Source organism: Pleuronectes platessa, chromosome 10 (genome assembly GCF_947347685.1).
Source record: "Pleuronectes platessa chromosome 10, fPlePla1.1, whole genome shotgun sequence".
NCBI classification, from domain to species: Eukaryota; Metazoa; Chordata; class Actinopteri; order Pleuronectiformes; family Pleuronectidae; genus Pleuronectes; species Pleuronectes platessa.
Genome location: NC_070635.1, coordinates 8978106 through 9227997, shown reverse-complemented (window position 1 = coordinate 9227997; position 249892 = coordinate 8978106). Strand labels below are relative to the sequence as shown.

Genomic DNA, 249892 nt, shown 5'->3' with positions numbered 1-249892 from the left:
GAAAAAGCTGCAATGTCATAAATCAGGTTGAAAAAACATTTAAAGACTCCCATATTTCATTATAAGAAATACTTGGTATGCACTGAATGTGATTTGTTTGTCCTCTAAAGAGACCTTGAAACGCTTCTGCACAGGGAAATGTTGTGATTCTGCATCTATAACAACAGTATTTGTTTATCCAACACTTCTAATGGTCAGTTTAAAGTCATGTGTCTTACATGACTTTAAAAAAAAAAGAAGCAGGATATGATCAGTACAAAGAAAATGGCTTAAACGTGACTCAGAGGTTTGTCCACTGCGCCGCTGCTTTTATTAACTGTGAAACATATGGAATAAATTATCACCTCTCCCAGCTTCTAATAAATGTGTTTCCATAGTCATCTGGTAAAAATGTGAAACATATCACTGAGATTTACGTCCAATTTGAAGGCTTTATGTCAGTGTTATTGTGGGATGACTGAACTGTGTTTGTCACAATTATTCACAACCGTCGACGCCTTTCCAACCCTCCTGTCAGAGTGGATCTGGCTGCTGCCACAGTATTATCTCATTATGTTTATTGTGACCCACTGGGCACCCTTCATGAGGGAGCTGAGACAGTCTGATGATAATCACTGCTGAGGACGGCTATAATCATTATTTACGGGATGGAAGTGGGTGGAATTCCCCCCGTTTTGCATCATTTGGATTCAATGCCAACTTGCACGATAGTTGGAGAAGCTATTTGCTGACTAGATAAACTCTGAGGAGGGAAGAGAGGAATCATCACAAACTGTTTCCAAAACGCAGCCGGAGCCCCTGGCTGCTTTATTTCCCCTTGCTAAAGCTCCAACTATGTTGTGGCCCTCAAACGCGTTTGGCGATAATTACCCCCAGACAAAGACCCCAGATTTACTGGTGCGTGACACTGTAAATTTCTAAACTGTTAATTAAATTCTGCTGTTGTGCCCATGTAGTTTGAATTCACTCTTTTCTTTTTATTCCTCCCCCTTTTTCTTGGAGAGCTTTCTCGTGACGCAATCAGGTTGTTGTGGGGACTCTTGCACTCTTTCACCTTTCGCCCCCCCCCCCATCTCGTGTTTGGCCCCGTGCATGCTCCCCGCGTGACCCCAGCTAACATGTGGGTGAGGTCAGGCGGTAATGAATTGGTTTCATATGAGAGCCGGAGCATAGGCAGAACAGAACAATTCATTAGTCTGGGTTTATGTGCTCCCCTGGGCCTTAACATCACACACACACACACACACACACACATGCAGTCACACACACAGGTGAGGTATGGTTGAGAGAGAAGTCAAGGTACAAGTGTGTTTGGAAAAATCTAATTAAATACAGTCTCCCAGCTGACTTTAAGTCCCCCATTAAAGTGAATTAAACTTCTGCTGTACATCTCATCCGGCAGGTACACATCTGTGGTCACTAGAGGGCTATGAAAGCATGGCTCTGAGTCTGAGCTGCAGTTAATGGTCAGGTGCATTCAGCTGATTGTGCACATGTGAATAATGTGTGGTGTTAATGGTGTTGTATAATACCAACAACGCTCCGTTTTATCACCTGTATAAAAGCTGTTTTGTGGGCGCATGCTGTCACTGACTGTACCACAGCTCTATCTGTGTGTGTGTTCCACTCGTTGGTCTCACAGTGAAGTTTTCCTGCAGTTTTATTGGATCGTTTCCTCTCTCGTGTACCTCGGGAGTGTAGGTGAATCTGTTCCAGAAATCCACACACTTTTCCCTGATATACAGAGACCACACACAAACACACGCAGACACACACACACACACACATTGATTTACAGCTCAGGCAGTTGTCCTCACCCCTGCCCCCCCCGGTTCACGTCCTGATGCTCCAGTAGCGCTATGGGGGGTGATGAGGCTGGATGTCCTCCTCGGCTTCTTCTCTGGGTTGTTTTTCCACAAACATATGACTGACAGGGGAGGGAGGTAACAGAGCACATCACTTTTTATAGTTGCTACATTTCAGATGAGGATTTTGGATTAAAGAAGATACAGTTTGTGGGGTGGTGGTTGAGGCCTCTAGTCACATGCTGTTAGTGATTCCACCGAACAGACATTCCTAAACTTCGGCTCATTAATCATCTCAAGATCGATCAGGTTCATCATGTGACCCCTCAGAGGAGCGGGCCGGTTCGGAACCAAATAAACTACATAACTGTTTTGGTAAAAGGCTTCGCAATTATCCATCAGTAAGACTTAATAATTTAAAACAGTATTTGTCACAGGGTGTTTTTCCCCCTGCAGAATAGAGTACTTTTACATATCCTTATGAATAGGACTTTATATGTAGCTATTTTACTTGTAATTTGAGTATTTTAGATTCCTGTATTTGTACTTTTATTTAAGTAGGGCGAGGGCTTGGTCCACTGATATTAATCCAGAATGGCAGGCAGTGGAGCGTATACCTCCGCCAAGCTCCAATAGTCCCCTTGTGCCCATCTTGCAATGTTGAGAAAGAAAAACAAAATCCGGTTCCAGGTCTTTCTTGGCCCATAGCACATCTTTTCACCAAGTTTCAGGGAAATCCATATAGGTGTTTTTGTGTAATCTTGCTTAGCTTTTAGAGTAAAAATATTGGTGACATTTTGGCACAGATTTGAGCTCCCTTCAGGTTAAATCTTTCTTAGTCAGTGCAGACATGTACAGTTAAGAGAGATAAAGAGCTCATCCAGGTGATCGCACCACACCCATATTACCACAAACCGAGCACAATGAAGAAACAACAGACTCTTTTCTTTTGGCGCTCAGCACTTGGCAAACTGTCCCAGCGGCACGTCAGCGTGGGGGGAACTCAGAAACAATATTTGCCACAGTGAGCATTCAACACGATGTGGACAGAGACGCTTTTCCCATATTCCCCTTGCAGAGACTCACAATACGGCAGCTGGGGTTGTTTGTTCAGTGGACTTGAGTTTGAGTGTGGAAAGGATCGGCTCGCTGTTTGAGATGGAGCTCTGTGAAACTCAAAGCACTGCCAGCACAAACTCAGAGGGGCTCAGTGTTTTATAGCTCATTTATACTGTCAATAGGTGTGGCTTTATGTATTTAGACTGTGTGTGTTTGTTTAAGTGTGTTACTAGTCCGCACAATGTAAATCATTACTTTACGAGTTGAATACAAGTTTTAAAGGTCCAGTGTGTAAGATTTTGGAGAAAGGGATTTATTGGCAAAAATTGAATATATCCGACTGATGTTTTCTCTCGTGTGTTTCATTTAATTTGTATAAATTGCTGTTTTCTTTACCCTAAAATGGACCCTTAATATTCAAATACTTTATATTTAAATAGGAAGTGGGTCCTCTCTACGGAGGCCGCCATGTTTTTACAGTTGCCCAGACTGGACAAACTAAACACCTTTTGAGTTTTTAGGACAACTGAAGGCTGCCACAGGTTCTCTTTCATGTTTGGAACATGATACTTCACCACTAAATCTTACACGCTGAACCTTTAAGGTTAGGGTTAGCGTTAGGGTTAGGGCTAGGGTTACACAAGTGCTAACTATGGTTAAAGTTAGAGTAAGTCTCCAGGAAATCAATGTCAGTCAATATAAATCAATATAATGTCCTCTGAAGTCAGGGAGACATGACTGTTAGTGAGTATGTGTGTCTGTCTGCCTGCTTGTGCATGAATGAGACCTAACTGGTCATTGGCTTTTGTGTGTTTATGTGCGTGTGTGTGTGTGCGTGTGTCTGTGTGAGAGTGTTTGTGTCTGACCCTGTTTGTGAGTTGGAGCCCATGTGTCAATAGGTATTTTTAGCGCCACCTCTCACTGCTTTGCAATGGCACTCATTTGCACCCTTCTGACTCCCCCCCCCCCCCCCCCCCCCCCCCCCTCACCCCACCCACCCACCCTGTCCTCGGCACCTTCAAATCTGCCACAACATTCACTCTCACTGGAAAGAGCCAGCAACAGCCTGCATGAAAGTTTAAAAGAAGGGAGAGTTTGACATCCAGGGGTTTGGAGATGGGGTGAAGATCAGACTTGACTTACCATGGCGATAAAATCTGGGCAGGTTCATTCAAGATTGCTCAAATAACTCAGCTCAGTTTTGTCTCTCCCTCGAGCTTTGGCCAATTTGGATATTAATAAAAATCAATTAAAGGATAGCTATGATTATACGTTTGTTAGAAAAAGATCCTGGGAACATGTCATGGCTGTGAGAGACAGTGCTCAGCCAAGTTTAAACCGTCTGAGCCAAAGAGCAGGGGTGTGGAAACACTAAACATGTAATTGGTGAAGACAGTAGGTTGAGGGCCAAACAAAGAACATCAGAGCACATCCGGTCGCGGCTGTGCTGAATAATTCCCCCAGCGGGCGCTAATGTTAGCAGAGCAGAGAGATGGGTGGAGGAAAAGAAGGCCATTCATTCAGCGGCTGTGGTTCAGACAGGTGAGAAAGGGAGGGAGGGAAAGGGTGGGGGGGGGGGGAGGAAAAGGGGAAGTCAAATCCTGGAGCGGCCGCAGGTGACAGTTTGAACAGAGGGCGACAGTTGGGAGCCTCCTGAATACCATAGCATGGGCAGCAGTCCTCAACGCTGTTAGATGTGTGTGTGTGTGTGTGTGTGTGTGTGCACAGATGAATAGCAGGGGATTTCTGGGGTGGGGGGGAGAGAAACCTGACACCCAAAAAGAGTCTGCATCCCTCCCCTCACCCTCCTGCCTCCCCCCCTCCAGCCACGAGGGAGGAGGTCGCACAAGTGATCCGCTACAGCTGAGAGGATCTCCAGAGACTCCTCTTGACTGTGCGAGGGGTCATCTGGACAGTCCCCACCTCACCCACAGCCTCCCACCCACCCCACCCCATATCTCCCCCACATTCCCCTGACAACACTGAGCTCATCTCACTTCACACACACACATCCAGCTGCACGGTCAAAAGGACGCCTCCAGAGAGGATAGGATTTATGCAGCAGATACTGAATCTGTGATAGAAGCAGCAGGATGGTGTGAGGCCGCGAAATCCATCTGTGTGAAAGTGCTCTCCTGTATAAGTGAGGAATATTTTTAGTTTCAAATTGAAAATCAAGTGCTCGGAAATACCTTTTTCTCTATTTTCCCCTAGAGTCACCCGCAGGTCAAACATTTTAATTAGCACTGTGTGTGGAGCTAATACCTGCAAACTAAAGACAATAGATTTTCATGTGTCAAGTGCTAATGAGATGTATGATGGTGTCAAAGCAACGTGTGTCATGTCAAAGCAGTCCTGTCTCGACGTGGCAGCCTCACACAGCCACTCACACTGTTCGAGGCTCTTTCACTGTGTTAAGAAAATGGAACAATGTCCAACTTAAAAATAGAAAGACAACGGGGAATAGACTAAAAGTGAGAGGAGCTGACACAAGTGTTTCCTCGGCCAACAGCTAAAAGTAGAGCTCCAGGGCTGTGATGCCCACACGCGACCCACCCGCCAAGGAAACTCCCCCCTGGAGCAGATGCTGACCCCTGCGACCCCTGACACCTCTACCGCTCCCAGATCCTCACCGGGGGCCAATCAAATACAACCTGCCCCCGGGCCTGTGACACTGATATTGACGGAGCCCAGACAAGTCACAGTAAACAGACATTATAGGGGTGGGGTGGGATGGGGTGGGGGGGCTTGAGGAGTTCTACATTTACGCAGACACACTCGGCACACTCACACATGCATACATGTATGTTTAAACCAAACACGGACTTGAGGTCACACATGCTTGCTGAGAAACGGAGTGTTTTTATGTAAACGGAGCCGTGCAGCTCTCTGGAGGTTTTTTCACTGACCATCGCGAATCTGAGGCATTTATTGGTTTTGAGAGATTCCCAGTGAAAAGGACACTGGCAGAGATGTTTCAGAGGGGAGAATGCTTGGTATGCTAGGTTTTACGCTGGTTCCCAACATACTGCAAGCTTCACATTCTGCAACTGATCTGTGTTGTCTGAATCCTGCAGCCCTGCACAGCTGTCAGACCTCGACAGGGGGTGGACAGGGTGCCCCGTGAGTGAGTGTATGTGTGTGTGTGTGTGTGTGTGTTAGTGCTGTCCCTTGAAAGGCCTTTGAGTCAAACTCTCCTATTTCTAATTCAGATGTTTGTGTTTTTTGACTCAGGTGATAAATTCTAGCTGTACATTCAGAACGACAGGCCATATATCATCTGTCATCCTCCTGAATAGAATTATGGCAGGAAAATGCCAATTTTCTGCTGAATGCAATCACCCTTTAAAAAGTAAAAGTTTCTTTATTTGAACTTTTAACACAGTTTGTCTCTCGTTTAAAAGCCCATTTTCTTTGTCTGGGCAGAGGATTGATGTCTCAGCAGACTCGTTCTCATTTTCCCTTTCTTTATCTCTCCTCACACAGCGCATCAAGTGCTCTCCTGTCCTTGCTGACTCATACGCGATACAACTTTCCGGCTCTCTGTGTTTGTTTCTCTCACCCAAGTGAATTCCTCACAGGATCAGACCTGCTTTTTATGCTTCGCCGGGTTTTCTCCCAAAGCAGAATGAGGAGCGAGAGAGAGAGAGAGAGAGGAGGAAGAAAATGAGAGGGGAGAGTGGGGGGGGGGGGGGGGGGGGGGGGGGGGCGGGGGGGGGGTTTTGGTGACAACAAACCAAAACTTTACAGGGGAACTGAGCATATTCTGTTTCTAAAATGGAAGGTAAACAATTAAAAAAAGACTGATGAGAAGTGAAAGTGAGAGACAAAAAAGAGAGAATAGAGAAGAGGAGGTGAGAGGAAGAAAGAGAATAACGATGAAGAAGGTCATAATTTCTGCCAGGGGATTTGCTGTTGCCCAGACGACGAACAAAGCACAGCCAGTTGGACTATGCGCCCGACAGAACGAGCTGAAAGGAGAGAGAGAGAGACCGAGAACCCCAGAAGCACTGTGTTTAATCAGCAGGATCATTTCTGGGAATCGGTTTACATTCTGCTGGGCGAACGTCACAGATAATAACTCTCAAATATCAACAGTGGTTTGATCATTACCCTTTTTAACTCGAGCTTACCTCCATCACCGACATTTTAAAATGTATTTAGCATTACAGAAAGAAAAGGAAAAAAAAAGGACTCGAGAGGAAAAACAATACTTTTTATGAAACAGACACTTTGAGAAAAGAAAACATTAATTAATCATGATCAAGTGAAGCACGGAGAAAACTGTTGACGGAGTGAAGTTTAACCATTAAACACTGAGGAGGGGAGAGGGAGGGTTTGTTTTAGCTCTGAAATTGAAAAGTGGTGATAGGATGTTAATAATATGCAGCGAAAACTAGTCCAGGCCAGAAGAAAATCCAACTTAAGTCTTTATAAACACACAGGGGTGAGGACGGGGGAGTGTGCAGGGAGCTGTGACCTTAACGTGAGACAGGGCAATAAAACAATATGTAAAACAGTATAAAACTATACTGCCTGTGCCAAGGCCCAACTGTCCACTGATGAACCACACATTCAAATTCACTATGTCGTGGTTATTTGTGTCGATCTTCACCAGATTGCAAACGCTCATAAATATCAGTCTTCTAAACATGCCTGATTCTTTCAGCGACATCTTGCAGATCCTGGATCTGTTGTCTGTTTCAGATCAACACCAAAATATAACAGCTTCTTTCTTGGGTCATTGCCCCACCCCTAAATAAATAAATAGGTCATTGTAATCGGTCATGTTCTTTTTGATGCATTCAATATATACCAATATAATTTGAATGCATTGTGTAAACAAAGTGAGGAGGAATGACATATAAATAATCATCCTCAGATTTGTGAAAGTTTTTGCTGTTCATTAAGTGTTTGTCAGAAGAGTTTAAACCCACAACAAGAGCGGAAACCAGTCTTTAACCTTAAAATAAATTAAAATGAGACATTTATCATAATAACTATCTATATCATCAAATACGAAAACGTTGTATCTCCATGTAATTTTTGGCATATACAATTACAAACTCAAATACCGCTTCGCACGCAGACACACACAAGAAGTGAACGCAGCAGAGAGTGTCTTCCCTTCCGTGTTTATCCAGGGTGGGGTCAGAATGTGCTAAATGACCTTTATTGTCCCTGGTTGGTGATGGAGCTCCAGCTAATGTCTCCCTCACTCTCATTCACACAGACAGGAACACTGTAATTGCTGCTAAACATTTCCTCCTCTGTCGGTCTCTGTCTGACTTGTCCCACTCTTGGTTGAAAACACACGCACATGTGGCTCTTTTAAAAAACATGAATTCCTATCTCACTCCAGCATTGCCTCTGGGTGTCATATCAACAACTCTCCAGGTCCCAGCCCTGGTGCAGTGTTTTACTGTGAAGCCTTCAATCTGACTCATTATAGCCCAGGGCCAGTAATGGTATACAGTTACACCACCATCGCTCTGTAATAAAGTTTCGTTCAAGGCAGGCTGCTGTGGGTCTGTGTAGAGTGCTTCAATCCAGGTGCTGAGAGGCCAATGAGATAATTCAAGGAGTTTACAAGTTTATATTATATTTAAAGGTTCTGTGTGAAGAATTTAGTGACATCTACTGGTGATGTTTCAGCTGAAGACCCCCCCCCCCCCCCCCACACCTCACCCTCCCCTTCCAAACACGAAAGACAACTTGTGGGAGCCTTCAGTTTCCATATAATCTCAAAAGATGTTTCGTTTGTCCAGGTTTGTACTGTAAACAAAACATGGCAGCCTCTGTAGAGAGGATTTGCTGCTGATGTAAATATAAAGTATGTATCGATGTATGTAGTACATACATATAATAAAAAAATAAAAAACATCACCAGGATTATGTTATATTACATTTGTGCCAGTAGATCGTTTACACACTGAACCTTTAAAAAATGTGAGTTGAAACCTCATGGTGCCAATTTTCTAACATGCAAAGGGTTAACAAGGTGAAACCACCACACTGTGTGCTGCTGGATCATATGTCATATTCTCCAAATCTCTGTAACAAAGCCCTCTCTCTCTCTCCCCCCCTCTCTCTCTCTCTCTCTCTCTCTCTCTCTCTCTCTCCCTCTCTCTCTCTCTCCTTCTCCTCTCCTCTCCTCTCTCTCTCTCTCTCTCTCTCTCTCTCTCTCTCTCCCTCCTTCCCCCCCCCTCTCTCTCTCTCTCTCTCTCTCTCTCCCTCCCGCTCTCTCTTCTACCTCCTCTCTCCTCTCCCTCCCTCTCTCCCTCTGTCCTATCTCTCCCCCCTCTCTCCCCTTCACACTGTATCTCATTCTACAGCATTGTTAGGGTCACAGATCCCGCCCACACGAGGCGCTGATTGGACGGAGGCCCTGTTGAGATATTCACTCAGACACCTTGCTCTGGGCTGTGATTGGACCAAGCCGGTGTAGTTATGTAAATGAGCACCTGGTGGCGCCTGCCGGCCGAGCCGCGGAGCCCCTGGACCGAGGGAAGGAGCAACACACAGCCGGGGATCGGGCTCAATGAGCGGTCACGAGCGGAGGGAACACAACGGAGACCGCACCGCCTCTTTTACTTTTTAGTTTTGTTCTCTCTTTGTCGTGAAGTTGTCTCCCGTGGGGGTGACGCGACGTGTCAGTGCGCGTTCACCCACCGGGAGAAACGGCTCCGGAGCGTCCCGGTTGTTTTCCTGAGTTCTGACACAAGTCGCACGCAGCTGCTCCGGAGCTCAGGTTGGATTATTCAGTGGTTCGGGGCAGAGACGCAGCTTCACCGAGGAGTCTGCCCCGCTGTCAGAGCGCACTTCTCCGGGTCTTTTAGGTGAGTACCGACTAACTCCTCCAAATCCTGCTTTACGCGCACTTTACGCGCACTTTACGCATTAGAACCCAGTTTATAATGATAATAATATTGTAGCGGATAGAGTATTTCCCGCTGTCTGTGTGTGTCAGTATGTGTGTGTGTGTGTGTGTGTGTGTGTGTGTGTGTGTGTGTGTGTGTGTGTGTGTGTGTGTGTGTGTGTGTGTGTGTGTGTGTGTGTGTGTGTGTGTGTGTGTGTGTGTGTGTGTGTGTGTGTGTGTGTCTCTCTTTGTGGTTTGGCGTCAATGAGTCTCGGTGTGAGGCGGCCACGGCAGCTCAGGACGGTGGCCACGGGCAGTTGGTTAGAGCATATGAGGTGTAACGTTGCGCCCTGGGTCTCTGCCTGTTTGTGTGTGTGTGCGCGTGTGTGTCTGTGTCTGCGTGGCTGAAATACTCTGACAGTGTACATCATAGTCGCGTCCTGTTGCAAACCGTGCAGTCCAACATCTCTCTAAATGTGGGTCCTTGGCAGCAGAGAAAACATTATTCTGAGCCCCGATGGGGGCAATGACTAATGCTATCACAATGTTTATATCCACCTCAATGGACTTTTGATTTCTTCCATCATTTGCAAATCTTCCCCCACAGACCCTCACACTGTTACTGGTCGTCACCAGTCATTCCCCTCCCTCACAGCCTCTTAAACGCTTTCTGCCCCAGCCCCACGTCGCACCTCATTCACCAAACCTCACAAGTTCAACAAGAGTAATTCCTCTCTGCGTGTGGAGCTTTCAAACCGCAGCAGGCCTGATGTGTGCCTCAGTAAAAAAGTCTAATGTGTAGGTTGAGCTCCTCACATCCAGGTGGTCCATGGCCATCGCACCCGCCATTAACCCCCTTCGACCTCTCCCAGCACCACAGGTGACTTCCAGTGGGACCATCAACTCTGGTTTCATTCACCTCTGGCCTTGTACATGCGGCGGTTGCTCCTTTGTGGAGTGAATCAATCACCGTGAACCAACCTGAGCGTGGCGAAGTGGCAGCGGCGGCCTGGCACTGGAGGAGAGAACATGTCAGACTCTTGTGGTTTAGCCGCCTGAAGGTTTGGACTTTGAACAGGATGTTTACATTTTGTGTTTTCATGAGCCAGAAGAGCAGGGAGGTGAGAGGGACTCGTTTAGTGTTATAGATGATTACTGCAGAAATCAATGGAAAGTTGTGCTCAACGTGCACATTCCAGCTCGGTGCGTCTTTATTTGTGTATGATGGAATGAGAGAGGTGAACATCGGGGGTGTGACTGCGTTCGTTTCTGTTGCCAGCTTGTTCCTGTGTGTTTGTGCATGCAGCAAGGACTTAGACCAGGCCTGATGGAGGAATCAACCATGGGCTTCAGTGGGTGTGCAGTGCACCGGGCAGTCACTTGTCCCATCTAATGTTGGTAGTTTGTTATCCGGGGGGGGGACTGAGCAGGCAGTCCCGAGGAGGGGTAGCATTGTTAGACCTTCGGGAGGAGGTGGGGGGGTTGGTGTGGCTCCGAGTTCTATTTGCCAAAAGATAGAGAGGCTGTAAAAGGCCACTTTATCCTCTCGTCGCCCCTCCTCCCTCTTCATTCTGTAGCAAAGGCTTCAAGTGAGAAGGAGCGCTGAGTGTTGGTGTACAGTCCCTCACGGCGAGCACAGGTCGGCTGGAGCCACGTCTAATGGGCATCTGGCTGCTAATTCTCCCAGAGCATCCCACGAGAGCCGTTGGCCCGACAGAGCTGCTTTTTATCAGCAGCGCAGCCCAGCAGTCCAGTGGAGTTGGAATATTTTAAAAACTTGCATATACAAATGATGTGAGTATAATTGTAAATGCACCCACCAGGGGAATTGTTTTAGGCAAAATTGATTTGCCTTTGTCAAAGCACGGTTAGAAGAAAGTGCCTATAATTGCGTCATATAGGATTTGAGGAGAAGTAGGGAGAGAGGACAGTGATTGGTCTGACAACTTTGATGGAATCACTGTTGTTAACTCCACCAAGAGAGTTATGATGTGCATTTGTTTATTTGTTTATGTGCAAGATTGCGGGGAAAAAACTACTGGAAGGATTACCATGAAACTTTGTGGAAAGTTGTGGTACGGATCAGGGGAAGAACTCAGGATCAGGGGGCAGATCCAGGATTTTTATATCACTGTCATTGACATCGGAGATAGGATGTTTCCCGGGTAATAATTCACATATCTCAATTAAAATATCTAGGGGGACTATTATCTGTGTGAGGAATCAGGTGAGGGTCTGTTGGGCTTTGGCAGAGGTGCCATTCTAGTTGGTTTTGTTGGTCTTAAGAGAATTTTAAGAATAATCTCCAAAAGTCTTGGGAGATTTTGTGTTATTTCTGTTGTTTGGTGATTGAAAACACACAGATGTCTCCCTGTGTGCCAGCGTACACCCACACAGGAGCAGGATTTGGTGTCGACGGTGGGAACGCTGGTTTGTATAGACTAGATGATCATTGACGTCAGTCTGCTGTGCTCTATCTGGCTCATTGTTTTGGTGGGAGTCGGTGCTTTATGCCAGTCTGTGTGGGTTTCAGGTCGTTGACTTTGCTGAAAAGACTCTAAACAGGTGGAGAAGAATAGAAATCTAAAGGCAAATCTGGCACAATGACTGGATTGCATGTTTTGCACAGATGCCCTGCTCTTTATAGCAATGTGGCTAATGTGGCTAGTAAACCGCATGAAAGAGTTCAATGATGCTTTTGGTGTTTTAAATCCAAAAGGACTGTTTCCTCTTATAACAATCGTGTGTTCGGCAGCAACTCTGCTCAACTCTGTGTCTGGTCGTAATTGGCTCCCGACAGACTGAGCGGGAACCTCGAGGTGGAAGAATTCATTTAAGCATTTTGAGACAACACGGTGCCTCCTCTCGCTATGGCCCTCATCTGATGGGAAATGAAACCGATTGAAAGCAGCCCTCCACTGTTCACCCTGTTCTGCTAAACCAGTTCCCACCTCATGTCTAGACAACTCATCTTTTTAATTGCATTTGGCGTTATTTGTGGTCACACGCAGAGCGAGCCCGACGCAACTGCCTGAGAAACAAACTCATCGTCTTATGGGCGGTGACACTTCAAAGCGGGATCCATGGTGTTCTCGGGCATTAGTTGTCAGTGAGTTCTCAAATCTCTCATTTAGATTTCTTGCCTATGAATCTCCAAAGTTCGTCCATCTTTCAGATCACCCCTCCCCTCTCCCCCGGCCTGCCTTCACTGCCCTGTCCCTCCATCTCACCCTGACATCCAGCATAGCTTTCATCCCCTAATTGATCACATCTGACTGTGATCACGCATTTTCTCCTTCTTCATCTCCTATCACCCCATTCCCTTTGAAGCAGCACTAGATGTTTCATTTATCCTCCTCCTCCTCGTCCTCCTCCCTCCTTCCTCTGCTCATCCATATCCTCACCCTCCCTTTTCTGTTATCGTCCCTGTGAGTGTCCTCATTTATTTGCTTTTCCCGTCGTGGTTGCCTCGGACAGATAGCAATGTTGTTTTGTGAATGTAAGCACACTGGGGTGATACTGCTGCTGAGGTCTCTTCAAATCCACTCTCTCATCAATGTATCGCTTAAAAACCTGCAAATGTCAAAAAATGATAGACAGCTTTTTTCAGGTGCTATTACATATATAATCTAATACATTATCCATCAAGATGTTCCAAAAATGTACAAATTGGCCTAATTTAGATTTTCTTAACTGTTAGTAAAAAGTTTTTAATAATAATAATAAGATTCTTATCACAAAACTGACAGACAGACAGTTTTTGTCATTATTATTCCAGTTATTCCACGCCTACATTACCCACAATGCAACCAAAAGTTTATTTGGAGATTCTGTATTTTATGCAAGTAGTGATTAGAGCAGCGTAGATGAGGAGCTGGCTACAGATATCTTGTAATCTCTTTCTATCTCCACACCTCCATGTCATTTTTCAGACTTTGCACAGCTCCCCCTGGAGCCAGAAAAAGCTTGATGCAACTTTTTCCTCCTTTTCCATTAGTGCTTTCCCCCAAGTTCCTTTTAAACAGGCTTTAAAATCAGTGAAATCCCCCTTTAGAACCCTACAATGCTGAATTAATGATCCAGTTAGGAAAGACCATGCTTCTGTACAAGTGCAGAATCCTGTGAGCTGAAACCAGCTGTCAATCATATCATGTTGCCTCGCACGTCCTGCCAACAACTGGCAGTTGAAGTTATCGCTTCTGGAAAAATAAGATGAACCTTATGAAAGCTGGAAACTCTGACAACTTTAAAAGCCAGTGTGCTCTCTGCTCTCTCCCGCCCTCTCTCTGTCTTTCCTTCTTTAGTTTCTTTTTTCATCCCGGTTCAATTCTTCTCACTGTGGTGGTGTTTTTCGCCTAAGCTGCCACTTGCCAGCACACACCGTGCCTCTCGTGGCCCAGTACACGAGTAATGATAACTACTGGCCTCTGGCAGAGTAGGTGCTTTTGAAACCTTGTTTGAACATGGAAGAAAATTGTGTTGCATGTCAAAGGTTACCTACTTCTTTAATATTCAGATGATGAATCGAAGTTTACCGACGTCCACGTTGAGTGGGCCGAACCTGTCTCCCTCTAAGGAGTCGAGTGAGGCACATGTGTGGCTGTGTGATGTGTAATTTAGTTATCTTAGTTGGGGATTTAGTAAAGCCCCGGCCTTATATTAATCAGTTCATTTATCAGCTTGGATCATAATTTGCTTTTCCGAGATTGTGTTTTTTTGTTTGCTCACCGCAATAGCTAAACATCAAACTGCTGCGAAAAGATTTTCTCTCTGCTCGGCTGTCATTCATCATGAGAAGAAGGCGTCTGTTAGAAGGCTGCGTTAGGTCAGACTGTTTTCACACTTTTACTCAAAATGCTGAGTCTCGCTGAACTCATTCCTGTTTGACCTGTTCTCTCTGGTGTACCGTTTCACTTCGGGCGATCCCTCCCTCTTTCCCTCTATCCCTCTTTCAATTCTCTCCATTTCAATAACTCCTCCCCGGATGATTAATTCTTGCCCTCCTGTGGGAAAGGAATTGCATTTGTCCCATCCTCATGAGTCTCTTCATTCAAATACTGGAGGGATTTTTCCTCGAAACATTGCGTATTCCGAATTTCTGTCTGTGTCTCTGTCTTTGGTCGTTTTCTCTCTGCCCATTGTGAGAGTAGCACTGTGCTGTCACATGCCTCTCCTTCATCCCCTCACCTCATCCTCCGCTCTGCCTCTTACTTGTCCTCTGACAAGTGCCATTGAGTCAGTGCAAATTGAGTTCAGGAAAGTGGGGTGCAGTTTGCCATCACACCAGAGCCCTAAAACGGCCTCGGTGTCAAACTAGAACCAGGGATCCACATAGCAAGCTCTGCAGCCAAGCTCTCATATCAACATGCTAATGCTACCACACACCTGCTAGATTCTCATTATGATCTTCACACTCGCGCTTCAGCTAAGGTCAAATTCAGGACTAATCTTCGCTCAGTGCAGCGGTGAAGCAGATAAATTGGGTTCACGTACTTACTCTCACCAGAAAGTGAAATGGCACTCCTCTCATTCTAGTTGAATTATAGTGAGAGAAAAAAGAGCTGAAGACAGTTTTAACTGCATGTGCTGGCATGTATGAAGCTTCAGGCCCTGAGAACCAAATCCGTGTTACAGTTTCTGTCAGTCAAAACGGTTTTCCAGTTTCCCACAAGACACGATAACGGAGGCTTCACTTGTGTTTTTCCTGGGCGTGCACAGAGAGAGAGAGGACTCGACTTTCTGATTTACACGATGCGGCTCATAAACAACGGACTTCATGTCAATCAAATCGATCGCCAGAGGTGCTAACAGTTCTAAACTCGCTGTTCTTTGTCATATCTCAGCTTTCATGTTTGCTGAATCGCGTGATTTTTAATGCTAAATAAAACGTGAATTCAAAAATACTTCTTATAGGTTTTTGCTCGAACGCCACATACCATACCTTTCTTGCGAAATCCACTTGTTGGGCACTCAAAGATATAAAAGCTTCACACTTTCTGCTTCTATCCAGAAATTAAGCTAAAATATACGAACTCTGCCCTCTTGGCCTCAAGACGTCTGTAACAAATTCAAAACAAACTTACTAGATACACAAACATTTGACAACTACCTAAAATTACAGGAACTATGGCATGTATTTTTACTTTTTAGTTTGGCACATGTATCATCTGCTAAAATTGAGGAGGCAGGGTTCATGATCCAAACTGCTGCCAGCAACAAAGGGACGAAAAAGACGCATTGGCTTCACTTTTGGGGCGTTGTCCTGTCGTCTATCTTAATATTACAGTCTATGGTAATGAAACTCGAGTCTGGAGAGCATGTTCCTGCAAAGTACAAACTAGGCACACTAGCCTGTCTCTTACTTTACAGAAAAATCCCTCAGCCATTTCTCTTAAAACGCATTCATGACAATTTACTACATATCGTTTACCATGACCTGACAGGCAACTTGAGGGGACCACCCTGAAGGACATCAGCCTACTATTTGATGTTATTGCTTATAAAACGGATTATTTTTTGGCATTTCTAAGTTGCTTTTTATAAGAAGGACTCTGGTCTTTGTGTGTGTACGTGTGTGTGTGTGCACTCAGCTGAGAGGTTCTGTCCTGCTGAGTAGAAAACAGAGAGCCGTCCTCAGTGTTCTTAGCAAATAAGCTGATGACAAAACAGAACAGGAATTTCATTGATTAAACAGACAGGAGACATCTTCATTAGACGGCCGAGAGCTGAAAACTAGGGTGGCAGGAATTTGAGTAACAGTCTTCGGCTTTGTGTGGAACAAAGAGAGTGTTCAGTACCTGCTCCCTGACGATAGGTGTGCAGTTCATCACTAGAGAAGAAGAGCCAGAGGAACGACGTCTCTGACAAGCTTTCTAATGAAGATAAAAAAATCAGACCCTCCCAGTTGTTTTCTTTTCTAAGGTTCTTTTTACTCCATATCCTTGTGGAAATAGCTGCATAACAGCAACAGGCATAATAATAATGACTATAATAATAACCATTACTAATATAAAAGAATGAGCCAATGATTAAAATACTGATGTAGATCACCATGCCAACCACAGGCGTAGAAGTACACAGGACAGCCGTACTGAACAGTATCTACAAACTGCTCACCTCCCTGTTGTTGGTTTGGTTTCCCCCTGTGTGTTTGAAGGAACTGTGGACTTGGACACATGGAGATTTTGTACATTATACAAAATGTTATGTTTGTTTAATCTAGTTTAAATGTGTGTACACTAAGGCTCATTTGTGCTTAAAATTAGATGCGTATACGGAAACGTACGGGATCGTTGTCATTTCATCCGTAATTATGCTCTTCAACTGAAAACATATGGATACAAACGAAACAGAATAAATGAAGCATTATCAGTGGAAATTGTGGTGGTGGGGGGGTAGTCGTCAGTAGTTCAAGGGACGACCGTAGGACACGAGGAAGAAACTTCAAACTTTTTAAGGAGACACTAGAAACTACAGGCATCTATGATACTTTGCGTGGGCAGAGGGGCAAACAGCTGATTTTGTCTCTTTCAGTCACCAGTGAATGTTTTGCTTGAACAATCACACCAACGTACAGGACGCATGGAGAAATGAGGGAAGTGATGGTAACATCGTTTGAAACTCACGTATTTCATCAAATCACAAATCAAACCCTTATTATTTAAAATTCCTCAGTGTTTCTCAACCACTGCCACTTAAACACAAAACTAATCCGATAGAAGAAATGATGTCTCTGTCTACAAGCTCGGGCTAATTCTTAGTCTCTACACTTTCAAAGAGTCTCATGTGGCTGCCGTTGATGAAGGCATTCTTCACTTGCCAGAGCAGCTTGTGGTAATCAGTCCCCATTTGTCTCTGTCCACCATGAGCATATGCTGAGCAGCGCTGCCTCTGGAGTGGACCGAGGGGCCAAGTGGATCTGCTTCCATGTATCCACGAGAAAGAGGAAAGAAGTTTCCCCCTTATAAGGGATGATTGATTTCTGCTCAGTGTAGCCGAGCACTAACTGTGTTACATTAGTTTTCACCTGTTTTTACACAGCCCTAGAGCCTCAGCTCTGCTAAACTACCGCCGGTGATAGCTCATGAATTAGTTTTGTTATGAGCTGTGTTGCTCTGCTGCCCGAATGAGTCTGTGCCACTGGGAAGGTTTGCTTTGAATTGTTTTTTTTGTGTGTGTGAGAGCTGAGCTGTCTTAATGAGTCATTTCATGTTTCCCACAAGTCTTCCAGGAAACGTGTTTTAATTTTTACAGTCCTCTCACCGTGTTCCTTCTTCATGATTCACCGCCTCCTGAAGTCATCCTTCTGTCTGATGCTGCACTTTCTCCTTCTCTGGCGGCTGCTGTTTAATTTGTTTTTCTGACTCGGCCACTATTCCTGTCGTCTCCATCAGCTCTCGGTCCCTCGTTTAAGTGACTCATCCATCCTTCCCCTCTGCTTCCTCCTCCTGTGGTAAAACTCAGTAAAATCAGATTCCACAGATGTGAGTGGCTCTTCCTGGTTAAGATGAATATTATGACGCACAGTTATTCAATGTGATGACCAGTGTGTGATCAGCACGATGACCAACAGAGGAGCATGGCACCAGACTTCACCCACTGTTACTTCAAGCTGTATTCAGACCGGCACTGATCTTTGGACATTTATCATAAATGTCAGCATTAGTCAGTTGCCTTGGAAATCTTTCATGATCTTTTCCTACTGGCCCCATAGTTAAATGTCCAAGTGACCCCACATGAGAAAGCAGAAGGAAAATGTTTGGAAAAGCTTGTGCACATGTTGATGATGTAAAACTGACAAAAACAAAAGAATAAAAATATCTCAGGATTAAGAAAGATGCATAGAAGATGTGGATTAAAATTTCAATTTAGAAAGACAACGAGATTCGAGAGTTTTTGGTGATAAAGGCCGACGCTGGTGTCATTGTGCTGTAACACAAAAATGTAATTTCCACAGCATTAGTTATATGTGATGTTCTGCCTCCCTCGTGCTCTAACCAGACCCCCCCCCCCCCCTTCACCTGAATGTTCAAGAATATGTCTTGATATGTACATTTCTAAACAACGGCAGAGGTAATAATTAGAAGTACCCTGTTTGTACTTTCAGTTTTAGAGCGGATTTCTCAAGCTTATCTCAAACCTCTTAGTTTCTTCACTGTAGCAGAGGGGGAGTGGCTGTGCTTTGTCCTTGCTGGGAGTAAAAGAAGTATCACACTGAGTGATATTTTAATATTTAACCAAACAAAGCTGAAGGCAATTATTTCAAGATGAGACCAAAGGAACCCCCTGAACAGATATTCTGCAGCCAAACAACTTATGCCTGGCCTCGGAGTGCGTCTCCAGTAAAAACAAGGAAACAGTGGCCCCGCAGAGACGAGCAATTCACTCCCACTGCCTCCCAGTCGCACAGAAACAAGCCTGTGTGTAGCCATCGCATGACCTTGTTTCCCACCCTTCAAAGTGCGGGGAGGGTTGAAGATTAGTTTGAGCTTCCTTCTCTCCAGGACACAGAGGGTGGCGGTGCGTGTTACCTCACCACCGTCCTCACACACTGATGGAAATCCAAAACAAAGAGCTCACTACTCCCGTCTCCCCTGCGGCCATTAGTCACGTCCAACAGATGCAGCGTGGTACTTCATATCGGGCCATGATTGGGGACTGAACACGTGATCTGTGTTTGGATCAAGAAAGCTTAGAGAGAAAATCATATTTATTATTACAGTATTATTCTCTTGCTTATTATCTTTGTTCAATTGTGTCAGTTTCTCTGTACTATTTGCTCATGGGGCATGGCTCAAGTTTCAGACTGATATCTTAACATTTACTGGATGAGCCAAAACCAGGGGTGTCAGCTGCCCTGTAAAATAAGCTGGGCCTGGGGGAGGGGGGGAGCTGGGTTTATCCAATGTTGATTTTAATATTCGGCCCCTAGCTGCTTGTTATTTTATTAATTAAATTAAAAGTATTAGGGTTAGGGCTATTTTGTTCCCTAATTAAGAGAAGACCATCCAATTCAACCAGGCACCCCATAAGATTAATGATTACTTCACGTCTGCAGGCTGGACACTAAACAATGTCACAAATACTTTAAATGTAAAACATATAACTTCAACTTTAGTGGAGAATACCTCTGTAACAGAGCTAGAATACTTCATCTGGATGGAGCTCATTTTTATTTGAAAACTTTAGAGAATGAGTGTGAATGTCGCACAGAGCTGTCATCAACAGTTCATTTTTAAATGAGCTGCTGAGAATCTCAGGATTCAGTTTGTTTTGCTAAACCCAAACTCGGCAAACATTGGCTGTGAATGAAAGCTCTGCAGCTCTGTTGTGTCTTGGCTGCGGATAATGTAACTATGAGAGAGAAACATGTCTAAACACTGATGGTGATTTATTACCTCTCATAAGTTTCAAGCCTCTTCAAGCCTGTTGTTCACTCTGCTCTGACAGACTGGAATTCACGGTCAGGAATCCTCAAGAAAACCTTTTCTTTAAGTTTAGATGTGCTTTGGAAAAATGTTCGGTGGTGATGTAACGCATACGTTTAATGAGCTAAAAATGCAAAAGCACATGATCTTAAGGTCACTACTGACATTTTGACAGGCTTTATTACCCAACTGGAAGGAAGTGGAAAGAATAACGAACGGTAACATTTGATTCCTGCGCGAGGGCCTCTCCTGAAACGAAGCTAACTAGTGCCAAGGCAGTCTTGCCACTTTTTACTGAAGCAATCTAATTATAGAGACTCTGGCAAGCTATCTCTAATGATGCAATGGCTGCTAAGCAAAAAAGTTCCCCTGTGTCTCTCTGCTCTCGACTGTGTTGTTGTGGTTCGATTGGGTGGACACAAGTAGCAGCTGTTCATAAGTGTTCATTTAGTCCCGTTCATGGATTAGCCACGAGTCAAAACGTGAGAGGGTCGATTGGGCTCCATGCTGTGGCCTCTCCTCCACCCAGCGGGCCCTGCTGCCTCCCCGTGAGCGCTCACCACAGCTGTTCAGCAACACTTGACTTTCCCAGCAACAATGTTCTTGGACGTCTGTGGTCACTGTTGTTCCCGCTCCTTGAAACATTTGTCTGGTTTTCGTCCCGCGTCAATGACGTCGCGGGTAAAAGTTTGTTCTCCCGTTTCCCCCTCATTGACAAAACGGCGATGAGGCACTGTCGAGGATGATACTCTCTGACATTGTGGTGGTTGTCATGTTGATTGCTTTGGATTTGTTGCCAGATTCTACGCACGCACATATTGCCAGACCATAATTCACCATTTTGTCATCTGGCACATGTGCATGTATTCTTTGGATGGAAAGATGTCAGCCTCTCTTTCTCTCTGTGTTTCTCTCCCCTCTTGGAACACATGCACCGTGGATCGGGTGCGTTGTGTCTCCCATTCAGGACAGCTGCACTGGCTGGCTATCCCTGAGATCTCCTCTATGGCCACATGCACACCCTGCGTACCCAGGCACGCACACACGCACACACACACACACACACACACACACACACACACACACACACACACACTGACTGTGAGGCCATAAGTCACTTTCTACACCACCTCCCTCCTCCCAAACACACATGTACCCATGTCATCACTGCTCTTGTTCCAACGTCTCCGCCCTGGTGTCCCTGAGCTAACTCTACTCTAATATTCACTCTGTTTCCATACATCCCCCCCCCCCTCCCCACCTCCCCACCTCCGATCTTCTGTCACTACAGCTGTGTGTCAGCTGTCGGCCTGTCCCAGTCTAGTCAGAGATGAAGCCGAAACACAGAGGGTCTACAGGGAAGGCGGCCCGGCCCCTCTGTCTCTCCCAGCTGTCACCCCCACTTCAGACTTCCACTTATCATGAGGTTTCCTTTCCTTCCTCTTTCTCCAGCACTGGCAGTCTGCCTCAAACACGTTCAAAAATAAGATATGCACAAAGGAAAGAGCTATGAAATGTGCTTATTTTTAAGCCTCCATGCTGGCAACATCCATCAGGAGGCCTAATGTTTCCTTGTTGTCCGTCCTTATTTACGTCTGCCTGTCCACGCAACTCTTGTAAACACAATATCTCAGGAACACATGGGAGCAATTTCTTCAAATTGGGCACAAATGTTCACTCTGTCTTTAAAGAGTAAACAGATTAGATTTTGGTGATCAAAGGTCAAGGTCACTGTGATGCTAAGTATCACAGACGCGCTTCATGGAGATCTCATTTCATCTGGTGCAAGAGTCCATTGGGACTGAAGAATGGACTTATTAGAAGTTGATTGTCAAAGGTCAAGGTATCTCACGAAAATCGTTTTTTGGCTCATTAATTTATAAGCCATTTAGGACACAATTTTACTGATAGGATTAAATTATATGGTGATGACATTTTATATCTGAAAGATTTGCAAAGGTCAACTTCACTCCGACATCATAATGTAATGGAAAAATTGGTTGGCACAAACCTTTAAACGAAAGTTGGTATTTCAAGATTTCATTATGATTCATATAGTTGTTCTTGACAAAATGCACAAAAGGTTTTAAAGAAGAAAGCATAGAGTGCTCTCTCACTTTGAAAACTACATAAGAGAGTTTCTTATTCAACTGAATGATCAATTCGGAGGCTGTTAAGGGGAATTTGGCTGAACTTTATTCAGTAATCTAGAGATGTGTGTTTCTAATATTATGTGTTAATGAGGCTTAACTAAATGTATAAAAATACATGACAAAACTCAGCACCCAAAATGGTCATAATGTTGAATCAACAACTCTCTAAAAAATAGTTTTTTAACCAGAAACTGGCCATTAATGATGTGGTAGTAAGAGAAGTATTTTAACTTTGTACTATTCTTGCACAGACTGTTTGTGTCCCCATTAACCCAGAATACATCGACATCTGTTCCCTCACACTCACTGGTTCTAATTTCTCCAATCTTGCAGCGTCATCTGTTTTTTATTAATTCCAAACAATTATCTCAGACGGGGCACTCCACATATACTCTCTCTTATTGAGGGAAAGTAGGTTTAAAATCACTAATTTGGATACATGATTGCTATTTCACGAACAAACAGAATAAATAATTTGAGAGTAAATAGGGCCAGCTAATTAGACCATCTTCAATTACCAAACGGCTTGCCCCCCCCCCCCCCCCCCCCCCCCCCCCGAAGGCAGCAAAGTATTATTGTATCACGGCATTCAGCTGCCAGAGAGAAAAACAAATTAGGATGTAAAAGCAGCTTTTGTTATGTGCCTTTGTGCTCGCTCCTCTGGAGTCTGGCTCGTTCTTGAGCTCGGCATGCGAACGCTGAGAAAACAAATGACTGTAAGACATGCTATGTGCCCTGGACCATGAGGATTTGATTGAGAGAGTGGAGTTTGTGAAAGAGATGAGGAGTGTGTGAGCTCAGCAGTGTCGGGTTAGAGCCGCAGGTGTGTGTTACTGTACAGTATGTGAAAATGAAAACTTTGTTGTTGGTGCAGTGTCAACAGGCACTGACAAGAATCCTGAAGTGGATCTAGACTTAAATATCTCTCTTTCCACAACAGGTATGCCGGTGGCCGTCACTGTGTCTCCGGACAGGTAACCAGGTGTGTTGTTGCCGCCATGGCCTTGCCTTCCCTGCGGCTGTTCCCTGTCACTGTGGTCACAGTCCTGATGGTGCTGGTGTCGTCTTCAGAGGAACACGAGTGGCTTTTTAACCCAGGTAGGATCAAATACTTAATTCTCTCTTTTTTTTTTTTATAATTGACAGTTATTTTTCCGCACGTTTCAATGTTTTTCTACCCACAAACTCAGACGTGACTGCTTTACCCCTCTCCTCTCTTACCCTCCGTCCATGGGCACAGCAACCGTCCGTCCCGCTGCCTCAACATTCTCCTCACATTCTCAGATCAGTAAGGCTCATTCTCCGTCCGCTATCAACAGGCTATCCTGTGTCCTGTCCCTGTCTGCCAGCCAGTCGAGTGTAATAGGAGAATGAGATGGCAGGGCGGTCCTTCCCTGGCTTGGCAAGACCGCTAATGCACAGGCAGCTCATGAAAGTGTCAGTCAAAATGTCAGGAAGAAAGGGGCACATGAGTTTAGTGAATGTGAGCCAACGAGGTGTAACCAGAGGAGACTGTCAACCTCCTGACTGCAGCAGCGAGACTGTAAATGAGAGAAAACGATTCCCTGTTCCTTTAATTACACGTTGATTCTGCAGTCTGTAAATGATTTCTGTGAGGCCAAGGTGACGTCTTTTAAATGGCAGAAAAACCCAAATATTTTCAGTTTATGATATTATAGAAAGAGCAAAACAAACAACAAATCAAAGTTTATTGGCAACTGATTTTATAATAGACTTATTACTTCATCCTGTTGTTTTGTCTGCGTCCGGGACGGAAACAGCTCAACAAGAATTGGCTGGATGTTCGAAATCTGGTGAATTGGGATGAATTGTAATAAACCAGATTCTTCGACTTTGTATTTGGTACTAAGATACCAATTCTAATATACCCAAAGATATTATATGACAGCATTCATCATTGAAATCGTCCAAAAACACATGTTATATATTTTGTTGACTTGTGTTCTTACATTATCCACAATGTTTCCAACAGTAATCAAACCCAGAGAAATCCCAAATTGTATTCACCATAACGGGACGATTCATTTAATTAAAAGCTCTTAAAAGTTCTGATCTAGCATTAGCAGAATATTTTAGGGTCTTTAAGACGTCCTCAATGAATTTGTATTTGTGACATATTATGATTGAATATTTTATAGTTTATGACCCAGCTTTCAATAAAAGAACAATAACTGACAAATTCATCAATAAAGGACACACGATTGTATTTGCAGCCCTATTTCAAATGAATGAATTCATTTGTGAACCAATTGTCTGTTGAACGACCACCGGATTTATGGATCAGATCGATGAAAAAGAAACAGTTGGAGAGAGAGAGGATGAGCCTCTCACACGTACAAACAGAAACACCCACACATTTAGTCTTGTAGACAGAAATGAAATGTTGAGTCTGAGGGAGGAAGTTTTTGTAAAAAATGACAAAAAGGGTGAAAGCAGAGGAGGCTGAGATTGAGGGAGACGGAGAGAGAGGTGGAAGGATTGCAGATGGCCGGGTGTGATGGTGATGATGATGATAACGATGTAAAGAAATGAGCACCTGTCCGCAGGGCGTGGTTTAAACCGTGTGTATGTGTGAGTCGTGTGTGTATATGTGTGTGTGTTTGCTGCACCCGTTGGGGTTTTTAGGGTTTGTCATGCAGCCCAACATTCCTGTCTGCTGACTCAATGACAGAAAACGAGATAGACCCCCCCCCACTCCACCCCCGCCTCTTTCTGTCACCCTCGGCCTCAGCGGCCATATCACTGTCGGTAACCCCTTTCCACTTTATCACCAGCCGAACCCTCCCTCGGCCTGTCACCCTCCCACCACCACCACCACCTCCTCCTGCTCCTCATGACTGACTTCGGAGCAGATACCTGGGTCACTGGGTAATCCCTGCCTGGGAGCATGTTATAAGGATCACTTGATAATGCTGCTGCTGGAGCAAAGTCAGCGCAGATATCTGAGACCTGTCCGTGGTCTTGAATTCGCCCTCCATTTCTTTCTCTCTTTTGTTCTCCGGTGAAATCCCCAGGCAGTGGTAACCAGAAGAGCGACTGAGAGGGATTGCTGGAGTCCTGAGGATGGGGCTTTGTGTGTGATGGAGAGCTCGTTGGAAAGACAAATGGTCAAAAGAAATGTGAAAAACAAAAGTGTGTAGAGTGGAGAGCAGTGCGTCCCACAGGGCCACCATATAAAGTATGAGCACGGACCCTGTGTGCATGTGGGTATTAATGGCTGTGTTTGATGTTGTCTCTCTTGACGGGAATAAAAGGATTTACTGGAGTGATGCAAAACACGGCCATTACGTCTAACATTAACATTTTAGTACAGACGAACCCCGAGAGATGGTGTAAAAAAACAGCCGACTGGAACTATTTAATGTAGACTTTGGTATTTTCTCTCCCTCCTCTGTGTCTGTGTGGCTTATGAAGCATGAAGTCCGGAAGTTTTCACAGAGATGACATAACAACATTATGCTCCGTGACCAAGGCTGACACTCTAATGGAAATATTAAGTTCCCCCCGGACATGTGCTCCATACGAATCAAAACGTTGTCCTTGTCTTTATCTTCTCTCTCTCTCTTCCTCTCCCGTTCCCCCCCACCCCCCAATTCTTCCCCTGCAGCTCAGTGTCGTTACGCCCTGGGAATGGAGGATGGCACCATCCCAGACTCTGACATCACTGCCTCCAGCGCCTGGTCTGACTCCACTGAGGCCAAACATGGAAGGTAGGGATGTGTGTTTGTGTGTGTGTTTGTGTGTATTTGTGTATATTTGTGTGTGTGTGCTTCAGAAATTAAGCCAAAGTATCTAAAATATGAATGCTGCCATCTTGCGCTGATGACGTCATTTAGAGCCAGAGTCTTCGCAGTAGGGGGGTGGAGCCATGGTTTCGAGGTGCTACCGATACATGTATTTGACCAATCCCGAGTCAGTCTTAGCCGTCAATCATGATGTCTCACCTTGTGTTTAGAACTCCCTAGAAGGACAGAAACAATCTTTGGTGGAAAGTACTTAACATGTACTTTGACTCTTGAGTTTGATCCTTATCCCATCCACTAACATGGAGAAGACGGGGCTCATTACCTATACTGCAGCCGGCCACCAGGGGGTGACTGAGACGCTTTGGCTTCACTTAGGGCAGTGGTTCCCAAACTTTTTACAGTCCCGTACCCCCTTCCGACATTCAATCTCCAGCTCAGACCCCCCGCCCCATTACACAATACCATGTAACAAATTAAATTAGACGTGAGGTTCCCCATTATGGATTAAACAACTCAAGTAAGTTTCAAGAGAGCGTTGATCGGTTTTTACACCATCTAGAAATGAAAGGAAACCAAAAGATGACTGGAAGGTTAGAAAGTGCTATGGACTGAGCTGTTTGTCAACATGACTGTTTTTAGCATGTTGGCACCACACTGAAGTAATTTGTCAAAGTCTATTAGATCAGGACTAAAGTAGAAAGTAATGGTATTAGTACCTAACCAAAGTGAGACTCAAAGGATCCCTGTGTGTGTGTTCATTTGTCTCCACTGGTCCGATTGGCTGGGTCTCCTGGCCAAGGCTCTATCCATGTGGAAGTGATTATTTCCTCTCACTCTTTTTAAGATACACCGGGGAGACACTGAGAGAGAAGGAAAGAAAAAACAGAGTGAGCAGCTGACATTGGAAAAAAAAAGAAAAAAGAAAGAAAACAAGTGAGAGGTGGATCGCTGCTGTTGTGCGTTGACAGGTGGAGAGAAATTAATTTGACAACAGAGTTCGAGGGAGGGTGTTGTCTTTAGGGAGGTATTGAGGGATGCAGAGCAGGTTGGTGTTTTTCAAGTCGGTTAGTCCGGGACAGTGAAATATCAGCATGCTGGTGTGAGGGAGTGGTGAAAAGATGGAGGGAATGAGAAAGCTGAGAACAAGGGGAAGTGGAATGAATTGTTGGCTGGTATTTAGTTAGGAAGACAGAGACAGACGGAGAGAAAAGGCTGAAATGGAGGTACTTGGCAGAGCTGTGTGCTGTGATGTTAATCCTGCTGGCTGGTGCACGCTGGACTGAACCCTGCCCAGCCACATTCCTCCTTCCTCCCTCCTCATCCTCTTCTCCTGCCACCCTCCATCACGGGACACAGTGCGGAGCTTTGATGTGTTAACATCATCTTGTGGTTTCTGGCGGAGTCCGAGTGGGTGATCTCACCCATCAAGTGATGAACAGAAGCGATTGAAATACTAGTGCCACTGTCGTAGTGACCGAGTTGACGTAGCGATTTGCTCCGGCGGTCGGAGCAGCAGCTTTCACTTTGAGGGAAGCCCCCACAGTGCACTGTAAAGTCTAATTAGTTGACCTTACTTAAAAAAAGTATGCAAACTCGTTGCCTCAAAAAAATTAAGCAAAGTAATCTTAAGATTAGTGAGTTACAAAAGCTTGTTTATTTTAAGTGTGCAGTACTAAAACAGAAACAAAAAAATTAAGTTCATGTAACTTAATAACCATGCTTAGTGTTAAGTTAATTTTTTCATTTTGTGTGGACTGCTTGATACAAATTTAACCCCACTTAGAATTACTAAATACCTACAACTTACTACTCACTAATTTTTCAAGTTCACTTAAATTAAACAAACTAATTACCTTGAATGGGTCCTTGTCCTTTTTCTCTCTCTCACCCCTATTTCTTATCTATTTTTAGCTGTTGTTACCTAATAAAGGCAAAAACACCACAAAAATATACTTTAAAAGAACACTCACTGGGTTGATTCAGCTGCATTACAACATTTATTAAAAAGAAAAAGAAATTGCATCATTTACAGATCTAGGCTGAACAATAAACATTTGATACTGTTATTACTTTTGATTCCAATTCTCCAATATAAAAGTTTTATTACTCATGTAATAACCTTACAGTAATCAATAAAATTACTGTTCTCCATCCTCTTGTCATATTCAATGTATTTTAAAGCTAATTGTAAAATTGCTCATAGTGTGATCTATGTTAAGCTATTGTAATAACAATGTGCATTACATCTATTATTCAGCCTCAAGTGTTCTGTTCCCAAGTATCACTTTCTTGTACATTCAAATACAAAACAGCAGCTAAACAACAAACTTGTGGTTTGATTGTGTACCATGACATGGACGAGTCAAAAATAAACCCACATTTTTGTGAGCTAATTCTATGCATGTAACAGTCTCACAATATTAAACAGGTAAACACCTGATAACTACAGGACTTCAGTGCATGAAAATTAATGCATTTCTGATCAAAACTGAAAGTACAACAAATGCTTTTGTGTCCCAAAGCGGGCATCAGTCCAAGGTTTAAACAAGGTTAAAAACATCACTCCTTGGGGTTTGTATTTTACTACATAACAAGTATTAAAACTTTTCACAAAACACAAATTTAAACAGGTCAACCTTGCTAGGTTCACTGTTGACAACATTATCTAACAACAACTCTTTGTAACACAACTTGGCACTATTTCCACTATTAGCATACCAGCATAACATGGTACAGACTTGAATTGAGATCGTAAACAAGCCAGCTCAGTTGCATGAAAGCATCAAACTTTATCTGATAACATGAGAACATTATTATAACTTGCAAATTGCTGACAGCTGATGGCTCTTTACTAGTCTAATCCAGGAGACTGTTCTTCAGAGTTAACAGTTTTGGTGGGAGGTTTTTCTTTCCCAGTCCAAGCATCACAGTCTGAATGAAGTTGAGTGTATTTGCCATGCATTTTGGGTAATCCAAATGCAAAGCAAATGTAAGCCCAAATAACAGACAAACTGCCTGAGGCAAGTTTTTAATACGATCCATGACGATACCTCCCTCCAGAATGATGGCAGTGGAGATGGGCTGGAGGTCCACTGAACTTGGACCCTCGTGAGGACTATCTTCACTGACAACTGTCAGCACACCAACAGTGATGCATTCTAGGGCCTCGTCTCTTGCTGTATCCTACTCACACACACACACACACACACACACATTCTTCAGTATTGGCAATTTATGCTTTTCTAAAACATACATTTTTAGTGTTGAAAGCATTTGTTAGAGAATATGGTTTTAAATATGTGTTCACATGGATTGTCCAACAAAATAAATTTGGTATCGTTAAACTGAAGCTATGGTCCACAAGGTCCATATATTCTTGAACAGTGACACCGACCTTTCAACCTAGACTTCTGCTCCTTAGATTTAAAATGAATTAATGTACATTTTTATGTACGGGCTATTTAAATACCTCTCATATTAGCTGTGGAGTACAAAATGTATGTTGTATATTGTGCAGATAGGATTACATCTTCTGTCAGCACAGGTATAGTTTTATATTAATGCACACCAAACTTTTACTTATGTGCAAGTACTTACAGAGCATGTCTTGAAGAATTCACTGGACTCGTCACCAAGTAAAATCGGAATGCCTTTGAGGACAACAGAGCGAAGTACTGTCACGTCTGATGTCTAATGATACAGAGAGAGAGAAAAGACCAGTTAACAGAGTTATTTGGCACAAGCACAGGTCAGACAGAAAATAGAACAGGTTGGTCTGGATCATCTCATTTAGAACTTGATTGATAAACTATCATACAGATCAAAAGCAAAATGAACCTACTTACCATCCAGCTCATGTGCTGCATCAGCTCACTGAGTTTCCGGCCAACAGTTCCCTTTTTTGTTCTGAAAATTTCGATGAACCGCGGGGTGTACTGGTCCAGAGCCTCAAAGAAGTCTCCCTCAAGATTCTTACTGGCGATTCTATTAAACTCGGCAAACACCTTAAAAAGTAGAGAGATGGAGAGACGGCAGAGGTGTTAACATTCCAACAAGTGTGTTTGGAGTTCTAGCCACACACCTTAAATTTATTTTTGACTGGCATTATTTTATTGGTTGAGAACAAAAATATCTTACCTGTCTCTCTGTGAAGAGTGCTGGCCATCGTTCAACCATGTTGTGTACAGCAGGCTCCTTTTTTACAATTTCTTGTCTGCGTAGTGGGAATGATTGGTCCATCATTTGTGAGATGAGAGTGCCATTGGGTTGTTTTTTCTTCATTTCTTCCACGAGAACCTTTCTGGCATTTTCAAGACTTGTTTCATCATGTCCTTCAGGTAAGTTAGGCAGGTAGTTTGCTTCACCTCTTTTTGGCCGTTTGATATTCTTGCTTGAGGATTCTCCTTCTGGGTTGCCTTTACTTCGTTTGCCTCCATTGATTGCTACATCCTCACATCCAGCTTTTCGAAGCTTTGTTCGATAATTGGCCATCTTAAATTTAAGACTGTTTTTCCAGCCATACCATCTGTGTGGTCCAGGCTCAGTGAGGCAGGGGTGTTTGCTAATCAGTGCTTTTGCAACACTGCTGAAGTCATCATCTACAGGGTAAGCCTTGAAACTGTACATCGACTCAGCAAGCTTTTCTAATATGTCATGCTTCATATCGCGTGGTAGAATCATACGTGTTTCATCCTTCATGAAAGCAAGATCTGCCTGTCTGAGTCTATACTCAACATCAATTGAAAAATTGGGTATGTCAAAGAACTCTGGCCACTGTTGTCTAATCGATGGTGATGCTCTTCCTGTTGACAGGATCTCAGTGTCTGCTGTGCTACACTCAGTGTCTGATGTTGTGGTGGGTGATGACAATGCGGTTAATTGGAGAGTCACAAGAGGGATGATTTTGAGCGTAGCTCTTTCAGGTAGATCAGTTATTTCGGTCAAATTGCAGAGGGCATTATGGAAGTCTTGATCTTCATACTGCAGTTTGAAGTCATACTGCAGTGACAGTTTATCCACGAGTTGCACTTTTAATTCTTCAATAGACTGTGGTCTCTCATTTAAAGTCAACTTCCTTATATCATCTTCAGCGATGATGACTCTCAGCAACAACCTTTGGTCCATTTGGTCACTCAGCATAAAATGTGACGTTTCAGTGTGACAAGCTGCTTGTCTCCAACTCTGTAAAGTGAAAGAGGGAAAACATCATTTTGTTCAGGCAACTGGGTGACAGAGAAGGTGGACATATGGCTACTACAGAGCTCGTATGCTCTAAGATGCTCATTATACCATGATGTCATGAGTCTGCAGACAAATATTATGTCTGTATTGATCACCACAATCTTTGCTATTTGTCTGAAATCTGGGAGCCCTGAGCACGATCCAACGGAAATGACCATATCAGCACTGTACTTAATGCCATCTATGCAAACAGAAGCTGCTACAAGGACTGTGTTCTGGTAGTTATTCCTGAGACAGAGAAAGTTTTTCACATTTTCAGGAAATGAAGCAACCATTACAGACCTCACTCTGTTAATTTCAACAGATGGCTTGAAAAAGGAAGTGGCAGCTAAATGGAAGGCTATCATATGCTGATGTCTGAGAGCTAAAGTAAGGGGTATGTTCTTGAAGTTGTGAATGTGACGCACAACTTTCTTGAAGAACTTATGTTTGCCTTCAAAACGCATGGTCCACACATCACACAATGGACCAAAAGTTTTAATTAGTTGAGGGTAGTGCTCAATGTAGTGGTGTTTCGGTCGTAGCCTCTGGTTTGGGAAAACTTCCTGAAATATATCTCTATGTTCTGCAATCTTGCAGTCAAGAAAGCACACCGACTCCTCTGAGAAGCTTGCAGACACTGACAATTCCACTACATCTTTTAAGTTCATTAAAACCTCCCAGGTTTCATCCCCCTCAGGAATGTGATGACCTATCAGTAGTGGCAGAAGGCGGAGGAGTGTCCAATTTTCGTGACCATTTCCTCCAATTGTTGCTTTGGAAGCAAAGTTCTTTGCGATGAGTTGAGGTTGGTTTGTTTTGTCTGAAAATGTATATGGAAACTGTTTAATAGCCACATTCAGGGTTTCAAGTGAGAAGTATCCCTTTGATATTAGTGCCTTCAAGCACAAGGCCAATTCAGCCGGAACAACACCCTCCAGAAGATCATGTAAAAGGTCTGGCGGATAACCATTGACAACGTGAAAATGTTCCAAGCTTTCAGTAAGTGGGCAACATCTTTTCACGCCATATTGTTGAGCCATGGTAGGATCCTGTAATACATCTTGCACCTGTCTGTCATGATTTTCTTTTGTTCTTTGTTGAAATGAGCCTGTCCGAACTTCCTTGTGTTGTATTTCCTCCCGTTTGGCCATGCAGAATCGGCACATCTGACTTACTGTGAAGCTTTCAAAGAACCCTCCCAATGAATGGGCAGCTAAATTGTCTGCTGCAACAAATAATACGGTGCCTTTTATGCTGGCTCCTAACTGTTCAACATATACACCCTGTTGCTCAAGAGAAACAAGGTCCCTAATGAGAGGGCGGAGAATTTCACCATAACCATGGTCTTTGAGACTGCTGACCTTGCAAAGTAGAGCAAGCTGAATGGAATGAAGAGCGGAGCGATATTTAGGGTGTAGATTTCCAAGTACCCAGTAGATGGCACATAGCTTGTGTTTCTTTCTGGAGGTTCCCAAGGGGTTAGCCACCTCAAAATCATCTATGTACAAGAAAAGAGCAATCCTGAATTCTTCCTCTGTCAAGAGAGAATTGTCTTTAAACCGGGAACCATCCCTGTAAGATCTGTATCCTTGTGACAAATTTGTCTCAGATGACATGGCCTTATCTAAAATGTCTCCATTGTTTAGTAATGTCTGCAGCATTTTTAGTATGGGGATATACACCACTGTCTGCCTGTCATTTTTTAGGACAAACTCAACAGGCGTTACCACTGAGAATTCTTTTGAAATGTATGATGTTCGCTTGCTAGTGGTTGACAATGACCCCCCAGTAGAAGTGAATTTCAGGAATACATTACTCTCGGTAAATACTTTAGCTATCTCACTCACTAAAGAGTCCTCTACATCTCCACAATGTTGATTTAGTATTTTTCCAACCGAGGTATGTAACAATGGCTTTGAAAGCACATAAATTTGGTTGATCTGCTCTATAACTTCTTGCAGGGCATTTTCAGAGATGTTAAGAATCGATGACATTTTCAGAAAAAGAGCAGCTACATTATGTTCCAACTGACTCTCCAAGTCCTCCACATCTTCATTGAGCTCAGTAACCTCAACTTCAACCTCATCAGTTTCAGGGGCACTATCGTCGGTTTGAATATTTATATTAGGTGGAGGTTCTTCAAGTACATTATGTGACACAATTTCAGGTTTGAATGCCATCTTATTGTGGTCTTGATGTTCTTTGCTTTTATGTGCATTAAAGGTTGAATAAACATTGCTCTGAAAGTTACAGCCTTGATATGGACAAGAAACCTTTTGCTTCAGCTTCAAATGTCTTCGTAAATGGGTAAAAAAGTCTGCTTCAGTGCCAGGCTCCACAAAGTCACACAGCTGACAATGGAAAGCAGTTTCACCCACATTCCCTAGGTCTTTTGGAGTGTGCCATGCTGATAAGTGGACTTTGAGTGCATTGAAAGATTTAAATGTGCACAGGCACTCCTTATGAATGCACGGTAGTGGTGATATTCGGGTGTGGCACCCATGTTTTAAGCGGTAATGCTTAAGTAAGTAGCCCCTCTTTTCAGCACAAAATGTGCAGTACTTACACGTCCACTGCATAGGAAGTTTTTTTGTCTTCTTAAAAATCTGAAAGGGAAGAAAAGATAAGTTTAGCATCAAGGCCAGCAAAATAGAAAGAAAAAAACACTAACATGCAGTATCAGATTTGAAATACCAGAGCTATAGAAAAAAAATGTATCTAATTGTCAAGCTTTTAATCATTGAACTTCTTTAAGACAAGAACAGCTACCAAATGAACACTCCAGTACAAAAGGTAAATGATAAACAACTCACTTATGTGGCTAGACATCAAGGGAACTGTGGATTGACCACTATCTGCCTGAGCCTGTAAGGGGACAGTTAAAAAGAATACAACAATTTAACACAACCAAAGCTCACCACAACTCACAAACATCTTGAGTGCAGTACAAGTAAAAACTGTATTATAGGCCTATTACCCACAAAGACTGTATTATAATGTACATAAAGAATAACTTAGGCCACTGAGTATGCCAGCAAATAGTTTGCCTATGATAAACTGGGTGTTAAGATCTTTTCAGATAGGGAGACACTTTTGTCTGTACCAAGTCTGATCTGTGGGCTCTCACTGCGTTCCCTCGTGGAATCAGACTGAGCGACTGACAGTGGGCGCGCTACAAGTGGTAACCATGGAAACGGCACAGCTACAAATATTAACTAGTGTTAAGTGAGCAGGGTTAAATAAAATAACATTAAGTTAGTTGACTGCTATGATATCCCCAGTCAAACACCTGTCTTTGACAAGCACAGACTGTTATTGTTGGTGGCTAAATTTAGCTAAGTTAGCATAGTACCAAACTTAGCAGCCTAGCTTAAACTAAAATGATACATCAATACTTGCTCTGATGTTCTGCCATGTGAATGCCCTCCTGTTCATGGAAACTCACAAACCGCCAGAATCATTCTCTCATCGTGAGTCAGTACTCGATAAATCATTTGCCTCAGAAAAAAAACAACACGTGTGCTCGTGCATGTGACGAGCACGCCCGCGACCGTTACACTAAAAAGTTTCTCCTCAACTAGCTGAACTAGCGTTAGCCGAACTAGCTAACGCTAGTTCAGCTAGCGTTAGCCGACATTACTACACACATCATTAGGCTACTAGCAAGCACGAAAACCATGGCGGTTACTTACAGAAAGAAAACGGTCAAAACAAGGGTAAAATATTACTCACCAAATGAGTGTGCCAAGCACAAGAAGGCTGATAAAGCACGAGTGCCGTTGCAGCTCAATACGGTCCAGCTCAATACGGTCCGGCTCCATACAGCTCAGGTACACGTCGTCCGTTGCGGGCATGTACAGTCAACGGTAGAGACTGGAGAGGACGGATTTGCGCATGCCGATAGGTCGAAAAAAAAAAAAAAAAGCGGGCGAAGTTTTCAAAACCATAACAAAGCAAAAGTACTAATACTACTTCGTGAAATGATTCTGTTACAAAACAAGTACATGTCCTGGAGTGAAAATTTCAATTAAGTAAAAACATGACCACAAAAATAAATACTTGAAATATTAAAAGTAAAAAGTAGCATACTCAATAGAGGAAAATGGCTCTTGTGATTATTATTATATATCACATATATCATTACATATGCAGTGATGTAAAACATATAATGTTTCCCTCTGAAATGTAGTGGAGTAAAAGTAGAAAGTAATATGAAAAAAAACATTTACTCAATACTGCACTTAAGTACAAGTATTGAGTAAATACTGCATAAGTGCAATACTGCACTTAAGTACAAAGTACTTAAAGTACTTTGTACTTAAGTGCAGTATTGAGTAAATGTACTTAGCTACATTCCAACACAGAAAATAAGCACAATTATCAAAAACGTACTTTTTCTAAATCAATCCAGCTCAAGCAGACTGAGCTGGTGAGATTTTCCAACCACAAATTACAAGTAACTTACTAAAAGCGAGTGTTAATAGCATTTTGATAAAACTGATTTAAGTAAATTTACTATTTTTAATTAAATACCATGTTTGCATTTACAGTGTGGTCAGAACATGGTTGCGGCCTGGCGTCTGTTCCAAAGCTCCTCGTACGAGTCGACCCAGCGCCACACACACACACACACACACACACACACACACACACACACACACACACACACACACACACACGGCCAAGTCTGTGGTCTTCATGTGGCCAATATGTGGTGGTAGTATGTACTTTTCTACTCCGGCTGGGTTGAGGAAGGTCACAGTGAGTGAAAGCGTTTTAGCGGTGCGTGCGTGTGGTCGTGTCGGGCCCGAGGAGCTGGGAGTACACATCATGACGTTCTACACCAGACCTTGTTGTGGGGTTTGAAGAATGTAGTAATTTTCTCTCTGCTCCTTTCTCCTCCTCTCTAATGTGTTTTCTGTATTTTCCATTTGCAGTCTCTCTCCATTACCTACAGTGCATCTTTAGTCATCGCCAGGTTTCGGTGCTTTTCCCTCTTTCAGCCAACATTGCTCCATTTAGATGTTTGGCCTCTGTAGAGTCCGATATACACGGTGGTAGTGGAGGGAGGAACTTTTACCTCTGCTTGCTGCCAGTGTGTGGGTTTTCATGTAGTCAGTCCTGTGTGGGTGTGTTTGTATCTTTGTGAACATACGGGTGTGCAACTGGGATTTAGTGAACTTGTACAGTTGTGTTTTCACTCGTTAATTAGTTTCTCTTATTTTGTCCTCTAACCTTATGAGTCTGTTTCTGTTTCTGTCAGGCTGAGCACAGGGGAAGGGGATGGAGCGTGGTGTCCTGCAGGAGCTGTTTTCCCCGGTGGATCAGAATATCTTCAGGTCAGATGCTTACATGTATACTCTGCTCTGATTTGCTGTTACAGTCAATGCTAAATGTTATATAATTAGTGCAGTGTCAGCTCTTAACCCGCCTGTTTGGAATGGTCTGTTTACTTTGCCTGTGGTGATGCTGGATGCACAAAGAGATGTTCACCTGTTCAGTGACGGTTGACTCAGTACACAGAACCTCGAGCTGGAGAATCAGTGTTAATCTTGTTTATTTAAAGAAATGTTAAAACTTGTTTATCGGACAGGTTTGCTCTCGACCTTTTGACATTGCAACAGTTTCTGTGTGTATCTGTCTCCTGTAGGTCGACCTGCACAAACTCCACTTCCTGGCTCTGGTTGGTACCCAGGGTCGTCACGCCGACGGGCACGGCCAGGAGTTTGCTCGCAGTTATCGACTCCGGTACTCACGAGATGGAGTCAAGTGGATGACCTGGAAGGACCGCTGGAGCCAAGAAGTGAGTCAGAGTAGAGTTGTTGTCTAGTTTTTTTAGTTTAGCTATTTACAACGGAGACAGAATCAACTGACTCTTCACGAGTGCACACTAATGAAGGAAAGTGACAGGTTGAATATGATTGAGAGATATAATGAGAATGGAGAGAAACCATATTTGAATTAAATATATTAGTTATTTATTTAGAAGAGGAGAAGTTTGGATTTGTGCCGGCTAAACTTCATTTCTTAACATTTTTGCTCAGGGCAACAAAAGCAGCCTTCACCACCTGAGTGGTCAGCACCATGCAATGCAAACTTTAACCTTGTGCAGATGGAAAATGGAAACACTTGGTTCAGTTCTGCACTGTGAGCATGGGAGTGTCGACCGCTCACAACCAAAGTTTTAGGAAAGGAGTCTCCTCTTTTCAGTTGTTATTGCAGAACATTGCAAATATTCGATAAAACAGCGAGCCAGTGTAAATGTTTTAATAAAGGCGGCTCCGACAGTAACTGGCCCTGAAGCTCTCACTCTAAACTCGGGCGTCCTTCCACCTTTGTGCATTAAAGACGAGGTTCAGTCGGTTCATTTGATCTCTTCTTTGAGTTATCAGAATTTTAGTACACGTGCTGAATAAAAAGTCAGAACCTTCAGGCGAGAATATTCAACCCTGCAGACATCAGGGGAGACGAGTGATGCGTTCTCTGATCAATGTTTATGTCTCTCTCCTAGGTGGTGTCCGGTAATGAGAACACCTACGATATTGTGCTGAAAGACCTGGGCCCCCCCATCGTGGCCCGCATGGTGCGCTTCTACCCCCTGGCTGACCGCGTCATGAGCGTTTGCCTCCGGGTGGAGCTCTATGGTTGTGTATGGGATGGTGAGTATGCGTGTGTTCCTGCTTCCTTACTTAGCTTCCTTCATCTGGTCTGTATAAACTGAGGCATGTCCTCCAGATCTTGATAATTCCGATCAAATTTCATATGTCGAAGATCATCCCAGAGTTCCTCCCGTATCAGATGGGAAAGGAGGGGATTAGTATGATGGTAATAATTATGAGTTTCTGCCATGCATCCCCTTGCATCGATTTGAGGTATTGCATCAACTTTATAGCCTCAGTGGGGTTTGCACAGATAAAAGAAGCCACACAATGATGAATGTGTTGCTCTCCCTGTTTCCTGAAGCACAACACTGACTAACTTAGTATTTATGACTGGCTCACCTCCTTTCCTGCCCCATCCTCCTCCCTCCGACAGCATGAGGCTGCCTGTAAATCAGAGCTGTCGGGGAGGCTAAGAGCCTCGAGTTGCGGTCTGTGTCTTCAGGGAAGACCGTCTCTGAAATATGCTCTCATGTGGATAAACTGAGGCCGGGCACCTCAGTTTGTCCACATGCCAGAGATTACGCGGATTCTACAGAATGTCAAGGTTTACGCACGTTCCGCCTCTCGTCTCGTCTCGTCTCAGATCGTATTGCACCAGAGTGTCTTTCCTGTGTTTATTGTTTTACATCCGATATGGACCCGTCTGACCCTCATGCAGGTACACGAGACGCACGTCTGAGACGATAACCACTCAGTCATGTCCAAACAGAGCATACTGCACACACACGTACGTTCAGCATTGTTTATTATGGGTAGCGAAGCGGTGGGCTGTAGTCTGCGTTGCTGACGTCACCTCTGTTCTGAGGAACTGGGTTGATTCGCAGAGGCTTAAATTTCACTTTTTAATGTGACTCAGGCTGATCAGTGGACCTCTACGTTTGTTTTACTGCTTAAAAAGCAGCTGTAGCCTTTTCCCGGCGGCTGTGATTTCTGCTGAATGTTGGCTCAGTCAACATGTGGCTGCTCATGAATAAAATGAAAAGCGTTGCAAATTAAAGGTACGGGTACAATGCCCGTTCTAAACATGTCTGGTTGGAATGGGCAGTTTGCTGGTTGCTGGTTTTCTTTCTGAAACTGTAAAAGTGACCTTCAGAAATTGAGCCGGTGCTGGATACAGTCCACAGAACCCTGAGGCTGGCACTACCGTCACTGCTCATCTGTTTATTCAAAGTTCAGTGAAGCTCGACTCAGTATGCAGAACCCCGAACTGGAAGAACAGTTGGCATTTCTGTAATCATCAGCCATTGTTGTGAAAGTGCTGTTGCTGTGATCAACGTCTCTTACGATGATGAGTCCCAGCTGTCGTAGCCTTAAGTCATCTGTTTATTCAAAGTTTATCAATATTGAACATATCGTGTCTAAATTGTACCAAAGTCAACACTGCTCATCCTTTCGCCTTCAGCAATACATGAGCTAAATTTGAGACCGATAAGACGAATGGTTCTCGAGCTACCCAAGCCACAAACGGACAGATATGTTCTCTTAAATAGAGAGGTACAAAAAAACTGTTTTTTTATCTCAACAATCACATGACTGATGTTGAATATCTTTTCATCCTGGTGTGACTCAGATGGGTTGAAGGCGTACACGGCTCCAGTGGGTCACCTCATGCACCCCTCTGGCATGTCCGTCTACCTGAACGACTCCACCTATGACGGCAGCACTGAGCAGGGGTAAGATATCCGGCCGCTCCGGGCTTCTTTACCGTGGTCATTTTTTCTTTAGCATCTCATTTCCACAGATGCCCATAAACTGCTCCTTTGGATTTTATTTCCATGGAAATGTACGGACATTAAAGTCTTGGCTATAAATTAAAACACAGCTTTGGCCAATGATGATAAAGATTCACAAGATTTACAACCATATGCCTCGATCAATGGAATTCCTTAAGTTTCTCTTCATCATATTCTAGCTCTGAAGAGCAGTCAGATCCTTTCTTAATCGTTTATTCTGGTGTCCGCCTAATGGAATGGGAATTACATATTTTTTTTAAAGTTGCTCTGGGATTTGAGGCCTGTTTCCTGGCTGTAATGTTTTGGCAGCGGGCAAAGGAGAGTGAAGGAGGAATTTAGGGGAGGGGTCTCCTCATGCAGGCTGTGAGGTTAATGGGGCTGAAATGTTTTGCTAGCAGGTGAGGTAACACTTTAGATGTAATCCAGATGTATTTGTAGCAGATGCTAGTGTGACGGAGAGACTGGGAGTGAGAGTGGCCGTTGGGTGATATTGTTGTGTTGCTTTGTATTAAGTTGAGTGTATTTGTACGTATGTGAAGAGATGACGAGGAAAAGTTGTGTGTTTGTGAGCCAGCTTCTTTGCATGTGTTTTTATATAAATATTCTTATTCATGTATCTTTTCGTGCTGATTTATGAATGTCTTTACAAATAGAAAGTGATAAGCAGCGTCTGCAGGGTCGAGTCTCAATCCTGCACACAGCTCCATGTTAACCTTTGCAGCGCTCTGTGTGCAGGATGCAGTTCGGAGGCCTCGGTCAACTGTGTGACGGCGTCTTAGGAGGAGATGACTTCATAAAAACCAAGGAGCTGAGGGTGTGGCCCGGCTATGACTACCTGGGCTGGAGCCGGGAAGCTCTTGGGCAAGGCAGCGTGGACATCGAGTTCCACTTCGAGAAACCACGCGTCTTCCACAACATGCAGGTAGGGGTGTGTGTTTGTAGGGTTTGTGTGTGATGGTGCATGAGAGAGGACGTTGTTATCCACCTGGAATCTCAGACAGCCCCGAGCTGCCTGTAAATCAGAGATGTCATCGAGTTTAAAAGGTTTCCATGTGTCTGTATCTTCAGGAAAATCATCTTTCTCAAATGCCTGTCTCATCCCTTATCAGATCTCATGGCAGCTCAGGGTCTTAAATGCTCACCAGGGTTATGCAAAACTTTCTGACACCATTGGAATCAAATTTTCTTTACACTAACTTAAAAGCCATACATACCACATCAATTTTCGCCTCGGGTCCTCAGTTGTGCGTCCTGCATGGCATCGTAAATTAAAAGGTTTTCTGCTTTTATCTGAACAGTCCATCTCAAACCCTCCATCATCCCCCACACACGTGAACAAGACCCTAAGATACTTAAAATCCTTCACTTGGCTATTTAGATTTTTATTTTTATTTATGAGGAATCTCTTTTTGTCTGGTGTTATAACAAATAACTATTTGTTGATTTTAATAACACATTGATTAGATTGATTAGGCACCAGTCAAACATGTGTTTGTGGTTTGCATGCTTAGATATTTCTGCAGCTCCAACCGCAACTGCAACCTTTAGAATGAACTCCCACAGCAGAGGTTTAAACGACAATGACTCGGTTAATCTGCCTCCTCACCAGAAAGCAGCACATTGACGTGAATAGCTATGCAGCCATTTAATTAGTTGTAATGTGCCATTGTTTATCAAGGGACAGTGCGTTTGTGCTCAGCTCTCTCTGGGTGCCACCGAGTTGCAACACATTCTGTTTGTGCGTCTCTGTGGTTTTCTCGGTTACTTTATGTAGCGATTGGGGGGATAATGATATGAGGCAACTCAGTTTGAGTTATAACTGTTGTCTCGTTGGATGGGGGTTGGAATGTCGGTTAGGGTGGGATACATGTGGAGCAGCACCAATCCCCAGTCAGCGTCAAGGGACAAGTCATCTTTTAGAGCCCTGATTTTGACGGGGGTCCAGATTTTCTGTATGTTCTCTCTCTGTGTTTTTTTTTTCTCACATTGTCAATATTGTTCTAGGATTTCTCAGTTACCTTTTCAAATCTTTCCCCGCGGTATTCCAAGTGTTTTCCCTCAGCTTATTCTGTTGTTCCTGCCTTTTCCCCCGTGGTTTTCCCCAAACTAACCTCAGCTGACACACACCGTTACTCTGGCTCGGCAGGGCGGATATGTCAGACACACAGGTCAAATAAATAAAGAGTGGGAACCTGAACCTAAATCTGGCACGACTTGTCTCTGCAGGTCAGCGTTCCTTAACCTGCGGCTAATCGCTCTCCCACAGGGAAATCTGCTCTTTGACCTTTTGTCAGCCATAACCTGCACTTCCTACAGGACGCTCAACAGACGGACTCTCTGTGATCTGAGTCTGCAAAGCCCCAGATCTGTTGTTGGAATAACTGGGAAGTTATGCAGAACTTTTCTGTGCAAGTGCATATAGAAGAAGAGGCAACTAGAGGAAAGGATCAGAGGGAATCCACAATATGGGTTAGATTTATGCCGAAACAAGTGAAATCTAATGAATGCAGTGATATGTTCTCAAATAAAACTCGGTGCAGGTCATTGGAGCCGTACCCCCTGAAGGAGTAGAGAATTACCTCACTCCTGTTACTTATAAGAACCCACTACCAACAATAACACGGCACATTTTGTCCAGATAGAGTCAGTTACATGTCGACTCAGCATCAGGTGCAGCTGTTTCCTCCTGCATTTTGTGTGTATGTATGTGTGTGCGTGTATGTATGTGTGTGTGTGTGTGTGTGTGTGTGTGTGTGTGTGTGTGTGTGTGTGTGTGTGTGTGTGTGTGTGTGTGTGTGTGTGTGTGTGTGTGTGTGTGTGTGTGTGTGTGTGTGTGTGTGTGTGTGTGTGTGTGTGTGTGTGTGTGTAACATGTGGATTAGTTTAGAGTGGCCCTGCATTAAGTGTAGAAGCTAACCTCTAAAAGGTATTGAAGCCCATTTCTGCCAGTAAAATAAAGGAAAAGATGAATGTTGTGTTCAAATTCATAATTTGAGATACTACCTCATGATTTTATGATACTTACTCGTTATTTGGAGAGACTAAGTCATTAGTTTGAGTTAGTTATTCATTATTTTAAGATATTAAGCGATGATTTAAAGATATTATGTTGAGATACCACGGTTTTGATGGGCTTCCATAAAGAGCACCCTCCTTACCACCTCGTCTCCTTGAGAGGAAAACAACTCTCCTGCTTAATTATCTATCCCTGAGATCTATAGTTTTGACCTCTCACTCTGTCTTTTAAACATTCGCCATCTTCCTCCACCTCTCCTACTCAAGCTCCTCTTCCTCCGTCCAGCCACAAAGACGCCTCGTATATTAAATCAGCTTTTATTGATCCCTCTCTCTTTGGCCTTTCCCTGCTTGTAAAAACAGGAGAGATTTATCCTCTGCTCTGCTCCATCAGTCTTCTGTCATACACTTTCTTTCTTCCATCCTTTCTCCTCCCTCCTCTTTTTTCTAATTTTGTTCATTTATAGTCCTGCTCAGTTCAAGTTGTGCCAAAGCAATTACAGCTGAGCAGGATGAAGATGTATCATTAATTCTCTGTGTTAATTGAATCTCTTCCCTCTATGCAAATAATGAATGATTAGGCCCAGAGTTTTCCTGGAGTTTTCCAGATGTTTGCACAGAGGTCGGGTTAATTCTGATGTTTAGATTTTAAGTGATTACACATCTGTTCTCTTTCATCTGTCCTCTTTATTTCTCTCACACACTTGATTTCCTTCTTCCAGGTGCACAGCAACAACCGCCACACCCAGGGCGTCCGAGTATTCAGCAAGGTGGAGTGTCTTTTCAAGCCCGGCATCCTCCAGCCGTGGTCGTCTCCGGCCCTCTCCCTGCCCGTGCCCCTGGAGGATCTGAAGGACCCTTCCTCACGTCACATCTCCCTGCCGCTCGGCGGCCGGCCAGCTCAGATTCTCCGCTGCCAATTCTTCTTTGCCGACCGCTGGATGCTCATCAGCGAGATATCTTTCCTTTCTGGTAGGAAACAGAAATCAATTTATCGTTATTTATCTCTAAATGGGAGATATGTGTTTTGTAACTCTGGCAGACCATTTTTCTCCGCAGCCACTTTCAAGGAGGTCCAGAAGAAGTTTGACATTGTCTAAACAATAACAAAATATAGACACAAGCAACAGAAGAAGAGATAACTGAAAACAGATTGATGTATTACAGAGATTTTAAATTAGGTTTCCTTACACAGCAGGAGATTGTCCGGGTCAGACTCGTTCACAATAACAGGACAATGTCCGGGTCGTTCAGGCGAGGGGTGACACCTGGGTGATCACGACGTAATCATTTTGATTCTCGTTGTCTTTACAAGTTGACGTCTTTGTCTGCGTCTCTACGTGTATTTGGCTCCTCAGATATTTGTATTTTTCCAGTTTTGCATCTGTTGCGTTTTCCAAATGTAATCAAAATGTCAGCTCTCTTGCTGTGAAATTCTGGACATTTTCCTGCTTTATTCTTACATATTCGTAGTCTGGCATTTTCAGGACATTTTACTAGCACATTTTCAGGAAAATGAGTTCAGTGCATGTCTGAAAGCAGCTTTAGTGTACGACTAATTAATATTCTTTGGATGCTCAAAGTCAAGTGAAGTGAAACTCAGCAATCTGATGAGCTACACTTGTTCTCTAACTCTGACCCTTTTCAGACCTTAATTGATTTAAGGAATCAGCATTTTTTACTCTCAACAATATTGTCTTGTCCCTGGCACAATTGTAATGCTGTACTTTATGGAATACAGATTTGGGGAACACATTAGGATACACAAACACATTTTTGTGTATCCTAAAAGTCGAAAGTTGTAAATACATTGCCTTCCACAAACGTAACTCCCTCTACCTTACTAATCTATTTCCAAATGTATCAAGAGTCTGAATAAGAAAGTGTTTATTGGCTCAAAGCGTCGGCCTGTCCCTCCAGCTGCTGCCGTGTTCTTACTATCTCCCAGTGTAAAGGCTGAAACACACCGAGTGCAGCGAACGGGAATGGGGTTTCGATATCTCCTCTAAAGATTATACCTATCTGATAATGATTGGAAGTCAGGTCTGCTGCTCTACAGCTGAGATTGCTGCCTAATTAAACTGTCCTCTGTTCTCAAACACACTGTCAGTTGTGGTGTGATAAGAATCAGCAAAGTGCTCGGTAATCACACTGTTCTCAGGTGGCTGAGGAGACTCGACCCAGCAGCGGTGGGGTGGCTGGACTCCTGCCAGACCAGTGATAAATGTTCCCGTTCCAATAATGAAATTGACCAAATCATCCAGTATGAACTTAAACCGACCAGAGCTGATCCACATTTACAAAGATTAATTTATAAGATTTAGGTGGTCAAGGTCACTGTGACCTTAGACCTCACAAACCACATGTTTGCCATGTGAACACAAGATCTCAGGAACACCTTCAGGGAATCTTTCCAAATTTAGAACCAACATTCACTTGGACTCACAGGTGAACCCATCAGACTTGAGTGGTCCAAGGCCAAAGGTCAAGATCACTGTGACCTCGCAAACCCATGTTCTTTCCGTGTGAACATATAATCTTAAGAACACCTCCATAGAATCCTTTCAAATTTGTCACAAATGTCAGCCTAGAGACACATTTACTGATTGATATTTGAAAGGCCAAGGTCACGTTAAACTCACGTAATATGTCTTTGGCCTCTTGACAGATCGGCTTCGTAGGAATTTCTGTAAATTTTGACCTGTTCGTTCATGTTTGTTAAATGTTTTCTGTCAGAGACTCAGAGACTGTGTCCTGCTTGGTGGGATTTCCTCTGGAGCATCACATGAGGAGAACCACACGAAACACTTTTTGTTGCAATGAACGGTTAAACCACTGATGTGTTGTAAATGATTAAAGCAGCAACAGTTAGTCGGAACTTGGTTTGCGAGCTAACAGTCATTCACATTTGTCCATAAGTCACTCATTAATTCCTGGTCACAAACAACATAATTGGTTCTCCTGAAATGAAAAGTCTTTAAAGCAACAAGCTGTGACCATAAATACAGTTTCCCAACAGCTGAGGACGCCCAGATGTTGTGTTGTGCCATGAGAACAAAACCCCTAAACATATGTAACATGATTCATTCTTATTAAAACGTCTCTTTTCCTCCCTATCCAGAGCCGTTTGAGGAGGATGTCACAGTGCCTGATTCATTTCCTCCTAGTCCTCCCAAGATTCCTTTCATCAGTTCCTCTGCTCCTCCCGTGAACCACACGTCCTCATCACCCACAATGAGCTACAACTCCACCAACTCCACTGCTGAAGCTTCTGGTGAGTCCTGCTACTCTCCTCCTCCTGCTCTCCACCCCCACATCTTCTTCTCTTTACTATCCCTCCACTCTCTGTTTTATCCATTCATCACCCACCATGCTGCTTCATCGGCCTCATCACCTCTTGTCACCATGCCCGTCTCCTTCCCTGCAGTTGTGATGAGTGTGAGCATGTTGGCAGTGTGTCCAAGCCATGTTTCTAAAGCAGAGCCAAAAGGAAAGGCGGTGCCAAAGGGGGCCCACATCAGACGAGCCTCGCTCTTTATCACAAACCCTAAAATCCTTTGGCTGCGAGCCAAGATTGACTAAACCTAAAGTTGACGCCAGATGATTATGTCACAGATTTCATTGTACTTAAAGTGCAGGAGAGATCTGCCTAGAAAATAGAGTTCAAATGTTATAAATATCTTCAAATTATTTTATTTTTTAACGTGTTGGTCTGGCTTTTAATAAATAATCGCAAATTCTGCTATCCATGATTTCCTCTCCTCATCACTCTCCTTTGAGTCCTCCTCGCTTTTCACACATTCCTCCTTTGTCCATCCCTCGCTCCTCCAGAAGCCCCCATCAACTCCACCTTCATGACGGACACTACCGGTAACTGGACGCTGTCAGGTGAGAAAGAGCTAAAAAAAAACTGATGGGATGAACTGAGGGAGGGGAGCTCGCTCTGTCTTCTCTAGTCCTCCTCACGCATCTTAAAACTGTCCCACTGCTCAGTGGAGTATGAAGTATAACGGAGGGGGGATTACAGGGGCAGGCTTTGGCACTGGCCTCTGTCCCATGGGTGTGAGATATACAGTGCAGCTGTAGGGAAAAGGCGAACACTGTTATAGTACATTATATTTATGTACAATAACAACTTGGCTTCCTGTGGTCTAACAAACAGCATGCTTTTTTTTTCTCCAGGGGAATCGCTCTCTTCTTCTCAGCTAAACAATAACAGGCTTTTTAAAAGGCTGGAAATGGTTTTTCTGTGGCGTGTATGCTGCTTTGTCCTTGTTGCTGGCTGTGGTTGGACGGCATTGTTTGGGTTTATTTATTACCTGCATGGTGTTGAATTGACAGAGAGAGAGAGGGAGTGATGGATGTGTTGTATGCTATTGTAGAAATGTGGTGTGGAAAATTTCCTCTGGTAAAATGCATGTCTACAAGTGTGTGCTTGCAGGGTGTGTATTTGTGTGTGCATGGACATGAGCGCACCATGTATTGTATTCAATGCCTGATTTTTGGTATTTTTAACTGAGCCAGTTTTTACTCTGAATGTGATTCTAACTCTGTCGTCCCTTGTTTAAATAACACATATCCCACTTGACCCTCAGAGGAGAAAAACAGCTACATGATTCTGATTAAACGTAAACTACAGAGCTGCTGAGAAGCAAAACAGGGATCACATTCTGTTCTCATGCAGCCGGCTCCGAGAGTCCTGTGGTATGAGCGGGCAGATTGGATGAACGCTCACGCAGACAATCCCCATCAGATGTTTATTAAGCCTGATGAAACCATGCTAGTGTGTGTGTGACTGCGCTAAAAGAGCCAATGTTCAGTGTGAACAGTGCAGAAACTCCCACCAACAGTCACCGCATATAGACAGTGCTGCACAATGCTTCACATACATCACATGAGTCTCATGAATACCTTCAGGTTTCTTAAATTAAAGCACATACACAGAAGCTGTTTTCAGATATGAACTCCAGAAACCGTTCCCGGAATATCTGCGGCACAATCAGACAAGGTGTGGTGTCCGGGGGGGATATGAAGTGTGAATTACGCTTTGGAAATTACATATTTTTTTTTACAGAACATCAACACCAGCATCTGCTCTCTTTTCAAGTTGACATCTTCATCAACGTCGTCTGCGTGTATCACACCTCTTTTTTTATCAAAGGTTTTGCAACCATTAAAACAGCCATGCGCTCACTGTGAACATTTTCCTCCTGTGTTCTCAATCGGTTATTTTACACACATTTCACCAGGGGGCTGGCACGTAAAGTCCACAAAATATCCGGAGCAAGTGGCTCCGACATTTGCTTTCTCACATCCAGCCCCTCTGGAAAAGTTCAGGGAAATATCTGGCCTACAGTGCATGTCTTCAAGCAGCTATAAAAACATCGGCCACATCATCCTGTATTTCCCTCCTCTAGGATCGGAGATTGTGACTCCTAGAGCTGGTCTCCCTGTGGCCAAGGATGACAGCAGTAATACGGCAATTCTGATTGGCTGCCTGGTGGGCATCATCCTCCTGCTGCTGGCTGTGATAGCCGTCATCCTATGGAGACAGTACTGGAAAAAGATACTGGGCAAGGTCAGTCAAAGTTGAGGTGACACATGTTTTAATTCCACCTTTATTTAGAGTTATAATTTGGTTGTAACTGGGCTTTACCTGCAGGAGTCACTTCACCCAACTATGTTCTTATTTACCCAAAGTAGTATTTAACCAAGGAGCCTTGGTTTTATCAGACAAACCTGCTACGATGGAGGAAAAATACATTTAGTTTGTGGGACTCAAAGCTCAGTGTCATTAACTATACAATTAAGTTAAACTGCCCCTTTAACCAAGTTAAAATGATTAATGTCGAGCTGAGATAACAACTGTGCGTCTCTTGGCAGACGACCCCTCTATCTCCATGTGGAGAATCATTTCACATTAACCTCTAACTGTTTCGAAGATTAGAGGCTGATTCCACTGTTTGATCACCATCTGCTTGAGGGATTCAAACACTGCACTTTTATCACATGTGCCGTTACAGGCCCAGGGTAGCCTCTCCGGTGACGAGCTGCGGGTCCACCTCTCAGTCCCCATGGACAATGTGGTCATCAACAACACACACAGCTACTCCAGCCGCTACCAGCGCATCCATACTTTCCCTGACGACCGTGACCACGACAGGGAGGGAGAGGGCGAGTACCAGGAACCCAGCGCCCTGCTCCGACCAAGGGACCAAAGAGACAGCACAGGTAATTTAAACACACACACAAACGACAGAGTGCATTCATAGCTACGTTTGGCAGCTACTGGGTCCAATGCATTTCTTATAGCTGAGCGGTTCTCTCCATAAAACCCATTCAGTAGCTTGAATATGAAAATATGTCGGCATGCTGCCGTCAAATAAAACATACCACATGATGAATACATGGTGGCAGACACTGATCTAGAACCAGCTGCACACAATTGGCAGGAGTCAGTGGAAAATGTGGAAAAATCCATATAGTATTTAATTTACTACAATGGTGCATGTGGTTGGACAGATTGGTTAATTTGCATGCACATGTCTGTGCTTCTGCGGTCTCTGTCGGTCATATCAATAAGAAAACTGTGGCGATGCATAATCAAGAAAACGCTGGTATTCTGATGTTTCACCACACCACACCAAGCAAAAGTAAATCAAACCACCCTGCCAGGGAGAGCGTCTCTAACAGGATGCACAGCGCAGAGGGGGCACAAAAGAGCTATTGTTCCGAGAGAAGGGAAGAAAAAGAAAAGAGGGAGGAGAAAAAGAGGAGTAAAGAAAGAAAAGGCATTCCTTCACTTGCAATGCACCACAGGAGGTCTGCATGTGTCTTTACTGGGCGCCTGTAAGAGTCTGAAATAACACCAGTAACAGAAACATTATTCCACTGGTTCGTGTTGTGTTTGGTTGTGGCCTGAGTGATGTAACTCTGCCTGATCTCACTCTTCTGTTCTGTGCTCCATGTGTCAATGCAACCCGCCTCCTCTCCTTTTACAATAATGGATATGCTAACATTGTCATGCTAACGGTTGTTATTATTGTTTTTGTTTTGTGTGTTTGTGTTTTGTGTCACGTGCCACTTTGTTTCGTGTGTGTGATCCATATCATGGTACCCGTGTGTACCCCCACCTCGTCTTGTGCCTGTTTGTGTGTGTGTGTGTGTTACGTGTGTGTGCCCTCCCAGCCTTGCTGTTAAACAACCCAGCCTATCACCTGCTCCTGTCAGATCACAGAAAAGGCTCAAGACCCCTGGTAGTCCCCGGCACCGCTCAGGCTCAGGAAAAGAGCCTCAATGTGCCCCAGGGTAAGACACCTTGGACCAGGCCGCCTCAGCCTGGAGGGGCCCCTGACTCTCGTCTTTATCTATCCAGAGCAGGGGTGTCACAGGCGCCCATGTAGTCCACTCTAGAAGAGAAGACGTCCTATACACTGTAGCATGAGTCTACTCTGCATGTGTCTGACCTTCATCATTCCTCCTCTTACTCACATAGTTAGTCTCTCTCCTTCACTCACCACTCGAAATGACTCGTGCTTTGTCTAAAGGGTAAGTTTGGTATTCGGGGAATTTGAACACAAACACAGACTCTGACAAACTCAGACCCCTTTGTTTACCCAGGCCTGTGTTGTGGGTCTGTCGATTGCAGTGTGTGTCTTTCCCTATGACCATTTGGTGTCAACTGAAATATCTCAACAACTGTGGAGAATCTTACTGAGTTTGGTTACTCCCCTGAGTTTTTAGTTTGTGCCACCAGCAGGTCAAAGTTTTTACTTTACTTTTTTACTTATCCCATAAGACTGTTTATAAGATAGACAACATGGCTGCTCTACAAAAGTGAAGCCAAAGTGTATTTAATGCCCCCTTAAAAATGGTTTCTGTCATTTTAGATCATTGTCATCACACTGGTGTCTGTTCAAATGCTCATTGTTGTGTTGAGCTTAGCTTTAATTAATCATTTATTAGTTATTTATTAGTTATTTTTTGTCAGTGGATTCTAATTAAGTTAGGAAACACTGTGACAGAATGAGCTTCTGCTTGATGTAACAGACGAATCAGTTTTAACTAAGATCCCAGTTGAACATACTGGACTGAACCTTCAGATATCTTTGAGTGTGTGGAGTTTTGGGGCCTTGATGGATGTATCTGCTCTACTGAGGGCAATTCTAGTTTCTTTCTATTTATACTTCTATATATCTCAGAAAGTAATTTTTTAGTTATTGTCAAATTGAATTTCCCCAAATCCAAACTATCCCTTCATAACAAGTTGTCATCATCTGATTATTTTACTCATTAAGTGTCTCAAAGCAAAGCTGTTTTTAATCACCCAGTTCTTTTGGTATAATCCCTCTGATTCATCCATCCTGTCTGTCTCCTCTCCCTCCAGCCTGTGGTTTGGATCTGGACATGGAGAAGGGTTTCCCCCCGACTCACGAGGAGCCTCCTCCCTACCCCGGCTCCCCTCCCTACCCTTCCCTCTCTCCCCCTGTATCTCCACCACTCCCACCCAGCGTCCCCCACTATGCTGAGGCAGACATTGTGAGCCTGCAGGGTGTCAGCGGTAACAACACGTACGCCGTACCCGCCTTGGCCTCCTCGAGCCCGGGGGCCGACGCCACCCCTCTGCCAGAGCTGCCGCGCCAGTGTCTGATCTTCAAGGAGAAACTGGGAGAGGGGCAGTTTGGGGAGGTGAGAAATAATCTGAAAATATTTTCCGTGTGTGCATGTCTGTGTGTGTATGTGTGTGTGTAAGGGTAATTGTGCTTTAACGATGTGTGCATGTTTTCGGTTGAAGGTGCACCTGTGTGAAATCGAGAACCCTCAGGACCTTCCCAACTTGGAGTTCCCCTTCAACGTGAGAAAAGGTCGCCCTCTTCTGGTAGCAGTGAAGATACTGCGACCAGACGCCTCCAAGAACGCCAGGTCAGTGACCTCAGCCACAGCTGAGCCTGCACTCATTCACAGTTTTTCTTCTAACAGCTGATCTCCTCTCTCACAGTTTCTCATGAGTTCATCAAGCTGCAACTTCATTCACATTATTTCTGATATATAAAAACACTCTGTAGCACTGACCTGTACATGGGATCAGTGGATTGGGCTCTGTGAAGTTGAAATTGGCATTTCTATATTGTATTTTGAACAACAACTAATCAAAAAATTGCTGCTTCACTGATAAATGTATCATGTTAATTACAGCCTAATATGTAGCGGTGACAGACAGGAGTTCATTTGATAGACTTCTTTGAGGTGTCAATCAATATTTGGTTATTAATACCGAAGGTGATTTTGGGGGAAAGTACCAGGATTTTTACTTCCAGCTGCGATTTTGAGGTTACATGTGACCTTCAGAGGACAGACAGCAGCTTCCAAAACAACCAGCCATCATATTATATTGCTGCTGTGTCAGTAATCAGATTCCCGTCATTCCTTCTGCATAACCTATCCTGCAGAGGCAAAGGAGAGACGTCCAAAAGTTCTCGTACTCTGGTTTGGTCCCTCAGAACCCGAGAGCACAAGTATCTGCCTCTCTGTGGTTTTCCAAACGTTAGAGTCACTTCACCAGCTGCTTGTTTACTTTGGCTCTCCACACAGTTTGTGCTTGGCAGGTAGAGTCGGCCCGTGTGTGAGGAGCCGTTGTCTGCAGGGTTTATATGGAAGGTCAGAGAGGGCTGGAGCAACACAAACATATTGACCAGCAAAACAAATCAGAGGGGGCGGAGAACCACAGAGCTACAGACCAGGGTGTTGATTCTAGAGCTCGGCCAAGTTATCAGTTGGCTGGCAAAAATCTGCCGATGTGAGCGTTTCACAGAGACTGGTGTCAGTGTGTGTGTGTTTGACAACAGGCGCTGATATGGAAAGTTCTAATTTACAGAATAAACAATGGAGAAAATAAGTGTATTTGTGTTTCTAGATTTATGATAAAAATGTGTATTATCCTGATATATGTTCTATATATTCGTTTTTTTCTTTTAATTTAATTAATGGAAGGTTTATGGTTGAATTGTAAAATGTTGTGCATCAATTACATTACACATTACATACATCCATATGGGTTTGATAATGACATCGCAGGAATCATTGCGTTTTTAAAATATATATAACCGGCCAATATATTGGTATCGGAAATGTTTTTCTCTGTAATGTTGGTATGTACTCAGTAGTAATGTAAAGCGTGTTGCCTGATGAAGCTTGAATACTAAAGTGTGTTTTTTCATCTGCTCTCAGTCCTTTGCTTTATCTCCTTCCTTATCCCTCTGTCTCTGATCTGATGAATCTGACTTTTCCCTTGCGCCCTCGTAGGAATGACTTCCTGAAGGAGGTGAAGATCCTCTCTCGCCTGAAGGACCCGAACATCATCCGGCTGCTCGGAGTGTGTGTGAGCAGCGACCCGCTCTGCATGGTCACCGAGTACATGGAATGTGGAGACTTGAACCAGTATCTGTCCCACCGAGCGCTCCTGGATAAGACGGGGCCGTCACACAACACCCCGACCATCAGGTGAGACTAGAGTCTGCACGTACACACACATGGAAATGCACACACGGCCATTTAGTGATTTATTTATTGTTCCCTCCATCTGCCGTCTTTACCCACAGTTACCCAGCCCTCATCTCCATGGCCAGCCAGATTGCTTCAGGAATGAAGTTCCTGGCCTCCCTCAACTTTGTGCACCGGGATCTGGCCACGAGGAACTGCCTGGTCGGAGGCGAGAAGGGCGAGAGCGGGGAAGAGCGGGGGGGCGAGCGCGGCATCAAGATCGCCGACTTTGGCATGAGCAGGAATCTGTACGCAGGAGACTACTACAGGATCCAGGGCAGAGCGGTGCTGCCAATACGATGGATGGCCTGGGAGTGTATCCTCATGGTGAGAGGACGGGAAAGGATGGTTCATATAAGTTATTGATGAGAATTTAACTACTGAAGGAACAAGGGACATGATTCCATTTTAAATGATATTATCAAGAATTGACGTCTTGAGAATAACTTTGATACTTGAAGGCGATGGAGCTGATCTGTGTGGTTGTGTGTGTCCAGGGTAAGTTCACCACGGCCAGCGACGTGTGGGCGTTCGGCGTCACTCTGTGGGAGATGCTGAGCGTTTGTCAGGAGCAGCCGTACTCCAACCTCACCGATGAACAAGTCATCGACAACGCTGGCGAGTTCTTCAGAGACCAGGGCAGACAGGTACATCTCACACACACACACACACCACAGGAGCAGCTGATATATAACTTCTTTTAATTTCCATTCTTTTGTTTTCCAGAAGACAGAAAGCAGACTTTAAAATAAGCATCTTCATAGTTGAATCTACTGTTTGTACTCTTCTCTTCTAAAATGTTCTCTCACCAGGCTCTAGTTTGGCTTCACAGTGTAATACATGTCACTGAGAGTCGTAAAACCTCACATGACTGGAACTTCAAGATACCTGATGCCCTCTAGTGGCTGTGCTCTGTTCAGCTGATGAAGATGTTAGAAGCTACAAAGTTGATCCTCACAGATAAATATTTGTATAGTTTTACTTTTGTGACTTGATTTTAAGACGTATTTATCTACAAATCAGCAAACACAACCATCATATCTACCAACACATATGATGCATAGCTTGCATTCATGAGTAAATGTCATTATTATTATTCCTTGTTAGCACTGTGGCTTCGCAGCAAGAAGGTTCCTGGTTTAAATCGTTTGGCTGGGGTCTTTCTGTGGGGAGTTTATATGTTCTCCCTAAGTTCGCCCAATGTATCGGTTATTGGCTCCAGCTCCATCCATGACCCTCAAAGGATAGGCAATTTAGATATTGGATGGATACTTATTATTGGATGTAATATTTATAAAAAGTTGCCAGACTTTGAAAAAACTGTCACTCATCTCTTGACCCCTTCGTTTCTCTCTCTCTCCTGCTCTATCTCTCCTGCAGGTGTATCTGAGCAGGCCAGCCGTGTGTCCTCAGGGTCTCTACGAGCTCATGTTGAGCTGCTGGAACAGAGACTGCAAGCTCCGCCCATCCTTCGCCGACATCCACTCCTTCCTCACCGAGGACGCAATGAACATGGTGTAAAGAGCGACTCGGAGAATCTTTGGAATGAGATAGGACGTCACAGAGGGGAAACTTCTCGTGCGTTTTTGCGTCCTTGCTGCAGGGGGTTAGCTTCTGGGTCAGTGTGGTGGAGGTGCTGCACAGCAGGGACAGATGAGAGGGTGAAGTGGGTCGTTCGCTTTTCTATTTAGTAGTTTTTGAGGGGGGTGGGGCTGATGCACCGCTGGTTCGGTTGATTTCCTCTTCAGACCTCAACCCCAAAAGCAAAGCTAATCTCAGCTTTAGATACTAAACAGCCCGAGCTACATGTCAGTGGTTGGTGGTGGGTGCAGTGTGCATAGGAACTTTCTCTCTTCTCAGATACTTTAGGTACGAGCAGGGTTTCTTTTACTGGGGATTCAGTGCTGTAGAAAATGCAGGAAGTTGCAGAAGCTAAAATGTTTGAAATAGTTTTTACCGTGAGCACAGCAAGTTAGAAATGAACAGGTGTAAGGATTCATGACTTTTCTTCACTCTAGACATACACACACACACACACACACAGGGATTGTCTTAGTATTAATAGTATGTATCGCCCACTTTACATCAGCGAGATCAATGATCTCCGACACAGATTAATACAAGAGAAGATCTTAACACTCTGACATGGCTGACGGTTAACTCCGCAGTGTAGAACTATATCTGACGACCCGTCATCAAAACGAAGACACCAGTCGCCCCCTCTCTCTGCTACAGATGCCTCATTGTAGTCAGAGAAGTACTCGAACCCCATCTTTAAGAAGAAAAGACTGTCCCCTGCCAAGAAGACGTCTCAGCTCCGAGGACAAAGGCTCAGACGAGGTGAGCCGGCCGCTGCCGATCCAGATGTGACGCACAAACTGGAGCAGAGAGACAAAGCTGCCAGCAGCAACAGCCGCCCGGGCATCTCCAGGTGTATTGGTGATTTTTTAAATATATATATATATATATATATATACACACACATGTATGGTTTTGACCCAGGCAAGAATAGATGTAAAATTCCACAATCAGCTGCACTTTAAATCCTACAAACCCGCCCCTCGGCCACGATGACACTCTTCTGCCCGAGGGGCCTGATACGATATGATTCCTGTCGATGTGGATTCTGAAGCATCTTACCTTCAGTGATCTGCCTGTGGAGATGAACACTCATCGCAAGATGTCTGTTATAAAAGGACATAATCTCTTTGCCTTTTTAAATCCTCTCCACCAAGGCGTTGCCAAACCATTGGATGTAAAATATTATTTTTGGAAAAAAGAAAATGGAATGGAACCACCAGTTCATCTCATGTCAGATGTATGAAACCCTTTTTTGTTCTGAAACTGTCAGTGTGTTGAATTTATGTTTACTCATCAAACCATTTCGAGGAGCACAGTCGGTGGCAACGGGATGCTGGTACTGGTTTTAGTGTGAATGTGAACATCAGCCTCTTGCGTTGTGTTTCGTACATTAAGCTGACCGCGGTAGAATCGATGCATCTACCTTACTGATTGTATCGCACTGTGAGTCCTGAGGTGATGGAGATTAGTAAGTCCCACGTTTACTAATTGTGAATGGTCGTGTCATTTTAAGTCATTTTTGATACACTGTAGTTCAACTAAACCCCTATTTTTATATATATATATACTGTATGTACTTAGACACTCCTTGATGTCTGACTTCATCCTTTTAGATTCTTTGAAGTTGAACATTATAGTTTGTACATAATAAGGACAGAATTGTAATTTCCTTTACTAATATATAGAAAGCTCTTTGTTACATTTGGGGTCTTCTGTATCTCTGTAGAACGCTTGCTACCTTGAAGCCATTGTAATTCATTGTGTCGTCTATTTTTGTAGATGTTTTAATAAAGTTAACCTTTTCAAATAAATCAAATTGTGCTATAGGGCTGCAACTCAAGTTTTTTGATTTAGTAATTTTAAGTCAATCTAAAATGTCTACCCTGTGCTCGTAACACTTCGCCCACCAGACCTTTGATCACCCAAATGTAATCAGTTAATCCGACAAAGTGATAATTTGTGTTAAATATGAAAGGATTCTCTCGAGGCGTTCTCAAAATAACATTTTCATGGGGCAACAAAAATAGTTTGAGGTCACAGTGACCTTGACCTCTGGCCACAGACTGAAAACAATACGCCTCCGGCCACTGGATGTTGCCGGCGCACAAAAGCTGAGACCAACAAGTATCTGTGATTAATCATATTTTATTGTCTTCTTCGGTATCATAGAACATTAACTCCATCTTCTAATATTTGACACTAGCATCAGACTTCCACACTTTATAACTTCTTATATCAATTTAAGAGACAAACATGCAACAACACTTTGTTAAAGATTAGTCACAAGAATCTACAAAAGCAGTATCAACTGATTTGGCTTTCGTCTACAGCCCTGATGGCTCATGGCTTATGGTTAGAAATCAGAAGTTTTCCCTGACAAAGGTGTAATAGGCATTACTGAACAAGCCAACTTGACCTGGCTGTTGGGGAGTTTTCAACAGGCACTTGAGGGTAACTAAATGCATAAGGCTTGGTAGCTGGAAAACTTTGGACAGATACAAAGACATCTGAGGAAAAAGAAAGAAGTCGGCCTCCAATCAGAGGCTGTGATTCAATACCTCCCTCAGCAAAGAGACAGAAACCAGCCAAGCTCCTCCAAACCCAGCATCAATATAAAATTCACTACCACAGATAAATCACACTGTCTAATGTGTGTCATTTCAAACTCCAGGCAGCAAGCAATTGGGTTAGTAGGTTAATAAGTGATGGTGCGTCTTTACTCTCGTCATATGATGATCACCACAAGAGAAGAAACTGCAGCAAAGATATAGTGTCACAAGAAAACTTTCCACTGGAACCTACTTTCGTTGCTTTTCACAGGAAACCTCAATATCTCGTTTCCATCAACCACTTCTCCTCCCCCCCAAAAAACAAAATCCTTCCACTTGCATGACAACTGATATGATTTTGGGCCCAGTTAAGAAGTCAGTTACCACGAAGACCTCCACAGCCCTGTCGGACTTTTTTATAATAAACACAAAACAAAGTTAAAACTACACTGACTGTAACAATACGACCTTTGACAATATTATGAGGTCATGCTGTGATAAAAAGGAGCTCAACAGCATTTAGTGAATTGAAAGGCACCGAGAAAATAAACCTGTTTCACATTAAAAAGTTAAAAATAAAAAAATAAAGACCAAGAGTTTGTTGACTCAGTCCCAGTGCAGGGATAAATGAGTCTGAATGCAGTAAGAACTTATTCTGAAAGTCAAGTATCAAAAGACAAAGACAGGAACTTCTATTGAGACTAACGCTGACTAAAGAGGGCGGAGGCTTTTCTCTCCTCTGGGCAAACAAAGCAGCTTCATCGATAATCCAAACCCCTGAAGCTGCTTCTGCTATAACCAGCAGAACAAACGACAACTCGGACCAGGAAAAGGAACATGAACCACACAGGGGAGGAACAAAAAATTCATCAAGACTAAATACAGGAGGAACCAGCAAAAGAGACACACAAGTGAAACACATGCATGTATTCAGACGATCAGATAGGTTGTGAAGCTCCTGGTATGAATAACGGTGACGCCTCTTCCCCGATAACTTCGACTCTCCCTGTGTTCTTAATGCACGCGGGTGACTTGGGCTCCAGCCTGTGAAAGCAATGAAAGAAACCATGAAATGATGAACCACCTGCCCCAGTGGTTCAGCCTCCTACGTTACCTCCCAGTCCCCCACACAAACACTCCAGCATACCTGGGAGATGTCGATTCCAGTGAGCTTCTCTATAGCGGCTGGCAGCCTGGTCATGATATCCAGCACCTCTCCGGCCAGTTTGGCTGCTCCCACTTCGGCGCCGCCACTGGACACCATGGTGATCTTCTGCGCCTCACACAGGGGCCTGCTGATCTCTTCTGCCATCTGCAGGTCAAACAAAATTAAGGTGAGATTTGTATAACTAAATATCGTATACGTTGTAATAAACACAGTATTTAATCATGCAACTCTGACATTATTTATCCATTATCCCTTCATCCACCCATGACAGCCTGACTGACCAGTGGCAGTTTCTCCAGCAGCATGTCCACCATGGCTCCATCTTTGTACTGCTTGAAGGCCTCGGCCTTCTTGGTCATCTGCTCCGCCTCAGCACGACCCTTGGCCTCGATGGCAAAAGCCTCAGCATCACCCCTCATCTACACACACACAAATTATAGTTAGACTTACAATAGAGTGGCACAAGGTGACCAGTCCTGAGCTTGCTGATGTTTGGTAAGACGATGGAAGGAATAGAGAGCTAAAATGACATTTAATTAACCACAGGGAGCAAGTGTAGCAGCTATATGACAAATTAGTTTGAAAAGGGAGGAAATATATCAAACATTTCTCACAAAGAGGAATAAAATGTGAAACAGAAAAGGATAGAAAGAGAGAAGTGGCAGCACTCACTCGGATGGACTCAGCCTCGGCCTCAGCCTCCATGATGAGCTGCAGGCTGCAGGAGAGAACAGAGAATGAGCGACTCTTCTGTGACTGCACATTATGTGAGACAACAGTATATACTCTAAAACTCACCGCATTGCCTCAGCCAGCCTCTCCAGTCGGTATTTCTCTGCTTCTGCCGGCTTCTTGACTTGGGCATCCAGCTCCTTCTCCTTGCGGATGATCTCCTGAACCTGCAGAGTAATCTGCTGTGTCCGCTCCACCACCTGAATCTGCATCTTCTCCTCCTCAATGCGCTGCTTGGTCTTGGCCACCTGGTGACGAAAGGAGAAGAACAATTAAACTCAGATCCCATATTCTATTGTTCCTCTCGATACAAACTTGACTAGCCAGCTTAGGAAAAGCCTGTTGAGGATGTGTGAACTGTCAGCATAGCACTAGAAGATCAGGTCATAAACAGTTGACTGTACCTGAAGCTGATAGGCCATTTCTGACTCGGCCTTCTTGGTGTTGACCTCAACGTCGTAGTCTGCCTTCTTCAGCTCGAAGTCTCTCTGGGCTTTTGCCATCTGAATGTCATTCTTCAACTGAGCAGACACCTTCTCTTGCATGGCATTAGCTTCCTGTAAATCAACAGGAGCATCAGAGAAATATATTTAAGTAAAAGGACCATCCACATGAGCAAACAGGTCAAATGACAGGACAGAACCACAGAGGGTATTTTACCCTCATGACAGCATCACGTTTGTACTGAGCCTCTCCAATCCTGGCATCCTTCTGCACCTGGGCTGTTCTGGCTTTACCCAGGGAGTGAAGGTAGTCCTGCAGGAGACAGAGACAGACAGACAGGGAAACAGTGACGGTCAAATATAAGACAAGGCAATAAAAAGATGCATTAGACAAACATAGACAAGAGATGGTGTGGTTACCAAGGAAGCACTTAGGGCCAAGGCCTAATTCATCACTTATGCAGTGATTCAATATAAATCCCTTAAATGCTTTACTGTAAGAGAGGAACTCATCTGCGGCTAAAAGCTTCTATACAACAAAGATGTGGGTTTACAGTGACACTGCAGATTCCTGCTGCTCCAGTAATAGAATCATCAGATTTGTGTCATCTCTGTTCACAGAACCGAACCCTGAGGCTGAACAGACATGAAGTACCTGATCATCATGAACATCTTTGAGTGTGTAGCTGACAACACCGATTCCCATGTTGACCAAGTCAGAGGAGGCCACCTTAAAGACCTGCTCGGAGAACTTCTTACGGTCTTGGTAGATCTCCTGCACAAAGAGATTCATATATTTATTACAGGCATTTCATACAGTTTATATATATCTTTGTGGTTAAGTTAGTGTCAATACAGTATATGTCACTTAGTGGTTAGGTCAGTGTCCATGTCGGTACAAACCTCAACAGTCAGATGAGCAATAATGGCTCTCTGGTGTCCCTCCAGTGTTTCAAGTGCAATATTGGCGATCTCCCCCTCAGACTTCCCCATAAACATTTGACAGGCGGTGGCCAACATCTCCTTGTTCTGGCCCTGGATCTTCACCTGTAAGAAGACAGGAAAGGAAATGTTATAAAGCAGCTTTTAACAAATGGCAGTGAGAAAGATAGAGCATTGATTTAAAAAACAATTAACTTTTTGCGGAAAAACAAATGTAATGCAATTTTTGACTCAATTTAGAATAAGTCATGTTGTTTCTGTTGTCTTATCCATGTCATACCTGTGCAATGCCAGTGACAGAGATGGGGACACCATGGCGGGTGTAGACTTTGTCACTCTTCACATTCAGAGTCAGGGTGTTGAGTGTGATTCTGTGGCATAAAATATCAGGAGGAGTGTAAGAGATGAAATACAAGAAGAGTAGTGCTTATGTTATTTACATGTTTCATCACAGTGAGTGTAATGGCATGGAGTCACAATAACAGGACTCTACAGAGTGCTTTTAAACAAAAACACGTGGTGACACCGTGGCGTATATGCAGCTGCAGCAGTATGGAGTTGGCCGTGTCCTATTCCTCTATTCAAGAGCATTGTCTTTCATTGTAAGGACATTATCTGATCATTTCAATTTAGTCTCCCCTCATAAACAACAAATCACCCCACCCTCGCTTATGCTTGTTCTGCTACTGCTCAAATCAACAAGATGTATAATGTGGTTAGCCATTCTGTTCAACCTAATTAGCTGTCAGATGGAAAAGAAGCAATAAGTTGGCAAAAAAAACAATACGTTCATCCCATGTAGTAAATATTCAAGAGTTTGCCAAATATATTTGATGTCATTAATCAAAAGTAAATACTCGGCCCTTGATTTGAGTGATCTGTCATGGAGAGGGATCCTCTGAACCTGCTTTAACAGTCACTGCCGCTTAAGGACATTGTAAACCTGGCATTTAACATTCTATTGGTTGGTTAATTTTGACCGAGTGTGAGGAGAGGGACTCAAACTCAAACACAGGACTGTTCTGCAGCAAAAATATATCATGAGTTCAAAAAACCTTTATGACCAAGAGCAAGGCAGCACAGCAGGAAACTCGATATGGAAGGGCGAGGTTTTAAAGGTAAGCATTACCAAATCAGAATAGGAAATGAAAAAATTATCCTATCAAAATGAAAGACCACGCTCTTGAATATAAATTGGAGCCAAACTCATACAGCCATGCCTCAAGTTGAGGAAGAGGGGGAGGAGAGCATAATAAAAGAGGAGCAAGATAAATAACTAGCTAACGTTAGGATTAAATATACACATTTTAATACCCATTGATTTGGGTATTAATGATAACTATATCAATTGACCCCAATTGATAATTGATACCACCCCACTGTTGAAAAACAACCAGTGGAAACATAAAACAGATATCAAGAACGACAGGAGGAGGAAATCAAATCAGCCCTCCTGCTACTGACCAGCTGCCCAGTAACTAACTGACATCAGGTCAGGCAGCTGGGTTGGACTTATCCCTCGTAGAGAAGGGAAACAGAGACAGAAAAGAAAAGTGGATCACCTCTGGATCTGCTGAATACACGGGAGGACAAACACTCGTCCTCCAGCAATCATTAGAGGAGGAGAGCGGCCAAAGCCTGGAGACAAGAGGGGGGGGGGGGGGCACATAACATAAACATTAAAATACCATACTCAGCCAAGTTTCCTTGTGTAGAGGAGCTGGGTGGAGGACATTTCATCCCTGGATTACTACAACGCGAGTACTGCTTTACATTCATAACCGTTTGAAACTGCACATTTCAGCAAGCGGGTAAACTCCCATCTTACTTTAAACTGACAGTATGTGTTGCACAAGATCCACTTATCAAAAGTCATGATTACAACAATCACATGACACTAGTACACAGTTCCTCTGTACACAAATTTGTCTCATTTTACTATGTCTATATAACGCCCTATTATTATGTATACAACAATAACCTGCAGTGGTTTCTAACAACAACACAGTGTTTTATTTACCCAACAGGGGTTATTCTGGTTTTCTAATCTTTCTGTGTGGAATAATTATACAACAATGTGATAATGGCAAGAGTCTTAAAGCAAATATATTTCTGTAAACATAAATACTTTACATCGAGTGACATTAAATAATAAAGGGGGGGAATAAACTGTCTTGTTTCTTGTTTTGAATACAATAGATTAATACCGATTATAAACAAATTAGAAAATGACAAGATTCTTTTACCATTACATTACAACATAAAAGCATCTTACCGGACACCACCATGGCTTCATTGGGTCCACAGGTGTAGAACATCTTGATTCCTGATTTGAGAGGAATAAATACATTCAAGACTTTGTCAAAGTATGATCATTATTACTGATCAGTTAAATACAAGATGGCATCATGATTATTTATAGACTTCGCCATTAAAGTTACATTTTAAATTGTAAAATGGTATCTCCTCGGGTTCATGGGTCCGTGTGCGCATTTTAAATCAGTGGCACCATCATGGGATAAGGCTAACATTTACATTTAAACATTCACTGACATATTGGGCGTCGTTATCTAAAGGATTTGTAATTATTTTGAACAGTTGCTCAGGTGTAGAGGTGTCTGGTCACGACTCACAGACAATAATCCAATAATCCACCCGTGTCTGTGTCACTTAGGCCAAAGCCTCATATCGGGCAGTTTTTTTTTACTATGAGCCTGAATGGCCGCCCCCTCCTCCTAACAACAACAACGCAGGGCTCCGTGGAGAAGATGATTTAAACCGAACAAGGAACCGATGGAGCTGTACAAACACCTCGGTGCTCGGGGAACACCGCCCGAGATGCGTTATTACACTTGTAGAAGTGCGCAACGGTGCGAATAGACAGCTAACTCGCATGCTAACGTTAGCTAGCTAGCAGTTAAACGTCTGCGGCTCCGGGTCTGGGTCGATTGCGTCAATGCGCTGATGGGAAGAGAAAAAAACGACGGGTACAAGATACAGCAGCGAACCACTCAAACTAAACGGTGGGAAGAGGGCGACGCGCGGTTCTACTTACCGGAAACTGGTTAATATCCACACGGACCTTTTAAAAAGAGTAAAATCTCGATGTGTTTCACGTCGAGTCGTTCGCGTAGTGACCGTTGACAGGAATGACGAGAATGTCAGCCAGCGGAGGAAAAGACCCTGACCACGCCCATTCCCACTGCAGCCACGACGACCGATCCGCGCCATCTAGTGGTCGACGGTGATAATTGCACCCCCACTATCGTAGCCATAGAATCCATTGTCATTGCCAGTGGCAGACAGACAGGCAGGCAGGCAGACACACAGACAGATAGACACACACACACACACACACACACACACACACACACACACACACACACACACACACACACACGCACACAGGCAGACAGATAGACAGACAGACAGACAGACAGACAGAAATATTATCTTACTGGTGCCGTGACTTCCTCTTCATAATTTGTAAAGTCATATGCCATTTATGCAAGAGATAACATGGAATTAGCCTATTGTCTGCCTTATCCCTTCAGAACCCGAAAAGATGTCTAATCCTAGAGAGATGGCCAAACACAAAGTATTGTGTGGTCAGCCATTCTGTGCAACCTAAGTAGCTGTCAGATGGAAAAGCAGCAATGAAAAGCAGATGATTGTAGCCATTTAATCCAGTGTGGCTGTTCATTAGCTGCACACAGTTAGCATGTGTTTTCGTTAACTCACACTCAGTTGACTAGTAAAGGTCAAAGTGCAGTCAGTATAGAGTTATGATCAGAGAAACATATTATTCATTGATTATTACAGTCTAGTATATGTCACAGTTTAAAGGCCACTCGTGATGGTCCTTTGGGTTCGGGTCAGGCCTAAACCCTGAGGCTTTGGCTGATTGACCCCCATCTTCAAACAGCTATTTCTGCCATCTGCCCTCTCCACACTGGCAGATAGATAGATAGATAGATAGATAGATAGATAGATAGATATATAGATAGATAGATAGATAGATAGATAGATAGATATATAGATAGATAGATAGATAGATAGATAGATAGATAGATAGATAGATAGGTAACTGAGGGGGCTTTTCCTTGGATGGTGCTTTTGAGCCATTTTCCCACGGCCATTTCCAGAAAACAATTACTTTTTCGGGTTTGGTACATTTGGTAAAAATTTTGAGCATGTCAAGGCCCCGAAAAGCCCCAAAAGGGAAATACAAATCCTTCAAAATATAAAATACAATAGGGCCTCCCACCGGCTCGGGCCCTACATATGTAAAACATCCATGTGGGCGTTACTGGCCACCAGCTTCTGAATGTCAATCCGTCTCCCATTTTTACTCCCTGATCTGCAGCACTCCTCCTCTTCCTCTTCCTTCTCCTCTTCCTTATCTTCCCCCTCCTCTTGTCGGCTGTGGGACAGTCCTCTCAGCCAATCAGCGTGCCCGGCAGCCGCGTCTGGGGGTGTGTACTCAGCCCAGTTCTGGAGTCGCTCCAACATTATAAAGTCATTGTGCTGCGCTCGCTCCAGTTCTGCGCTGTGTGTGCCGCTCCTCGTGCTCGCCAAGAAGAACGGTCCCGCTCGTCATTGTTGTGAAACTCTCGCATTTATAATGAGGGAAATCGTGCACATCCAGGCCGGCCAGTGCGGTAACCAGATCGGTGCCAAGGTAAGACAATATAAGTGTCAAGAATGAATGTGTTCCTGTAGAAAATAATTACCTCCTGTCACTGTCACACCCCTTTGTTTCTCAAGAATATTATCATTAGACTTGTTCAACATTACAACTCATAATGTGCCTGATTATATTTTAATGTAAAGACAACGGGAACCATTTGTTGCTTTGGTGCATGAATACAAATATATACCTCTAATGCATATTACACTTTTGTGCATGTAAACACATCCAAAATCGGATTTGTCCATTGTACACTCGTTTTTTCTGAATAGTAAAATGTCACTGCGTTAGTCTTTCTGCGCTTTACTTTGTGGATCTCGTGCACTGCGGAAACTGGACGGTGGGTGCGGAGCCGCGGACCGTGCCCGTGCCCGCACTGACATATAACAGGGGGATCACTCTGCGTCTCATCCCTTTGGATCCAGCTAACAATGTCTATCAAGACAATGTCTGTGGGAAAAAGAAGAGGAGAGTGGGGGGTACAATCCCCCTGTCCGAGCCCTACAGACACTGGAGTCCTCTGGGTTCTTTGTCTCGCTAGTCCAGACAAAGAGTGAGCTGGGATATGAGGTCTGGTCATTCAGTGTTTTTTTGTCTCCCCTTTAATGGCAGATGGATCCGCAGCAGAATATTGATCGGATGTGATTTCTGCAGGCTGTGGGTGCAGACTGGTGAGAAAGCAGGGGAGCTGTGGAAAGGGTGTGGCATGGATAAGAAAGAGGGTCTCCCCTTCAAAAGAGACAGTTCACTAACTCAGAGACACCATCAGTCCTTTTATTGTGTCCATTTAGGATTAATATACTTTAACTGTAGATTCTACCCAATACAGGGCCTCACAGTCTTTCTTCAAACATACAGTACATCTCCCCCCCAGCCTTACAGCAACAAATGCTGTCTGCTCCAAAACGCCTTCATGGCCCATCACTATCCCTGTCTCATCATCTCCTTTTGTTTCACAGCTGATCATATGCTGCAGACAGCATATGCTTAAGTGGGACCCCTCTTAACCCTGGTATTAAAATATAGTTTGTAGAGCAGCAGGAACCATGGCCCATATTTGACAGAATCCATCATTATGGTGGTGATGCCCCGCTGACAGGGGATTTTGATGTCCTGTGAGGCAGGCTCTGTCTTTGTAATCAATGTCTGCCCATCTCCTAACCAAATTAGAAGAAGTGTGGGGGGAGGAATGGAGGAAACAGCTGATGCACAGCGGGTGATGTCATTGGGTTCACCACTGACTTAATCTTCAAATGGTGGTAGTGTCTCAGTTCAGTACAAGAATAATAGGGCCTTTATTTTATGGGCTTTTCCTCTGATGCTTTACAAAATGCCAACTTCAACAAACTATTGTAATGTGCTCTATTGGCCTTACAGTTAATGCAGTACATGAGTCACCCTTTTGTCAAATAAATGTAATATCATTTGTGCTTTGTGTGTGTTCATTGTGGTGTTACTGGTGGCCCGGCAGGGAGGATCCTCATTTGTTTCCATTCCCTGAGGACTCATTGATTCCAATGTCCAGTGGATATGATTGAGAGAGCTGCTGAGAGAATGCATTGTGGTGAAATAGGTCAGGGCGTGGCATTGCTTTCCTGCTTATCGTCCCCATTCTTTCTCTTTGATTATTTTCACTCTTGACTGAAAGCTCATCCATCGCATCACTGTCAACTCCTTGTCGTCTTCTCAGTCTTTGAGCTGTTCCATTTTCTCTGCTCTCAGTCCCGCTGCTCTGGTCTCCATCATATTAAGGTCACTTGGTCATTTTTGTTGTACATGGTCTTATTTGAATGTCATGATACTCAGTCTGTAGCTGACTCCAAATCTCTTAAGTACTGAGCTGCTTTTAGGCCCGCTTACCCAGATTACCCTAAATCCGCCTACTGCTGCTGTTAGCAGAAAATCACAAGCTGTATGAGCAAAACAAATGGCGTTGAGAGATATAACAAAAAAATCTGGCTGACTGTGTATGCAACAGTCACTATCACACTTATGGGATTTAATACAAACAGACTTTTAAAGATCTGAGTGTGGTCCTTTAAAAAGCTAACAAGACTTGAATACAGATCTGTAGACAATCGGTGTCCTCAGCGAACTCAAATAGAGTTGAGTTGTGCTGGTGGGTCATCTGAAGCCCCTTTGTGCTCCCTTCCCTTTTCATTCGACGTCTGAAAGAGCTGCTTTCTGCTAAGTCGTCAGACAGGAGCAGTGGAAAGTATGAGGTTGCAATGTATGAAATGAGTTCAGATATGGTTTTGTTGAAGGGGGAACAACTTCTGTGATTTTCATCAGGGCCCCCCAAAAAATAGCAAACTCACTGCTGTTTTTCTCATTTAAAGGCTCCGGTCCCATGAACCGCACTGCTAATGGAGAGATGCATTCTTTGTTTTACAAGTAACTGCCATGTGATGCCTTCCATTGTCTGTTTGCAGTTCTGGGAAGTGATCAGCGATGAGCACGGCATCGACCCCACAGGAAGTTATCATGGAGACACTGACCTGCAGCTGGACAGGATCAGTGTTTACTACAATGAGGCCACAGGTTAGCTGTCTTCTCATCAAGTGGTTTATACATAAAGGCTGAATTGTTGGTGCATAACTTCAGCTTGGTCATTTCATGCTGAATCACAACATTAGATTTACTATTCTCATGTCTCCTGTCATGTGAGAATATATTTTACACATTAAATGTAACATTCAATACTGTGGTTTCCTGTGTTATTGAGCTTTCTCTCCTCTGTTTCTCTCTCCCTGTTGTCTCTCGTCCTCTTTCTCATGAAGGAGGTAAATATGTTCCTCGGGCCGTTCTCGTGGACTTGGAGCCTGGCACCATGGACTCCGTGAGGTCTGGTCCCTTTGGGCAGATCTTCAGACCTGACAACTTTGTTTTTGGTAAGTGGAATAAAGACACTTCCTACGTTACTGAATGACTACAGCCTTTTATGAACTGGGAAAGAGAAGGGCTCATATGTCACTGCTTCCCCTCCAGGTCAGAGCGGTGCTGGCAACAACTGGGCCAAGGGTCACTACACAGAGGGAGCTGAGTTGGTGGACTCAGTCCTGGATGTGGTCCGCAAAGAGTCAGAAAACTGCGACTGCCTGCAGGGCTTCCAGCTCACCCACTCTCTGGGTGGTGGAACTGGATCTGGAATGGGAACCCTGCTCATCAGCAAGATCCGTGAGGAGTACCCTGACCGTATCATGAACACCTTCAGTGTGGTGCCTTCCCCCAAGGTAACGTCCCCTTGTGAAAGAGCATGAGATTTTTTGGGTTTTTAATTTTAGTCTCCCTTGCCTTGGGTCTCTTTTCTAAGATCATGGGACTGAAGAAATCATGCGGGTTTTCTTTCCTCAGGTGTCCGACACCGTGGTTGAGCCTTACAATGCCACCCTGTCGGTCCACCAGCTTGTAGAGAACACAGATGAAACCTACTGCATTGACAATGAAGCTCTGTACGACATCTGCTTCCGCACTCTCAAACTCACCACACCCACCTACGGAGACCTGAACCACCTGGTGTCCGCCACCATGAGCGGGGTCACCACCTGCCTTCGCTTCCCCGGTCAGCTCAATGCCGATCTCCGCAAACTGGCCGTCAACATGGTGCCTTTCCCTCGTCTGCACTTCTTCATGCCTGGTTTCGCCCCCTTGACCAGCAGGGGCAGCCAGCAGTATCGTGCCCTCACAGTGCCCGAGCTCACACAGCAGGTGTTTGATGCCAAGAATATGATGGCCGCATGCGACCCACGTCACGGCCGCTATCTGACCGTCGCCGCTGTGTTCCGTGGCAGAATGTCCATGAAGGAGGTTGACGAGCAGATGCTCAATGTGCAGAACAAGAACAGCAGTTACTTTGTCGAATGGATCCCCAACAACGTCAAGACCGCCGTCTGTGACATTCCACCCCGTGGCCTCAAGATGGCCGTCACTTTCATCGGAAACAGCACGGCCATCCAGGAGCTGTTCAAGCGCATCTCCGAGCAGTTCACAGCCATGTTCCGTCGCAAGGCCTTCTTGCACTGGTACACAGGGGAAGGTATGGATGAGATGGAGTTCACTGAAGCCGAGAGCAACATGAATGATCTGGTGTCTGAGTACCAGCAGTACCAGGATGCCACTGCTGAGGAGGAGGGTGAATTCGAGGAGGAGGCTGATGAGGACGCCTGAAGAAAAAGATCGATGGTTAAGACATCGATGCCAAAACAAAAAACAATCGAAAGGGAAAAACCACAATAGTAACGAAGGAACCAACATAGTGTTAAGCAGTGCTAGAAATACTACAACTTTAGCGTATGTTAGAAATCCCTTGTCATTCACTGCTAATAAAGTTGTAAAAACAAACGTCTGTTTTCCTTTCATTATGTGTGTATACGTGTTTCAAGCTATCAAAATGAATGCGGGTCATATCTGTTTGCTATGAGACAGTTTGTGTATTACAGTCATGCAGTGAGTCACACATGAGTACAAAGTTACTGCAATATTTAATGAGCTGTAATATGCAGAGGTGTTTTGCTATGCTGCTCTACTATGATGGTTAAGGCCACATGACCAATTCATGACCCAGTGTGAGCAAGTTGTAACTTAATAACTGACGGAGTAGATCATCTGTAGTGCTTACAGGTGCAATGAGGCTGCTGGGTCCATATTCCCTTCATACACATTCCAAGGTTGTCGTGTGTTCATTTGTTTAAACCAACTATGTTAGTTATAGGCAACATATAAACAGACAACATAATAACGATGCTCTTGAACTGCCTCTTGACACAAGGACAATTTTCATTTGACAACACAAAAACATAAAATTCCTCCATTGTGCTCCTGTGGTGTCAACCAAAAGTCTGTAAGCCCCGACATTCAAATTCGACATGAAGCGACTTCATTGACATCATGTGTTTCTAGCCTAAATATCCTCCTAGTTGTGGCTGACAGTGAGTACTATCAAGGAGCAATATCCAAAAGTGTTTTGTTGACTCCAACACTTCACCCACCTCTTCGTCGGCATAGTGGTGAGTAGATCATGAGGGAATTTTCATTTTAGGGTGAACTGTGACTCTGAAGCCCACATTATGCAACTTTAAATCAATAAATAAAATTTGCTTTATTTATTTCCATATAAATAACCAATGACTTGGAGCACCCAGGGCCCCCTGTGGTTCTGAGGCCCCGGGGCAGTTTCCCAGTTTACCCGGATGGGAAAAGCATGTTTTCTCTGGAGCAGCAAGATAATTAAGCGTCTGTACGGAGGAGAAATGTAAATAAATCTCTTCAGACCACTGACTAGTAACTATTGTATGTATCTATTCTATTATGTATCTGACAGTTAGCTTTAAAAACTCCTTGCAGTGATTAATATAATATTGTTTGTGCAGCCCATCAATGTTATCTCCTCCTTGAACCATCTATAATCATATTGGATTTGATTTTAACAAGGATTCAATGTGGATCAGTGGAATTTATGTGGTTTCACTAAATCCAGTTTTAGTTAACGGTCCCTTTAAGAATATGTAGGTACGGCGGGAAAACGACAGTGTGAACCAATCACGCTTGAGGCAGCTTTATCCAATCACAGACCTTTAAAGCAGGTCTAGGCCCAGCCGTCCAATGGCAACAGATTTCCGTGTGAGTGACGTTTGTACTATCCAATCGCTAGCGGCTAAAACGCCTCATGTGGGCGTTGTAAAGTGTTTTCCAGGAAGTTAATGCTCAATGTGTGTTTACAAGTGTTCCTCGGATCAAGACGAGCAGCGTGAAGGTGGGCTGCACAGAACAGGGCTTTATTCAGTAGATGATAACATGAAATACATTCACGTTTCAAATGAACACATGAGCTAATCGGAAACTATTCTGCCCGGCAGCCCAGTGGAGAACTGACAAGCTGCTTGTTTTAGTCTCGTCAACTTCCTCTTGAGTTTTGTGGTCGTTTATAAAGATGGCAATATTATTGAAAATAGAAAGAAAGACTATTTTCGTCTCAGTGGTTACTAACATGAAATGATACAAAGAGTCGTTTAAAGATGGCGTTTACGTGTGAAGTACCCAAACTAGCGATAATGGTATTTTCCGTTGTTTTGTTTTTATCCTGACCGGAAGTCAGATAGCTGTGAACTGATGTGATTCGGTAAGAAATGTTGACACACGTTAAACAAAAGTTGTATCAAGGTTTCTTCACGTTGTTTAGCTACACATCTTTATGTTAGCAAGAAAACAACAGAGAAATGTCGTTAAACAACACAACGCTCGATGCTAGAGATCAGTTAGTTAACTGGTAATGTTGTTGGGTTCACACGTCAACATTACAAACACTTGTCTGTGCTAAGCAGGGATCCTGTCTGACCCCGTGTGAAGAATGGAGGCTACACAGGTGATCTTTGACTCATTCCTGGAGTCAGATGAGTCAGAAAATGAAGAGGAGGATGAAAATAAGAGGGGTCCGCCATTGGCGAAACTGTGCATCTTAAAGAATGAGCTCGTCCCTGAGACAGGTGAGAGTTTGTTTGTTGATATAATCAATGGGTCTTGTCTATGTTCCTCTTACAATAGATTTTTTCCTTCCCCCAGATTTGCCCCTGTTTTTGGGAAATAATGTGCTGGGCCGTGACCTCAGCGCCTGCACCCTGCACTTGCCAGTGCCCTCGATATCTAAGCAGCATGCCACCATCAGCCTCTCTGTCTACAGCAGAAGAGGTCGTCACAGTGAAGGGGATGTAGAGGCTCTGGTGTGGGACCTTGGGAGCATGAATGGGACTCGGAAAGGCCGCTTAAAGCTGACGCCTAACGTACGCTACGCCCTCAGTGATGGTGACAGTTTGCTGGTGGCAGACATCCCATGTCAGTATGTCAGCTGCACTGTAGACGCAAACTCTTCACAAGTGGGCATGAGGACTCCTGTGAGCAGAAATATAGGGGTAAAGGCTGGGTCACCGGATGTCACTGAAAAAGAGGGAGGTGACAAAAGCACAGACAGCAAGAAATGTGAAAACAGAGACACAATGGCGAGGGTGTCATCAACCAAGACTCCCGTCAGGGCCGGTGGCCTCTTCTTAGAGCAAACTCCAACCCAGCCAGAGGGGACCCTGGTCCCAGAATCTGACGCGGACTCAGATGGAGAAAGAGAGGGAGGAGGCAGAGGGCGTATGGCATTAGGTATGTATATTCTGTATGTTTAAGATTACGCTCTGTTTTGTGTCTGATGTTCTACAATTTCATCTTTATTGTCTTTACAGTGTCTGATTCTGACTCCCATAAATCTAGTCCAGCTTGTTCTACATTCTTGAGTCCCACAAACAAGATCGTCCCTGAAAGGTATCTTAGCAACACTGTTTCGGAGCTTTACTAGTCTCTGTGAATATATTCTTTCATACAGTTTTCTTTCATTTCCAAATAACCATGCTTGTCACCTCTGTTTTCCACTGTTTGACAGTGAGGATGAAAGTCCCATCACACCATCCTCCTCCTCTAAAAATAGGCCGTACAGAAATGTCAGATTCAGCAACGAAGAGACAGAAGAAGATGTGGCTGGACAGCGGCTGGAGGAAAAGAAGACACTTGCGATTATGGATGACAGTGAAGAAGAGGAAGGAAGAGAGAAAGAAACAGTCACACCAGAGGAAACCAAGTCTAAGGAAAGTGGACAGCATGTACCAGTGACACAGGAAAGAAATGTCAGTTTTATGGGAGATGATGAATCGCCTGTGTCTACATCAGCAGTCACCAAAGATGTGATCCTTGTACTTAACATGGACAGTGACACTGACGTGGAGGGAGAGGAGGAGGAGGAGGAGGAGGAGGTGTCATCTGCAGGTCCTGTGACCTTGAACATAAACCAAGTCAGTCAGCCACCAATCACTGCCCACTTTCACATGGACAGTGATACAGATGAGGAGGAAGATGCCTTGGACAAAGATCTTAAAGCTGGGACTTCCTCTGATGACAGTACCAAGCTTTCTCATGTTAATTCAGCTATTCAGCCGGAGGGAATTACTATGGACAGTGACACTGATGTGGATGACGATGCTGCTGTGTCAGACGCTGCCACAAAAACAAAGCCCATGTCAGTTCAGAGTGCGTCCACAGCTGACACTGCTCCTTCAATGCAGCCGAAAGATTTCCACCTCGACAGTGACACAGATATTGAAGATGAAGACGAAAGGGAATGTGGAACAAATGAATCGAGCTCTAAAATAGATGAAATTTCCATTAAATTGGAAACAAAGCCAGCTGGGCCTGAATCTGCCGCTGCTGCTCCTCATGGCCTACATTTCGAAAGTGACACGGATGATGAAGAGATCCCTGCCCCGACCCTCAGTGAACCCCCGGTGGTGTCTGCTGGAGCCACAGACTCACGCACCGCTGCAGACCGAGGGGTTGCTATTCTGTCTGACAGTGACACAGACATGGAAGACGATTCTCCTCAGGTTATGTCTGTAGCTGTCACAACCTTGTCGGCCTCTCCTGGTACCAAGCCAGCCGCCCTGGAGTCAGATTCGGATGCAGACACAGATGTGGAGGGGTCAGGCCCGGGCGGATCCAAACCAACTGACCTCGGATTGGACAGTGATACAGATGTGGAGGATAAGGAGGCAGACATCGACGAGGCAGGTGATGACCAGATCCCTAACTTATGCAGAGAAAACACACCTGGGCTGATGGTTCCTCTTCTGCAGAACTGCTCTACTCCTGTACAACTACCAGGTAATTAATCAACACTCTTAATGTAGTAAATGTAGGCTGCAACCAATGATTATTTTCATTACTGATTAATTAATTTCTCAATTAACAACAGTATAAAATAAGAATATGTATATTATTAGTACAAAGAGGTCAAATTATTGTGTATAAATAACTGAAGAGGAGAGCTTCTTCACATTACTGAAGGGAAGACACAGTTTTCAATTTGAAGACATGGCATGACCTTCTTGATCCATTTTATAAATTATTTAGTACATTTATTTTTAACATTTGCATTAAAGCATGTCAAATTTTGTTATTTTGACTTTGGGATGGTCCCAGAAGGAGAAGTCGAAAAAATGGATACTCAGGCTTTCGTGAGTCCCTCTTCAGTTCCATTTCGGGGTGAGTAAATCATTTTATTAATACATTCAGAAAGCACGGATCTTTGTTCTACTACACTGAATATCTCTTTCTGTCTTCTCCGTTTACCAGGTGCTGTAGCTGCTGCTGTAAGACCTGTAGCATTGTCCTCTTGCTCAGACAGCCAGGAGGACGAGGACTATTTTGTTGCTGAGACGCAGTCCTTCATTCTTCAGACCCGAGACTTCCATAGCAGCCCTCCAGAGGATCATGCCATGGAACCCACCCAAGCTTTTTGCCCTGAAACTTCTGGTGATGAAACTGATCAACCGTCCAGCAGAGAAAGATCTTTTCAACTGGGATTGTCTGGCAGCATCCACCGGCAGTGTACGGCCCAATCTCTAGCCATGGAGAACACTCAGGCGTTTGTGGAAAGAGGTGTGAATATGGAAGATACCCAAGCATATGCAACTACTTCAACTGCAGACAGAACCTCTGCCGACAATGATGCAAATCTGGAGGCTACACAGGAATATGAAGAGGACGAGGAGCCTGCCAGATATCCTGAAAAAGAAGGGCGGACAGTTTTGGTTCTAGAAGAAACACAGGCATATATTACAAAGCCAGACAGTGATTCAGAGAGTGAGACGGATGAAGATGAGAGAACAAATATTACTGCTACTGCTGAGACTCAGCCTTTTGGCTTTACTACTCCATGTACTCCTACCATGGCTGAAACCCAACCATTATCTGCCTTCGAGGAGGAGGAGAGTGTGGCAGAAGAGAGCGAGGAACGTGGGGGGACACTTCAACCTAAGCAAAGAATGTCTGGTGAGGTTTTATCAATAGCTCAAACTCAGCCTATTAATACATGTAGCAATGGGGAAAGTGATGATGAAGAAGAGGAGCAGACACAGCCTCTCACTGGTTCAGATTTATCAGTTGCTGAAACCCAGCCAATGCACATTGTTTGTGCAGAAACTCAGCCCATGGTTACAAGTGATGATGAGGACTTGATGCCAGGCCCACGAAAAAGAAAAGCAAAGCAGCTGTCTGAAGAATCACTGACACAAACGCTCACAAACTCTGAGGTCTCTGCAGCTGAAACTCAGCCACTAGATCCAGTTGAAGGTGGGGAAAGTGATGAGGATGACTCGATTCCAGTTTTCAAAAGACGACGAGCAAAACCACTTCAACTTTCGGAGACGCAGTCCCTCTCTGGCCCTGAAGCCTTTGCTGCTGAAACTCAGCCCATGGCTACAAGTGATGATGAGGACTTGATGCCACGCCCACGAAAAAGAAGAGCAAAGCAGCTGTCTGAAGAATCACAGACACAAACGCTCACAAACTCTGAGGTCTCTACTGTTGAAACTCAGCCAGTAGATCTAGTTGAAGGTGGGGAAAGTGATGAGGAAGACTCGATTCCAGTTTTTAAAAGACGACGAGCAAAACCAATTCCACTTGAGGAGACGCAATCCCTCTCTGGCACAGAAGCCTTTGCTGCTGAAACTCAGCCCATGGGTGCACGTGAGGGCGAGCAAAGTGACAAAGACGACTCAGTTCCTGGCCCACGAAAAAGAAAAGCAAAGCAACTGCGACTTGAAGAAGTGGAGACACAGCCTCTTAGTGTTGGAACTCAGCCAATGGAAACAGGTGAAGACAAGGAGAGTAATGATGAAGACTCGATTCCAGGTCCAGGAAAAAGAAAGGCAAAGGCTCTGCAACTTGAAGAGGAGGAGACGCAACCGCTCACGAGTTCTGAGGTCGCTGCTGTTGAAAGTCAAGTGACACAATCTGAAGTTGGAACCAGTGGAATCAGTGTTAGGGACAAACGATGGACAAGGGCAACAATAAGAGAGGGGGAAGAACAGACAGAGTGTTCAGAATCTCCAAAGAGACAAACGAGAGGGAAGAGTAAAGCTATCAAAGGAAGGAGGGGTAGATCTGGGCCTGTTGAGGATGTAAGTGAGGTAGAGGAGGAGTTAGAGCAGGGTAGGAGAACAAGGGGGAGAGCATTTACAAGGCAACAGAAAGGCCATGAAGAAGATGGAGGAAAGTCTGAATTTGAAAGAAATAAACCTGCGGAGAATAGCAACAGAATAAAGAAAAAAATAAACGCATTGGGAGAGGAGAGAGGTGTTGCAGACCTAAGAGATAAAGAGAGACAAAAGAGGGAGATTGAGGAACTAGAGAGGCGTAGAATGGAAGAACAAGAAAATAAGGAAGAACAAGAAAGATTGCATGCTGAAAACATGGAGAGGATACGACTTGAACAGGAAACAGCAGAGAAAGGGAGAAAGGAACAAGAAGAAATGGAAAGAGTGGAGAAAGAGAGTAAGGAACAAGAAGAAAAGGAAAGAGTGGAGAAAGAAAAAAAGAAACGAGAAGAAAGAGAAACAGCTGATCGAATACAAAAAGAAAAAGAAGAATTGGAGAAGAAAAAAAGAAACAATGACGAAAAAGAGAGATTGGCGCGTGAAAAGGCAGAATGTGAAGAGAGGGAGAAATTGGAAAGGGAAAGAAAGGAGCAGGAAGAGAAAGAGAGATTGGAAAAAGAAAAGAGGGAATTAGAAGAGAGACTTGAGACGGAGAGCAGGGAAGAGGAACACCAAGCAAGGCTGCAGAGGGAAGAAAGAGAAAGACTGGAGAAAGAAAAAGAGACCAAAGAAAAGCCAATAAAAGAACAACAAGAAAACAAATCCAAAGTGTCAATAGGAGGTCGAAGAGCAACGAAAATATCTACAGTTGCCGTATGTTCAACAGAGCAGGACTCGGCTGTATTGGCCGAAGATGATGTCCCAGCGAGGAGAACCAGATCTCGCTCCAACTCCTCCAACTCGATCAGCTCCGAGCGTTCTGTGTCAAGCGTCAACACCCAGCAGGGCCATGGGAGAGGTCGAGGCAGAGGAGCAAGAAGGACCAGTGAGCCACCTAAGACGGCCGTCGTGAGAAGAGGCAACAGGAGGAGGACTGTGGCTGCAGAGACAACAGAGCAGGACAATAATGATGGTGTCCTTTCCAGGTCTAACTCCTCCAATTCTCTCAACTCTGATATTTCAAGCTACAGTGTGAGCTCACAAAGCCGAGGAAGAGGAGGCAGACAACGGGGAAGATCAAGGATAACCGAAGCTGAGCCAGACTCTATCCCTCCTATCAATAGTCAGAGTGATCGGAATTCTGCTACCAAACCTGCAGCCAGAGGTAGGAAGGGCAGGAAAACGGAGCCATCCTCTAGTGCGGTTCCTCAGGAAGATGATGCAGAGAACGCAGATTCACAGCAGGCTCCTACCACAAGGGGACAGCGCAGAGCCACGACAAACATCTCTGAATCCACTGCTGCAGACGAGGAGAAGCAGTCCAATCAGGACGAAGGTCACGGCAGTGAGGAATCATGTCCTCCTAAGAGGAATGTCTTGGGCAGAGCCCAAAAATCAGGAGCTTCTGCAGCCGGTAATGGAGTTGAGGGTAAAGACAAAAGACAAGGCAGGAAGAGAGAGCTGGAGCCAAATATAGAGGAGGAATCTCACAGTAGCACCAGCATTTCTATAGTGAAAGTCCAAGCAGTAGAGACAACACAGGAAGGAGGAAAAGATGAAAGTAAAGATGAGAATCCTGTCCAAGCCAAGAGGAGAGGTAGAGCATCTAATGCTCAAGTCAAGAAGGACACAAATGCATCTCCTGTTGAAGTGGAGTTGAAAATAGAGAAGGAGAATGTCGAGAAGAAGGGCAGAAGTCGGCCATCAGCGGTCCAGAAAAAAAGGGAAGAGGAGCAGGAAGAGAGTGGAACATCTGCCAATTCCACGACACGGGAGGCCAAAGTGCAGACTCCAGAGGTGACTTAATGACCACTTTTAAACATGGATTTGAAATTAAAAGGTCAAGTTGTTATTTGATTTAAAAACACATTAAGGCTCAGACATAAATCGGAGAAAACAGAGTGGAGTGTAATTACTGTCCAGGAACTTCTGTCCCTGATAAATAAGGCTTTTACCTACCACGAAGGCCCTGGTGCATTTCTCTCTCTGACTCATCCTTTCCAGCCATCAAAATAAACAGCAGTCAACATCAGGGACTGTCTAAGTCTCTCCCCACTCACTTTGCAACAAGAGTAGCAGGGCTTGCTGTGCATCACCATTAATACACTAAGAGAATTAAGAGGCTTAGTGGTCACACAGCCACTTCTTACTCTTGTTATGACCTTTGCCTTCTTTACTCTTCCTCGGCTCACCATTCTCTCTGTGTGTTTTTAAGTGTTGCCCTTGTTTGTCTTCATCCTTGCATAACTTTGTCGTTTCTCTCTTAACTCCCCCTCACTCCCTCTTCCTCTCTCTTTTAAAAGCCACAGACTCCAACCAGCAGAGTATCCCGGAAGCGACAGGCTTTTTCGCAATCCTCTCCTGTGGCAAAGACTCCTCGCTCCTCCTCCTCGTCTTCCCCTGCAGCCAGAGGTCGACTACAAGCTGCGAGTCCGGCCTACAAAGTTAGTTTGTTTAACTGTGGTTGTGTCTTTTATAAACCTGTGGGCATTTTTGTCAATCAAGTTATGTACAAGCGGGATATTTGATGATAACTGGGGAATACATTTTTTTAAATTGAGACCACTCTCATATCTTAAGTACTGAGCTAGAGCCATGTTGTGATTAGCCTAAATTAGCATCGATATTGGAGCCAGGGGGGACAGCTAACCCGGCTCTCTACAAAGTTCAAAAATCACACCTACAGTTGCGACTGATGAAGAACATAACTCGTCGTAAGAAGCACAATTTGACCTTTAAGGTTGTCGAGCCTCAGTGGAGATGTTAGGTATATTTCTGACATTTGGACATAGCCAGGCTACCTGTTTCCCCTTGTTTTCAGTGTTTATGCTAGGCTAGGCTAGGCTAAGCGCCTCATGGCTCTGGCTTCATATTGAATTGACCGAATTGGCATGAAAATGAACGGTATATTCCCCAAAGTATCACACTTACACCAAGGAGGTTTAACAGTTTAATCCACATCTGTAGAGGTTAACAGTGCTTTTTGGTTTGTGCAGTAATTGAAGCTTTGACCTGAGACACGTCTGTCATTCCCTCAGGTGCTGTTCACAGGCGTGACGGATGAAGCCTGGGAGAGAGGGCTGGCTCGTCTGGGAGGCAGCATGGCTAAAGGTGTGGCAGACATGGACTGCCTGGTGACCGATCAAGTGCGCAGGACTATCAAGTTCCTTTGTGCTGTGGCCAAAGGAATCCCAATTGTCACCACATGCTGGTTGGAAAAGGTCAATCAATGTATCAACAGTTTATCCCAGACTTGTTGTATTTCTCCCCTCGATAACACAATATGTACATATACTGCTCACACTAATACAGAGACATACTCACATGCTCTCCTGGGGTTTCAGAGCGGCAAAGCTGGGAGCTTCCTGTCACCTCATGCTTTTGTTGTGAAGGATCCGGAGCAGGAGAAGAAGTTCGGTTTCTGCCTGCAGACGTCTCTGACGATTGCCCGCAGTCATCTTCTATTACAGGTACTCAAAGTCATTCATCCTATTTATTTCTGAGCTCGATAGTGTGTGTCAGCGTGGTGTTTCCCTAGGCAAATGGTATAGGGTTGTTTGGTAATATTGACTCTGAGCAATAGTGAGTCATGGTGGAAATCAAGAAGTGTTATTATAAGAATCATCCACTTCCTATAACACATCTTATCGTCTTTAAGCTCAGTGTGTTTGTTTTTGAATGTGCTCACATCATTACCAGAGGACAGTGTTGGTTGTTTACCATTATCTTGAGGCTCATAGGACGTAATTTGTCATTCACTTTCAAAGTTGTGGTTTTATAGGTGTTTCAATTTCTGCCAGATGTTCTTTTTACGCTGCCCTGTCATCAAAACTGCGAAGGGATTGATACCACATGCTGATAAATCTAGAATTAGGAAACACTATACATGTGTAATACAAAAATCCACTGAAAGAGTCTTGTATTGATTTCCGAGTTATTCTTGCACAGATCGAATTAAAAAGAGAAAAATCTAATTTGTTGAGATGTTGTTTACTTCCCTCCTATTCTCTTAGGGATATGAGATCCATGTTACGAAATCAGTGAAGCCGGAGCCAGCTCAAATGAAAGACATAATCTCCTGCAGTGGAGCAACATTTCTACCCAAGATGCCGTCTTCTCCCAAGGTACCAGTCACTAAACGATTCATAGTTGCAATCTGTCTTCACGTTTCAGAATTCACCTTAAATCGTGAATAATTTATTTTCTGTCATCTCAGCCCCGGACTGTCGTGATTTCCTGCGAGGAGGACTGGTCACTGTGCGGCCCGGCCGTCTCTTCATCCCTCCCAGTCGTCACTGCAGAGTTCATTCTCTCAGGAATCCTTCAGCAGAAAGTCGACTTACAAACACACACACTCCCTGCTCCTGTCACTAATGCAGGAGGCAGAAGAAGGGGCAGGAACAAGACATAGCATGGATACAGTCATTCACCTTCACAGTGTATGTACGGTAAATCTGCATAAGTGTTTTTGATCTTATAATCTCCAGATACCCCTTCAAACCAGAGACCTACAGAAGCACTAGTGACTCAGCTGTTTGTCTCTATTAAAGACTCATTTGTCAAAAGGTGATTGTACATTAATGTAAAGACATTTTGTACATATATTGTCAGCAATGGAAGCCTGCGTGTCATTTTGCCATTTATGTTAAAAAACTAATTTTATAGGTACAACAACTGAGTGATGTGAGAAGCTTTGCAGGATGTTAAATTAGGGTCCTGGAGGCTCCCCTCCTCCTCCTATGTGTTCCATCCCTCCTTTTATACATCAACAACCAACAGAGCACGAATTAACACTGCTAAATTGCTGCTACTCAGTATGCTAAGTGCTTAAACTTAATCAGCACTTTTGGCAGGTGACCAACCATGATGCAGGGAGTTGTATAAATTATGTTGGGATGGTGGAGCGCTGGAACCGATGGGATGTGTTTAGAAATCCATCAGCTACAGCTGTTAAATGACGTGGGGGGAAAAAAATCCTGTTTCCTTTCCTGATAAGAAGAAGTGCATATAGTGCCTTTTATACCGAGGAAGTCAAGAACCTAACAGTGTATTTGTTGTTTCTATGCCTCCATTAACCACCACCACCTACTCCATTAAGGCCTCGTCCAATCCTATTACCTCCACAGATGAGCGGAGTGTATGCACCCGAATGCTGATGCTGCCTCTACATCAATATCTTATGATGTTTGTCCTTGCCATGCATTCACCAACTGTCTCTTTACTTTTTAGCATGCAGCTTTGAAGGTTTGTTGTAATTGTATGGTAAATGTCATTGGTGTTTTAAAAAGAGACCCTTTAGCTCTAACAAATCATGAAATCAGTCTGTACTGTCAATGAAAACATTAAACATTTCCTATTGCCTTTAAGCACATGTTTATTTCCTTTTGCATCTGTACAAACAATGTGACCTCAATTGTTTAGCTGGGTTTATTTGACTGTTAAAATAGAAACCAAATGAAAAGATCAATTTATATTAGTTTTCTCTGGGCTTTTGACCAAATGGACCTTTGTTGCTGAATTTCAAGGTTAACCCCACAATTGCTAAAAGGTTATAGGGAGGTATAAGAAAGCAGTATATTCCATGCACTGCCTTAGGATTTAGCGTAGAGACTCGTATAGAATGTCCCTTTAATATAAACCATATGTTTCCATGTTATTTTATGATCAATCACAACTAAACAAGATTTTCAGCCTAAATGTCCCCTGATGTCCTCTGGATCCGTGTTCGTGGATCACAGCCGACATTTGGGCTAAAAACACGACGTAAATGATGCTGTTTTGAGTCAAATTTGAATTCCAGGGCTCACGTACACTTGTATGACACCAGAGGAGCAGAATGGAGGCATGTTGTGTATTTGTTCTGTTGTTTCTCTACATTTGAAGGAGTAAGCTGTTTCTTCAATTGTATTGGATTTGGCTGCAGCGCTGTTTATCCCTGAAACTCCCAAAGTGTTTTGTGGACTCTAAAACGTTCCCCACCCTCAGTGGGCATAGTGGTGAGAAGATCATGTGGATTTGGGTGAACCATCCCTTTAAGATCATTCTCTTGATTTAGTATTTCTTGCTAAATCAAAACAAAATCTCCACAAACCAGATGACGAAGAAAATGGCTTTTATTTGTTGGGGGTATAAAACGTGGAAAGTGATGTGATGAAGATGAATGCACCGAGCAAGCTCACAAAATAACTATTCTGAACTCAATGTCACCTTTTATGGACCTGACAGCTGAATTGATTGATGGATGCTCACTTTGCAGCATCAGCATCTTCTGACTCCTGACTGACCACCACCCCCCATCTTCACTGTCAGGGGGTCCATAGGTTGGGGTGCGGTGGGGGTGGTGGTGTCCGGTGTTTCCCGACACGAGTCGAGTGTCTCCGAGCGCGCGAGCCCGAGCCCGACATATTCTGAGCGTCCTCCAAATGTTGAGCCCGAGCGGTGAAGCGCGGCTCTGGAGGGGGCGAGGTTGGAGAAGGAGGCAGCAACCAGGCTCCGCTCGCACTCACACTGACCTGTGAGACAATCCCGACATCCCTGCAGCTGTGACCGGACTCATAGAGGTAGGTGAGCCACCGACGGCTGCTTTATTCCTGCCTCCAACACGTATGACGCGTGTGGATGCGTTTTTCCCCAAACCCGGACCGGTGCGCCACGGGTTAAATTCTGCAGTTTTTTGGGTTGATGCGCTCGTCGGCTGTCCCGGCCCCGGACGTGACTGCATGTTACCGACCTGTGAGCTGTTTGAAAACATATCACATAGTGTGTGAGAATGGGAGAGGAGGGCTGTGGAAATAATGTTCATCCTGTTTACTGAGTGAACAGAGCCGTTTCACTTATTCCCCATTGCAGCCTCCCGGGGGAGAGTCAGGAATATCATGCAGGTTTATTTAACAGGATGCAGGATGGGGATAAATGTTTATTATAGCCTGATGTGCGTGTACACACTCGGATTCAGTTCAAGCTTTAATTGAAAACATGAGAAAAATTGCATATTATCCAGTCTATAGTCTTATGTCATTCCCATATGTCATTCCCATGCCTTAAGAAGGTAAGGACGCTTGTATCTTCTCCTCTCTTATCACTTGGAGCTTAAAAGCATCCATTATCTGGGAGGACGCTCTTCCTGGCTGTGTCACCTCTGCCTGCAGTGTGCAGCTCACAGACCTGTAACACCAGAGAGCATTGGTGTTCATCACCAGACCCCGATGCTGTCTGGCTAATCTTTACCATAAAGTAAATCCATACCTCTTGTGTCCTTATCCCCTGTTTTAGTGTGTTTGTCCACCCTGCGCCCGGCTCCTGCATGTGTCCCCTTCTCCAACCCCCCCATTTCGGTCCACTGATTTTATTCAATCTGACAGGTGCAAGCAGTATGTTGGACAAGTGTCCGCTGCTGCAGGCTTCTGCTCAAACATAGACTTTATATTTGGATTTTTGTCTCGTCAAGATTATCCTCCCTCATCCTTTTCTGCTGTGCGGTTCTAAAAGGCGAGGTGAGTGGACGTGATGCAGAGGCCGGGGACGTTGGGATCATCAGACTGGAAAATGGGACGTTTTTTTTAGTTCTTTCAGCAAAGGGAGACTCCATATTTGTTTTTAGGTTCACCTGCAGTACACACCCAGCCTCTCTCCCATGTGTCTCCTGGTGCAGCCCTTTTTTAATGCTTCATGTTTTATGAATGTCTAGCGCGGTGGTAAGAGGGTACAGTGTGTGTGTGTGTGTGTGTGTAAGTGTGTGTGTGTGTGTGTGTGTGTGTGTGTGTGTGTATGTGTGTGTGTGTGTGTGTGTGTGTGTGTGTGTGTGTGTGTGTGTGTGTGTGTGTGTGTGTGTGTGTGTGTGTGTGCTCGTTCTTCCTACCTCTTTGGGACCATTATACACACTGACCTTGTAAGGACCAGCAGTCTTCATAGTTACCAAAGAAAACCTTACTCTCTGAGCTCCAGGTTAAGGTTGCAGTGAAGATGTGAATTGCACTCAGGTTAAGGTTAGGGATGAGGCTTTGGTTACGCTGTCCACAATGAGTGGAAGGGTCCTAATAAGGATAGATGCACAAACCTGTGTGTGAGGGCCAGAGCATAGACCTGGCAGAGTAAGGACATTTTGGTTGATCAAGATTTTGCTTTGGTGTTAGAATTAGGTTTGGATTATTTTAAGGGTTAGGCCTTTAGTTGTGATGGTTAAGGTGGGGTTAAGGGGCTAAGGGAAAGCATTATGTCAATGAGTGTTGAAGATTTAAGTACAAAGTTGTATGTGTATGTGTTTGAACTCTTCTGTTATGCCTCCTCATCATCAGAGGGGCTTCACCTCGTGCAGAGTTATTCCTCCGCATCACTCGGGCAAAGAAACTGAGGGAAGTGAAACTGAAAGAGAAATGATGATGGGTGAAGAGGACACAGAGGTAGCTTTGTTGGGTCCCCACATCTGCAGTCATTGATGGCATTTCCGCCTCTTTAAAGCCCCTGTGGACAAAGACCTGTCTGTCCCTCCAGTGTATAGCAGGCAGTTTGGAGTTTGAAGGAACACAGGCACAGGCTTTGATTTCAGAGTGGGATGCACAGGCTTGGATTATATAAGATAAGGAGGAGGAGAGGGTGAAAGAGACGTGATAAAAAGAGAGAGAGAGATCTGGAGAGGAGGGCTGAGAAAGAAAAGCGAAGACATGAGAGATGCCCCGAGATACGGAGCAGGGGGGTTCGGGTTGAGAGGAGAAGAATATGATGCAGAGCTGTCGAAGGCTGCAGGAGAGGACAGGGAGGCTTGAAGGAGGGTTGTGATGGTGGTGGAAAGTAACACTTGAAGATGTGAAAATTGTGATGGCAGTGACAAAAAGGGAGAAAAGCAAAGGACTCCAGTGAGGTAGAATAGTAGACGAGTGAAGCTAAGTGAGAGGAGAGGAGGAAGTCAGGGAAGGAGAGCAGATGGCATGTCCGTCTGTGCCCGGAGGACAGTGTATGAATGAATAAGCTCATAATATAGCTTATTGCATGTGTTTTCATGATGGGGCATGTTTGCGCTCGGCAGGGTCGACCCTCTCGTGTGAGTTTTGGCCTCAATTACTCAAAATCACATAAAAACAAAAGGCGTTTGGACTTTTCTTCTCAGATCCTGCACAGAAACAGCAGATCTGCCACGGTGCCTTGGTGAGGGTCGACTGCTGGGACAGACAGATGGCCTCCTCCACCAGAGCCAACCAATCCTACATCTCCGGTCACTTTATTAATTAAACGCTGACTGTCACTGGGGTCAAGAGTCAATTCGTTTGGATGTAATTTATGATGCAGGCGCCTCATTAAACCCTGAGGAGAATTCCTGAAACAAAGGCGGGGACAGTAAGACTCACTGCGTAATTTGAGACATACAGATGACTGGAAACCAAGGTTTTGTTTGCAGAGAGACTTTGTTCCTTTGTGACGCAGTTTGGTTCCATATTTTGTTTCAGATACAATAAAAAATCAGTGGGCTTTTAGGCGTCCTGCCCAGAGTGTTGTGTGTGGATGTGGCCGACAGGGTTGTGTGAGGCCCAATGTGAAGCAGCAGCTCTGGTTGTCGGATTGCGACACTGTGAAATTTGACTTTTTCTCATTAAACAATAAAGAACAAAAGAGATTGTCTCTGCTCTTGCTGTTTGAAAGGATCTTCTCGCTACACATATACAAAGGCCGACAGGTGGCACACATACAGACGGGGCTGAGATGTTTTAATGCTGCATCATTTCCAGTGGGAATGGGTTGTGGGACGTTGTGTCTGCCGTTTTGCAATAAGACACTTAAATCTTCGCCGCGTGTTTATTAGCTGCTGCAAAGTGTGACTGGGAGCACTGCAGGTGTTCCCTCCCAGTCCCCTCCTCGGCTTACTAAACGAAAAACTGCAGCAAGCGTCTTTTGCACAAACTCCGGATGCTTCACCTCAGATGCCTCGGAAGCAGGAGGCAGTTTTCAGATCATCATAATCCCAATCCGTGCTACAACATTAATCATGATCCCTCTCAGAAACCATCTTATTCATACAGGCTCCCGTGGAAAATATGTTTTCCCTGCAGCCCTTGTCCTCGGTCTGGACTGTTCCTGTTGGAATCTCGGCAAGGCCGTTACTCCAATCACAGCAATTTGAATAATCTTGGGGTCATGAATTATTCTTTGTTTAATGACAGGCACATAATCAATACACAATCCTTGACAGTGATCTAGAGCCCTGCTAAACAAGTACATACACTATAAAAGAAAAGCCCCTCTTCACGACACTAACATTGACCCATAAATCTTCTCACGGGCCTGATTTGAAATTGAGCCCAGGTATGGCATTAAGTTATAATAGCACCACTATTGGTTTTCTCAAAGAGGGTTTCACCACAGGCTGCTTTTATGTCTGAAGTCCAATAATAATCTCCAGGCTATGGCAGGTAAATTGAATTTGCAGGGACTGAAAGATTCTCTGGAAATAGTCCCCTCCAGGACTTTTAGATGGGCTAATTGGATTACTAGTGAACCCTACAGGACAACATTAAGGAAAATCTGAAAGAAATACAATGTTGACCACAACAGCACAGTTAAAAGACGCTATTTCGTATGAAAAATCACACATAATAATACAATTCTTTTGAGCTTAACAGTTTATGGTTTTCTGGCATATATATTATATAACCTTGGCTGCATGCTGCTCTATCCCACTGTGAGCGCGGCAGGTGATTCTTCCTGGTCCCCTCCTGGGCTTTTAAAATGAAAAACCACAGGCAGGTTTCTTTTGGCTCCAGCCCCATGATGCTTTGCCTCTGATGTCTCAGCACAAAAAGATCATCAATATCTCCTCAGTGCTGCGATCAGTCACGATGCTTCACCAGAAACCCTCTTGTGGAAATCATGTTCGCCCCCCCTCTGTTCCCTTTCCCCTATAGTTGCAGTTTCACCTATTTTAATTTCAACAGTGTGTTTTCTTTGGTCCTGGATCCTATTTGCAGATGTTTCTCTTCGAATAGCGAGAGAGAAATTATGATAACGAGATTCATGTAGCTCCTGAATGTCTAGTATAGTGTAGTAGGGAGATTTTGCACTTGAGATTATTGGCAGTGACATCACTGAATGGAGGACTCATTCTGTCCCCATTTATCATCTAATGGCAACTGACAAGTCTCCACAGCACGGTAAAGATTGATTTTACCTTTGAGGGGAAAGTGTGTGTGAATGTTTGTATGTACGACGGCGGAACATCTCCCTCATGAGATGTGGTTCACAGATCATTTCTTGACACTGTAACAATATATTCAGTTCGGGGACGTGATCTGAATCCAATATTTGGGCCATTAGATTGTTGTTGTTTTCAGCCAATATTCTAATAGCAGTAGTCATTTGATTAAAATTAGAACACATACCTTCCTCAAGGCCCAGCAGTCCCTTTAAATTAAATCAAGCTGCAGCCATTTTTCATATGATCATAGATATCAGGTCCCTAAATGTGCCTGAATGTGCAAGATCCATTAATCATTTCCTGGGAAAACAGTGAAAATGTTGGACAGTCTGTCACAATGCTAGAGAAAGTGAAATACATTTCCTGGATCCGCATGTGTCAACCAAATTTCGCAACATAAACCAAAAAACAGCGAAGGTTTAAAAATCCATTTGTACACGGAAAGGTAAATAAATGCTGCCTATTGTTTTGACTGTCTGTGATCACATCTCTCTTTGCAGACACCAACACATCAGCCAGGATGGGGACAGTCAGTGTGATCACACTCAGCCTCCTGCTCACCACAGGTACGTCATTGGAATGTAGTGCTGCCCTAAAGTGATGATATGGATGTATGTCAGCTCTGTCTTTCTCCACCAATGCCAGCGTATTTGCATTATTGACTAATCCAGAAGAATGTGTGAGAATATTTTCCATAAAAAAAACTACTGATATGAAGGAGTCCAAATATATCACCTTTCATTTGTATTTTCTCTTTCTTCACAGTTCTGTCTGCTCCTGTGAAAGGTAAGACTCTTATGTTGAGTTTGTCACTCATCAATGAGGAATTATGAGCCGTCATTTTCCATAATGTGTTTGTCAATGCTCCCTCTTCCTTGTGTCCACCGTGTAATCCAGTCGACGAGGACTCGATGACTTTGTTCCACGGGGAGGATTTCCACATCATGCTTACCTCTCTCGAGCTGGAGGTCACGTTCCGGAACAGGTCGGCACCGCGGTCGCCCGACGTGGTCCTGATGCGAGACGGTGCTGTCGTCAACAGCCGGGCCAAACTCAACCGCCAACTCAGCCACCTCATTGTAGACGCTGTGGGCGAGGAAGACGAGGGCGTGTACACGGTGAAGAACCCGGAGAAGCCCGAGGAGATCAGGCGCATCACGCTTGTAGTCCGAGGTATTGGAGGACATCTTAACAACAGCCGAAGTGTCTCAAAGGACATGTTACCCTCTCACATGAGGTCTGAGAATTTTTGTTGGAAAATTCTACTCAAATTAATGAAATTCAAATTCATAACCAGTTCTTCTAGGATAATGTTAAATTAGTAATCAGGGATTTTAAATGGATAATTAAGATCTACATAAAAAACTGTTACCTGCTTTTATCCATTTATACAATTAGAAACCGTCAATGCAATACAGCAAATAAAATAAAATTGCATTTTTGATTATTTTTATACATAATTCATTATCAATTTCTATTTCTATTTTATGTTTTAAATTATATCATCAAATATAATCAAAAATGTCAGTGAGTGCAAATAGGGTGGCAATTAAAGTTTACATTTGAGACTTCGATAATATTTATGTACTTTAACTAAAAAAGAAATACTATGCTAGACTTTAACTAAAGGAGTATTTAAAGGGTAGTTTTGGATATGAATACTTCCTCCACCACCGCTTTATATCAGAGCTACAGCATCAGGATGAAGAATAAATATTCTACACCTGATCTGGTGTCAGAATCAGTGCAGTGTCTTTTCCTCTGCTCTGATCATCCACTCAGCAGCCAAATAAACCTCATGGTTACACATCCTGTTCATTTCGTCAGTGTCTCAAGTCTCAGCCGTGATGATGACTCTGTGTTCTGATGAGATTAGACACACAAAGGTGAAAGAAAGAGGGAATGACACCCAGCTTGAGTAAATTCAATCCCAGCACGGATACAAACCACCACAGTGTAGCAGTGTGTGGAAGCTGTGCCATATGGAAGGAGTAATGTGCTGTGCAGAGATAAACATGTGTGCATGTGTGTTTGGTGTGTTAAGGCAGGCCAGTGCTGCCAGCCAGTAATTATGCAGCTCTTTAACTGCCAACCCGCTCCCCTTTCTTTCCCTCCCCTGTTGTTTTCCTGTCTTCATCTGGTCTTTACTGTCTTTCCCTCCGCTCGCTTTGTGTCTGCACCCTTTCATTCCAGCCAGCCAGATATTTTTGGATCAGTGCTCCTTCGTTTCCCTGCAGTCCGTCCCCCGTTCATCACATCTGCCCAGCTTTCTCTCTCTCTCTCTCTCTCTCTCTCTCTCTCTCTCTCTCTCTCTCTCTCTCTCTCTCTCTCTCTCTCTCCCTCTCTCTCTCCCTCCCTCCCCCCCTTCACTCCGTTTCACTTACAGTGCATGCTTGCAATTTTCTCGCTGCCTTAATTAACTTTGTACTGAGGAGCAGAATGTTTACCACCTCCCTTCCTTTAACTCCTAGATTGCTCCAATGAGCAGCTCATTACATATGGAGACAACTTCCTTATTCCGCTGTTGGAGGTGACCCCATTCCTCACCCTGGAGTACAGGCCCCTGGCCGTGGAGGCCAACCAGACATCAAGGTAAAGAGTCCGCCAGATATTTAAACCCAAGAGAATCTGTAATTACATTTACCAACCAGGATGCACATGCAGTGAAACAGATTGTCTCTGAATTACGAGGGAAGGTGGAGAAATTATTTGACTTCTCCTCCTGCAGACCGGCTCTGGTGCTGCTGACCAGTACGGGCATATCCAGGGACGGCTACCAGGGTCGTATCAGTGTCAACGAGCGCAGCATCAGTCTCAGTGCTGTCACGGGGGCAGACGAGGGGAGCTACACTGTCAGATACGCCGAAGGGGCCATCCTGAAGAAAGTGTGTCTCAACGTCAGGGGTGAGAGGACAAATGAAGACAGATATTAGTCTTTTTCGTCTCCCGTACTTACCCTTTATGAAACGGCCTTCACCTTCCATCCGGATGTTGTTGTTGTTGTTGTTGTGTCTGTGGTTATTAGACTCTTCTTGTCTGCGGTAATGGCTTTTTAAATACCTGCTTGTTAATGGATCCGAGCACGCTAATGCATTTCAGATGATCCATTGGCCTGTAAACAGAGCTGGGATGTATTTACTCTCTGTCTGTCCCCTGTCCTCCCCTGTCGTCCCTCTGTGTCCCAGAGCGCCAAGAGTTCCTGAACGTGCCGATCGGCAAAAGACTGAAGATCAACCTGGTGCTCAACAGCTCCTTGGTCCGTCTCTACTACACCCCCGATTATGACTCAACGCTCCGCCTGCTGCTGGACAAGGGAGAATTCACGATTGTAACTATTAGTCTTACTAACAACTTTATTTATATAACACATTTCAAAGCAGCTGCAACAAAGTGGTTCACAAAGAGAAAAAATCAAAATCAAAGATGGCAAATAATGTAATGCAATATTTAAAATCAAAGACGATACCACAATTTAAACTTGAAACTGTCAAATGTAATGGTAAAAATAGAGGATAAAATAAACATATAAATCACAGCTTATTGTAAAATATTATAATTCTGTTATGTGATCAGTTAGACTCATATTTACACAATCGAAGCTATGCTGAATGTCAGACTGTTTTATAGCTGTCAAAAACTGCTTAAGGACATTTTACTCATTATGACCCACTTTTGAACCAATCACTGCTGTTGAGTTATTTCAGAGTCTAAGCCTTTTATCGTTGGTGCTGTGTTTATATTCTTTTCTCTTTTACATCATTCAATGTTTATTACACATATGTCGTGCTGTCTTGATTTCTGCAACTCAAGGATGTGCATGTCTGTGTTCTAGGCTCAAGAGGAGCTGGGTCTGCAGGAACGTCTCACCCTGGAAGGTTCACAGTTTATTCTAGATCAGGTCAAGGCATCAGACGCTGGCGAGTTCAAGATTATTGACATACTGGGATTCACTGTGTCCATCACCCACCTGCGAGTGAAACGTAAGGAAGGGGGCTGGCAGGTTTATGTTGCTGTGATAGCTGCTGAAGGTTGGCCTCAAAACATCAGAACGGAGAGGAGCCCAAATTATTGTTTTGTGGCAGAAAAATTAAGAATATTCCATTTCTTTGTTGATTATATTCTTGTATTGGAATTTGTCAACGAGTGGTCCGTTGAATAATCTACTCCCACTCCTGTCCCTTCTCTCTCCTTTCCCACAATGCCTCCATGCAGCTTACAAGCTGGAGTCCCTCTATGTGGCCATCATCGCCCTGTTGGGTCTGCTGGTTTTCCTTCTGCTGGCCTGCCTGCTGTCCTGCCTGATCAAAGTGAAGAAGAGGGCCAAGAGGGCGGCTACGCTGGAGAAGATCGCCCAGAACGCTGGCAAAGAGGACGAGGGGGAGGCCTTCAGACAGGTCGGAGGGACAAACATCCCATCGACAGCGTGATGGTGATGGTGATGGTTATAATGTTGACTGTAGTTTCCTTCTCACCAAACAGGTGGTGAAGAACATCACCAAACTCAGTGAGGAATCCAAGCATTCCCAGGCGGACACCACAGAGAAATCTCAGAGCACGGAGGTGGACATTAAAGTAAGAATTTGAAGTCTATTTGTCTCAAAGTGCATCTTTAAGAGAGTTTTAATAATGTCTCAATTTCTCTGCATTCAGACAGCTGCAGCTTATTCAGAGTGCTGCTGCTAGAGTCCAGAGAGAGGATCACATCAGTCGAGGTCTCAGAACTTTGCAGTGGCTTCCTGCGTGACAAAAACAAATGATTTTTTAATATTACTATTGGTTTTTTAAAGGATTAAATGGACCAAAACTCATCCCTGATCTGCTGCTGTGTTATGAACCTTCCAGACATCTCAGGTCTTCTGGGACAGATCGACTAGCTGTCAAAACTAGACATGCATTCTGCTTTCATGCAACATGTACGTGGCGCAAACTCCCAGAAAACCTGAGGTCTGCTCCTACTCTCAGTTCTATTAAATGGTGGCTGAAGACTGTTCTGTTTGCTGCTGCCTTTTAAGAATTAATTTGGGTATTTTTATTGATACCTTGCACTTTATACTAGCTGTGCAGTTTTAGCTTGTTCTTATCTTCCAGTTTCCCCCCCGTCCTCCCTTCCTATGGCAGTGTCCCTCCCAATATTTCCCCCTTACAACCCTTATATGTTCATTTTATATCTCCCTGTATGTCTCCTATATGCTGTCTTCCTGTTTTATGTCTGATGTGAAGCACTCTGGATTGCCTCATTGTACAAAGTTGTACAAATTAACTTTCCTTGTTGTCTGTCCGAACTCAGGGTCTGGAGGTGTCTTCTAAAGAGGTTGGAGTTGGTAACCTAGAGACCAGTGACTCGGGTGTTGGCTTTAACACCGCCCTCCCACTGGACACTGACACCGATGTCCCTGATCAAATCCCTGACTCTGAGGCTGTAAGCATCTCTGTTGAAGAAACCAAACCTAGTCCACCACCTGCTGCCGAGGCCAAACCAAGTGCTCCACCTGCTGTGGAAATAATGCCCAGTCCTGTAGCTGAAACTAAAGCCAGCCCAACACCTGAGATTAAGAAAACCCCTGAGGAGGTGAAGCCGGATGCTCCCAAACAAGAAGTTAAGCTTAGCCCAGCCCTGAGCTCTGAGCCCAAGGCTGGTCTGAGCCCAGCTGATCCGAAGCCTGCGCCCAGTCCAAGTCCGAGCCCGGAGCCCAAACCAGCTGCTCCTAAAGCCCCAAAAGCTGAAAGTAAGAGCGCCCTTACCCCCACACCCGAGTCACCTAAACCAACCACACCAGAACCCATCACCAATGGTGCACCTGAGCCAGGCCTGGATTCCAAACCAAGCCCAGATCACACTGATGCTATCGGAGGCTTGAGTCCAAAGGCGGCTCCCCCTAAAACCCCGGAGGTGGAGCTGAAATCTGGAGTTGCCATAATAGAAGATAGCAAAGACGACGCCGCGGCTGAGAAACCAACCACCACCTGAGATCTGCCCCTGCAAAAACACACCGGAAGCCCCACAGATCTACCACCACTGTAGACAATCGAACACCCCCAACCAAATAATGAAGAAACCACTGAGGCTGGGGCGGGCGAGGGCTTTGGTTTAAACATATGTCTAATGCCTGAATTACCTTCATAATGGTATATCTCACTTGTCTATAACTAACATATAACCTTTGAGACTTTCTGATTCAGAAACACTTCACATAACTAATAAGGTTTGTTGATTGTTAATCTTTAGAGTTGTAAGCACCTTTGTTGGTGTGTTTTTAGTTTTTGGGTAACTTCACAGTGAAACTGCCAGACTTCAATGAAATCCTTTGCTGAGTTTACAACTAAACTATTAACAACACATAAGGTCTTTTCTAACATATAATGAGGTTTACAAGATTTTATCAAAAACAAGAACAGAACTAGAATTTCTTATCTGACCTGAACTAACCATCCTTTACAATTTAGATGGTTAATTAGCTTGTGGGTAAAACTGACAAAACAGGTGTGGCTATAACATGTGATGATATTATCTAGACTGGACATAACCCAAACAGAGATCAAAGCCCTTTTCATTACACAGATCACATTCAGTTGTTGGCATTTTGTACAAATGTGGATGTTAAATGCTTGTGCCTGTCCTCTGGCTTCAGAAACATCTGCAATACACCATCACACACAACTAGAACTGCAGCCTCTATTGAAGCTATTCCCCCACCAAGGCCCAACAGTCCCCTTAAATTAAAACAGACCTTATAGCTAAGGCCACATTATGTTTCTCAGCTGCACTTTGGTGGTATTTTCTGGCTACACCTCGGTGAAACCAAATTTAAATCCACTAGATCAAGATTTTTATTAGGATCAGCATGAAATTACACACCTTGATTGATACTCACCCCTTAACAATGTCGGAATTTATTCATCAGGACCCATCAATTCCTGGAATCCGACTTCTGATCCAGATCTACATAAAAAAAAATTCTTTGGTTCTTCTAAAATTTGATTACTCTCAGTGGAGTAAGAGGAATCTCACGAAAGAAGAAACTCCAGACACCATCCGCTGTATGTTGGGCCAGAGGGGAAAAACTCAATCAAAGTGAAAGTTCAAATAGTTACAATGTGCTTGGTCATTATCCTTCCCAACTTCCATGTCTTTATTGAGGCCTTTCTTTTATCTCTCGGTCATTCCTTCTCCATCTTTCCTTTACCTTTCCCTAAATTCCCTTTCTTTCCCTTTCCTTTCGCTTCCCTTACTTTTCCTCATTTAAAACTACTTAATTTCTTGACGTAGTTAAACTAGATAAACTATTAAATATTAGATTTAGTTGTCAATGAAAAAGAGTAGATCTGTAGAGTAGTATCATTAGGACAAAGATTTAACTTTTATAGCTAACATCTTTAAAATCTCCAAAATTGTCCTACGAGGCCTTTGTCATTATCACAACATTGTGTGTCCAAAGTTTGCAGGTATGTGGATGCTCAGTTAACTTCACTGAATCTTAGTTAAAACTCTTTTATGGTAGAAAACTAAATGAGGTATGCAGATACAGTGTTCACGAGACAAAATGCATGTCTCTACTTCGTGTTTAAAATCATCACAGTCCAGGTTTGATGCACAGAAATCAACGAAGAGCTTTTTGACCTTCTTAGAACAGCACAGTGAGACGACCCTGATAATTCAGTCTCATGATTGGTGAAATGTCAACACATTGTAAGACGTACAACCAACTGGCCTTTTCTCTGTAGCTTTTTCTTATCAGTAAAAAACCATCAGGCGAGACGTGTCAGCATTTTCTCTCAAGCCACAACACGAGATGGGCTTCGATGTCAGATTTGATACTTAGATCAGTAGCTATAATACATAAAACTACCAAAAAAATCTAAATCAAGGTGCCTCAAATTAGATGGATGAACAGCATTAGACTTTCAGGGTCAGTTTTATTAGAACTCAACAATAACAATTAAATGATCAGATGATGATTAAATAACAGTGGGTATGTCTCGTTTCCAGCCTTGACCTGTGAAGAAACAACAAACTGGTTATGGCAAATAAGAAATATGTTCTTTATATAAACACACACACACACACACACTCTCACACACACACACACACACACACACAAATCTTGTACTTCTATTTTGACACTCGTTGGCATAATGCCCTCACCCTGACCTTAACCTTCACAACTAAATTCCTACTACTAACCCTTAACCTAAATTTAACCTAAACCTTATTCTAAGCCTAATCCTGAAGCAAGCTTTAACTCTCAAACAGCCCGAAAGGTGAGGACTGAGCCAAACGTCCTCACTTTCCCAAAATATGTCCATAAGGTATATGCTCAAAATGGTCCTCACAAAGACATAAGTACAAATACACACACTCACACATACACCCTCACACATATGCAATCACATGCACACATTCACACTCCAGCCTTGTAAATATTGCATGTGTACGCCACTTTAACCCCCTTGAAGCTGAATGTTTTTAGTGTATAGAACGGTTGTTGTATTATACTTGATAACAAAAAGAGAAAACTAATTTAAACCAAATCCAGAATAGAGAATATATGCACATAATTTATGCTATTTAATATGCGCTAACATATTGAACTAATTGAAGAGCCAAATAATGTAAAAGAAAATAAAAAACATCAAACCTATTTTAGATCTTTTATCACCAGTCCAGCCAGACAGCTTACAGTATCTTCCACAGTATTTACATGTTGTATTAACACATTTAACCTGCATCACTTAAAGCACTGACTGCAGCATGACCACAACAAGTCCTGAACAACAGGCTCTTATCGTCCTAAACTTGTTTCTGTGTGATCAGAGGAGTGATGTTTTAATATTGCCATCATTGTGTGTGGAGGTTATAGTGTGATTAATTGATGCACGTATGTACAGTATGAGCGTGAATGATTTATGACCGTGTGTGTGTGTGTGTTTGTGTGTGTGTGTGGGATGTTTGTACAGAACTACCGCCCTCGTGTGAGCTTCTCGGTGTGTTGTGAGTACGGTTATTCATGTGCCTGCTTAAATCATGTCGCAGTGTGAAGAAACACAAGTGTGAATGTGTTTAAAAACCACAAAACACACACAAAAAAAAAATGCAAAGGATAGCCTATTGTAACTTTGAGATATTTGAGTGATTCTCGTTTTATTTAGTGCCTGTTGGACAGTTGGCCTGTTCTCTGGCACCTGTCGACACAGTTTTTCTTATAGGTAGAGTATCCATAGATGTAGGACGCTGTTTTCACACCCGACTGAACAAAGTGACATCACACGTTGGCCGGATGTGCCGGAGATAAGTGACATATCGTATGAAAGTTGTTGAAAGCCAGGTTTTTGGGTTTGCCGTGTAGCTTAATGAGCGCTGAGGTGTGAGAGAGGGTGTTTTCCGTTGATCCAGCCTGTGGCACAGTTCAGACTGTGTGAGTGAATTCTTGGTCACAGCAGACGAATGACGAAAGCTTTGAGTGAGGATCCCTGAGGGTCGAGAGGCGGCCGGTGCAGCATCTCCATGTTCCACCGTTATCGAAAAGAATATAGTCCGTGATGGTCACAGCATGGGAGTGGTGGATAGTGCATTGGTTGGGAGAGCCTCTGGTTTGTCACCAGTATTTCAGAGACAGCTCCGTCATAGTGGGAGAGGAGTGATTAAATCTCACAGGTGCCAGAGGAATTCTGTTTTCTTACCCACCTCTGACAACCCACTGTTGATACCACGCCGACCTCTTGCACAAAGTGATTCGTCTGAGTGTAGTGTGACGTCCCTCACCTTCTCTCTCCCCTTCCCTTTTTGCACAACACTTCACACAGATGTTTTAATATGGAAAATATTTTGTTTTCTTCTTTATTTCATGTGTAAAGGAATACTAAGAATAAACAAAAGATTGTGACGTTTGCTGTTGCCGTCGTCTTTTGTTGTCTCGGAGCGACAGGCTTGCAGAAGGACAGTCTGGTCTCAGACCTGTCAAACTCCATCTCAGTCAGTTATCTCACTCCGTGTCAGCCGTCGTTTGCTCTGAGTGCTGCCGCGCCATTTTCACACCCCAGGTTCCATTAATGACATAACATGGCGGGGACGTGTCACAGCAGAGCGGGCACATCGAAGATATTTATAAAGAGGTCAAAGGTTACGTCATAACGGGGTTCACACCTGCTCTGCACCCTGAAGCTCCAGGTCGCCTGTACAATACCCTCGTGCTTCATTTTCTTTAACTCTTGTGCCAAGGCCCGACAGCCTTATGAAACCACATTGAAATTCACTAGATCCAGATTATCCCAAAAATAATAATAACAAAAGGAAATCTGAAAATCTTTAAACACTTTTTGTTGAAAAATGACAACAATGATTAGATAATAATTAAAACAGTTGCCAAATGATTTTCAATCGATCAACTAACCAATTCATTGACTTGCCATTGAGCTCTAGATTGGCTCCAAATGTTTAATGATCCTATTTATAAAATGAACAGTTTGGACCAATAGGACCAGTCGTCATCTTCCATCTAGTCTAGTGGTAACACTTAATCATAGTGAAGGTTTGAAAATCTGTATTGGTGTCGTGTTCTTCCCGTTGTGTGTGTCACAGGGGTTATAGAAGGGGAGCAGAGGCACCATGACCGATCCCATGGTGAAGGTGTAGATTGGTGCCATGGTGACAGCGTTATAGAAAGACACCTCCATTTTCTCACAGTTCAAGAACACGCCGATGCGAACGAGACGGAGAGACACGGTGATTTTGGTGGGTTCTGGGTCGGTGCAGGCCAGGACGGATCCACTCTTCAGGGCCAGGGTCCAGATGCCACTGGAGGTGCCCGTGGCAGCCATCTCCCCTCTTGGGACATCTTCTCGTGCTACACCCAGCCTCCACGCTGTCTTACAACCCACCTCCACCTCCCAGTAGTGCCGCCCAGTGGTGAAGCCCTGCTGACCCAGCACACAGTAATAGTAGTGGAAGCGTCGTGGGTTGGGCTGGATATCTGCTGTGTCTTTGTCTTCCTCGAACCATACTGAGGTGCGAGACTGGGACAGGGACAGATTAGGGTGAGCTGTCTCCGGGTCTAAGGTCACTGATGTTATATCTGCGGGCAAACAGAGATGGAGTAAAATAAGTCCTGTTGTTTAGCATTAAATGTGTCGGTTCTGATGACATATACAGAAAATACACATACTTGGGTAGAGGCAGCTTTTCATACGCTTCCATATCCTGTACTGGATGGGCCCCACAAACTGACCAGAGCGCACCTCAGTTTCCACGTCCGCTGGAGGAACAAAGCTGACCTGAGACCTGTTTGGACAAAACAAGAGAAGGGGAGGACTGAATGAGGGATGATGGGATATACGTCCTTCAGTAAGTGGAAACGCAAAGTACACACACACATAAGATTAACGAGTTAGGAGAAAATAACAGAGACAGTCAAATAGAAATTAGTTTGGCAACGACACACTTTGAGGAAATCTACCTTTTTATAAGATCTTTAATTTCCTGTAATGAGAGAAACAGTGGCTTTAAAATTGATTTGAATTGATCCGCATCAATCGTCATAAAAAGAAAGTACACAGCATTTTAAAACGTCCGGCCGTGAAACCCTCAGGAGACTTTTCATTAACACAAACAGTCGTCTTCTGTTGCTAGAACGCTTCGTGCTGTCTGCTCTTATTTGCTGACTAATGGTCTGACTGACGTTTGTCCTTTCACTGTTAAACGAGAAATTGATTTTGACTTGGAAAATCAGTGGAGTCGACTGTTCGGTCAATCAATGCCCATATAAGTGGTCAAATGAGTGCCAATAAGGGGCCGCAGAGTAATAGGGTTACCCTGGGTGGGTCCCTTCAAGGTAAACCTGCAGGGCCACATTGTTTTTCAGTTTTGATAAGCAAGATGTTGCTCCATCTGCAAATCAGTAACGTGTCAATACATTCAAAACAATAAGACAAACTATATTTTGTCTCTGGATGTTCCCTTCCTCACTTTGAGCAGCGTGGCACTGTCCTCCTCGGCCAGTTTGCTGTTCAGCACCCTGATCGCTCCGTCCAGGTCTCTCCCTTGCGCTGCTATTTTCTTCTCTCTCTCCTTCAGCTGTCTCAGTTGTTTCTGGCTCGCCCTCCTCAGCCGCTCCACGTCCTTACACTCCTCCTCGTCCAGGAAGCGATGGAGGTTCTGAAACTCGGCTCGGATTTCTCGCTCCAGATCATCAAACCTGCGCTGAGAGATGAGCGGAAAGAAAGGCAGTAATTAAATCAGCTAAGGTTTTGACTAAAATATTTTCAAAATTGGCCTCAGCAGGATCATTATGAATGTTTATTTTGTTTTCAACTTGAACTACTATAAGATAATGATGCAGCAACGATACCTCTACTTCCCCTGACTCTATGTACGTCTCTCTCTCTGCATCTCGGCAGTCATCGGCCTCACGCTTTATTCTTTTAATAGCCTGGACAAGTTTTTGCTGTACACACACACACACATAAACACACACGTACACACGCGCGCGCACACACACACACACACACTCACACACACACACACACACACACACACACACACACACACACAGGGGAGAAGAAAAGGAGAATTAGAGTAAAACAATACAAATGCAACAGAAACCTTACAAATTTGAAGTTTCTTTGTCTATGAAATATGAACTTTCAAATAAAAGCACACAAATGGAATGTTAGTCTCGCGTCGGTTGAACCACACACAGCAACAGGTGGAGACTATAAAACCTGAAACCTACCTTGTGATCACAGAGAAGACTGTTATTGTTATTGCTTTCGGTGGCTTCAGCGTAGTCTTGGTACATCCCCGTCTGCTGCAAAAAGTTCAAGACCAGAAATCAAAAGACACTATTGAGGATTTTAAATTAAAGTGATGGGGGGGAGTAAGAGGGATGAAGTGGAAGACTAAAAAAACTTAGCTATACAGAGAGGGAGAGAGAGAAAGAGGGTGAGGAGGAAAAAACACATGCCAGCTACAAAAGAGTCAAGGACAAACTTCCAAGCATAAAATGAGCAAGGGAGAAGCTGGTGGAGAGCTCAGATCGCTAATCACCGCCTGACTGGTGAATACACGGATCCATAAAAGTAGCGGAGCGTGAGGGAGAGGTGGGAAGGAGGCAGGTGCCAGGAGGACTCGCTGGCTGGCGGCAGCAATTTATGGCAGCGGACACACAAGAGTCTATTTCTGTCTCTGGAAGACAAAAAAGAATCTGGCAGCTGAGACACACATTCAGTCAGATATAGTGTTTCATATCAGCAGTTGTTTCATCTGGACGGGAGACGATACATATTTATACATAGATGCCGACTGTATATCGATGTTAGTCTTTGCAAGGTTGCCACCATAGCTGGGGCTGTCAGAGGATCCAGAGCAGCAAAGCTGCTACCGTTTAACCAATTGTTTAACCAATTGGCCCATAGGGGTGGTCATTTGACAGGCAGTGCTTAGGAATTGCAAGGAAGTGACATCTTGATATACTTCTGTGCTTAATGTATACAAGTGTGTTTAGTGTTTTGCAGATCACTGTGTGTATTGTTTTGCAAAAAGTGTGAAGCTGACATTGTGCTTATAGTGGTGCACATCTGGGCCCATGTGTTGCTCCTTGAGTGTCAAGTTTGATAATTGTGTAATACTTTTGATTTTAGTGTTTATGCAATCGAAAAAAACTGTAATCCCTTTTGCTTCAATTCCTTTAATCCCCTTTTCCTCAGTTCCTCTAACCGCCTTTGCTTCAATTCCTCTAACCCCCTTTGATTCAATTTCTCTAATCCCCTTTGCTTCAATTCCTTTCACCCCCTTTGCTTCAATTCCTTTAACCCCCTTTGCTTCTGTTCCTCTAACCAACATTGGCTTCAATTCCTTTAACCACTTTTGCTTCAATTCCTCTAATCCCCTTTTCTTCAATTCCTTTAACCCCCTTTGCTTCAATTCCTCTAATCCCCTTTGTTTCAATTCCTTTAATCCCCTTTGCCTCAATTCCTAGTGTCCACTTTGCTTCATTGAAGAATCAGTCTGCAGCAACCAGCCAGTTGGTAGAACAAAGAAGAACAAGAGATTTTTCATGCAAAACACATTTCGAACAGCGAAAAAAACAGTCACAATGGAATTCACTCAGAAAGTTAAACAAATGGACATAAATGCAGAGACTGTCCGCCCGTACTTTGAAAGCTTTTTTACGAAGCTCACAGCAGAGCAGTGGGAGAGGTTGAAGTCATGCAAACCGGATGAAGCTACAACATTTATGTTGGCAGAACTTCTGCTGAACTTAATGACGTTTGTTTCAAATGCCATTGTAAAGCGACGTCCCCGTTCACCCGTGTCTGAGGATAAAGTTCGGTCCATTCTGGGCGACACTCTCAACAAAAGTCTTTCACCAGGCAGCACAACAACGTCTGAGAGTTTGGATAAGCTCACAGACTTGGTTGTAGAGGAGGTGACGGAGACCGTCAACTCCACCTTGTCTGCGAGCTCCATCTGTGTGAGCTCTGAGAAGCCTATCCCAACCCGCCTCATTAGCCCCGCTAAAGTCCAACAGATGATCTGTTATGCCTGCGAGTCGTTAAAGAAAAACGGACGAATCAAACAGTTGGTCAAGCAAAGTCGGACCATCTCCTCAGAGGAACAGGAACCTTCAGACGATCCCATTCTGGTGAGTAGGACTTCTTCAAGCTCCTACTCTTCACGAAAAAGCTCCAAGTCAGGTAGTTCCTCAGAGGGAGGTTCAACAGCAAGCAGTGTGGACAGTGTGAAGAGGCTTGTGCAGGAAACAATCAACGAGAGTTTGACTGACATCACAGACTTCTTCAATGAGTTCAATGACAGCCTCTCTCTCAATTCCTTGTTTTCTTCAGAGATTGATTTGGCTTTAGATGAAATAATTGAGTCAATCAGTGAGGAAAGCAAAAATGGAAAGGAATCTCCAGAGACAAACTTTTCAAACGGTAAAGCGATGGGAAAGATCAACAGGCTTTTCATAAAGACTTTTGCCGCAGCAGGGACGCTCCAAATATTGTCAAAGGTCGCGAAAAAATTCCATGAGAATCCAAAATTCACTAGTAGGAAGGCGATGCAGTCATTGATTGCTAGTATTGACGCTGTGCTTCTGGAGAAGCAGAAGCCAGGAGGTGGAAATGAAAGTTCTGCTTTCGAAACACTGGAAAAGCCTCGATCTGAAAAGGTTATTGTATTCACAAAACAGCTTTCAGATCTCATCTATTCGCACATCGCACCTGGCAAGAATTCAGACAGGGGTTCAGGTCTAGTGAAGAAGGTTCGTGTTCCTACTTCACACAGGGGCATATATGCAGACATTCAGACCAGGGTGTTTTGTTTTCTGTCCTTGATAAGCTGGTGGCTGAACAACCAGGTTAACCGCCACACAAACAGAGTGTCAGTCGCTTTAATGACCATCGACTCATCGCAGTCATCATCATTAGAGGTCAACAGCCTAGAGGAGAAAAGATCATCCTCAGAAGTCAGCAGCGGAAGGAAGAAAAGACTGAAGCAGTCAACCCCAGCAGTGATCACCAGCAGAGGGAAGGAAAGACCGAAGCAGTCAACACCAGCAGTGGTCACCAGCAGTGGGAATAAAAGATCACAACAGTCGTCACCATCATCAGAAGTCATCAGCAGAGGGAAGAAAAGATGCAAGCAGTCTTCATCCTCAGAAGTCAGCAGCAGAGGGAAGGAAAGACTGAAGCAGTCAACCCTAGCAGTGGTCACCAGCAGTGGGAGTCAAAGTTCGAAGCAGTCTTCATCCTCAGAAGTCAACAGCGGAGGGAAGAAAAGATCAAAGCAGTCTTCATCCTCAGAAGTCAGCAGCAGAGGGAATGAAAGAACACCAACACCAGAAGTGGTCACCAGCAGTGGGAGTAATAGTTCGAAGCAGTCTTCATCATCAGAAGTCACCAGCAGAGGGAAGAAAATATCTAAGCAGTCAACACCAGCAGTGGTCAGCAGCAGTGGGAGTAAAAGATCAAAACAGTCTTCATCCTCAGAAGTCAGCAGCGGAGGGAATGAAAGACCGAAGCAGTCAACACCAGCAGTGGTCAGCAGCAGTGGGAATAAAAGATCGAAGCAGTCTTCCTCATCAGAAGTCAGCAAAGAATGTGAGAACTCAGGATCATCCGACAGGAGGGCCAGGGAGAAGATTGAAAAGATCCAGGCAGAGGTCAAATATAAAACGTATGTCAGTGTTCTCTCGGACAAGCTCGTCACAAAAATCTATAAAAAGGCAAAGGTGACCTGTAATGATGATGACACAAGGCGTCATCTGATGGAGAGAATATGGGCCGAGGTCAAAGACATTGACTCACCTTACATCCTGAAAAGATGCCTTGACATGGACATTTACAAGGAGTTGTCTAAGAAGTGGCCTTCTCCAAAGACGCTAATGTCTTCCCTTCTTAGAAGAGATCCAGAACTTGAGATATCAATAATCTCCATTGTGAGAAGACGCCTGTGCAAAAAGCCTGGCTTCTTCTCCTCTTTAAGAGCAGGCATCTCTTCCTTCTTCAGGAGATAACAGGTGGATGATGTTACTCCTGACATGGCTTTTACTAAGTCTAAAGTTCTGCAATGGGTTTTCTCAGGGTGCTCCTGTTATCCCAACATTTATAAAAATGAATAAAATTTCTAAAATGGAATTAATTGTTCTCAGTATTTATTCCACTCAGACTAAAGTTTTGCTGTTTTTCAAGCTGAAATTTCACTGTTTCTCAAGTGCAAGTTTCTTCCTTTAATTCATCAGCCATCGGCACCTTCACCTGAACTTAGCTCCCAAAAGCTGTATAAGGCGGAGGAGAGTAACCTCATTATGGCTGGTGATCAAATAGCAATAGTAAGCATCTAACTTTCAGATATTTTCAGAATAAGAGTCACAGTTGCTGCACAGAATCAGCGTAAATGGATAAAGTGTTACTTGATTGTGTTTGTCTTAAATTAAAAGGAAATTTGAGATCTCAACTTTTTCAATTTTGGAGTAAAATGTCTTCTTATGTAATATATGGCATTTTGTACGGGACTGCATTAGTTCCACTCAGTGTACCTACGCATTGGTTATTAAATTAGGCATTGCTGTATTTCAAATAAACACAATTTCAAGGTAAAACTGGAATTGAAGATGGAGCACAAAAATTGTGTGGTGTTCGTGTTTTGGTCACTCAGCCAATGTTCACGGGTCTGGTGGACCCACCGTATTATTCGATCTTTCAAGGAATACAAAAATATATGTAAAAATACTTAACAGATGTTAACTTTATCCCAATTACAAGCAACATAAACAGCATATATGGTTAATATTTGTCATTTACCCCTGTTAAATCACATTTATGAATGAAGGTGCTTTTCGTTATTTGTGATAAAATGCAATCAAACAAAGAAACATAAATTATAATCAAGATATGATTGGAAAAAAACGAACATGAAACAAGGTTCTTCATCAGTATTGAGGTCGATTTCTTGAACTTAATTAGAAATTGAACACACTCATGTCAGTCTACATGAGAAATGATTTTTGAAGAGAGAAAATCTTAGTGATGTGATGGGCTCCTCTGGACCAGGTAGGGTTAGGTACTGCAGTACAAGGTCGATCCAAGTGGAAAGCGCAAGCACACGTATTGTCTGTGAAACAAAAGCCTAATACCAGAATAATGGATATAATTGTTCGATAAGTTATTTTTGTGTAACAGTCAAAGTTGAGGGGTGTGGCTTATTGTCACTTCAGAGTTTCCATTGATCAATTAGTCCCATTAGCTTCCTCTAACCCCCTTTGCTTCAATTCCTCTAACCCCCTTTGCTTCAATTCCTTTACAGTTTTTTTCGATTGCATAAACACTCAAATCAAAAGTATTACACAATTATCAAACTTGACACTCAAGGAGCAAAACATGGGCCCAGATCTGCACCACTATAAGCACAATGTCAGCTTCACACTTTTTGCAAAACAATACACACAGTGATCTGCAAAACACTAAACACACTTGTATACATTAAACACAGAAGTATATCAAGATGTCACTTCCTTGCAATTCCTAAGCACTGCCTGTCAAATGACCACCCCTATGGGCCAATTGGTTAAACACACCATGTTTAACCAATTGGCGTTCAAACACAGTATTGCTTAATTGTGGACACACCAATCAGGTTTAAGCACTATAGCAATGCAGCAGCTTAGTTCACCTGTTTTCAACCAAAATGGAGCTTGTGCTCAAAAAAGAAGAAGAGTGAGGGTGAGAGGGGGAATCCACGGAGGTGGAGAAGGCTGCGGCTGCGGCATTATTAATGATGTTGTGTGTGATGTTGCATACTGCACACATAACTTTCATAATGTAAATGTACTGTATTCAAGACCTATGCTGAACTACAGAATCTTGTCTTTCACTGTATTTCTAAGAGTTTTACAGATGATGCTGAGGAAATCACATGAATTCATATACATAGATGAGGCAGGGTTCAACCTGACAAAAGCAAGAAGGAGAGACAGAAATATCATTGGCCACGGGGCTATAATCCATGTCCCAGGGCAACGTGGGGTAACATCACCCTTTGTGCTGCCAATACACAGAATGGGGTCCTCCTCCGTCATGACAACATGGGTCCTTACAACACACCTCACATTCTCAAATGTTTGGACCGATTACACAACATCGTCACAGCAGTAAACCACAGGCACCAGATGCAATCCATTGTCATCTGGGACAATGTGTCATTCCACCACTCTGCTCTGGTCCAGAACTGGTTTCAACACCATCCACAGTTTACAGTACCATACCTTCCACCACATTCTCCGTCTCTAAACCCAATCAAAGAGTTTTTCTCGGCATGGCGGTGGAGGGTTTACGATCTCCGGCCCCAGGCTCAGGTTCCCCTCATGGAAACTGTACTGGATACAGAATTTTCTGCTTGTCTGATATTTGTCGAGCTTACAGTGTTATGCACACTCCTGTAGTAGCATGAAAACTGGGACATGTTTTGTTGTGATTCTCCATGTTGACATGTTGACTGATTTGGGGATATGGAGAGGCATAAATTCAATTTTCATGGGACTGCAGTATTGGTCTTGTGTAGTGTTTGGTGAATTTATTGTATATTTGCACTTTCTCAGAGTACTTCACTTATAGAACTCTAATCACTGAGAACTGGAATTGCTAAAAGTGTTTAAGGTTAGCAACAGCAGTGTGTAACTGGCTAAAGCAGAATTAAGTAATATGAAGCGTGTGTGTTTCATATGGCAAAAAAATATGGTTTTGATAAACAAGTGTATAGTTTTTACCAGTGTTTAGTTTTCCAAAGGATCTGAGGTGTTCTGCTGATTGGGTGTGTGGTTGTGCTCATTGTGTTTAGTGTTTGAAACACCGGGCCCTGTTTTGAAAATCGTGCTTAAGCAATCGAAAAAAACTGTAAAAGGCCAAAGCACCCAATGACTTTAAGGAACAAGTGCAGAAGACCCTTAAGTGTAGAGGAGGTTTTATCATCTTGTCCTATGTTTTTTTTTGTTTTGATTTTTAAACGGCACTTTAAAGATAAGCTTAAAACGGGTCATGAGATCTTCAGTAAGTAAAGTTTCATTCAGCTTTTTGAAATGTTGATGCTATTTTAGAACTATTGCAGTTTACATTTTGATGCCATCCCCCCCCCCCCCCCCCCCCTCCCCCACAGATGCAGTTTATAATGAGGGGTTAGCTTCACTTTGTTCAGATGCCAGCTAATCCATGGCCCTTTCTTTATAAATTGTGTTATTCTTGTTTCCTAAAAGGATGCTGGTTAGCTTTTTCTTTTTTTTTTTTTTTTTATATTTTTGTTTATTGGAAGTAGTTTCACGAGATACAACAATATAACAGGGAATACTTCCATCTTACATTTTTTCCCATCTTTTTATCCCTCCCACATTCCCATCCCCAGCACCCATAACAAACCCATAAACACGAAAAAACAACCAAATATAAAAATAAATAAATAAATAAATAAAATAAAATAAATAATTAAAGGGGAAGGGTGAATTGTTATTAAAAATAAAATAAATGGGGGGGAGGGGGGGGGCTCAGTCATCACCATAACGCAGAGATGTCAAAGACTCAATTTGACTTAAGAGAGGTCTCCAAGTCTTTTCAAATGAATTTAAGGAACCATTCAGGGAAAATCTAAGCTTTTCAAGACTCATGAACAGTAAAACTTCTTCAACCCACCTACTGTGAGATGGGGGTTGAGGGTGTTTCCATTTAAAGAGTATAAGGCGTCTGGCTAACAGGGTGGTAAAGGCAAGGACATTCTGTATAACTCTAGAGGCAAAAGGCTGTAGGGGGGCCCCAAACAAAGCCAAGAGAGGTTGAGGAGAGATGGTAGTGTTATATGCTAAAAAAGAAAAGCTTTTTCTTTTTTAAGCAACCCTTTGTCTGTCCACTTATCTAATCAGTTTTTTAAATATATATATGTATATCTTCCTCTTTCTTTTTCTCTGCTCGTCTTCCTCCCTCCCTTCACACAGAGACACACGGGGGGGGGGGGGGGGGGGGGGTTGCTGTGGGTGCATGCACTGAGGCAGCATTACTCATCTCTGCAAATGTTCCTCATCTATAATTCACAGTGCTGGGTCCTGACAAGTGACTGTGCTGAGCTAAGGTTGAGCTGAAAACTCAGTGCACCACAGAATGCGGCAGGTGGAGGGTGAAGCTGGCAGGAGGATTCAATAAAACACAAAGGGCTGCTGCATGAGGAAGCATGCACAGGGATTCCTGCAGCTGTGAATCAGTGTCGGCCATAATATTGAAATGTGCAAATTGTGTGTTTTATACAATCATATAATATCAGCACATATATGTTCAACATTAATATTCAACTAATGCTGTACTCATGCATATGCCACTGTCCTCGAGCAGCTGCCAGTCCAGATGTGTCTGAGATTTCCTCTTCCTCAACTATAGTCCTTGGTCAGCACGTACATGATGTCATCTCTGAAAAGCTGGAGAGGAGAGACCCCATTTTGTCTGTGGTGAAAAAGACACACTTCCAAAAAGTCTAAATTGCTGTGTTCAGGGAAAACGGCAACATTAAAAATGCAAAAACCTCCCTCTGCCAATGAAGTACCCCAAGGTTTTCAAAACAGAAAGAGTATACAATACTCTCAAGTTCCCTTTTCCATTTGCATGTTTGTTTGTGGATGAGAAGAAAAACAGAAGTGCACTGATTTAGAACAGTTTAAGAATTCAACTTTTTATACTGTACATAATAGCACGAAATTAGTTTCTGACTTTTGAGGTGGTACATTATCTATAGTATTAATATTCAACTTTTTTATATCATATGTATTTGTACTGCATTATTATTCAACCTTCATGCAGAAGTACTTCTAGACAATTACGCTGCTACAATCAAAGATCAGAGCATAGATATATGGAAAAAATAGATTGATTAAAAGTCTATGTTGATATTAAATTACAACAAAAAAAGAATTATACCTCAAATTAAAGTTATGGACAACTTTAGTAAATCACAAGCTGCACAATCCAAGCAAGAGCAGCAGAGGAACCCAGCAGCCAGCAGGGGGCAGCCTCTGGACATCACATGGAAACAGGCAGCAGCAGACTGCTTCGAAATTAAGAACATAAATATATAAATTATGAATTTTCAAACATACAAACACTGGGATCAAAACAGGTGCAGCTCCATAGATAAATGAAAACAAGAGGCAAAAGAAAGAGAAAAAATAATTACAATTAAATTAATAACAACAATAGTAACTTTGAATTTAAAAGGGCTACGGTTCATTTTCTGAACTACATTTTTATAAGGCAGTTTAAACAAAAGGTCCGCCCATCGAGTCGCATGGCACTGACGTCACGATAGTAAACAAGAGCATGTCGCACAGACCAACTCAAACTAGAGGTTTGGGTGTTTTTTATAAACATTCGCGGTTTTATTATCAGTCGACTTTGTGTTCGTACATTTAAAATAACTCTGTTTGTTTGTCTCTGTGAGAGCAGCAGCTCTGTATCTTTTGCCAGTTGGCTATGTAAGCTAACGTTTAGCTTTAGCTTAGCTTGTGTTACATGCAGCTCAGTCTCACACATGTCGCGATGCTGAGTGGTTCTTCTCCACAAACAGACCGTTAGTGTTCTCATGTAAAACTACACATGTGAAACTGATTCACCGTTTGTCTGCTGCGTTTCAGAAATGAACGGCCAAGCGGACGTCGAGGTTGACTACAAGCGGAAATACAAAAATCTGAAGAGGAAATTAAAGTTTCTGGTTTATGTGAGTGTGTTCACGAGCGTCGTTTTGAGCTTTTTTTAAAAAACGAACAAAAGCACACACCAGTCTTTTCTTATCTGCACTGTTTGGTTTCCGGTTGCAGGAACAGGAGTGTTTTCAGGAGGAGCTGAGGAGAGCTCAGAGGAAACTCCTCAAAGTTTCCAGAGACAAGAGGTGACTTGATGTTGTGTGTTTATATAAAATCAAATATGGATGTGAACGAGTTTTGTGTGAAAGCAGCAAACAATAATCTCGTTCACGTTTCCCAGCTTCCTTCTGGACAGACTGCTGCAGTATGAGAGGGTAGATGAAGACTCCTCAGGTTGGTGTGAAAACATTTCATTGTGTTGTGATACAGTTTGTGTGGTGTGTATATATTTAATTTTTAATACGTGTTTTACTGAGTATTGTATCTACTGTGCTGCTGGATCAGGTTTTCTTCTTCTTCTACATTTCAGATTCAGAGGCAACAGTTTCTTCAGATAACAGTGACGCAGAAGGGCCCAGAGAGAGAGAAAGAGAGAGAGAACGAGACGGGGTTAAAAAGTACGTTGGGCATTTTAACACAACATTCAGGTGTTAGACTCACCGCCTCAGGGTCATGCATCATTTTTTATGATAAATCATTGGGTGCATATAGATAGATTGGTGTCTTTAAACCATCTGTGGTAAACATAATCCTGTCAAAGGCATTGCAGTGACAAAACTGAAACCTTAGAAATATAAAATCTTTTGGTAAAGGAGTTAGAAGAAATGTGAAAAGATGAGCAGCCTACAGGCTTACCAATTTATCGTTTGGCCGATAAAAATCTAAACATCACAGACACACAGGTATTGGAAGCTGTTCAGCCCAATAAGCTCCTGTACAATAGTTTGCTATAATATATGAATAGAACTGACAATTAAGTCAGATTTAAGCAGATCAAAGTTTCATCTAAACAAGATAATCTTCTTGTTTGATGCCGGTTTAATCTTCCTGAGGGGCTTTCCTCTTCTATTTGCTGACCATGAACGACCCTGCCCTGGACCACATTTGTTTTTAAATAATGGTGTTATTGTTTACCTCACACAATGAGTTCAAAAATATTCATGCACTCTTTTCAGGCGGAGAAGCAGTCCTGGGGCGTGTCTTCCTTCCTCCTCCTCCCCTCATCTCTCCCTGCTGTCCCGTGCTGGTGTTAATCCCCTGCAGTCACCAGGCTCTGGACCATACCTCAACACTGTGAGTGCCCATCATGCTTTTTCATATCATATTGCTGCCAACTACAGTAACACTGCAGCCATTCCACCTCCTCATGAGCAAACATAATCCCTGTTTTAATGCATTATTTATATGATTTGATAGTTTTGTCATTCTTATTCATAAATCTGTTTTATCTCTTCCTTTTTTTTTTCCGTTTTCCATCTATAATGCCTTCACTTTCCTTGCATTTTTCATTCTTCTGTGTTTGTTTTTATGTTTGTGTGTTTGTGCGTGTGTGTGTCCTTCATGTTTATGCCTGTGGGCACATGTGGTCATTTGGCAAATTTGGGCCTGCATATGTGTTGGGCAGATGCCCTTCCCACCAGAGTATTTGGCTCCTCCAGCTGAACGAGTGAAGAAAGAGAGAAAAACAAAGGCGCCAAAAAACAAGAGAGAGCCTACGGGGAAGGTGAGAGAGGAGATCAGAAATATGGGATATTCAGAGATAATCATAATGACAATTAAGACATATTTTCTAATTACTTCAGAGATAATGTGTGTTAAATGTGCCACTTATTCTAGAGAACAGTAGAGTAGACCAGTAGCTCATATTTTGGTTACAATATACAGTTTATGTCCATGTAGAAGGAAGTCTTAAGCATGTGCACTTATGTTCTTCTGATATACAAAATCTCTCTGATAGTTAAAACAGTTGATCGGTGCCTTATTGATCATTACGCACTGTCGCCTGTAATCACGACATTTCAGGACACTCATGTTGTCGAAGATTTTGTACACAAATCATTTGAGGCAAGTTTGTCCCTGTGCTGAATTGACCGCGTGGACAATAATCTTTATAATTTCATATACATGCTGCATGCTTCCTTTAATCTGGGATGCAGTGATCCATCCATCCCCCTCTTTCCTTCGTCATATCTTCATCCCTCTCTCTATCGCTCATAACATCTTTGCTTCACTCTGACCTCAACAGGTCGTTGCCCCAATGGCAGCTAATTACCCATCAGCCCCTGCGGCCCCTGCAACAGCCAGTGGCCCCTTCAGCTGGGTTCCCAGACAGATGCTCAGTGGAGATGCAGCTGAGGAGGAGGGGGACAGTGACTTGGACAGCGACCGAGGAGATGAAGACAGGGGGGAGGGAGACGAGGCTGAGTTAGTAATTGACATCCCAAATGAATGAGGTTGTTTGTGTGTGTGAGTGTGTGTGTGTGAGAAAGTGTATTTATAAGCAGGGGATGAAATCAAAAGACATAACGTGACTCAACGTATTTCTGTTCTCAGCAGCCCACATTTTCAAAAGTGAGCCAAGCTCCCTCTGGTGGACTTTTGCTCCACTGCAGCATGGCTGTCCAAAATTCATATATTGTGTCAAGAATTTAATCCGTGATAAAAATCCAGTTTGCGAGCTGTGACCATGATGATTGGATATTTATGTTCTCTGTTTTTCAGCCTGGTCTTTTTTTTTTTGTCTAAACATTCTAGTAATTCACCACAGTGATTCCAACTAGGTGTGTCCTTCAAAGAGGAATTGTGTGTTTGTTATTTGTTTTGCCTTGTCCAACCTTCCATCGCAGACGGGGAGTTGTTAAAGTAGTTGAAAACTGTGTTAGTGGGATAGAAAAGCTGAGTCTTTACTTGGTCCATGTCGTTTTTTACATCTGTCATTTGAACTATTATGTTGAGGTTTTTGACTTTATCACAATGTTCATATAATACTGCTGTGTTTCCCCCTAAAATTTTAAAAGCAAAAACGTTTTAGTTGATAATGAATTTATACTATTTTTGCACCCAGTGAATTCTGCATGTCACAGAATAAAATGCAGATGTTCTCATATAAGTTGACTGTTTTTTTTTATTTTGAATAAAATATGTCAGACCTCAGTTACAGATTCTTCTGACAAAATGCTTACTCAGTGTTTGTGTCAAAATATTTGATCATTGCACCATTAAAAAGTGTTAAACAAATAAGTAGGCAGGATGCCCCACCCATGAGGTTCACACCCTAAAACTCTCATACCAGAGCTTCAGTCTGTGAATCACACCACTCGACTTGTCTGTGGGAATTGTGTGCAGGAATGTGTGCACTGACAACATTCATTCTTATTCCTCTGAATATAAACTAGGCTCATGTTGATTATTGCACAGGATTGTCTTTTGCTTCTGCAGAGGAATCCTGATTTCAGCCCAGGGGTACGTTTTGCTCATGTTTGCCATAACTCAGAGGCAACATGAACTCTGCCTGGCTGAAATCCACCTCTTCAAGAAGTCAAAAAAGAGAAGCGCTGGTTATTTGTCTGTTCATTCCTACACAGGAGCAGGTTACAGGATAACATGCCACTAGCTGTTTTTGTCACATAACCGTTTTGTAAAGAGCAGTTGGTGTCAACATCATGTCCCAACAGGCATGTGTCTGACTGAGGGAGATGAGCTGCAATGAAAGGCATGGCATTTTGTGTGGGAAGTCAGATTTCTGGGATCGCAGCACTGTGTGACACGGTGACCCGTGACTGAGGCTGTCAGGATTAGGTTTTAATGAGGGTTGACGTTCATTTCCGAGCTCAGTTGCTCACATTTTATCTGGAGGTACAAGTTGGCGCTTCTGCTTGTTTCGGAGCATGTCTAACCAGCTCTTTGACGTAAAAGGGTCGACACTGTCAGATTTCTCTCACCAAGAATAATGGACAACAGGAACGTGTTAATCGAGTGACTTGTGTTGTATAGAAACCATTGTTTGGGAATGCAGACCTACAGGTACTTGACAGCTTTGAGTGGGTGTTGCCCTGGCTTGTGTACCTAACAGAGAGGAGATATAAAGGTGTAGCCATAGAGAGAGTGCGAGGGAGGGGTGAAGTGGAGGTACAGCAGGAGGGAGAGGCAAAGAGGGTGGAACTGACAGAGGGGGGGTGAACTTGTCAGGGAAAAGGAAATGAAGTAGTAAGCAAGATAGTGCCTGCAACACAGAGAACAGCTGACATTAAAAGAAGACAGACATGGCTGGAGACAAACTGGAGGAGAGAGCTGGGAGCGAGTGAGGAAAACAACGAGAGATCAGCAGCCAACCTTGGCCACCTTATCTTTTCCATCTATAGACGGAAATCGCTGGATAATTTATAAGCCTCTCCCCCTGGCTCTGTGTTATTGTGTGTGTCGGAGGGAGTGAGAGAGAGAGAGAGAGAGGGGGATTTGCTGAGCTCACCACCACCATGCTGTGTCCTGCTGCCGTCAGTGCAGCTGCTGTCTGGTTGCTACTGGCAGTGCTGGGCCCGGGCCTGTCTCTTCCAGCTGAGGAGAACGCCGAGCAGGGCTTCACCCGCTGCAGCGACTGCTTCTACAGACAGACGCCTCCCCGGGGAGCCTCTGCAGGGCCGCTGCTGCACCCACTCTGCCACACACTGCCTGGGAGACAGGCCTTTGCCACTCTGTCCAAACCAGCCTGTGACACAGCTGTCTACTCTGCCTTCCATCTCAGGCACGGATGGACAGAGGAAGAGGAGGGCGAAGAGCTCCTGGTAAGAAGCCTGTTTAAAGTGGTACTATCTCTTTTTGAATAATGGTATTTAAGGAATGAAGTACGCTATATGAAGAACATGTGACCTTTCAGGCTCCCGGCCCTCTCCTTATTTGGGCACCGTGGCACCATTAACCACCTAAATGTAGTAATCAAGAAAACCAACCAAATGCAACAGTAGCCTCCATTTCTTGGTTTGAACAAGTTGTTTTACTTGATACGTTAAGTCTTTTTAGTTAATTATGTCTTTCTATCTTCAAGATATTGAACACAGAGTGTTTAGCTTTCGGCTGTTTCATTGGTACTTTTACTAAAACCTCTAATACTGCTCCCACCATTGTACTAAACATAGTCAGCTCTGGTAATTTACTGCAAGATCCCAAAATTTTGTAAAACAAGAAACCATCTGAAAAATCTGAATTTTTGTAGAAGAAATTACCTTTTTTTCAAACATAAACATTTGAAATCTTGCATAATTATCTGGACTATTGGAACATTGACATTAAAATGGAACGATACATATTTCCACTTATGTTTCAGTTGGATCATTTGAACATAAAATACCAGCTCATGTATCTCAAAGGTAAAACCATGAATTATAACTAATGTACATTTGCACTCACACCTTATTGATTGGTTGTGATGATTTTTTCTTCCAGTCAGAAGAGGAAAACAACATTAAAGCAGCAGCACCAATTCTCCTCAGAGGAGGCGGGGATCCATCTGATTTCGTCTCAGACTCCCCTCTGCAACACTGGGACTCAACGGTCACAACACTGGTTCAGTCAAGCATCAGTCCTCAGTGCAGCACTTTAGAGGGAGATCTCTACATCCTGACCGGGGCGGGGGGTCTCAGGGCGGCCGAAGATGGAGATGAGGAGTGTCAGATGGGCCCACTGTGGTCTGCAGTGTGCTGCGCGGGCCCAGAGGGGAAGGGTGGCTTCAGCGTGGGGTTAATCAGAGAGACAGGAGGATTAGACAGGCAAGTGAGCCTGAAGGAGCTGGAGGAGCTGCTGGGAGTGGAAGAAATGTTCTCTGAAGGCTGTGGAGGAGCAGATGTGGAGACTGTTGGATTTCTTGTGGGTCTTCAGGGCGAGGGGAAGCCTGAAAATGTAGAGAAGATGGATGTGGATGCTCCTGGCGAAGAGACGAGAGAAACAGATGTGGATTCAGACACAGCTGGTCCAGACACTGAAGGGGAGACTAATCGTCAAGACACTAAAGCTGAGAATATCCGTCAAGACGCTGAAGCTGAGACAAACCGACAAGACCCTGAAGTTGAGACAAATCGACCAGACACTGAAGCTGAGAAAAATCCTGATGTTCAGCCAGAGGAAGCTGGTGAAGTTGCACAGGAAACGTCAGCAGGTGCAGTGGAATCAACGAGCAGCAGTGGAGAGCACGGGGATGTGAGGAGCTCAGGAGCCGTCACTTCAGAGTCTCCTGACTCCTCAGCGGACCAAGAGACTGCAGATGATCAGGAGAAAGACACAAACTCCACCAGCACTCTGGTCTACATCCTCTCCACCGCCATTTCCATTCTCAAAGCTCCGCTGCACCCTCTGATCTCCACAGTCACAAAGTTACCTGGACAGGTGATACAATTTACTGAACAGAACAACGTATACTGAGCCTTATTTAAAGTTGAATGTGTACTCAAGTTATTACAAAACCACTTTCATTAGGTTGAGGGATTAACAAGAAACAGATTTTTTTTTTAAATGTTGAGATGTACCTTTTATACCCCACACCGAAGAAAATTGTTTCACCAACTTTAAAATGACTTCCTCTACCAACACAAATTAATTAAATTCGTTCAAATTAAAATTTACAAGTTATGTCAACAACTAGGGAAACAATTTTTCTTTTTCAAAGTTTCCACATGCAAAATGCTTGGTTATCATATTTACTTTATAAATACAAAGAATTGCTTATGATTGAAGTGAAAATGAGGAAAAGTTAGCAAAAACTATAGTAAAAGGCAATTATTATACATGATCTTTTTTCATTCATTAATTTCAGTCTTTTTTTAGATAACCAGGGATTATTTTTTGTTAGGGTTAACCGAGAACGCAGAGAACTTCACTTTTCCTTTTTAAGATTTTAACCGCAGGTTCACAGTCATTAAGTTAAACCCCTCATTCCAGTCTGTGGGTGGAGCAGACAGGAATGAGGTCTGGTCAGAAACAGGTGTAACTCAGAGTTCTTGAAACTCCCTCAGGTAATTTGGTCATTGAATTATTCACACCTTTTTATCTCACTTTAAAAAATGAAACTTGTTCTGTCTCAATTCAGGTGACCTATGTCCTTCAGGAGGACCTCGGAGTTCTCTGTGCATTACCCGGAGACACCTACTCCCTGCTTCACCTTGTGACCTCTGACCTCTTGTCCTGGATGGGCTCAGCTGCAGATCTGCTGCTGGGTGTTGGGGAAACCGGTGTCAACAGTGTCTACTACTGCACCTCATCCATGCTGGGAGCTCTGTACAGTAACTGCCACACTGGCGTCACCGGTGTGGGGACCCTGGCCGGGGACACGGTGGGGGTAGTTGGCGACGCGGTGGATAATGCTTGGTGGGTGACTAAGTTCTTTGGAGGGCGGCTGTGGGAGCACAGTGAATGTTATGTGGGCACAGTGGCGACAGAGATGGGCGATCAGGCCATGGCTGTGGGTGGAGGGTTTGGGAAGCTGACATGGAGAAGTGGAAACGGAGTGTTTAATGTGTTTAGGCTGGGAGGGGGTTTCGTAATGGGGATTATGGATATGCTCATTGGTGCAGTGAGAGAGGCGTCTGGGCAGGAGGAACAAACCTTGTCATAGGTTTTCTTCAGGTTTGGTTTGTACATTTCTGCAGCACAAAAGTAATAGTTGTTGATGTCATTTGATGCCTTAGTTGTTATAGATGGATTGCCACATGTGAATTGTAAACCTCTTCCTATGGGGTCAAAGTGCTTTACAATGTTTTGCCTCCTATTTACACACTCTCATACACCAATGACGGAGGAGCTGCTACGCAAGGTGCTTGCCCGCAATGGGGGTTTAGTGTCTTGACCAAAGACAGGAGGAGGCGGGGATCGAACCGCGAACCCAGTGGACAGTCCGCTATATCACAAAGCAACACAGCCTCCCTTATAATGTGGATACACCTCACTGTGGAAATCTGGCTGTTCAATAATCTACTGTATTTGAGAGCTGTAAAAACACACTGTGCACACTGTTCTTTTGGATGTAATTGTTCAGGGCGATTCTTGTATGATACTTGTTGCATGTATACATTTGAATAAAATGAATGGCTGGTCTGCCAGTGTAACATGAACCATTTCATCTTTGTTTATTCATTGGTATCTTTCTCTGATTCGGGACTGGAATGTAACTACTGTGTATATTTAGACAATTACTCAAGTTGAGTATAATTCTGAGATTCTTGTACTATCAATATAAGATTTTATTCAACTATTCCCCAACATTTCAGATTGAAACACTATTTTTCTGCACTACATTTATCAATTTAGAAAATATGAGATATTTTTACAGATTAAACTACACAAAAAGAATGTAATGTAGTTCAAATAGGCAGCTTCTCCAGCTCAAAGAAATGCAACAATTAGAGCTAATGATACAAGAATGTAACAATCATATCGTTATTGATATAAATACATCTGGCTGAGAAGGACGTGTCCTTGTAATAGAATATTTCTAATCTTGAGATTAAGCAGACCATGTGATTACGTAAAATAAAAATGTTGACGTACTTTTATGAATATTTCCATTTATGCAACTCCAGTTTATTTATTTTACATGCAAACATTATATCTTTTGATATAGGATATATTTTTGTAAATGAGACAAACACTGGAGACTAATTTAAACAGCCACCCTCAGCTCTTACATACTCACCATGATAACATGCAAGCCATATTAATAATTGTTCAAGAGTAAATACTAAAGATGTCTTTCTGCGCAATAAATTATTTTATCTTGAATACGTCTGACGGATATTTTATTATCTTTTGTTAATGTCACAAAAATAAAGGTCGTGTTTATTTTTTACCCCACTTGTTGATGTTGTTGCTTTATAGTTTAAAATAATCAAACTTTAACAGACTTCCGTTTGTTGACGGAAGTAGCGATTGAAACCCGGAAGTCGTGTCTTGCATCAGGCGAAGGAGGCGGAGAAAACTCATGTGGCTCTGTCGTGTCTGCTAACCTAAGCTGACGTCTCATTCAAAGGTATGGAGAACAAATTATGATCGTTTTCAGCAACGAGCCATATGTATTTAAAAAAATTGTTGCTTAGAACAACTTTGAAACGAAGACTTTGTGCTTTAAGACGCGTTAAGCTCATGGTTTGTACCAAAGTCGGGGTTTAGTTAGTGGTATTAGCTAAAGCTAACTAGCCTGTTAGGGACTTCTTCTTTCAGGCTTTGACAGTTGACGGAAATCAACTCCACAGAAAGTGAAAGCAGCTACTTTGAAACGATGTCATAGAGCGAACATTGGTTTCTTAAACACGTTTAAACCAGTTTGTTTACACATCTAACAACCTTCTTTCACGTTGACTGAAATTCTAAACAACACGAACACACCCACTCTGTTATTATTAACATGCCAGCCATATTTGTTCTGCAGAGCTGGCAGCACAACGAAAAAGAACTGAGTCAGAATCAGTGTTCACCATATCCATCCTTTCTGATTCTCCACCAGAGATGGCCGCTCTCTATGTGTCCCCTCACCCCGATGACTTCAGGAGCCTTCTGGCCCTGCTGGCTGCAGAGTTCTGTCCGACCTCTCGCCCTCGGACCATCACAGAGGACCCTCCTGCGTCCCTGAATGCCCGCTCCAGACCCACCCTGGTGCTGGGAGCCGGGGAGGGGGATTCTGTCCTGAGCGGGGCCAGCGCTGTGGCCTGGTACCTGGCATCTCAGGGGAAGAAGGCTGGTGTGGATACTAAACAGCAGAGCCTGGTTTGGCAGTGGCTCAGCTTTGCAGACAATGAGCTCACTCCTGTGTCCTGTGCTGTGGTCTTCCCGCTGATGGGGGTAATAGCAGTGGATAAGAAGGTGAGAGGACTATCCAAATACTTACTGTGGCCCTGATCAGATCTGGTATCTGTCCTGCGAGAACCCATCACAAGTGCACAGCATTAAGGACGTGGTGTTTTACAACTGGAGTCAAAATATGTCCTGAATGTGTTTCCTGTGATCGAATCCTACTTCCCTGCTCTATTCGTAAAAAAAAAAAATTCTGTCTGCGATGACAAAATTGTTGTTTTTTCTGAGTCCACAAAGACAGGTGGGGCAGAAGTCACTGTGTTTGTGTAGGTGTGTCAGAGCAAGCAAGAGAGAGGAGAGTCAGGAGGAGTTAAATGAATTTCATGCAGCTGGTTTGTAAGTAAATCTTTGACCAATTTAAGAAAAGTATCAATCAATATGTGATTGTCAGTGTTGATATTGTGCCAGTGGCCACAATCCAAAGTATGAGCACTAAGAAGAGCAAACCCCCGAGATTAATTATCATTCATCTTCATTTGTGGCCCAGAACAGATCAGTTGTCAGACAGTGAAAACAACCTGGCCACACAGACCAGCTCTGAACATAGTTTGAGTGATTGTATCTCGGGACACATTCAGGATTTGGGTGCGTTCAGATCTGTACTTCTCACTTTCCACTTGTGATCATATCTCTCAGGACAGATAGGGTCATAGACATTTCAATGATTTTTTTATCTGGGGAGATGAGATGATGAGACTGGTTGACTTGTGCATTCTCAGCTGCAGCATAGCTCTCGTGCAGAGCTGCTTCGTGTTCTTAAGGTTCTCAATCAGGCACTGGAACCCAGAACCTTCCTGGTGGGAGAGAGCGTCACCTTGGCTGACATGGCTGTAGCTACAGCTGTTCTTCTACCTTTCAAATATGTAAGTATGCTGTGCAACATCTTGTTGTGTTACAGGTTGTCCCACATAGTTGCTTATTGTCTCCTAGCTTGATATGTTAATTTGAATAAATCAGCCAATCATCGTTCTTTTCAGGTACTGGAGCCATCGGACAGGAAAGTCTTGAACAATGTTACCAGGTGGTTTACAACCTGCGTCAATCAGCCACAGTTTCTGAAGGTGTTTGGGAAGATCACTCTGTGTGAGAAGATGGTGCCTGTTACACCGAAGACGAACGCTGCTACACCGAAGACGAACGCTGCTACCGATGCTAAAACTGCTAATGCCAGCCCTGCTGATGACTCTGCCGATGCCACAGCTAATGGTCAGGAGGCTCGTTGCTACAGTTAATGGATATTTATTTATTTATTTTTTGTAAACATCAGTCTGATTATCCGGGACATTTTCTTCCTCAGGTCCTCCAAAGACAGAAGCTCAGCTAAAGAAGGAAGCAAAGAAGAAAGAGAAGATGGAAAAGTTCCAACAGAAAAAGGACGTGGAGGCGAAGAAAAAGACACTGCCACCAACAGAGGTAAAGATAACTGACAAAAACAGAAGAACATTGGTGCAAGTTTGAAAACGTAAATATGGACAGAAATCGATTAAACATGCTTGATAGCAGTTTGTGTTTGTGTAATGTTTTTTCTTTCTATAGAAAAAAGCCAAACCTGAAAAGAAAGAGATGGGCGTGATCACATACAGCACCCCCACTCCTCCCGGGGAGAAAAAAGGTGATTAATCACAATGGGAACTGGGATTCTATGTAATAGAGGTACGCACTCAACATCATGGTGGTGGGAGGCTGCTATGGTCACTACATCGAATGGAAGACAGAATCCTTCAGCCTCTAAAAGACTTTACCTTCTAAGAGAGCCGCTGTGCAGATGATTGCCAAAATGGATTTCTTACAGACTACTGAAGACTCAGGAGGGGATAATTGTTATGGAGGGCTGTGTAAAGTTAACACACAGCATGTTATAACATTTATAATAACTAATACATAACTAAGACATTTCCCACCCTCTTTAATATGAATACATATATCACAATTAGCTCCAGGCCCGTTTTTCACACCTTCTATTTTTCTTTGCTGGTGTCAGATGTCGTTAGCCCCCTTCCTGACGCGTACAGTCCTCAGTATGTGGAGGCCGCCTGGTATTCATGGTGGGAGAAGCAGGGATTCTTCAAGCCTGAGTATGGGGTAAGAAGTCCCCCCCCCCCTTTCACGACATTGACATAATGTCACATTTTTCATAGATAACCGTATGTTTCTCTCTCATTCTTCATTCTGCAGAGGAAGAGCATTAGTGAGGAGAACCCTCGTGGCGTCTTCATGATGTGCATCCCTCCACCTAACGTGACCGGCTCACTTCACCTGGGTCACGCCCTCACCAACGCCATTCAGGACAGTCTCACCAGATGGTAGCTCCGATGGACTGTTCGCATTAACCTTAAAATAGTCATTTATTCAATAAGACTCTTGCAGTTGTCGACATGTGTTTGATATGCTTTGCTTTTCTCCAGGCACAGGATGCGAGGCGAGACCACCCTGTGGAACCCGGGCTGTGACCACGCTGGCATCGCCACCCAGGTGGTGGTGGAAAAAAAGCTGAAGAGGGAGAGGGGTTTGAGCCGCCATGACCTGGGCAGGGAAAACTTCATCCAAGAAATCTGGAAGTGGAAGAATGAGTGAGTTGAGGAAGATGTGAAAGCTCTAAAGTTTGAACGATACTGGAATAAAAATGCAAAACAAACCTTGCTGTTTTTTGCCTTTGTAGAAAAGGAGACCGTATCTACCACCAGCTGAAGAAACTTGGCTCCACTTTGGACTGGGACCGCGCCTGCTTCACCATGGACACTGTGAGTTTTCTTTTCTTCTATAAAATCCCTGAACCTATTTGAATAAACTTTTAATGAATTATTCCTTCTTCTCACGTCTTTGTCATTTTTTTCAACCTCCAGAAACTTTCCTATGCCGTCCAAGAGGCTTTTATCCGCCTGCATGAAGAGGGAGTGATCTACAGGAGCAAGAGGCTGGTGAACTGGTCCTGCTCACTGAACTCAGCCATCTCTGACATCGAGGCAAGTTATTTACCTAACTCTTTGATTTAAGCCTTTTGGTTGAATATCAATTAGTCTTACTTGTTTATCTTATCGCAGTCAGATGATAAATATCTTAATTTTGTCAGTACAATAAAAAGTCACAGAAATGATTGAGCCCACTTGTTCATCTTATCTGGTTTGTCTGGGATATAAGTGAGCAGTCTGTTCTCACAGTCGGTGTGTTGGCAGTTAGCCCAACTTCATTAACCCTGTGATCAGACTGTAACGGGACAGAATCAAACCGTCTCTCATGGAGGCCTCTCTTGATTAAACCCTCTGTTTGCTCTGCAGGTGGATAAGAAGGAGCTCACCGGCAGGACTCTGTTGCCTGTACCTGGTTACAAAGAGAAAGTGGAGTTCGGGGTCCTGGTGTCGTTCGCATACAAGGTCGATGGTTCAGGTGCGTGAGCTCGCGGATCCCCCGAAAAGTTTTGAACGAAGACATCTTGCTCCACGTGAGTAATTCTGTTCCGCTCGTCCTCTTTTTGGTTCCGTAGACGAGGAGGTGATTGTGGCCACGACCCGTATCGAGACGATGCTGGGAGACTCGGCTGTGGCTGTCCACCCCACTGACCCCAGATATCAGCATCTGAAGGGGAAGATGGTGCTGCATCCCTTCTGTGACCGAAAGATGCCGATCGTCTTTGATGACTTTGTGGACATTAGCTTTGGAACAGGTAGACGTTGTTACAGGAGAAGACAAACTGTCTGCCGGTCTAGAATGTGCTGTGAATGAGTAATCGTAACAAATCGTCGAGTCACTTTTCCTCATTGTGACTGCTGTGCTTTTTTTCTCCTTTCCACCTCTCATGTCCCTCTGCACCATTTTCTATTCAGGCGCTGTCAAAATCACCCCGGCTCATGACCATAATGACTACGAGGTTGGAGAGAGACACAATCTGGCCTTCATCAACATCTTGGACGAGAATGGCCTGCTCATTAATGTGCCCCCTCCCTTCCTGGTACACTGTCTCATTATCGTCCTTCCCCCTGCAATGAGTGTATCTCCACTGTGACACTGAGAGTCATTCCTCTTTGTAGTTTACCAGGTGCAGCAGTTTTATGTCTTCATCTTTCATTTTTGAATCTTCTTTCTGTCCCCCAGGGCATGAAGCGGTTTGAGGCCAGGAAGTCTGTGCTGCAGGCGCTGAAAGATAGAGGCCAGTTTAAAGAGATTAAAGATAACCCCATGGTTGTTCCAGTCTGCAGGTAAAGTTAACCATGCCTGTGAATAAGTTATTTTGTGTTTTAGGTTTTATTCAACCTATTCAGGATCATCTGTTAAGCCACAATGTGCATCTACTTCATCAGTCGCTCCAAGGACATCGTGGAGCCGCTGCTGAAGCCACAGTGGTACGTGAACTGCAAAGAGATGGGGAAGGAGGCCGCCGACGCCGTCCGAGAGGGACGACTCAAAATCATCCCTGATCACCACCTCAAGACCTGGTTCAACTGGCTGGACAACATCAGGTAATTAACTCCAACAACAAGGTTATGTTTCATCTGTTTGTTTGTTTGTGTCTCAGTTATTTAGCAAGATTGCACAAAAACGACACAACAGATTACACGATGATGTATGGGTCAGGTATTCAAATAGAAATTAAAATCCCTAAAGTTACTAAATCTACTGTCACATAAGAGAAAGTGAAGCTGCAAATCCTCAATGAATGTTTTGGCATTTTTGCTAAATTTAAAGTCACAGAAATAGTGAATTGATTTTCAAAATTGTTGCGGATTAATCTTCTGTTGATCAACTGGTCAAATGAATCGACTGATTGTCTCGGCTCTAGGTGATAGATTATTATGAATTATCAAGTGTGCAGTGAGTGCTTCTTCAGGTCGTCTCCATCCGTCTTCCTCTCAGGGACTGGTGCATCTCTCGACAGCTGTGGTGGGGTCATCGTATCCCTGCTTACTTCGTCACTGTCAATGATCCCTCTGTGAAACCAGGAGAGGTAAGACCATGTGTTACTAGTCTGAAGCTTTTCAGATGACAGATACAAGTTTGTGTCTCATTCTGTATGTTTTCATTAGCTTCATTTATTTAATTCTTCTCTTTTTGTTTTCTTCTTCTTTAGGACATGGACGGTCACTACTGGGTGAGCGGGAGATCCGAGGAGGAGGCCAGAAACGTGGCAGCAAAACGCTTTAATGTGTCTGCTGACAAAATCGCCCTCAGACAGGGTGAGATAGAACAGCTTCTCATTCAGCAATCTCATCGCCACAATGACCATAAAGATTATCTAATCGGTTCATGTGATGCCACATCACAGATTCAAAGAATTGAATTAATTCTAACCTACTTTTATACAGATCCGATAACTTTTGTTCCTGCGTTTCAGATGAGGACGTTCTGGACACTTGGTTTTCATCTGGCATTTTCCCCTTCTCTATCTTCGGTTGGCCTAATGAGGTAAAACACCTCTATCAACTTTCTACTGACAGGAAGGGCACTTTGCTCTGTGTATCTGCAGTCGATATTACTGTTATCAAAACGCTCATATAAGGTGCAGAACCAAAAGAAACTCTAAAACCTAACGATTATTTGAAAACGACCAATATAATATCTCAACCGGTATTTGGCTTTCATTGTAAATCCTTGCTTCATTAACATATTTACAAAAACCAATGAATTTATTTTCATATTGTTGTTTTTGTCAACGAAACACTGCTTTAATCTGCTTTAAAATCCCACTCGTTGGTTAGATTGTCAGTCATTGCCTTAAACGACACTTTAAAAACTTTTTTGCAGGATAAGAGCTAAAAAATAAAAGGATTACATTTCCCAGAATGCATTTTTTCTTTTCCCACAAGCTTTTTAGCGAATGCATTTGATCAGTCACATTTCTTTAAAATGATGACATGGTTAAAATGGGCACTAATTTGTATCTAAAGGGAGACGCACGCAAAAATTTCACAGGGTCTTAGGAGTATATACCTACATATGTTGCATCTGATGTAAACAGATTTTAAACTGTTTTTTGTCCACGTAAGAAGTGTTAATATAAAAACAGTGCTCATCAATGTATCAATAAATGAATGTCCATCATTAATGCTGTGGTCGTCCTTTAGAGCCAGGACCTGGATGTGTTCTACCCCGGCACGTTGCTGGAGACGGGCCACGACATCCTCTTCTTCTGGGTCGCTCGTATGGTGATGATGGGCCTCAAACTGACGGGCAAGCTGCCCTTCAAAGAGGTGAGGCCAATCACAACTGTCAAACGCAGCGTAGCACAGGATCTCATCTTCGTTTCATTAACTGGACCTGACTCTGTGATGACTTCACAGGTTTATCTGCATGCGGTGGTGAGGGATGCCCACGGAAGGAAGATGAGCAAGTCTCTAGGCAACGTCATTGACCCCCTGGATGTCATTACAGGAATCTCCCTGGAGGTAAATGCTTATCACAATTTGATGCATGTTCTGACACACGCAGTCTTCCCTGTCTCCCATTTGAATTAAAACACGGTCGCCAGACACTCATTGCTCCTCTGGGGACAATATTCTTGTGTAAGCTTTATTAAGCACCTTTTTCTGCTTCCAACCAGCTTTTATTGAGGCCATCAATCTCTCCACCAGCTGGAGGCAAACCTGCTCTGTCAGGGATTGCAGAACTGTCCTCTAGAGGGCAGTGAAGCACTTGTAGTAAACTGCACTTTAACCTTAACTTTTCCTCACAAGGTCCTTTCCTGTCCGTCCAATTAAGGCATCAAGACGCAGCCGAGAGGGGCTTCCTGTTCCCAAGACCACACATTGTTTTATTTTTCAGTGGTGACATTCCACTTTATTCTCTCTACCCTCCAGGGTCTTCATGCCCAGTTGACAGACAGCAACTTGGAGCCTGTGGAGGTGGAGAAGGCAAAGCAGGGCCAGAAGTCAGACTATCCAAATGGCATCCCAGAGTGTGGCACAGATGCTCTCCGTTTCGCCCTGTGTGCCTACACAGGCCAAGGTGAACTTGTTTGTTTTTTCTGTGGCTCTCACCCTCTCCCCTGTTTTGCCTGCGTTGGCCGGCGGCCTGCATCTCTGCTTTAAATTCATAAAACATATCAAAACACTGGAAGACAGCGTTTCAGTCCTGTCAGTTTTTAATGCACACTGAATGATCGTTTGTTCCTTTTTGCGTCCCTCAGGCCGAGACATCAACCTGGATGTCAACCGCATCCTGGGCTACCGTCACTTCTGCAACAAGCTGTGGAACGCTGTCAAGTTCGCCATGAGGAGTCTGGGAGACAACTTTGTGCCGTCAGAGAAAGCCCAGGTGAGACCAGGAGAAGAGATAAAGGACACAAACAACATAAGGAAAGACTGCGCCACATTTTTCATATTCATCCGGTGACATACAAGACTTATTTTGATGCTTAGCAAAACAGTATTTTTGCCTCAGTATTTGTCTGTGGGTATATATTACATAGATGCTGCCCTGTTTTGTATTCATAGGCTTGTACATGATGACATCTCGGAGGTAACAAGTACAAGTGTCATGTTTACTGAATCTGAACATCTCCTCTTTGCCGTGTTTTCCTCCCAGCTGTGTGGAGAGGAGAGTGTGTCCGACAGGTGGATTCTGTCTCGACTGAGCGCGGCTGTCGGCCTCTGCGACGCTGGCTTCAAATCGTACGACTTCCCCGGCATCACCACCGCCATCTACAACTTCTGGCTGTACGAGCTCTGTGATGTCTACCTGGTAAGAGCCATTCAGACCACTGAGTAACCAAGGTTCATTTACCGTACCAAGATTTTGTGAGGAAATGTAAAAAATTCTGCAAAGGTCTGCAGTGTCTTAAATGAAGCATTCCACTACTTTTCTCTCATCTCCTCTGTCCTCCTCCTCTCTGATCTCCAGGAAAGTTTGAAACCAGTGTTCAGTAAAGCTGAGGAAGACGAGGCCAGCCAGAGACGAGCCCTGGTTTCCAGACAGAGCCTCTACACCTGTTTAGAGGTCGGTCTGCGCCTCCTCTCTCCCCTGATGCCCTTCGTCACCGAGGAGCTCTACCAGAGGCTTCCACGGAGACGACCTCAGTCTGACCCCCCCAGCATCAGTGTCACGTCCTACCCCGAAACAGAGGAGGTGAGTTTGAGAACAGAGGCTTGTGTTAAAACTCCCCATCATCCAAACTCTTTGGGAGTCATACGTTTTAATCTCATTCATTGTAGTTCTGCTGGCAAAGCGATGAGGTCGACCGTAACATGGAGTTTGTGATGACTGTGATCAAGACCATCCGCTCACTCAGATCCGACTACAACCTGAACAAGACCCGAGCCGACTGTAAGTTATTCAACGCTTAAATTACTCTGAATTACATTTACTTTCAAGGCCAACTGTGCTTCATCTCTATTAGATATTACAGTCGTCTCATAATGGCTCTTCATAACGTTTTACTCATCCCCTCTTTTGATAAAAAACGCTTTCAAACACTAAAGGATTGTCTCCTTCTTTGCCCTGAAGAATATAATGATGTAGAGTATTTAAGTACATTTACTGAACTGATAATGTACTGTAAATAAATACAGTGTAACAGAACCCTTTGTACTAATTACATGTAAACATAACTGCACATCTTTTCTGCTTTGTTTATTCTTTAAAATAAGATTTCATATCTGCAAAAATATTAGCAGATACATATACCAATATGCCTGTGAAAGGCTCATATCAGCTGATTTTTATTGTTAAATGATAAATTTAATAAGCCTTTTATGACAAATAAAAAAACATTTTGAGTTTATAAACAAGCAGTATTAAATCAGGTTAAACTACTGAGCAGCATGTAGAGTAGTTAAAACTGTCTCCACCTCGAACACCACTACAACAGTTCTGTCTAGACAATAATGTATCAGTAACAAGAGTCTTGGGTAATGTTACACTAACAGGGATTACTGTAAGTGTTGGAGTACTTTTACTTTTTGGCCTTTAAGGAAGTCAATTTGACTGTCATTGTTTATTTAGTTAATAGAGGACTTTAACTTGTAAGAGTGTTGTGACTTTGTGGTTTTGTTACTTCTACTTATGAGGCTGAAAACTTCCCCTAACCTCAAATCTGTAGCTTTGTGTATGATGCTACGCAGGAAATGAGAACCACAAAACTCCACCAGCAGAACGACTCTCCCTGTTACTGCACTCATTTCATGTGACATATTAAACTGTTTCTCTTCTCTTCACACTAATGGTCTCAGTAGAACAATCAGTGTATTGAATCTTTAATGTATATTGTTATATAAATAATTAAATGACGCCTAACCTTCACTTGGCACCCGTTTCTCGCAGGCTACCTCGAGTGCACAGACTCTGCTACTGCGTCCCTGGTGCAGCAGTACAGTCTGCAGATTCAGACCTTGTCGCATTCTCAGGCCATCATCCCTCTGACGGCTAACCAGCCCGTCCCAGAAGGCTGTGCTGTGGCTATTGCCTCTGACAGATGTACTGTCAACCTTATGCTCAAGGTGAGGGCCGGTGATCTGCTGGACTGTGTTTGGTTCCCTCTCATCTGTGATGTGCATATAGACTAGTGGGGGGGACTTTAGTCCTATATCATTTGATCTTAAGGTTCCACATCAGTTAAATTAACCTGAATAAGATTAAAGAGTATGATTGTACCTAACTCTTTAGTGATCAAGGTTCAAATGATAGTAATAGTATTAAACTAGGTCCCCTGAAATAACCAGATTGTAATTTTCGTTTGTCATAATTTTGCTTCATCTTTAATTCCCTCAGGGTCTCATTGATTCGGAGAAGGAAGTGGCGAAGCTAATGACAAAGAAAGGCGACCTGGAGAAACAGATGGAGAAACTGAGAGAAAAGATGGCGAAGAGCGACTACAAGGAGAAGGTGCCAACGAAGGTGCAGGAGCAGGATGCAGAGAAGGTGGGAGAAATGAATTTAACCCTCGGGCTTTCTCCGGGTGCAAAGATGTGAACTCCTGGTAAATAATGGTTTCCTTTTTTTCCACAGCTACGGCAGAGTCAAACTGAACTTGAGAAAGTGACGGAGGCCGTGGACAACTTCAGAAAAATGTTGCAACCCTCCCCCTGAGTGAGGTTTCATCAGGATTTATCTCCACTTCTTTCAAGTTACTTTTCATGTTAATTTTTCAAGTTTATCATATTATGAGGGGAATTCAATAAAGCTCTTAAGATGGGAAACTGTCTTCAGTGAGAGTATATTTTGTGCAATTTGTTGAACCCTTTCATCAAGCAACAAACAAACTCAGTCCCTTATGTCAAACATTTTATTTCGCTTATTTAATAGAACATGTTTGAGAATAACTCTGTTCAGAAAGATAGTGCCACAGAAAATAAAACTTGAAAAGCCTAAACCGTCTGGCTGCATTTTTAAAGATTAAACACCGTCCTTATGTCTATTAACTTGCGGTTGTGTATATGTTTATTCTCTTACAAATACAGCCAAAGAGGGAACAATGGAAGGAGTGAGTGATGGCTTGTGCATTTACTTAAAATGCGTCCTTTTCTTTTTGAAGAGACTAACACTTAAAACAATGACTAAACACTAACCTTAAAAAGAAAAGATGAACCATATTTTACACGTTCTTGGCCGGGTTAGATTAGACCAGAAATTTTCAGAAGCCACCACAGCAGCAGTATATGACAATAAATCTGTCTTGCAGGGAGGAGAAACCACAGTAATACATTCACAACATGCCAGGAACACGCGCTGACCGCGGGCCGTCCAAATCCTATACTGTTCTCTCCCTCTCATCCACCCGCCTCTTTTCTTTACAGTCTCCAGGGTGAGTGGAACTCGGAGGCGGGGAGAGGAGTGCAGTGCGTCGTCTCAAAGTTCCGCATGTGCTTCCGTGCCTTGGAGAGGGAGAGAGAGAAAAAAAGAGTGAGGACGGAGGAGGAATTGAGAATGAGAGGTGTGGGAGGGCAATGAACAAAAAGTGCAGAACTTGATTATATTAGGCTCGGTGTGTCTGGCTCACTGCCGGCACATCTCCCCCGTCTCTTAAGGGTTTACATGGGGAGGTGAATAAAGTCCAATTCAGAAGGCATTACCCGGGGAGGAAAAGCATAGCATTAGCTGTAATTGATGGCACTCCTCTTGTTTGATGTTAAATGACTTCAATAAGCTGAGCGTGGTGAAATATATTACACCAGTCAACCTGAGAGCACAGGTGAACTGGTTGCTATGGCAACCGGGAAAGTGTTTCTCAGCAGTAATGATGTCTGCGAGTAGCTGTGATACGTTCTCCTTTTTATGTGTGTGTGTGTGTGTGTGGAGTGAGAGAAAGGGGAAGGTAAGCCTAGAGCAAGAAAAATGGGGGCTTATTGAAGAAAAGGAAATTAGACTTTGGACGTGTGAATGGAGGAACCAGAGTAGGTGCAACAACCTGTTTCAGGATGATGAAGTAAAGACCACAGGTGGCTGCTCTTTAACCCAGACAGGAAGGAGAAAATAGTGTCCCCACTGAGATGGAGGACATGGTGAACAAAAGATCATTTCCTTACCAAGAAAAGAGCCAGCTGCCGCCTTCCCTCCAGAGTCATATCCTCACCTGGTAACAGTAAGAGATGTGTCAGAGCAGACAGGAACAATGAGGTGATACATGGAGCTACGAGGGCCGTGCTGTGAGAAACTCTATTTGCCTATTAAATGTGAAAGGGACCTGGGGCTTACCAACACTCCATGGAAACAGAGCATCTCCGTCGGCCTTGTACGACTGCAGCACAGACACACACCAGTCGTCGTCCACTTCGTAACCACTGTACACAGATGCTGCAGGGCAAGAGTGAGCTGGTGTTACACACTGCTGCGCTGTATCCTCTCATTTATTCTGTTCTACACTAACATGACAGAGTTAAAAGCATAAAGTAATGAATCCAACCATAAACTTTATATTAAGATAGACAGCACATCTCAATGAAGCCCAAATGGCAGAGTTTGCTTAGCAGTGATCGGGGGAAGGAGCCACAGCAGCAAATTCTCCCTGTCATGTTTTATAGCAACTAATTAAAACCAAACCTATCGCCAACAATCAACACTTGAACATACAGCAGTGTGAAAACAGCTACTTAAAAAAAATGTTGAGAAAATCTAAATTTTGGGGGTTTGTGACATGACCCATCCACTAACACGGAGGAGCTGCGAATGACCCATACTGCAGCCAGCCACCAGGGGGTGATTGAGAAGCTTTGGCTCCACTTTTGGGAATCTGCCATGTTGTCCATCTCTTTATACAGTCTATGAAACGGTCATGGTGTGACCACACTCACCTTCCTCTATAGGATTGGAGGCTCCCAGCCAATGTCTGACAGCTCTGATCCCTTCATCCGTCATTATTTTAGGGTACCTGCAAAGGAAAACATGTCACTCGGGTAAACTGAACAGATTCAAAAGTTGTTGACTATTGAGATTAACATTGATGAGACTCACCTGTGCTGTAGCAGTTTGAGCAGGAGGTCGTTGCCTCTGTTGGACATGACGTCCTCTGGACCCCTGGAGAACAGTAAGGAACTTAGTGGTAATGTGTTGGGAGTAAATTTACAGATTTTTCCCTCTGCGAAGCCACAACGGTGGTGAGCGGAAGAGGTTGTTGTTTTATGTTTATGTTTGTTTGTTCACAGGATTATGTAAAAACTATAAACCATTTTCAACGACATTTTGAGGAGGGATGAGACCCGGGAAAGAACTCATTACAATTTGGTGCAGAAGCAGACTTTCTTTTGACACTTTCTTTAACATTATGAGTAGAGCTGTGTTAACGCGTTAACGCGTTATGATTAAATTACAGGATTAATTCGTTTTTTTTTTTTAACGCATTTAACGCATGCGCAGAAGGACCTTCCAACTCCGCCGCCTCTGCACTAGTCGCCGCTCTAATGCAGTCAGACGACAGCTGCCATTCAAACAAACAAACAACATGGATAATTCTGATGAACCTGAGGACCTTCTGGACGGGAAGATCGTGTTCCAAAAAAACAAAGATCGAACATTCAGTAAAACCAAGGTGATATGCACACTCTGCGAGAAGACGTTATCGTTTCACCGTAGCAATACCCGCCTAACCACCGCAACGCGAAGCATGTGTTGGTCGGCGAGGGGCGTTCAAGTGGAATGCGCCAAACCAGACTCACTCGCCGGACACATTGTGCAAAAGAAGCGGTCAGCTTTACTGTCAGAGAATTTGAACAAGTTAGTTTGCCTCACCAACTGGCTAAAGACCGAGTAGCTAAGAGGGCCTTTAGAGGCATTAGATTGTATCATGGTGTGGTTAATGGTTGTGTGACAAAAAATATAAAAAATGTCAACCATCCTATGGCTAAGAAGCTCAAATAATTTCTGTTTAATTTAAAAAAAAAAAGTTTTATTCAACCACACAATGGCTAAGGAGCCCGAATTCTGTTTAGGATGAAGATTATATTAATGTTCCATATGGAAAAGCAATGATAACTGCTGAAGAACTGCTGAGTTGCAGCACAAAAGAAAAGTTAAATGTCATAAATCTTGTTTTCACAAAAATATTCCGAAAAAATCGGTAATGTGATTAATCATGATTAATCCATTGAAACCTGTGATTAATTTGATTAAAAATGTTAATCATTTCACAGCCCTAATTATGAGATATGGCATTTTTCAACATTTCCCTTGATTTCTTTTTTTTTATTTTAGAAAAGCAAGGGATTGATATGAGTGTGAGAAATTTAAGACAGAAATAAAAAGCTGGATCTGGTGAATATAAATGTAGTTTCATAAGGGGACTTGTTGCTGGAGGTATGCTCTCTACTGAGGGACATTCGAGTTATTCTATGCCATTCAGCACAACAGTTTCTTACTGAAAACACTTTTCATAGATCTGTGCTGTGAACGTTTTTAAAAGGAAGGTACTTCAGAATAAACATTTACTCTAAGCTCATCATTGTATCAGTAATAGTTTCCTGAGGCAGTTGTAAACAGCTTTGCACAACAGTGAATGTCATAAAATATATCAGGTGCGAGTTTCACAAGCTTCTGGTAACAGTTTAATCTTATCCAAACACTTTGTGAAAACACTTCCTGCACAAATTGCACATAATGTTCCACAAACAGTCAAATGCACTGTGCTGCTATATTTACCGAGAGATGATTGACAGACGGACTGTGGGGACTTACGTTGTGGTGATGATCTCATCTCTAGTTCTCCGGATCAGCAGGACTGGTCCCTGGTATCTTGAGGAAGAGGAGTCGTACGAGTCATTTACCACTTCATCACATTATATTGTTCAATGATGCATCATCATATTCCTATGATGATTAGTTTCACTTTAAACTTCTCCCACTCACTTGAGAAGCTGGTCTGCGTTGTTCAGGTTCATGTACTGCCTGACTGTGTGCTGCACCAGCGGCCCTGAGGGAGAACACAGATGTCTCAGTTATTGAAATAAAACTAGCAGACGCAGAGTTAAGTTCATGACCTTTAACCTCTAGAACTCACTCCAGCTGGCGGGCATGACCTTGAGGGCCAGAGGCAGGAGGTCATCGAACGTGGCGTCCAACACTACTGATTGGATCTCTGGGTATGACATCACGCCCCAGGTGGCTGGGGGGGGACAGAAAATGAAGAGTAAGAACGAGCAGAATAGGATGAGTCACATTAACATGCTGATCATGTCTTGTTCTTGTGTACCTGAAAATCCTCCTATGGACCAGGCATATATGACTATGTCGTTGAGCTGGAAGCCCAGTTCATGTGTCGCGAACTGGATCACGACATCCATGGCATTGGCCTCATTCTGGGGTAATGGTACTCCCTGGCAAATAGGATCCAAGTGGGAAATAAAATAAAATATTTGGCAGAGAACTCAAGCCACAAACTGTAAGATGACATGTACCTCTAAAGGGTTAACAGCTTTACAATCTTTTATTCCACTCCACTGATATTATCTACCATGGCCCTTAACCGACTCTCTTGTGCAATTCTGTCAAACCAAAACCAGAATGTCGACATCCTGTTGTTTTCACATTGTTGGTTCAGACTTAGTGAAATTCCCTGCGAGCGCACGTACAGACACACAGACACACAGACACACAGTAATCTGATGCCAGTTCAGCTTTAGATGTGGCATTAACTGTGAGAACACTGCTCACCGTACTGCCTCCAAAGCCGGGGTGGTTCCAGCCCAGCACAGAGTAGCCACCTACAAAACACATCAACAGAGGATTTACATCTCATTCAAATACAACCGTTTCAGACTAATAGAACATTAATATAGAACTGTTCCTCACCCTCCAGTGGAGTGTTCATGCAGCCCACCTCATAGAAGCCAGCGTTCCCCTCACAGCAGATGACCTGTGGCACAATTCAAACATTTCAGGAACAGTCTGTAATGCGTTTCATGTAACAGAAGTTTTGTTGGACCCTGGAATTTGCCCAAGACACAAAAAAAACTTTCAATCATTGTAGACATTTACCAGAGTCTGGCTGTTTGGTTCCCCTTCTCTCCTCCGGTCCACAAACATTGTGTCGATCTCATTCCCATCACAAGCCACAAGCTTGTTCCTTTGGCCATCAAACTGTGACAAAATGGAGGGAAATTGATGGTGATGGGTATTTATTTATTAGGTATTTATTAACCCTAACCCTATCGACAGTTCAAAGGTGTGTATGTGTTTACCTCTTCGACCAGCTTAGCCTGGCCTTGCTGGAGCATGGGCCTCATGGCTCTCTGCAGTAAACCCACAGAGCCAGGGTACAGCATCCTCCTCCCGAATGAGTGAACAATAAGATAACTGCAGAGGAAGAGAGTAGATGTGATGACACCGTTGCACCATTGACCACATACTTTGAAAAAAGGAGATGAGAAGACGAGGGTAAAAGAAGATGCAATCCTCTCCTGCCTGTGTTTTGGGGTCCTGCTGTATGAGCTGCGTTTACCTGATGATGTGACATGGTAGAGTTCGCACCGTGTTGAGGAAACTGTCTGCTGCTCCTCTTAATCTGGGCTCGGGCTTCAGCAGAGAAACACCAGCTTTGGACAGTTTTCTGTCACACAAAGAGTCAAAGACTTACAATGAAACAAAGGAGCCACAAACCATTTGACATTCAGTGGATTCAGGCAGTTAACTTCACAGTACAGTGAATTAACTTTTTTTTTTTTAAGAATTACAGCGAACACAAAGCCACTTGGATATAATGGATACAAGAGTGAAAACGTACGGATTGCTGACTTCTGTCCAGCTGAAATCTGAAGGCCAGTGTGAGAAGTCAAAGTCGTAACACCTCAGCTTTTTCTTTGTGAGAGAACGAACAACAAAGAATCGGGCTTCAAGTTAAATTCTAGTTCAAAGAGCAAGTTAGTCTTCAGGGTGAATTCTCACTTTGTGTTTCAAAGACCTCACCTTATTTGTTTGAGTGTGATTTTCCTTCGTTTCTTTGAGAATAGAGATAAACTGAACATACTCCGAGTTCTTCCATCTCCCCAAGCCTGGAGGGGGGGGGGGGGGGGGGGGGGAGAGAGATGAAACGAGGAGAAGGGAAAAGCAAAGATTAACAGATAGAAGAACACATCACAAAACACACACACACACACACACATTGCTGCAAAGCCTCAAGCGTGTTTCTTATGCTTTTTGGCTGCACACCTTGTCCAACTGACTCAGTGTTGATTACATTTTATTGGCCCGGGCAGGATTATACATCATATCGATGAGGGGTTTATTGAATTAGTCACAGGAAGTCATTCAGTGGAAATCTATAGCCTCACCTCTTAGACAGGCCACTCCTAGAAGACACACCACCACGGTTCCCAAATACTGACTCACTGGGACCAACTTACTGCTGCAGATGTAACCTAAAAGCCCAAACAGAAACGGTTACACAGACGTCCACACTGCAGCCCCCCCCAGGTCTCTGCCAGGGCCGAGCCTCATTAACATGCACCAACACAAAGATTTACAGGCTTACAACTGCCCCTGCAGCCACGTGCATATCAATATCCAGACCTCAATTATACATTAATGATTAGAACACAAACCTCACATTATTACTTCCTATTGATGTCTCACCGGAATGACCTCCTTGTTTAGATTTATATTAATCTCAACTGCAGTTCCCAAGAAGAACCCACAGTAGTAGTTGTCTGCTATAATAGAGGGAGATTAAAAAACTGATTTTGACAGCGTGTGTCACTGCCAGACCCTCGAATGAGATTTCTACTGTAACAGTTCATGTTCAACACATGTGACCGAGACCGGAGAGCCTGACTACAAAAAAGAAAGGGCCTCAGTGTTTTTTTCGTTTTAATCTGCTATTCTCTCAAAGCTGGGAAGTTTATGAGAGTAACATTGAGCAAAGAGGTTGATGTTATCAGGATTATATGTATTAATCTGGATATTTTTTTTTTATAAAAATCACATTATATTATTAAGGCTAATTTCCGAGGTCTACTGAGCATTACATTAAAACCAAATTCTGTGTCCTGTACTTATAAAACCGTTTTCATAAAAGCTTGCTCAGAATCCTTGACTATAGAATTTTCAGCCATGTGTGAAAGTCAATAAATGATGACATATTGAATTATCACCCAGCCCATATTTGGCTCAGGAGGTAGTGAGATTCGATCCTCGACTCCTACAGGCTGCACTCTGAAGGGTCCTTGGGGAAGACGCTGAACCCTTGACGGAGTATGAATATGAAAGCACTGTATGGATGTTTGCGTGAATGGATGAATGTCACTTGTTCTGTAAACAGTAGAGTGGTTGAAAAGACAGGAAAAAGTACTGTCCATAGTCCATTTACCATAGTCTCTTTCCACAACTAAAACTGTCCATCTTTGGAACAGCATCTCTTGTTTCAAATGCCATAAGGCTTCGATAAACTATTTCTATAAATGTATATTCCTCAGTTGGAGGTCTGGTGCCTTGTTTTGCCTGACCAAGACTGATATTCAATTTGCAGAGCTTTAAAATGGGCAAATGCAGCACATCCTCAGACTAGAGGAACTGGAACCAGTGAATTATTTGCTGACTTGTTGGACTCCAATGGTGGATGCTAATGGTGCTGGCATCTGATCATGGAGCATGTTTACAACAAGACTGCTTTACATACAATACTACCATTACTGTAAATATCTCCTCAATACATTTTTAATTGCTGCTCCCTTCATGTACAAATACTTTAAAAATTGACACACGTTTCCAGTATGTTACAAACTGTTTCTTCTAATCAATGTTCTAATTGTTTTGCTGATAGTCTCAGTTACACGTGGCATCTATTGCCGTCCTGGGAGAGGGATCCCTCACACGTGTCTGTCTCTGAGGTTTCTACGTTTTTTCTACCCTGTTAAAATAGAGTTATTTGTAGTTTTTCCCTTTCTCTTCATGAGGGTTAACAACAGAGGACGTTGCACCTTGTTAAACCCTATGAGACAAGTTGTGATTTGTGATTTAGGGCTGTAGAAGATGAATTGAATTTGATATGAAGTAATCAGTCTCTCCTTGAATAAAGACCATACAACCTACCTTTCCTGTACAGGTAGGAGAGGAGCAGAGGGGAGCTGTAGTAGGATATAGACCACAGAGCTGAAGCCTGGGGAGGAAACACACACATTACCTGACTGAACATCTTATTTCTGCTTCACATGAAGGGATCGATCATAAAGAGCTACTGACCCAGCCGAGGAGGCTGTCTGTGTGTTTCTCCAGAAGCCTGGGTTGGTAGTTACATCCCTGGAAACAGAAAGAGAAACAGATAGTTAACTATGAGGAGCACTGCACCTGCTAAAGTTAGCTTAGCATGTAGCACTGGCTACAGGCACTTGAAGATGTCTGAGGGACACATATTCAAACTACACAGCCCCTTCCAGAGTTAACATGAATGTGTTTTGTTGCTTTTATTTGTTGTCGATTCTTAGAAAGCTGTTCCACTTCCGTTTGGGCGATCCCCCCTCAGCTGCTTCCTAGCCACTGTTAGCACTTGTCCGTCAAAGTTACTGAACAGTGAATCGGGCTCCAGTCAAACTCTCTGATGGTGTTACAGCAGAATGATAGAGTCAGGATCGAGCTGCAGCGGCCATTTCATTCATTTAGCGCTTGAGACCGCGGCGGTGACAGCGGAGCTTCCATAACAAACCCGCTGACACTTCCGGGCCGCGGCCGAAGCGGCAGCATCACTGTGACATGAAACTCGGCTCCGTTCCCACAGCGGAGTTCAAACAGAGACTCTCGGACGCTCCTACCCTTCTTCCCCGGCCGTCGGGTCGAGATTGATCCGGTGAGCGGTGAATTCGTTGCAGGTGAGGCCCGAAAACACAGCGTGACCACAACCAGTTAGCCATTCTGCCACTACGACGGGTACGGAAGCCTGCGCCTACCAAAGATCCAAAACGCGAAACTCACTCAGCAGAATTGGTACTTTATTGGAGACAAGAAGCGGTGATACAACAGAATTTATACAAACATGGATATATGTAAAAAGCATTGGTGGAAATAACATATATATACTGGACTTAAATACAATACAGGATAATTCTACATTCATTAAAAAATTCTTGATTATCTTTTCCTGCCCTCTCCTTTTGTGTATTCAAAAATACATGAATTATTATATTTTGGTATGGTCTTAATACTACTGCTACTACTACTACTAGAAGTAATAATAATAATAATAATAATAATCACGATATTCATAGTCATCATAATAATCAGTATCACTATCAAGATAATATTATTGTTGTTGTTCTTGATACATTTTGTCAATTTTTGTAATGCTTTATTTCACACATTTCAAGGTTCACAGCTAATAACATTTTATGCGTTTTTATCCGGCCATGTCAAATAAAATAAAAATAACACGTATTATTGAAACATTCAACCTATTGTGTACTCTTACTTTAGGATTGTGAATTAAAGACAATTAAGTATATTTCATAGTCTGGTATTACTACTTACTACTACTAAAGTAAAATCTCTGAATACTTCCCCAACAACTTTAAACTCTAGAAATAACAATACAATAACATAATATTATCAAAATAAGAGTCAAGGAACCAAGTGAATAAGACAATATCATACATAACACAAACACATTGTGGACAAATTTTACAGCCTTATGAGAAAATCCCTCTTCTCAATACGTCAGAATAAACAAATCTGTATTAAAGGAAAAAGCACTGCGGCAACAATTGAGTTGCATTTCCCTGAAGCACTGGAGTTTTTTTTGTTATTATAAATCCCAACTCAGACATTGAGTTGTTTCTTTTGTTTATAAAGCGCTTCCGTGGCTGATGGGAGCAGAGCAGATGTGACAGCTGGATGAGGAAGAGATGTGGGTATAGGTGATCAGCTCTGACATTGCTCATATCTGAAAACAGAGCACAAAGACAAACTAGTGCACAAGAAAAATTTCCAATCCTCCAGTCTGTTTCATTTTTCCTTAAACGACAAACACACAAACAGCCCACGCAGCCACCGCACATGGGCGATGGAGCGAATGCCTGTCAGCACGTGGCTTGATATTATGCCCCAGTGTCAGGGTGATGTTCAGGCCGGTGTGATCGGTGAGCGTGAGGAGAATGTGCAGGGGCAATTGAGTGACAGTGCAAACCAAACACACACACACACACACGGTTCAGCATGCAAAAGCACACAGGTGATGCAAAGCTTTTCATGCTTACCGCTCCAGTTCCTTATAGACGTCATCCTCTCCTCTAGGCTTCAAATCCTGGCAGGAAGATGATAAAAAGGGGGGAGAGACATGGAGTGGGACAGTGAGGAGGAGGATAAAGAGACAGATGCATGGCACTGAGGCCAGATTTACGTCCCTCTATTGTGCAATGGGATTGATTTGTTAATACCACTAATGTAAGGGTGACTGTTGGTAGGCGACTGGGAGAGGGGTGACGGATTGGAGGAGCAGTCTGAGAGTGTGAAGTAAGACTGATCTGCTGACAGCTTCAGGAGAGCGGGAACGAGGGTCTATGCATTGTTAGAGTCTCTATGCCTCGGAGTATTGTATGTACCACTCCTGTGTGTGTGTGTGTGTGTGTGTGTGTGTGTGTGTGTGTGTGTACGATAACTCACCATGTAGACCGAGTCCAGGGCAGGACCCTGCTGGGAAGGGAGGAGAGAGCAAAGACGAGGTTTAATGAGCAGCAAATGACAGAGAAGGAGTGATAGTGTGAATCAGAGGGGAGAAGATTCAAGATTCAAGATTCAAGATTCAAGGTTTTTATTATCCAATGCACAACAATAACATTAAGCAGTCGCTGGCAGTGAAATGCTTGAGTGACAGGCTCTCTTCTAGCAATGCTCAAGTAATTACAACCTATAAAATAAAATAGAAATAGTATAAAATAGAATAAAATAGAATAAATGAGAATATCAACATTTAAAATAGAAATAAAGTATATATATCTAAATATATATATAAACAGCTGAAGAGAAAATAAAACAACAATAATGCATTTATGTGAAATATGCAAATATGTCACGGTGCTGGTCTGGTGGAATTATTGCAGAAGACAAAGGAGGAGGAACGCAAACATCGAATAGTTTATAATAGTGACGAGGCAGAACAGGTGAGGGAAACGAGAGGAAGCAAGGGAGGGGAAATTCACTATTCATATGATATACCTGTCTGACATCATCAGGATTCTCATAGATGTTTTCTGCTTCACCCGACTGGACCGAGAGCGAATACTCGATATCTATCACAGAGCACAGAGAGAGACAGTCACCGGTAAAGTCTGACACACACAATCAGCTGCACGGGGAGGGAGGAGGGAGGAGGGAGGTGGAGGCCGCTTCATTACAGAGACCTCAGAGGATGTCACGGCCCGCATCACTCAGAGGCAGCCGGTAGGGCCCCGATGATGGACAGAACATGGAAAGCTGTCAAAAAATAAAAGAAAAGAAAGAAAGAGAAAACGCCGGAAGACTCACCACGATGAGAAATTTGTTTCTGTCTCCATAGCAACACACCAACAGCCGCAGCAACCAGGGGCACCAGGAGTAATAAAGCGGCGAGGGAAGGGAGCATGGAGGGGGCGGTGACACCGACAGGCTCTGGAAAAAAGGACAAGAAAGCGTGAATGTTTCCAGTGCTAATGAGAACTCACAGAGCTACGCAACATGGACAATGTGCACATAGGTTCTTGCCCCTTATTCTCCAGTTTGCTCGTTTTGTCCATGTCAAGAGGGGGGGCCACCCTTTTCTATTATGAGATGTTAAGTCACAGTTAAGATTTCCTCGACACATTACAAACATTTGCATCACGCTGCGTGTCAGTCACGGGCGGGAGGAGGGCGAGGGGAATCCAGGCTCCGGCAGACACAGTGAGGAGTCTCTCTGCAACAGCTCAGTAGACGTCAAACTGACAGAGCCTCAGTCTGGACACTGTAAACTCCAGTGTACATTTCAGACGTGCACAGAAAGGGGAGAGAGATGCAGCAGAATCTAAGAGACCAGATTCTGTCAGGGTTATTACACAGAGCCTCAGTAAATGTCAGAGTCATACAGGGTAGTTTGATCTCAGTCTTTGCATATTCACATATCCAGTACATGATTGTATTGTACATAAAGTCCTGAGAGATCCTTGCACACACCCAAACAACAGCAGTCTTTAAACCAAACTATGTGCACGCCCCTCTGGACAACAAGTGGATAGGAAACGAAGGCTCGAGCGAGACGAACACGGTGCATAAGCAAACCATTAGCTCACTGAAGTGCGAGTCAAATTTTGTGGGAAGAGCACACGCTCCTGATCAGACTTGTCAGGCTTGTTTGCATAACGAGGATGACATCAGTCTTGTAAAACACAGCCACAGGGCGACGGGAGAGTCGGGAGAGTCGGGAGAGTCGGGAGGGAGGGAGGGAGGGAGGCGCTGGTTTCCACAGAGACTGCTGTGATGTGGTGTACCTGAGCGAGTGCTGCATCGCTGCCTGCTCACGGAGCACCCAGTTATCAGATGTGTGGCACGGATTTGAATTACAAAGGAGAAGGCAAACAAAAGAAGAAAGACCAAAACAGACTTTCTTACGCAGCTCTTTTCATTTCTAAACAATTCAGTGTCCCCGTGTGGAATTTGATGGGCAGACACCTTGTTAAAGTCCCGACACACACACACACACACATCTCATAAACTTTTCCACAAATATTGTTCGTTAAAGGATTTGCCCCTGGGCTTCACCTTAGCCGTGGTGTTACAGCTTTTAGCCAGCTTCAAAATAATCAATCATTATGTGCCGTGTGAGGTAATTGATTGGCGAGTGTGGGTAGAGGTTGCTAATGGAATATAGCAGTGAGTGTTGACCCCGAGACTGACCCGCACTGTTCTCCATGCCAACTTTAACGCATGAATTATGTTAATCGAGTGCAGTGGAGTGAGGCATAAATTCGCCCAGTTTCTCACCACCACGTCTCATCTCTCTCTCGCTCCATCATCTCTCCCCTTTCCATCTCTCTTTTGCCATTTCTTCTTCTCCACCTCATCTCTGTCATCTTAAATGAGGTAGGGTGTTGATTTGTATCGGTGCGATCGCCGGGGAGTGTGGCTGATAAGTGGCAGACCAAAGAAGTGCTAGAATGCTTTGCAAACAATGGGCCGACTCGGGGGGTAGAAAATGATTGCAGTACATCACTGACATTTGAAGTATTCTTGTGCCGCAGAACACAACCATCGCTTCAATTTTGTATTCTCTGAACTGTGCCATCAATGAAAGAAATGTAATTATGCAGTGTTGATTTAACTGCTGGTGCTTCTTTTGAGATTTGTCTTACAGCACGGTATATATATTCTAAAACTAGACTGACTCCCAGTAGAGCACAATCCTTATGAAACCACAATTAAATTCACTAGATCCGGATTATTATTTGGATCTGCACCAAATATCAGTCCCCTGGAACATGTCTGTATTTTTCATCAAGATCCGAGAATCATTTTGTGAGAAATCAATGAAAATGTTGAAAAGAGCCCAATCTCACAATGTTAAAGAAAGACTTTCTCTGCATGGCCTGCTTGTATAAAGTCCATAGAAAACCAGGAGAAGTCAGTGGGAGAACGCAGCAGGGGATCCCCCGCTGGATTCACCGCAAGGGGGGGGGCAATGTGAAAGACAATATTGAAGAAAACGAAAAGTTGTTTGTTGTTGCTTTTGTGTGATCTTGCTTTTAAACTAACCAACAAACAAACAATAAACATACAGGGATGAAAACATAACCTCTTCAGTGGAGGGAACTATCACGTGTTGCATCAGTGACATATTTCCAGTGAACCAAGTCGTTTCAGTTTTCTCTTGAAGCTTTACGTGTTCAAGATCCCACAGTCTCTGGATGCAGCCGTGTCACCCAGATCAACTATTTATAAACCTTTAAAAGACAAACTTTTCATCATCAACCTAGAAGTTCTATGCACTGCAAAATGTAGGTCACCCCACACTTAAATCTATTGTTTCGTCTAAATTCCTCACGACCCATCGGACACGTGCAACACCTGTCACTCAGGATAGATTCATCTTTTTTCTCTAATCCGACCTTTCCAATCAGAGAAAACTCTTTCTGCCTCTTCCCCTCTCATTGTCTTTATCGCCCTCTTTCTCTCTCTCCTCCACGCCCATCCCTCTCCTGGCCGTTGCATCCGCGAGCATCATGATGAGCTCCGAGCCCCTCAGCTCAAGTGATGCATTAGGGTATGGGGAGTGAACTCATCTCTGCTAAGGGATCCATTCAGCTGTCACATCCTCCTGTGCTCCCCCACAGCCCCTGATACAATAAGCCTGAATAATTTAGTTTTTGTGCGGGGAGATGTCCTGAGGTCCTGTCTTCTCATATGTGCATAACAGCAGGGCGAGTGTGATGAGAAAAACGATAGCACTTATATTTTATATTTTATAGACGAGGGAGCTAAGTGGTGGATTAAAGCTGTGGGGGAGTTTTATAAAAACTTGCATATAGATATGGACTGAGTTATTCTGCAGATATTATCTTCTGGAGGACTTGACATGTGAGCCCTTTAATTACAATAAGAAAGAATAACATTTGGTATCTGTCAGGAGCTTTCGCCTCGTTGAACCTCTGGGAATTGACCTGCGGTTGCTTGAATGCACCGTAGAACGCTTCGCGGAGCACATATCCGACAATCATCCACATTTATGGTTCATTATCTTCATTGAGTTGACAGGAAGTCTGCCAGGACTCCTGTGCGGTCAACACGTTATCCTGTTGATGAAGAAAATCATAAAAAATGACATTTTTTGACGTCCCTCTCACCTTCAGGGGGCAGCGTGACAGCTTGCGTGGCCAAGATGGTCTGCCCATTATTCAGCGTCAGGGTGCAGGTGTAGGTTCCTGCTGTGTCGGGGGTGATCGGTAAGGGCACAGTGGTGGTGATTTGGCCCAGGCTGCTGGTTGACATTTGCAGCCGGCGGTTGGGGTTCTGGTGTTTCCATTGGACGGTCTGGACCTGGGAGCGCTCTGAGTACAGGCAGATCAACTCCAGCTTTGAGGATGAACGTTTGGTTTTAACTGTGACGGTCAGAGGGGGGGGGGGGGGGGGGATAGTGAGAGATACTGATGAACAATACGAAGAGAAACCGACGGAAGGACGTGTGAGTGAAGAAGACTGGAGAGGAGGAGAGAGAGATGAATGGGTCAGGATGAGAGAGGGAGTGAAAGGGTAGTGTGTGAATACAGAAAAGGCCAAGGACAGATAGAGAGTAATGCATTACCCGTGGGGTAAAGGGGGAAGTGATATGAAAAACAAAGAACATTTCAGGGAGGGGGTCAAAATAATATATATTCATTAAAAGTGATTTGCAGCTAATGCATTGGTTGACTGTGACTGATGCTTAGTGTCTCATCAAACTGCAATGAGAATCCATCTGGGTGTAATCAAGCTCCACAGACTCACAGGCACACATAAAAACACAATCATTTCAACCTTGATTAGTGTGATCAGTGTGGGCCACCCACAGCCTTGGTGGGAGGGTAGCAGGTATAATCATACATAATGATACTTATAATGAGGTGGGGTAAAAATATATGCGTCACATGATTGGAGCGTGGGTGGATGTTCGTGTGTGTGTGTGTGCGTGTGTGTTTGAGGGATGCAGATGTGTGAAGCAGGGTGACAGTGACAGTGATGGATCGGCTGGTCATGTCTGGGCAGCTGTGATGGATGCCACTGGGACTGTGATTAGTAAAGCCTTCCAAGGCCGCCATGACAGGGCAATGTGTGAGTGTGTGTGTGTGTGTGTGTGAGAGTCTGTGAGTGTGTGTGTGTGTGTGTGTGTGTGTGTGTGTGTCTGTGTGTGTTTGTGTGTGTGTGTGTGTGTGTGTGTGCGTGCGTAGGTGCAAATGCGATTGGTGAAACCTCCCCAAGGCTGACTCATAAAAATCAACAGGTGCTTTTTTCAATTTATGAATTGAGCAAATGTTACATTTCAGGAGCAATATTGTAAATGTGTTCATTTCATAATGTGACATTTTATCAATGGCTGTGGGAAATTCTTGTTTTGTTTAGCGTGAAGAAATCAGAGCAAATGATCTGTGAGAATAATCCACCGGCAGCTGGCGTGAAATCAGTGTCTTGCTCAAGAACACGTGAGCAGTGCAAATAAATGACCAAATGCCTCCAAACGTGGGTCCTCCGCTTATTTTACGCTGTCAGCTTAAAGCAACTGTGGGACATTTTAGAAACATGTTCTTTTTCATTGTCTTGTGTTAAGCGAGAAGGGTGATCATATACGACCTGACACATTATTTCCTTTCTTAATTATAATCATCAAGTGGGCGGCTGTGGCTCAGGAGTAGGAGAGGGTCATCCCCGAATCAGAAGATTGGTGGCTCCAAGTGTCTGCATTTCAAAGTGTCCTTGGGCGAAATACTGAACACTAGATTGTGTGTATTGTATGCATTGTGCGCTATTGAAAAATCTATGAATGTGTGCATGAATCAGAGAATTCAACTTGTACTGTAAAGAGCTTTGAGAGGTCAATAAGACTGGATGGGCTCTATTCATGCGTCCTAAGCAAAAAGCTATATGCCGCAAGCATGTGTTGGCAAGCAGACATCAAACAAGAGCATCATCAAACACCGACTGTTGCTCAACCAAAGCTCTTCATGCACTTTCATCCCCCTAAACCACAAGATCTGCACAGATTAAAGAGAACTTTACAGGTGCTGAAGCTATGTGTATTTTGGAAAGCCAGGTTAGCTTTTTGCAAATCTTTATCGTCACGTCTTGGCTGTTGCTCCATTCATAAAGCGCAGACACGAGTGCTGTCAGTGTGCTTCGTTCAACAGTGTCTGCAGATATATGTCAAAAAATAAAACGCTGTCAGAGTCAGGACGTGTTCTTAAATTGCTAAATTTAACACCAGCAAAATATTATAAATGATAAAAAGGTCACAGTAGTTTTAATGCTTCTATAAAACTGTACAATTTAAGAAATCTGTATAATACCTGATTATTTTGCACAAGCCTCTCAGTCAGTGTGCTCTGCAGTGTGTGCAGATTCTGTTCTTACGTAATCCCAGTTATGAAAATATTGGTGAGTGTCAGAATCTTTGAAAAACTTGTTAAGAAGAAATTCTTAAAAAATGTATTCTTAAAAACAATAGGTGGTTGAGGCCATGTCTCCTCGTAACGGCAGAATTAAAAAATATTTAAGTAGTACTTCAAATATTCTACACACAAATGACAAATTATGGTTACAAATTGGATAAGTGGGTTCAGAAACCTAACAAGTACCAAACCCTGTGAAAACTCTGTGAATAAGTGGAATATTTAAAGTTCAAAACACCAAATAGGATCATCTTCTTTTCATTAGAAGAGTGTTCCATACAGCAAAGTTTGCAGAGAAGTAGAGTCTGTGCCTAAAATAATATGGGGCTCCTAATGACTAATGCCATCCATCTGTTTATTTCCCCCTTTCTCCTCAGGTATATTACATAACACCCCCCACATCTTATATAACAAAAGCACAAGATTATGATGAAACTAATACCGCTTAATGAATCCACCCTGCTCCATTCCACCTCCTACTCATTTTCTGCCCACTCCTCCTGATGTTTACCTTTCATTACGGTGACCGTGGTGCTTTGGATGGAGATCTTGTCATTGAGGTGAACCTCACAGATGTAGAGGCCGCCATCATTGAGCTCGGGCGTGAGTCGTAAGGCGAAGCTCCCAGCCTCTGCGTTATAGGGTGGGCCGGCCAACTCGACTCTCGGGCTAGGCTGGGGCGACGTAGTGGTGCCCCTCCAGCGATCATACAGCATCACAGCCTTCATTCCGCTATTCCTCCTGTCTGTGGGTTTCCACTGCAGCTTGACCAAGTCCCCCTTACCACCGGGACATTTCAGGATCATGGGCGTCTGAACCAGTGTGACAGTGAAGAGTTGTTCGGCTGTAGGAACGGAGGGAAGAGGGAGGACAAAGGAGAATGGTAGAACAATCAGGACAGAACCATATCGAGGAGGACGCAGATATGAAGATACAAGGGGGGGGGAAACTCATAAAAACAGGGAATTCATAAATACAAAGAGGGGTGATGAAAAGTGAGGCGAAGACAGCGTAAACAGAATAGAGAGTATGGAAAATGAGATGGGGGTGGTGGTGGGGGGTTCCAACAACAATAGGGATTATGTTCTTATACGCTGAGAGTTACTTTGTCACTTGGTCTTCCATTCGGCTCGGCCTGATTACCAAGCTGCTGACACAAGACTTTGAGACTGCTTGTGGTACAAAGTCACTCACCATGTACGATATCAGTGAACGAGGCCTCTTTGTCAGCTGCGGAGACAAGGGAAGGGAAATGTGAGAAAAAAAAACAGCCCCCGAAAAAAGCAAATAATGAATAATACATAAATGTAGCAACTCTAATATTCACGGAAGGATGAGATGGGTTTGAGAGCAGATCTAACTTTTGAATCTCGAAACTGGCCTACAGAAGTAAATACTTTGAAGAAGAGTAGCTACAGAATGCTTAAATAAATAATGCAGCTGCACTTTTCTGGCAATGATGCCCACTCACACCATCGACAAAAGCAACAACATGTGTTTTCTGTTCCTCGGGGCTTCTTCATTTCTCTTCTTCAAGTGCATCTCACCAGTAATGGTCACGTTCACACTGAAGGGGAAAATTGGGCTGCTGCTCTTTCCCCAAGGGTGAACCGTGCAGACGTAGACACCGTTGTCCGTGTACTGGACCAGTGGCAGTTTGGCCTCGGTTTCCTTGTTTGTTGTTTTCTCGCTCTTTATGGTAATGCCATCCGGGGATGTCCAGGTTATTTTGTCGACGGCCATTTCTGGAGTGACCCTGGCATTCATTCGCAGGGTGCTGTGCACAGGAATGATCGGAGAGGGGAGGACGGTGACTGGAGAGGAGGGCGGACACAGGAAATAAGAGGTGGAGGAAATTGAGAAGAATTAAATCTTTTATTACCACTAAAACAGTGAAATGCTCACATCATTTTTTGATATATTTTTTTTACCTGTAAGGATAGCTAAAAGGATAATCCTCTCCTTCAGTTTCTTTTCTTGCTGCCTTATCATGCATGAGTAGAGGCCTCTGTCCTCCATTGTGGGGAAGAAAGACAGTGAGAAAACCCCAGTGTCTTGAAAGTTGGGGTCAGTCCATCGCATTGATGGCTTCGAGGCACTTCCAGAGAACTTCTTCCCCTCGCTAGCTGTTCGAACCAGTTTCCATTCATCCGCACCGAGTGACTTTACCATCCAGTTCAAGGTGAAGGGACTTCTCAACGTTGGATAAGTGCAGACCAACGTGGTGGATGAACCTTCTCTGGCCACCACGACATCGTCCCAGTCTGACAGAGAGTAAACACAATCATTCACTCTGTAATAACAGTGCAGATTTAGGTTTCTTTCATCCTTTTTCTGAGGCTAAAGGTCGTCTATAGGTTCATGTTTTCAAATCGGTCTTAAAATAATAATCAGAGATGTGTATTAAAGGAGTTTTTGGTCATTATAATTGTTGTTGTAAATAAGGAAAACTATCACTCCATTTTTGCAACGCCATGCCATACCCTGTGGACAGCGCTTGAGTGGAGCCAATTTCCTCCTACAAAAAGGACATTGACCCAAAGCACACCTCCAAATTATGCAAGAACTATTTAGGGGGGAAGCAGGCAGCTGGAATGCTGTCTTTAATGGAGTGGCCAGCACAGTCAACAGATCTCAATGCCATTGAGCTGTTGTGGGAGCAGCTTGACCGTATGGTAGGCAAGAAGTGCCCATCAAGCCAATCCAACTTCTGGGCGGGGCTTCAGGAAGAGTGGGGGGAAGTTTCTACAGATTACTTCAACAAATGAACAGCTAGAATGCCAAAGGTCTGCAATGCTGTAATTGCTGCAAGTGAAGCATTCTTTGATGAAAGCAAAGTTTGAAGAACACAATTAATATTTCAAATAAAAATCATTATTTCTAACCTTGTCAATGTCTTGACTATATTTTCTCACTAAACTCATTTGATTAATAAAAGTGTGAATTTTCATGGAAAACCCAAAATTGTCTGGGTGACCCCAAACTTTTGAATGGTAGTGTAAATATAATACATAAGATAATATCTACCTTTATTTCTTTCTGATTATAGGTAATATATTTATTGTTTAATCCAGTACAGACAGCATACCAGCTATTACATTTAAAAAAAAGATTATCCCTAGAATGTTGACTTTGTGTTTCAATTAAATTTAAAATGGATTATATTAAAGTTCATATTACAATTATTTAGGTCTTGGGCGACACGTCAGCGCAGATTAGCAGTTAAGACTGGGCTATTTTTTGTCATATTTGTTTGTATTTAAGAAAAGATGATAAAATAAATATAAATGGCAGAAGTTTCTATTGGAAAAATGTATTGATATATTATTCGGTAAAACAATTGGTGCAGCCTTACAGTGAAGACTTTTACACATACAGAAGATACACCCTAACCCACCTATTGAAAAGAAAACAACACTGAACCTTGTTGCTAACTGCAGGAACATTAAAGTCATTTTATTGCAAGAAGTGAAACGCATTGAATGGTTTTTTAATTCAGTAAAACCTTGAACAGCAAAGAATTTTTCCACACTGTGATGGACGGCTATGTGAAGAGAAAGAATTCAAAAACATTGGGTCCTCTGAGGTGTACACAAAGTGTCCAAGGCAACAAACTCTCTTTTGTGAGTTTTGTGAGCGACACGTCATAAAAAACTAATCTGAAGCAGTGGAATAAATCCGCCTTCCTTCACAACTGGTTTAACCCTCTCCTTACAAGCTGCAGAATTATTTGAGAAAACACTCAAGAATATGGAACCATGCACTTCATGGTCAATAGTAAACAATGGCCATATTTGACCCATTATTCACTTTCTTATGCAGGTACAGGCCTGTAGAAAAGTACTCCCTGTTTCATTGAAGAAGCCATAGAGCTGCTGTTCAACAAAAATGTAAAAGCTTCGAGAATTAAAAATGATCAAAGTCTTAAGATTAGTCTGACATAATTTGAAGTGGATCGGATTAACTCCCTCTGGAGGATTTTGTCAAACTAAAGAGCATTGGGAAAGCAAATAAACTGCCCAAATCTGGACAATGAATTAAAAATGGCGGATGCCTGTTGGGTTTAGGGTGTGGCTTTAAGAGGTTGGCTTTTTTTTTACGTGTTGGCTGAATCGATGTCCTTCCCTCTAAAACAAGCATTGAAAGACAGGGGAAATAAAAAACCTGACATTCTGGTGCTGAAGCCCTAACGACGTGAGACTAAATCCAAAGTCCTTTACGGTTCTATATATATGTAGAAATGTCCTCTAGAGTTCAGCTGAGGCTCATTTGGGGCTTAAACATTCAGAGTGAGTTTAATCAAATCGATAACTTTCTTTCTTTTTAGTACCAAATTCCTTCTTTCTATTTCCCTGCACAGCATGTCCTCGCTGAGTTGCACCAGATGGAAAGTAACAAGAAAAGGAAAAGTTTCTTGTAAAAAACTGCTTTTACTTTGAAAGATAGATTTACCAAATACTGAAAACTAAAACATCATATGCTTTAGATGCAATAATGCTATTGCAGCCAGAGAAGAGCAAAACTCCAAAGAAAACACAAGTCGTCTTTGAACTGCTCCTGAATTTGATGTAACTCTCTGCATGTCTTATCATTTAATTTAAAGAAACAGCTCTATTCATGTTCGCTAATCGAAAAGTGATGTAATAGTTGAGAATCGTAGGCCCCCCTGTCCAAGCAAGAGCAGAGACAATTTCAAAAAAATGGAAAAAGCGTTTCATACCTGTTGAACTTCGAGAGGAATGCACCGCAAACGAAGACACAAGAATAAAGGTGAGAAAACCAGACTCCATCACACATTTAAATCAAGGAAGCGAAACACTTTCTCTGCACCAGCTGTCTCTCCGACACTGTGACCTTTCTAAGTACGCGGCAGAACACAAAGTATTGTTCGCTCTCCTGCGGTATTACTGGTGTCCCTGACTGACATGTTAACAAGTTGGCTGCAGATCCTTCAGCCCAACAGGATGTGGCAAAACCAACACTGGGATAATCAGCAGGAAAGGACTGTCTGTTTTGCTGTCATCTGTGTGTGTGTGTGTACGAGGCTGATAAATTACAAACACTCTGCAGCTGAAATTGTGGGCAATTGGTCACAGAACACCTGACCCTAACATTCATTCTGATGAAAGCATAGAGCATGTATTCATGTCTGTATCACATTGTGCGTGTGAAATGGAGAAAATTATGTGAATAGCAGAAAGCCGGGGGACTGAGGGAGATGAAAAGGCGAGAAATACAGATTTTGGGTAAGTGTGGGTGCACAGTAACCCCTGGGCTACTTGTCTTTACATCCCATAAATGTCTTTAATTAAGCTAAAGGTATTATCAGCTCCTCTGAGCACTATTACAGATTTTTCCATAATTACCATTGGGTGAATGGGGGCGGTGAAGAGAGATAGGGAAAGAGAGAGAGGGGGGAGAGGAGATGGAGAAAAAGCAGCTATGTATTGTGGGTGTGTAATGACAGGGAAGGAGAAGAAAAACTGAGAGCAGTGTGAAGGGAGAGATGTGGAGGGAGAGGTGCTCCAACAGGAGGAGGAGACCCGTGGAGAGGAGAAGTACCAGAGTGTTGCAGGGGAGCAGAGACAGTGTGACTTCAAAGAGGCCTGTGGCTGGTGACACAGAGCGTGCCACTGATCCCCTGGCCCCTCCTCTACGGGTAAATAATCACCATAAGCCTTGGCTCTGTCTAATGAATCCACTGCCAATGAGCTAATATCTGTTAACTATGTGCTTCATTATCACGGCCACAGACCCCCCCCGAGAGCCCGAGGATGGAGGACGGGATGAATAGCAGCAAGGAGTGAAGGACGAGTGGACAAAGCAAATCGAATGACACGGGGAAGAGGCAGAGAGGGAGGGAGGGAGAGAGGGAGGAAAGTGAGGTGTAGATGAAGGGAAGGTGTAAGCGGTGTGAGACGGCGAGGGAGAAAAGAGGCGAGTCACTGTGCGAGTAAAGTGGGTGGTAGCTGTAAAGTAGTAGCTGTGAAGGTCGATTCGGTACGGGTATGAAAAATGGATGAGTGTGTGAAGGAATGAAATCCTCTATTTGGTGGCCACATTCTTTTAAGCTCCTCACTCTGCCATGAATACGTGGATTTAGCCGTGTGTATACGGGTGGTCCCTGCACACATGTTGGAGCTCAGGCACTCAGCTACAGGGCCACAAGATGGCTGCAAATCAGAAAATGGCAATGCAGAGATGGAAATGAAAACCTGCCGCTGCTGTGTTTGCACGGCAGATGCATATATGTGGATTTACAATGAACAAGGGGAAGGGAAGGGGAATGAAAATAAAACCCTCTTGGAGGACCTGCGTTTTCCTCTTGTCTCTGTCTGACCCCTGGTCATCATTTGTGTCTTGCAGGATTTACACCCCAGAATCAGAGTGTGGAAATAAGTGGGTGACGCTGGAGGAGAATGTTGAAATGGAACAGAGAGGGAAGAAGCGAAGCGGCACGGTTGAAACTGTGGGACTCGCTGAGATGTAATTACACTGGCTGTAAAACACTTGGGTATAGGGATTAGACCTAAACCAGATAATGCCTCTGCTATGTTTGCACCAAGCTTCAGAGGAAAAATGGCACAAAATGAATTGGAAGTTATTCTGAACAAGGATGGGGAGGGGTGGGGGTGGGGGGGGAGGAGGTGGGAGCTCATCAGCAGAGTCGGCTGGAGTCTGCAAATAGATACGAGGAGCTGATTATTCTCGGTTTGATTCTGCTGACTGACACTAGATTAACAATTTGTCCTTCATTAATGAATGTTGATTGATTTTGGGGATGTGCTTGTTTCTATGAGCTCTTCTGAATTCTGTGTGCGGAAACAAACAGCAGAGGGCGTAAGAATCATCTCTTTCTACGCACCCCCCATGGACTGTAAAAAACTTGGTGATGTTGGAAACTTTGTTTGTTTGGACTTTTTTTAAAGTTTGCAATGTACTTTTGTCGCCCTACACTCCTGGATTTGACCTTCTTCCAGTTTGTATTATTGTCTTGCATGGATGGTAGGGGTTTTATTTATTCTGTTATTTTTATATATTCATTTTGTTTTGAAAAGTGCTTCATAAATAAAGACATGATCCTCGTTGTAATTATTATTATTGCTAATTTAAGTTGAGCCCCAGCACAACATTCCCCCAAAGAGCACTTCGCTGTAACAGACTTAACTTCTAAGCGGCTGGATAACAAAAGTAGGTCATTTTCCTGGATATGAATCTTTGCCTTTGATTCTGTGTTTTCAATCCATTTCACGACCGAAAATCTTCAAAGTGAAACCTGCTGTGCGCTTAGGATGCCATCGAGGAGCAGGTTGTGTTTTCAACCCGGGGGGGGGGGGGGGCTCTTTCAACAAGTTGTTTCCCAGAAGCCCCTCCTGCTGGAGCTGGTCCTCACTGTGTTTTTTTTGGGTGGTGGAGAAGAGGGGGCTGTGACGCTTCTCAGCCTGATGACATCATCATACCCACACACACACTCATACAATCACGCACACAGTCAGACCGCCGCGCGCTCACACTCCTCCTCACACTCTCCGGAACTAGTTGTTGGAGCGGAGCGCAGCGGCACCTCGTCACGCACAGAGCCGAGCACCAGCTGGGGACGTTTCCACCTGTGCGCCGCCGCCGGGACCAACTCACAAGGATTGCTTTAAAAGATTTGTATTTTACCCCACATTCGTTTCGGCGTTTTGAGTCCGTCTGTAGTGCGCAGTGTCGGGACACTTGTCAGTAGTTGGACCCCTGCTCTGCTCCGTGCTGCAGAACAGACAAGTTGTGTGTTTTCACGCTTCTGAAGCGGCGGTTTCGAGCTGAACACTCGCACCCGGAGAGACGAGCCCGGCTCCACACAGAGGACCGGAGTCAACCATGGCGAGACTTGACGCCCGAAATTGGCTCGACCTCGCCAGCATGATGGGACTGCTCTGCCTGGTCGCGTCGATACTCGCAGGACACGGTAAGAATAAAAATCACTTAGAAATAAAAACCAAAAACTTCCGCCTCCTCTATCTCAGTATCTCTTCTGTGCGTAAAAAGGGCAACAAATGAAACCTTTGCTGTGGCACCTGTCCGGGCGGCGACAGGAGCAGGAAATCCGGCAGGTGATCCCCTCACACTCGGTATATTGAGGATATGTTAAAGCTATAATTTTATTTCCCCGCTGGGTTTTATTTGCAGATTGAAGTGAGACACTTAAATCTTCTTTCTCTCGGTGTTTTGGTTCGTTACTATGAGCTGTATCGATCTGTCGGGCCCGAGTTTCGGTCGGTGACACAACAACCTTTAGTTTGTTCTAAGGTGTGGCTCTGTGGAGCAAGGTGTTTTTCCCAGGTGTCTCTCTCTCTCTTTCTCTCTTTCTCTTTCTCTCTTTCTCTTTCTCTCTTTCTTTCTCTTTCTTTCTCTCTCTCCTCTTTTTAACTCACTCTCTGCTCCGCTGCGTCCTTGGTGCTTCTTTTTCTCCCCTTCAGCCAATTCTCCCCTCCTCAACTCCCCCCATTGCTCCTTTATCCTCTGTCCACACATCATCCTCTATTAGTTACAGTTCACTTGAGGAAAATGGCTCTTGAATCAGCTCTTAATGTACACACAGAGGAAGGGGGGGGGCTCTCATGTACAGTTAACCAGGCACAGTTTCTCATCCAGTGAATCCACAGCATGTAGATCTGTAATGTCAGTGAAAACAAGGCAACAGGCCACTCCTGCCTCCTTGGCAACAGGTCTACACAGGTTTAATAATTCAGGTGTTTTCCAGTCCTGTAGAGGTCATGTTGCCTGCAGGCACTAAGGTCACGGCCATAGGTCCAGAAATGACAGCAAACATTCCTGGCATGCAGTTAACCCATTAACATATGAATATGTGTGTGTGTGGCGTGAAACCAGTTCATGTTTTTTTCCCATGCAAAGGACAGCTATGTGTTTTGTGCTGTAATTGGGGCAAGAATGTAGGACTAGTTCAAACTCATCACAACATGGGATTGTACGCATGTTCAGCTGCCTGCTCTAAACGTTGCTTTTAATCACGACTCATAAGCTCACTCGCTCTTTTGACTTATTCATGCCGTGGACCTTTTCTGTCCATTTTCATTTTACAGACCATGAAGTGCTCTTAGGGGAGTGAGAAAAGTAGGGGAGAAAAAAAACAAAACAAGAGCTTCTACATATTTATGAGGGAGAAGAAAAAAAACGAAAAGGCTTTAACCAGAATGCAAAAGGACTGCTGTTTTATTTTAGTCATTGGTTTTTTTGGTTTTCAACGTGAACCTCTAACCTCCTTTTGGGGAATAGTTAAGCAATGTGAGTTAAAGCTGCCACTGCTGCAGGAACGAAACTTTTCTTCCCCCCCTCGTCTACTTTAGCATTTTTAGTTTTCCCTGTTTCCACTCGAGCTTTGTCAGCACTCACTTACCTCCATCTTCTACCCTGCAGTCTGAAACTCCCAGAATTCTCTGCAAAGTTGTCACTTTAATATGCCCCAGCTTTAATTTAAAAAGAAGAAAAAAATCTATGTCGAGATTGATGGGTTTTAATTAAGGTAGGATTCTGTGTGTCTTAATAGAAGATTGCAGGTTGGGGGTCTAGTTTAAGCTCTGAAATTACACTATATTACAGAACCCCCAACCCCCCCCCCCCCAAGTCAAGGTTGTAAGGGCCCGTGGATGTGGGTCAGGAAGGCTTGCCCATTACCATGGAGATGTTTTTATTGGGAGAAGGCTGGGCTTATATGAGGGGAGTTTGGGCGGGGGGTCGGAGGCTATGGCAGCATTGTCTTTATGGCTGAGTATGCTGTGTGTGTGTGCAGGGGGGGGGGGACTGGCTGGCTGCCTGAGAAACTGTTGAGCATGCAGGGTCAGGGCCGGGGGAGGAGGCTGCTTCCTCTTCTGCCCACAAATAAAGCAATGTTTTTCTTTGTGAACCTCGAAAGCATCCAGGCAGAGCTCCTCTCCGTGGCCCTCGTGGGGTTCTGTGAGGAAACAGGTGGCTGTTCCCGCAGCCCGGCTGCATTCTGCAGGGCTGAGGTCGAGGCTGAGTTTCGGTGATTGGCTGGAAAACTAAACGGACAGCAACTGATTAAGACAGGCAACGCCCCCCCTCCCCTCTTTCCCACCCGCCACTCGAAGCCTCCCCGTCTCCCGCCAAACCCTCGCTCCCTCCCCCACCTCTGCTGTCGAGTACATACAGGGGCCTTGTTCTCGTCTCTATGTTTTTTTTAAATTCCTGCAATCTTTCGTCCTCGCCTGTCCCGTGCCCCTGTTGAGTGACGGCAGTCATTGGGTTATTTGAATGGACCCCCCCCCCCCCCATACCCCCAGACCCCCAGCCTCTGTTTGGATACAGGGCCATTCTGCTTATGACAGGAATATCATGCAGACAGGCAGGAAAGTAAACCACTTGAGAGACCCACCACGGTCTGTCACCATGGCTGTAGGATTTTTTGTCAGCCAGTCGTTTGGGGCCCCAGTGAAATGGTGTGTTTTACATCACACATGGTTCCACTAGCTAATGTTGTAATGACATGAAATGCTGGACATTTTTCAGCATCGTGACAACTCGCTCCCTTCCCAACAAACACACAAGTCTCACTGTTCAATTACACGTCAACATATCCTGTGAGGACAGTGCAGTTCTGCAGAGCATGGGACCAGTCATCATTACAACAGGCAAAAAAAACAAACATAACCTCTGACTATTAAGAAAAATGCAGTTGATGAATCATGAGGAGTTTATTTTTCTTCCCTAATAAAAGAAAGAGAACCTAAGTCCTTAGTATCTCATTAGTCCCCGGGGATCGAGGGGCTTCGGTCTGAGTTTGGTTTTTGCGTTAATGGCTGTCACAGTTAGGTCCTATCATTATGTAAATGAGCTGTCCTCGCCCCTTTGCTGCGGCCGTGTAAATGTCAGATGGATTTTGAAAAGGTCAGGTAGACCTGTGTGTGTCTGTAGGAGAATCTCATTTTGCGTTTGATGTACACTAGTACTTCCTTACATACATTAACAAAGGGGCCTTCCCTGTTTAAATGACACATCAGTAACCTTCTTCTCCCCCTTATAATCACCATTAAGAGTTCATTGATTCAGACAAGTATGCTTGAATTTACGGTTTAATGGTGATGTGACAGAGATACCAACCCTGTGTGTGCGTGTGTGTCCTCATGGAAAATCTGAAGCGAATGCGGCTCCTTTATTTTCAAGTAACTCAATTATAGAAGGACTCGAGCAAATATTTGTTATTTCAGTAGGAAAAATAAGTAATCTTTTCTCAGTGGTTATTTGCGATGGCAGCCGAAAAACAGAATGCCTCTTATCTAACAATTAGGTAGCAATAGATAGAAAGCTTTTTAAATGGATGCATGGAAAACATTTCAGACACGGAGGCTATATTTATTAAAATAAGGGTTTTTAGATATACCAATATTTTTTCTAAATGAATTTCCATGAAGACGACTTTGACCAGAAACGCAAAGAATCCATGAGGTTTCATTGTTGACTTGGCAAATATCATTTGGAAGGACTGGAAGGACTGGAAGGATGAGTCTGAAGAGAGGGGGGGGGGGTAGATGAGCACGAGTCACTGCGTTTTGTTGCATTTTAGGCCACGGGCCACAAACACAACTGAAGACCCACTCCCAAGCACACACACATAAACACACACACGCAGCTGGTGATGAATAAGGGAAGTGACCTGAGGCTGCGCCATTAAGTCAGATGGCATTCCAATAATGGGGAGGAGCCGTCACGTCTCTGGATGGCAGTGCCTGTGTGCTTTGCTGTTTTCTTCAGGAAGTGTGTCGTCCTCAGAAGCAGCCCTGTTATCTCCTACAGACATCACATCTCACTCTCTGCCCTTTTAAGGGTCCTTCCCTTGCAACTTGCTGTGTGTGCTGGATAAGGAAACTAAGTGTGGTAGAGTTACTTCCCCCTAACAAGGGTTTGTTTTCTTCCTTTGTCGTTTGTTGGTGGGTTTGTGAGCAAGATCTCTCGAAAAACCACCAGACGGATTACCATGTAACACGGAGGAAAGACGCAGTGAGGGTCAGAAAAAGAACCCATTAAATTTAGCTACGGATGCTGATCTTTAACATTTGGCATTTTCACAGATTTCCCATGGAAAACGGCTTAATCTGCACACTCTTACATTTTAGTTTACGAGTTTTTCATTGCCTGATACCGAGAAGGTTCCAAACACTATTGGCCTTGCTATTTGGAAGGGAGTACTAGACATATTTATATAGACTGATTTATACATACGTGCAATTTGGTGCAGCTTAATTGAATTCAAAGGGGACTGTTTGGCCTTTGCAGAAGTGTGCGCTCTGCCACTCTAGTGCCGTTCTAGCTCTGTGGGATGAAACCATCTCCATGTCGGAAGTCTCCCCTCCTGCCCTCCACCTACATGCACATGCTGGGTTGATGTCGGCCAGTGTCGGGGTCACACTGAGAGCCCCCCACAGGGATGTTTGTGTTAATCTCCAGGGGATTCCAGACTGCTGGAGTCGCTCCCATCTGATCCAAAGGAAAATGAGCCGAATCCTCCTCTTAGAAAGGAATGCCAAATGTAATTAGTGTGAATAGGGAAGCGGAGGGGTTTCCAAAAACAACACCGCGCCGGGGTCGATGATATTCTTGGCAGAGGTGTTGGGTTAAACTCTTATCTGGGCCACATCGGATCTGTGCATTAGCTCATACGCTGATATGAGTTCACTGCAAGAGACCATTTCTTAATGTTCTGTTACCGCCCACATGTCTCTAGATAATGGAGTTTCAAGACTGTACTCTTCTCTGGAGTAGCATGCCAGCAGCTTATCTTGTTTATGTTGTTAACTTTAGTTTTCAGACCCGTTTCCACGCCATTAGTCAAGATACCTCTCGCCAAATCTGAATTTCCCTGTGTCTAACAAACCCCAGCTGGAATTTAGGGAGATGCGGGTCAGGCCCATTCCAGCGCAGCCAATGTGGAGAATGAGCGGTAATTCCAATTGCAGATCCATTGAAAGGCAGCCAAACTCCCTAAAATAAAATCCCCTTAATTAACTAGACTGGGAAGATGGGTGTTTCTGCGACCCCCGCTGCAGTCAACTCCCCAGCGAGGGGTGAGAGGGGAGAGAGGGGTGAGAGGGGTGAGCGCAGGCCGAGGATGTCGACATTTTAAAATTCCACGCTGCAGCATCTTGGCAGAGCGGATAAAGGAGTTTTTTTTTTTTTTTCTTCTTCGAGAAAACTGTGAGGGAGTGAACCGGGGAGGCCAAGAATTATCAGCTCATTTGTAATTTAGTCGCACCTCCCTCCTCTTCTTCTCCCGCTCTTAAAGCATGAGAAACATATTTAACAGCCAGAGAGCCTTCCATTGTGGACAGTAAAAGAACTGCTTACACTAACCTTTCTCTTTTTATTATGGTTATCTGACCTGTAGCCTCTCTCCGTCCTCCTCCTGTCTTTGTCCCTATCTTTTATTCCGGGAATCCTCCCTATAGTGCACTCAGCAGATCTCCGGGCTACTAAGCACTGAGGCCCTTGAGTGTGTCCTCCTCAGCAATCCCTGCACTCACTCACACACACGCACACGCACGTGCACACGGCCGTTCATTAGCAGTCACCTTAATGTGTCTAAATGTAGTTTGCGAGGTGGAAGGTGGTTTGCGTTATTGATCCGGTATTGAATGGTGGATGATGCAGTGCCCTTATGTGATATTGAAAACATTTAGGGCTCGCTCCGTCGATGTGACAGCGCCATGAAACATCGCTCTGTCCCCTCCTCCCCGGCTAATCCCCGCCTGTGTCCTCTCTGCCACCGGTTTTGTGAAATGTCAAGCCGCTTTTCGCCTCCACTGCCGCCGCCGCCCCTGTGTATGTCTCGTTTCACACATTTTTATTCCTCACGTCGAAGCTTGTAGGCCGACAAGGTTACAGCTGTTTCCTCACCTTTTGCTCCTCTATCAATATACAGAGACGCTGCATCTCCATCGCATCCGACTCTATCAAGGTCATGTCGAATTCTCACTTATCAGCGGGCGGTGGCCGGGCTGTAGCTACAGGAGGAAATTGAATTTGGTGTGACGGGGGCTCGTCAGGACTGCGGACTCATGCTCCTCAAAAACCTTGTGCTCGCCAACTGCTTTCAATTCAGCCAGCTTTCCTCTGGGCCCCGGGAGATTTATCTGAGGCGCAGGAGTAAAATTCCATACCGTAATAAAAAGAGAATGCAGTATTCTTGCACAGATATCGTGGAAATAAGAGACGGAGCACGTCATTGCTGCGATAATGTACAACAGCTTTATTTTTCATGAAGCCACGCAGAGTGTGTTCTTGTGTTATACAAGACCGGCTGTGTTAGGATCCTAGAGGTATATCTCTCCTCTGATAGCAGCACTGTGTGTATTGTTTCACTTGTTTTGAAAATGTGCTGCCATGCTAGGCTGATAAACAAGCAGCGCACTCGTCATTAGTCCCACGAGCCTTCGAATGGCAGCAGCATATAAATTCTCTCCTGAACGAAAAGGTACATTAAAGTCATACAGAGGCAGCAGGTTTAGTGTTATCAGTGCAGTGTTTTGTCAACAGAGGTGGGCCCCTGTTTGTTTGGTGTGGCTCCTTAGGGAGAGCAGGGGCCTGAACTACCAAGCTGGAAACTCAAGGATTAACCCTTGAGTTTTCGGTCCTATGAAGCTGCCTCACTTCTTTCTGGGGTAAATTACCATGCTGAAGCACAAACCAAAACTACTGACCAATCAGATCACTGGGAAACCGGAGTCATTTGTTAATTTAAGTGAAGCCGGATAATGAAAACAGATCTTGGGTCTGCTGAACTCGCTTCGTAGCACAGGCCCCAGGTTCTCCTTCCTTGGAGCAATTTGTCTGGACCATGTTCCGACCCGTCACACTCGTGCTTTTACTTCCTCTTCTCCATCTTGATCTATTCCTCCTTTGCCCTCTCTCCGTCTTTCACTGTTGACTTCCTTTCCTAATGTTCAACTTCCTCTTCTCTGTAATTTGGTCCCCATAATTGATCCATCTGTTCCGTAAACTGCTGTGTCTTACTGTATCTCTCTTCCTCCTCTCATCCTGTTCTTTGTTCTCCTTCTGTCTGGTCTGAGCCACAATTTTCATTAGATTGTTGTTTTTTGTTTTGCTTCTGTAATTGGAATGTCTTTTGCTTTCCTCTATCCTCTTACCCTCTCTTTCCCCTTAATCTCAACCCCTCCCTTCTTTTCTACCTCAGCTTTCTTCCTCTCCCTGTCCCACCATCCAATTCCCCCGGCTCTTCTATCCCTGTCAGTTCCAGAGTTTCTCTTTAAGCTTCTCCGAAACTGCCGTTGCCACTTTTCCTCTCCTGCTCTTGTTTGCTCCCCTTGTCTCTCACTCTAAGTTTTGCCTCATACCTTTAACAGCCTCCCCCCTCCCTATGGACATTTGTATTGCAGTCGTTTCTATCTTCCTAACCCCCCCCCAAGGAGGTCTTCTGTTTGTTTTTTCCCCTTCTACACATCAATCATTCTCTCTCTCCCTCGTCCTCCTCAACCTATTTCTCTCTTAATGGCCAAGAACACCTCCCACTCCACGCTGGTGGGCATTTTTTTGAAGGTTAAGTCGCTGTGACACTTTTACAGTGTTTTACCCCACCCCACCCCTCCCCCAATTATCTCACCCCCTTCTCCCTCGCCCGGACGGCGGAACGACAAACATCACTTCCACCTCTTTAGCACGCAACTGCCAAACACACAAAACCATACATATGTTGGCCTATGCGTGCTCTTAGTTCCCAGAGACGTTGGACTGATTTGATGGTTGAATCACTTGATTACTGTACAGAGGACGGGTAAAGGAGAAGTGACGGCACAAGTCAAGTGAGCGAGCGAGCCGAGGGAAGGGAGGGGAGGTGAGACGGATGGGGGAGTGGAAACAGATGCAGGGTTTTCTTTCATTTCAGCAGAGCTAACCTGTCGTGCCGGGTTGACACCGTCCACTCCCCTGCTGTTAGAGGCTGTCACACACTCGTCTCCCCTGCAGGCAGTGACAGGGCCAGTAGCACAGCCTGACTCATCTAACAAGAATCTCACACTGGAGATGAAATGGGATTACATTTGAAGAGTTAATTCCCAGTGTGCAGTGTAACACGACCTGATACTGTGACGGAAAACCACCTTTGTGACACTTTAGGTGAATTTATGGGGCAAATCTTATTTTATGTTATTTAAGCTCTTTGTGGTTATACATGAGTTTCTTTTTATTTATAGTTATTTATAATAAAGTTCATGTTCAAACTGTAAAACATCAAACCTCAAATACTTTCCTTTATCATTACAGTTTAATAATGACTTTAGGAATCACTACAAACATTTGTTAATCTATATATCAGCCAATATATCAGTATCTGACTGATCTGACTTTTATTTTACCAGCATCGGCCAGAAAACTCCATTCCAGTCTTGCTCTAATAAATAAAAGTTTTTTTTTCTTTCTGATCCATTTTAACTTCCCCTTTCTGAGAACTTCACCTCTCTAAAAGCAGATTGAAAGAGTCGGTAGCTGTTCTCTGTCATATTAACTTTGAAAAATATCGTAAATATATAATACAACTATTGTTTTAATCTATTAGTTGATGGACAGAAGTTTAAGCAGAAACTGTTTTAATAGGCAAGACACAGTTTGAGTTATTCTTCAACTAACCATGCCAAATGTTTGTGGGCACCAGTTACTTACACGTGGTTATAATTTGGTTTTGTCTGTTTAACATCAGTGAATTGAATGTTTTTCAGTTTTGACTCATGATCAGACTGTTGAAGGTTGTGGGATTTTTGCTTTTGTAATTTTTGTTTTGTTTAAACAAATTGATTAAGAATATAATTGTCAGGATAGCCCTGAGATAAATCTTTCATTGAATTTGCTGGAGTGAATGTTCATAGTTTTCAAAGCTATTTTAGGAGTCTGTTTTAACTTATTCGTGATACATTTTTAACTCGTTTTCACAAAAGGAATTCGGCATTCATCAGCAGCAGGCTTGAGATGTTGTTTTTAGTCCAGGCTGTCAGCTGGCTGCTGCTAGACAGAATGATGCACTTGGTGTTACAGAATACAGAGACACTATTGTTCTCAGCCCGAGCTGAGCGACCCCCCTTCCCTTCCCCCCCAGACTCTTCCCCTTAATCCAGGTGAGCCGAGGGAGACCACTGAAAAGGACGTCTATTGTCCTTCCCCCCCCTCTCACTTTCCTCCCACTGCACCACACCTGTATCAATGGACAGACCTGCCTTTGAGTAGTAGCCCCAGAGGAAACGTGGTAACAAGAGATGATTGGGTAGTTTCTCTTGAAATGGAAGCTGATGGAGAGGCCTTTTTGTTGCTTTGTGGATGGACCACTCTGGTGCCTTTTTTTAAACAGGTTTTTCCTGGTACACTGGGCCTTTTCAAACGGAGGCTGTCTGTGGAAAGTCAGATATTTGCTGTTTCCTATGCGATACGCTCGTTTGAGCTGGGTGAGCGTATCATACACTTGCATGTTTCGCGGCTATTTGCTGTTTTGGCTTTCCATCTTAGCCTCTTTAGGAAGAGCCAGGAGGGGGGAGAGGAACGAGAGAGGAGAGTGAAAGAGAGAGACCGAGTATCTTCTCTGCTGACTAGAACTTGTCACCGAGGCTCGTTGGTTTCGTGCCCCCTCCCTCAGGTCGCTAGGAGCCATCTTCTAAAACTCTCCCTTTTAAAAATATAAAAAAAAAACTCTTTAAAGGAAACACTTGAACCGCTTACTTCTGTCCTTTTCCTCTCTCCAAACTTTCCTCTTCTCGCAACAAGCTGGCGGCTGATTTGTGCACCAGTGATTCATGAATTTATCTCTGGCACGGCACAGTCATGCAGGGTGCACACGTGTGTGGGTGCGTGTGCGCGTCTTGTGCGTGTGTGCGTCTTGCGTGTGTGCGGGCCTGAGCGACAGAAGAAGACAGCATGCCGGGGGGGGAAGAAGGTAGACAGGGAGAAGGAGAGAGGGAATGTGCTGTGATGCCAGCCTTGATTAGAGCAGTAACACTCGCCGTTTAAACACACATTTAAATAGACACAGCCTTAGGAAGATTGGGGGGGGGAGTGGGTGATGGTGGGATTGGGGGGGTGAGGTGAGGAAAAGGAAGTGGTTCCTCTAGCACAAGTGCTCTCAATTGTTCTGGCTTAAAATAGAAGTCCCCCCCAGGCTCCACCTTTCAACTTTCCCTTGTTCATTTGTTTATCCCTCTTTCTCTCTCTCTCCTTTCCCTCCTCCGTCGCCCTCACCATTTTGTCGTCTGGTTCCGACACAGAATTGCTTTATCTGACATAGATTATTGATGTCCTGCATAGATGTTTTTCTTCTCCTTCCCTCTTCCCCGGCCGTCTCTTACACGACTCCCTCTCGTGTGTCCGCTCATTTGGCTGTCATCCCCGTGCCAGTCAGTTCCCTTCCTCTCGTCCAATTTATCTCTCCTCCTCATTCCTTCCAGATAACTCTCTCTCTCTCCTGTCTCTCCTGTCTCTCCCCTCATCACATCAGCCCATTGTGAGTTTGCACCCCGCCCCCCCCCCCCCCACCAACGCCCCCGGTCACTCTCCTTTTTCCTCTTTGAACCTGACTTTGCCCGCTTGTCTCAGGTTTGAGTGGCCTACTTTGATTTCCTCTCCCTCTTCCCCCTGCCCTTTGGTCCTCCTCTGTTCTCTCTAGTGTTTATTTACACAGCGAGAGAGAGATGGCGGCGTCGCTGTCGGGATAGATTGATGGATGGCGAGAGGCCACGGGTGAGGGGATCTAGGCGTTTGATGGACGCGCCTGTCAGTTAGGATACTACTTAAAGAATTGGCTATTTGGTTATTGTAAGAAGGTCCTTCCATGGAATATTAAGACACACACCTAGGAGAACTCATTCTATTCACCTCAAGTGTCCCTTTTCTATCCATGGATCCAATCATTGCATTGATGCACCTTGAAAGGGGCTAACAAGCTGAAAGTAAAACAATCTTTAACGACTTATCGACGTTTTAGAACAAGAATCCATTGATGGAGACCCTGCCCTTGAAACAGCTCGTCCCTCGTAGATGACATAATTAAGCCGTGTCAACATGTGACAAACTGAGCTCAGCTGCATTGGAAGAATTAATATGCACAGCAGTGTCGGAGGAAGCCAGTGCATGATCTTGTAATGCTCCCGGCCGCTCAATTCCCCCCCGAAGCCATCACACTCAAGAGCAAGTTATCTCACAAGCCATCAAGGCTAATGCTGAACTTGGTCTTTTTTCTCTCCCAGTAGCCGGTTTTAAGACTCGTATAATCTCCATCGGTATTGCATTCCTTTGACAAGTATAATGAATACACTTGAGTTTTTACATGGTCATTTAATGCTGACCCGCGGGTTAATTGGCCTTAAAAGAATCAGATAGTGGTCATTATATCATAATACATAGTCCAGTCTGATTAGGTATTCAATGTGTAACTCCACATTAGGCTAAACTGACTTCAATGTTACACTTTTCATATATAAATAAAAACGATTGTTGTTGTCTCATTTATTGTATATACATTTATTGGATTAGATGTAAATCTGTTGATAGGAATATATGATCTAAACTGTGGTGGCCCGCCGTATTCCTATTTGGCCGCCACATTACAAACCAAAACTTTATTTCAGCCTGACTTGGTGTTTTGCTCAGTTCCTGTACTGTATAGTCGGGCACAGCGTTATTTACAGCTACTGCTACCTCGCATGAATCCATGCAGACGTCAAACTGCATAGTTGAAGCAGCAATTGTGTGCATTAAATGCAGTTCTCTCTCTCTCTCTCTCTCTCTCTCTCTCTCTCTCTCTCTCTCTCTCTTAATATCTTTTCCTTCTCTTTAAATTGTGTATCTGTCACTTAGAATCTGTTGTGCACGAGAGAGATAAAATACAGTTGCCTGGTTGTACTAATACTGTATATGAGTTCATATTTATAGTCTAGAGAGGGGAGTGGGACTCCAGCAGTGCAGCTGCCTACTACGCCATACATCATAATGCCAAGTACAGGTCAACATAGTGAGTCTGCAGCCTGAGATGATACAGAACATGCAGCTTGAAATACTGCAGCAGTTCCTTGGCTGAGGTGATTCAAAATGAAAAAACAATGGAACTTCAACTTAAGTTATGTTTCACTTAACTGTGCTTTTCACATCTCCATTTGAGCCAATGAACACAAGATGCTTCTTCTAATCCTAAATAAATCAGCGGTATCACACATTTTTTTTCAGTTTATTTTTACCATATTCACACGAGAAATAACAACACCAGTGATGCACTAGACTGTACAATACTCGTGCCTTAAGGTTAAATACAGTATGTCTCAGAAGAAGAAGTGCTAAACGGTTGCTACTTCCTTTCTCTTTTGTGATGTTTTGTCGCTTTTCTTTGTTGCTCAATGTGACAGTAAATTGGACTGTGACGGTTTAGGAAATTGTAGCCTCATAATGAAAAAATTGAAAATCCTGCTTCCAGGGTTATTTAACCTGATATTGATGGGGGATGTATGTGGTGTTGTCTCGGTAAAGTGAATGACTGATAAATCGAGGCATGGGTCGGTGTAGCACAAAATCATTAGTTCACCCCACCGGCGGCAAGTCCATGATGGCAGAATTGACACTCGGAGAGGATCTGCAGCGATCATGTGAATTGGCAAGAGGAAGAGGCAAGTGCAGGCCATGCTTTTAGAGGTAAATGTATGTTGGCAGTAGCTAAAGGGGAGAAAAAGAGTGAGCGTGATGGCAAGAGGAGGGAAGCCTGTTACCAAACCATCAGTGGCAGTAATGAGACACAGGTGCAGCTCATGGAACCACATCCTCGATCAGACAAGAAGAGGAGGAGGCTGGAAAGCAGTCAAAGGTACTGTAGCACTACAAGACGCTTCTCTTTGATAGAACATTATCACTTATTAGCATGCACCCCCTCATAGGAGTTGTTGAAAATTCACCCGAAAACAGTCAGCTCCCTTGGGATGTGTCATTACTCTGGGCGGCCAAGCTTTTTCTGACTCTCCACTCATTTGCATCTATTTTCAGCGCCTAGTTAGAAAAATCCTAAATGCAGCACATTAAAAACAAGCATGAAATGCAGCCAAACAATAGGACTAATTCTGGGTCTTTGCTTGTTGTTCATCATCTCTGATCGGTTCATTTAGACTCGGCTTTTCAAACATATGCTAATGAACAGGGAACCTGGAGAAGTCGCTGCTTTGCAAACGCTGCAACCGATGTCAGGACTCGTTTGTTAATGAACTTATATTTGGATTCCCCTCACAAAAAAAAAGGGAAATGTTGGATTAGTTAGAAAAGCTGCTTGGAAAACTGGCGTGTGGAAGGGATGCAATGAGGAAAAAGATTAAGGAGGGCCGAGGGGAGAACGTAAGGTGACAGATTGAGATAGAGGAGAGAGAGAGAGAGAAAGAGAGAGGGGGGAAGAGAGGCCACAAGCTGCACAGGAAAAGGTGTTAAGACATTGTCAGGGCTTCTGCATCAGAGGGGTGTGAGCAGCAGATACAAACTCCCTGCCGCAGGCAAGGTGGGGTGACTGCTGCTGCTGCTCCTCAACTTGTTTTTCTCCACCAACTTTTGAGAACAGTAACAAGCATGAACCAGATGGAAAGTTCAGAAAGTAAAAGAAGAATCCCCACAGTACGTGTGTGCGGGCGGGCACGACTTCGAGAGGGAGGGAGGGAGGGAGAGAGAGAGGGAGGAGTGGTCCAGAGCAGGTGCAAGTCAGCATGTGCATGTGGGTGCATGGTTTGTTTTAATGTCGGACATCAGAGGGACTGAGAGAATGGCCTTTGTGTGCAGCCAATACCGAGTGAGTAAATATTTTTGAAAGTGCATGCTGCGTTGCTAGATTGTTCTTTTAGGCAGCAGGGGAGGAGGGGGGAGATAAGAGGAGAGGAGACGGCGAGCTAAAGGAAACTGTGAAGCCGCAGCTATGTTTATTCCAGCAAGCAGAGACGAGAACACAAGCTGAGCTTTGTCCCGCGCCCGGGCTAACTAATGTTAGAGCTCGCTGTGAGACCTCGGATAGACGCTAGCATAAAACTGCTTTGCTCTTTCCCCTTCATTTGCTGCCAAATGACATCGCTTACTCGGCTGCGGGGTTGCCCTCGCTGCCAGTGGCCGCTACCATGAATGAACAATGTGCACTTCTCAGGGCCCGCACCTCCACTCAGGGTGCCTCTCCACCCGCTGGAGGTGTGTACACCACAGGAAACGAGGCCGCGCACAGGATGATATTCACACGGAGGCAGGGTTGTTACAGCGGTGTTTGATGCGTCTTGTCTCCTACCGTGGGAACGCGGTGCGAGTGAGAGCGAACATGTGACGCACACACGCCAAACACGTATGCCATGGTGTGACCTTCACGCTGCCCCAGTTGCGTTGGATGAAGTTTTTTTTTTTTGCTATTGTGTTAGAGCACGACGGGCCCGGTGGGGGATGAGGAATAAGAGGGGTCATTCATTCATCTCACACACACACACCCTGAGCACATGCACCCACACCTCCCTCACAGGCCTTTCATCTTGACTCTCACAGGCTTCTCTTGTTCTGTCAGTCTCGCTGAAGAGAAAGACGGGAGAAAGAAGGGGATAGAGATGGAGGAAGGATGTCAGGGAGAGGGGTGAGTTAAGAGCTGGGTGAACGCGAGAGAAAGAGAAAGAAGAAAAACGACAAGTGACTTAAGGTTTCCTGTTCCCTGCAAAGCCCTTTACCAACACTGCCCCACCCCTTCTCCGTCACCTCCAGTAACAGGTTGCAGGAGCTGCCTCTTTGTTTTTCCCCTCCGTCCATCTCTTTAATTGTATCCTTCTCATCTCATCTCACCCCCCCTTCCCCTTCCTGCTCTTCCTCTCTTCCTCTGTCCATCCCTCGTTCTCCCCTGGGCTTGCCTCAGTGGGTCGGTTCCAGTCTGTCTGTTTGCTGATGACTCCACTTGGAGCAGATGTGATGCTCAGCAGCTGTTGCTCTGCGGCTCACCCCACCCACCCACCACTGCCACCACCCTCTCATATCTCTCTCTGCCTCCCCTCCGATGTTTCTTATGTTCTCATTTATCGACGTGTCTTTCTGTTCTCTTTCAAAAGCCACTGTCTTCACCGGGAATTGGCGAGTTTAGTTCTATTCTCAGATCTCTTGTCTTCCCCCGACCAGCCTCAGCGATTCGCCGCACTCTCCGGCCTCCCTCATGCAGTTGTTAATGTTCAAAACACATTAATTTTTGTCATAAGAAATTGTTTTTTGTGTGCTTTTCTGCCACACGAGTGCCACACTGTAAACATGTGTAACAAATTCCGGCCATTGATGGCAGCTTTTCAGAGGGCAGACGGAGGGCATTGTGCCTCCATAAATCTGGCAACGCGACAGAAATGCGAATGATTGTGTGTTCGTCGGTGCAAGTGTGCGCTTGTGTTGTTGTTTATCCTCGCAGGCACACTGTGTTGTTCAAAGCCATGCAGGCCCAGAGCTTTGAATGATATGTACAAAGACAAAATGTGACTTGGACACTTGAAGAATGATTAAGTGGGTTTTATTTGTGCTAACTCCCATCAGTGGCCCGCGCTCCTTCTCGTTAGAATCCTTAGTGGCTCGCTCTCTGTGCTCATTTGCTCTCTCGCCCTGCCTCCGTCGGCTGGTGAGCGGAGCATCCTCTGACAGGTGCCCTCTCGTCTCAGATTAGAGGAGAGGAGGGTGAGGAGTGGGAGTAGTGGTGGGCGAGTTCACGTAACTTTGATGACTTCAGTCTGGAGAAATCTGTTTCTGGACAGACGTGTGGTTGTGTCTGTGTGGCAGTGCTCAAGAGCGAGCGTGTGCATAAGCGCGTGTGTGTGTGTGTCACATCTGTAATTGGTTGCCGCCGCTGCGCTCACAGCTCGGCCTCTGATCTTGTGGAAATCTGGGATCAGCGTGGCAGATCCGCCTGCTAATCAGCAGTCAGGGCCCACGCACGGTTAACGTCAACCTGTGCTCTGCTCTGAAAGCTGGAATATCACCGCGCCAGGGATTTAATCACACCAGAAATCCCTTAATGGGAAACGTTATGTGCAGTCTAATTTAAGGATGTTGAGATAAAACTTAGTGGTGAGTGTGTGTTTGGTTGTGACAGCGACGGTGTTTGTGTGCGTCCTGTGTGCACGAGTGAAACGCTGATAAGCGATATCGAGCTCCACTTTGCCCCGGCCCTCTCGGATGATAAGATTACAACAAGGCCAGCTCAGTGGTGGCTTTCTTTGCACTTTACCCTCTCTGTGACCAGTGAGTATTCATGGTGGCATACGGCACAGCGTCATTGGGGAAATTCATAAGAGGGATTCATCACTCGTTCCTGGTTCCCCTTTGAGGACTGCGCTAATTAGCCGGCGTCTGTGATTAGTTGGCTTGTGTTTGATCTCCTTCACTCCTCTCCCTCTGTGTCGCAAAGGCTGTCTGGCTGTGCCGCAATTTCGATGCGAGTTTCACCAAACGCACACACACACAAACAGTTCTAGGAAAAACAGACACACAAATATGAACGCAGTGGCAGATTCTTCCCTGCCTTTCGGAGACACTGCAGGTGGCCTCAGAGAGTATCATACACCAGCAGACAAACACAAACACACATGAGCTGTGGCGCTCTAACCAAAGCATCCGGCACTTCAGTAGAACGAGTACAGCTGTTAATATTTCACTACTGCATACCAAGAACTATGTTTACTTTCACTTGGAGAGAGGCTCAGCCTGTCATTGAAATTCCCCTGAATAACCAGATGCTGCACTGCTCACTAAAGCAACACTGGGTGTGGGCGGCTAACTGAGGAGTGGATTTACTTAAGTTAACCCCGAATGATTACAGCTGAAGATGGGCGAATTATGAATGTAATAACATTTGTACGAATCCCCCTGTGCTCCCCTTATTGCGTTAGGTCTCAATAGCAAAGCACAGTAGGGGTAATTCATGCTGCGTTTAATATGACACAAATAGGAGCAATTCTTTGGTGCGTGACAGAGCACTGTCTAATTACACAGAGGCAGATATTGAAGGGCCCGTCTGTCCTTGAAGCTGGTCAGTGGAGCATGGCAGGGCCATCTCTTGTCTCTTCATACCCCATCTATCTATCCCTCCCTTCCCAATTCTCTATCTGTCACTCTGCCTTAAGGGGGGAGATGGCAAACAAAGACGGCTCCAACCCAATGTAATGACGATTTGACAGGGGACGGCTCCAGCATCGTGTGCGTGTTATATAAAGCGTCCCTCCTTATGATCGCTAGGCAGTGGCTTCAATCTTCTGAGAGTCCGATCAATCGTAGCATCATTGTGCCATTACCGGCTAAAACCAGGTTTCAGACTGTTATCGACGGGGAAACTCGATCCACAGCAATTCGCTGGTCAGACGGATAAAAGCAAACAGTTTGTCAACATTATTAACATCTAGGAGAAGCCAATGCTTGGTTATTTTTCAGGGTTTGCCTTCATGATCTATGCCTCCTCTTTTTCATCCTGATGTCCCGATATTTGTGTTATTTTTAGGGTTAAAAATCTCATCATTACGCCCAATCAGTTGCTGTGAATCCTCTGGATATAGTTCTAATCTATTCGCGTATGGAGTCATTCAGACATTCTCTGGCTGGCAGGAAAAGCTCAGGAGACTCTCCTGAGCGACTGTGGATATTTGTGTTCTCACATACAGCCCCTCTGCGAATTTCAGGAGAATATCTCCAGTTCGGTGCGTGTTGATACTCGAATAGTCCGTTCATCCAGTAGTTGATGCACCATAACAATTTGCCCATGGATTGTTTTTTATTTGAGATTCTCATTCAGTTACCTCATTGTGTTATAGATGTATTCTGTTTATTTTCCCTGACTGACAGACAGCAGAGGGATCTTTTGAATGCTATGGGCTGGTCGACGTCTTGACATGTGCGGATACTGAGATGTAATTCTTTTTTTAATCAATACTGCATTGTTGTCTCGCCTTCAGGACACAGAACAGAATCATGATTGTCCCGTGTTTCGGTCCAGTGGAGCATTGTTGAAGTCCATACAGTCACACCTAACCATTTTTATTATTGATTCACCTGTTGATTATTTATTTCAATAGTGAAAAATAGCCTCAAGCCAAAAGGTATTGCAATTTCTGTCACAATAACAGTTCAAAACACAAATATATTAGATTTATAATGATAGATATCACAGAAATGAAACACCTTACATTGTAGAAGCCCGAATCTGTAGCATTTGAGATATTTCTGCTTGACATATAATTAAGATCATAAAAATAGTCGATTATTATTACAATACAACATTAAACAGGGCGAGGTAATTGAATTAATTTACATATTAGTCCATGTTTTCAGTTAATAGGTCACAGTAATGTTTCAATGTAGACAAGAAAGAGCATCTTCAATGCAAACGCATCAGCGCAGGGGTCGTTAGTCACATTAAACAATCTTTTATGGCTTTTCATGACCTTCTGGTTTCATCTGTAGGTTTCATGGCTTATCGTTGAAGGAGAGGAAAAAGCCTGTAGTGCAGTGTTCACACCTTTTATTTTAAGGTTTATTGGAAAACAGCCTTTCTTAGCCACAGCGCTGTGGTGATACTGGAGAATGTTGTTAATTGGAATGAAACACGGCTTCTCGGATTACTGTGTGACCAGCCAATTGTAAGAAAGATGGTGCACACGCTGAGTCTCTTAAATTAGGAGCCTTTTTACTCTGCTGTCATGGGGTGTTACCTGCTTTTTAAAAAATAATTTCCCCTCCGTCTTTCATCTCCTCTGGCTATGTGGTTTAATTATTCATAATGTCTTTTCAGATTTTTTGATTATGTAGTTATGTGTGTTGGCTTTTTAGAGATTATTAAAATTTTGCGTTGGGCTGTATATCTCCAGTTGTCCTTAGAGACTGTTGTTTATTGCTTTACTCCGACTGTGGTGACGCAAGGCAGCCGCTCACGTTTTGTATTTTACTTCACAGACTGACTTGAGAGAAAACATCAGGTTACGTGACCTGCCTCCTGTCGGTCTGTCTCCTTTAGCCGAACATCTGTCCCTCTTATTAGTTGTTCATCATCCATCAGCATCAAAACAATACACCATGTTCCCGAGGCAAGTTGTCATAGTGACTGTCCTTCACAGAATAATGAAAGTAGATCTTAACATTCTGTACCAAAGGACAAAATGGAGCAGAGGGGCGGAGAGCATCCCTGAGCAGTAACTCCTGATTCGACTCTGCTGTTTATTGCCTTCGCCAAAGAGGTTATGATTCCACCCCTGGCTGTTTGCTGGTTTATATTTTTGATTACAGACATTACACAAAAACCGCAGGACAGATTTCCATGAAACTTGGTGGAAACCTGCGTTTTGTTTTGGTAGTTCCGGATCAGGAGGTGGAACCAGTTTTATTTATTTTCCACTTTTCCACTGATTTCTCAGAATGATTCATGGGTTTTGATGGAAACAATCAGGCATGTGTAGGGGACCGACATTTATGAAATGTGTGGTATTTGGTAAACAACAGCCAGATGTTAGCAGGTGTTTGTGTGTTTTTTAGTGGTCAATGCCATACTTGTTACAGTTTTCTGTTGCACCCAATAGAGACTACAGTCCTCTCTTCTCTTTTCCTTTCTGGCTCCGCTTCATCGCCTCCCTCCTCAGTATCACCTTTCCTCCTCCTGCCGTTGCGAACACATGATAGAAGGCATGTGTTGGAAGTGCAGAGTTTCCTCTTACCTGCCTCCTTATTGAGACTGGAAGACAATGCACTGTTCACCTCCGCCCTCTCAGCTCCCGGCAGACGCGCGGGAAGCAAACTCCAACTCCAACGCAAACACAGCAGCTGTTGTAATACACAAAGCCTTGTTACCGGCTGTTTAATTGCTTCAGTTATCTGTTGTCCTCCACCCCTATAGTTTTGTTCAGCCTACTTGGCTGGTGTTTGCTGATTGTTGCCATCTCTCCCCCTCATCGCAACGCTCATTTGTCTTTATGCAAAAATGCTGAAGTTGATGCATGTCGTAATTGTATTTTTCAAGATGCATGTAGATGAATCGGTTATCCATATCTCTGACATTTCACTTGCAATGCCTTAGAAGCATGAGTCATAATCATAATAAATCATACATTTTTCCTTTTTTGTTACTAATACTTTTGAGGGAATAGACACACCCAACTTTTTATTTCCTTGTAGGTGTCGTGTTCTGGACCTCATCTCCTCCCGCCCTCTCTAATCTGTCCCTGCAGACCTCCCCTCTCTGATCCCTCCCATCAGTAATTCTATCTAGTCGGTTATTACTGTGTGTTGTGATGGACACACTCATCAGTTTATCATAATATTGGTCCACTCCTCCTTGTTTGTTTGCCTGACCTTCTGTCTTCCATATGTCTGGCATTGATTTGGTAACCTGCTGTGTGATCCTCCTGACAGACTCACTGTGCTCACAGCCGTCGCCCTCATATCACAGCACTACATTTTAATCCCTTAATGTGGGCTTTAAATTGGATTGGTCTCTCACCCCCTCAACTATGAATGAGCGGCGAGGCGACAGCGTTGTCAACCAATGGGCTCATCAGCAATGAGCTGAGTGACACGGTGGGAAGAGCAGCTCGGGGAAGGGGAGCCCTCCCCAAGGTGATGGAAAGGTGAACGTTGGCGAGAGAAGCCGTGCTGGCAACGCAGCTGTGTTTGGGTCTGGGGGGGGGGGTGTTGTCATGGAATTCCTCTCACTTTACCAGGCGGCTCGGATTTTAATTCGGGGGAAGGATCACACCCAGCCGGAAATATCCTCTCTGACACCTCGGTAGACTCGCACATCCAAGTGTTGCTGGGGAGTCAAAAATAGGACTCATAATCACATTATGTTGACAACTGACACACTCGGAGATGAATGTATACACACAAAGCGATGGGTGAAGACATGGACGGACAAACAGGAGGACTCCCCTGGACGTTTGCAGATGGTACCTGGTGCTTTTCACCAGCTGGACACTTCTGATTGGCTTCATCGTTTTAAATCATGGCCATTTCTGGAGTGAGATGCTGCCAGAATGTGGATGTACACACACACGCACACACAATCAGTGTCTGAAGGATTTCTTTGGCCATGCTTGTAGCCAGACCTGTTATGGTCCACCTGTTGTGGATAGAGGTGCAAGTCCTCAACATGCATAATGGGGAGATGCTTCACATCAAGATATTTCATAGACACTGACTCCTAACCTGTCTGAAAAATGTTTTCTTCCACCCTCAGATTTACATTTTGTGCTTGTGCGCAGACTATCCCTCCGTCTCCATGGTCACCCAAAAGTAGAATCTAATATCTCACGCAGGGCTAAAATAACATGCCCAGTACAATTACCAAGAGGAGCCGTGGCACACAGGGCTGCAATGAAGAAGTCAGACAGAAAAAGAACTAGCAGAGTCGAGAAAAAAAAAGAAAAAGTAGTCAAGGAATAGCAGAATGAGCTCGGGGGATGAAAGGGATTTATTCCAAAATGAAAAGACAGGACAGGGCTATGTCACAGAGGGGGGAAATAAAGAGAAAGTGAGCGATGCCGAGAGAAGGCGAGGAGCGGTGGAGGTAGGATGATGTGCAGTGCCCGAGCCGCAGGGGAGCCGGGTGTCTGTCAGCCATCCAACCAGTAAGTTATTCAGTCACTTATTCAGTGGGTTGGAGCGATGGCAGGAGCAAGGCAGTATGGAAGCAGCAGTTATTTGTTTTGGCTCAGGAGAGCTTGTCCTCTCCGGCCTCAGGAAACTGCCTCTTGAAGGCGAGACGTTACCGACCCTAACAGGCCCGGCTCCAGGTCCAAACATGCAGTACCGTCAAATCGCAGTTGTGCCTTATGGCCTCGATCATTTCCTTGCTGTGTTTTATGCTTTCCACACCTACTGCTTCACACAGTTGCTGCGTTTCCACATGTTTCACTCCATGTCGTTCGTTATTGCCGTGTTTTCTTTCGCCATCTCTCTCCTTCCCCTCATTCGCTCTCTTTCTTCACCCTCTCCTGGGTCAGGTACAGTGTAGATGTTGGTGTCTATCAATAATGAAGTGACGAGAAAAGGAGGAGGAGGAGGAGGAGGAGAGCACACTGCTTTCGTTCTTAGCCGGGAATGAATTATTCACCTGGTGGAGAAGAGCACCTCTCTACCCAGTGTGCGCGAGCTAGTATGTGTTTCTGCGACGGCCTGTCTAAATGTGGTTATGCTCTACCTAGCAGCTGTACACATGTGGAAGCGTTATGTCTTATCATGACCACACACTTCACAAACCGTTTTTAACTCAGTTTTATCTCCCATGCATGGTGCTCCCTCAGCGTGGCAGATGCTAAATCATTAAGCGTGTTGTGTATGTTGTCTGGTTGTAGGTTTCATCCTGTTGCGAGGTGTGATACGCTGCAGTAACCAGAGTGTGTTTTTTCGAATTCGATTCAGACAAACATGGATTTTGTTTCCGACCGGTTTGACCAGTGAGCTTGTAAGACTGGTTGTCGTATGTACATAAGTGAGAACGGAAACTGGAGAATGAGTGAGAGAGGTCCATGGAGAGATGAATGCATAGCTATTGTAAAGGTAATTTCATGTCAGGGCTCCTGCAGTTAAATGGCTGGAAGATCCCATTGTGAATTTTTCTACTTTGCCAGTATCCTCCTACTCTGGAACTCATGCATAGTGTATGGACTTATTCTAACGGCAGGACAGAGGTCATGACCCAGGTCTGGATGCAGGGGGCCATGGTACATTTTCGAGAGTCAGAAATGTTTGTAATTTAAAGCATTTCAAAAACATTCCCGCTGGGTCTTTTTTGATTAAGGAGATGCACTTAATTGAATTGGCAAATGCGTATATTTGCAAATGATATTTGCCGTAGTCCTAGGGCATGTTTGTTATAAACAAGCAAAGAAATACGAATATGCATCAGTATACAGATGCATGTGTATACACGCACACACACATTTGCAAAACACACACACCTCCCTGTGCAGATTCATCCTCCAGCTGTTCGTTTCTCCTCGCCACTTTGAAGCCTGTTCATGTCTCCCTGTGTCCCTCCTTCCAAGCTCCTTTTTCTCCTCCGCTGCCCTTCTGTTGCATTTCATGCGTTTCGTTCTCCTGCCTGTGAGTCCATCCCCCTTCTCTTTCCACACTTGTCTTCGGAGTCGGTTATCACATATTTCATCACGTCGCTGTGAACACAGTGAAATGTAGCTCTCCCTTCTTCTGCCACCTTTATTTCTTCATCTCCTGTTGCATCACAGGAGTTTTTTACCTGCCGTCTCCTGCACGCAACCTCACTGTAACACCAACCACTGGTGTCCTCGTTACGTTTCCCAGTAAATTAAACATCTATGTGGATTCTTAGGAGAAGATCTCATGCAGAAGCTTTGAAGTCCTTCAAGTGTGCAGACCTAGGTGCTTTTGACTCAGTTGCTCCGGCGAGTGAAGATCGCAGCATGAATGGATTATAATAGAATGTCATTGGAGAAGTCTATAATGCACAGTGGCTATTTCTAAATCTAGCATGGGCTATCGATTAGCCCATATAGAGAGTCCAGTGGAAAGGTCAATGTGAAGACAACACATCTCAAGTCTTCATTTCCTAGTTTTATTCTTGGCTTGTCAAACTGCCTCGCCTGTCAAAGCTAAGCTGCATTCCCACTCCACTCCCTGCATACCAAAGTAACCACATCTGAATGTGTGTATGCGTGTGCAGTGTATGCACGTTCGTCGTAGGAGTGTGTGGCTTAATATGTTTGTGTGTGTGTGTGTGTGTGCATCTGTGTGTGTGAAGGTCATAGGAACCGGTGCTGAAACAGTGTCAGGTAACAGCAGCAGCAGCAGCAGCAGCAGGTTCAGGTTGGTGCTGTTCCAGACTCCGGCTGATAACAGCTCTTAGTGCAGAGCAGCAGCAGTTGGACATGACATGCAGCCACAGCAGTGTCACTGCTATTGTTTAGATACAATAATAGAAATGTTAAATTCAGACTGACCTCAAGGCTTCCAGGCTTTGACTGTTGTCCAGGTAATCAACGTCCAAATCAGTATTCAAATGTTGCAGTTTGATTTAAATGTTTAATTATTATTTTAAATGCATTAAAACCCTAATAGCGCATGAAATAAGAAATTGCAACCAACCTTTTTCACCATGAATCAAAATAAAGTATTATTAGTTATTCTCAGACAAGTGCATTTAATCTTAGTAAAAGTTTTGTGCGTGTTACCTCTGGAACAGATACGTGACTATGTGAGAGGCTCACAAGCTACAGCTACGCTAATACGATGTTGAAAGTCAACCGTCTGGAACAACTTCCAACTTTTTCTAATGACAAAGTAAACTTCTCAGAGTTTGGCACATCACCTAAAGACTTTCAATGGTTAGGTCGTTTTGCAGCAACTAAAATGCGGCGAACTCACGAGTTTCCCACATGCTGTGAATCGGGCAGTGATGGAGCACCCAATCGTCATCCCACCACAGGTCAGGTGGTTTGGGTTGAAAGTCATCGCTCAGATGCTGAGTGGTGCAGTACGAGACGGTCCGACCCTCAGGGACGAATTCACTGTGCACAGGCCTGTGACAATTACAGTTGCATCAGTCACAAAAAACTGCAATATTACAGCATCTGGAGTGATAAAGGGAACAGTGTTCAAGATTTAGTGTGAAGCAAAAAGCTGTTGCTCTCCAGGAGGGATTATCAGGTTAGCTATAAAAGATTGCTCACTCACATTTTTTTCGTTACATGGGCTCTGTGTACGAGGACAAAGGATTTAAAACTATTATGAGGGTGAAATCCTTCCCTTCAGCTTCAATCGTCTAGTGTTAATAACCATATTAACTGAACAGAAGAGAAATTGTTGCCCCGTCACTGTTGAAAAATTGGAGCTTTGTATAAAAAGATGTGAGTCACACACCTGAGGTGAGCAGCACCGAAGAAAATGTCCTCAAACCCCCTTAAAGCTGAAAGTCAGCACAATCTCACTTATTGTTTCATTTAAACTCAATTTAGTACAGACACACACAAACTGCACTGCACAAAACTCCAACTCCAGTAATGTTTGCGGAATTGAATTGGTTTGTGCGTCTAATGTGTCCAAGAAAGAAAAGATAATTGCTTGTTTTATTCAGAAATCACCGGCAATCAAGGCCAGTCCACATACAGAACATAGTGTTATAATATGAGTCAATGAATAATCTGATGGATCATCCGTTGCCTTTTTATGTTCAATTGAATTTTATTTTCAATTTGATTTGTATAGCGCCAAATCATAACTATTATCTCAAGGCACTTTACATAGAAGCTACACAGCCAGAAATCCATAGACAGTGCAGCACATCTGGAAAATAAAATTGCTGTTTAATCCTGGTGAACCTGATACACTTTAAAGACATGGTGTTGGATCGATGTGTAGATTTACACACCGAAGTATCAGAGGCGTTTCCGATGCTGGTGTCTGTATCAGAACATCTCTAATTTCAACACTCTGGCTCTTGTTTATTAGCGGATCAATGGTGACAGTGACGGTGTTGATGACAGACATTCATGGGATCTTGCAGTCCAAGGCACTGCAGCATGATAATCTGTCCATATGAACAACTGTACAGTTAGGAGGGATAATCCTTTTACAAACTGAATTTGTATTATGTTGAATAAAGCTTAAAGATAATTCATTCCTGCGCGTCAACCCAAAGAGGATTTAAGTTACTTACATTATCTTTTCTCAGGACTGCAGCAGTGTTAATTTACAGACTTTCACTTTTTGCATTGGGGAATCTTTCTAAAATATTTCTTCCAGGAACAGGAAAACTAATTTCATCACTTTACAAGTGTTACGCTCGTGTCCAAAACTCCGGCACGTCAAGTCTGAAAGGTGGAGTGGGACTCATTGTTATTCCCCCTCTAGGAAAAACTGATAATGTTTGAGGAAGGTGGAGGCAGATTTCATCAGGCCCTCTCTGCGTGCTGCCTGTATCGAAGCTATTATTCTTCAGGAGTGGAGAGGGGTGGTCACAACAATAACAACAACAACACAGTAATGGAAATGGTGAAATTCGCACAGACTTGGAAGAATAATGACAGTGCAGAATGCTTATTGAGACAGCCACGTACTGGAAAGGCCAAAGCAAAACACACCCACATATTTTCCTCCTATCTCATCAAAAACACGCACACGCACACACACACACAATGGACTGCTGGGAAGCAATCTCCAGGAACATGGGGAATCGGGAGGCTTCATTCTAGCCCACCTGACAGTGCACCGCCTCTAGCCTGATGAAATGGCAGAGTCAGTGAGCTCTGAAGGCCGTTAGATATTTTAGGTGATGGCCTGCACTCCGTGTCCCCCTGACGCACTTTCCTCGCACTGTAGCGGGGGATCAGGCAGAGGACATGAACGCCATTAGGCGTCAGAGTCAGCGAGGCACGCAGACAGGCTGATAAGCGTATGTTCATTTTATAAGCCACGGCTGGCTCAAATGGGCTGTAGAGGAAAATTAGGATTTTTGAGTGTTTTTTTTATTTTTTTACTTTCTCTCTCTCCCTCTCTATCTCTCCCTCTCTCTCCCATGCCTCATTCACGCCTTTTTGTCTCTCTCTCTGTCTCGATTCACAACCACGGTGTTTCTCACAAGGTCAGGTGTGGAGACTACCCTACCTGCTGCTGCTCCGCACCACGCGCTCTTCCCCTCATCCGCCTGTGCTCGCTCTGATTCTCTCAACCTGTGCCACCCTCCCCCCTCACACTTCTCCATTTTTAGTTTCTCCATCGCTTCTTTTTTTTTTCACCTACTTCCTCTCTCACTTTTATTTCCCCTCTTCTCCTCTCTTTTGTCCCTCAGCTGTCTCCTGTTAACGTTGTTTATAGCTCACACTCCTCCTCCTCTCCTCTCACCACTTTCTCTTTTTTGCTCCCTCTTTCATCCTCTATTCCTTGCACTGCGTTCTCTTCACACCCTTTCATCCCCACTTTTCCTTGCACTTCACCCACCCCCTCCTCCACGATCATCCTCCATCACTTTGGCATTCCCAGGCTGTCTCCTGTCATTCTCCTCCTTTCATCCTTCCATCCTCCCCAGCACACTTCCTCTCCTTCCTTCCTTCCTCCCTTCCTTTCTGATTCATTTTCCCTCTTCACAGACTAATGGTAGGAAATATGGAAATGTCAGCATGACCAGGCAGGGGATCAGAGAGGACTGTGCAGGGCTGTTGCAGTGCTATCAGCTGTGGGGGGGTGTGGGTGTGTGTGTGTGTGTGTGTGCGTGCTTGTGCGTGCACATCTTGTGGATGTTAAAGACATGATGATAGGTGACATGACTGAGGATGGTGACATTTGACTACTTGAGGATGTTAAAGAGGGCACTTATGTGCGCATGCATTTGTTGTTTCGTTGTGTCTTTGGTTCGGTGGCGTTTCCTGTGTGTGTCACCTGCAGGCAGCGGCGCTACTGTAAAGTAGAGCAGCGGCGACACGAGGCTTCTGTTCTCACTCTCCTCCCCTCCAACCCTCTCTTTCTCTCCCTCTGTCTTTCTCCCTCCCTCTCTCCGTCGTGCCTCCTTTCTTCTCACTTTTACCCTTGAACTGTCTTCTGTCTCTAATTCCCTCAGTTCCCGACTCTCTCCAACTCCCGTCTTGCTCTCTTCCGTTTAATGTGAACAATGCTCTCTCAATATTTATACTGACAATTGCTATTTCAAATGCAACAATGCTGTTGTGTCAGTGTATGTGCACGCAGACGTCCACACGGACCCTCCTGCCATTTTAATATCATGGAGTCTCTGAGTTTACAGAGCTGGGTCTGGGGACAGTGATGGAGGATGGGGGTCATGCACGTCTTTGTGTGTCTTGTGTGTAATATTCATTTCCCTGGGGCTGTATGGAGTCTCATAAGGCCAGCCTCTCTCTCATCTGAGCTCTGGCAGGAGTTGACCTGTGTTGCTCTGCTCTTATTGCCTCAGAATGACAGACAACCGGGCCCGGCTCGACTCTGACCCCACAACATGTTCGGATGCAACAGCTGTGCATGTGTGGTGCTTGTGTGTGTGAATTTCCTCACATATGCACACGAGTGAAATGGAGCAGAGTAAATTCAGTGCTGCTTTGTGACATGACATATCAGGCCAACTCTTTCCATTAACCGGATTCAAGGGTTTTAGTAAACCACTATTTCTCCCTCTACTTAAATTCAGGTCCCATTCCCAAAGGTAATTTCTTCAGATGAATTGACCATGTCAAATGTGGACAGACAGAGGTAACTAGTAGAGTGACTTGCTCCGTCACAGTCTCCTTAAATAAACAAACTCATAAATGTCAATCCCCTAAATGGGCCTGACCTTCTTTTTCATCAATATTGTTTTCTGAGAAATCAACAATTATTGCAAAACATCCTATCTTGCAATGTTAAAGTGCAAAATAAATCCTTGATCCACCCCCTCATCCATATCCACACCAAAACTAAATGGGATATTCCCTCACCCACACTACATCCTCCAACCAAGTCTCATGGTAATTGGTCCCGTAGTCTTTGCGTAATCCTGCTAAATAAAAGACAGACAAACGAAACGAAAATATAACCAGCCAGGAACTTGACCATAAAGTCATAATGAATTTATGAATATGTGAGTGCACGTGATTCATTAGTTTAGTTGCACAGATATGCTACATTTATGAGCGTCCAAGAGAGATAGTGAGTGAGCTGTGTTGGTTTCAGCCCCACAGGGCTCTCTGCTGCTCCCACAGGCTGCGCCGCGGTTGTCCAGAGGTTCCTCTGTGGCTACAAGGGGGTTGTTCTGTGGTTGTAAATTGGGCTGGTCCTGGGAGAACTGGTGTTATTCTAGGAAAGGCTTGTTTTTCCTCCACTTGCCCACTCAAGTCTTTCGCTCATTCCTCTTCTTCCTCCGTATTGATATCTCAGATCTCCCCAGAGAACAGAAGGTGTGATGTTTATTGCTCGTCAAAAGAGAGACAGCGCTGCCCTTTCCTCTTATCTCCTAGCCTATGGGTTTCGTGTGGGTGTGTGTAATTGTGTGCTAGTGTGTGTGTGTGTGTGTATTCCACCAGCCCCGTGGATCACATTAGTTTCAACACAAACAGCTTTTGCTCAGCACAAACTGGTGGAACTAGTTCCTCCAGTAATTGTTTGTCTTCAGGGGAAGTAGTTTCATTGGTACTGGTGTATGTGTGTAGCCTGCTGGTAAACATATTGTGAACACACACACACACACACACACCAGCTCGCACATGTGGTCCCCGCTGCAGACATTTGAAGTTCTACAGGTAATCCACTCTTACTTAAAACCGGGACCATCTCGCTGCCATACACTGATGCACGCTTACTCATACAAGTAATTACATTTTCACACAGAGCTGGATTACACACACCTACACACACACACACACATGCACGCACAGACACACGCACACAAACACACATTCACACAGAAAGATTGTCGTTCTAAATCTCCCTCGCTCTTTATGTGTCCCACACACCCACTGACACAACACACCAAAAGAAGCATATTTATTTTGACTCTTAGCAGTTACACAGGAATGTGTTGGCGCAGCAAATGGCAGGCTACAGAAAAACATAACCAATCCTGATGATTTATGACCTGTGTGCAAAAAAGAACTGTCTACCCTCTGTTTTTTTTTTTACCCAGCACAAATCCCCTTCTTTTTTTCTATCAGCCCCTCCGTCCACACACACGCACAGTCATGGAGAGATACCAGACTCCTGGCCTACTTGCCTGGGTTCACTAATGCTGTCCTCTGTTGTACCAGACACTTCCACACTGTCCTCATTTATCATCAGGCCGCTTTGTACCAGTGCAATTTCTCAGCCCTGCTTTCTCTTGTCTCTTCTCTTAGTTTGTAAATGAAAGAAACCAGAGACATTAATGACTGTGTCTTTTTCCCCTCTAGGAGTGGCAGGTCAGCGAGTGAAGGTGGAGGCGGAGGTGTTGTCGTATCCTGGCCAGACGGTGAACCTGCGCTGTGCCTTCACTGATGCCACTGGGATTCAGCTCACAATGGTGAGGTTTCCGCAGCCAGGATGCAGTTTTTCACTTTGGATTTTATTACTTCTTTATGCCAAACCTAAAACGGCGCTTGTGGAATGAAACTCCAATAAAAATGTCACTTTCTCTGCTGACTTGACATGAAATAATTTGCTGAAATTGCTCTGGATTCCAATTTGCTTTCACAATTGAAAGGAAAAGGCCGTAAAGCGAACACACTTTAATATCTGCCAAAACAAACGGGTCTTTTCCTGTTAAGTATTTGGCCATCATGCATCGCTCTAATTCTGCAGGTGTCTGAAACCACAGTCAAAATTGAAATAAAATTATAATACACATCCATGTGCTTTGTTTATTTTGCACATTAAACCTTAATCTAACAAATCATAGCACGCAGAAATAATCCTAAAGCAGTAATAGGTTTTTATCACATTTGGGCTTAATGTTTTATTTCTCCAAACAAACAATACTAAGCTTCATTTTGCTTCAGGGGATTAAATATGGTAATGGAAACACTTCTTAGTTGCATCTCAATGAAGTGGGAAGTGCACAACTCTACTCAAATCCACGCAGGGCAGCTGAGAGAGAGAGGGGGAGTTAAAGAGCGTCTCTCCCTCTGAAACACTCGCATCCATATTCATACCCGCTCCACTTATTTGATTGTAATGCTGTTTACACTGCCCTGTGGAGTTCACTGCAAAAAAATGTCTCAAACGCTTTTCATTTATCCATTTATCTATCTCACGATAAACGAGGCCCGTTGTTCTTCAGTGTCACGGCACGCGTGCTCCATGCGTCTGACCCTGCGCCTGCTCCGCTCCACAGGTTACATGGATCTACGAGCCGAAGGAGGGCGACAGGATCAACATCGCCGTGTTTCACCCCAAGTTTGCTCCCAACTACCCCGACTCGCCTATGAAGGGCAGGGTCAGCTTCTCACCCAGCACCCCGGAGCTGGCCAGCCCTTCCATCCAGATCAGCGAAGTGAGGATGACGGATGAGGGGAGGTACATCTGCGAATATGCCACCTACCCAATTGGCAACGAGCAGGGCATCACCTATCTGATCATGCTGGGTAGGTCACATAAATAATCTTCATGCTGTATGAATAAATGCAAAGAACCATATGTCTATCCCTCTCTGTCTGTCTCTCTCTAACTCTCTCCCTCCCCCAAAGGTAGTTTGCAGGTTAAAAGCTTGTCCAGCTCGGCTTAATTGCTGTTTTAAGTGGTATTGTCAGATCAATTGTGTTCGTGTTAATGCAATGGAGCCGTTGGTCTAACCTTGGCCCGGCACCAGTGCCTCTGCTCCGCTCTCTTGTCCCTCCAACGCATCATGCCTCCCTGCCTTCCCTCAGGCTCTGTATTGATCTGGCTGCTTGTCATGCCTGCTGTCAGCTTCTGTCCTCCCTGCTCTCCTCTGAACCCACACCAGTATCGCAGAGGGCAGTCGAGGAGGTACGAGGAATGAGATGGAGCGGAGGGGATGGAGGCCTGACAGGAGTCGTGTAGCGATGTCGAAATTTGTGTATGGAGATGCGCTGGACCAGTCAGTTGTTGTTTATCAATGGGGACAGAGAGGGAGTAGATTAAAGAGATGTGGGGGGGAAGTGAAATAAGATTTAGGGTTCGGGTGTGTTTGCTGTGGTGCTCATAATTGTTTGTCAGTTTAGGCTGCAGCGAGATGGAGTAGGGAGAGAAAGGGGTTAGGGTGGGGGGGTGGGGGACGGGATGACAGGATGTTTGGAGATTGAGGTTTTGGATTTGCTTTAGCCAGACTGGTGACTCAAATTGTTTATCGATAATGGTTGCACATTATCTTTTCCCTCGGCTGTCTTATTTCCATTTTATCTATCTCTACATCCCTTAATCTTCTCTCTGCCACTCTCTGTGTCCCCTTCTCTCTCTCCATCCACCCTCCGTCCTCACATCAATCCGTCCATCAGCTAAGCCTCAGAACTCGGCCTCCATCGTGACAGTGGAGGCGGGCACTAAGCCGGTGGTGGTGGCGCGCTGCGAGTCCGTCGATGGCCTCCCCGCTTCCCAGATCTCCTGGGTGACCACGGCCAACGGCAATGGGACGTCGGTGACGAAAGACGGGAAGGACAACACGGTGACGATGATCAGCGAGTACGTGATGGTTCCCACGGCCGCAGACAACGGGAAGGACATCAGTTGTGTCGTGAACCACCGGACACAGGTTAAAGCAGAGAGCTTCCCGCTGAAGCTTGCAGTCCAATGTAAGAGACCACACACACACAATCCAGCAGCCATGATTTCCTTCGCTGTGCAAACTCTAACATTATTTCAAACCTTGGGGGTGACTAATTGAACTCATTGACATTTTTTCCCTCCCTCCTGCCATTCATCTCTCCGTCCCTCAGACCCCCCTCAGGTGACAATCGAGGGTTATGACAATAATTGGTACATGGGTCGTACAAACGTGGTGCTCACCTGCCAAGCTTCCTCCAACCCCATTCCGATCTCTGTGCTGTGGAAGACGTGAGTATCCGCACTGGAATCTGTATTGTCTCCTCTTGCTCGTTCTCGTTTCATCACGTTCTCTGGCTTTCTCTTGTTTCTTTTTCTCCCATCCTTCCTTTGTTGCCCTTCATTCTCAGGTCCAAAGTGCCCACAGAGCTGTAATCAGCGATTTTATTATTGCCATTTCTACCCTGTGCTCTGATTATGGAGATAGCCGTATAATTTCTCATAATGGACTCTGTGACTTTAGATTTAACCCACGCATAATGAGCATTACAATACAAGTTACTCTCTCCCCATTTTCAGTATTATTAGCTATTAACATATCAGAAAAAATTGTATTATAATAATAATAACTTCACTCATCCAAACAAGGTTACAAAGTGCGTCAAACCAATGAATAAAAATGAAAGGTATTCAATTTTGAGTGCATTCTAAGTGCGAGACCATCTAATAAAAAATTCATCACATGTTAAAAATCCTTTCCTGTAAAACATGTTTAAAATCCCTCCCATTCTAAAGTTCCAGTCTTTAACTGGAAGCGATTTTGGCCTGGATCCAGCAGTTTAGAATTTCCTGCTGTCTCCGTTGTGTTTTCCTCCACTGAGTTGTAATGGATTGGTTTTTGAGGACGGAGGAAACTGAATTTGATGACCGAGCACAATACAACACATTTCTGTGAACGTCCATTCCGTCTAAAAGCTCTCATTCTGCTGGAAGCTGGACTGACCACAACCCAATTCTCAGTCTATTTTCTGCTTTTTCTTCTTCCTCATGGCACATATACTCCCGCGGCTGCAGGATGTCAGGAGTGATGCCAGACACGGTGCAGATCACTGACAACAAGCTGAAGGTGCTCAAGGTGGACGAGGCGGTCAACACCACTTTTGTCTGCGAGGTCAAGAACCGCATTGGGACCACGAGGGATCAGATCACAGCCAACGTCAGAGGTGAGTCGAGGGGGCACGAAAAAGCACACGACAAGAAAAAAGTTATTCAAAACTTATGATGGAGGTCACATAACATTTAGAAATTAACTTTCAATGCTACATATTGAAAGTACCAGTCACAAAAATGATTAGTAACTGGACTTCTTTGATATGGTGAATAGTAGAGATGTTCTGATACCAACACTAGCATCCGCCTCAGTTACTGCCAAAACTGCTGGGTTGGGCATCAGCGAGTATGTTTATCTATTTACCGACGCGATACCAGGTCAGTAAAGTATATTGGTTTAAAGTACATTATAGTTTCTATTAACGTAACACCATAGCCAGACCTTGCTAGAATACCAGCAATTTGGAAATATTTCACGATGGAAAGTCTCACAAGTAAAATGGTGACGAGTACCATGTGAAAGATAACTTCTATACTGATTTAGTAGCCTACAGCTGTTAAAGTTTGTCATTTCTATAAGTTGTTGTTTTTATTAATTGCACTAGTATCAGATTTGTACTCGCTATCGGCTGAAACACGTAGTGTGTAACCAATGGTATCCGAACATCTCTAGTGACTTGTGGTCAAAACGCATTACAGCCAAACCACAGTCCAATTCACACAAGCTGCAAATGTCCAGATGAATTGTAAATTGTACAGATTATGCTCAGTAAATGTGTCAGTGAAGCCCTGGAACGGTTCAGAAGTGAAATGAGAAACACACTTGCGGCTCACTTGGGTCTTGTTCATCATCTAAACTGTCACCTGGGTTGTATATGAAATCTCATATATCCTCTGTGCTGATGAAGTGGAACCAAGTGCACTTCCATCACACATGCTACACATTTCCTGCTGTGCTCTGCTCTCGTGTCTTTCCCCAGGGGTGCACATGTTCCACCTCACATGTCACATGATCTTCATCGCACACACAAACACACACACACACACAAACACACTCTGCTGAGGACTGTCTTGGGTGTTGGGACTGTTTAGTGTAGGGCTAGAGGGTCCAGCTGCTCTGTCCACATGGTGTTTAGTGCGTATGGCTGTCAATGAGAGTAAGTGTGTAAGCGTCTGCACTTCTGCCCTTTTGTATTTTCCCCTTCAACTTTTCATCTGACTTCCTCTGAGTCGTATTAAGACTGCATGTCGTTTCTTTCTGTGTGTCTTCAGATGCACTCTCTAACACTGTATTATCAAAGTTTCTATGGCTCGGCAGTACCCAAGGTCTGTCTCTCCTCTTTTCTTACAACATAAGGCTTTTTACAAAGCCACATTTTTAGTCGTAGTTCACATTGTGAGAGAAGATCCTTCTCGCTCCTTTTTGCTTCTCTGCCTTATTTCTAAAACGAGTGAGAGAGCAGTTTGCTCCCCCCTCAAGTCATGATCAAAACCAGCGACTGAGCAGCTTCTCAGCAGTATCCTTGGCCATCACTAATGACAGCCGAGACTAAAGCAAAGAAAATGAGCAGTGTTCATTAGCGTCAATGTCTTGAAGATAAGTCTGCAATCAGTAAGTGATGTGTTTTACTCACGACACTGACTTAAAAATCAAGTGGATGTAAGTGCTGCCTTGGGTTTATCCGTGAGTAGACCTGCGCTGACGCAGTGTGTGTGTGGGTGTGTGTGACGTGTGTATATGTCTTGTATCTCTTTTCCATAAAAGTTAGAGGGTATGTGCAGTTTTTTTTTAAACGTGGGTAAACCTGCTAAAAAAGGCGATAGACTCATTCCCATTGCTACTGGAGGAGTTTGCATTTCAGCGTCATGTGCACGGAGTCACTCTCGTTTCATGTTTCGCCTAATTAGTAGGTTCACCCGAGGTTGCATCTCTATAGCCAATTTATCGAGCCGATTTAAACCTGTGTTTACCAGGAGTGAATCCCGATTTAAATCCATTTCCTTGGCAGACAAATGCCAGATTTGGGAAAGGGTCTATTGAGTGAAAGTATCCAGGATTTGGAGATACAAATAGACTCTGTCCTGTCAACAGGGTTCACTCCTTCATTCCATACAAAATACATTCCCCTTCCACTTTTTTCATTTCAGAAAAGCTATTTCCTGCTGACTTGGGGCACAACCCGCCCATCATGGGGAAAAGTGCATATCTCTGGTGGCTACATTTTAAGAGCCACTCAGCTCCTCCTTGCCCTAATTTTCATCCTTTTTTTCTTGTCCTCTTGCTCAGTCCCTCCTTTTTCCCCAGTTTTTTCATTCTTTTCCCCATCTCTTTTCAAGTCCCTTGGCTCCTCATGGTGCCATAGCGTGCGTCACCACTCTCTGGGGCCACAGTGTACTGCTGCAAAGTAGCGTGGCTGGCTTCTTTAACACAAAAGATGCCACCACCCCCTGCTGCGTATTACAAGCGAACAAGCAGGGAAGATCCAGGGAGCAGAGGGAAGGGGATGGAGGCCGCTGCTTTTAAACAAAAAGCAGGCGAACGTGCACCAGGATAAGTTGGTGCCAGCATGTCTTCTTACTCGAGAGAAGGGAGGGAGCAAAGCCGTGAGTGAGGGATGGAGGGAGAGAGTGGATGCTGACGGCATTTAAAAAACTCCCATGGGTATCTTGTGCTGTTGCATCCTATCTCCACTACTACTGGCCTCCTATCTCTCAGCCTAGCGTGTGTGTCCGTCCGTCTCCAAGCCTCTCAGAGCGGATCAGTCACCCATTGCTGCTTCAGCTCCTGGCTGCGTCTCTTCTCACTCCACCATCCCTTCCTCTCTCACTCTGTCTTTACATTTGCACTCTTCTCCCATTCTTCGTCCCACTTTCTCTTTTTTTTTTTTTTTACCTCTCTCCTCTTCTTCTGGTCGTTCTTCCCACAGTTTCCTTGTTCTTGTCATCTCCCTCCTCCATCTGGTCTTGTTCTCTCGCAGCCGACCACCTCTTCCCTCCTTCCCACTCCTCTCTTACTCACAGGCAGAGGGGGAGGATAAGATGTGAGCTAAATTCGCAGGCAGTTAAGAGGTGAGCGAGGCAACCGGCGAGTGTTACACGGACGGGTGTTAGTAGAAGATGGAGAGTACGTAAAGCGAGAGAGTGAGTCAGTTTAGGTTTAACAGAATCGAAGGAGAGCGTAATCGTCGAATCGGAGCGAGAGAAAGATGTGGAATGACTCCAGATGGAGGCTAACGCGAAAGCGTGTAGACAAACAGGGCTAAGAAGGGCCGACAGGCGTGAAATGGCCAGCACCTGCTCCATAGCAGGTCCCCCAATCCCCTCTACCCCACAGCTGCATGACACACACAGATCTACGCACTAGTGTGTGTGTGTGTGTGTTTGCCAGTGTCCTCTGCCCTCAGTCTTGTCCCGTGCACCGGGAGGCAGAGAGAGGGAGATGGATGTCCTCTCCTCCTCTCATCTTCGATCCTGCTGCTTAGTCACACACAAATATATCCTAACCTGCTCCCCCCTTCTCTTTACTTCGATTTATCTCCCTCTCAATCTCTTTTCGCTGCAGCTTGCTCTTTCCGTTGCATCTCTCGTCCTCTCAGTTAGCATATGCTCCCTCCTCATCCTCCTTATCTCTCCCAGGTTGTCTTTCAGCCTCCGCAAGTCTGCCGCTGATCTCCCTGCTCAGAGTAGAGACTCCTGCCCCCAGCATTCTCCCTCTCTCCCTTCTCCGACCCATGCTATCTCCCTCTCTCTCTCTCCCTCTCTCTCTTTCTCTAAGCTCAATTCTTAAATACCAGTGCTCTTTCTTAATCACTGCTTAGTAGTCTCCATCCCTCCGTCCATCCCTCCATTCCAGGCTCCTGTCAGTGGGGTTCTTGTGTGGCTAACCCAGATTCCCCTCAATCTTCTGGCTTGTTTTCCTTCACATCGTTTCTCACAAGTGTATCTCAGCTGAACCTCAAAACATTGAATACAAATACCCCCAATTGAATCCCCCACATGCTCTGAAGGGCTGTTCAGCTCAACGGAAAATAGATTTTCTCTCAATTCGGTGCATTCTCTCCCATTTAAAGACTCATCCAAGGAGGCAGTTACAGGGCAAGGGGCTCTGACCCTTTCCTCCACTGGGTTTTGGGCGTATGTGTGTGCATGTGTTTGTGTGTGTGCCTGCATCTGTCTGTGTCAGTCAGTGTGTGTCTCCGGCCATGCGAAAACCGCCAGAGAACAGGTCTGATGGAGCCAAGTCTCCCTCCAGCCTACAACTGGGCCCCCTGCCCACCCCTCATTAACACACACACACACACACACACACACACACACACACACACACACACACACACACACACACACACACACACACACACACACACACACTTGCGCACACATACACACAGCTTTGTTCAATAACTTAACATGCTGACACAGAATACTACTAAGCTACGCTCTAGGTGCAGCCTCACCCAGCGTCAGACCGCTGATGACCGTAGTGATGCTCGAGTGTGTGTGTGTGTGTTTTTTGGGAGGCTGCAGTACATGTTACTTCTGCCCCATCTCCCCCATTACTTGCGGTAATTTGGAGCTTACGGTTATGCAGGATGTGACTTCATAAGAAACATGCTTTTTCTTTTATGGCTTCCACAGTATGGTCTGGGTGTGTTTGGGTAGGGGACGGGTTGTTGTGTGTGAGTGTGTGTGTGTGTGTGTGTGTTTGTTTGTTTGTGTGTGTAGTTATACATGTTTGTTTTCTTTTCCCCCCAGTTATCCACACAGCATGCATATTGAAGCTTTTTCTGCTGGCTCATCCACCAGCCTGTGTTTATGGGATGTCCTTTTTTCAGCCACTCAAATAAATTCCACTGGTGCTTTGTTAGGGATGTGTCTGGGTTTGTAGTGGGCCCCCGTGCTGGGAGCCAGGGGTGTCTCCTTTACATCTTGCTCTTGAATCTTTAAGTGTTGTCTCCAGAAGGGTAGAATAAAACATGAATTATCCTTCGCAAACGGATTCACCAGCACAGACTCTGAGACACTTAAGAACAGACTGGAACGAGGCATTCAAAATAATTGGGTGGAATTTAGGGAGAATTTGCATTACATTTTTTGGGTAATTCCCTTTGATGCAATGACAATGGCGGAGCATCATCCGTCTCTGAAGTTTGCAGAGAGATTGTTGGCACGTTGCATGTGCCAGAGCTTCGTGCTGCCCGAGGTGATAATGCATTTCTTGTGTTCCTGTTACAAGTGGACACTGAGGGCTAGCTCTCGCTCTCATGTGTGTGAACAGTGGTGATTAGTGCTGCTTGGGGGAGAGAGAGAGTGTCCTGGGAGGCTGGCTGTAGAAATTGAAAGAAAGAGGGAAATGTACCCACATGAAATTATGCATTTTTCCCCCCAGGCATATGTTGAAAGTGAAGCGGGGAGGAGAAGGAGGAGAGCAGGGAGAAGTAACATATGACAGAAATACAAATGGCAGGGAAAATGGATTTGGAGTAGACGGGGTGTGTGCAGCAGACAGCTGGTGAAGTGGCGGCAGAGATGGAGAAAGGGGTAGTGGAGGAGAAGAGAGGCAGAAATGAAGAGAAGAGCGGAGCACAGGTGTAGACAGCAGTAGACTACCATTTTCTCTCTTGACAAGAATCTGTGTTACAAGAGTAATTCTGTCAGCTCTCTGTGCATTTAACAAGAGGGGCTGGCTTGTGCTGGATTTCAAATGGGAATGACAATAAAAATGGGCTGTATCGCCACTCTCAAATTTAGGCAGGGATCTCCAACGCAGCGCCGACTGGTTAATCTTCTGCAGCAGCTCCTGAAATCGAGAGAGTGGAAAGGAAAGCTGGATGTTCAGCTTAGCTAAGGGCCCTTGATCCCTTTCAACCATGGACTAAAATTAAAAACTTATTTGCTCACCACGGCAGCTTCTTTAGTCTCATTGTGTAGCTCGAGCCCGAAGTGAGGAGGAACACTTTGAGATAAAAAAAACAAACTTTAATGAATATGGTTTTCCAAAAATCTTCCTCAGTCAGGGATTGACTTTTATTTATTGCTTCTGGGTCATCCAAATATCCCGAAATTAATACGAAAAGAAGACATATTACTAATACATAAAAATCTAAAATATATTATACATACTGACCCGAACTTTAATGAGTTGAACCCTGTACAAGTGGGAATATTCATTCTTGCATCAAATTTCCTCTTTGCTAAAATCATTCTGCGATAGAGACACATTATAACAGAAACAGTTGATAGAATAAAGTCTAATCTGTTATAAAGTGCTCCCTCCCTCTTAGTTAATATACCTAATCTACCTTGACTTATTTCCTTGGTGTACACATTTATTCAAGGTGCGTCACATCACAGTGAAAGCCAGTCTGGGTGGAGCTGACCCTCAGCTCCGGGCAGTGTGGGAGCCGTGCTCCCTGGCCGCTGAGTTATAGATGATGACCACATGGGGAAAGCGGTCACAGGGTCCGTCTGTGGGGAGCAGAAAGCACTTAGAGCCCTGAACTCCTGCCCCTGAAAAACCCATGCAAAGTAGCAACGCTGCATTTTTCTGGTGGCTTCACTAAGGAGCTCTTTACTAGCTGGGCAGAGTGAAAGCTGCCATGTACTGACAGCTGGCCCTAAGTGTTTTCTTTAGATTATTAGTGCGGCTGCTGTCATTTTGATCAGATGTGTTAGTTAGCTGACTTTAGACTGTAGTTTTAATGTTATTGTTTTAATGCAAAGTTCTCTACTGCTATAAACTAAACGTATTAATTAGAGATGTTAGTCTTTCGACTAATTCCAGAAATATCAGCAAATCCCGAGAAGTCTTCATCCTATTGGGTTCACACTGTGCATTTTTTAAGTACACAAGGAAGTGCAGTGTCAAATTCGGTGCAATTTAGACTTCGATGGATGTATCAATATTACAATATGAATAAACTTTGAATAAACAGACGACAAGCAGAGCGCTGGGACTCAAGTACGTCAATCACAACAGTGTGTTCACGACAACGGCAACAACGGCTGATTCTCAGTTCGGGGTGCTCCGGTCGAACAGCCCTTCGTGCAAGGGCGGTGGCAGAGCTTCAGGGTTCTGTGGACTGATTCCTGCAGCAGCTCTTTACTCACTGCGGCTGTTTCAGAAAGAAAACTGCAACCAGATTCACCACGGGCCAAACAAACACTGCACTGCACTCGTTTTGACAAATACAAGAAAAATGCTTTAGTACAAAATCATAGCTGTTTTCTCTATAGTAAAAAAGAAAAAGGGAAAACTTTAATTTAAGTACTGAAACTTAGGCCTGTTATAGCCACCCTGAATTCAACAGTTTCAAACAATACCAAGCCTTAGTCTGAACTGTGGCTTATCTTGTCCAAATACCTGCGTTGAAGTGCTGCTCTAATATCGCTGCAGAAAGAAGTCGAGGGAATGGGAAATGCGAGTTCAGAGAAAGCCCTATGTGCCTGACAAGTCATATGGGATGTCTTCACAAGCCTGATTTAGACCCTACTACTTCTCCCTGGAGTTTTTTTTTTTAAACCCACAGACACAGCCAGAAACACTGTGTGTCGAATGGCGGAGCCCTGATTGTATTCACGCTCTCCTTTGCCAATTTGCACTGTAACAAAGCCTTTGTGTGGTTTAAAATGAACTTAAATGGGTTCTTTTATATTGTGTGTTCACCGGAGCCGGAAATAAAAATGGTCACACGTGTAGGACTGACGTGCACTCGAGCAGTGCCCGTGGTTGACAGAAGCGGAGAGGGATGCAAATCTCTCCCCTGCTCTTTGTTCATGGCTTCCAGGAGGAGTTGTCATTCCGCTGTGTCACTTTGTCACTCACTCAACCCGCTACCATCTCCTCCTCCTCCTCCTCCTCACGTTCTTCATCCAATTTCCTCCCTCCCTTCCTCAATCCATCATTACCACCCTCCCCTGCATGGCCTCCACCTGTTCTGCCTTGCGGACGACATTTACCGCTCCTTCAGAAAATTGTGTGTGTGTGCGCGTCTTGCACCCCCCCCCCCCCCCCGGCCCTACAGTGTGATTTGTGGCTGGTCCCTTTGACAGACCCTCGCTGTTCAAGGACAACATGAGGGGCAACGTGGCCGAGACGTTGTTGTGGCTGTGGGAATGGGGACAGGAGCAGCTCTGAGGGAAGAAGAGGAAATGACAGTGTAGAAGGAGGCTCAGCAAACATGCGCACACAGACACACACCCACACACTTGACTGTACCGACACCTCAACACTTTTACACACTTGACTGAGTACAGCTCAGACCAGCACCACTGACATCATCCCACCCCTGCTTTCTCTCCTTGTTCCTCTTCCCCTTTGTCGTTTTTCCTTGACATTACTGTTTCCTGGGTCACCTTTTTATGCTCTATCTTATTCTCCTTGCCCTCTCTCTGTGTTTCACACTGTTCTCTTTTTTTCCACCCCTCTCTCAACCATATTCCTTTTCTTCCCCCCCCCCCCCCTGCCTGTCCTCCCTCCTACAGAGCCCACAGTGAACCCATCCAATGCCGGCGTGGTGGCGGGAGCTGTGATTGGCTCCCTGCTGGCCCTCCTTTTGGTCGCCGCTCTCATTGCCGTGCTCGTCACCCGTAGCCGCAGGCAGCAGCAGGGCTACCGGGCCAATGGCGGCAGTGACATGAAGACGCGCATGTTTGGCGGCGGCAAGAAGGCCAGCAAGAATGGCACGGGTGGAGGTGCGGGGCCCGGCGGCGTGGGGGGCGGGAACAACAACGGGCCCATCTATGTTTACAACGAGAGCTCGTCCCACCAGGCCCTCGGGGAGAAGAACAACCACCACCAGCCCCTCACCACACCCACCGCCCAAGACATCCTGTTGAGCAATGAGTTAGATGACGCGGAGAGGAGGAAGTTTGATGAGCTGGAGGAGGAGGAGAGGTATGACAACTTCACCGGAGGGGCCCCCATCCTTCAGCTCCGCCCACCCAACGACCAGGACGATATAATCGGAGATTACATGGATGACGACATGGAGTCCCAGCGGGATGGCTCCGTCATCTCACGGACTGCAGTTTACGTATAGAGGAGGAGGAGGAGACGGAAAAAGGAGAAAAAAAAAAGAGTGATGGAGGATCCCTCCCGAAGATGTTGTGGTTTCAGGATTCCTGTCTGATAGAAACGAGAAAATGATTCCACTTTTATTTTTGAAAATTGATTTTAAATATGTCTTGTTATTAAATCACAGCGCAGCCCCAGAACGAACTGAATGAAGGGGAGGGGAGGGGAGGGGGGGGAATGTGGTTAAAAGCAGTGTTGCTGATGTCTGGTCCCTGAGAGCAGAAAATCAAACAGAAAAGAAACAACCTGTCTCCCACCACTTCTGCTCATGGCTCTCACTGGGACACTGACAAGGACCCTCCACAGACTGAAGGAGTGAAACTATGAAGTGTAGGAGGAGAATAATGGAATCATGATACAAGCTTTGCTATAGAGGAGGCATCGCACATGCATATTCACTCTTATGTTCACCAAAACCTTAGAAGGGGTTGTCAGGCACTTCAGTTTTGCTATTCCCAGTCCTCCTGTGGGAACCCTTTTGTTTTGGCAATGCTCTGTGCTCTGACAGCTGGTTGGTAGTTAGTAGCTAGTGATGGGTTTGTGGGAAAAACATCTGAAGGTTTAGACTGTAACCATCAAGTGATTTTAGAAAAGAAAACAATGCGTTTCTCACGTCTGCTGGCGAGTTCTCCTTTCCACTCTCTCTCCACTTTCCTCTCAAACTTAAAAAAAAAACAAAAAAACAATGGCAAACCATCCATCACAGTAGACACTTGAATCACACAATTTAAAAAAATAACATTTGACCCTTAATTGCTGCACAAATGCAGTGGCTGCTGATTTTAACAAAGTGAGTTTGCAGAGTTGGAACCATCTTCTCAACAAGGTATTCAAACGCAAACTTTTGTGCCGTGCCTGGAGGTAAAAGATGGCAAACCAGAGATGAGGGAGTGAGATGTAGCCAATGTGACAGGGTCAAGGGATGGAGAGAGGGATGCAAGAGGACTAGAGAGGAGCACGTCTCTTCTCCTTCTCGTCCTCCTCGTCCCCGTCTCTTCGGAGCGCTCCTGACAGGAGGGGCTTGATTGGTAATGAGCCGTGAAGTCGCTCGCTTAGCCGGGACCAACAGATTGCCACCACTTATCGTTTATGACGTGGTGATTGCACCCTCCTCCCACCTCCATCTCTCTATCATCCCTCCATCGCTCCCTCTCTTCACCCCTCTCTCCCAGTGTTTATGGGGAGTTTCTGATTTATCCGGGGCAGTGTCGAGGTCAGGGCCGCGGAGACCAGGGAAGTATTTTACGGCTCCTGATGTGTCAAACGGCCCACTTACTCTATCCCTGCCCAGCCTGCCCTGACATGCCAGGACTGACAAATCCACCTGGAGTGGCCATGTTCACTCCACCGCACAGACTCTTACCAACTCCTCCTATAAGAGGAGTCGTTATAACCCCCCCCCCCCCCCCCCCCCCCAACGAGTGAGCGCGTCAGCTTCGATAGATTTTCAATGAGGTTGTGTAATATTTCTTTCCATTAGCGGATGTTGTTAAGTGTCGTGAATTGATCGGGAAACATAAAAGGTTGCGTCCACACTAAAGCAATGGGAGTCATATTGACTCACAGGCAACAAGCAGCGAACACGTCTTTTACGATGCAGCTTCGGGGCTGATTGTTCCCTGACTGTTAATTTATCCTTGTAACGAGCCACCTGAGGCCGGCTCAAAGAAACATTTTCCCGCGGCTGCTGTGCGCCGCAGTCTTTGAGGCTCAGTGTGTACACGAGCGTGTGCGTCCCTGTAGCTGCCACTCGATGACTGTGATGGACAATCTTGGAGAGAGGCTCCACTGCAGCTCCTCTAATCACGCTTTCCCTGGTTCTCTGATCAACTCCCCTTTGACCCACTGGGAATTGGGGGGGGGGGGGGGAGCGTGGTCCAGATGACTGTCCTGACCTCTGCGGAGGCCCAGCAGAGATCTGGGTTGCCGTGCGCTGCAGGTCATGGGGTCAAACGCAGGGTGACCCATTGCCAAGGGCAAGGATGACTCGCCCGCATTTCTTATCGCGGCTGTTTCTGCCCTTGAACTATGGACGTGAACAGAGTCGGACAGTCCTCGCTTGCCATTGTGATGGCTGTTAACCTTTAGAGAGGTGGAGGGAGACTAGGAGGCAGACGACAAAAAATAGAGACAGCGTTTAGTGTGTGAGCACCGTCTGGCATATTGTAAGCCGGTGTGTTCAACAGGATTATTGTCCAATGGCCTTAGTTTCTACATTAACGCAGCTCCTGTCAAACCGGGGTACAGTACGTTTACTGAACACAGGTGATCTGTCGCAACCACTCAAAATAAAAATGCATTACTTATTTTTGCACTTGTGTGTGTCACCACTACAAAGAGTGTAATGAGGGTAATTCTTGTGGGGGATAAGAAAAAAAAAATCGTGACAAGGGACAAAACTGCTGTATGTACATGTTGGTGTCATGTATCTGTGTACTATATATGTAAGCATTTTTATTTTTTTCGTGAAAATGTGGATATTTATGAAAAATGTAAATATCAGATCAATGGAGCCGGTGTTGCCAGTGCTGTGGAAGTGGGGATGAAGAACCCGTAAGGCCACATGTCTCCGAGGGCATTCAGAATGTAACTTTTAATGAGTACCTCAGCAGTCTGGTTGTTTTTAACACCCTGAACTGGCTGAGCTTAGTTTACCTGAAGCCGAAAATAATACATGCTTGTATATTTTGTATGTGCAAGATGGCATTGCCTGCATCTCCACACAAGCACAGTTATTTTATTTTTTTTTATGCACAATTGGCTTCTCCCTCTCCTTGACAGATGCCCTGCACAATACAGAAATACACACAGAATCGGGTAGACTGTAACCACTCTAGAGATGGTCTGTTTGTTTGCTCTGTGTGTGTGTGTGTGTGTAGTTGTCAGTGTGTGTTTTCCTGATGCTCTGGGGCTTTGGGACATCTCTATCTCTGCCGTTGGGGCTGTAACCTGAATAGCCACCCTTTTGTCACCACGGAAACCTGGCAAACTGGGATATTATTGTGCATTTGGAAGACTCACACACACACACACACACACACACACACTGTATATATACCTACATACTGTACATACACATCCGCAGAATGCAGAGAAACATTCGCCCACACACACAAAACCCTCAGTCACCCTCGTTATGCTCACTCCCACAGCCAAACTGTGCAGAAGACACCTCATACCTGACAACTCTGCCATCTCCTGACACAAGCCCACACAAATACGCACGCATAGCTACACACACAGTCACACACAAACTTTTTTTCCCTTCTTGCCCAGTGGCTCCGTCAGGACATATACTGTGTCCTGTTAGAGTGGAAAGAATTGCAGCACGACGCGTTCCCCGCTCCGCTGCTCTCCATTCCCGCAAACAGTCCAACCCGGTTTTCAAAACATTGACCAAGTAGAACAAAGGCTGCCACGTACATTCAGGGATGCGCACCCCTCACCTCCTGTCAGAGAAACACACTCTTTAGGAAACAGTTTGTCCGTCCCACTTTTGTGCTACACATGAGATATAAGCCACCGCGCTGACCTCCTCCTCCTCCTGCAGGATTCTTATTCGGCTCCAAAGTCTGTTTTCCATTTCTCTCACTGCCACCTGCGGCACCGCGACCACCTCCACACAAACGCACACACACACACACTCTTGCCACTAACCTCTGCACCCAAGTAAAAGTTATCAGACAAAATGCTTTTAGAGAAATCCCAGATACTGGTCTTGGTTCTAGCACAAGGTTAATGTGAAACTGTCCAATCTCTTTTTTTTAAACCGGAGAGCCACATTCTGTTGCTTTTTCTTCGGCTCCACACATCTGATGACTAATCAAAGCCTTAACGTTTCCCGTCTCACTTATCAAAGAAAACAAATAGAGAAAACCTTCCTGTGTACATAGTATAAATATATAAATATGTAGCAGAGGAAAAATTACTAATTTATGGTGTCACGTTTGTGTATTTCTCAGTGACGGCAAGCATGAAGAATTTATTTTCTCCTATTACAGTTTCTCCTCTTTTCTGTTATTTTGCAGTGCTTTATAATTTATGTTTTCTGAGTGCTTTATTCATGACTGCTGCGCTGTGATTGCTGCCAAAACTGGCAAATGTGCTTCTTCTATACAAATGAACTGTACACATGTCGAAAAAAAGTCTTACCCCAAAATGTGCTTTTTATTATTGACTGTCTGTGAAAAAGGTGTTTTCTCTTTTTTGTATCTCTTTTTTTATTTGAAATTTATTATTTGTCCTTTTAAAAAGACCGAATTACAGTTGTTGTCACTATTTTGTGTCAAGTCTTTCTATATTTTTTCGTATTTGGTTGCTATTAAAGACTTCTTGAGTTTTGAAATGTCCAAGCGTTGCAGCGTGTGGTGTCTGTGTCCCCTCGTCTTCCCTCTGCCTCTCTCACACTTATCCTGAATGATTGAGGAGCCGGATTGAACTGAAGCACCAGTCATTGATTCTCACTGATTAGATTTATAGATTAAGTGATTGGGTTATGAAGTGGCCTCTGTTTCTTGTCACCCATCATTCTCACTCCGCACACAGAAACCTGCTCCTTTTTTTTCCTCTCACTCATTTCCTGGTCGGCCTGTTTGTCTTGTTTCACTTTTGATAAATCTCTGCGTTTGTGCCAACACAAGTGCGATAACGGGCGTGTGGGAAACTGAGCTCAGAAATATGAGAAGCCATTTTGTCGGTTACAGTTGTGCTGTAGCTCCACCTCCTCCCAGGATCTCTGATTTGTATATGTATCCTGGTTGGCTGCAGTAAACTTGCTGCCTTGGTAACAGGTGTATGAAGGAGCATGCTGTAGTGGTTTAAAGAGCAGGTGTTTCTAGATTTTTTCACCTTAGCAGGACGATAATGAAGAGCACATGCACTCTTATTTCGAGATGTATAATAATTATTCTCCATGGGGCCCCGAACACCTTTCAGGGAAATCGTTGTGCACAGACACAGGGAGGAGAGGACCGAGTCGAGGAATGTTGCGCTGTGGCCTCAGTGGTTTTTCCTGCAGGGAGGCAGTTTGTGTTTTCAGTTGGGGAATGTGCAGGCCCAGCTGAAACTGGCTGAATGGAGCGCCTCTCAAAGGCTGCATTGTTTGAACTGTGACAAAACCGAACTGGTTTGGTCAAATTTTAACAAAAGGCCACGGTGAGGGTTGTCCGTGTGTGTACAGGTTTATCTGTGAATGTGGTGGCCCGTGAGTGCGTGTGTGTGCGTGTGTGTGTGTGTGTGTGTGTGTGTGTGTGTGTGTGTGTGTGTGTGTGTGTGTGTGTGTGTGTGTGTGTGTGTGTGTGTGTGTGTGTGTGTGTGTGTGTGTGTGTGTGTGTGTGTGTGTGTGTGTGTGTGTGTGTGTGTGTGTGTGTGTGTGTGTGTGTGTGTGCACCTGCCGTGTTTGGTCAACAAACAATAACGCCCTCTGTGTCCCTGACGAAAAACAAAAATCTAATTGTGTTGTTAACGTCCTCATAACATTGACTGTCGGTTTATGGCGGTTATGGCAGTGTGTCCTCGATGAGCCCATCGTGTATGTGTGTGTGCACGTGGGTGTGTTTGTGCGCATGTTTGTGCATGTGTGTGTCATCCTGGCTCTTTGTCACAGTTCATTTTTGTAGCGAGCTTCTTCTGTCAATGCACAGCCATTTACTGTGAGTCCAGCCCACCATCTGGCCTATCTAATTGCTTTGGATTTGAGGCTGGCGAGATAGAGAGCACTTACACACAGACACACACTGACTCCTTTTGGTTTTTCTAGCTGAATGTTAAAGACACGGGCGCAGCAGAAAATGCTTTTAAGCTGCGGACGGGAGTGAACGCTCGGGCATCACTTGCATTTCTGTCTGCATTTGTCAGACAGGAGAAAAGGTATGCACCTCATAAGTGGTGACCCCGTGACGAGGAACCTGGACACAATGAACGCCGAGCAAATAACCTGGATATGAAGCCAAAGTGACAGCAGCTACGCCGAGCACCACCACTGTGTTGAACATTAGCTTACAGTGATGAGACATGGTGCAGTGCCCCTGGGCAAGACGGCTAGCTGGTAGTGGCCCTGTTTATTCTAAGCTGTGTGTGTGTGTGTGTGTGTGTGCATTTGGCGTATTTGACCGACTGAGCATGCTCTCTGTTCATGCAGTGTGCTGAAGAAGTGTGTTCATGTGTTTAGTCACCCGCTGAGAGCTGCGCTGGGTTCCTTCAGATCTGATCGCTATAGAATGTTTGCAAGTGTGAAAGTGACCATGGATTCAGGGAGTGTTCTCAGATTAGTGTGTGTACATGTGTGTGTGTGTGTGTGTGTGTACTGTCTACATATATTTATTTTGTATAGCTCTATATTGAACTTCAGCTCCGGCAGCAATGCTCTGGCCCAGTGTTGATTTAAAAGTGTGTGTGTGTTGGTGTGTGTGGGTGTGTGTGGGTGTTGGGGGTTAGAGACACCCACTCTCGTCTCTATGCTGATAACTGCTAACGCACTGCTCCTCATTTAACCTCTCACCCTCCAGCTCCAGGCCTGACTAATAAATCCCAGAGTGAGTGATGAATGGCCAGGCCTGTTGCATGGATGTCTGAGTGATGGATGCAGTGACCTGGGCGTTGAAGAGGATTAAAGCAAGTGTCTGCCTCTGACCCCAATTATGAAAGAAGCTTCCTGCATATTTTTCTATTGGCTCTATCTCTGCCTGTGGTGAATCCTCAAATCTCCGGCTACAGTTACTGGAATTTGTGTTAACGCACTTTGTGACCCTCGGCACAGAGACGAGGCAATTAAGGAGTTTTTATGGCAAAACAATGGAATGTACTGGCCAAGTCAGTCAGTCTGACCTCAATCCCTGCACATGTTCATTTGCTGAAGAATAGACTGACGGAGAAAAGCTCCTGAGGAGGGTGAGACGATGAAGATGGCTGCAGTATAAATCTGACAGAGCATCACAAGGTCGGATAACAAGTGTCTGCTGATGTCTGCTGGGTTAGATGAGTTTTTCAGAGTTTAACACCAGATGCCTTTTCTCTTCATACTGTACAATAAGACCAATGTCTACAGCTAGCACCTCTTTATAGCTGCTGTTGAGCAAAGTGGTACTTTGAGCTAAAAGCTCATGTCAGCATGCAATTATGCTCTCAGTAACAATACTGATGCTGAGCAGGAAAGTGAACATGCAGAGGCCAGAGGAATCATGTTTTCAGGTTGTCTGCATAACGTCACTTTCTCGTGAACACGTTAAGGAAATGTCTTCAAATGTCGTAAAAACGTTCACTTGGACACAAACATTAACTGATCATAATTTGGAGGTCAAAGTTCAAGGTTAATGTGACCTCACAAAACTCTTGTTTTCCTCGAGAGAGAGAAACAGAGAGACCTTTTAATATTTGTCTCACACATTCATTGGATTCAAAGATGAACTGGTTAGATTTCAGTGGTCAAAGCTAAAGGTCACATGTACTGAAAGTGGCCTGAAACTGCTCTAGTTAGCCGAGGATTTCCATTTTCCAATTCGCACTAGCTGAGGCTGCTGGACATATTTTATAAAAACATAGTTTTATTATTTCAAAGTGTTGGACAAAGTTGGCACTAGATTAAAAATGGTGGGGGGTCACCAAATGATTAAAAATGTAATGTTAATTCAACAGTTGTCGAGAGATTTCGCTCTAAGCTAAATTTGCCCCTCATGGTGAGGATCATTCTAATCAGTAAGAATCATTTTCCAGGGACCATGAAAGAAGAAAATGTCATTTCAATCAATTTTGTAGCTCAAATGAAGGATGATGATGATAATAATAATAATATTAATCACTTAGTTATTTATATATTGCCTTTCAAGGTTTTCAAAGCTTCTTTACAGAATGAGGAAATAATATTCAGTCCTGTAACCTCGCGGTTTAAAGTCCCAGAGTACTGTGCTGTATTTCCCACACCAAGTTATTACTTCCACCGTTTGTTATCTTGCTCACATGTCCTTGTTTCATTGAAATACAATTTAAATCATTGAAATACAATTTAAATCAGCATATTTTAAACTTAATTTCACACCGTCTGAGCCAGATTGTGACAGATTCCTTTTGTTTTCTGGCCACGGTGGATTGTGAAGGTTGAATTGGGTCACGGTGCTTCTCAGTGGCTCGAGACGATGGTGCAGTCTGTGTTTTTGTGGAAAGGATTGGGACGATAATATCTGTTCTAATCTGTGTTCTCGGCTAAGTTTCTTTACATTTGTTGAGCTTGTATTTGCTGAATCATCGGAAGAACAGCCACTCATCCATTATTTAATCTTGAAACATGCAGTGACTTTTGAAGAGGGTGATTTAAATCTACCTGAATCATATTTGTAGCAACCTAGACAATATTATTATCATCTTGAGCAAAGCAGGTAAATCCTATGATTTCTCTTCCCTTTGCGGTAAACTACAACATCCGATCCTCTGGCTTCTGGTCATTCAGTGTGTTGATGTGTTTCTGCTACACAGACACACACACAGACAGACACACACTGATAAATACACACGCAGGCAGGCAGACAGACCGAAGTGGATGCTCCTGTTTCCCCTGGAGGCCACGGGGCGTTTACTCTTCCTGTCCTGTGCTGACAGGGGCTTGGAGGTAACAGGGTGGTTGCAGTGCATTGTTGGATGAGGCACGTCTCTCCCCGAGGTAGCACATGCTTGGCCAACTGCTGGGAGGGCAGAGAAGGGCAGGGAGAGAGCGATAGAATGAGGGTGGTGCCGTGGAGGGTGGGCACAGAGGGCGTCCATGATGTGTGGAGAGCGAGGAGGACGCGCGGCGCTGAGATCTGAGGCCTTGTGTTTTGGCAGAAGCTACAGAGTGCGAGCTGGTGTATAAATTGAACAGTGACTAATGCAAGATTGAATAAACAGGCAAGAGATGAGAGGAGGAGTTTGGGAGGATGGAGAGAGCAAAAGGGCGAAAATAAAGAACAGAGGAAGGGAGGAGAAGCCTGATTAAAGATGGAGTGGAGACGGCTGAGGGAAGGGAGGAGGATGATGAGCGCTGAGTTGTTGCAGCTGTGTTGATTTAGCTTCTACCAGATCGCACAGTGTGTGTGTGTGTGTGCACGTTTCGTCTGTCTGTCTGTGTGTGACGGAGAGAAGCTCTGACATCTTCAGAACGCCGCTGACCTCCACGCATCTGCACAAACACCAACCTGGACCAGATGGAAGAGGCTGGCGTGCGTGAGAGTTAAATAAGCTACAAAAGGTCTTCATGCGGTGACTTACCTGGAACAAATCCTGTTCTGGAAAATGAAAAACAAAGAACATTATGTGAATGCAGTATGACCACCAGGGAGTGTAGCTTTGAGCTAAGTGTGCACATTTGTGTGTGAGTGTGTGTGTGGGTATGAATAAAAGAGATTTATATCAGGGAAAGAATGGTTTGTTGCTGCTCCTAAGAATAGATTCTGTGACGGAAATGATTTTGATGCTGTATGCAAGCCTCTGTGTGTGTGTGTTTGTGTGTGTGTGTGCGTCTGTCTCATTTTGTGTATATTTGCCCTGGAGTGCATTGCAGATCAAATGCACTTGCTGTTTAATTCACCGTCTCAACAGGCAGCTCTTACAAAGTACATGCACGCACTGACACACGCACGCCTGCATACACTCAGATCCAAACACACAGAATGAGAGATGAATATGAAGATAAAGAAAACAAAAATCGGTCTGCAAATACTCGGTGTGAGGGACTTGAGATTGTCTCCTGGGGACTGCCAAGTCGAGTAAACGCTGGCTGATTGTGCTCATGTTCATTTGTGCATGTAACTGCTGTGCAGATGTCTGCCTGCCTGACAGTATGGAATATGCATGCAAATGTAGGCACTGTTTCGTGTGTGGGAGTTTAACCGGGAAAAAAAAGTTTCTGTTTGCTTTTGAATAACAAATATATGTGCTGTTGGGTGCATCTTTCCTCCGTTAGGTGTTTGGATGTTAGATGACAATATGACCCCTACTTATTTCTCTTAAATGTCTTTGTGTATCATGATATCAATGACATTATGCTCTTGTTTTGAAGAGACAGAGGCATGCAGGCAAAAGCACATATAAATTAAGCAAAAATAATCATAAATAAATAAAGATAAGACGTCATCTCAAAATGTTCAGCCTGCAGAGCAGCATATCCAATAAATATATATTAATATAGTTCTACAGGCTATCTATACATTTAACCCTATTGTATCACATATTACAATATAACTATACTGTTTTGCGACTACATTATAATTGTATTCTTATATAACATCATAAGATACATTATGATACAGTATACCTTTATAATAAATGCTTAGTAGAATATAATATATCGTTTATTTAACATAAATGCATATTCAACACTAAATACAGTCATCCCCCGGCCGTTCTGTGTTTCTGTATTGTCTGTGTTTCCAGTGTGAGTGTGTTGCTACACACAGTGTGGGGAAGTCGACCGGACTGCGAGCCTTCACCGGCAGTGATCTTTATCTGCACTGGCCGGTTCCCCTGCAGAGTTCAAGTCTCCTCCGCTTTCTTTGTTTGACGTGAAATAACAGCCTCTAGTGCACAGAGGACTGTCAGACCTTCATGAGATTGTGTGCGTTAGTGTGTGTGTATGTGTGTGCTCATGTGCATGTGTCATCGCCTCCTTTATATCCACAGACTGCCTCCCTATTCATCTTATGATGTCTGTCATCTTATCGAGACATCTCTTTTCGCTGTAATCACTTCTCCTGCCCCTTCCTCTTCTCTGCTGCTCCTATCTTCTCATCGTCTGCTGTGGACTAAATGTTGGGGCATTGTAAACCTGTTAAAGGACGTGTGCGATTTTGTGTGTGTGTAGCGCTGTGTGTATGTGTCTTTTGAATTATTACAGGCAGCGCTGTCCAACCAGTCCCAGGGTGTAAAATCCTCTCTAATCATTCCACTTCCTCTTTTCTCATTTCCAACAAATCTCCAATCTGTTGAAATCAGAGGAACTATTCTAAAGGTGAGAATGCACTGATTAATTATTTTCACCTTTTCACTCAAAGTACCACGTCAAGCTTCGAGACGCTGTCATTAACACTGTTGCCTGTGTTTATTTACATATGTACAGGCTGTAAATGCACGTAGACCCAGTGTGTGGAAAGTGAAGCCAATGAGCTAGTGCCTGAAACCTGTATTCTCTTGAAAGACATGCAGACTCCAGAGGATGAATCTACGTTTCCGTTGATTTATAACATCAGTAAACATTTTGATAATGAGTTTAAGCTCTCTAAAATTAGTTTCAAGTCTTATTAAATACACTATGACCAGTTTGGAAAAGATGGTCCCATATAGAGTAATGTGCATGTGATTGACAGCTAGTACTGTACAATGGATGCAGGTTGCAGTAGTGGGGGGGCGTGCAGGGTCCTTTAAATATGGCTGCTACTGGATAAAAAAAAAAAGAAGATTGCGCTCGACAGAATCCCAAGCTTGGGGCTTCAAATCCACTTGGTCCCATGTAGGGTGCCTGTGGAGATCCAGGACTACAACACATGCTGTGGGTCTCCTGCACGTCTGTGCCCCCCCTCCCCCCACACAGGGTGTTCAGTGATTTTAACAATGTCGCCTGTCCCTCAGCCCCTCGGTGGAGGAATCATTGGAAGCAGCCCTGAAGAGCACTTCTGTGTCGAATATGAGGACGAGTGTAGATTTTAGAAGAAGGGCTCAGCATTGCCATGCGAGGCACAGCGACGCTGCACCAGCCCCGCTCCCTTCAACTGTCGGCTCTGGGCGGTGATGGAAGAAAATGGTCCTGATCGGACAAAAGGTCTTATCATAGAGGAGGAAATTAAACGTTATTCAAATTTGGCTTTTGGCATCACAGAGCCTCTATACGTGAAGTGTTTATAAACGGGAGTCGTTTATTGCTCTCACAAATGTGAATGTGATCTTTGCCACCTTGACAGTAATAACTGGTTCATCCCACCCTCAGCGCTGTGATTTGACCGCCCTGCCTCCAACAGGAGCAGGGGGTGGAAACATTAGAGGAGAATTATGTTTTCCTCTTTGTGCAATAGATGGAACTTCTTTGTTGTGCGCTTACAATAGGGTGTGAAGTGCAAAAATAAACGGTACAGAGCACGCAGGGGCTGCATGCATGCAGGGCCCAGAATTTGATTAATTTATGTTCCGGTACATTATAGTTTCCTAAGTCATTACCCTCCCAAACGACCATCATTCCCGGGAGCGTCAGACAAACACAACTCTTACAAACAAGAAAACCTTTCTGGACGGTTTATCACTGTGTGCGAGTGCAGCGGTTTACATTTTCTCTCCGGGAGTCTGTGTGTCATCATATCGCTCCCAGTTCCCGGTTATTTATCTGTGTATTACACTCACTGTCCAGGTACTACTCGCAGGTCGTTCATCCTCCACAGGTCCCCACCATCATGATATATGGAGCTGTTGGATTTCTATATCCCGGCACTCTGCCTGCAGAGCAAACATACTTGCATATTGTAGTGTCGAGCACGGTGTGTTTCTGGGCGAGTGAAAGACAAGTGTGTGCATTGACTTCAGTTTTTCCCCGGCTCATTTATCCTATTTTCAGGCCCTTTACTCTGCTGTCCTCCTCTTAATGCCACTTTTACACCAGTGCTTCAGGGTTTTCTGTCGCCCAATTGCTATTCATTAGCATGGCGAGGTGGGAGAGGTACAAAGAGGCTTTGGCAGTGTGTGGTTAAACATGGCTTGTTCCCAGTTTTCACACTGGAGTGTTTACCCAATAGAATTGAGGTTAATAAGTATTTACTTACTTGGATTAATCTGCAGATTGTTTGTGATTCATACTGTTCAAAATAAAATGTCAAAAATCATCAGAAATATCCTAAAAGTTGAGCGGGGTGTCTTCAAATGGCTTGTTTTTCTCTCTGGGTATAAATTGAACAGTCAAAAATATTTAGTTTAATATCGCAAAAGAAATAGAGAAGCTAGAAATCCTCCGAATACTGAACAGTCTGTGATTGAATCAGATCTTTTGCTTGGAGAAGCTCAACAGTTAAAGGTTATTTTTCGACCACTGAATGAATTGTTTCAGTTCCTTTAACAGGATGAGGGTGTGATGATTTCCTGTTTGTTTGGTAAAGACAAACATGACAGTATTTTTCTGTTATTCTTTAAAAAGAAAATCACCTACTAACATGTGATTATTGTCTGCAATGGGAATGGATACAAGTGGTGTTCACTCCCGGATCGAATGACTCTACAGTAATCACAGGGTTCTCTCTGCCTGGTGAGATAGCGCCTCAGTTTATGATGATTTTAGGGGTTTATTCGTGTTTTTTAAAATCAGTATAGCCACTGATTTGAATGTAAAAGACGGTTCAGTGAAGAAGTTGAGTTATAGGAGTTTTTTTCAAACGTCTTTAACGGGAGAAACAAATTGGATAAATGTGGCTGTAGCTATTTGACACGTGTAAAAATGGTTGTATGCAAATGTTTGGACATTTCCTCAGTTCATATTCCCCGTGTGTTGATGTTGGCGCTCTGGTGTGTTCGAGCCCCCCCAACCCCTCTCAGCAAGGAGGCAATGTATTACTTGTCTTGGTGCAATGAGCCAGGCCTCGTATTAGGCAGGTTGAGCTGCAGGGGGAATTTTGTAACACTTGACCTGTTTCACTGAGTCATTTGTGTGGATGAAGAAAGAAAGAGAGGGAGAGAGCGAGCGGGGGAGTGGAGGGGAGGGCAGTGGGGGGTGGTCGGGCGTGCAGCACAAGTGGTTTAGGGGTGATTGGAGGGATGAGTGACAATGAAAAGTTATTGAAAGAGAGAGAGAGAGAAAGAGAGAGGGAGAACAACAGCTGGGGGAGCCGGAGGGAGGAGAAATGAGATGGCAGCGCCCTCATATTTCTTCTTTCTTACTTTCTCTCTTTCTCTCAGCCATCCCTCCATCTCCGTCCTTCACTCTGCAGCCTCGCGGGCTGACTCGCTCCGCTCCTCATTATTCACTCTTTCAACCTTAAAGGTCATAAGCACAAACTTAGAGCTTCAAAATGCAGGAACATAAAACTTGTTTATGCAACTCTTATTGCCTGGTATTGGTGAAGTGTTTGTGTGCGTACATGCACAGTCCCCTGTTTTGTGTGTTTGTGTGTGTCTGGTGTATGTGTTGTTGAAAATGTTTGATGCCAGCACGCCACATACATATTAATGGGTGTAGTTTTTCATTTGGGGAGCTCAGCTGGTGGGCTCCTGCCTCGGAGGAAGAATTTAAGCCGTATCTGCATCACTGGCTACTTATTCTCTCTCTTTATCTTTTCTTTACTCCGTCCTTCCATCCCCTGTGGGGTGTGTGTGTGTGTGTGTGTTTGTTCTTCTTTGTTCCCCATTTTGGTGTGATGGGTCTAAAAGAGTGGTGTGGACAATTAAAGACTTAGACAATATAAAAGGGTTGTTTCACCGCAATGATAAAAATGGCTTGTTGTATAGTCCTAGGAAGTATAAAGAAATGTCGATGGTTTTGGTTTTAACTGCCCCAATCAAGGAGTTTGTTTCCATCAGCGTTGTGTATTAGTTAGCACAGATTATGTAAAAACTACTAATACGATTTCCATGAAGTCTTAAAGAGGTGTGGGGAGTGACCCAAGGAAAACCCAAACGAATGTGGGAGGAGATCCGGATAAACGGCAGAATCTTTCTATAAAATGGCGACGGCTGGAAGTGCGTGCTCGCTAAGTGTCTTTCTGGTTTCTTCCGCTAAGGAGGTAATGTTCTCATTTGTGTTTGTTTGTTAAACAACTTGACATTTTACCAGGAAAAAGGGAGGAAGGATATGGCTCAGGGAAGAACCCTTTACTTTTTGGTGCAGATCCAAAACAGGGGGTAGTTCCAAGATGCTTTAACACTTTTCAACATTGCAAGATGAGGCATTTTCAGAATTTTTTTTAAGGAACTGATCCTATTTGGCTCAGCTTTATTGAATGTAAAATGGGACTATTGGGCCTTGGTGGAGTTATGTGGTCAACTGAGTCACATTCTAGTTCTGAGAGATTTCAATAAGTAACTTTTTCCAATAACAACATCCTCATCATTCTTATCTAGATCAGGAAATACAAACTTTGTTATGAAAAGGCACCAGACCACATCTGGAGATGGTAATCAGATCTCAGTCAGGTGGAAAGGCAGTCTGAGCACAATCCACAGAGCGAGTTGAAAGGTCGGCCAACTCAACTACTTCCTGCTCGCTCACTCAACTGGGCAAAAGCTACAAAAAGCAGATGTACTTATAAAGTCTTCCCCTGAAAAAAAAAAGTGCAGCAGAAACACATCTGACCAATCTGCTTATCTGATTACACAGAATGCAATGGGTGGCGATTAGTTAATACCATGTGCAAAAGTATCCTAGTCTCATATCCCAGAATTCGCTCCCATAAAATCAAAACTATTTTCTCAACCAGAATCGACGAGAAGCAAGACCAAACATTTTTTATTTCATCATCTGTGTGAACCTGGCCTTTAATACTTAATGCAGCTGTTGCTGTCAAACATTCAAACTCTCACAACTTTTAAATTGTAGGAAAGACTCCAACATTTCCAAAGATACCAAGTTATTTTTTTATACAATAAAGACGTGTTTTTTTTCTCTCATCTTATATGGAATGCGATCTTATAGCTTCAGTTAAGAGATGAAAGAAGTATGAATATGATCTACAGTGTATTCTGCTGTCAGACAGAGCAGAGTAAGAGATTTCTTTCAGCCCTTCAAGCTCCTTAAGGGAAAATAAATGGATAAAACTGTATGTGAAGAAATTAAATCACGTGGTGAGGCCTTGTGATACTGTCTCCCTTCTTTTCCCTCTTTGGTAAAAAAAAGGCATCTGTGTGTGTGTAGGGTAAACAGAACCGCTTGTCTCATTCCCTTCAACTCCACTTTCATTACCCTCCTTGTCCCCCATTCGCTTTTGTCGCCTACCCCCCCGCTCCTGCCACAACCGGGTACCGTACAGTTGAAGCCTTTCGGTTCGGGTCTGACGGCTGCCGTGGCGGCCGCTGGCTGCCGGCACGTCCTCTGGTGAGGCAAGCTTCATCCAGAGGTTGGGGGGGGGGGGGGGAGTGAAAAAGAGTCTGGTGTTGGTGACATTTAGCATTTTCCGCCAAAATTATACAGCAGTGTTGACATTCAGCCTTATGCATAAAATTCATGATATATGTGGCACTTCCTGTAGGCGCTGCAGCAGAGTGAAAGGCAAAGGAGTATGTCACAGATGAGACGCACACTTCCCCCACGTTCACACACACACACACAGAGGTTATAGACAATAGCTCCATATTGTGTAAATGCTCTCGCCAATAAAAATCAGTGTCCCCTTTTCATCAAGCTTTATGAATGCATTTGAAAGTCATGTGTTTCATGTTTCTTTCTCCTGTGTCTTCATTATGGATTCGAGAACGACCCCCTACTCATTTATAAACACACACACACACACACACACACACACCTCCCCACAGTGCTTCACTTTGTTCATTCTGTGCAGATTAATTCCACGACGACACCTTTTATGATCCCCAATTTATGTCAGCAGACAGGCAGGCCTACCCTCACCGCTGCCGCTCCTCTTATCTCCTCTGCCTGATGTCTCTGTCTTCGTCTACATGTGCGCTCAGCGAAAACAATGGCACTGTCTAGTAACGAGCAATGGGTTTGTCAGGTTTTTTAAAGTAAAGGAAGACAAATGGAGGGTGGGAACGAGAGGATGTGATGATAATGGGCCCGCGTGGTGATTAACATTCCACTGTGGCGCGTCAAAGAAAGTGTGACTGTCCTATTGTGTCTCCGCTGACAGCCAAATGAACAGAGGTCTAGGCACCGGTTTCGTCTGTGTCACCGAGGGTAATAAACAAACCAAGTCTAATCTACATCCCGGGTGTCAGGGTGTCTCTGTGTCTCGAACATGCGAGTCCCTCTCTGTGGAGCGAGAGAGACACCTCCACCCCTTCTTTCTTCTTTTGAGAACGGCCCCGCATTTACAGAATGCAGCCGGCGTGACGGTGACTGAGCTCTTGGTCAGTGAGTCAGCCGGCTCGCTGACTAACCGGTCATTCAGACTGTCAGATGGGATCACCAGTTTTGCTGCTGTGACACACCTGTCACCTGGGGCAAAAGGGACCGGGCCTGTTTAGGGGTTTGTGTGTGTGTGTGTGTGTGTGTGTGCGCGCGCATGTGTGTGTCTTTTCTGAGGCAGGCAATAGCGTGTGATGCAAGGCTCTGCTCCATTTTCACTGCGAATGACATCACTCCTGCTGAGTGAACACTGTTGACACATCAGCTTTACTGAAGTGTTTCATACACGTGTCATTTCGACCATTAATTCACCAGACGCCGGGAAAACATCATGTTCATATCTGAGTGTGGAAGATGGATGTAGAAGTAGAGCTTCATCTATATCCTGAAATTATCTGTTCATGGCTGTAGGATCAAATCATGTGGAAGTTCAATTTGCCTGAAAAGAAAGAAACTCTGTAAGCCACATTATTCATTTTAACTAGACATGCAGTCATTTGTTGATTCAGTGATTAGTTAATTAATGGAAAATTGAATACACTATTTCATCAAGACTTTTCATTTGAGAATGCAAAACACTATCTAGTTCCCGTCTCTCAGTTGTGCAGATGTGCTTTTGCTTCACTTGATCTTCTGCAGTGATAAGGAATCTCTGGTTTGAAGCTGTTGCTCTGCCAGAACCAGCATTTTGAATCGTTTAGATTTTTATTCAAGATCAATCGATTAACTGATAAACCTGGGATGGCTCTCAGTCGAGTGCAAACCTCCGCCAAGGCCCACAAGTCCCCTTACATTCAATCAGGCTGCACCACTTTTCACACACTCATAGATATCACTTCCATAAGTGAATTAATAAAAAAGAATCTGGGTAAATGAAAACAATGTTAAATAACAAAACAAAAAAACAACGCCCTATCTTGCAATGTTAAAGTCAGTGACAAATATTCCTGGAGAGTTCATTTCTGGCACTGCATTCCTCAACCAAGAAGATGGAAATCCATCTGTTTGTTTTGTGTAATCTTGTCCACGAACAAACAAACAAACAAATGTCCTTGGTGGAAGAAATAATGGTGATGTTAATCAGTAATTAAATCATTAGGTGGATGTGGCCCCAATAAACACAGAGGATAAGGAGGATAAGGATAAAGATGGTTAACTCAAAGACCTTTTAGGTTCCTTTAGCTTAATCTAAATTTACTACAAACAGATGTAGATTACCTGTTTAAATATTAACCAGAAGGAGGAGTTTGCAGTTTGCATCTGATTCATTCACACGAAAAACATTCCACAGTGGAAGATGCGGTCCTCCTTATAAACAAAATAAATAATACAAGATATCAATTGCTGTCAAATGAAGTGAGCATCTGTGAAGCTGCATGCAGTGGCACAGGTGACACCGGTGGGAATCAAACTCCTAAACCTGCCATTAGCCGGTGCCCTTTTGATCTACAAGGGGACCGAGATACAATTCTGCCTCGGGCTTTATCATCAATATTCCCTCCACTTTCCATGCTGGATATGGGCCACAAATGCCAAGCTAATCAGGTAGTCTGTCTGGAGGACGCTCGCGGATTCCGAGCTGAGATGGGCTGATTCTCCCCAGTCCCCGACTTTGATCCTAATGTCTCATCCGCCCAGAGAGGAAAATGTACATCCGACTTTTTTTTTTCGCCCGCTGTTCTGCCGGGCTGTGCATGCACCCGCACACAGTCAGGTGTGCTGTGGAAGCTGAGCAGAGCAGACAGGTTTTTAAGCTAAGTTAAGCCAGGGATTAAGGAGAATTTTACTGCCCATCTAGGTGTGTGTAATAGTTCCTATTTTTGACTCTGGCTTCAGAGAAGTGCCTGCTTCTTTTCCCAGAAAGGCATCAAAACCTCTTGCATCATCATCTCCTGTTCTACCCTCACACAGGTGCTGTTGTAATCCACACACACACACTTGCAGGTAGTTCGAGTGGACGTTGTGTCCTCTCTCTCTCTCGCTCTCTCTCTCGATGAACACTCCGATGCGTGTCTCTGTATGTTTTCTTCACGCTTGTGCTGTGTGTGCACATGCATGTGACCGAGTTGGGTGTGTATGCGTGCCTAACTGCCTCCGACACATCTGTGGCTTTTCCAGGCGAGTCAGGGCTGGTGCCAAACTGCCAAGAAATCAATGCAACAGACTCGTCTCTCCTCCTTTCCCCCGTATTCCTCCCTCTCTCCCTGCTCCTCCGCCTGCACCCCTCTCCTTCTCTTCTTCTCTCTCTGCCTCTGTCTCTTCTCCCTCCTTTTTTCTCCCTCTGTCTCGCTCAGAGCCCTTATTAAAAATGGAGTGAGTGTGTGCTGCATATTTAAAATGGTCATGGATGGATTTAAACGGCTGATGGTATTTAGTGTCTCCTCAGGGAGCTGCTATGAGCCCTTAAGCTGACTCCTCTGACTGGAGCCTGACTGACTGGTGAGCACACACTAAACCTCTAATAATGACTTGTGTACACACAGTCAGCTCAGTGCACGAATGCACGTGCTCGCACAAACACACACACACAGAGGCAAGCAGGCACATGTACACATACTCTCATTATAGCACTTCAGTTGTGACAAGGACGCTGCTCACGTCGTGTGTGTGTGTGTGTGTGTGTGTGTGTGTGTGTGTGTGTGTGTGTGTGTGTGTGTGTGTGTGTGTGTGTGTGTGTGTGTGTGTGTGTGTGTGTGTGTGTGTGTGTGTGTGTGTGTGTGTGTGTGTGTGTGTGTGTGTGTGTGTGTGGCTCGACTGTCAATTACTCACTAGTTGGCCTGCTTTGATCTAGCAGTGTGTAAATGTTTTTAACTGTGTTTGAAGACAGCTGATGGGTTCACAGGCGTGTGTGTGTTTTGTGTGTGCGCTCTCAACAGTCGGAGTGGATGTCACACTGAGCCCCCTCAGATCGAGCAGCAAGTGTTTCTGTCATGTTGTCTTTCATGCTGGCTTGGATTTAGGCTCCAATCAACCAGTAAGTGTCCTTCACTGAAACACTATTGATTACCCTGCGCGCTCTCAAACACCCAACATAAATACTGCTGTTGTGAAACACACAAACAGACTCTCCTGCACTGAGGGGGAGGACGGGAGAATCTCAACTGAGAGGAGAAAGAGTTTTTTAATATCTGAATATTAAGATGAATAGAGCTTAAAGTGCCTTTCCAATAACTAACCTGCAACTGAACTGGAACAATGTGAACAGTGGCGTTGCTTCAGTGCTTTCGATACAAGGCTGAGGAGAAGAATGTAGAGTCGTTCATTATTGACGCTGTGAGTGTTTTTAATGGCGACCTCTCGGTGTAACGTTGTTCGATGTATGTATATCCTCCCATGCATAACCTGAGGGATAAAGCATGTCCAATGTGAACATTTGCAGATGAATCCGTTTGGATGGTTTATGCTCATGCATGTTGGTGTTTGCACGTCAAAGATGTCGGGGAGTGAGTTACAGCAGCGCTCTGATGGATGGTTGATGCACAGTGATGACCTTTGAGGATTTTGACTTGAACAACAGTGGCAGAAATCGAATGAGGAACAAACCTCTGGTTTCCAGCCACAGTTTGTTTGTTGCCTCACAGTGTGTGTTTGTGTGTGGGTGTGTGTGTGTTGTGCCATAATGTAGGTTGCACCCTATTTTTCCGATGCATAAATCACCAGCACTCCATCCCCGGCAGCCAATCAACCACATTTAGCCACTAATGAAACCATCCTTTATTCCCGTACAGATAAATTGAACCCTGTGTGCTTCATTCTGCACCTTCCCATCCCCTCTGTATTTTTGCCGTGTCTGTCCACCAGCTCCCTGTGGCATTGCATAACTGAATGCCAATGGAGGAGGCGTCTTTCTTAATGAGCGTTTGAATTCCAGCCCGGCGAGAGCGTAGTTGTTGGGTATCTCGACAGCCGCGCATTGTTGTGGTTTCTCTCCAGGGGCATTGGATGAAGAGCAAAGTGAATGAATGTGGAGAGCGCGCGGGGCCATTATGGCTCAGTGTGTCATTAATCAGGAGCTGATGAGAGGCAGTTTGAGGGAGAAATGGGGCCTATTACAGCTACGGCACTCTCAGGACCATGTGTGGGGCTCTTCTCGGTTGCCTTCTTTGTGGTCAACAACACAGTAGGTGCAAACACATGAGAGGAAATCATTATCCCGAAAAAAACACACACACACAGGCAACAAATTGTGCATAGGGATCATTAGTTTTATGAACCTGAAGGAGTGGGACATATTCAACTTTTCTATGTGCCACAAATACTTCTCCATTCGATTCCTTCCCCTCCCACACAGCTTTCGACGTCGACTTCTCCACCCTCCAGCTTGAATCTTCTATGCACTCAGTTCTCTATGTTCTTTCCCATATGTTCTACACTTCCCTCCCCTCCCTCTCCATCTCTGTCTCCCACTCCGTACGTTGTTATATTCTGACAGTCTGTGTGAGGAACTTGGGAGGAGGGCGACATGAAGAGCACTCTCATGTGAGTCGGGCGAGAGTTGAGAGAAACGAACGAGGTGACTCCCCACGTTTTCAGAGAAAGACAGAGGGAAGGAGCCGTAGCCAAGTCGTGGATGTGTTTTTTTTCTTCTCCCCTTCTCATTATATCTAACATTTTTACACAGCAGGCGGCTGAATAGATTGCAGTACACGGAGGCTATTACAGAGCAGCATCCTGGCTGTAGGGGAGAAATCTAAGAGGATAGTGGGGTTTGAGGTTGTGTGTGTGGCTGAGTGGTGGGTAATGAGGTGAGAGTCCCTCCTAGCCAGAGGTTAGCAGTGGTTAGGAGAGCAGGTAAACATACCAGCTTCACCAGGCTGCCGGGCCTCCAGGCCGCAGTGACACTAGTGGAGGAGGGAGAGAGCGGAGTGGAAAAAGCAGGGCGAGGAGATGGATGAGGAGCCTGGAGGCATTTTGAGGTAAAATAGGTGGTTGGATATTCTCAGATTGCGGCGTTTCCTCTAAATTACAGTATTTACTTGGAGAGTTGCCTTCTAAAGTCACTTTCCATTACCGCAGCCGCTTCACTCATCTGTAAACCTCAGAGTGTGATCCAACATCGTCACAATCAACAGATGAATTACCAATTTACATGAAAACGCGTTTTTTGTGTCACTGAGAATGTAGGACACCTGCTGCTTTTTGAAAAGCCCTTGGAATGTTTTCACTTTCACTCTGGCAGCGATGAAGTAGGTTCGCTCTCCTGCAGAGACGAGATGAAATAGATTTTAAAGGTTTGAGCTGCAGAGCCAGGGTGTGGTTAGTTTAGCTTAGCATGGAGGAGCAGGGGGAGACAGACTGATCGAGCTTCATAAATCCATCCGAAGTTCATTAATTCATGTCATAGAATATTAACTTAATTGTCACTGTTTACATGTCTATTTTTGTATATACCAACATCGGTAATGACTCTGATACTGGCAGAAGTTGCCAGGTCGGGCATCGGCGAGTAGTCAAATCTACGTACATGTACGAAACCACGTCTTTAGAGTATATTAGTTTCACCCACATAAAACTGCAATTTTATTTTCTCCGAAATCCCTTCATCATCAACAGCCAAACAGCAGCAGTACTGTTTTAAGAGAGGCGAAGAAGTGATTTGCGGTAGCGTTGGCCAGAGCTAATTAAAATGGCAGGAATTTGGCAACATTTCACGCTGAAAAGTCCCACAAGTGAAACGGCCAAGTGTAACGATGGCAAGAACCTGACTGTGTGGGTTGGCACCACTTAAAGGTTCACCTGTCTTAATGTAAGGAATGGTTTTGTATTGTGTTCCTTATATTTATTCGTTTGTGTTGTTTTTCAGTTACGACTGACTAGCTATAAAAAAAAAAATTGGCATCAATTCTCTCGATGTATCCCGTACAGGATTAGCATCTTACAGCTGTTAAATTATGTTGTATAAATTGTTTAAAATATAAAACATGTAAAGTCCAGATATCGGAATCATATCAGGAAAGGAAAAATGGTATCGGAACGTCTCTGATATATGTTTTAAATCAGATCTTCAGGCAGCTTTTTCCTCAGAGCTAATACAGACATGCTGGTGGGGTTGATCTTCTTCTTCTGACTCTCGGCATAAAAGCGAATAATACAAATTGTCTTTGTATTCCTTTAAATCTTAAATCCTTTAGACTTCTTACAGCTGGGGATAATTTAATGTTATGATTTATTAACTAGAGAGATGTATTAACCATGTTTCTGGTGTAATATACAACAGGGCAACAGTTAATATCACTGAAGATCGTTTTGTTTCGTGATGACATGTTGATTTCTTTTATGGCCTCCTTCATCAATTCTTGACACATCATTATCCTCATGCTTCAGATGAACCCAAGAGTTTCCCTCAGTGATAAAAACTGTGCTCTGCTTGTTTCCCAACTGAAATATTTACCATATTTTTCCGAACGATCGATTAACATGACCTGTAGCGTTTTAACATCCCAACTTTAATTTAGAGGCGATGCTGTAATGTGTCATAATGAGTTTAATGTGTTTGATATTTGAAAGAGATCAAATTGGTCTAGAAATTCAATGCGCTCTTTTAGTTGTGATCCTGAATTGACCTGTGCTTTTTGAGCACTTGTTCCTCTTCTGTTAAGTATCTACCTCCTGTTTGCAGCTCTACATGGTACCTCCTACCTCTCTGCGTGTGTGTGTGTGTGTGAAAGACTGCGAGAGAGAGAGAGAGAGAGAGAGAGAGAGAAGGGAGGAGAGGCTGAGTGCTTGTAGAACAACAGATTATTCATGTCCTGAGTGGACAACTACATTTGGCTAATGCTGCCTTGCTTTCCCTGCTGGCTGCAGCCGACCACCTCAGTGCCAGTGTAAAGTGGACTGTAAATATTGACAGAGAGACAGCAAGAGGCAAACGGCAACCTTGTCGGAGGGAGATGGAGGAGAGGGAATGATGGAGGCAGAGGGAGGGAGAGAGAGAGGGAGAGTTCCTGCCTTCTCCCAAGGCAACTGAGTGTGCTTTGATGCACTGTGGCAGGGAACACGCCATCTCCCCAGAGAGACACACAAACACACCCCATACAGCTTTTTAAAATGTCAAAATGCACACACACACTTGCACACACTCTCACATGTACACTCACTAAGAAATAGAGGTGTAGCAGTGACCCCTTAAAGGCTACAAACAATTTGTCGTTGCAGCTGAACTCCAGGTTACCAGCATTGTACCTTTTGGAAATTGAAACCCTTTTATTCTTTCCACTCTGCGACTCTGAGAGAACATTTCCAAACCCGCAGTGACAAAAATGGTCCTTTATGTAAAAATGTACCTGTCGGAAACTGGTACCTAATAAAGTACAGTCGGAGCAACAAGCTCTTGTGTATCTTGAATTCAGAGTCACAAACATTCGCAATTGCTTCAATTTAACTAAATCAGAGTTTCACATGTTAATTATTCCCGTTTATAGTGAAATACAATCGGTGTATTGTTCAGCTATAGGCTCAAGACCTAGAGAGTCGAGTGCAACAAAACTTCATTTCAAAAGTTGAGTTAAAAGTACATAACAAAATGCAAATCATAACTCACACGCGAGAGCTGGAGTTAATTAATTCAGTGTTTTAACACTTCGTTCATTAAACCGTTTCAAATGCAAATCACAGGAGCAGTTCAACACATCGAGCCATCCTGACAGATTCTGTAGATTTACTTTTGTGTCTCTGTTCTCATATCTTTCATATCCGTCGTGTCAATTTGTGTTTTGTACTTTTGAGTTTACAGACACGTCTTTGGCACTAGTTTGAGCCAGACACTTGTGGAAATGGGAACTTGCACAACAACTACTCTTGCCAAAATGTTGCAAGCCTTTATCCAAAGTGTCTCAATCCAAGATACAAATTATCATCAGCTGTTTGTGTGTCCGGGGATGTTTGGTCCAATCGTCTCCAGGTTTGAGGAAATCCAGTTGCTGTTTAATTTCATGTGTCATTTGGTCAGAGGGTTTTTTATCTATTTATTTATTTATTCATATGATTTTTAGCAGGATTACGGGGCAAAGAATGACTCAACCAATTTCCATGAAGTTTTGTAGAGGGGTGCGTGCGTCATGACACAAGAAGAGAAACTCTATTAAATTCTGGTGCAGAGCTTGGATGCAAGAATGTTTATTTTATTAAATTTTTTTACATTTCCTTAGAGAATAATTCATGATGAAAAAATTCAGACATATTAAGGCGACGGATATTTATTAATGTTGTTTCATAAGGGGACTGTTGGGTCTTGATGGAGATACGCACACTCCACTAGAGCCCTTGTAGTTCTCAGCTTGTGAAAGGTCTAATCACAACACAGTTCTAACAGCATACTCGATGTTGTCTGCAGTCATTCCAGAGACGCGTCAAAGTACTTCTCCCTGTAATTCTACCTTTCTTAAGTTGCCACTTATTTTATAAAGCAGTCTGAAAATCAAAGGGTCGAGTGATAGTTGTGTACCTACACTTTAACCTTTGGAAAATCACCCGACATGATGAAGGGGAAACTATCCGACAGCGTTTGAGCTGCTGACGATTGGTCAGAGGAGGAGGATCCGTAGCTTAAAGGCAGCAGCACAGAAAGCAAGGCTACGAGTTGTAGTTGGTGGTAGTCCTGCCAACATTTAATTTCCTTTGCGTAGCTCTGGCCGTTTGTTACACGTTTCATTGGCATCGAGCATCATCTGCACATCTCTGCAAAAGGTTTGAATAACAATCAGAAGGGATAATCTCTTGTGAGCTGGTTCGCCACCGCAATGCAACAGGATTACTCCAGTGTTTCCGAATTTTGTGCTATTGAACAGCTGACAGCCACAATTCATGCAAGCGTGGGGCAAATTAAACTGAAGCAAACTTTAAAAAGGTTCTTGAAAAACAAATTCTCTGTGCAGACAGCTCTTACTCAGGCCTGTTCTCCATGATTACATTGAGGTTGGCAGGGTATTTACAGTGAAAGACCGAGGTTGGAGCTTTGCTTTAGACTGATAGTGCACTTCAGCTGGTTCTGACTCTAATGAAACAAAGCTCTCTCCTCTCTGCCAACCAAGAGTGAACTTTGCGTGAGGACATGCTTCAGGCTGTGGGGGCCAAATGGGTTGCACTGTCTGCAGGGGCTCCATATAGGGAGCACCTATGCATCAAATAAACTCATAGAAAAACATTGGCCCACAACAACAAAGACTAAATGGATAAACAACAAAACAGTGAAAATATACACACACAAAAGTAATGATGGCAAGTGGAAGCATTTCACTCTGATACACAAGACTTCCAGATTTAAAATCTTCAATAAGTTATAACATGGTTGATGTGTGATGATTACACAAATAGTTTTATTCCCAAGATGTCTCCCTATCACATACTGAACTACGACACTACTCAGTAGAGATCATACAAACACCACGGGCCCAACTCAATCCAAGTGCACCAGATGTCACACACTCGTAGATATCAGTCCCCTGAACATGCCTTATTGAATCACACAAACATGTAAACATCTTTTCAACATTTATAATCACCCGATAAACGATTTTGTCCATAGCGTCGTTACTAGACCAGTCAGTCTCTTTCGGTTCCGGCCAACATGTCCCTGTGGTCGTTGGAGGAAGCAGCCACTGAATTGAGACTCAGCTCTTTTCAGCCTTCTTCACAATATGACTCTGGGTAACATGAGAATGAACAAATACCTTAGGTTACTTCCCTCTAAATTTCCTTTGCTTTGTTAAATCCTACTCGGGCTCTAATTGCTTTTTAAGTTCAGCAGTACACAAACTCCTCCCAACAGCAGAACTAACCAATGTTTCCATGTCAGTAAAACACATCTGGATGATGAACCTGGAACACAACCCCCTGCTGGTGCTGTAATGACATGGGGCTCAGAGCCGGTTGGCATCTGAAGGAAAAACCCATTTGCTGATCCTGCAACAGTATTAAAACTATTCAATTATCATTTCAATTATCGTTTGCATAATAACTGCAAATAAAAAGTAGCTGATATCATGAGAATTCAAAGCCAATTAAGTTATTAATGAAGCTCAAAAGTATCCTCCGAATTGGACGTAAACTCCCACATTCCTTTTCTAGTCAAATAAAGCCAACTCTCTTTATCAAGATGTTGTGATCACTGACTGGCTGCATCATTGTCTTGTAGTTTAAGCATAAGAAAACTACAATGATGTCTGCTGTCAGCAATGGTGTTCCATTAGAGCTCCACGTGTCTCTCCAGAAGAACCTTCTCTGTGCCACAGGGACAAATGCACCTTAAATGATTCCACTGTTTCGCTGCCAGAGATTTTTTTTAATCCTCAGTTCATGCAGTTGAAATGAACAAAGGTTGAACTCTGGAATCGCAGAAGATTAGAAATGAGCTGCATCGCTGATCTGCTCCAACTAAATAAAACCTTGGCCACAGCATCCCCCCACCCCCCTACCCCCCTACCCCCCCACACACATACACAAATTCAGTCAGCGTTTCCTTCTGTCAAATTGTCAGAGGCCGTCCTCTCCCAGACGTTGAGCTGCTCTTATTGTGGGAATCAGCCGAATCAATCGGATCCGATTTTGTTTTGCGAAATGAATTTTAATGGCGTCATGAGTGCTGTGATGACAGCGATGGTGATTGTGGTCGTGGGTGGAGCAGGTCTTCAGCTGCCATGAGGCGAGTGTCAGAGTAGCTGAGGCACTCAACACTGTGGCACTTGCATTGATTGTGAATAATTAAAGTGTGCCTGTGCCTGTGCCTGCGCGTGTGTGTGTGTGTGTGTGTGTGTGTGTGTGTGTGTGTGTGCTCAGTCCTGCAGCTCATGTACACTCCCTGTCTCTAGCTTTACTTTGTTCTATAACGTTTGCTTTTCCTTTCTTCCTGGTTTCTGTCTCACCCTCACCCCTCCTTCCCCGTTTCCCGGCTCCTCCCTCATTCCATTCTGTGCAGTTATCTATACTGTTGATTATTGGGTTACTGTATTACCAGGTACGCACAGCTCAGCCTGAATGAAAGCGTCAATAGATAGACAGGGTGTGTGCTTCGCCAAGTTAACCTCTGAAACTAAAGGCTAGGATTTCTCTTTCCTCTTAGTGAGCAATGAGATTACATGTACTGGTCTTTATCTTAATCTCTCTCTCAGAGGCCGTCAATTCATTCTGTCCTAATCTCATCTCCAGGCCCCTCCGCTGTGACTGTGGCAGCCTTGTGTTTTTCTATGCTGGGCGTTACCGCGGCCGCGTGATTCAGCAGAGTGCAAACGGATAGAATTTCAGCCGAAAACCGGTTCGACTCGTCGCATCCGAGCTTCGCTTTCAGTGAAGAGCCTTCGCAGAAGTTTCCACTGACGTTCTAAAACCAACAAAGCAACAAAAAAAAAACACTGACATTAAAAAAGGGAATTCTAAATCAAAAAGTGTTTGCTCTTCCAAGTGGTGGTGGGGGTGATCAAACACTGTGGATTGGTTTAATTAAATAGACATTTCTCACTTGGCTGAAAAACATACTGGAGAGAAACTCGGGGGGGAAAAAAGATGTGAGGGAGGTGGATGACACGCGGCGAAGAAATTCACAACATCACCGCCATAGGGCCAAAGATAACTGCATGTCTTGGGTTTGGGATATTTTGGTGGATTGTCCTTTTTGAAAAGTCTAGTAAGCCCATTTGGAAAGAATGTGATCATCAGCCACAGTGATGTTTTTCTAGTTACCTCCTCAACACCAAGGTCAACCACTGTGCATATCTGAATTTTGTTCTCCGGAACTGAGAGTTTCTCATTTTCAGTCGAAACCTCTGCAGGTGTGTGCAGTTTCCCTGCGTGGCGGCCAGTTTTGGTGAAGAGGTCAGGAAAGGTAATGAAAACAGACTTATCTCACCTCATTAGGCAGCAGTGATAAGAGATGCAGAGGGAGAGGCCAGGCCGATTTGTGTGTGTTGTATCACCGGGGCCCGGACAAGCAAATTCCCAATTACACCGGCGGTGCAGCGGGATGATGGGAATCGTGATGGGCAGCGAAGGAGGGATGGATTGAAGCGGAGGGGGGGGGATAAATGCAGCGAAACCCCCGTCCTGTGCGGGGAAGCTGAGGATAGGGCAGCATGTTAACCTTAATCCCTTCAGGGAGAGGAGTAAACACACAGGAAGAGGCAGAACAAGGGATTGAGTGGGAAATAAAGGGATGTGAGATCTTTGTCTTCCCACTCTCCTTCATCCTCTCAGTGTGTGATCAGCCCGTTGCTGGCATCAGCAGGGAAATCCCTCTGTACTTATCTGAAACCATCCCCTTAATCAGGGCCTTCATCTGCAGTCGCCTGGCACTTCCTGCTGCCTCACCCTCATTTCCTCTTTTGGATTTCTCCTCCTCTCACCTACTCAATGTCATCATCCCCCCCCCCCCTCCCCCACACCTCTCCTCTTCAGGACCGACTCTCTCTCCTTGACTCACTTCTAATGAATCTTCATACCGGAGTACTGAGCTTTCCTGTCGCTGACTCATATGCCCAAGTTTTTCAGGACTGATGATCCATCCCCCCCCCCCACAACTGTCTTAAAACGGAGTTGAGGAGAACAAAGTACAAAGTGAAAAACTCTATAGCCACTGGCTGCAGACTTTCAGAGATTCAACCATGCATTCTAAAGCTGGAAAGATTCTGGTGTGTTTCTTTTTTTTCCGAACTTAGTGAAGTGGTTCTGTGGTAATTTCAGAAAGTTTCACTCAACCATCCAGCCTTATCTCCTCTTCCTCCACTCCCACTCCCCCCCCCTCGTCTCCTGTGCCCCGTGGGAGAGCGGTGGCCTGTGGTTGACTGGCTGGCCGTGCAGGCGAGGTGTGAGTGATGGAGCGCTCCCATACTGGAAGGCGTACATGTGGATCTGACTTGATGGTCCCTGCATTGATCTGCTCACAGGGCTGGAGTTGACCTTTAACTGGGTTTTAACTGGGAGGACCCTCTCGTTCGCAGTAATGGAAATAAATGCAAAGTGGTGGTTCAGATTCAGTGTTTGGGTGTGCGCGTCTGTTTGTGTCTTGACGCGTACGTAGGTATGCCTTTGTGTTTGCATGTGAGGGGAAAGGCAGCAGGGCAAAGGGCACGCTGCAGACCAGTGTGTTTGTGTAAATATGTCAGACTGAGTGACGGGGAGGCAGCACAGGATGTCAGCTGCCTCTAAATACAATGTGTGTTTGTGAGCATGGTCTATACATTGGTGTGTGTATTTTGCGTTTTGCATGAAGGTAGATTTGCTCCTCAATTGTGGACGAATACATGTCTGTTGTACGTCCTTGACGAAGAGCTGCATGGATTTGAACACACACAGACATCTTCTCTCTCTCTCTCTCTGTCCGTCTGGGGTATTTCATTAGCGCGAGACATGTCTGGTGTCCCCGGCCAACACGGAGGGCGAGCTCTCGACTCAAGTCATTCACACCCAGGCATCGCACCTCAAGCCACACAATTGGCCTCTTCCCCTGCAGCTCTCTCTTCTCCATCGGAGGTCAGCGAAGGGGAAAGAACAGATTTCTACCTGAAACCTGCCGAGTGCAGATTACATTGGTTGCATAGTGACGCAGAGGGGTCGGGGGTGGGCCGCGGTGAAAAGAGTTTGAAGGAAAAAAGACTGAACATGGAGGATGAGGAGGAGGTGATGATAAACAGACACAGCAGTGGAATGAGGAAGCAGTGAAAACAAGACACTAGGCAGGTATCAGGTTTACAATGGAAGTGTCCCGTGGCTGTTTGGTTTTAAAGTGACACAGCACCCCCACGTGGACGGTCCCCCATATTACATGACAGGGATTTTATAATGGTAGATGTTTTTTAATCCCAAATGTCACTGTCAACAGTTGGATCTGTAATAAAGCCAGAATGCCAGCGAGTAAATCACATCCAATCTATTGTTTGAGAGTACATGGAGGCATCCTGGCCTTTTCCCTCCCGTCAGTGTTGTGCTATGCAAATCAGCTCTCGGCTCCTATTGAGTCACTAAATTAAAAAAAAAGGAAAAACACAGCAGAACCTTCAGGACTTTGAAAAATGCCACAGGAAAATGTTCCACGCTCTCCATCGCGACAGCCCTCGGAGAGACTTGATTAATTGTTCCGCATCGTTCATTTTGAATTTCCTCCTCAGACTCTGTGTCTTATGGTTGAGCTGAAACAAAAAGTGTTTTACAAGCTTCTGGTTTGACTGTTGCATGAATAATTAGCTTTAATTTCCTGCAGCTCAGTCTGAATTTCCTCCGCTGGGTAATAGCTGCTCTTCATCATCATTGCCTTCAATAAATAATGTGTAGACACTTTTCTTTGCTCTGAATCGAATGTTGTGCTGACAAAAGAAACAACGTTTTTACCAAGAACATGATTTAAACCGACTTTAATATAATTGTATCACTTTAATCTGTCACAACCTGAAAGGAGAGGAGTAAATTCATAATATCATATTATTATACTAGAAAATACCAGAAACTATCTAGTCTAATGTTGCAGTTTTAATATATCAATCAAATAATCCTTATTTCACAGTATTTGTATTCAGCTATTGCAGAAATAAAAAATAGAACCTAATCTACACTTCATCAGTTTTGCAACATATGTAACACGGCTCGACAGTAAAATTAAATAATGAATCTCTTCTCTGCCCATAAAGTTTAAAACCACAACCTTCACTCAGGAGGAAAAATTATACTTCAACTGATGCAAACATTTTTATAAGTAAAAGTACTTCATGCAGTAAATACACTTAAATATCCTGTTTGATTTGAATTTTGAGAATAAGATGAGTAACATAAGAAACACACATTTCACACTGTACACATAGACGTGCCGTGCACAGTTTGCGTCCCTACAGAGGCATAAAGGTACTTTAGATGCAATGAGGGCACCACATGTTGGTTCTAGTCCCAAGACGGGAAGAATAGAAGTTTTGCACAAAGGAGAAAAAAACAACAATGTAAACTTATTTGCACCCAACAGAATAAAAGTAATATAATTAACTCAGTCCAGCCCATTAAAGTATTTCCTTTAATTATATCACAGGAAAACATTTTGTTTCATCTTTTAAAATAGTTGCAAACTTAGTGACTTTGATATCCACTTTCATTTCCTTCTGTTTTTGTATTTCATTTCACATTCACATGTTTTATTTTAGTCTTGTGAATTCATTGAATTGCAAAAACCAGCCGACCCAAAGTCATTTGTGAAGGTTACGTATTCAAACCTAATACAGGCCGTCTGTGTGAATCAGCACAATGAAAAGTGAAGGTAGAGTAAAGGGGAGAACAGGCGGGTCAGAGCAGACGAGATGTGTTGGCCCGTAATGAGAGCGAGAGAAAGACGAGATCATTAGACTTTTCAATGTGCGGAAAATTATTTTAGGAGATATTCAAAGTAGTCTATTGTTGGAGGAAAATTGTAATTAGGGGACTAACAACATTCAGTCGTGACCTTTCCAATTACTACGACCAGAGTTTGTTCTCATCAGATGAGCGTCAGATCCTCTCTGCCCTCCACCACCCCCTCATTAGCATAATCCCCTGGGAATATGGGGGGGATAATGAGCCGGGTTGCACCTCCAGTAAACACACAGTGTGTGTGTGTGTGCGAGTTGGTTCATTTTCACGGGTAGTCATGGTTCATTAGTGGAACCTCTGCATGATTCCTCTGGTTCGTCTTAATCACCCCTGTGACTTGACACTCTAATCAATACCCTTTCTGTACTTCCTCACACACCCCCACACACACCCTGCCACTCTCACACGCACACACACACACACACACACACGCACACACACACACACACACACACACACACACACACACACACACACACTCATTTCTTCTGCTGATCCTCTTTTATCATTATAAGACCGGCGTTAATCATGTAGTGGTTCCCAGCCCGCGGTGCAGGACTCCTGAAAGCAGCGTCGAAGCAGATCTAAGCTGTTGGAGGATAATTCACAAATGGAGAAGATTATAAAACATATTTTAACTTATCAACAGTCAGAAAGAAAAACATTGTTGTGAAGTAACATTATTTATCAAGGGCGACTGATTCTAAAGCTCTCAGCTGCATAAGCCATCCTCTTTTATAATCTTTGAAGATCGATGAGCAGTTGTCAGGTGATCAGTGAAGTTACTGGTCTCAGTCATAGACTGTGTATGAAGATGGACGACATAATGTCTCCCCACAAGTGACTCCAAAGCATCTCTATCACCCTCTGGTGGCTGGCTGCAGTGTAGATCATAAATCCTGCTTCTTCTATGTTAGTGGATTGGAAATGGCCCAAACTAAAAAGTCAAAGTTCATGCTGAATATTTTTTCTCTTATAATGGTTTCTGTCGTTTCTAGTAAGTTTGGTTTTCCTTAGTTATTTGATGCTATAAAAAATGGTAAAAATACAATGATTGACAGTTGAGATTGACTCATCATTGGTCAAGCGAGTGTATGGGTGGGACTTCGCTACTGTTTCACCATCCCCTGAACACTACTGGGCAGACTGGATCCAAATGCACAAGATGGTGGCTACCTTATCGACGATATGTTGCCGACATTTCTGGATGGTGGGAGGAAGTGGAGATGCGTCGCCCATCTTTTTATCAAGTCTGAATCGACTCAGCCAAGAAATAGTCGAGCACAAACCGGCTAATTGTTCCTTTCTCAGTTCAGTTTCAAATGAGCTATAATACATTAAGTTTTGATCTTTTACAGTTTCCACCAGACTCTTTATCTCCCGTGGCTTCTAAAAGTCCCAGTTGCTCGGCTCACTGCTCATTGACACATGTAGAGAATGACAAGAGGCTTCAAGCAGGCATTAACTGGAAGGCTCACAAGGCCAAAGGGTCAGGAACCATCGTGTTAAACCAATAAAAAGCCAGTGAAGCAGGATCTGACCGCTGCTCCTTTCAGCCCAACAAGTTATTCATGTCCACTTCTTTGATTTCATCCGTTTTCTCTCTTTTCCTCTTCCTGCAGACACTCGTCTTCCAGAGAAAGGTCCGACCACAGGCAGCATCATAGGAGCCATCATCGGAGTCATCCTCCTGCTGGCCATCATCGGAACAGCCATAGCCATGTACCAGAAGCATCGCAACAAGAAGCATAGTGGAGAGTGAGTACCAGCGTGTGGGTGACGAGTTGTTGTCCTCTTCACGCTCAGATGTTTGTTGTGTGCTAGATGAAATGTCACGCAGCATGTGTCATATATTTGTTGTGACTCACTAAGCGGCTGTGTGTGTTTGTGTTGCAGTGGTCCACCTAAGTACAAGCCCCCTCCCCCCAAGAAGACCAACAACATCACCAACGGGGTGAGTGGCCTTCGACACACGTCTGAAATAACAACAACAACAATATAAACAGCTGAACGCTTGTGTCAGATACCAATCAAAGAACTGTAGGCAGAGTTATCAGATTTGTTCTTTTGTCTTCAGCAGGGGAACCCAAGTTATGTCCCGGTGGCTGTGGACAGACCCCTACAGACCCAGTACTACAGTACCCAGAGTGATGAGCCGGTCACGGTAAGGACACGTGTTCATCAACAAGGAGAAGGTGTCGGATCCCTGTAACTGAAATGGACAAAACTCTGTGTCTGTCGTCCAGTGCTTCACTGCTTAATTTAGAACATGTCTTATTTAGTGCATTACGTTCATCAGGGAGACGTCTGAGGATGATTCCCATTTTTATTCATTAATTACCAACTCTTCAAGCCTGCTGGATCATTAGTGGGTCTGTTATGTGTTACACGTGTGTTATATGCAGCCCGGCCTCGTAGGAATGCAGAGCGTGTGTTCCACAAGGAGCATCCTTTATTTATAGAGCTTATCCTTTTGAGGGTGGTAGGCAGCGGCTGTGGCCAAACCCACAGGATACTGGGCGAACATACAGAGAAATAATTACCATTCACATATATGAACAGTTGAGCTTCTCCTTTTAACCTTTCATTCAATCTTCGTGTTTATGGGGGATGAAGCTGGAATACCAGGAAGAAACCAGAGCTAACACAGCGACAACATGCAGACAATCAAACAAACTGGGATTCAAACTGGGAATCTTCTTGCTGTGACGGTGCTTAACACTGCACCACTGTGCCGCTAGAATATAATGCATCATTAAGTAATTGCACAGTTACAGGTTGTAAATATAATGCAGTGTTTAGTTAAATTAATTAATCCAATAATCTGGAAATTATTTTTTTTTAAAGGAACAATGAGGGTTGAAATGGTTCATGAAAGACCAGATCTTTCAATTACTTCATCAGTTGTCAATTTTTTTTTGTGGGTAAATTAGGATGTTAATTTGTTTCTTTTATTCTGTTATTGTATCGTCTCATTCAGCTGCAACCTCCCTCACAGAGCAGCGTCTAAGATCAGCCTGCTATTCTGACCGAGTGGCCATTTATTTTCCCCCCTCTGCTTCTGGGCCGTGATTCAGTCTGGAACCAGTCTGATCTCACCATTGGATTTTAATAAAACTTTGGTTAACGGTGTGTGACACTGAGTCATCGCCGCGCTGCTAAAAATACACAGATTAGCCCGAGGAGCTCACAGTGACAGTTTACTCGTCAGATTCTGCCAGAAATTCAAAGCAATGATGAAGATTTACATTTGTATGTTTTCACTTTGTAAAAACAAGACCAAGGTTGAACATGACAAGTAGATAAATGACACTATTTGAAATTTGGAAAGTCATTTTTCTCTAGTTAAACTGATGCAGTGTAGTGATGTTGATATCATCTTATATGACATGACTCAGGCTTTTAAAAGGCAAATTTATAAATAGCTATTTAAATGAAAAAAATGTACATAGTTATAATAATATCAATAAATATTATTAATGTTATTAATAATAATAATAGGTCAACATCAGAGCGTTTGTATTCTAGCACTGTTTAAAAACCAGGAGACACATGTTTTTTAATCTGATCGATGCAGTTTTAATATACATTCTAACATACGTGACCGCTGTCTTATCTCCGACAGGACCTGGATGCTTACCATGAAGATGAGGATAGGGAGCATTACCTCTCTGCTGCCCCCTCTGGCTGGGATGATCCCGGAGACAGCGAGGTCCTGCCTCCCTACATGCGCACTGACAGTGACCCCCACATCGATCACCAGGGCCCCCATGTCGACCGCGGGGATAGCTTTGTGTCGCCGGCCATGTTTGTGTGATGAGTGGGAAGCCCCTTCATACACTGGCCTGTGTAAATATGAGTGCATGCATGAGTGTGTGATTGAGTCAGTGCTTATTTCTACCTAAAATGACACAGACATGAAATGAGCTCCATCTCGGGAGAGCCAGAACGTGTGAATATCAACATTTGTTACGTAGTCATGAATTCTTCTGTTGCTGTTGTGTGTGTGTGTGTGTTTTTTTTTTTTACCATTTTAAACCCTGATCAGCTTGAGCCAGCAGGATACAAAGTGCACTATATGCATGACTGTAGCATACAGCTATAGAGATATAATGAACTTGTTTTTCTTAAACTGGAAATAAATCAAAGACGATATAGTTTTAGGTCGATTATTCGGTTGAATGTAACATAGTCAGGATGCGTTGTAAGTACGTGACAGAGGGCGTGGAGCAGTTTTACGTTTGGTGAACAGCAAACTGCGTTGCATTATGAATGTGGAGCTGTCACACACATTATGAACTGGTTAGCAGAAGCACAATCGATGTGGGTATGACGTGTCCGCTCTGTCGGCTCTTGTTGCTTTCCGAACCCAGGGGGCGGGAAGTCGCTGTAAACCAGGCGCCCTGTGGAGAAGCCATTAGCTGCAGTTAATCAGGCGAAGGGACTCGGAGGCTGTGACGGCATCAGGGTGTAAACGGCAGTGACGAGGGGGGGTTGAGTGCTGGGGCAAAACTATATTTATGTTCATGTTTGAGTTTGATTTCAATAGTTGTTGTTTTTTTACTTGCGTTCTCTGCTTCTGGCCTTTGCCCTCCGTGTGAAAATTCAGTGCCTCTCAGTTGGGTTGGTGAGTTTGTGAGTGACTTTACTTGATAGCACCGGCCTCTAGCCTCTACTTGCATCCATCCATCCTTAAAGCCATATTAGATCAGGAAACAGAGGTTAAACACGGTGCTGTCATTTGAAAGGATATCTGTTACTTCAAAACCACTTTTTTGTCCACTTTGTCTAAAAGTGTGCTGACATGGATTAGGACAAATCTGGATTAGGCCCATAAAATCTGTTGCAATTCATCAGGATTAAATAGTTCTGTATGGAGTTCACACAGGGGTTGACACAGACCCTGCTAGTAGACTGACATGTCTGTCATCATCATGGTTGAGGATTAAACAGGTCAGTAATAGTTGGTAAGATTTATTAAGGAAATAATTACTGGTTCAAAATGAAATTCTGTGTGTCTTTGTGTGTTTTAGTGCCAACCAGGTGTTTATTTTGTTCAGTTGCCTTGTGAGGACAGCAATGTATGTTTATCTTTGAATTAATGTTGATTTCAATCTGTGTTGGTTGTCTGCATTTTTCCAATGTTGTTATTACAGACGTTGATTCAATAAACATTTTTAATCATGATCCTTTTTGAATCCTTGTTAATTAACATGAGTTTGTCTTTTCTATAACTGGGTTGTAACTCCACCGTTTCACCACATGGCGGCAGTATGGACTGAGAGGAGAACAATGCGTTCCATGGCTGGATCATCTTCTGACGTCTAAAGCAGAAAATATTGAATAGGTTTTGAAATGAATGTATTTAGGTTATGAGTGAATATGGTCACTGACGTTCATCATCATTGTCTGTATCTCAGAGCGGATCTGCAGTGCCCACACTCAGCCATGTGAGGGCTCTGGGCTTTAAAGACCCAAACTGCACTGGTCTGGAAACAGTGGCAGCCGCTTGTTCTCCTGCTTCCTCTCGTCCTGTCTGACTCATCTCTTTCTATCTTAAGCTGCGTTTCCTCCAATCACAGTCCACGAAAAGTCTGAAAGGCACAAGAGGGGGGAACCTTTTATAGATCAGCGTGATTCATTTCCAGCGCTGGTGAGACTGCACCAAAAAAAAAAAATAGAGATACAGCCTTCGCAGATGCAGAATATAAGGATTACATAGATCAGCCTCCTGCACCACTCACTCACATGCGTAAACCCCTTGTGTCTCGCAGCTTAGCCATATTAATGTGAGTGTATGTGGTGCAGCAGTGTCCTGGATGAGTCCGGCCTGCTGCAGAGGAAGGTGAGGCCCGAGGTGCGGCCCACTATGACTCTGCATTCCGTTCCCTGCCTGTATTCTGATCACACAGGGTTTCGTCTGAGGAGGTCGGAGTGGGTAAGGGGTTCATTGCTGACACAAGGTGTTCTGCAGCTGTGAGGCCGTTCAAGACAACGCAGAGGTCGGCTCGCTCTGCAAGAGGCACTGAAAACTCTCCCAGCCCTGTATGGCAGCCATGACTTTCATTCTACGATTTAAAGAGGACTTCTCTGAGCCTATCCATTCATGCAGTCTTTCTAATTATAGCTCGGCTGCACTGTACATTAAGGTGGCGGCTATAAAGACATCTGGATCGATAAATATGATGCTATGAGTGCAGCAGGAGTCGTACGTTTCTCAGATGACTCTTGGTGTAATGATTGAAGGAGTGTTGCAGTGGTATGGTTGCGATGAACATGTCGGTGGAGCGATTTATAGATAGATAGAGATGTCAAGATAAATTGTGTTTCTTCAAAATATTTCGAAGATCTAATCCATAAAAATAAATCACAAATTCTCGAAGGGAAACCGTCCTCGGGGTTAACCGTGTTCCTCTCCTCTAACCTAGCAGTGATCTGTGCAGTTGCAGCATTATGGGATTAGCAGACTTTGTGAATCAGCAGCCAGGTAATGAGTGAGGGAGAAGGCAGAGAATAAACCTCTCATGCCTTCAGTGCTGCTAAGCTGGTTAAAAATAGAGGCAGAAGAGAGGGATTGAGAGAATCGGGGTGGACAGAAAAGATGGGGGATGGAGGAAACGGCTGATTTGACTCCCGGCAAAGTAGGCGAGCGGGGATTTACCGGCTGACCTTGACTGCTTGCATTAGAGCACAGTGTGTGGCTCCATGTTAAAGGCACATAAAGACACAGCTGATCATGCACTCACCTCGATTCTGAGTGATTTTTGAGCAGCCTGGCCTGGTGGACAATCTCTGCCCGTGTTCATCATGTGTATGACAATGATGAGCATGATTGGCTGCATGCTGTTAGGTTACCTGGTGAGTAGCTACACACACACACACACACGTTGATAAATGGAGGCCTGTTTAAAGCCTGTCAAGGTCGAGGAAACCTTGAGTGACCTTCAATATCCATTTTAGGAGCTAGAAATACATACAGATTTTAGAGAAGAGTGATATTTAAGCTGCGATTTGAGAAAGTTGAATCACAAAGGAACACTTTAGTTCAGATTAGTACCTGCATCTTCAGCAGCTATAAGATGATAAAGTGAACAAATAACTGGGCCCCCATGGAAGCAGCATGTTTGTGTCCATAGGTTTAAAGGTGCTGATTGTTATGTATCATGACAGTTAGTGAAGCAGATTGTAATTTAGCTATCTGCAATTGTAGCTTTGGTAAAAAATCAATTTCCGAAACTGCTCTCCTTTTTCTTTTCTTTTTAAAATTCTGCTTGCTATCATATTTCAACGGGGCCGATTCTGTAAACACCAGGCCAGAAGGACAAACTGCGTGAGAGGAGTGCACGAGGATGAAGGAGGCACGAGCACTGGCACCATGGTGAGTGACACTGTCGAGACGCCCTCGCGACAGGGAAATCATGCCAGTGGAGTCTGGGAGAGAGGGAGAGCGGGCGGAGTAGATAAGGGGAACAGGCTGTGAAAGAGGAAGAGAGGAACAGAGGCTTTGGGGATTAAAGGGGAGCTGAAGGTGGAGGGCAGACAAGGCCACTGGACAGCTGAGAGAGAGACGCCACTGCAGCTTGGGTCCAACTGGAACTGCGTGTTTCTCTGGTCTGACTTGTATAACTTGGTGTGTGGCCTACATGCATGAAATGAATGAACCCAGAAATAACCTAGAATGGTACTGGTATGGATAGAGCAGTGCATCTTAAATTATTTAAATGTAGAGTAGGGTAAAGCTATAAATGTCTTTATAGTATCTCAGTATCTGACCGGCCATTGTTGCTCTTGCAAACAGGCAAACACCAAAAACCCTTCTTATCTTATGTGAAACAATGGTACAGTTGTAATCATTATACAGCGCTGGTTAATCATTGTCTTTGCAATTGTGTTCAACAGCAACAATTAATACACTATGACTAAGACACAAACAACTAGAACAAACAGTGCGTCCTCCAGCAGACAGGCTGATCTGATAATGGTCCTACAGAGGTGTTCAATATTACAGCACTTTGCTCCCTATGTGCTCAGGGCAGGACACATCCGTTTGAATTATTCAACATGGTGATGTAACTCAAAATTACATTAATGTCAAATAATGAAATCTGTGAATAAAGGGGGGGGGGGGGGACAATGTAAGGAAAGTATTCATCCAAAATGAAACATAAGCGTGTCTAGGAAGAGGTGAGGGTGCTTATGAGACTATACTGCTCATAGTGGCTTTGGAGAATAAGTAATGATTTCAACATTTGTGAGAATATTATATTATATATTATAATCAACCGAGGCTAACGGCTAATTTCAAGTTGTATAGGTGCAGGCTGTAACTATTTCACCGTTCCCAGTCTTGATGCTAAGCTAAGCTAACAAGCTCCTTACTATTCATTTGCCAAAATGCAGTATTAGAAGTTCAAATGTGTAATTTGACAGATTGTTACCAGAATAAACATGTGTTACATAAGGTGAGTGACGAAAACGTATTGGCTATGGGGGGTTTGCATGTGTGCGATCGTGTGTTTGTGTGTGTGTGTGTGTGTGTGTGTGTGTGTGTGTGTGTGTTTGTGTGTGTGTGTGTGTGTGTGTGTGTGTGTGAGTGTGTGACATCAGCAGCTTGTTTCCCAGTCCTGATGCCAGCTGGTTTAAAATTATCTTTAATATTTAATGCTCCCAGCTCAGGCTGCATCATTCTTCTGCACCTGCCCAGTGACTCCCATTCAATAGCTCCGCATTTTCTCATTTAAAGGGATGAGATGTCCAACATGCCCTTTAAAAAACACGCCTTCCCCGGCTGAGCTCACAAAGGACATTACCCACAATCCAAACTACTCCCTGGTCTGCTATCAGCGGTGGGCTGTCGACTTGTGCAGAAGAACATTGTGTGTGTGTGTGTGTGTGTGTGTGTGTGTGTGTGTGTGTGAGGATAGTGTGACCGAGAGACACAGTGAGGAGTCTGTGACATTACACACGCTGTGACTCGCTCTCCTCCTCATCTGCAGTGTCCTGGTCCTACTTCCCTTGTAACACCTCTCACTTTTTCCTCCCTGTGACTCTTGGTATCTTCACTCTTATTAACAAACGTTTCAACGAGCCCAGCAACACGAGACTCCTCTCACACCAGTCACGTTTTGCTGAGTCTCAGCTCTTGTCCAATCAAACCGGGGTGTGTCCTCTCCCTCCAATCACAGACGCTGGGTCTGCACTGCAGATGCAGGTGGTGCGACGGCGTTGCACAGATGTGAATTTTTCCTCTGCCTCATTGAGCAGGACTCCTGCACGAGATGAGGGTTACAGAGACAGAAGGGAGAGAGGACAGAGGGTTTAATGACCTTTAGTCGTCACAGAGGAGCCGTTAGCAAACACTGTGGGGAGATGTTGCTGCACCGGTGAAATATGCTTCAATGAGCAGGATGAGGTGGATAATGATGGCGTCGTAAAACTCGTGATAATTCATCCTTGTGTGGCGATGATCTGTTCTGAGCAATAAAATCTGCCTAAGCCCAAGCCATGATGCCATAGACACAGATTCAACATTAATCAGAGGGTTTAAACCACAGGGTGGCGATTTGTGACTGTGATTAAGATTCATTTGTGGCATGAAGCCAAATAACGGACACATCCTTTAAGGCTCAATTTATGAAGGTTTTACTGGTTTTTAATGTTTAATAATTGTTTCACTATGGTTTCAATGTTAACCTTTGGAAGACCGGTCTGTGATCAAGTCTTCTAAACTAAAATTTCACTTGCTATATTTCTGCAAAAGCTTTCAACCATATCTCACAGCTGCGTGAATATAAACGTTCATATTCTTGAACATGGATGTTTATTTTCTTTCGGGTTGGAGGGTTGTGAAATATCTTGTCGGGCAACTTGATAACGATACAGTTATTGATGTTGGTAATGCAGAGGTGCTCTATTTGTGCATTGGTGCATGCGTAGCCCCATGTTTATTGTCTGTCTTCACAATAACTGCAAGACAAACACAACAAGAAGATCATCTACAAGATACGTACAACCCATCAAGTCTTCAGTTAAAAATGCTGTCATTTAATAAAAAGCTAAGTCTCCAGTTTTAGAAGTTAAAATGTGATAATCAATGCACTTCAGAACAGGAGGAGGTACTTTGCTTCTATTTTCCAAAGGTTAAGATGCCAAATTATCCAATTTTCAAAGTTCCCCTGATGAAATACGAAACTCATCTGCAAAGAAATATGATGATCATGAATATGAATTATCAAACAGATTTGTCATCGACTGGCAACTCAAACACTTTTCTTAGTTAGCCTTGCTTCCATCTGATCTATGAACATTAGTAATTCATGCACTCATATCAATAAAGTGGTTCTAGTTTATAAATGCTTCATAAAGGTTGCAATAAGTGATACTGATCAGTTATTTTATCTTGAATCAACATTGGTGGATCCTTCATTTCAATGTTTGATACATGTTGTCTGACAAGTGGTCTGGCCAATCGGGTGAGTCGACTTTAAAGAGATAGTATCCAGTAGGGTTTGTTTTCTTGCTTATGCCCCCCACTCTCTGACTGGATGCATATATTCATTATATATCTAGACTCATTATGTAACTACCTGTCTTAAGCTACATTAGATACACAAATAATCAGAAGAGAAGCTTGAGTCTAAGTGAAATCTCCTTGTGCATGCTTATATGGATAAATTAAATGGAATGACTGAAATACATCTGAGTATTTGTTAAATCAGGGCTGTACGTGCAGGAGAGCTGCTCCTGAGACGGACTCTTCAATCAGCTGAGGTTCCTCTGTGCTTGATTAAATGTATTTTGGAGTAAATGAGAACAACCAGCCAGCCAAGGCCACCACACCAAAACAGAGCCAGATGTTTCATTCCCCAGTGATGACTCAACATTTGAACAGAGTGCCTCTTGGGGACTCATCCAAACTCCCTCCCCTTCATCATCCCTCACTTTATTCAATCTGAAATCACATTTCTGGGCACACGTGCAGCCTTGCCAACTCATACCGACACACACACACACAGATACACACAGACACACACACAGTTACACTAATAAATTCAAATGGCTTCCAGGGAAACACTTGAATAATGACGTGTTTTCACAGAGTGATGAATGGCTCAACTGATCATGCAGTCGGAGGAAACAAGACTTGATTTAGCAGCACGACATTGTTAGCATATGCTAGTGAAAATGGCATAATCTGACGAATCATTATTTATTCGTGATTTAGAGCCACTCAACCTAATGAAGTGTATGTGCTTGTATGTGTGTGTGTGTTATCCTAACTTCTTTGGGACCTTTTCTTGGTGTACACACAAAGCTTGTCAGGACTCGTAGTCCTCTCTTGGACCAAAGCCCCTTCCCAATGACGCATAAGGTCAATTCTTATGTCCTTGTAAAGGTCAGGGGTAATGTGTGAACTGAGGTTGTTTGGGTCAGGTTATTGGTTATGGATAGGGGAAGGGTTTGGGTTAGGTTGTCCAGATTGAATGGATGTCGATGCCTGTGTGTGTGTGTGTGTGTGTGTGTGTGTGTGGGTGGGTGGGTGTGTTCTCCCTGCCAGGATGTTTCCAGATGTTTTTCTCAGTTCTTTTTCAATCCGGCCACACCCACAGTTTACAGAGATTTGAATTAACCATTTACAAACCGGAAAAGTCGGCAGATGTCACACAAAGACTAATTATATTCATGCCTGTTCTTCATTTCTGCTGCCGGGCTGATTGAGTTTAACCTCTTAACATCAGAGGTCGACTGTAATATGGCAGAACTCAGTACTAATTGACCTCTGCCACTGCACAGTGTCCTCAGGCTATACAATGTGTCTAATGCATCCGCCTGCTGGACACAGTTATATCAACTAATGCTGCATGGAGGGTCGTCTGGCTTGTGTTGCCAGACGGGCTCTCTGTCTAAAGTCATTTGTGAAAACACAGTCTTAAGTTTCTAATACTTAGCTAAATTTAAATCCTGACTCAAGATCCACATGTTAGATTTTCCTCCTGAACCTTAACATGTTGTCTTCTGGTCTTCATCAGGAGATGGAGATGGCTTGTCAGTTGTTCTCAGTTGTCCTGTGATAACAACAGACATTAGAGCACAAACTACAGGAGGCCAACAATCTCCTTATTAAACCATCATTCACTAAATCTGGATTTTTGTTTGGATCTGCACCAACTTCCACATACTCATAAATATCTGTGCCCTAAATATGCTGTTTTTTTCCACTGAGCAAATCAATGAAAATGTTGAAAACAATCAAAATATTAAAGAAATTGAAAAGAAATCCTGAAGTTTGTTTCTGACCCGAACCACATCCTTCATTCATTAATAAATCTTATAAATAAACATTGAGATAAGATTTGTATTAAATTTTTTGGTAGATTTTCTGTTTCCAAAAATGATGAGTTATGGCATCTACAGTATTATCACAATGTTCCAAAATTAAATGAGTCAAGAATCCGAAGTTTAAAGATGTTCTATATATATCTATATATTATAAAACAAAGAAAAATGGCAAATCCTTTCATTTCGGAATCCCGAGCCAATGAGTCATCAAAAAACTTTCTTGAAAATTGCTTCACTGTTATTGGTTATGCAAATGTTTGCAGCTCCATTTTCTGCCTAACCATTGCAGCACTCGTTTTTTATCCAGTTTTAAACAAATAGAAGAAAAGAGACTTTTAGCAGGCTTGTTTCTGGCAGCATGTGTTTTTAGTGTAGCCCCACCAGCAGGTGTGTCCCTCACCTTGCTCCTCCGAGGACGTGAGTGACCTGTGATTTACTGCTTTAACGTGTCTGTAGCAGTTTAAATGGAAATGTGACAACCCCCAGGCTTTGCCAAGGATAAGCTTCTGCTTCACTTGTCCGTGCGTGTGTGTTTGAAGTGTGTGCAGTTGTGTTTTGCACGCTGCATGTTCCACTATGTGTTGCCATGCATAACCTTGGGAGCTATACTTCCTCTTAGCATCATGGGATGGCTCAGAGGACACGGTATTAGCCAATCAGCCATTAGGGTCACCCCAGTCAAATGCCTCTAGAGACTCAGTTTGTCCCCTTCTTCGCTTTCATCTTGATCCTCATCACATTACTCATCTGTTCGCACTTGCTACACACAAACACACACTCAAGATGTGAAGAAAATGCATGTGGGAGATAAAAGTATCAAGGACCATGAAAGCTGATCGTTAATCAGACTCCCCATGAGTCAACTGGCATGAGGAAGAAAGACAGAACGAATGAGAGGGAAGAAGGGAAGAAGGGAAGAGTGAGATATGGGAGGGAGGTGAAGAAGAAGGAGGGAAATAAATTCTGAAGAGGACATGAGACAGGGTTATATACAAGGGAGAAATGTGCAAAGCTGACACCCTTTTCTACCGCGGGTGCCTGTACTCTTCACCATTTCTTCCTGTTCAACCGATACTACTACTACTACTATTACTACTACTACTACTACTACTACTGATACTACTACTACTACTACTTAAAATAATCACAATAATCACAATAATCCTTACTATTCCTCCTAATTAAAATGCAAATATCAAATTCCGACAATTTAAGAGCATGTTAGTCATATTTCCAAGTATTTATTTTAATATTACTAGTTTTCATTTCTTAATAGCATTCAAAGTGGATTAAGAAAGGTTAAGTCTGCTGGTCTGTTAAAAAAAAACAGAGCTATTCATAGATGTAGGAGAGTGCATTTTAGAGGATGGGCTGCAGCTAAGCTTAAGGTGGCATTTCTAATAATACAGAGTTTAATCAAGACGGTGGCAGAAGGTCACCCGATGAGAGGTTGGGAAATAAACCCTTCCTCCAAGAAATGTTATCTGTGGCTAAACAAATTAAGAGCTTATATATAATATATATAAAATTTCTAGGAGACTATGTAAATGCCTCTCTCCACACAGTAAAGGGGACAGGTAACCGGTGCAGTTTGTGGAGGAGCCACGGTCTCATTAGTATCCCAGCAGCCGGCTGGAGGCTCCTGGCAGGAAACCAATAGCACACTGCTATAGTAGCTTCTCAGCAGCAGGGAGGGATTAAATGGGATGCAGCTTTGCAATGTTCTGTGTGGTTTGAATCCATCATCACCATCTCTTTCCTTTTTTTTCTCCCTAGGATAGATGAGCTAAACATAGTATAAATAATGCTCTAACACACTGGACTCAGTCTATGTGCTATCTAGGTATGTGTATCTTATAGACGCCCCTGTGCTGGACCGTGTGCACTGACAGTTGAGTTATGTGATGACGATTGAAATGAGAGGGGGGATGGGCTGGAGGAGGACTGGTGGTAGTTGCCAGGGCGACCTCCTCCAGTCTCCAGGGTCATATGACAGGGTGACCCTGACAACCAGCACTCCCTTTACTCTTCAGTGTTACAGCCTCGGCTTCTGTCGAATGCCGAGTGTTTCAGTCACGATCGGCGTGGCATGAGCAGGACCTGTCACACAGACATGACATCGCCTCTCACCGGCCGCCAGCTTCCATTTGGACTGCAGCCGGCGACTGTACGTGTGAGCGAGCGACAGAGGAGACAAAGCAGTAGCCGGCGAGAGCCAATTATCTTATCACTTGCACACACTCACACACACTCACACACACACACTTCACATTCCCACCGAGGGGAACAATGTGAGAGTCCTGCAGTAATAAGCGCACAGCAGCCTCTTTCTGTCAGACCACAGCTCAGTATAAGGGCATGAATAGACATCCAGGGGACAAGACTTTGGGACAGGAGACACACACACACACACACACACACACACACACACACACTCCTACGTATACACACACAGCTGAGCCATACTCAGAAGACGAATGAACACCCAAAATAAGCATGCAGCGTAGAGATGTATATTTCTGCAATCTTTAGCGTTTAGTGTGTGTGTGTGGGGGTGTGTGGGTGCGTAGGTGCCTAGGTGCGTCAGTGCGTGTGTGCGTGTTATATGCACATCACTTGTGGTCCAGTAGGGGGGGACAGGGCAGGGCCCAATGTCTGTGGTGACTGGGTGCAGCAGAAATTTAAATGTTGCTGAGTTTGCGTTGTTAGCATAGCATCGGGCTAACACTCTTTCAAATTGACTCATTGGGCACAGCAACAGCAGGCCTCCAGTCCCATATGTACACTCGCACGCACACACACACAAACACACACACATGCACACAACACGCACCCTACTCACCCTTTGTCGTGACGCACATGGTGCATATACAGAGATGCTGACGCAAACAAGCATGCAACATATTAAGACACACTACAGCCTTACTATTTTTAGCACCATCCTGCTCTTGCATACACAAGGACACAAATACACACACATGCACACACAATCTCACACAGACATACTCCCACTCCATCATCTGCAACAGAATGGGGCCGTGCAGGACACAGCATCTAGAGCTGCAGCCCTGCTGCGCCTGCTGCTGACACCACACAGGGAGGAGGACTGGAAACCTTGGAATGTAGCATCAGGCAATGTTGAGATTATATAGGTTGTAATCAACGCGGAATGAGAGAGAGAGTGTGGTCAGAAGCATAATCAACCCTATATCTCATCTTTAACTTGAATGGTTTTACCTACATTATCTTTTTGAGATACACTTATACAGTTGAATCATAAAAAGTAACATAGAGTTATACTACCACTCTCGTGTCTGTCCAGTAAATATGAACCATAGAATGTTTGTAAAGATGGACGGAGTGTCTCCACTTCCCAAAGACAAAATATCCCGTATAGCCTACGAACACTGCCATGTCACACAGAGGATGACATTTGGCATCAGTCTGCACAGTAGAGATCCAGGGATGGAGCTGCGACAGTGACGTCCACTAGATTCACGCTCTCAACCATGAGAGTCCAGTTTTAGCTGCTAATCCTAATGTTTTAAAATTAGGACTCAAAAGACACATCAGTCTAACTAAAGTGAGGGGAAAAAAAATCTTTGAGAAAATTGCATTTGACATGTCGGCCACCAGGGGGCGATGGAGACACTTTTGCATCCCTTCCGGGGATGCTGTCATGTCGTCCATCTTTACATACAGATTATGAACCTACAGTGAGGAAATGCCAATTTAGCTTAGCATAGTGACTGTAAACAGGGGTAAACAGCTAGCATGGCTCGACAGCCTATGGGGGTTTTACCACAACTGGTAATTTATGTAAGGCGAGGTTAACCACCTCCTTGCTGTCAACGTTTTCATCTCCACTCTCTAAAGAGTCTTGAAAAATCTGGGACTGCTTTATCTTCCCCCGCTTTCAACCACATTTCTTTGTGCCCACACTATTTCCAGCTCTAAATCCGAGCCCTATTCTTATTCCTCCTTTCTCGTCCCTTTCAGAGAAATTCTTATGCAACGTACGAGCGTGGCATGATGTCAATTTAATCTGGACGCGATGACGTCTGCGTGTCTGTCACAGGCGAGAGAGAAAGAGACAGAGAGGTGGAGCCGGGCAGAACTACGCCCGCTGAACTTTTAATCCTCTTAGTGTCCTCAACTATCTATCTCTCATTCATCTGTCTGTATCTAGATTTCTATCTTCTATTTATTCTATCCATCTGTCTGGCTCGTGGAGCAGTAAATTGCCTTTGTGGTGCAGATTATAACATTTGTACATACATTTTCTCTCATCCCGCAGATTTTCCACCATCCTCCCACCACCGCTCTCGTCCTCTCTTTTATCTGCCCCTACTGCGCGTGCTCTTCCCTCTCCATCCCTCGGCCCCCCTGCAAGGTCGTTCCCAAGGACGGCCGGCTCCCAGCATCCCCCGCCTGATTGGCTGATAGGTTTTAAAGGGCCGGTTCCCCCACCAAGCACATGGCTGGACTCCAGCTACGCTACGACACTGTCATCGTGCCCATCACTCATGAGGCTGCTCACTGTACTTGCTACACACACTCCCCAGCTCACATGTACACGGAGCCGGGAATCCAAAGACACTCAGCTAATGTAAGATGCTGACAACATATCAGACACACACTCGCATTCATAGACTACCCCGTCTCTTAAATCAGGCTGCCTGCTGCACTCCACACGACAGGCCACTTATCAGAGTGATGCTTGTGTGCAAATATGCAAACGTACACATGGGATGAAAAAAATTAAATAAACACTTGAACCATGCTTGGACGGCCAGCAAACCTTTCCCTTTACGATAATTGAGCGTGACATACTACAAGCTCAGCAGACCTGAAAACACAAAGCAAACAGCTTCAAAGCAGCGAGAGCAGAAAGACCATCAGCAAAATGGCCTCCGCTGTGAACAAATCTAGCCAAATGTGCTGCCCTGCAACTAAAAGGGGATTTAGGGGGGACTGTCAAAACACAACGAGAGAGCTATTCTGAAAAATCCCTTAAAAACTTGAGTGCACCACTTAATGGGTTTTACAGCGTCCATCAGTCCCCGTCTTAGACAAAAAGCTCACCTGCTAATCTGCTGAATAATCATAGTAATCAAAAGCTATTATCAACCGTTAGCTCCTTTACAAAGTAATTTGACATTCGAGAACTAGACACGAATGAATGGTTTGCTTTGTTACTTCCTTGAAGATTTTTTCTTGCACACAACCATAGAAACTAGAGCTTCAGAATTTAGATTAAAAAAGAAAAATGTCACTTTAGGCGGGCTGTGGCTTAGGGGATAAAGCGGTCATCCTCTAACAAGAAGGTCGGCAGTTTGATTCCAGTCTTCCCCATTCTGTATGTCGAAGTGTCCTTGGGCAAAATACTGACCCTCAAATTCTCCCTTCTCACAGAGAAGATGCTGCACATAGATACACTGTGTGAATGGGTGAATTACAAAATATAGTAAATATATAGTAAATATAGAAATCGTTTGTCAAACTATTTCTTTAAAGTCGCTTATTTACTAACTAACAGATGTTTTCACTTCCTGACTGTTGCTTTGTTACATCGACATAAACCTAACTACTTGATTCCTTGCTCTACTGTTAGCTGTGCTACACCATGTGTCTTGTGATACATATAAGGTTTAGTGACAGAGGCCAAATCAACCACTATGACAGAAAACATAATATGCCTTTGATAAAAGAACAACATCTCACTGCTGAGGTTTTGAACAGGCAGAGAACAAATGTCTAAAAAAAACATGCAAAGTGCGTTAGAGCATTTTCAGCTACGTAGATAACAATAAGTGCTGTTTTGCTAAATAAAGAAAAAAAACTATTTTGCTAGAGAATTTTGAATTTTTTTCTGAAGTTACAAGATAAACGTAATGAGATGATTATTTCTTCTTGTCAGTGAGTAAGTGCATCCAAGTTTGTGATACAGTTAATTAGCCTCTGAGTAATGATGTGGCAGCTCTCTCTGTAATCAGGTGTGACATTAAAGTTTACTGAACAATAGTTTTACTGTCTAAAAAAAACAACTAGTTTGACTTCATCTGTCCAACGCTGAATATGAATCTTGAATGACAGTTTGGTATCAAGCCAAATTCTTAAATATTAGTATGACTCAGAAAGGCTCCATTTCTGTTTTAAATGCAGGGCATTAGCATATTGGCATTTATGGAGTCTAAATGGACTTTTAAAAGTTCTTTAAGTGCTCGCTGAGAATATATACCCACTAAAAGGCAGTTACATAAAAGGAAAACTAGTGAATGGATGTTTGCTTTCTAATGGCCTTTAGATTCACTCACAAGTCTTTCAATCAGTGGTTAGAAAAAATATGTCAGATTGAAATCTCTCAGTGCAGTTAGAGGAATTAGCAGCTGGTGATCTTTCGTTGAAATGCATTAGAAGCACCGTGTTTCCATTTCTTTGCTGTTTATCACAGAGACATATTTGTTTGTGGTTTTCTGACGCGAAGGCGAAGGTTGGGTTTATAAAAAGAAAACATGTGGTGTTAAAAGTGGAGAGGGGCAGAGTTTCGCTGCAGTGGTGTTGGTGCTGAAAGAACAGCTACCGGAGGAAGCGGAGAAGGGGGAGGGAGCTCAGAGAAAAGAGAGCAAATGAACCAGATATCCCCGGAATGGAATAAGAGAGGATGTGGCTGAAAATAATATACAATCGTGCTGAGATCAAGTCATTTGTGCATTAACACACTGTACAATATAATTTGTGTACAGTATATAAATCTGCTTGTGGGGAAAGCATTTATTTAGACTGAAAACCCAGCCATCTTCTTCTCTCATTCTTCAAATTCAAATACAAATCCGCTCTCTCCATGGCCGACATCTTGGCAAGTCATGTGGTACCAAAAGCAGTCAAGTGTAATTGATAACATGATAAATGGCTGCATGTCGGTGTCCCTGGTCCAGGGCCCTGCTGTGGCGCTGGCAATAAACACTGAGACACTCAAATGGCATCGAGCCACTGTTAATGTGATGACTTGCACAAGCCAGCTGCGGAGAAGCTCTATTTGAATTCAAGGCTTTTGTCAGGGGTTTTAACATTCTGCGGTCCTGAGTTCAAATCTCTTAATGGACCCAACAAAGACACCATAAATACATTGTGTATGTGTGTTATTTCCACAAAATGAAAGTCTAATTGCTGTTTCCAAGATGTCTCTACACTGGCAGCAATGAAACTCTCAGGGATAAACACCTCAGAGGCTCCGTGAACCCATGATATACCCTCACAAATTATTTCCATTGTTGATTTGATGTCCTGTCTCAGCTCAGTGTGAGTGTATCAGCCTCAATCCCTTTCACTCCCTTTTTCTGTTGGCGTAAAACAATCAAATCATACTCAGGATTCATATCTAATTTGGTTTACAAATGAAAGAAATAATACATATCAGCTATAACCTCAATGTCCCCAGCACTGTTGCTATAATGGCATGGCTAGATTAAATTCTCCGGAGAAATTGATCCACACTGCATTATACTGTATTGTTAACAGTTTGCTATACTGCCTCACATTTTATAATAGTGGGAGGATGATAACAAATAATGTATATTGTAGACTGTCACGTGTTCCTGACATATTTATTGTTTTACATTTTATCCAATTAAATATTGATGGAATAATTTTTTAAAAAAAATTGTATTTTCCGTTTCTAGCTGACAATCACGTGTCTGTTACTTCCATTATTCTGCAGAGATGAATTGATTTTTATTTCAAACATATTGACAGAGTCCCGTTTCCTCTGTTG

At 44.1% G+C, this 249892-nt stretch overlaps 13 protein-coding genes across 25 annotated transcripts; 8 read left to right on the top strand and 5 right to left on the bottom strand.

The window, feature by feature from the left end:
* Positions 1-9357: 9357 nt before the first annotated feature.
* Positions 9358-56648, top strand: ddr1 (discoidin domain receptor tyrosine kinase 1). Of its 4 annotated transcripts, none has more exons than XM_053432810.1 (20): positions 9358-9703; positions 23244-23401; positions 25932-26034; positions 36557-36632; positions 36944-37096; positions 37805-37952; positions 39526-39628; positions 40424-40610; positions 43425-43674; positions 45824-45976; positions 46534-46590; positions 48120-48280; positions 48726-48933; positions 49891-50010; positions 51089-51390; positions 51497-51624; positions 53005-53202; positions 53301-53568; positions 53739-53888; positions 54622-56648. In XM_053432810.1, the coding sequence occupies exons 2-20, from the start codon at positions 23302-23304 to the stop codon at positions 54760-54762; spliced, it is 3006 nt and encodes a 1001-aa protein (XP_053288785.1). In that variant the 5' UTR covers positions 9358-9703; positions 23244-23301; the 3' UTR covers positions 54763-56648. The 4 variants fall into 4 exon arrangements, with proteins under 4 accessions (XP_053288785.1, XP_053288781.1, XP_053288782.1 ...); XM_053432806.1 differs by lacking the exon at positions 9358-9703 and adding an exon at positions 11309-11517; XM_053432807.1 differs by lacking the exons at positions 9358-9703; positions 46534-46590 and adding an exon at positions 11309-11517.
* Positions 28809-35189, bottom strand: LOC128449566 (uncharacterized). Its single transcript, XM_053432811.1, has 7 exons — positions 35026-35189; positions 34107-34158; positions 33860-33899; positions 30208-31251; positions 29916-30074; positions 29668-29760; positions 28809-29253 (listed from the first exon to the last, which is right to left on the bottom strand). The coding sequence occupies exons 4-7, from the start codon at positions 31207-31209 to the stop codon at positions 28927-28929; spliced, it is 1581 nt and encodes a 526-aa protein (XP_053288786.1). The 5' UTR covers positions 31210-31251; positions 33860-33899; positions 34107-34158; positions 35026-35189; the 3' UTR covers positions 28809-28926.
* A 303-nt stretch (positions 56649-56951) lies between the features above and the next one.
* Positions 56952-63868, bottom strand: flot1b (flotillin 1b). The gene is made up of 13 exons (XM_053433254.1): positions 63712-63868; positions 62932-62982; positions 62219-62294; positions 60937-61027; positions 60618-60761; positions 60370-60489; positions 59932-60027; positions 59676-59828; positions 59338-59519; positions 59212-59257; positions 58821-58958; positions 58519-58683; positions 56952-58415 (listed from the first exon to the last, which is right to left on the bottom strand). Exons 2-13 carry the CDS (start codon positions 62972-62974, stop codon positions 58386-58388), a joined length of 1284 nt encoding a protein of 427 aa, XP_053289229.1. The 5' UTR covers positions 62975-62982; positions 63712-63868; the 3' UTR covers positions 56952-58385.
* Positions 63869-65163: 1295 nt separating this feature from the next.
* tubb5 (tubulin, beta 5) lies at positions 65164-69687 on the top strand. Its single transcript, XM_053433253.1, has 5 exons — positions 65164-65337; positions 67779-67887; positions 68127-68237; positions 68335-68579; positions 68701-69687. Exons 1-5 carry the CDS (start codon positions 65281-65283, stop codon positions 69511-69513), a joined length of 1335 nt encoding a protein of 444 aa, XP_053289228.1. The 5' UTR covers positions 65164-65280; the 3' UTR covers positions 69514-69687.
* Positions 69688-71015: 1328 nt separating this feature from the next.
* mdc1 (mediator of DNA damage checkpoint 1) lies at positions 71016-81778 on the top strand. Of its 3 annotated transcripts, none has more exons than XM_053433252.1 (12): positions 71016-71098; positions 71667-71828; positions 71905-72489; positions 72570-72648; positions 72767-74037; positions 74356-74418; positions 74509-78209; positions 78722-78856; positions 79451-79633; positions 79757-79882; positions 80426-80536; positions 80629-81778. In XM_053433252.1, the coding sequence occupies exons 2-12, from the start codon at positions 71693-71695 to the stop codon at positions 80821-80823; spliced, it is 6585 nt and encodes a 2194-aa protein (XP_053289227.1). In that variant the 5' UTR covers positions 71016-71098; positions 71667-71692; the 3' UTR covers positions 80824-81778. The 3 variants fall into 3 exon arrangements, with proteins under 3 accessions (XP_053289227.1, XP_053289224.1, XP_053289225.1); XM_053433249.1 differs by having other exon boundaries at positions 78716-78856; XM_053433250.1 differs by lacking the exon at positions 71016-71098 and adding an exon at positions 71107-71464 and having other exon boundaries at positions 78716-78856.
* A 1066-nt stretch (positions 81779-82844) lies between these two features.
* On the top strand, positions 82845-97480 carry si:dkeyp-77h1.4 (uncharacterized). Its single transcript, XM_053433248.1, has 11 exons — positions 82845-82972; positions 88095-88160; positions 88360-88380; positions 88492-88767; positions 90066-90186; positions 90323-90498; positions 90780-90922; positions 91427-91574; positions 91807-91988; positions 92074-92166; positions 92882-97480. Exons 2-11 carry the CDS (start codon positions 88115-88117, stop codon positions 93560-93562), a joined length of 1887 nt encoding a protein of 628 aa, XP_053289223.1. The 5' UTR covers positions 82845-82972; positions 88095-88114; the 3' UTR covers positions 93563-97480.
* Positions 97481-98109: 629 nt separating this feature from the next.
* Positions 98110-100693, bottom strand: si:ch73-54f23.4 (zinc-binding protein A33). The gene is made up of 6 exons (XM_053432302.1): positions 100320-100693; positions 99936-100031; positions 99554-99787; positions 99045-99067; positions 98754-98869; positions 98110-98663 (listed from the first exon to the last, which is right to left on the bottom strand). The coding sequence occupies exons 1-6, from the start codon at positions 100383-100385 to the stop codon at positions 98110-98112; spliced, it is 1089 nt and encodes a 362-aa protein (XP_053288277.1). The 5' UTR covers positions 100386-100693.
* An 8697-nt stretch (positions 100694-109390) lies between these two features.
* On the top strand, positions 109391-112866 carry ino80e (INO80 complex subunit E). Its single transcript, XM_053431911.1, has 8 exons — positions 109391-109462; positions 109749-109831; positions 109932-110002; positions 110098-110150; positions 110287-110374; positions 110933-111050; positions 111382-111480; positions 112003-112866. The coding sequence occupies exons 1-8, from the start codon at positions 109435-109437 to the stop codon at positions 112207-112209; spliced, it is 747 nt and encodes a 248-aa protein (XP_053287886.1). The 5' UTR covers positions 109391-109434; the 3' UTR covers positions 112210-112866.
* A 979-nt stretch (positions 112867-113845) lies between these two features.
* LOC128448979 (uncharacterized) lies at positions 113846-117853 on the top strand. Its single transcript, XM_053431905.1, has 3 exons — positions 113846-114538; positions 115197-116132; positions 116833-117853. The coding sequence occupies exons 1-3, from the start codon at positions 114233-114235 to the stop codon at positions 117355-117357; spliced, it is 1767 nt and encodes a 588-aa protein (XP_053287880.1). The 5' UTR covers positions 113846-114232; the 3' UTR covers positions 117358-117853.
* Positions 117854-118655: 802 nt separating this feature from the next.
* vars1 (valyl-tRNA synthetase 1) lies at positions 118656-129712 on the top strand. 2 transcript variants are annotated; one of them, XM_053431904.1, is made up of 29 exons: positions 118656-118767; positions 119242-119597; positions 120308-120451; positions 120566-120788; positions 120886-121001; positions 121125-121200; positions 121570-121670; positions 121764-121891; positions 121994-122158; positions 122248-122329; positions 122432-122551; positions 122864-122972; positions 123070-123249; positions 123410-123534; positions 123678-123781; positions 123884-124042; positions 124437-124527; positions 124651-124756; positions 124915-124985; positions 125645-125770; positions 125861-125965; positions 126377-126524; positions 126706-126833; positions 127104-127259; positions 127419-127643; positions 127730-127841; positions 128838-129013; positions 129285-129434; positions 129522-129712. In XM_053431904.1, the coding sequence occupies exons 2-29, from the start codon at positions 119244-119246 to the stop codon at positions 129600-129602; spliced, it is 3861 nt and encodes a 1286-aa protein (XP_053287879.1). In that variant the 5' UTR covers positions 118656-118767; positions 119242-119243; the 3' UTR covers positions 129603-129712. The 2 variants fall into 2 exon arrangements, with proteins under 2 accessions (XP_053287879.1, XP_053287878.1); XM_053431903.1 differs by having other exon boundaries at positions 120566-120794.
* Positions 129713-129784: 72 nt separating this feature from the next.
* Positions 129785-138901, bottom strand: abhd16a (abhydrolase domain containing 16A, phospholipase). The gene is made up of 20 exons (XM_053431906.1): positions 138743-138901; positions 138177-138233; positions 138027-138093; positions 136271-136357; positions 135906-135991; positions 135724-135797; positions 135442-135549; positions 135182-135296; positions 134979-135080; positions 134793-134856; positions 134655-134704; positions 134194-134317; positions 134002-134106; positions 133851-133914; positions 133680-133736; positions 131964-132026; positions 131804-131880; positions 131208-131306; positions 131039-131085; positions 129785-130387 (listed from the first exon to the last, which is right to left on the bottom strand). Exons 1-20 carry the CDS (start codon positions 138839-138841, stop codon positions 130304-130306), a joined length of 1629 nt encoding a protein of 542 aa, XP_053287881.1. The 5' UTR covers positions 138842-138901; the 3' UTR covers positions 129785-130303.
* A 1-nt stretch (position 138902) lies between these two features.
* g6fl (g6f-like) lies at positions 138903-152037 on the bottom strand. Of its 4 annotated transcripts, none has more exons than XM_053431907.1 (11): positions 151788-152037; positions 148999-149331; positions 148615-148881; positions 148262-148297; positions 147579-147911; positions 144773-145027; positions 141447-141569; positions 141138-141211; positions 140586-140615; positions 140180-140226; positions 138903-139866 (listed from the first exon to the last, which is right to left on the bottom strand). In XM_053431907.1, the coding sequence occupies exons 1-11, from the start codon at positions 151855-151857 to the stop codon at positions 139845-139847; spliced, it is 1590 nt and encodes a 529-aa protein (XP_053287882.1). In that variant the 5' UTR covers positions 151858-152037; the 3' UTR covers positions 138903-139844. The 4 variants fall into 4 exon arrangements, with proteins under 4 accessions (XP_053287882.1, XP_053287883.1, XP_053287884.1 ...); XM_053431908.1 differs by having other exon boundaries at positions 140586-140612; XM_053431909.1 differs by having other exon boundaries at positions 144773-144976; positions 151788-152036.
* A 2523-nt stretch (positions 152038-154560) lies between these two features.
* On the top strand, positions 154561-234966 carry LOC128448977 (nectin-2). Of its 4 annotated transcripts, none has more exons than XM_053431900.1 (10): positions 154569-155018; positions 184966-185075; positions 185886-186135; positions 187006-187299; positions 187444-187561; positions 188345-188493; positions 231402-231537; positions 231676-231733; positions 231860-231943; positions 233405-234966. In XM_053431900.1, exons 1-10 carry the CDS (start codon positions 154931-154933, stop codon positions 233594-233596), a joined length of 1479 nt encoding a protein of 492 aa, XP_053287875.1. In that variant the 5' UTR covers positions 154569-154930; the 3' UTR covers positions 233597-234966. The 4 variants fall into 4 exon arrangements, with proteins under 4 accessions (XP_053287873.1, XP_053287875.1, XP_053287874.1 ...); XM_053431899.1 differs by having other exon boundaries at positions 231857-231943; XM_053431898.1 differs by lacking the exons at positions 231402-231537; positions 231676-231733; positions 231860-231943; positions 233405-234966 and adding an exon at positions 196865-198866 and having other exon boundaries at positions 154561-155018.
* The last annotated feature ends 14926 nt before the right edge of the window (positions 234967-249892 follow it).

Bases quoted from the DNA above. Each gene is read 5' to 3' on its own strand.
- ddr1 (XM_053432806.1), top strand. The intron at 23,402-25,931 runs GTAGGATCAAAT...CTTCCCCTGCAG, and splicing joins CGAGTGGCTTTTTAACCCAG to CTCAGTGTCGTTACGCCCTG. The intron at 43,675-45,823 runs GTAGGAAACAGA...CTCCCTATCCAG, and splicing joins CGAGATATCTTTCCTTTCTG to AGCCGTTTGAGGAGGATGTC.
- LOC128449566 (XM_053432811.1), bottom strand. From the start codon at position 31,209: ATGCTGAGTGACCAAATGGACCAAAGGTTGTTGCTGAGAGTCATCATC. The intron at 29,761-29,915 runs GTAAGTAGGTTC...CTGTATCATTAG, and splicing joins TGCAGCACATGAGCTGGATG to ACATCAGACGTGACAGTACT. The intron at 29,254-29,667 runs GTAAGTACTTGC...GTGTGTGAGTAG, and splicing joins AATTCTTCAAGACATGCTCT to GATACAGCAAGAGACGAGGC.
- flot1b (XM_053433254.1), bottom strand. From the start codon at position 62,974: ATGTTCTACACCTGTGGACCCAATGAAGCCATGGTGGTGTCCG. The intron at 60,762-60,936 runs GTATGACATGGA...GTCTTCTTACAG, and splicing joins CTGTCACTGGCATTGCACAG to GTGAAGATCCAGGGCCAGAA. The intron at 59,520-59,675 runs GTACAGTCAACT...TTTCGTCACCAG, and splicing joins AAATGGCCTATCAGCTTCAG to GTGGCCAAGACCAAGCAGCG.
- tubb5 (XM_053433253.1), top strand. From the start codon at position 65,281: ATGAGGGAAATCGTGCACATCCAGGCCGGCCAGTGCGGTAACCAGATC. The intron at 67,888-68,126 runs GTTAGCTGTCTT...TTTCTCATGAAG, and splicing joins TTACTACAATGAGGCCACAG to GAGGTAAATATGTTCCTCGG. The intron at 68,238-68,334 runs GTAAGTGGAATA...CTTCCCCTCCAG, and splicing joins ACCTGACAACTTTGTTTTTG to GTCAGAGCGGTGCTGGCAAC.
- mdc1 (XM_053433249.1), top strand. From the start codon at position 71,693: ATGGAGGCTACACAGGTGATCTTTGACTCATTCCTGGAGTCAGATGAG. The intron at 72,490-72,569 runs GTATGTATATTC...TTGTCTTTACAG, and splicing joins CAGAGGGCGTATGGCATTAG to TGTCTGATTCTGACTCCCAT. The intron at 72,649-72,766 runs GTATCTTAGCAA...ACTGTTTGACAG, and splicing joins AACAAGATCGTCCCTGAAAG to TGAGGATGAAAGTCCCATCA.
- si:dkeyp-77h1.4 (XM_053433248.1), top strand. From the start codon at position 88,115: ATGGGGACAGTCAGTGTGATCACACTCAGCCTCCTGCTCACCACAG. The intron at 88,161-88,359 runs GTACGTCATTGG...CTTTCTTCACAG, and splicing joins CAGCCTCCTGCTCACCACAG to TTCTGTCTGCTCCTGTGAAA. The intron at 90,187-90,322 runs GTAAAGAGTCCG...CTCCTCCTGCAG, and splicing joins GAGGCCAACCAGACATCAAG to ACCGGCTCTGGTGCTGCTGA.
- si:ch73-54f23.4 (XM_053432302.1), bottom strand. From the start codon at position 100,385: ATGTACCAAGACTACGCTGAAGCCACCGAAAGCAATAACAATAACAGT. The intron at 100,032-100,319 runs GTAGGTTTCAGG...GTGTGTGTACAG, and splicing joins GTCTTCTCTGTGATCACAAG to CAAAAACTTGTCCAGGCTAT. The intron at 98,664-98,753 runs GTATGTGTATTT...GTTTGCCCGCAG, and splicing joins GAAAAGCTGCCTCTACCCAA to ATATAACATCAGTGACCTTA.
- ino80e (XM_053431911.1), top strand. From the start codon at position 109,435: ATGTCGCACAGACCAACTCAAACTAGAG. The intron at 110,003-110,097 runs GTGACTTGATGT...CACGTTTCCCAG, and splicing joins AAAGTTTCCAGAGACAAGAG to CTTCCTTCTGGACAGACTGC. The intron at 110,151-110,286 runs GTTGGTGTGAAA...TCTACATTTCAG, and splicing joins GGTAGATGAAGACTCCTCAG to ATTCAGAGGCAACAGTTTCT.
- LOC128448979 (XM_053431905.1), top strand. From the start codon at position 114,233: ATGCTGTGTCCTGCTGCCGTCAGTGCAGCTGCTGTCTGGTTGCTACTG. The intron at 114,539-115,196 runs GTAAGAAGCCTG...TTTTTCTTCCAG, and splicing joins AGGAGGGCGAAGAGCTCCTG to TCAGAAGAGGAAAACAACAT. The intron at 116,133-116,832 runs GTGATACAATTT...GTCTCAATTCAG, and splicing joins TCACAAAGTTACCTGGACAG to GTGACCTATGTCCTTCAGGA.
- vars1 (XM_053431903.1), top strand. From the start codon at position 119,244: ATGGCCGCTCTCTATGTGTCCCCTCACCCCGATGACTTCAGGAGCCTT. The intron at 121,671-121,763 runs GTAAGAAGTCCC...TTCATTCTGCAG, and splicing joins TCTTCAAGCCTGAGTATGGG to AGGAAGAGCATTAGTGAGGA. The intron at 125,771-125,860 runs GTGAGGCCAATC...ATGACTTCACAG, and splicing joins GCAAGCTGCCCTTCAAAGAG to GTTTATCTGCATGCGGTGGT.
- abhd16a (XM_053431906.1), bottom strand. From the start codon at position 138,841: ATGGCTAACTGGTTGTGGTCACGCTGTGTTTTCGGGCCTCACCTGCAA. The intron at 136,358-138,026 runs GTAGGTTGTATG...TTGGGCTTTTAG, and splicing joins CTCCTACCTGTACAGGAAAG to GTTACATCTGCAGCAGTAAG. The intron at 135,798-135,905 runs GTGAGGTCTTTG...TCTCTCACAAAG, and splicing joins ATCACACTCAAACAAATAAG to AAAAAGCTGAGGTGTTACGA.
- g6fl (XM_053431907.1), bottom strand. From the start codon at position 151,857: ATGGAGTCTGGTTTTCTCACCTTTATTCTTGTGTCTTCGTTTGCGGTG. The intron at 147,912-148,261 runs GTGAGTGACTTT...CCGTTCCTACAG, and splicing joins GTTCACTGATATCGTACATG to CCGAACAACTCTTCACTGTC. The intron at 139,867-140,179 runs GTAAGCATGAAA...CTCTGTTTTCAG, and splicing joins GTCTATAAGGAACTGGAGCG to ATATGAGCAATGTCAGAGCT.
- LOC128448977 (XM_053431898.1), top strand. From the start codon at position 154,931: ATGGCGAGACTTGACGCCCGAAATTGGCTCGACCTCGCCAGCATGATG. The intron at 155,019-184,965 runs GTAAGAATAAAA...TTTCCCCTCTAG, and splicing joins GTCGATACTCGCAGGACACG to GAGTGGCAGGTCAGCGAGTG. The intron at 185,076-185,885 runs GTGAGGTTTCCG...TCCGCTCCACAG, and splicing joins CTGGGATTCAGCTCACAATG to GTTACATGGATCTACGAGCC.